Here is a 207,892-nt window from a genome sequence, read left to right as displayed (position 1 = left end):
AAAGAAACAACCATATGTGTACTAAGTAAACAAAAACAAACACGTGTTTCCTAAGTAAACAAAAGAAACAAACATACATTTACTAATTAAATAAAAGGTGATATTTTAATAATCCTTTATTAAAGTAATGTTACAGGAGATGGAAGAACAAGATATAGTTCTGGGAGATTACAAATTTCTGACATTCATACTTCAATATTTTTGTTTTTTTCTTATCAAAAATACCATTTACTTGTGTCAAACTTTCTCACAAAAATATAAAATATTTATCTGCGCGTAGCCGTCCCTAACTATAAAACGACAGTCTAAAGAGAAAGAGGTAGCAGGTAAGTGGAGCCCCGCCGTGGCCAGGTGGTTATGATGCTTGAGGGTCGTGGGATCGAATCTCTATCACACGAAACATGCTTGCTTTTCAGCCATGGCGCGTTATAATGTGACGGTTAATCGTTGGTAAAAAAGTAGTTCAAGAGTTGGCGGTGGGTGGTGATGACTAACTGCCTTCCCTCTAGTTTTACACTGCTAAATTAGGGACGGTTAGCACTTATAGCTTTGCGCGAAATTCACAAATAAACAAGCAACTGGTCAACAGTTCTCATTACTAGCCTCTTAGAGTGCTTTATATGTTCTAATAGTAGTGGTTAACCGTCACTTTTATAACCCACCAACAGACCCCAATAATGGAAAGGACTTTTGTGGTAACACGTGTGTGGTTTGTTTGTTTTGAATTTTGCACAAAGATATACGAGGGCCATGTGCGCCAGCCGTCCCTAATTTAGCAGTGTAAGACTAGAGGGAAGGCCACTAGTTATCACCACCTACCGTCAACTCTTATGCTACTCTTTTACCAACGAATAATTGGATCGACCGTAACATTACGACGCCCCCACGGCTGAAAGGGCGAGCATATTTGGTGAGATAGGGATCCGAACCAGCGACCCTCAGATTACGAGTCGAGTACCTTAACCCCCTGGCCATGCCGGGCCAACAAGTGTGTGTATTTTGTTATAGTAGAGCCGAGCCACATCGAATTATCTGCTGTGTCCGTCGAGGGGAATCGAACTCTTGATTTTAGCGTTGTAAGTCGGTAGACTTACCGCTATCGCAGCAGGGGTTGCAGCAACAAGCTCACAGTGCCAGTATCCACAGTCCGGGCACACTGTATCAGAGGCCACACCCAGCCAAATTTCCATCTCATTGCGCAAAATAACCTGGTCACGGATATAAAAAAGTGTACAAGAAAACAATAACAAAACCCCCAAATATAATTTAATAAAATCATCTAGTGAAATATTCTTCCAGCCCCTTCTTATCCTAGTAGTAATGTTTTTCGTTTTTTTAAACTTTGTTTCGTTATTTTCATAAAGATTAGCTTGTTTGTTGTTGAGCACTAAACTACACGATAGGCTAACTTTACTCTGCCCACCGGGAATATTGAAACCAAATTTTAGTTTTATAAGCCTCCAAAATTCCTGCTAGCTTTTCGCAATGAACATTTTCCTTAAGCCATTAAACTTCTCTGACGATCAGCAACAACTAAAATTCATGATGAGTTTCTCTTTCCGTTTTGACAGATTTATTGTTAACTTTGTTTTAACTTTTTTCTTGAGGAGGGATAATGAAATATATTGCAGTTATCAGAGTAAGGTCAATCGATATGAGGGGTTAACAGATACTGAAAATAGGGTCTGAATATACACTCCTAATTAAATAAAGATACACATTAATGAATCGAAACTATATTGCTTTGCATATCAATTCGCTAGAAAGCCGTCCAATGAAAAACTTGGCCTACACTGCTGTTGTCAGTTGATGAAGAAAGTTTTAAATACAGCATGGTGGAGCATGCGCACAAGTTCATTTGAGTAAAAGTAATGCAATCTTAGTTTATTTACACATTCATTCCATTTTACCGATAAAGAGTTGGCCAAGTAGAATAGCAAATTAAGAGCAGAATTCAAGTTAAATATTCTTTTGCACCGAAGCAGATGAGAAATACACCTTTTCCAAGGCCATAGAAGTAGAACAAATATTGTAGTGACCTTAGCAATGTCACAGTTTTGTTTCAAGTGGTCTAATGCGTGTGTGTTAATCCAGATAACTTGATGAATTCTGATACTGAGCCAAATATATTTTATCAAAGGCATGCTTGCTTCTTTGTGGGCATTTGGGTATGTTGGATTTTAGATACCCAGGAGGGTCAGGTACAAAAGACCTCTTCCTCCATCCCTAACTTTCATTTCGGCTATTACTATGTTGTAATTGTAGTGCTTTAGGGCCTGAGTAATTCATAGGACTCCGGCCCTGTTTAGGGCAATATTCATATATTGTCTTGAGTTGCCTTTTTTTATACTTATGATTTTTTTTCATTTTTATTATTATTATTTTTAAATCTATTTATATATATTTAACAAAAAGAGAGAAAAAAAAGCTATGAATATTATACTAATTCTAAACGTCTAGTGCATGGTGGCCAGCTTGATTTATATTTCTTAAATATGTATATTCATTGGAGAGAGGTACTTAGGACTATGTTCATCATGTACGTAGTTTCTGTCGAGATCACATAATAAATAATTTTTATGCCAATTTTTATCAAAATAAGTCAGTGCATTATGCAAGAGTCTTACAGATATTGTTTCTATGTTTGTATACCTGTGCATGAATGTGGATGAAGTACTAGGTGGTACTTTATAAGCTGAAGTTAAGATTGAATTTTGTATTTTTTGTAGTTTGTGTAATTGATTTTGTCTTATGTTTATCCAGGCAGGAGATGCGTATTCTATTACAGGTCTAATGTATTTTGTAGATTTTTATTATATTATCAGGTGATGTACCTTGATTTTTACCTGACAGACTTCTTGCATAATTTGCTCTTTTCCAGATTTTAGTCAGGATATTGTTAGTATGCTGTATCCACGTTAATTTGGTATCGTAAGTTAATCCTAAAAAGTTAGCATAAGTAGCATGATCCGTTCATGTATAACTTGGGTTGATCTTTTTTCTGTTTATTTAATCTGGTGAGTAGCTTTACTTGGGTTTTCGGAATATTTATTTTTATTTATATTTCTGGCAGTATTCTTCTATATTATTTAGGACTGGTTGAAGGTTTGTTGCTGCTATTGAAGGAGTGGGGTCACTTTTCCAGACCGCTACATCGTCAGCAAATTGTGATGCTAAACCTAAATTTAGGTCCGATAGTGGCATATTACTCGCATATATGATAAATAAGATAGGGCTAACTACCCCTCCCTGTGGGACTCCTGTCTCAGGTGAAAAAGACCCTGAATGAGCCCCATTCGCATCTACTTTACACGTTCTATTGCCCATGAATAATTGGATTGACCGTCACATTATAATATCCACACAGCTGAAAGGACGAGTATGTTTGGCTTGACGGAGATTTGAACCCGGAACCCACAGATTGAGAGTCGAACTCCCTAACTACGTGGCCAGTCGGGTATTTTTCAAAAATAAATTAGGCCTATTTAAAAGTTAATATTAAAGACTTATAAATTTTGTTGTGTGAAGTTTCATGTCACATGATAGTTATAATAATGAAAATGTTTCATGATTCTTCGTTGGTAATTTTTAGTTTATATTAATTTATCACAAAAGTTTGATGGTGCTGAATAAAAATGATATAAGTTATTACTTTTTTCTTCCGACAGTTCATTAAAGTTCCATACATTCGATCTTGGATAAATTTACGGATTTTGAATATATTCTCCGTAATTATGTAACGAATATTTGTGATACTTTAATGGCAAGGAATAAAACTGTAAGATAATCGACCATAAAAAAACGTTCTTATGAGTACCAAAACGTTTAATCCTGTTTTCACCGTAAGATATTCTTACTCAGGTTAAATTTGCGCTGAGTAAATAAACGGAAATAGAGGATCCTCAGTTAACTGTTTTGAGATTAGCTCTAACGTTTATTGGGTCTCGATTTGTGCATTGAAGTGATAATTTTCTAGCCATGGTAGTTTTTAGAATAATTATATGTATATGATTTTCAACTGCAACTTACAGAAAACGAATATGAATTTTGTACACCAATTAACTCTCAATGCTCGTGGCAGATAAGACTTTAATTGTTTTATCTCTTTTGAATGGCCCAGTCAGTTTCTTATGTAAATTAAATTCATTTGCTTAATTTAGGTTGACTGGAAGGAATAAACACTTCATTGAAACAATAAATGATAAATAAAGACTTTTTGAAGGAAGTTGATAAATTATAGAACTACTTGGAAGAAGCTAGTGTGCTTGCACGTGTCTTTCTTTAGTCATGATCTGGGTGTACTGGATTTTAAACTATTAAATGTACGTGATAAATAAATTAAATAAGAAATCACGTGCCTGATAGAACTATTTTGCCAACTCTCTTTATCATTTAATTAAGTAAATACACCATGCTCACTACCTAGAAACTACTTGCAACTTTGTAGTTTGCTAACCAGTCTTAGTTTCATTCTGAAAATGGTGGAAATACGCTTACTGCCGTTCTTAAGACACGTCATGACTAGGTGTTTAAGGTAATCGACTCTTTATTTGAGGATCGCGGGGCTCGAATCCCCATCATGCTCACCTTTTTAGCCTTGGAAACGTTATCATGTGACTGTCAACAGGTGCTTAAAGAGTAGCCCAAGAATTGACGGTGGTTGCCTTATCTCTAGTCTTATACTGCTAAATTAGTGATGGCTAACGCAGATAGCCCTAGTATAGCTTTACGCGAAATTGAAAAACAAATAAGCCATTCTGAAAGCGGTAAACTTATATTATCACTCTAAAAATGGTAGAACTAGGCTTACTGTCGTTCTTAAAATATTAAACTAAGATTATTGTCACTAAAAATCGTAAAACTAGGCTTACTGTGGTTCTAAAAGTGGTAAACTAAGCTTATTGTGACTAAAAATCGTAAAACTAGGCTTACTGTGGTTCTAAAAGTGGTAAACTAAGCTTATTGTCACTCTGAAAATGGTGGATCTAACGTTACTGTCGTTCTAAATGTGATAAAGTAAGATATTATTATCACTCTAAAAATGTTAAAGTAGGCTTACTGTCGTTCTAAAAGAGATAAACCAAGATTATTATCACTCTAAAAATGGTAAACTAGGCTCACTGTCATTCTAAAAGTGGTAAGCCTAAAATCAAGCCTTCAGTTTGTAATAGTGCAATTTCTTTAGCAATACAAGAGTCGTCTAAGATTCTAGTTTGTGATGTGTGTAAAACTTCTTCGTTCCAAAAGCTTCATAAAGTTTTATATATTCTTATTTGTCTCTTAAATTGTTTTATGTTAGCTAGATTTCCAATAACTAGTCGATGAGTTTACCTTTGGATAATGAAAAGAGGCATACCTAATAATTAATGTATGCGTGTTTAGATTACACGATTTGCCTTACATACCGTTACTTCAATTGAAACAGAAAGTCATCATAATCTGTGTGTAAGTAGTTTCACCTTGAGAGTAATGAGTGAACAATAATGTAAGTGATCCTAAGTTTTAGTGTAGTTGCCGACAGCTAATACTATCTTTAATCAGATGATGAATTATAATTTATTTAAATTTTAGTTCAAAGTTTAAATGTATGCAGAATTTACAAGTATTAACTGTGCCTAAACTGGCACAGCGATATGTCTGCTGACTTATACCTCTAGAAACTGGGTTTCGATACCCGTGGTGGGCAGAACCTAAACAGCCCTATGCGTAACCTTGTGCTTTTTGATAAAAGTGTTAACGGCAATTTTATTTTGTACTTACAGTAAAGTTACTTGCCGCTTAATTTTGAACTACTGACCAGAGGAAAAGCAGCAACACCCACTATTCGCATTAAGGGTTGACTCTCAATCGTATAACGTACTTACAGTTTTAAGCACAGTGAATACTTTTCTTTCTTCTTTTTTTGTATCGCATGCGTTCGATCCCAGCCTGCCAGTTTCGAAATCCAGAGCTCTATGGTTATTAACAATATTTAAATAAAATAAAACAGATAAAGCACTGACAGACTTAAACCAGATAAATAGATTCCACTGTAAGAGCGATGCTGGTTTTGTTTTTGTTTGTTTGTTTAAGTTCGCGCAAAACTACACGAGGGTTATACGCGCTAGCCGTCCCTAATTTAGCAGCGTAAGGCTACATGGAAGGCAACTAGTCATCATCACCCACCGCCAGCTCTTGCGCTATTCTTTTACCATCTGATAGTGGAATTGATCGTCACATTATAACGCCCCCACAGCTGAAGAGTGAGCGTGTTTGGCGTGACGGGAATTCGAACCCGCGAACTTTAGATTACAGTTCGAGTGCCCTAACTAACGATGTTGATAGTTAGCATTCGTCCCTGGTGTGGAAGCGGTAAGTCTAAGAATTTAGAACACTAACATTCCGAGTTCGATTCCTCGCAGTGGACACAGTAGACAATCTGATACAGCTTTGACCTAAAGCAAACATATTTTCCCCCTCTCTCTCCCAGTGGCACAGCAGAATGTTTGTGGACTTATACTGCTAGAAACAGGGTTCGATACTGGTGGTAGACAGAGCACATACAGCCCATTGCGTAGCTTCGTGTTTAAAATCAAACAACAAATTAACATTATTGCATGGTAAATGCTTTGATTTACCATGACACACAAACGGCCTGGCATGGCCCAGCGCGTAAGGCGTGCGACTCGTAATCCGAGGGTCGCGGGTTCGCGCCCGCGTCGCGCCAAACATGCTCGCCCTCCCAGCCATGAGGGCGTTATAATGTGACGGTCAATCCCACTATTCGTTGGTAAAAGAGTAGCCCAAGAGTTGGCGGTGGGTGGTGATGACTAGCTGCCCTCCCTCTAGTCTTACACTGCTAAATTAGGGACGGCTAGCACAGATAGCCCTCAAGTCGCTTTGTGCAAAATCGCAAAACAAAAACAGACACACAAACAAAAAAAAATTCTAAGTGATGAGAAAAAGAAGTGGAGAAACAAGTTCAAATCACAAATGATAACATAAAATGAAATTCAGAAAGTTTCGAAAATTCAATTAAAGAGGTTAGGAATTATGAGAGACAGCGGTATGTTTACGAGCTTACAACGATAAGATGTGGGGCTCAATACCCCAATAGATAGCCCAATGTGTTGAGGCTCTAAAACTAGAAAACCGATTTATTAGCCTCCCAGTAACATAGCGGCAAGTCTGATTGTTTATAAATCTAAAGATCCAGTTTCGATACTGGTGGTGGGCACAGCCCAAATAGCCCCTTGTGTATTTTGTGTTTAATTAGAAACAAATAATAGACATCAAGAACACTTTAAAGGAAAACTAAGAAAATTTGAAAACAAAACAAAGTAACTGAAGCGGTTATAAAACACAGTTATGGTTTGTTAATATTTTCTACTCCAAAGAAAATGGAGATATTTCATTTCATTTTGCAACAGAATAGTTATATGTAATTCATTTAATGTGAGAATATGAAAGCTCTATCACTTATTATTCTACTTTGCTGTTTAACTGCAAGCTCATTTCATCATTACACAATTAGGCTTAACGTGTGATGTGTTTTTTGGGGTTTTTTTCAGTAACATGCGTGTCTTATCTGATTTTCAGAAACGACCTATGGTAAAAATCGTTATTCCAAAAAACCTCTTGCAGCCTGACAAGCGCAGGTTTTCATCTATATTATGCACCATTCCAACTTCTCTTGGCTTGTTAGTACTTTTCATGTAATGTCCGGCTTATTTCCGGATATTTTAATACTTCCACTTTAACTAATGCTCACTAGGACTCCACACAGTAGGAAAAGTTAACATGGAATGAGCACTTAACCAAGCTGAGTGGGTAAAGCTATAGATTGTCGTATTACACAGGTAATTAATTCTGACATACTCGAGAGCTGAGTCACGAGGTGCTTTATTTAAGGATTAAGTGCACATTACAATTCAAATTCGGTGTCTTTTGTCATTCTTAATGTTAGATGGAGCAAAGGGGGGTAGGTTACACGGGGTTAGTCATGTAGAAAAAAATATTCACTTTCAGTTTTGTGTTTAAATGTGAGTGGATAAATTCACGTTTGTAGAAGAAAAAAAAAACAACAGTGAACAATATATATGTACTTTTAATCCCACCATTGTATTTTATTACAGCTATTACTTCTGTAATTGCAAATTATATGTTGTAGTTTAAATAACTCTCAATGAAACTTTTTCAAATATGTATATATATATATTGAGACTCAGAATCCTCTATTAAAATTTTATAGTGTTTTGTTGATAAAAACATAATCTTTGCGAAGATAATTAACAAGAAATAATGGAGTTTCTTTAAAAGTAGTTGTCAACTTTTATAATTGTTATGAAATACTAAATATAATTTACATTCATATATTAAGGATCCATGTATGAGATGTTCAAACTCATCTATAGTGAAAAATTATTAGAAAGCACAAAAAATATTTGTTCCTTATATTTAAAATTTCTCGCAAATCTACAGAAAGAGCTGTCTTTGCTCCTCCACCAAGTGATACAGCGGTATGTCTGCGAACTTGCAACACTTGAAACCCGGTTTTGATATCCGTGGTGGGCAGAGCTCAAATAGCCCATTGAGTAGCTTAGAGCTTAATTACTAACAAACATACCACAAACTGTATGTGCATAGCTATTTCGTACAGAACTGACAGACACCAGGAAGCAATCAACAGGACCTGTGCATGCCTATTTCGTACAGAACTGACAGGCACCAGGAAGCAATCAACAGGACCTGTGCATACTTATTTCGTACAGAACTGACAGGCACCAGGAAGCAATCAACAGGACCTGTGCATACTTATTTCGTACAGAACTGACAGGCACCAGGAAGCAATCAACAGGACCTGTGCATACTTATTTCGTACAGAACTGACAGGCACGAAGAAGCAATCAACAGGACCTGTTTAAAATTGTGGTTTTTCGTCTAACAATTTGATTTTGCCATCCTCGTCTATAGTACCTACCCGAAATTGCGGAGCGTATTTTTGAGATAACTTGTGGTAATTCAATAAACTTAGGGTTCAAAGTCTGTGCATTCTAGACCACAGGAGAGCACTGAAGGAACGATTGTCAGGTAAAACGTTGTTTTTATGTGTAAAGTTGAATATGAAAGTAAATGTTGGATACCTAGAGCCTATCTTAAGTAATAACAATTTTAACATCGCGAAGACTTTCTTATCAGTAGAAGACAGACGGTGTTAGCTCAGTATAAACTATAATGGAGCATTAGATGTGCACAATACTGAATATTATCGAAAATGTTTCTTGACATGACTCTGGAGGGACTATGTAAATGTTTTTGATGCTCTATTATTTTGATCAGGAGTTTTTAATAACTCCGACTGTGTTTGCCATTACTTTGTTATCGTTGTTATGTTAATAAAAACACTTGTTAATATTTGGTCAGAGAAAACATCGTCCATAAAAACAACTCGTAGTTCACGGATGTTCCTAACGTTCAGTGTAAGTTACTTTTCCATCTTAATTAAGTTATAATTCATAATGTAACATAAATCTCACGAGAAGTCTTTTGATTTAAAACCGTGGACCCAAACTCACATTGTTGTATCAACTCTGATCTACTGTTATCAGCACGTCTAGACTCAGGCGTAATTTATTTTAAATGTATAACTTTAACAGATAGTAAATTAAATTCTGAGTAATCAAGCAGCTCGTATCTGTGAGTTAAACATACTTTCATATATATTTACTGTAACCGTTCAAATACTGAAATTATTCGGCAAGCTATACGTGGTTAATTGGTGAAGTCTGTAACCTTAACAATACTAACATAAACTATAAACGAAATACAAACCAAATTTAGGTAACCACTTGATCGTAGGTTCTCCAGCAGTTAGGTTGAATAACGACGTTTGAATTTGTAAAGTAAGTCTCATGAACGAATTTATAATGTTAGTATTTAATCAAATTTTACATTTCGTAATAGCTTGTTTTATTTTTATCTCTTATATCGTCAAACTTACAAACTTGGTGTTTTACCAGTTCAGTAAACACAGATTTTTATTCCGACAGGCTTGAGAAGTCACGACGAAAAATGTATTTTTGAAATCATGTCAAGCTAGTCCATTTGTAGAAATAATTAGTTGATGTTAGTCAAGAACGGCCCGGCATGGTCAGTTGGGTTAAGGCGTTCGACTCGTAATTTGAGGGTCGCGGGTTCGAATCCCCATCGCACCAAATATGCTCGACCTTTCAGCCGTGGGGACGTTATAATGTGACGGTTAATCCCACTATTCGTTGGTAAAAGAGTAGCTCAAGAGTTAGCGGTGGGTGGTGATGACTAGCTGTCTACCCTCTAGTCTTACACTGCAAAATTGGGGACGGCTAGTGTAGATAGCCCTCGTGTAGTTTTGCGCGAAATTCAAAAACAAAAAAAAACAGTCGAGAACAGTAGATTGAGTTTTAATACCAACCCTAAAGACAGAATCGAATGTGGCGCCATTATAGTTGAACTAATGACTCAGTAACAAATGTAATACTAAACTCACTTTTATGAACCCTAAAATCGTGAGTCGATTGTACAGAAATTGTCGTGTTTTGATGACAACTTCAAATAAGACAAAATCACCAAACCATTTTTCGATAAAAAAACCTTATTAGTTTGAGATTCGATATATATATTTAATGAAACTTGTAAGATGTTGCTTTTTCTGTTGATGAAAAGTCTTTTCAAGAGACTACTTTTACGCAGGGCCATTCAATATTGACCTTGATTTCCGTTAGAGAAATGGTTCTCAACATCATCTTGATATCTAGGACACTTTAAGCATTTATTAGGTACAATAATAACTGTTATTCAAGTACTTCTTATGAGTTTTGTTGGTTGAGGTATGATCAATCGTATCTAAGTTTGTCTTTCATTAAACGACTTAAAGCAAAAAAAAAAAAAAAATGTGGTTGAAGCCAGAAGAACAAAGTATTTAATTTTTTGTATTAATTCTCTTTTTCCGTGCTTTCATTTTCCTCTTTTGATATGATTCTAAAATTTAAGGACGACATTTATTCAACAGCCTGTTCGCTTGTGACGAAACGGAAGATTTACAGACCCAAAAATTGGTTTCAACACCTGTTGTGTGTAAAGCACAGTCCGATATGTAGCTTTGTACTTAGTTACAAACAAAGCAAAACTCTCTTTAACATAATTTCCAACCTTGCATTTGTAACTAATATTAGGAAAAACATGTCTCTTGAACAATGTTCCCTTACATACTAACGTGTTTAGTAATAAAAATGGGTCTTTTATAGATAGGTTATTTTGCAAGAGGTAATAGATTCTCACGAAGCCTTGACGAAACCTAAACAATTTTCAAACAAAAATTTCTCTTCAATACGTGAATAAATGAACCCAACATTTCCACTGTTTCGAAATCATATCACTAAATATCACTTTTCGATTATTTATCGTTTGCCGGAGTTCATTGTAATCAAAATTGCCACTAATGTCCAAAAGATCAATTATAGGTTTAAAGTTAGGTTAAAACGTTTTAGAATACGACAGTAAATGTAGATTTATCCAAAACTGTTTTTGAGTTAAAGGTTACCGAATATTAATTATAAAGAAAATAATCTCGAATATTTTTCAATTCCCAGAGAAAAAAACAAAAAACGAGAAATGAACAGTTTTTTTTTAAACTGATGTTGAAATTTCTATCTTGCGAATCTACTAATCGCACACTAGACTTTTCACAATTTAGTTTCTTTTTGTACCATAAAAAATGTTAAGTCTAAAAGTAGCAAAGGTTTTAAATGTTAGACATAAGTGTAATAACATTCCAACTATTTTTTTCTTAAAAGTAGACAGTGTTTATTTTTCTTTGTTTTCAGAAAATATAAACTTTTCGTTTATAATATAATATAATATAATAATCTACTGAAGCTAAATGAAATACGTATCAAAATTTCCAACTACCTTTGAAGCTCATAGTTACAACATGCAACTCGAAACGATTAAGAAATAAAATGTTTTACCAAAATAAATATTGATAGATTATTCAATGACATGTCATTCTTTTGTATGATTTTGCGATGTCTCCTAAGCCACTTATATTAAATGCAACAGACGTTTAACTTATTTGTATTTGTTGTTGTTAACGACTCAGTCTCTTTATGTTTCTTTACCATTAGTCTACAAACAGCGAGACAAGTGGTCATACAATATGTCACATATCTGCTTCACAATTCATTGAACCACGTTAGTCATCGAAATTTATGTGTCTAAATCTAGTTTGTGTTTTGTCATACATAACAACATTTTTTGTACACGAAAGACCGTCAAGCATTTACAGAATCTGTGATAATAAACATTAAATTTCAGTTGCTAAGTAATTATAGAGAACTTAGGCTTGGAAAGCTGTTCCTTAAACTTACTAATCTAAACATTAAATATATATGTGTATATTAAAACGTTCATTGGAATAACGTTTTATGTCTGAAATAAAATACAACAAGAACATTTTATCTGTATATTAAACATTATCATTTCAACACGAAACTTGCAAGTATTTTACTAGTCATGCAAAGATATTGATGTCTACAGTTCGTAATAAAATTGTTATAAAAATAGTATATAAATTAATGATGATATACTAGTATTTCTCACTCAGTAACACCGTAGTGCGCTAGATAATCAGATTCCAAGAACTGCTTGGAAGTAACTAGAATTGTATTTGTAAGATAATTTCATTTAATTTGTTAAGTCGCATGAGGTTAAATCTCGTAGAATCACGTTAAAGACGCGATTCATCGTTTCAAAACTCAATTTTGGAATAATTACATTTGAGGTTTATACATCCGTTTCAAAGGTTCAAATTCGTATGTAGATTCTAATGTTTAATGTTAAAGGGTCTGAAATGTAGACCTTCACCTACCATTGAAACTGTTGATTTATGTGTTCTGGGTGAAAGATATGTGTCTGTTCACACATATGCACATATATATAAATATACTCGCAATGTACCCGGTTTTGTTCGGGTTATTTAGATTGATTTATTATAGTTGACTATGCCAGTGTGTGTCTTCTGAACTACTTTTAGCATAAAAGTATAACCTATATACTTTTGTTGCTAAGCAAAATGACATAAAAGTCATTGTTACAAAGATGTATTGGCTTTTCTACATATTAGAAGTTGTTGTATAAGGAACCACTTCTTTTCTATGAGATTTTTCCACTAGTCTGCCTCGTCAAAAAAATTCGTTCGCCACATGCATAGAGTTAAGTAATAACACCCAGATGCACTCCCTCAGGGTCCGCTTAGTATGTTCACAAAATTTCAGGTTTCTGTGTTTTTTGCTCCAGTGGTAGACAAACGGACACGCCCTTTTATTATTATAGACATTACTTTGCATTTTCTTTAATTACCATTTAGAAACATTGGAAATTGCTCATTTCAAGTGTCGCACTAAAATGACGAGCATGTTTGGTTTGACGGGAATTCGAACCCGCGATCCTCAGATTACACCTTAACCCATCTGGCTATGCAGATCGTGTTTGGTTTGACGGGAATTCGAACTCGTAACCCTCAGATTACACCTTAACCCACCTGGCCATGCAGATAATGAGAATTTGAACTCGCAACCCACATATTGCAAATCGAGCCTCTTCACCACAAGACTATTTCAGACCTTCTATTATTTAATCACTAATCCTAAGCCATCAATAGAAGAAACTAAACATAGTATCTACCTTACTTGGCGATAAACTTTTGAAGTTTACGATTGTAGAGAAAAAACTTCTTAACGAACCTTCATCTAGACCAGGGGTGTGCAACAGGCGGCCCGCGGGCCACAACCCGGCCCGCCAAGCCATTTAGTGTGGCCCTAGTTGTTGTAATCTAACCATGTGGCCTGATCTGTAATCCAACGCAAATGGAATATTTTTAAAAGCATCGATCCTACGGGATTCCCAGGCTTCGACTCGACAAACTTCTAAAATTATCTTTGCTAGAGAGGAGCAGGCCGAATTTGATTGGTCGGCCTCCTTAGGGCATGAATAGGTGACGTGCACTAGCACTATTGTCTACGACTCAACGTCATGTCCTGAACCTCGCCTTCGCCCGCTGGCGACAATTTTTCCTAACCTCTGCTGTCCGTCATTCATTATTGGTGAAAATTTTATTACCTTTTACAGTTACTACAAGAGATTGAAGGTAAATTGATTATTATTTAGCATATTGTTGTGACTTTACTGAATTTATTAAAATTTTTGCTTTCAGATGCATCTGATTCTATGTACAGTGTGACCTCGTTATTCGCGGGGGTTACGTTCTTTACCCTCCCGCGAATAGCGAAAAACCGCGAATATTGGACGCAGTTTTAAAACGTATATGTATGCGATTATATACTATATGAAATGCTTCCCAAACACTAATGATACTTATACTCATTGATGCAGTAATAATGTAGCAATATTGCATACTGTTATGTATTTCACTAAATTGTACCGTGCGTTACCGGGCTGTGCTTTGCCGTTTGCGTTGTTGGGGAAGCTGAGGCAGTCAGCCAATAGCAGTCCAATCTTGTTTGGTGAAGACGACAATTGATAAAAACGGCTTGATTGAGTAAATACAACAGAAATCTCCTCGAAAAGCCCTTTCAGTCTCTGTGACCTACAAAAACGCAGTTCGCGCATAACCCGCGAATATGCGGGGCCGCGAATGGCGAACCGCGAATAGGCGAGGTCACACTGTATTTTGCTATTCTCAATTAATTTAAGTACCGGAAGGCTATGATCGGGATGCCAATTTAGAAACATGTGTTTCTGTCCATAAGAGGTTCCATGTGTAAATAAATTCTATGTTTTTTTCTACTTTGCTATTTTCGTGAGAATAATTTTTGTTTTGATTTCAGGGCTAGTAAAATGTCAGCAGTTAAGAAACGAAAATTGATGATGAGGGAAGGTTATTCAACAGTGAATGGTGCACAAAATATCTTGTTGTCCCACATAATCAAGGTGTTGTCTGCCTCGTCTGTCAAACTACAATTGCAGTCATGAAAGAGTACAAAATTAAGCGACATTACGCAACTAAGCACTCCTCCCAGTTTGATGAAATTGTTGGTCAGGCACGAAAGGACAAAATTGAACATTTAAAAACATCCATTGAAAAGCAACAAGGTGTTTTTACCACTTTCAAGAAAAATTCAGAACTGGTGACCAAACTGAGTTTTAAGCTTTGTGAATGTATGGCAGAAAAGGGAAAGCCTTTCAGTGATGGAGAATTTATTAAAATTGTTTAACAATATTCACAGAATATGCATGTCCAGAGAAAAAATATTTGGTGGAGCAAACTAGCCTTTCCCGCTTTACTGTCTCACGCAGGACAAAAGATCTTTCAGAGGACATCAAAGAAACGTTGAAAGAGAGATTGAATTCGTGTGAAGCTTTCAGTCTGGCTTTGGATGAAAGCACTGATATCAATGATCACTCATGCAAAAATATAAAATATTATTGCTTGCATTTTGAGAATTTTTTTAATTTATTGTGCATGTACACGAATAAGCTTGTTTTGAAGTGGCCCAACCTTTTGATTTGGCAGTTGATTGATGAAGTTGGTTATATGGCCCACCGACGAAAAATGTTGCACACCCCTGATCTAGACTGTTAACGTTTCTTTTTCTGTTGAAGTTAAGCATTATTGTCTGTAAACACCTCATTGATTGACCCGTATTTTAAATTATTTCAATAGAATTAACAATAACTGTAATTCACTTATTTAATTTAGGTCACACCGTAACAATTGTTGTTCATGAAATTGATGACACTAATACCACTTCTGCCACTGTTACGTATGTCGTAATCGACTCGAATTTCATGAGGCCTGCGAAAGCCCTTTTCAGTACCGGATGTTACAGATATGCGGTTGATATATTGTTGCATTTTCACTCTTTAGTTTCTAAAATAATAGTCAGTCTTTTCAACAATCTTGTCTTATTCTGGAGAAACTTGTATGGACAGGCCTGTGAGTCAAGAAAATTTTATTATAATACCAACTGTTGTTTTATTCGCTTGTGGCACATGAAACTGTAGTTAAGATCCGGCTTTATGTGCTTTTAAGACATAGAAAGGATTTACTTTTTCAAGTAATTTATACATGAAACAATAGTAAAATATTAGAACTATTGTCTTATATGTATTACAGTAATAAAATATTGAACTAGTGTCGTAATCGTGTTGCAGTAATAAAGTCCTCCGGTTGGTCAATGATAATTTTACTGATTTATAACCAAAAACCCGGGGCTTGATTCCTCGCGGTGGACACAGCAGATAGCCCAGTGTGAACTTGTCCAAAAAACACAAACAAATAATAGTAAAGTGTTAGATCTTTTATCTTAGTTTCAAACTACTTGTAGCATGCCAAAGAAACTGCAGTTAGTAACCGGTTTTATGTGCTTTTAAGGCATCAGAAGGATTTAAGTTTTAACGTAAATTATATGTGGATTGGCCCTATGAAAGAGTTCTGGCGAGTAAGGCGCGAATGCTTGCGATACCACAAATTATTTCTCGTATTTTAAGCTGGTGGTGCATTACAAGATTGAAAACCAATTTCTTGCTTAAGACACTGCCGACTGGTCCTTCTGTCTGGTCAGTGGCGTATACACTGAATATTTTTGCCTTATATAGCAGATACAAAATACAGATTTATTGGGTTTACAGTGGCATAACATCATAGTTTTATAAGTTTTGCAAGAATGAAATGCTAATTTATTTGTCTATGTGAAGCTAGGGACAAAACTGTAGTAATATATAGATTTGTAAGTACTCCAATAATAAAATACTAATTTATTTGGATATGTGAAGTTAGGAACAGAACTGTAGTAATGTATTGATTTATAAGTATTCCGATAATAAAATAATAGTTTGTTTGTGTATGTGAAGCTAGGGACAGAACTGTAGTAATAATGCATAGATTTGTAAGTATTCCAATAATAAAATGATAATTTATTTGTGTATGTGAAGTTAGGAACAGAACTGTAGTAATCTATTGATTTATAAGTATTCCGATAATAAAATAATAGTTTGTTTGTGTATGTGAAGCTAGGGACAGAACTGTAGTAATAATGCATAGATTTGTAAGTATTCCAATAATAAAATGATAATTTATTTGTGTATGTGAAGTTATGGACAGAACTGTAGTAATGTATATCCACTGTATTAAAAAAAAAAAAAAGGTAATTTTTTATTTCCAGATCAAGCAATATTGGAATACATATTTGGTGAGTAAAGAGGCTCTGGACGTCTAACCAAGGGCTGAAAACTAAGTCCGTCTAATTAACACACCCATTAAATTTATGTGACAAGATGAAATAGTGTCGAAACGATCGTTGTTTCTCTTTAAGATGCTTAGAGTCATATGTAAATGTGTATGTGATGAATTGTAGTAAGTCTTAATGAAATGCAATATAGGAGCCAATACATTTTTTTTTTTTTTGAGGAGAGCATATACGAAGATTTAAAAATTGTCTTTCTAGGATGAGAAAATATACAAAAAATACTGAATACTTTCTTTATTACAGTTTGTTTGTGTTACACGCTGCTGTGTGGTTTGAACAATACAAAAAGACCGCGAACGTCTAGAGGGTGTGAGAGAATAACAAATTTCCATCTCTTGACAAGAAACTCATACTCGGTGTGTGTGGGTATATATAAAAAAATATATTTAACAACATAAATTATCATAACTAATACATATGACTTACACATTTATTTGAAGGAAAGATAAAACTTGCTTTTTATTGTAATCAATTAGTAATAACCAATATATTGCATGATTTGAAAATGACTGATGTATTTAGTTTTTTCTTGTATTTAATAGAAAAGTCCAAATTATCAATAACTAACCACAATACTATATATGAATTATTAACGAAGTTCGGGTTATACCTTGCGATAACCTTTATTCTAGTTTTAATACACTTTATACTCATTGTATGTGTTAATATATTACTTTGTGCTTTTAGAGAACGTGTTTCCAGCTTTTGTGTAGCCTAATTGTTGTTTATTAGCTACCATGCAAAATGTTTGACGTCATATGGAAGGGCTGAGTTTTAGAATTTAAGACTCAGAACGTGGGTGTAAGCGCGAAGACTAGTGGAGGTAATACAAGTCATTTCTACATTTGTTTGGCTTAATATTGTTTTTCTCAAGATTCATGTATATATACATATACACTGCTCGCCAAAATCTTAAGGCCAATGAACGTAAAGAAAAAATATGCATTTTTCTTTGTTAGACTCAACCACTTATTTGAATAGAGCTTCGAAAGATTAAAATAAGAAAAGGAAAATAAAAAAAAAAACTTTTAGCATTTAATAGGGAAAATGTGAACACTATGAAATTAGCCTAAATACTAGCTGGTCAAAAGTTTAAGACCATACCAAAAAGAAGTTCTAAAAAGGTATGAAATGCCTAACAAGAAGTCTCAGTAGTGAGTTGCACGGCCGTCATTGTGAATAACTGCAAACATTCACTTTGGCATGGTCGATATAAGGCTGTCTGGAATGTTATTTCAAGTGATATAGATGACTTCATGAAGATCATGCACTGTTTGGAATTGACGTCAATTTCTACAGACTTCCCTTGCCATCCACCCCAAGCGTTTTCAGTGGGGATCAGTTCGGGCGAACACGCTGAATGGTCCAAAAGAATCACGTTATTCGCCATGAAAGAGTCCTTTGTCCTGCGGACATTGTGGATTGCAGCGTTGTCCTACTGAAAGATCCAGTCATTTCCACACAGGCGAGGGCCTTCAGTCAATAAGGATGCTCTCTCCAACATGCCACTGTAGCCAGCTGCTGTTTGACGCCCCTGTATAACCTGAAGCTTCATTGTTCCATGGAAGGAGAAAGCACCCCAGATCATGATGGAACCTCCTCCACTGTGACGTGTAGATACTGCCTCCGGTGGAATATCCTTATCGTGCCAATAACGTTGGAAGCCATCTGGACCATCCAAGTTAAATTTTTTCTCATCTTCTTCCACTTTTCTACGTCTCATGTTTGGTGCTTCTCAGCAAAGATTAACCGAGCTGTTTCGTGGTGTGGAATAAGGCGTGGCCTTTAAAGACGTTTACGGTTTTTAAAGCCTTTCTCTTGTAGATGTTGTTTTATTGTTCTTGAGCTACATTTTGAGTCCGTAAGGGCTTTAATCTGGTTCGACGATCGACTGCTGTCTTGCCGGACAACCTGTCGAATCCTCCTGCTCAACGCCGGCGAAATTTTCTTGGGCCGACCACTTGAAATTCTCGTTCCGTATCCCTCAGGGCCTTTTAAATTATTTGCAACAGCAGTTTTAATACACCCAATCTCACCAGCGATGGCACGTTAAGAGAGACCTTGCTTTTGCAGCTCGACAATTCTGCCACGTTCAAACTCTGTCAACTTTTTAGCCTTTACCATATTTTTACCCAATGTAACACAGGAGATGTCAGTGGGAGATGTTGACAACGCTAATGCTTGAACACAAATGTTCGTTACATGTTTATCGATTAACTCTTCGTTTCAGTATGGTCTTAAACTTTTGACCAGCTTGTTTTTAGGCTAATTTTGTAGTGTTCACATTTTCCCTATTGAAAGCTAAAAAGTTTTATTTTTCCTTTAAATATTTTTGCCTTTCGAAGCTCTACTCAAATAAGTCGTTGAGTCCAACATCGAAAATTTATATTTTTTCCTTATGTTCATTTGCCTTAAGATTTTGGTCAGCAGTGTATATATATATATTTCATATATGCTTTAGTGAAAAAAGTTCTGTTTTGCCAGTATGTGAACAAAACCCTTTATTTCAAGAGGATTCCCCGTGCTGTCATGAAAGAATTGTTAAAATTTAATTGTAACCAAATGGCTTTTGAAATCCAATATAATTGACATAAAATATAGGAAAATCAGTATTTTATCAAAAAGTGTCTTAATCAGGTTTGTAAATATTAAAGTGTTTGTACTAAAGCTATGTAATGTACGCCTATCATTTGACACGACTTCCTTTCTAGTCCTCCTTGTGTGTTTGTTAGAAAGTATCACTACTTGTCATGTGGCTTTATGGGTCAAATTTCATTTTCATGCTTTTATCACGTGTCTAACGGTTTTTTTCCCCGTAAGATGCCTGTCCGTAATCTACAATAATAACATAATAATATTCGTGTTAAGTATCAGAAGTCTGAGTAATAAAGCGTCACATATTATCATAATGGCAAAATGAATAAGCGGTACATTTAATAAAAATTTCAGTTTGTAATAACAGAGTTTCGACATTTAGTTTGCTTTCTTTATGGCTCCATAAAATAATATCCGTTTCTCAAATGTAGAAATTGAACCTAGTTTACATTTTGATGGGATTTAAAATAATTGTTCGAAAGGCAAATATTCTATATGTGACATTGTGAAAGAAACCGAAAATTTTTAAATTCATCATGGGCAGTGAATGTTTCTTAATTGAAATTTTTTCTTGAAATCTGCAACAAAATGTTATGGCATTGAATGTGTAAAAATGAACAGAAAATTTCTGAGTAAAAACTTGACCACACGTTTCGTTGATATTGGGACTTACGTGAATTACAAAGATCTTAGCATTAAAGTATGACAGAGACAATCTACATTATACACAGTTCTGGAGCCTTACCATACTGTTACAGTCCATGTCAGCATGTACAGTCATGCGTTATCTGACAACCGTGTCCTTGTCAGTAGTCCTACTGTGTAGTTCCACTTCTTAAAGGTTCCTTCGTAAGCTATCACGGCCAAAGCACACAATTCTTCCCTATGGTAATTCCCATAATTCATCTAGAATCAGTTTCAACTATCTGTTTGCAAGGCCAGGTGATTAAGAACTCGACTCGTAATCTGAGGGTCGCGGGTTTGAATCCCCGTCACACCAAACATGCTTGCTCTTTCAGCCGTGAGGGCGTTATAATGTTACACTCAATCCCACTATTAGTTGGTAAAAGAGTAGTCTTAGAGTTGGCGGTGGGTGATGATGACTAGGTGCCTTCCCTCTAGTCTTACACTGCTAAATTAGGGAGGGCTAGGACAGATAGCCCTTGAGTAGCTTTGCGCAAAATTCAAAACAAACCAAACCAAAAATCCACAGGCGACTTGACCTGTAAGTCTCCATAACTAATAGACTAATTACCTTGGTTTTGATAAGATAACTTAAGGTATAGTACAATTCAACGTGGAGCACGAATGGAAGCCTTATCTTACTGAACCCATATCGTCTGTGCCACGTCACCAGATGATCGTTTTTTACGTATCGTGCTGTTACCTTGGCATGTAGATTGGTTTTGCCACTGATTTTTGTATTCATGGACTTTCAGTTGTTGCCAGGCGACGCATTTGGCTTACCGCAACTCAGAAACAGGTTTTCTTGCTGGACGTTAAAGTAAATGTAAGAAAGTAAAAATATTAAACATTTAGACATAAACACTTTTCATCTAAGACGTACGGATAAAAGACAAATATCACGAAATTTTGAAGGGCACTAGAAGAGAGTGGCAAATACCAAATTTTACTTAGCATCTTACATAAATCTTAACTTTAAACGTATTTAACCGTTGTCTATAAATAGCTTCCAAACAGGTAGACAGAGTTCGTTTAAAATTATTCAGATGTCTACTTTGTGAGTTTCCCGCTGGTTCAACAGTAAATTTACGGATTTACAACGCTAAAATCAAGGGTTTGATTCCCCTCGGTAGGGTAGACTCAGCGGATAGCCCGATGTGGCTTTGCTATAAGAAAATATACACACACTGTTCTGTGGTGAATGAAAGAAATAATATTTTATTACATTTATTTTTAAATTATTCACGACATCTTGGTTTCATTTCGGTTTCGCACAGGAAAAATGCGTTATCGTCATCAAAATCTAATGAGCAGTGTTTCCTGGGAAAGTGAAAGCTCTGTAACGATTACAGTATCAATCAGTTAGTTATTATATTGAAATGTTAACAATAATATTTGTTTCTCTAGAATTACCGGCAGCATAATGAATAATATCACTTATACGTATATGTTGGGACTCGGCATGGCCAGGTGGTCAGAGGCGCTTGACTCCCAATCCGAGAGTCGCGGGTTCGAATCCCCGTCACACCAAACATGCTCGCCCTACCAGCCGTTGGGGTGTTATAATGTTATGGCCAATCCCACTATTCGTTGGTAAAAGAGTAGCCCAAGAGTTGGCGGTGGGTGGTGATGACTAGCTGCCTTCCATCTAGTCTTACACTGCTAAATTAGGGACGGCTAGCACAGATAGCCCTCGAGTAGCTTTGTGCGAAATTCAAAAACAAACAAACAATCCCTCTAGACTTACACTGCTAAATTCAAAAACAAACAAACATATACATTGCATTTTAACTTATAATAAACAGTACAACTTCTTAATATTTATTAATATACATTTGCCATCCAACGCTGTTTAAACAATTTAAAAGGAAACCAATAATCGCCCTATGACTTGAAGTTTTAATTCATGTGAAGATATATCATATTTTGTTTACAGCTGATCAAGATTATTACTAAAGGTCACCAATGGCTTAAAAAATTGTGAGTTAAGTCTTACATTATTAATTCACTGGATAATTATATTATATATTTCTAAGTTCGATTTACTATGCTTGAACTTTCCGACGTCTTAACTTCTCGTATTTTCTCGCTAGTTTTTGTTATTTTCCTGGCTCTGTTACCAGCGTGTTTTGCGATGTTATATCTCTGCCGGTGAGTTTTTTTTCTATATGAAACAGAGAGGTTGATACTTGCCTTAAGACTCTCTTCTCGTCCTCGTGAAGAGCAGATTGTGATGAAATTAGTATTTCGCCAGCTTTAGGTTTCAAAACCACGCTTTCAACAGTTTCTTTAAATGTGGGGGAAGCTTTGGGACGTAGTAGGGGGTCCGCCCGTTATTACAGAACCGTGTATCATGATATAAAGAAAAGATGTGTGAATATCTTCATAAGTTCTGTATAACATATTTTCCTTTTTTTCTTTCTGCTTTCATCATTCTTACGAGACAAAAATATACAAAACAAGGAAAAAATCAATTTTAATTTTATCCACCTAGAGACTGCTGGCCCGACGTGGCCAAGTGGGCTAAGGCGTTCGACTCATAATCTGAGGGTCGCGGGTTCGAATCTCCGCCACGTCAAACATGCTCGCCCTTTCAGCCGTGGAGGGATTATAATGTTACGGTCAATTTCATATTCGTTGATAAAAGAGTTGACGGTGGGTGGTGATGACTAGCTGTCTTCACTCTAGTCTTACACTGCTAAAATAAGAACGGCTAGCGCAGATAGCCCTCGTGTTGCTTTGCGCGAAATTAAAAAAAAAAAAAGCCTAAAGACTGAACTCTCCGATCGGTAACCTTCTGACATCTGCCTTTATCAATTTCAAACCCCTATAACACTTTCCGACATTGAAATAGAATAATCACGTGCAAGGTAGCAACGGTGAAAAAGATTGCCGAAACGATACTTTACCCAGATCATGCTACCAATCAGTTTTAAAGAGTTATCTGTGCCTAATGCTATTCACATACAGAAGAGGCACATTCTCGAAAAGGCAACACTCACGTGTTGTGTTGTAAGTGTATTTAAAACTACGTCCACATTAAAAGAGTGTCACTTATTATGAGTTTTTTAAAGCATTATCCACAGTAAAACAAGTTGTCGTATACCATAATTTTTAAAAGAAATAAAAAAAAACAGATGATTGTATATTGTAAGTATTTTAAAGTTTACTTGGTTTGGTTTAGAACAATTCCACGTTGGACTACCTTCTGTGTCCACCGCAAGGAACTAAACCCTGGATTTTAGCGTTGTAACCCTTTTAACTTTACGTTGTTTCACAGGGGTTAAGATTTTTGGGCGTTGTTTAGAATAAAATATATTATTGTATAATGTTTTTTTTAAATCACTATTTAGAGTAGCGGTTCTCAAACAATATTAATCCAGAGATACTGTTTAATTTAAAATATATTTGCTGACCCCGAAATTTATTGATGTTTTGATTTAGAAAAAGGCCCGTATACGTGAAAAGCTGAACTATAAAATTAAATGTTTTAATTCATATAACACATTTTTAAACATTTTTATAGAACTTCAGACTTGACTCATGGACCCCAGTTTGAGAAATTCTGGTTAAGAGTAAGTTATTTAAAACTTTGTCAAGGAGAAAACAAAGACCGGATATTGCGTTTCCAGAGGTTGATCAGCGATACACTTCCGGAAATATAACAATAAAATTCAAAGTTCGATTTTACGGAGAAAACATAGACTGTAGAGCATATTTTCTAAGCCATTTGATGGCCCAGCGGTAAGTCTGAGGGCAAATAGCGCAAAAATAGGAATTCGATACCCGCAGTAGATAAAAATAGTCCATAGTATATCTCATCAACAAACAAATAAATCTAAAGCTATTTTAATCTAAAACAGATTATCACATATCCTTAGCTTCTTAAAAGATTGTCCAGAGTAAAACAGATTATCCCACATTGTTAGGTTCTTAAAACGTTGTTCACAGTAAAATAGATTGTCCCACCTTGTTAGCTTCTTAAAAGATTGTCTAGAGTAAAACAAATTATCCCACATTGTTAGGTTCTTAAAACGTTGTTCACAGTAAAATAGATTGTCCCACATTGTTAGCTTCTTAAAATATTGTCCAGAGTAAAACAGATTGTCACATATTGTAAGCTTCTTAAAATATTGTCCAGAGTAACACAGATTACCTTCCATTTCAGTTTATCGAAACTTTGTCCAGAGTAAAACAAACTGCTTTTTAATGTGTTTTTTTTTCCAAAATTCACATGACCACTTAACAATTACTTCAGAGCGTATATTACTAGAATATGAGACAGAGTAGTGATAGTCCATCGTGCAGCGTTGCTAATACCAACTCTTAATAATTGTTTTCTTCAGAAGCATAGGAATAACTTTAAAGTTTAATTGCAACGAATTATGATTGTGTATATAGAAATACAGCTTTCATGTTATGTATATAGAAAGACAGCTTTCATGATTGTTTATCTAGAAAGACAGATTTCACGCTTGTTTATCTACAAAGACAGCTTTCATGATTGTGTATATAGAAATACACCTTTCATGGTTATGTATATAGAAAGGAAAGTTTCATGGTTGTGTATAGAGACAGTAAGCTTTTAGGGTTGCCAGTAGAAAAAGGAAATTGTTATGACTTTATGAGGAGACAAGAGATTTTCATGGTTTTATGTTGAGAAATTTTTCTTTTTTTTTACGCTTTTGATACGACTAATCATGGCATTGAAAGTTTATTTAAGGAATTTGGTTGTAAGAGTTTTTTCCTTTTTAGGTAAATATTTCAGGTGAACAACTACTTTTCTCAAAAGAGACATTGAAAGAGTCGATCACACGATCTAAAGTTTCAGACAATTCTTTCATTTTTACTTCCTCAGATTTATTGTTCAGACGCAAACACAGAGTTTGTAGGGCATAAGTAAACACTGGTCTCTGGTGGTTTCTCTGAGGCAAGGAGAGGAGTGTTTTAATCGAAGTCTATGGAAATTCACTTTAAAATCTTTTGATAAAAAAAAGGAAGTAAATCTTCTATTCCAACCAATAGGACAAATGGTGAAATTATTGTGGAACATTAGAAAGTGGTAGTGTGAAACAATCCTCGGAGCTAATAACTTTTTTGTTCGTCTTTTGTGTATAAATGTGAATAACAGCATAACAAACTTTAGAAGAATAGGGCCGACAGAACGCCGTCCTTGCTTACCATTTATTGTTTTCATATGTGTATTTTTAGGCATTAGAGAAATCAACGTTTACATATTTTAAGCAGGTTAAACTTCATTTCCGATCAACCAGAATTTTATTCCCAAAAACCGACTTACGGACACAGCTGTCGGTATGTGATGCAGGAATTATAACTCTACTTTTGTTAATAGGGCCCTAAAACGTAAGTTAGTTTGAATTAAATTTAAAAACTTCTGTCCAACCGTAGTTTTGTGGGAGGGGATAGCGATATTTTACATAAATATTGACAATGCTGGTTTGTTTGTTTTTTTTGAATTTCGTGCAAAGCAAAACGAGGTCTATCTGCACTAACCAGCCCTAATTTAGCAGGGTAAGATTAGAGAGAAGGTGACTAATCACCACCACCCACCATCAACGTTTGGGATACTCCTTTACCAACGAATAGTAGAATTGACCGTAACATTATAACGCTCCCCACGGCTGAAAGGGCGAGCATGTTTAGTCTGACGGGGATATGAATCGGCGACTGTCAGATTATGAGTCGAATGACCTAACCTCTTGTCGATGCTTGGCCATTAACAATGTTCTAAAGTGTTCCAAAAATAAACTTAAGTTCAACACCAATGATTTGAAACTAATATTTCATTTCAATGTATAAAAATTTAAATTTTTACTGTATTAACAGTTGTTTAATGAAAATAATAACAAATATTTATGGCTACTAAAATTTTTTTTTCTGGGACAGTCTATATTATTAAATATTTTTCTAAAAAAAATATACTTTTTATGGTTATTTAAATGTTTTGTCTCTTTTTCTATGGGATAGCCTATATTATTTAATGCGTTTAATTTAATTCGTCTAACACGTATACCGAACAAAAACTGAAACTGTGTTAACTATTACTTTTCTATAAAATTGTTCTGGTTCACTCTCGATATTGCTTTGCTAACTGTGTCTTTAAATATGAACAAGAAATGGTTTAGAATATATGGAGTAAGTTATCTAAGATTGAAAAATAAAATTATGGATACAAATATCCACATTTTTTAGAACTTTAACAGAAATCATTCCATATAATCTGGATCTTTGTGCATTATTATGTTAGTAACCACACAAAACGTTGCCTCCCGCTAGTACAGCGGTAAGTCTCCGGATTTACAACGCTAAAATCAGGGGTTCGATTCCCCTCGGTGGGCTCAGCAGATAGCCTGATGTGGCTTTGCTATAAGAAAAACAAACAAACAAACACAAAACGTCGCGAGAGGTTTGGTCTGTTTTCAATTTCGCGCAAAGCTACACGAGGGAACATGCTCGCCCTCCCAGCCGTGGGGGTGTATAATGTGACGGTCAATCCCACTATTCGTTGGTAAAAGAGTAGCCTAAGAGTTGGCGGTGGGTGGTGATGACTAGCTGCCTTCCCTCTAGTCTTACACTGCTAAATTAGGGACGGCTAGCACAGATAGCCCTCGAGTAGCTTTGTGCGAAATTCCAAAACAAACAAACAAACAAGCTACACGAGGGCTATCGGTGCTGTCGCGAGAGGTTAAGATAAGCTGTTAAAAAAAAAGAAAGAAAGTAGTTTATCTTAAATCGTCTTAAAGCCTTAGAATGTTTATATCCACATACATTTATTTCAGTAAAATTATAATATACATGTAGAAGAACAAGCCTACTTGAACAATATACTAAGGATTAGAACAAAAAATAGGATTGGTTTCGGAGAGAACTAGGCACTGCTGTAGTAAAGTATGTTAATATCAACTTTGAAAAATCAACAGTTTTAACAGGCTTGCCTTCTTCTTTGACCCTGATCTTTTTCGTAATGTGAAAGGTTATTGAATGATAAAAAGTAATGTAAAAAGAACCAATCACCTGATCTAATTTGGTTTCGCATTACGGAGGAATGATTTTCGAATACGTCGTCAAAATACCGTCCCATAGAATAGAAAACTAGCAAGGAGAAAAAAAAACACGTGAGGACAGCTTTTCGTGACTGACTGACTCATCAGAAAATGTAAGTATAATTCTGAAAGAGCTTGGATACGTCTACAAGTTACGTCTCCCTCCATCCTCACCTACCCCTCTCAAATTCAAGTTGATGTTTAGAGAAGAATCGGTTCTGTCTTTCTTTAGCTCTTGTCTTACTTTCCTTTACTGTATTAGTTTAGTGTCACAGGACACTATTCTGTGTTTCACCATCACCCCCTGAGGAGAATGGTGCTGGACGTGTTGCACTTTAAGAACAAGGAAAGGAACCCGCAGATCTCTTCACTGCTTAAAAATGGGCTCTCAAAAGATGAACTGGAGTAAGCTCCAAATGGTTACTTTATCAAAAATGGTGTGTTCGTGAGAAAATGAAAACCAAATGTGCCAGTTCCAGAAGACTAGGCTGAAGTTTCTCAAATCGGTTTTTCCAAAAGTATATCGTTATGAAATACTGAAAGTTGCTCATGAACTTCCCATGAAAGATTACCTAGGTGTCAACAAGGCGTGTGATGAAGTTATGAGACGTTTCTATTGACCAAAAATTGGGCAAGATGTTTCTAAGGTTTCGAAAACTTGTCATACATATCAGTTAATTGGAAAACGTAATAAAACAAATTCGTGTTACTTCTTTAAAACATCCCAGCTTTCAAAGAACACCTCAATCGTATGATTATTGACTATGTTAAGCCAAAAAGACAACACTTGTGTTTTAGCACTTTCACGTGCTATATAATATTATTATCCTAAGGTCACTTGTTTTTATTGTGTTATGTACTCTCACGATTTTTAATTTTGTATAATTATTGAACAATGTATTGAATGTGTGTGTGTGTATATAACACATGTTAGTTAAAAATCGTCTGACGTAAATTTCGAATTCGCTAAGGAGTGAGGTTTGACGAATTTACTGTTATACATTTATTTTAATACCGACGTTTGTTTCAGTTTCATACATATTTAAAAATGCATGTCATTTACACTCTTAGATGTGTACTGCAAAATTTCCGCCTGTTCTCTAAATTTGTAGAAAATTTTCGAGTGTAAGAATCAACAATGTACAATGTGTGTGTGTTAAATATTAGTGGTTGTCAGTATTGTTGTCAGCTAAGTTTTCGAGAATCTCGCCTAATGAGCATGAAAGATAGCTATTGCAAGACTAGGGGAGACAGTGATACGATATTGTTGGGTCACTACAATCAGTTCGATATAAACCTCGGAAACTATAATTGTAATAAATGCTTATTAATCGAAATGCTACAGATATTTGACCAAGAACGTATGTAGATATCGAACATTATGAACCGTTCAAACTTAAGTGTGTGCCTGTGAAGCAGCTCGCTAGCTTCGCTGTCAAGTGAATTGTACATGCGTCTCAATATATGATTAATTCGCTCTCAGTGAAGCGTCGATAAAATACTTTCAGACAGGATAGAAGACTCAATATTGTTTGTAAGTTTGTAAACTCTTGTATACAAACCATTATTGTAATAACTCTTTGTAATAACCGTTATTATCAATTGTATATTTGTATATTTAAATATATTTGTGTTAAGAAAGGAAATTGTGTGTATCAATCTTTTTGGCAATTATCATAAATTCAATACATATCGACATTTAATTAACTTCTAAATTCAAATTTCCAGGTATTTGTAATCTAAATACGTAGTGTACGTGATATAATAAATTGGAGACTCGTCCGAAATAAATTATAATACATAACATTTTATCAAGTATTATCAGAGAGGTGTTTTCCGTGTTTCATAAGTATCTTCTAAGCAGACAATATTTTACGTACTTCGTCAGGAATTGGTAGTAGATTAGGACACTTCGTGATGTCCATTAGGAATTGCCGATTTAAAACATTAATTGCTAGTAATCAGGTTTCATTCATGGGTTCATTTTGCGTCTTGTTTTCTCTCAAGTTTTTGAGACTTATTCAGTCTTTTTTAGATATTTTTACAGACCAGTTGTTTCTAATAAATTAAATACATAACTAGATAAAAATATACAAGCAATCTAATAAACATACCTTCTTGAGTGCTTTTCATTGACTTGTGTGTCACAAAATGTTTGCAAGTCATATCACTCAAATCTTGTTTAACAATGAATGTTATTAAACTAAACGAAAAGTATATATTTTACTGCATTTGCTGCAAACAACGAAACCCTCATAATAGCTCAATGTGCTTCAATCCCACTTACAAATATTTACAAACGTCGAAGTCAGTAATTACTGGCAACGATTACTAAATTTTATTCAGATTTGTGGTTAATCGATCAAAAAATGTTATATTCACCTCCAAAACTCATGAGCTCAAAACCAATATATATATCCTAACTATCAAAGTTGGGGCCACCTGCTCTGATTTTCGAGTCTATTTATCGGTCCTAAAAGTCGAAGAGTAAATGTCTTGAAACGGGCGAATCTCTTGATGAGGTATTGCTTGTTTGTTTGTTTTGAATTTTCGGACAAAGTTACACAAGGGCTATCTGCGCTAGCCGTCCCTAGTTTAGCAGTGTTAGGCTAGAGGGAAGGCAGCTGGTCATCACCACCAACCTCCAACTCTTAGGCTACTCTTATACCAATGAATAATAGGATTGACCGTCACATTATAGCGCCCCCACGGCTGAAAGGGTGAGAATCTTTGGCGTGACGGGGATTTGGACCTGTAACCCTCAGATTACTAGTCGAGCACCTTAACCACATGGCCATGACAGACCTACACTTCTGAAATGGAGCGATATTTTTCATTAAAAAAACTACTGATTTTCTGTATGAATAAACCCAGGATAGTGTGGTTTCGTTACTTTTTAACATAATTTTATTTCTGTACCATAGTTACTACTGTCAACAAAAAACACCGCATTGTGAATATTAAACTTGTACTTACTATCCAACAAAACGTTTTTATCGTCCAATGAAAAAATTCGTTCAATACGGAGAACGTATGCTTTTTCTAATCTAAATATAACAATGGTTAGTGGCCATGTTTAGGTTCAATGCAACATTTTTATTATAATCAACAACGTTCATCTATAAGTGTTTCAAAAGTTTCAGAACTTGCCCTGACATCTATGTATTCTGTATAAATGGGAGAATCACAATGTTACATTCGTAGTTGCTCATAACACCTTATCATTGGTTCTTACTGTGATTTCAACACGACATTAATATAGATTTTGGATCTTGATTTTGTTCAAAGTTATTCGCTTTTACTTTATAGAGAATGAATCGACAATAACAACTCTTTTCAGGTGTGTTCAAAATCTCCAGTCATTAAGTCTCGTTTCATAGGGTAAACATGAAAATGTGTTTGCTTCTCTTGCAAAACACGTTAGTTTTATAAATTATTCACGATTTCCAACTGCCCGTGTTTTCTGCTTTAAGAAGAGGAAGCTGCTTTATGAATCTTTAACATGTTAAAGAATTAACTACACATTTTTCCATATACATCGGATGAAGTCATTTCTTTGTTGGCAAACATCCGGAACTACAAAATCATTGATAGTGCAATACTTCAGGTCGCGGGTTTGAATCCCCGTTGCACAAAACATTCTCGCCCTTTCAATCGTGGATGCGTTATAATGTGATGATCAATCCCACTATTCGTTGGTAAAAGAGTAGCTCAAGAGTTGGTGGTGGGTGGCGATGACTAGCTGCCTTCCCTTTAGTCTTACACTGCTAAATTAGAAATAGCTAGCGCAGATAGCCCTCGTGCAGCTTTGCGCGAAATTCAAAACAAACAAACAAGCATACCTCATCAAGAGATTCGCCCGTTTCAAGACATTTATTTACTCTTCGACTTTTAGAACAGATAAATAGACTCGAAAATCGAAACACCATAAAAATAATAAATACATAGATCTAAGAAAAAACTGTATGGGTGGATATACAACCAAACCTGTGTTTTATGCAATATTTCATGTTAATAGAAGAAAGATTAAAACAAGTACAATAAGTCTATGATGTTTTTTTCCATTCTTTTTACAGATAAATATATACCAGTCTGTATTTGCTCCTCATGTTGTTCTATAGCACTCATGAAGCACAAAGATAAAACATTACTATGCGTCGCAGAGAAACGAAAGAGAAGATAATCTTAGCTGAAAAAAAAAAACAGAAAATATAAAGTATGTCTTAGAACGTAACAATGTTTTATTTTCCTCGTGAACACTTAGAATGTACAAGATAGAAGCTTTTGCAATCGACCCGTGGGAATCAGATATGTTGAAATGTTAAATATAGTGCTTCTATCAAGCTTTATTACTCAGATGAGCTATCTGGATATTGGTGTTTCTGTTTGATTTGTTTCGTTTTTCATCATCTAGTTAGATTTGATCATTTTGTGGTGAACAAACTTTGTATAATCACATGGATTGAAATTTCTCCAGTTTCTGTGTTTTTTAATAAAAATGTTTTTATTTCAGCATAAGAAGAAACATCTTTTTTGTAAGAAACCAAACATATAAGATAATAAAAGCTGAATATCGATGCGTGTATATTATCAACTATAAAATTGTGTTTTATTTGAGTATAAAAAGAAATGTGTTTTTGATAGAAGAAATTGGCTTAGATAATAAGGAACTATATCTCAATACATTTATGTTGTGAACACTAATAATTTCTTTTAAAGTTCAATCAGTAAACTGATGCAAACTCTCAGCAAATTAAATATTTCTTTTGCTTGCCCGGCGTTAGCCAAGTGGTTAGGGCACTCAACTTGCAATTTGCAGGTTCGAATCCCCGTCACACCAAAATTGCTCGCTTTTTCAGCCGTAGGGTCGTCATTATGTGACGGTCAATTTCACTATTCTTTGGTAAAAAAGTAGCCCAATAGTTGGCGGTGGCTATCTGCCTTCCCGTTAGCCTTTTAATATTACGTCAGGGACGGCTAGCCAAGATAGCCCTCATGTAGCGTTGGGCGAAATTCAAAACAAAGAAACTATTTCGCTTCGTTTGTGTCTCAAAATGCTTGCTCTCTTTTCTCTCACTTGGTGAAATTGTTTGGTATATCTTTTGCTAATTTTTAAAGAAACACTATACATGGTTCAATAATGATACCACATATTGGATAAACTATTTAATAATGGTACTACAGATTGGATAAATTATTTAATAATGGTACCAAAAATTGGTCAAACTATTTAATAATGACAAACATATTTACTTTATTTTCATCGCGATCAAGTTCTAAACGTAATCCATAACGTGTGTGCTTGCTCATAGAAAAGCCACATCGGGCTATCTGCTGTGTCCACCGAGGGGAATTGAACCCCTGATTTTAGCCTTGTAAATCCGAAGACGGACTGCTGTACTAGCGGGAGACAATCCGTAACGTCCAGAATTAACGTGTTCTTTGATTCATCATACCTCATGCTGTGGGCTGTAGTTTTCTCTACCCAAGACTCATTAGCACAGCTTGGGTCAGTAAACGAAATAAATCTAGTAAGGCCTCTTAGAATTATTGTATGAATATCTACCTCATGGATCATGTTTTCAATTTCACCTCGGTAAAAATAAAATAAATCTGTAATATCATTATCAAACAGTTTGTCCATTCTGTGGTATCAGTATTAAACAGTTTGTCAATTCTGTGATATCAGTATTAAACAGTTTGTCCATTCTGTGGTATCAGTATTAAACTGTTTGTCCATTCTGTGATATCAGTATTAAACAGTTTGTCCATTCTGTGGTATTAGTATTAAACAGTTTGTCCAGCCTGTAGTATCACTAATAAATATTTTGTCCACTATACAGTACTAAATGGGCCTGGTATGGCCTAGCGCGTAAGGCGTTCGACTCGTGATCTGAGAGTCGCGGGTTCACATCCCAGTCGCACCAAACATGCCCGCCCTCCCAGCCGTGGGGGCGTTATAATGTGGCGGTCAATCCCACTATTCGTTGGTAAAAGAGTACCCCAAAAGTTGACGGTGGGTGGTGATGACTAGCTATCTTCCCTCTTGTCTATCATTCTTAAATTATGGATATCCAGCGCAGATGGTTGTCGTCTAGCTTTGCGCGAAATTCAAAACAAATAAACAAAATGAATTGTATTCCTTGGTAGGCTTTATCTGCCGTGAAGTAGTAAAACATTAAACCTAGACTTACTAGTTAGCAATCACAATAAATAGGCAAATCACAGATGTAGGCTTAGGGCTACATAAACAGAATTATACGGATCCTCCAGTTTTAAAAATATATACAATAAATAATATACCAAAAACTAAATATTGGTTAGTTTAAAAGGTACATATACATCAAGCATATAATATTATTATTCAACTTATATAATAATAAAAAGTCGTTTGAATCAAGTACAAGTTTGTACAAGCTAAGTATACTACAGCTATTATATTCGTGACCCGCAGTACCCGACTCACCCATTAAATCTCGTGTCTTATCTTTCATTCGTCTGCATTAAATGAGCACGAGCTATAGATTCTAGTTGTACAAATACGTCCCACGTTATTTCTTTGTTTTTACATCTGTGTCTTTCCATGCTAGCGTGAGTCAGCTGAGATTGAGTAGACCGATTCACAAAACCTCAGAAATTTATGAGTATATGATTTAAGAAATGAATATCTCTGCATGCCAGTAACAAAACAACAGAAAACACGAAATGTCACTGAGCATCCTTTTGATAAACCGATGGAAAAAATATGACGCTGTTATATCAAAAAGTAAAATGATGCATAACAATGAGAGGAAACGTCATTCTTCCACTGGTGCCCATTGAAAACCATTCAGGATATAGAAAGATCACCATTCATGCACAAACGCCAGTTAGGTAAGATCACCATTCATGCACAAACGCCAGTTAGGTAAGATCACCATTCATGCACAAACGTTAGGTAAGACTGTCGAAAGTTTGTGTGTGTGTTGTGTAAATTTATCTTTTGTTACATAATAAAACCTGTTTTTCTGTGAATTTTATTAAACTAAATGTCTATATGCAAGTTTGGATCGAAATATTAGTTATTTTGTTGAAATAGTTAATGTACTATTGTATTAATTCACAGCATCGATTCGGAGAGGGCGTGTTTCTGTTAATTTTATGTCTTGTTATCCGAAATTACATAAATAATTTACGATAAAAATTTAGTGTTTCGAGAAATAAACTACATAGCATGCTAGAAAGCTAATGTACAGAACTTATACTAGCTACTTAAGTGAACAACTAATTTGTAAGAAAATATATCCATAGCTTGTTGATGAAAGTAGAGTGAAAAACGATATATTTTAACTAAATATATTGAGAACCTGAACTTGAAAACTTAACATAGCTATTAAAATATAAGTATATGTATTTGGAACGCGCCCCCTGCTAGTACAGCGGTATGACTCCGGATTAACAACGTTAGAATCAGGGGTTCGATTCCCCTCGGTGGGCTGAGCAGATAGCCCTTTGTGGCTTTGCTATACGAAAAACACACACACACGTATCGGGAACGCAAAACTAACAACTTCAGGAAACGACGACCTCGTAAAAAAAAAAGATTCAGAACGTGTAACTGGACAGTGGGTGCTTCAAAAGATAAAATGACTGAATTCATACAAAACTTAAGAGGCCTGGTTGGGCTAGTTCGTTAAGGCACTGGACTCGTAATCTGAGGGTCGCGGGTTCAACTCCCCGTCACACCGAAGATGCTCGCCCTTTAAGCCGTGGGGGAGTTATAATATGACTGCCAATCTCACTTTTCATCAGTAAAAGAGTAGCCCAAGAATTGGCGGTGGGTGGTGATGACTAGCTGCCTTCCTTCTAGTCTTTCACTGCTAAATTATGGAGGGCCAACGCAGATAGCCCTCGTGTTGCTTTGCGAGAAATTCAAACTGAGAGAGAGAAAAAAACGTGAGTAAACAATTAATTCTTGAGAAGATTAATATACTCAAAATGTGCCTAATTCTCATAGAATTATATCATTAAACGTTGAAAACTGGGAGGATTAGTAAGCAAATATTATATTATTAAGTGCTGGAAACCGGGAAGATTAGTTAGCAGAAATTTTACTACGAAGTTTTAGTTTCAAAGGGTGAGCATGTTTGGTGCAAGTGGGATTCGAACCCGCCAACCTCAGATTAGGAGTCGAACGCCTTAACTCATCTGGCCATGCCGGGTCCACGGAGGAAAGTAGGGTGCATATACGTATTTGTATGTAAGTCCCTCCAGGTGTACTGATTATTGTCATCAAATTTTACAGAACCAGTATGTCAAGTAAAATAATTTTGTTTACCAACTTTTCTTGAATGTAGTGTCTTTAAAATGGACTTTCCATTTGGGTGCTTCAAAATATAAAATAATTGGAAAGATGTCCAAACCTCGTTATTAGTAACATTCTGAGGTGTCATGTTATATTCGGGGTTCATTAACCAAAATTTCCTATTAATAATGAAATCATATCTGTAACGCTTGTGATCTTATGGTAAACAAACAATTCGCAGAACTTCAAAAAAGACAAAAAAAAAGGACCGTACTTCTTGATGTTGTACCACATGGAACAAGGAAGTAATTAGTAAAAAAAACGTGACCTCCTTTGCCATTAAAAATGTCTCTCCTTCTCTTCTCTCACTCAATTTCAAACCTGAGCTCATCAGAAAAAGTAGTACATAAACAAAATAAAACGAAAAACATATTTATAGTCTTGCTAAGAAAATGAAAGACAAACATAATTCTAGCGCTATTTCTGTCAAGTGTTGCTCATGAATTCAAAGTTGTCACATTATTTTGGATTCGCATTTCAAGAAATGTCTTGAGATGTCTACGTTTTCGGACATAATGTATGTGTGTGTTCAACTGGACAGAACCTCTAGGGCATATATCAAGTATGAAATTTGTTAAGCGTAAAGCTACACAACGGCCTCTCTGTGTGCACCAAGGGTATCAAAACCCGTTTTTTAGTGTTATAAGCGTTCAGACTTATCGCTGAGCCACGGGGTCATCGAGTACGAAGATATTTTAAGAATAATTTTTTGTATGTATGTATGTTATTGCACAGCTAGTTGCTAGACACAAGGTTAGCAAGTTTAATTTAAAGTAAGTGTCTAATTTGTTGTTTGTGTTGGTGACTTTAAGAAAAGCCATTCAGTAGCTCTCTTTATACTTTACTTACAAAATGGTGGCTCTAATTTGATACATTTATTAAAACCAACCACGCTGTATCATTAGTGCAAACACTGCTTCATACACTGGAATCAATTAGACCTCTCATTAAGTCTATGTACAAGCTTAATTTTAGAACAACCGAGAGTTTCTGCAAGATGTCACTTAACAACATACATACGCTTTGGTTGAAGCTCACCAGGTACACACTGGCAAATGCTTTCTGAGGCTGTTCTATCTAAGTATTGACATAAACTTGTTTACATTAAATTATTATCTGTAATAGGATACTATTATAATATATCTCTAACACTTATTAAGTTGTTAAATTACAAATACAGTTTTAAAATCTGGGAGGTTGAATTTGTATGTATATATTCAAGCTCTGTAAGCATATTGCCATAACATTTTCTAGTACTTACTGGAATATTCAATAATTATAGGAAAACTGCAAAATACAAACACGTTGGTTGCCATTTTCAGAAAGCCAAACTTGATTGCAGGCTTTTTTCTCTTTTTAGTCTTTTTAATTCTGTTGTTACAGATTTGTCGTGAACAAAAGATGGACTTGAAACATTTTTGTACATTTGTGATTCGAACTTTGTAATGCACTAATTGAGAAGTTTATGAGAAAAAGGTATCTGACAAATACGATTTCAATCACTGCTGTTAGGCCTAAACAACCTCACTGCTTTGCCCACTTTGAGCATTTTAAATCAATGCAATAATGAATACTTGTAAACAGTTTTGTGTTAAGTCAGACAAATATGAAACGCTTTGTGAAACTTGTGGACTAGCAAATGGCTTTTAATAAGTTATTAAAACTGTTTTAATCATGTGTGCATGTGTTACCACAGACGCCAAATTTTCATTTTTCCAGGAGGGCGATCAGATTAGTCCTGTCTTATAATTTGCCACTGCAAGTGCGGAACACCTTAATAATACTAATTTAACACTTTTTGTTATTATTATTCAAATTAAACATGCGTTTCTGCTAATATTCTACACAAATAAGGGATTAAAACAAACCTGGATTGGCCTAATATGGGCAAGCGGTTAGGGCGTTCGATTCGTATTCTCAGTATCGCGGGTTTGAATCTCCATTACACCAACTATGTTCGTCCTTTCAGCTGTGAAGACGTTATAATGTGATGTTCAATCTCACTACTTGTTGGTAAAAGAGTAACCCAAGAGTTGGCGATGGGTGATAATAACTAGCTGCCTTCCCTCTAGTCTTACACTGCTAAATTAGGGACGGCTAGCGTAGATAACCCACTTGTAGCTTTGTGCGAAATTTAAAAACAAACAAACTTGTTTATATCTTAATCTTATATTTTCAACTTTTCATTTTCAGCTACCAGATTCATTTTAAAGTTTCTACATGTTTATAGTTAGACATTATTTTTGGCCAAAAACGCAATTAAACTTTGAGACATTTACGAAAGGGGAAGAACAGTGCTGGCCCTCCTTGCTTCGACTCCTATATTTATTCCTGCTATATAAGCAGTTGTCCAAACACCTCTGATTGTTTGTTTGAATTTTGCGCAAAGATACTCGTGGACTGTCCATCATAAGTATCCAAACCCGGTTTTAGCGTTGTAGTTCCGCAGACAGAATGTTGAACCACTAAAGGTGTGGGGCTAGACTAGAGATAAGACAACAACACCCACAATCAACATTGGACTATTCTTCACTAACGAACAATGGAATTGACCATCATATTTTATTGATCGTATTGTGTACTGTCATAATTATTAAATCTATATAATTATTTGAGAGTAAATAGTGAGTTCAACGCCCTAGCCACCAGGCTCAAAACTAATCTAGTGAACACATGTATTTAAATTATGCATAGTGAAAAGTTTATAAATATGGAGAAAATTAAATGCTTTAAAATAACTAAATAAATGGTTTTAAGTCATTATTAACGCAACTGCTTTCTTTCAATGTCACTTCTTGTGATGTTAATCATAATTCTAAGTATGACGTCATGGAACGAAATGTAGTCAGTAGCCATACTGTTATATTTGTAACAAGTCATTCTCTACGGATTTATTACTGAAGAAAGATGTCTGTTTTATTTTCAAATTATACACAAGAACTGTCTTCACACAACCGTCTCTAACTTCGAATTGATAGATAAAGGAGAAATCAGCTAGTTAACAACACACACTTTCAACTCTTTTGGTTACTGTTATTTAGAGAATATTGGGTTTAAACAGTTACTATCATTGCACACTCTCGATCTCAAAATATGGAGCGTTTTTGTTTGTTTTTTGAGACAACTGAACGCGAACCAAGAATTCTCTGATTTCAGTTCGAGCACGCAAACTATTACTCTCTGTCCGACTCTTGTAGAAAACTAGACGTTCGTCGTGATCATGTGGTTTTCAACAGGACAGCAAATACTGTCTGACAGTTTTCCCTCGAGACACGTAGAAGAGAGGCTTACATACTGAACGTGAGATCTTATATTATATGAAGTGATCCTCTCTAGAGATCAGAAACAAGATTTAGAACAGAAAAGTCAACCTTCTGATGTTGACCTCGTTGTCTCGAGAGCAACATCGAAAGGAAATATTAATGTTGATGTTCGTTATTTCGTAAACAGTAAGTTGCGAAAATCGTGCTGTTTCCTTTGTTCGTTGTAAAGTGTAAAGCCACACAACTGGTTAGCTGTGCTCTACCAATCGTGAGCATCGAAACCTGGTTTTTCAGACTTATCTTTTAAACAACGAAAGTGGCAAGATAATACTGACATAACACTTTCTTTCAATACCTATTCAATATGGAAAAAAAAAGAGTGAAAAAAATTGATTGAAAATTATCGGATTGGAAAACGTGGAATTTACTTTAAACATGACAGTGAAAGTTTTAACATGCAGTTCTCTTTTATTGTAGGACGCGAAAAATACATTAATGTTAATTATTTTTGCTTACGTTAATACATGAAAATAAAAAATACTGTTTTTTGGAGTAGAAATGAGTCTGTTAAAATGCAAAAGTAGAACTTCTGTTCGGCATGGCAAGGTGGTCAGGACGCTTGCTGGTAATCTGAGGAACTCGGGTTCGAATCTCCATCCCACCAAACATGTTCGACCTTTCAGCCGTGGGGGCGTTATAACGTGACAGTCAATCCCACTATTCGTTGTTAAAAGAGTAGCCCCAGAGTTGGTTGTGAGTGGTGATGACTAGCTGCCTTCATCTTAGTCTTACAGTGCTAAATTAGGAACGCCTCGCGCAGTTAGCCCTCGTGTAGCTTTGCGCGAAATTCAAAACAATCTTTCCCAAGTTGCGACTTGAAATATGTAAACATATATTTGTATACATAATTTATCCCTGAAACATAATAGAAAATCCTCATTTAAATGCTCACTATCTATAGAGCTCTCTAACCGGATGTTTTAGTGCGTTTTTTTTCTTATAAAACAAAAAAAAAAACGAAATCTATAATTCTGCGTCACATATGTGACTCCGCACAAACAATGAACAATTCTTTGTCACATATGTTACTCCGTATCAATTATACAGGCGATATACATACTTTGTTTTTCATTAGGCATTAGCACGTCGGAAGTTCTTTTGTGTATATTGATAAGTATCTGAAATATCCTAAGGTAATACTGCAAGATGCAGTAGATTATTTTGTTCACTGTAACTTTATAGTTTCACTTATAACAAGTGGGAAACGAAGTAAAGCTGTTTCATGAAGAATTTTATAAGTTATTATAAGTACGTCTGCTAAATTATTTCAATAAACACACACACAGATACATAGGTATACACATATATATTCCTTAGGCCAGACGTTTTTAAAGCTTCTTTCCACAGGCCTATCATATCTTATATGTACGATACGTTGTCAGCTATCTGGTTTCTGCTATATAAGATATTTATGATATTTTGTCAAGCTATTCGTTTAATGCTATATGTTATATATACGACATTTATCAAGCTGTCTATTTTCTACTATATGCTGTGTATGCAATATTTTTGTAAGGTTTTCTATTTCCTACTATATGTTGTGTTACGAGATACAATGTCAAGATACCTGTTTTATGCTATGTGTTGTATGTACGAGATTTTGTCAGACTGTCGGTTGTCTGATATACGTTGCATGTACACGCCATCTGTATTTCGTTTATTTTTGATACAACGCATTACATTAAAATATTTTTTATCTAATTTAAAAAATTAAAACGTGTTGTTAAAGTAGCATGCTTCAATATGCTGACTTCACGGATTGAGTATGTGGTTCTTATTAAACTAAACTGATCTTCCAATAAGTTTCCCTTGCATTTTCCGTATTAGTACGGGTACTGTTGGGTTTTTTCAGTACGCCTGGTAAACTTTTATGTTGTTATAAGTTGCTTTGTTTCTGATCTACCAAGTAGTATTGACTCTGGGGCACTTCTTAAACCTGCTATGAAAGTAAACGGTTTTAAATTACCAGGTAAAGAACATGTAGTGTACAACACGTATTCTGGTTCAGGGGTGGAGTCAGCCAATTGCTGGTGAGAACGTTTAGGTGGAATCGATAAAGAAATTGAAGGGGCTACACTCTACAACCTGTTTGAGTGTTTAGAAAGTGGACCATTTTAACAGAAAGTGTGTTTGTGTGTTTTTCTTATAGCAAAGCCACATCGAGCTATCTGCTGTCTCCACCCTAGTGGAATCGAACCCCTGGTTTTAGCATTGTAAATTCGAAGACTTACAGCTGTTCCGATAAGGGAAATAAACCAAGTAATGGTGAAACACTCGCCAAATCTAAATAACTTTATTAACGAATACGAAAATATCTTTGAACCAGCTTTAACATTATGCGTTGTTTGTTTGGTGAGGAGATTACAGGGGAGGGTGGGGCACGTGGTAGGGTAACTTCAGCACCAGTACACCCCTCCCCCTTAACGTTGCCCCTATTCTTCTTAGGTACTAGGTGCTTAAAGTGGTATTTCCTACTCTTCTAACTAAGCAAGCCTCTAATTAACGTTAGATACAATATATAATAGGTAATTGTTTATAGCTTTAACATCGGCCTATTTCTGACGTAGATCTGATAAGTCCAAAAAGACCTGCATCTATCTGATCGTGTTTTAAGTGTTTCGATTTTACAACAGTTTCTGTCCTTTCTGTGACTTACATCTGCAGACAGATTTATTTCCACTTACCTGATGTTGTTTTTTATTTATAAAAATAAACAGTTTTCTGTAACTGTCAAATCTTCCTTCCTTATTTCTTTGCTTTTCCGTTGTACTGCTCCCGGATGATCCCACAAAGAACTCAGCTTCTGAGAAGCCATCTCAGAAAACGTGAGTGTTTTCCTACTCGTGGGAAAGACAACACTCGTGTAAGAGTTGTTTGAGACTCACCCACGGTAACAAGGTCGTGATTGTTGCTGCTCTAAGATGTAAACAACAAGAAACGAGGCGTTCGTTCAAACTCAGACGGATCCTCGTATCAATGTGTAGGATGGTAGATGTATATGCAGGAAGCCTGCACTGAGTAGCTGAATGATTTGTACTCTATTAATGCTTGCTTTACTAATACCTCCTGGGGCTACTAACGTCTATTTACCTTGCTCTCCTTCATCATTTGTATCTCGTGGGAGACAGAAAAGGAATTGTGATTAAATCCACACAAACCGATCGTTTATTTAAAAAGGAAACTGAATCTGAAACTACAGGATACGAGCTTTTTAAGAAGGAGTTCTTTTTAATAAAATGTTTTGAATAGAAAAGTATTCCTTCCAGAACATCTGAAAACGTTGGAACATGAAAGAAAACTATATATATATGAGTGAAAGTGAAACAATGTCCTTCTCTTACGGCATAATTCAGTAAATGTATATTTAAGAATAACTTAGCAACAAGTACAATTTAAGAGTAGTTTAAAAGCACCTGTTCCAGAAACACCAACATGTCGTGAAACATCTAAGTAAGAACTACAGTTATGTGATCTTTTAACTTAAAATAATTGCCAATAAAACTTAAATACAGTTAGGTAATTTCAATAAGTGTGTGTGTGTGTTTTCTTTTTGCAAAGCCACATTGCGCTATCTTCTGAGTCCACCGAGAGTTTCAATGAATAGATTACCCGAGTATTTATTTGAATTCGAATATTTGAAATAATTTGTTTCTCAGAACTTTAATTTATATATTTATTTCAAGACCACTCAGGTTTAGAGTTTATTTTAAGCTATACAATGGGTTATCACGGCTGTACCGATCGCAAGGACTAAATCCGAAATTTAACATTATGAGCTTATCACCGAGCCACCAGGGGAGCTAAATGTGTTGTGTTTGTGTTTGGTTTTTATAGCAAAGCCACATCAGGCTACCTGCTTCGTCCATTGAGAGGACATGAACCACTTATTTTAGCGTGCTAAATGTCACAGCGTTTGAAAAATATCCTTAGTAGTTGCAACCAAATTTAAAGTATAAAATAGCTACACATACAAGGAAATAATTGGAGGTTTCTAGAGGAAATACTTTGTGAACGAGAAGTGACGTTTGTCGAAATGTTCAAAAAGTCTACTTAAACATTTGGAAATTCATATTATTATTGAACATGAGAACGGATTCTTATAATGTGTGTGTGTCGTGATTAAGAGGCATTCTGTGCTGAAAATGTTCAAGAAGTCTACATTATACAACCGAAGATTGGTTAGATTTATTAAGACGAGAATTTCTGTTACGATATGAATATACTCCATATACGCACTCTGTGGTGTCACAATGATATAGTTTTATGAGATGTGATAATACGTTTCTTAGCATATACAAGACAATATGTGATACTTTGGACTGATGATTCCGTATTTTTCCTAACACTCACTGGATGGTATGTGATACATTAAACTAATGTTGCCGCTTTGAAAGTTTTTACATTTTTTCTTTATGCGTAGAAGACAGATTTTGAAATTGTTTTAGTTGTCGAATATCAGTTATCATTCCGTGAAACTTAAAATCCCCAATAAGGTTAAATGTTAGTTAATCCAGAGTGAAATAATCTGAATGATGGCATATTAGGTAAAATCCCTTGTAACGTTAAAGATAAAACTTTACTATTATGTCTTAATATGCAAAGAGAAACTTATGTTCTGAGCAAGAATCAGTATAGTACTTTTTACAGCAATTGAATATGTAAATAGAAACTTGAGTTCCAAGCTAGAATAAATGTAGTTAGTACCTTTTACAGTAATTAAATATGTAAACAGAAACTTATGTTCTGAGCAAGATTAAGTGTAACACCTTTAAACATTAATTTAATATCGCGGATTGGGTGGATATAGATCACAAATTCGATTTAATGGACAATATATGTTTTGGTGAATCACAAAAAGAAAAACATTGAGCATACCCTGGATTTATGCAACACTTCTAATGCTTTTGTTTTCAGTAAAATGGCGTCCTCTGTAACCCAAGTATTGAAGTATTATCTTGTATATCGATATTGTTCAAGTTAAGTTTAACTCTAGTATCGTTAAATATTTCACTCGTCAGTTAAATCACATAGCTGTTCTCAAAATTAATAAATTTGCAAAATAAGCAACACTCCACTCACTGCTGACAATCAAGTTGCGAAGTTCAAGATTTAACACAGATTCACTACTCAGTTTTATTATATTTCTATAACGAATCCAAACAGGTTCTACACAATGCTGGCTGTTCCTGTAGCACATGAAAAAATAACAAAGAACTGTACATGGAGTAATGCTGTCGACTAGGGTTAGCTTTAATTAAAAGTTTGATAACTGTGGATATGATTTACTGAACTTCTAAGTCGTTATTATTATAGGTTTTCGTTTTGTTTCTCACATTAGTATCGTTGTGAGCATTAGTTATAAAAACCTAATTATTTGCAGTGATAAAAAGAGCAAAATAAATGTTATTAATTTAAACGCTTTCGGAAACAAAAAACAAAACAAAATACAAAACATGGAATTAATTACTTTCATTAAAAATTATATGGTTCGATCGTAACGTAAAGCAGTATACCAAAATTAATGAAAACATCCACACACAAAAATATTAAATTATATATTATGTATATAGCTAATAAAGATATAGCTAAACATAATTATGTAAATAATCATTTTGTCCGTTTCTGACTTTTGATAGCAACATATTTCGATTGAAGAAAACATGAGCCATAAACTTTTCATTCAAACCTCACATTGTAATGACAAAACAATGTTTTCAACAAGTATAATTTATTAAACGTAAACAAATATTTACACAACCTTTAAATGGAGATAAGACTTTAAGTTACACGTGAGCTTTCATTTTCCAAAATTACTGTTAACCGCGAAGGTCAGAATTACGACCAAAGTACAGTTCCAAACAAACCATGTCTTTCTGGTCATCATGACTGTTGTTGAAGCTGAAATACACACAAAATGATATAAAATTTGTTCTCAGTTTAAAATAGTTCGAAAATTGTTTTAATTCCTTACTTAAACAAGATGTTTAAATTGTTTCTTTACCATTTAAAGTTTTAATTACCCATTACTACACATTTGACCCCAATTCTCAATATGTTGTTATTGTTTTTATTTTTTACGGTCAGTTGGATATTGGAAAATATTTGTTTCTCTTACTTCATTACATCCAATTGCCTAATTATGTAATTTTCCAATGTGCTATTTATTGTCATATTTTTATATGGGAAGACACAACTTATTTAATGTATTAGATACTTTGGTTTTAAAATGTCATTTCTTTACTTCTGTGTAGTTGAAAACTAACAGGTGTTATTGGTTGTCTTCATTGATTGCTAAACTTAATTAGTTCTAAATCGTGCTTCTTATTGTATTTTTTTATTCGTGGTTGTTAAAACCTTTGAAATGTATTTAAGAGTTTCATGATGAGAAGAATGAATTTTATTTATACGTATTAATATTTTACAAATACGTCTCACAAAGAGAATAATTTAAAATAACTCTATACTATAATGATTTTACGCCATTTTCCCTACCCAGAATTCCGCTTTACACGCCATTACTACAAATGCCTAACATGTCGTAAAACATCAAGTACTATGGTTAACTTCAGTAAGACTTGTCTGTCATGAAACGGATCGTAACAATAATTAAATATATATATAATTTTCTTGCATATTAAATTATTAGTTACACGTTCTTAGCATACTGTAGACAGGAAACTTATTACACTTATGTTAACAGTAAAAATAACTAGCATAACGTTCGTTTTAAAATGAATAGTTATAATAATCTATGAAAGGCTGAATTAGTACCGTTTCTATATAGTATCATAAGTAACATCTCAAAGTTCTATACATAACTATTGTGAAATACCTACAATTACACTTGCCTTACATAACACTACGTAACGAAATTTTACTTGTTCTTGTTCCTGGGCAAAACGTGTTATTTCCCAATTGTTTATGCCTAAAGTAAATGGAAAAGACCTATTTTTCTCTTCAAACTTTGCTTTTGTGACCTGGATAATGAAATTTTCGAAGTTATCCATTTTCCAGAACATTCCAGGTGGATTCAATGCTGAGCAACTGATAGAGAATTTTCTCGAACTTACAAGAATTTTCAATAACTTTTTATAATGTTGTAGAACTTACAAGAATTTTCTAGAATACTGTAGAACTTATGAGAATTTTCAATAACTTTTTAGAATTTTCTAGAACTTTCCACAGTAATATATATATACACTACTCACCACTTCAGTTTAGTTCTAGCTGCCTAAGTTAACACGTAGACCTATCTGATTTTATCAGAGATGACATCAAGAAGCTATAAGCATTCTCCAAACGCATTCTGCTATGTATGTGGCCAGTTTATCAAGACAAGAGCAAAAGGTACTCTGTTATAGCACCTGCTAAAATGTGTGAAACCTACAAGACATATTTCGGCATGTCTGTCAGGGATCAAAACAAACCTTGGGCACCTGAATTTACCTGTTAGAACCACAAAAAACTCTAGAAGGTAAGACGGACAATTTTTGCTTGCTTGCATAGTAAGATTTTATATTATACAAATTTTAGACTTTTTAAAATTTAAATATCTTTAACTTATTTTTTTTTAAATTTCCAACACTATAGAAAAAATATCACAAATAAAATATTGTGTATGAACCTCTTACACATTAGTTGTGGATGAAATAAATTTATTCTTCATAATAACAAGGCCCGGCATGGCCAAGCGTGTTAAGTCGTGCGATTCGTAATCCGAGGATCGCGGGTTCGCATCCCCGTCGCGCCAAACATGCTTGCCCTTTCAGCCGTGGGGGCGTTATACTGTGACGATCAATCCCACTATTCATTGGTAAAAGAGTAGTCCAAAAGTTGGTGGTGGGTGGTGATGACTAGCTGCCTTCCCTCTAGTCTTACACTGCTAAATTAGGGACGGCTAGCACAGATAGCCCTCGAGTAGCTTTGTGCGAAATTCAAAAAACAAACAAACAAACATAATAATAACAATTTTATTTTCCTCAAGTATCTTCGAGACTTCTTCCCTAAGCTGTCTGAGGCAAAGGTCAAACCCGGTGTCTTCGTTGTACCACAAATAAAGAAGATCCTGGAGTGTACAGAATTCCCTAAGAAGCTCAGTAGGAAGAAAAAAGCTTGGAACAGCTTTGTCGCAGTGGTTCAGGACTTCTTAGGCAATCACAAGGCCGAAAATTATATGGAACTGGTTGAGGATCTGGTAGAGAGCTAAGGCAAAATGGGCTGCAAAATGTCCCTGAAAGTCCATATCCTTGACGCTCATCTTGATAAATTCAACGAGAACATAGAAGCATACTCAGAAGAGCAAGGCGAGCGTTTCCACCAAGATAAGACCGGCATGGCCGGGTGGGTTAAGGCGTTCGACTCGTATTCTCAGGGTCGCAGGTTCGAATCCCGGTCGCACCAAACATGCTTACCCTTTCAGCCGTGGGGGCGTTATAATGTTACGGTCAATCCCACTATTCGTTGGTAAAAGAGTAGCCTAAGAGTTGGCTGTGGGTGGTGATGACTAGCTGCCTTCCCTCTAGTCTTACACTGCAAAATTAGGGACGGCTAGCGCAGATAGCCCTCGAGTAGCTATGTGCGAAATTCAAAAAACAAACAAACAAAACAACCAAGATATACTGGATTTTGAACGCCGCTACCAAGAAGCATATAATGAAAACATGATGGGAGACTATATTTGGGGGCTGATACGTGAGAGTGATTTACATTACAGTCGCAAATTACGAAAAACTACTCACTTTTAAGCATTTTTGTTCATTTTAGTATAACTACATGTAACTCTTGATTCATATGTTGTTTTATTTATACCTTATATAAATAAAAATCTACAAATTTGCCCGTTTTTACATAGAAAATAGGATTTCATTATCTAGGTCACAAAGGCAAAGTTTGAAGGGAATAATGGCCATTTTCTCTACTTTTACAACAAAAGCAATTAATAAATAACACATACTATCCAGGAACAAAATTTGTGTTACATAGTGTAACATATACAGTTGAACCCCTCTAAGCGCCTACCCCTCAGATTCGGTCACCCCTTGAAAGTGGTCATTTAATCACAGTCCCTTTTTTTGTTTACATAATCCCTAATTATGTACAGTGGAACCCCTCTAATCAGGCCAGTTTGTCTCAGTCCCGAAGGTGGCTGCTTTAGAGGGGTTCCACTGTATATTCAAATACATGGTAATGTATAAAGAAAATTCAATATCAAATATAATTATATCTTGAGTACTTATTCTAAGGGGTAAGATATCACCACTGAGCAGGGTGTTTATTATGAAAATCTGACCGTTGAAATGACTAAGCTCTAACTATTCTTCCTAGAAATGATATTTCTCTACTACTGTACGGGATTATTTATTTCCTCAGTTAATGATTTTAAATTCATTTTTGTAATATTCTCTATATAAAACTATAAAACTCTGCTTGTAAATCGAATAATCAAACAGACCGGACTTTCAGTTTAACCAGATACTTGATTCGTGTATATACAAGAACGTAATCTTATAGTAAGTATGCTTGGATTGTAACGCGAAGCTACATATCTTTGATAAAGTGGGGCTTTCTATAAGGCAAGTAGTTCTGTGTGTGATTAGTGTGGATATGTAGTTTCTTATTTATATTTAAGCTTTATTATTACTTTTTCATTACAAACCTTAAGACTCTTAGTTTTACGCTAATTTGTGATAAACTTATGAATATTGTATGCTACACAAACTACTTAATATTCTACGGATTACAATGTTGCACATTTGTCACATACTTACTGTTTACAACGTATACTGTAACACGCGCAGTTTTGGGGGAACGTGATCCACACGAGTAACTCCCAGAGTCTTCTGAGCTAGCACGTGCGATATGTAATTTACTTAAGATGTTACCATTTTGGCTTTTACTATATGTGATCACAGCTCTTTCATTTACCAGTGACCCTCCGTGGTACCACTGGCCAGGAGACCCACCATCCATGAAACATGTGATGGTAATAGACTCACCGGCTTGAATGTGTATCGATGGCCCCTTAAATTCTGAGACAGTGGCATCTAGAAAGAGATGTCGTGATACGTAATTTTCGTCCATAGTATCACATTTAAAAGGCTAAAGTTAAATACGCTAAAGTTAAATAAGGAAACTGAGTTTTGTACTTCGACAACGTGTATCTATGAAATTGTTTAACACTAACTAGGTTACCTCGGTTACTATTTTACAACAAGTTTTCTAAAGCTTACGTCTTGTATGAGTTCTCCAAGTAACGAAATGCTAGTTGATGTTAACTAAGGTAACAAAATGTTGTTTTTATTTGATTTTATAACATATGGTACAAAATTCCACAAATGGAAAAAATTTCATATCACGAATGGTTTGACGTGTTGTAACTGTCTTCAACAAAGTTTATACGTAATTAATATTTAATTATTGGCCCGGCATGGCCTAGCGTGTTAAGGCGTGCGTCTCGTTATCTGAGGGTCGCGGGTTCGCATCCCGGTCGCGCCAAACATGCTCGCCCTTTCAGCCGTGGGGGCGTTATAATGTAACGGTCAATCCCACTATTCGTTGGTAAAAGAGTAGCCCAAGAGTTGGCGGTGGGTGGTGATGACTAGCTGCCTTCCCTCTAGTATTACACTGCTAAATTAGGGACGGCTAGCACAGATAGCCCTCGAGTAGCTTTGTGTGAAATTGAAAAACAAACAAACAAACATATTTAACCTAAACTCATGAGAAAGAAAAAAATCGCTCATCTTGCCATCTGTATTTATATGATTTTTCAACATCTTGAACTTATTGTTACTTCCGAATAACTGTCTAATAAATAACAACAAGAGCTAAACACCACTGTAAATTGTACTTTGTTACTGGTTCTACACAAGTGACTAACAAATCACACCAAAAGTTAAACGCCACTGTAAATTTCATTTAGTAACTGGTTCCACACAAGTGACTAATAAATCACACCAAGAGCTCAACACCACTGTGAGTTTCATTAGGTTGTTGGTTCCGTTTACTGATACAGTTTGGCGGGAGTCGCATTACCAACTGTTTTACTGGGCAGATATTATTCGAAATGTACTTTAAAAATTGCGAGAGTTTATATATAGCGGTACAGGGGCAATATAAATCAAGTGTTAAATCATTACTGTTGCACCTATAACAGGTAGGTCGTTTACAGTAGTGTTTTTTACAGGGCCATTTGTTTCTTACGGAATATACGCCCAAGGCTATACAAAGGGTCATCTGTCCATAGCCGTTCGTAATTTTAACTAAAAGACTGAAGGGGAAGCAGCTGGACAACACCATCCACCCTAAACCCTTGATATGCTCTGATGTGACTGAATAGCGGTATGTGTCCATCTTTCTTATAACGCACACGTGGCTCCAAAGTGCGGATCACAGTTTTAGGGCAATGAACTTTCTGATCCAAAAAATAACCAATAGCTCACAATTGGCTTTGTACTTTCATGGTTTATTTTTTTCCAAAGCTAACAAAATCAGCCCAGGACATAATATATGTTTACTTTATTTTACTTTTAAAGATCGTGTGTCGGTTGCTTCACACACAATAGCGAAAATTAATGATTATAACACGAAGAAGGAAGTATGCAGGGTCATAATGCACAAATCTGAGTCAAGCACGGAGGGGGGGGTGTTGGAGAGGCTCTTCCCTTTCCTCCGGTATCAGGCTGGGGAGCATCCCCCGAGAAGTTTTGAACTTTAAACCTGAAATGTTACTTTGGGCATACAATATATAAAATATTAACCGTATCGCCAACATAAAGTGTTGTAAACAGGTATGTATTGCGTATTCCTTTTTTTTAATTTATGGAAGAAAACGATCAGACTGGAAGCTCAAATAATTATAATCAAAGGTTTATTGATACTTATTTGTTTGTCGTTGTTTTTGTTTGTTATATATACATATAAAAGATAAACTGTCACAGCCAGTAAAGTCATAGAAAAATGTTTGTTTCTCATATTCAAGATTTTTTTCTACCAAAATATGTTCATAATTTGGAATATATATGTTAGGTGCTGGCGTATTCAGTACATGTGCCCAGTGGCGTAACTATGGGAGGGCAAGGGGGGACATCTGTCCTCGGGCGCAGCATCGGGGTGGGGGCCACAAATTGATGTTACATAATTAGGAAAATTGTGTAACGAGGGGCGCGAAAACTGACTTTGTTCCCGAGCGCTGAAAACCCTAGCTACGCCTCTGCATGTGCCAAACTGTACGTCCGGCATAATTGGTGTATATTACCCAATTAAAAGAAAAAAAAAAAAACTTTATGCAACTGAACGATTACAAGTACGATAATGGTTGAAACAATCAACAACAAGTAAAAAAAAGTGAAAGTTTCAATGTGCGAGTCGTGGATTTGAATCCCCGTTCCACAAAACATGCTCGCGTTTTCAAACAAAGGGACGTTATAATGTCACAGTGAATCCTACTATTCGTTGATAAAAGAGTAGCTTAAGAGTTGGCGATGGGTGGTGTTGACTAGGTGCCTTATCTGTAGCATATTACTACTAAATTAGGGACGACTAGCGCAGATAGCCATCGTTTGGCTTGGCGCAAAATTCGAACCAAACTACCTTACATTTGCTTGACTGAAATGAATTTAACGTTTTATAGCGACACGGTTTTAACTGGTAAGCCTGTTCATATCTGTTTGTTTATGCCTTAAATACTTAAATTATTTGTAAAAATTTGAAAACATGTTTCCAGCTGAAACATTTCAAGATCTTCCAATGAGTATTATAGATATTTAACTTTATCATTTCGTAATTACTGGATAAGTCTCAACGTAAAGGTTTGTTCGTTTGTAGGCTGCACAATGGGCTATCTGTGTACTGCCCACCACCGGTATCGAAACTCGGAATTGAGCGTTGCAAGTCAGCAGACATAATGTTGGCCTCTAAGTGGCACAGCCTGTTACATTGTATAGGGCTCTGAACTCCCGAGATGTCCATTTTGAGTAAAGGCGTAATCTCACTTCTAGCCAGAGACGCCATTTAAGCTATCGCTCCTTGCCAGTTAGTAGTGATGATGCGCGTGGCTCTAAAGCTTCTGTGTTTTCTTACAAGTAACTAGTACCAACTTTAGTCCGAACTCAGAATTTCGGAGTAAAAGCATATAATATATTTTGAAGCCCAATGTGAATGTATTTGATAATTCTGTTTCGAAAATGTGGTGATAGAGGTAACGGTGAAAGGTCCATTGTTTCTAGAACAAATTAAATGTGGTAATGGTGAAGGTCCATTGTTTATAAAATAAATTAAATGTAGTAATGGTGAAAGGCCCATTTTTTTTAGAATAAGTTAAATGTGGTAATGGTGAAAAGCCGATTGTTTCTAGAAAAATTAAATGTGGTAATGGTGAAAGGCCCATTGTTTCTAAAAAAATTAAATGTGGTGATGGTGAAAGGTCCATTTTTTTAGAATAAATTAAATGTGGTAATGGTGAAAGGTCCATTTGTTTAGAGTAAGTTAAATGTAGTAATGGTGAAAAGCCCATTGTTTCTAGAATAAATTAAATGTAGTAATGGTGAAAGGTCCATTTTTTTTAGAATAAATTAAATATGGTAATGGTAAAAAGCCCATTGTTTCTAGAATAAATTAAATGTGGTAATGGTGAAAGGTTCATTTTTTTTAGAATAAATTAAATGTGGTAATGGTGTAAGGCCCGTTGTTTCTAGAATAAACTAAATGTGGTAATGGTGTAAGGCCCGTTGTTTCTAGAATAAATTAAATGTGGTAATGGTGTAAGGCTTGTTGTTTTTAGAATGAACTAAATGTGGTAATGGTGTAAGGCCCGTTGTTTTTAGAATGAACTAAATGTGGTAATCTTGTAAGGCCCGTTGTTTTTAGAATGAACTAAATGTGGTAATGGTGTAAGGCCCGTTGTTTTTAGAATGAACTAAATGTGGTAATGGTGTAAGGCCCGTTGTATCTAGAATGAACTAAATGTGGTAATGGTGTAAGGCCCGTTGTTTTTAGAATGAACTAAATGTGGTAATGGTGTAAGGCCCGTTGTTTCAAGAACGTTGTGACTGAATTAACAGTAATAAGTCGGAGTATGTTAAAAAATGAAAGGCCATTAAGAACCTATCATGGTGATGTGTTAATATTTAGATCTAGACCATAAAAACACGTAAATTAAAACCGCTGTTCAATATTTATATCAGAGTTAAAGTGTTTGTTGAATTCCTCGATGCAGAACTTTTAGCCACTTCACTCACTTGGTCTTTCTAGTTGTTCTGAGTTTCATATTTATAACATCAAACTATAATTAACTTTGTTTTCGGTCAACTATTTTTTACAGTACCAAATTATAACGCTGTTTTCCGTCAATTGTTTCTTTAAAATACGCTAGAGACGTCATTTCTGAACTGTAACAGTAAACCATAAAACTCACAAAAATAGTCTGTGCATAGATTCTCATTTTGTGTGCATGTGCCGAATACACCATACCTATGATTGAGAAAGAGTAACACATCTCTAGTCAATAATGCTAGGGGAATAATGCTACATTTTCATAATGCAAGAAACTGTTATATGAAAAAGGTACAAATAAAAAATTCAGAAAGCATGCACAGATATGAGAAAGCAAACAAGTACGGAGTAATAAACCATAAAATTGCTGCTAGGAGTACAACAATATTCTCGATAAATATCGCAGTAAAACTTTCGTAGGTCTTTTGATAAAAAAAACAAAAGGAAATATACATATCTAAGTGAAATCAATGTTTTATACTAAATGTCGTCTTCTTTTCAATTCAAAACAATCACTAATACCTAGGCAAAGTTACTTCTAGAAAACTCGTAGTCAACTCAAGAAAACCAGACGATTTCTGTAAATGTACGTTTACTAAATATTTTATTTAGATTCAGTCCCAATTTAATGTTTTTACGTGTTTAAATACCTAAAGAATCATTCAAACGCGAATAACAACAATAATCGTAATTAGTGTAAAATATTAGGTACGTAATAAAATGTGAGTATAGGGTATGTGTACATAACTAAGTATGGTTTCAGTTAACGTGGTGAAATTATATAACACATCAGTCGTCTGCGTTAAATTCTATTAGGGTTCAGTGACACACCGAAATATTTAAAAAGGGGTCATATTACATAATTACATCAAAAGAAAACTGTTCTGTCTACGTTAAATCAGGCACTCAGAAATGAAAAATTAGCGGTTTTTCTTTTTTTTATTAGTGGAAAGAGCGTAAAGTTGAAATAAATATGTGTATAATTAATAATTTAAACAGTGCAACTGGAAACTAATAGAACAGTTAGACCCAAGTTGGACACACAGTCATGAAGTTTCTAGACCAATTCTTAATCAGAATGGACTTAATACCAGCCTTAAATATTCTATTTTGATTATGCACTGCTGGCCAATGAACATAAAGAAGAAATATGCATTTTGCGTTGTTAGACTCAACCATTTATCTGAGTAGAGCTTCGAAAGAAGAAAATAAGAAAAGGGAAAATAAAAAAAAAAAAAACTTTTTTAGCATTTAGTAGGGAAAATGTGAACACTATGAAATTACCCTAAATACCAGTTGGTCAAAAGCTTAAAACCATACTGAAACGAAGCGTTAATCAGTAAATATGTAGCGAAATTTAGTAATTTGTGTTCAAGTATTAGCGTTGTCAACATCTCCCACTGACATCTCTTGTGTTACATTGGGTAACAACATGGCAAAGGCTAAATCGTTGACAGAGTTTGAACGTGGCAGAATTGTCTAACTGCAAAAGCAAGGTCTCTCTCAACGTGCGATCGCTGGTGAGATTGGGCGTAGTAAAACTGCTGTTGCAAATTTCTTAAAAGACCCTGAAGGATACGGAATGAGAATTTCAAGTGGTCGGCCCAAGAAAATTTCGCCGGCGTTGAGCAGGAGGATTCGACAGGATGTCCGGCAAGACAACAGTTGATTGTCGAACCAGATTAAAACCCTTACGGACGTAGAATGTAGCTCAAGAATATTAACACTCCTACGAAAAGTGGGGCCTAATAAGCCCCAGAGCAACTTGAAAGGTTATTAATATTAGGTTAATAATTTTGTATTTAAATGAAATTGCCATTTAAGTCCATTAATGAATGGATTAACGATATTCCCACTGTCCCTATCTACTATCTAGCGAAACCACAGCCAGGGGAACGGGCTTGGAGAAATCAGGACTAGAAACGTCTTTTCGTAGGAGTGTTAAAACGACATCTACAAGAAAAGGCTTTAAAAACCGTAAACGTCTTTAAAGGCCACGCCTCCTTCCACACCACGAAACAACTCGGTTAAACTTTGCTGAGAAGCACAAAACATGGGACGTAGAAGAGTGGAAGAAGATTTTGCTTTCTGATGAGAAAAAAATTTAACCTGGATGGTCCAGTTGGCTTTCAACTTTATTGGCATGATAATGATATCCACTGGAGACATCTTCTACACGACACAATGGAGGAGGTTCCATCATGATCTGGGATGCTTTCTCCTTCCGCGGAAGAATGGAGCTTCACGTTATACAGGGGCGTCAAACAGCAGCTGGCTACATTGGCATGTTGGAGAGAGCATCCTTATTGACTGAAGGCCCTCGCTTATGTGGAAATGTCTGGATCTTTCAGCAAGACAACGCTGCAATCCACAATGCCCGCAGGAAAAAAGACTTTGTCATGGCGAATAACGTGATTATTTTGGACCATCCAGCGTTTTCATCCAAATTGAAGCTCACTGAAAATGTTTGGGGGTGGATGGCAAGGGAAGTATATAGAAATGGACGTCAATTCCAAACAGTGCATGATCTTCGTGAAGCCATCTTCACCACTTGGAATAATATTCCAGCCAGCCTTCTGCAAACGCTTATATCGACCATGCCAAAGCTAATGTTTGCGGTTATTCGCAATGACGGCCGTGCAACTCACTACTGAGGCCTCTTGTTGGGCATTTCCTACCCTGTTTATAACTTCTTTTTGGTGTGGTCTTAAACTTTTGATCAGCTAGTATTTAGGCTAATTTCATAGTGTTCACATTTTCCCTATTAAATGCTAAAAAGTTTTTTATTTTTATTTTTCCTTTTCTTATTTTCATCTTTCGAAGCTCTACTCAAATAAGTGGTTGAGTCTAACAACGCAAAATGCATATTTTTTCTTTATGTTCATTGACCTTAAGATTTTGGCCAGCAGTGTATTAATTAAACTCTAAGAATAAAAAATAAAACATATTTTAGCTACTTTAATTATGGTTCGCAATATAATAAATAGAACATAGATCAAAGGTCAAGGTTCCCAAAATCCTTCTTATTCTCATATCTTAATAGTTTATAATCCTTACAAATTATTTTAGATTTCTATTGAATGTAAGCTATTACCCTGTTTGTTTGTTTTGTTGTTGTTGTTGTTCAGCGAAAGTTACACGACGGACTGCCTATCTATGTTCTGATCACCAGAGATATTGAAACCTGGTTTAAGCTGAGTCGCTACTTACTGATTTGTTTCGGTGGGGAAAACATAAAAAAGGTCACCACTTCCTTCCTTACACTCATGACATTGTTTTGTTTTTTATCTTACTTTGTTTTAAAACACTTCATCATGTCTCACCTTAGTAATGACACCACATTCATCACAAGCAACATTATTATCCTTGTAGAAATACAGAAAACTTTGATGCTCAATTGTGAAGACAAAAGACAGTGGTGTTCCTGGCAGGGCATGGACAAAGTGAACTGAAGACAAAATAAATAAATAAAACAAAGACTAATTTTTCTTTAAAGTAAATAACTCGTCGTCCCTGTGATACAGCTCTCTGGAATTCGAGCAGAGTTCGAATCCGTGCAACACCACAAAACATTCCCTGTAATTTATGCTTTGGATGTGTTATAAGAGTAACAGTTAATCTCTTAATTTACGTTTCAGCAGTTCGAAAGCAAGAAAGACGGCATATGGGCTCAGTCACTTTGCCATAATTATGAGATACCAATACAATTATAAATAATGCATCGACCGTTTTACGTAAAAATTACCTGTGTAATTAAATCACATACCCTTCATTGGTGTTTCCCAGTCATATGATTTCCGTTTGTACTTTTGAACTGGCGCTGCAAAAGAAAAAAAAAGAAGGGCCAGTGTTTGATTTTAATTGTTTTTGCAAGTTATAAAGAAAAGCCGTTATACTATTGATAAACTGCTCAACCTAAGCTCTAAATCTTATATAATCTGATATTAAAATAAAATATGATCTGTCTAGTTAGAAGCTATATGTAAGTTAATAAACAGCTGTCGTAATACAATCGTAGTAAATAACTTGTAGTATATTTTTTCTTTAATTTTATTTTTATTACAGGTATTTATCAGAGATTATATAATGAATATATATTTTTTACTACGTTTTCATTATGGGGGTTATATTGGTATGTTTTCTTGATATATTAATTTAGGGCTAATCTAAACAGCCTAAACTAGCTAAGCCTTGTGAGTTATTATTGGAATTAAAACCAAGAATACACATGTCAACGATGATGCTTGACTGATAAAACTGTTACTTTAAATCTTTATAAGTAGCAACGTGAGAATATTATATTACATTAATGGTCAATATTTAATTCTGATCTACGTAGACAGCTTGTTTTGACCAGTGTGTGTGTGTGTGTGTGTGTTCTTATAGCAAAGCCACATTGGGCTATATGCTGAGCTCACCGAGGGGAGTCGAACCCCTGATTTTAGCGTTGTAAATTCGTAGGCTTAGCATTGCACTAGCGGGGGAGTTTTGATCAGAGATTAATATTAATCAGTCACGTATTTTATTAGATATCTTCATTAAATCATCTTTTATATGTCTTTTTAGCAAACCACGCTATTATATATATGTTATATACCTCTTGTTTCTGTAGCTTCAACTTTATCAGGTGATGGCCTTCCTCGATAACGTTAACTTGAAGAGTACATACTCACTCCAACTAACTTCAACTTCATTGGCAGACAACTCCTTCAATGTCTTAAACTGTCTAGCTACCAACTTCAAGTGTATCACTAGACTCCGTTCTTAACTTCAACTTTATTAACAGACACCTCCCTCGCCAACTTCACGTGTATCACTAAACGCCCTTCTTAACTTCAACTTTATAAGTGGATATCCTCTCTCACCAACTTCAAGTGTATCACTAGACTCCATTCTTAACTTCAACTTTATTAACAGACACCTCCCTCACCAACTTCACGTGTATCACTAAACGCCCTTCTTAACTTCAACTTTATAAGTGGATATCCTCTCTCACCAACTTCAAGTGTATCACTGAGCTCTGACTAAAAAACTAACTTTTAACGAACGAAATGTGTTCCTACAAATCACAATTTTACCACTTGTTAAAACATTGATAAGACATTTATCAGCTGAGAGTAACCAAAAACTACATATTTACACATTTTTCCGCTATATATATCCACTCTTATGGTCAATTCACTTTCTAGCCCAGCTAATCTATCTTACAAGTTTAGTAGTGTACAAAAAAGTAGTTACCTACAAAGACCAGACGTGTGCCTAAAAACAAATTTACGTACAAAGTCTGGCTGTGTATTGAATACTACGCTTATATACCAAGTCCAGCATTGTATCAAATATTGATATGTGTCTCAGCTTGAAAGCAAAAAATATTTATAAATTCACTCAGTTGTTACTAGGGTAAAATTTACTAGAGTAACTATTTAATTATAAGTTCTAACTGTACCAGTAATAAATAATTACCTATAATTTCTTATTATATTAAAAACATATATATTCATCTATAGGTGCTTACTGTAGAAACAGAAATATTTACGGACAATTCTTAGTGTATTAACAAGTACACTTATCTAACTACTTACTGTGTTAACAAATATGTTCACTTAAATTTATACTGTAGGAAAAAATACACTCACCTATAACGTTCAAATGAACCATACGACCAATTGACGGATCAGTGTTGATTTGACATTCATAATCCCCTTTATCGCGCTGATGCACAAACTGGATCTGTAACGTCCAATCCCAAGACATTGGTTTATAGATTACAGATAATCGTTGGTCATTACTGTAGGTGTACTGCCCAGTAGTCAAAAGGTGAAGGTCGTGCAGACGTACCCAGGAAACCTGTTTCCTCAATAATGGTCATTTAAAAGGGAGTTAATGTTACCAGAAATTTTCAGTGACATCTATGATGATATCACTATCTTTCAATACTTTTCAGTGATAATTTGTTTTAACCGAAGTTGACAAATACAAATTAATAATAACCAGTTTTGAAGTATAATAGAGATTATACACGTGAATAAATTATTCATGTGTATGAAACACGCATTAAAACTGTGCTGATACGGATATACACGGTTGAGTACGTTACAATAAAACTATTTTAAATGTTCACACGAGAAAGTACTGTAACTTCCACGACCGACGTAAAATTGTGATGAACAAAACATATCAGAACTACGTTTTGACAATTTTTGAACTTACGTATATTGTAGACAGTGTGATGCTATCAAAAACTGATCACTTTTAGGAAGAAAAGGTAACAGCTATTTCTGACACAAAATCTTCGTACTCTCAGATCATACAAACGTGTTTACATTGGTGATTTAGAATTGTAAAAAAGGGAATATCCCTTACACTTCATGGTATCGAAAAACAAATGAAATGTGGATCGACTTGAGGTACCAGGACTATCTGAAAATAAACCTGCAACAAGTCATAACATGTAAAACTCGATGAATAGAAAGGTTAATGGCAAAAATCATCCACGTGCCCCAAGCAACAGCATGCAACATAATAAAAACGGATTTCCCTGTTGGAAAAGTGGCATACGTCAGATATACAAAAGTTGCTTTCATGATATATCATTTAAACTTTCAGCTGAAGAATAAAATAGATATTCATTCTGAAAATATCAGAGGCATTTCTAAGATTTTTATTTGGAGAGAAAGTATGTATAACAAGGGGTTTGAGAAATGTCTTTATATTTTAATTGCCAAAAAAACCGAAATTACCTCAAATTCTCTTCACACAGCTTTACGGCAGTCTCGTGTTTTTTGAACTACCATTAAACTGACTCCTAAGTCTCCTCTTATTGGAGATATTTATCTCGGTTCAAGTTATACAGTACAACTACTCCACACCTCCAAACAGATTAATATTTTCATGTCAGTGGAAATCTTAGTGGGAGGATGTTTATGAGGTCTGTTACCTCATTCCGGTGAACACATCAGTGGAATACATAACGGCTAGGTCGCCCGATGCAGCGCCTATGAGCTTCTGTGTGGCTAAAATGTTAAGAGGAGAGGAAGTCATTATCCTCATGCAATAGATGGATTATGGAAAAACCTCAAGAATGAGGGGTATTCTCTGAACATACAGCTTTACGACAGAAAATGGTAACTATGCTGCAGGATTATTATCAAGATATACAATTATTAGATAGGACATGACTGGACGTGGCGACTTGGACTATACAGATGTGGTGGAGCTCCAGATTCATTTTAATATAACCGACTCAATATGTGTCAGTTTGCAAGGATATCATAAAGGTTTCTTAAAGTAACAATCAATTGAAGACGTTATGTTGAACGAAAAATTATATGCACGTGTTTTTTATCACCTACACTTCATAATGTTTATTTTGAGGATCTCATAAATGGCTATTAATTAGTGCCTTTGAGCTGTCTTAATTATTAGTGGTGCTTAAACGAAAAAAAAAAAAATGGAATTTATTCTTAAAAAAAATACAAGAATTGAGAAATCTTTATAAGTTTACAGGGTGTAAGTTTCCTATTTCAGTGCATGATAAGTAAAGTGCGGCGTCTTGTAAACAGGGAAAATTTGTGAATACAAATATCAGTGGCAAAACCACAGGCAACAAATAGTATGTAGCATAATCAAGAAGGATCTATTTCTTGAAAAAATATGCACAAGCTGTATTCATGGCATATCAGTTAAACCTTCGTATATCTTATTAGGAACTGTTCACTAATGTAGTATAGGGACGAGATCCTAACAACCGTTGCCAGGTTTTTGACGTGTATGGCTAGATTGTGTGTGTGGAAGGGGCACGAATATTAAGATGGGACATATGGAGGGTAAATAACTATACATTTACTGAACACGATAAGTTATTTGGTAGGTTCCTGAAAGTATGCAAAAGCACCTGCTCCAATGAATATAATTAGCAACATTTCTTTCATTTTGTTTATTACGAGAAAGATATCATAGCAACCGTTGTCAGGTTTTTGACGTGACCATTGGGCAGGATTTCACTTTGACAGACATTAATGCTTGTTCCCACTTTGCATGTATTCCAAAAGCATATTTGGAACAGTAGGCTGTTGTGATATAGATTTTTATCAACACAACAAAGACTAGTGCTAGGAATGATTTCAAGTCTATCTTACCAACACAACACACCGGATCAAATAGGGAAAATTCCCGGAACTTCTATCTCTAAACTTAACCAGCCTGCACAAGAGGTAAGAACTCTAATCCCTAAACTTATCCAGGTTGTGTGAGACGTTAGAACTTTTATCCTTAAACTAGTCAAGGCTATATATGACGTTAAAACTCATCCTTAAACAAGTTTGGTTTGAATTTCGCGCAAAGCTACACGAGGGCTATCTGCGCTAGCCGTTCCTAATTTAGCAGTGTAAGACTAGAGAGAAGGCAGCTTCTCATCACCATTCACCGCCAACTCTTGGGCTACTCTTTTACCAACGAAATAATATTTTCATTTTATTTTATTTCTATTCTTGGTAGTCAACATTTAATGTGCACTAGCATTCACTTCAAATACTAAAAGCTTAATAAAATGCCACAATATATCTCGAAAGCTGTGTTTAAGTGTAAATACAATTAGTGTTTAATGACATAGATAAAAGCAGAATTGGCTTAAGTATCATACATTGACGAGGGTTTGAACCTTCACGATAATTGTTCAGTTCTGCCCGTTGAGAGCTTGAAATGATTAGTTATGCATATCTAAAGTATCGCAAATTGAAATAGTAGACTAGCCTATTCTCATTTCATCCTTACTTGTTCATTTTTTTTGGCCATACAACACTTTCAACTGTGTGATAATTATAACAACAATTAAGAGCAATTTATGAGTCCACATGCAAAGATTTCTGTAGCTCAAGCGTTTCGCTTGCTTTTTTGCATATATGGCGCAGATAGCCTGGTGGATTTGTGCCATAAAACACCAAACCAATCAACTAACTAACTTGCATAAATTTTATGTTTTTGTTAAATCTAACTGGTTAGAAAAAAAAAAGAGAGAGAAGAAACTAGTACATACCATCTTATCTCCCAGGTCAGCGACTTTGCATCGCAAGTGTGCTGTTTGGCCAACAGTAACAGTGACGTTTGTGGGGCTATCGTTACTGAAGTGAGGTTGGTGCTCGATGTTGGTGTTATAAGAAGGTGGCAGTAAAGAAACACCTGCAACGAAACTTAATGAGATTTTTCCACAACTATGTTTCAATGTTCATTTTAAAAAATACATATATATATATATATGTGTGTGTGTTATATATACGTAAATTTTTTTTTCTAGTAAAATCAGTATTAACCTTTTTCTGTACATTTATAAACTGATGTTTTCGAAAATTCGACGCCCGAAATGGCCAAGTGTGTTAAGGTCGCGGGTTTGAATCCCGGTCGCACCAAACATGCTCGCTCTTTCAGCCGTGGGGGCGTTATAATGTGACGGTCATTCCCACTATTCGCTGGTAAAAGTGTAGAACAAAAATTGGCAGTGGGTGGTGATGACTAACTGCCTTCCCTCTCGTCTTGCACTGCTAAATTAGGGACGGCTAGCACAGATAGCTCTCAAATAGCTTTGTGCGAAACTCAAAAACAAACAAACAATGAACTAATCGTGTACTAACTACTTAAATATAATTTAAAGCTAAATTTTACAATTTAAAACAACAGGGAAATACCTTAAAGTTAAACTTATTATTGCCAAATCTAAGATGCAAAGATTCCTATCTCTTAAAAAACTTAAAGGTATTAAAGTGAGTATAGTACGTCACAGCAACACGCATATATATATATATATATATATTTTTTATCATCCATAGGAAAGATTCTTTGAATTAAACCTGAAGACGCTTCTTTAAGTTTACAATTTTAACATGCAATCTAGGACACTACCTCAAGCCAACAATTATTATTTGCGCAACTTAAAATCTATTATTTCTCTGTTGTTGCTTTCATTAACAATATTGGTTAGAATGTTTATTACATCTAACTTCATTACTTTTTACGTATATTTTTCGTCGTTGTACTTAGAGGCTGTTAACTCATAAATATTTAAGACTAATCTAATCTAACAAGCTGACTGAACATCGTAAGAAATTACTGAGATTAAGGCCGAAAATACAATAAGCAGCAAGGGGTAAAAGACTGACAAAACAACGCATTTTAATCTTAATAACTAAGAACGTAAGAAATGTATGCTAAATTAACTAATCTTATTATTAGGTTGATGTCTAGTTTTGCCCTACAAGAAGTAGTTGGTTTGCTCTGTTTGAATACACACACTCGCTTAAGCCTTGTCGCACGAAACTTAATGAATTATAAGGAAGAAGCTTAGAGCGTTTGTGACTAGTCGAATTCAAACTCTGAAATATTGTGCCTAGTGGGTTCCCAGGCATTTTAAAAATTTATGAGCAACAGTCAAATGCTACTGTGTAACAGAGTACTTTATTCACTTAATGAGCCTATATTTATAAAAGAACTCTAAGAATAAGCAGTATATATATATATTCAGTCCTATGTTGAACGAGGCCTAGCCTTCCTGATTTCTATTTGTCCTTCTCAAGGGTTAGTGATCAGGGGCTGAATTTTCTGGAATCATTATAACTCAGCGACAAATAACAAATCGAATAATATAGTAGACTTGACATTTATCTTTTTTATTATAGTTTAAATGTTGGAATGGGAAGATATGACCAGTAAAAGTTCAAGATCAAGTCGTTTATCTGTACGAACGACCTTTAAACTTTTACAATTTCCCACATTGTATTCAAATGACTCGTTTAGAGCTCAATCAATAATTATTCATCTACTTAAATGAATCATTAATGAGAATGTCCGAGTGAAAGTAAGTAAGAGCTTATAACAGGGTGTCCACCACAATATATCTACTGCATTTAGGCTTACAAATTAAGAAGAATCTACATTTGGTCATTCACTTCGATAAACTCAAAATGCCAGCGTTCGGAATATCAGGGGCGGACTCTGTCCCCTCTGCGTGTGTATGTACGTGTGTTATAGCAGAACCACATTGGGCTACCTGCTGAATCCACCGAGGGGAATCGAACCCTGATCGTTGAAAATCCAAAGACTGTACCAGCGGGGAAAGCCCCTCTGCGAAATTAAGACAACGAAGCTGTTAATATATATATATGCTGCTCCAACGTTTATTTCAAAATGTATTTTATATAACGTAACACAAAAAACCTGGTGAAAATTATAAGTGAACAGCAAAGAATATTTTTTTTTCCTTTTCATAACTTTTAGTGTATCCTGGAGGGAATTAGACATTTTGATAATAAAGATAGAAAAACATATTATTTATTCTAGGTATAATAATATTAAAACTTTTTTATTTTATACAACGTTTCGTCATTACGACTTCATCTAATAGTTTTTGTACAACTCGCCCTGATGAAATAAAAAAAATTATTATTATTACCTGCAAAGTAATGGCTGTTTTTATAATTCTAATTTTAGTACCAGAATAACTACAAACATTAATTACGTTGTTTCAGAGTGTGTTTTTTCCTGAGTAATAATACATGAAGTTTGTTTGTTTTTTTAATTTAGCGCAAAGCTACACGAGGGATATCTGCGCTAGCCATTTCTGACTTAATAGTGAAAAAACTAACGGGAAGGCAGCTAGTCATCACCACCGACCGTCAACTCTTGGGCTATTCTTTTACCAACAAACAGTGGAATTGATCGTAATATTATAACACCCCCATAGCTGAAAGGGCGAGCATGTTTGGTGCCACCAGGATTCGAATCTGCGATCTTCGTATTACGAGTCGAGCGCCCTAACCACCTGGCTATGCCAAGCCTAACAGGTGAAGTTCTATTGGCACTTTCACATGTAATGAATGACATTTTGTAAAAAATTACAGTAAACAATTTAAATACGACTTTTTTTTCTGACTACTTAAGTATCAGAGAGAAAATTTTAAATCATTTATCCTAAAAATCCATGAAACGGAAAATACGTTAGAAGTGAGAACTGATCATGCTACATTCTCAATCAACGGAAAACGTTGCCACTGTCTTCAGTTTGGCAAGTAGAGTATTAAACTTAATTTTCTTTATACAATAGTATGGGACTAAAAAAGGACAAACATGAAAAAAAACATTATTTAACTTTTTAGGAGAAAGCTCATTACAGTTGTACAAGCGGGTTTATCCCTTGTACTTGCTGCCAAAGACCAGCTGGTCTTAGAGCTAATAACCAAATATTCAAGTTGGGACCTGACACAGCCTGGTGGTTAGGATATTTGAATCACCGTCACCAAACATGCTCGCTCTTTCAGCGTGGGGCCGTAATGATGTGACGGTTAATTCACTATTTGTTCGTAAAAGAGTAGCCCAAGAGTTGACTAGCTATCGAATAAAGACTATCACTGCTACTTAGGGACAACTAGTACAGATAGCCCTCGTGTAACTTTGCGCGAAATTCAAGTAAAATCTTCTTTATCCAAAACTACACCTGATATACACTCTCTTTATACCAATTATTACCTCTTTTGTAAACCAACTACATCTACGCTTTGTGTACGCCTTTTTTCAAAGCATACCAATATCCAAAACTTATTTGTACTTTTATTGAGTAAGTTACAGCTACATTAACATGTTTGAAAGAGTTAGACTATGACCAATCAGTTTCTCCCATTGAATATTTTTCCTTTCTACAGCTGTCCCTAGTCGGACTAGGTCACAATTATACCCTCCTCCTAACACCACCACCACCAAATAAGAGCGCGGACTGTGTCAAGCGGAATATTGAAGTTCAGACCTTGAACCTCTCAATTCATAACAATGCATAACAAGATTGGCCAAGAACATAACAAACATCCACCAAAAATATTTACAAAATTCACTGAAAGATCAATTAGGACAAAACTTACCACTAAACAAAAACCAATAAAACAAAAGACGAGAGCATATATTAATTTATCTTTGACAATAACAAATAAATTATTATATTGGATATCGTAAATAGTAACTTTTTGCTAGTGTTCACAAAACGTTCGACAAATTTTTATATTTATTTCATTTATTTGTTCTGTATGAGCTACAATATTCCGCTTAGCACGCTCTGCACTCTTATTTGGTGTGTGTGTGTAGGGGGCTAACAATGTGACCTAGTCAAACACCATTTCTCAATCTAGTTAGCAATTCTAAACTAAGGGGTATCTTATCTGGTCTTTTAGCCTATTAATCGATTATGATTTGGTTTATATCAAATACCATAGCTACATTGACTGTCATTGTGCAATAATCTTCCTATAAAAAAGCTTGCGATGTATAGTCCGAAACTCAGATTTCGGAAACTACCGCACCGATCATCACCAGCCATAACTGCGTAATATTTTTATAACTAGAGGGTATTTTTATAGCTGAGAAATAAATTGACATTTTCACAAAAATTATATGTTCTAGATTCAACCAATAAAAAGTACAAACAAAAATAGTAAGTTTCAGATTTGACCAACACAAATTACAAAGAAGAAATAATTTTCAAATATAAAATAGTAAAAAAATTAACTTTTTTTCTTTTTCTTTAATGAAAATCTTATGAGTGTTGCAACAAAAAAGATGCCTGGCATGGCCAGGTGGGTTAAAGCATTCGATTCCCCGTCGCACCAAATATGCTTGTCCTTTCAGCCGTGGGGTGTTATAATGTGACGGTCAATCCTACTATTCGTTGGTAAAAGAGTAGCCCAAGAGTTAGCGGTTGGTGGTGATGACGAGTTGCCTTCCCTCTAGTCTTACATTACTAAATTAGGGACGGGTAGCGCAGATAGCCCTCGAGTAGCTTTGTGCGAAATTCAAAAACAAAGTAACAGAAAATTAAGATATTTTCATTAATAACTTTATCTATCAAAAAATACTTCAGTAAAACTTACTCTGTATGTAATACTGTCATGACAGTTCATCTTTAAACTATAATTTTAATAAAATCATTTTCATTATAGATGGAAACATTGTTCTAGAACTGTTAAACAATTCCACAAAAGGCCGCAGGCCTAATAGTCTTCCATAGGAACCAGCAGCTAGCTATACATGACGGGAGACCGGGTATTTTTACTATTATTAGTAGAGAGATATAAACAAGCGATAGAGAATGTTGTAATCGACATTGATGAAATGATAAGCACCTTCAGGTGCTGGAACTGTGAGAAAAATGTAATTACACCATAATTATAATATATATGTATCGTAGCAAGAATATAAAAATAAATCGTCAAATTAAAATTATATTACTCTAATATTATATGCATTCAAATACATATAGAAATATATACAGTGACCTAGTTAAAATTCGTGGATGCTTTCGAGATATTGATGGTGTTTAGCTCACTTATAGGAAAAGTTCAGTTATCTTTCAAATATCTCAGCACCTCCCATATTTTACTCGTTTTTAAATCTAATATGGAAACTAAGGACATTATTTTGGCATAATTTATCATTCGATATGAAATTTTCTGGGAATAAAATTCGAATAAACCTATTTTCTGAATTATCTTTAAACTACATATCGAAATTTACAGTCAGAACTTACAGACATAACTTTCAATAGATATGCTACTTAAGACGACGGCTAAGTCATAGAAAATAGAACTCGTTATGAAATCAACTTTAAACTTGTAATATTTTAATAAATACCTAGTTCGACACGAGAATCTATACTGTGTGAAAATTGGAAACAACCGTGAACAACTGTGATGCCATGATATGTGAATAAAAGGTTAACCTCATTTGGCTTTTCTCCAAATTTGGAAAGCTTGGATTCTTTGATCTATTTGTTTGTTTATTTACATAAACGATCAAGTCAAAGAGTGGTAAGTCCTCCTCCATGGCATAACCGTTCTTAATTTTTAACTGCAAATCAAGGGAAAAGCAACCAATTAGAGCATCCGCCGCCTAAAACAGTTAATCTTATTTGAACAGTGGAATTGGCTATCACCCTTATAACGCAACCATAACTGAAAGTTTGAAGCGAGCTGCGTATCATCACGTGTCAAACCCGAGACTCTCATATTTCGAGTGTGATAAGTCGTCTACAAGGCTATGCTCGGATCTGGTTGGCCTAATATATATTTATAATTGTGAACTCTAATGACGAAAAACAACTAAAGACGTTAAATCTGAACTTTACATAATAGGTACGACAGGTGGACAAAATTGAGCACACCTTTACAATAAATAAATATTTTATCATACATCAGGAGAGTACAAATATTTAGAACGGTGACATGTGTCCATGTACAAGTATTAATGATAAAGTCTGAGCGACCATTTGTTAGTGTTTGCATATAAGTGCTGGTGAATTATTCTATAAATTGAATATATTTCAGATGATTTTAAAATGTATAGAAATAATTTACCGCACGAAAAAAAAAGTATTTATCGAACTTATATATTCGTCATACAGAGATATTGATTTCTCTCTGTCTTTTTTTTCGCTTCAAACAAACACTAGCAGCCCAAAATTTGGCGAATAGTTGTGTTGACTAGCTGTCTTCTCCTAGATTATCATTTTGAAGTTAAGGACGAATAGCGTAAATAGCTCTTTAGTAACGTTGCCAAGATATCCGGAAAAGGAAGAAGCTCTTTTCTATTTCTATTTTTTCCTTCATTAGATCCATTTACAATATCGAAATTATGTCGGCCACCTTAACCAAATGATCTATCAGATTAATCAAAATTCTGGTCGAAACGATAAAGTGCGCAGATCGCGTCAAGGAAGAAAGAATTGCAAAGGCCACAATGACTTGTGGAAACAGAGCATTAACATAGACTTTGCTTTTCTCGTTCCATCCGTCACAATATATCACTGCATGTTCTTTAGGGTCAGAGGTCATGTTTATAAGTTTCGTTACTCTAACAGGAAGTTTCTGCTATTATTAGATTTACGGGGCCAGATGTATGGGGGCTTGAACACCTAACCATTCCTTTAAGATTTAGCACTAAATGCTATCAAGATTCCCTAATTTCGAGTCACAGTCAGAATACCGTACAGATGTTCATGTAATATTAACACATAACACCGTACAACAAAAACAACAAATATTTTTCCGGTAATAGAAAGAATGCAACTGTTTCTGGGCAAATTGACGACATAAAAGTCATGTTAAAAATTACTGGTCACTAATATATATCGAAATAAGATATATTTACCTATAATATTCTTAAATGTCATGAAATAATATATGATCATGTCTAGTGATCTAAAAATATTTACGGCTTGCACACACGACGTATTGATTGGGTCTATGCTTAGAAACAGTAGTATATTCGTGGACTTGTAAATGACTTTAAAACTTGTAGAATGAACAGCAACTGCCTGTTGTGAAGACACAAGTGTCGAGGACGACGTTTTGAAAGTCTTCCGCCTTTTGTCTTCCGGTGAGTGACCTGAAGTGAAGTGAACTTCACTGACCTGACTTTCACTAACACTAAATAAAGTGTCCACAAATGTCAGTCGATTATGAACGATATTTTACAGATCAGAATTAACAACAACAAAGTATAATAGATGAATGCATTACAATAAAAAGGTTTAAGATTCTACCCACGTTGTTACAGTACGTGTCATCACACAGGGAAAATGATCTATTTAACGACCGTGTATTTTGACATAGACCTACTGCAAAATGTTCCGTCATAACGCTATTTGCCTGCTGATTTCCATAATATCTCTAGTATATGAAGACAATGGTTTTCTAGAACCCATTTCGCCAGTAAAATCACATAAAAATCCATACATATTGCATTTGGTTTATAGTAACAGGCATGCGTTTACAAAGAATAGCATGAATATTTTTTTATTTTCCAACTGTTTCATATATTCAATGGTTGAACTATAAGTCTGATTGGAAACCTTATCTAAGTGAACCCATACCTTGTTGTTCTGTTTTTCCAGATAGAGATTCTTTTTTATTATGTTGCATGCTATTTTCTAGGACAATTTAATAGATTTTATCACTGAATTTTGTGTTTATTGTTATGAGATACCATACTTTGCTTACCATGGCTACAGTAAAACTTACTGCAGGTCTCTTTTAGAGGGTTTCTGGTGCCCCAAATTGATCCATATTTTATTTTTATATCAAAGACGAGAATACTCTCTGATGTTCTAAATCCTGATCTTAACACATTTTTATGATCTGCGTGTAGAGATGTATATTTTTGTTGGAAAGAGTTGTTATATAATTCCTCTCCCACCCAAAAGAATAATGAGATTTTGATGGTGTCTCACAACCTACTAAATGTCAAATAATTTCATAATATAGTTCTGATACTAGCAATTCACTGCGACTTTATATTGACTGTAACTATCACATAGTTGCTGATTTACACATTCAAACTCATAGTGATATGATATACTCAGCCCTATGTATAATAATTATTCGTAATATGCATTAATCAGGGAAGAAAGTTGCTTGAGGTGATATTTCAACGAAATGAATCATTCACTTAACGGAACAAAATTGTATTCTCCAGTGCACTGACTTACCTTAAAGGAATCGGGTAGGTTTTAAAAAATGGCAGAGGACTAATTAAAAATCTGTTATACCACTGAGTTTAAAGAAAACAGAGAGAGTGAACACAATGAAACCATTTTTTCTTCTGTACAAAGAACAATCAAGTTTAGACAAGTGTACCGTTTTTTAAAATTCGCTGAAAAGCTCTCAGAAAATAATCATTTTTAGTAAGTAATGTTGAATTTTATTCATAAAGTAACACAATGTCATGTAGCAATTAGAGGACATAAAACATAGTAAACGAAAGAAAGTTGACTGGTTTTCCTGCCAGAAAATAATATGAGTCTTACGAAACACATAAATGTGTCGAATCTTTTGTTTGGAATTAATTACAAAGCTACACAATGGGCTACTTGTGCTCTGTCAAAACCCGCTGTGCTACTGGTGGGGGAGCAATGTATCGAAACTAGTTTCTCCAAGACTTCTGGTAGTTTCTTCCATTTACTGTGATATTTTTGTTTTTAGTGTAGAATTTGTTTCAGAGTGAAAAAAACGTAATATTATGTACACAAAACAATAATACTGTTCTTCTTATGGTGCTTTATTTATCTAGATAAGGAATACTATACCTCTGTGATATTACTTAGTCTGTTAGTGGAAAGGTCACTGTATATTTCGTTATTGCATGCTCCACTTTATATGAATCTTTTCCTCGAGATAGTGCGTGTAATAACCTAGTTACGTGACCCAATTCAGCGAATAACTAGGATAGGAGCATTTTATTGGTTTCTATGGCAAACATTAAATAAGATGGTGGGTAAAATATAGTGTGCTTGAATACCACAGCAGAAGTTAATGCAATATCACGGCAGACAAATCACTTCAACAAAACGATGGCGTAACTTTCGCACATTTTATTTTGAAAACAATCATTCATTCTCTCCCTAAATCATCTAAATCGGTGAGGACAAGACAAATAACATTTTCTTTCAGACATGTATAAAGTTATTTTTAAAACTGAACTAACAGTCAAAACTTTTTATCACTATCGATGCCGTTACATTTATTCAGTTTGTTTTCCTTTTTAAAGTTCCCTTAATCTAAATGAACCTATTTCCTGTAATGTGCATTGAAATACTTCTAAATGCTATACACCTGAAAACATCTGCCTTATTGCAATGCCATGCTTGCTTGAAAAACATTTTGCTAGCAGATTAGATTTATTATCTGATCTTCGAACAGGCCTTTTGCTTCTACGAAATAGATTAAAAGTTGATCGTTTCGAAAACTTCAGTAATTTTATCATTATTCAACATATTGCGCAGCTATGTAATGAAAAACAGAAAATCCGCTGAAAACAAACTTGAGTAAACATCGTGAAATTTAAAGAAAGTATTATAAGAAGTTAACGCCCACGCTACTAGCACTTATGAAATCAAAAGGGCTTAATGCAATAACTATAAAAAAAATATATATATATATATATATGTGAAAAATCCACCGCACGTTACCTAGGCAACTAAAGTATGTGATTTCTTTGACCCTTGGCAGCATGCCAAGTCACGAACTAGGTTTTTAACAACATATTTCATGGTTCTTTAGAACAATAAAACTTAGGTTGACATGAATTGCTTGCACAAGCAGGCACTCGAAGGATATGTCAAGGAGAAAGTAACAACAGTTTTAATAACACTAGTTAAACAATAAAAATATGATTCCACCCATGATAACACACTGGTGTTATTCAGTTTTTCATGACTCATCCACCCTCCTGTTTATGATGTTCTCATAATTTCCAAGGCAAAATTTAAATTTCCCAATTGCTTTTCTTCGTCTTTTTTATGTACTATTATTATTATTTTTATTTAGATTATTATCCAGTAAAATAATTATGATTACTAATACTATTATTATTATTATTACTATTATTATTATTATTACTAATACTATTATTATTATTATTACTATTATTATTATTACTAATACTATTATTATTATTATTATTATTATTATATGTCAAGGAGAAAGTAACAACAGTTTTAATAACACTAGTTAAACAATAAAAATATGATTCCACCCATGATAACACACTGGTGTTATTCAGTTTTTCATGACTCATCCACCCTCCTGTTTATGATGTTCTCATAATTTCCAAGGCAAAATTTAAATTTCCCAATTGCCTTTCTTCGTCTTTTTGTGTTTTTTTTAGATTATCTCCAGTAAAATAATTATGATTACTATTATTATTATTATTACTAATACTATTATTATTATTATTACTATTATTATTACTATTATTATTATTACTAATACTATTATTATTATTATTATTATTATTATATGTCAAGGAGAAAGTAACAACAGTTTTAATAACACTAGTTAAACAATAAAACAGTATAACACTAGTTATTCCACCCATGATAACACACTGGTGTTATTCAGTTTTTCATGACTCATCCACCCTCCTGTTTATGATGTTCTCATAATTTCCAAGGCAAAATTTAAATTTCCCAATTGCCTTTCTTCGTCTTTTTGTGTTTTTTTTAGATTATCTCCAGTAACATAATTATTATTACTATTATTATTATTACTAATACTATTATTATTATTATTATTATTATTATTATTATTATTATTATTATTATTATTATTATTATTATTATTATTATTATTATTATTATTATTATTATTATTATTATTATTATTATTATTACTATTATTATTATTATATTGCCACAACAAAAACTTCTGATGCTATTAAATTTCCTAATACCAGTAATTTGTATTTCAAGGTGACGAATACGTGTATTCGGTTAGGTTGAGGGTAAGTTACTTATGAATATGTAAAACGATTATTGTGAGTTGTCAGACGAAAATGTGAGTCTGATAAATAAAGATGTGTGATGTACTTAGAACGTGACCTCTATCTGGGTTTATCCTGACGAAGCAATAACTCGAAATAACGAATTCTAGTGAATGTGAACAAAATAATATTCAGTTCGCGTGCTCCCCTTCCCCCACTGGCACAGCAGTACGTATGCGATTTTACAACACTAAAAACCGGATTTTGATACCCGTAGCGGTCAGAGCCCAGCTATCCCATTCTATAACCTTGTGCTAAATTGCAAACAAACAAACCAGTTGAGTTTATAAAATTAAAAACAGTAGGATGGGGTGGAACAGTACTACGGCCTGATGGTAAAAGTCGATATTATTTAACCACAGAATATTACACGTACCAGAAAATATACACGTTTAACCACAAAATATTACACGTGCCAGAAAGTGTACACGATCATTTATTTCTGTTAAGTTCAATGGCTGATGATTGTTTTCCTTTTAAGTCTGTCAATTTCGAATGATGAGTCGATCTTCGGTCAAAATAATAATGTTGGTCAATATTCAGTTTAAATTATACTCTTAACACTAATGGAAAATAAGATTAGTCATTAAAGGAGAAGGGAAAGGTGTTGTCTAATTTGAGCGTGTCCGGACTGTAATGCCGAAGGTTCGTTCTTCTAGTCCTATCAAGAGCAAACCTAGGAAACTATAGACAGTGCAGGCGAACCGGGCCTCGCGCTGATAGAGGCCCCGCGGGTGAACAATGATCTTTGCATTTAAACTTTACTTTTGAATGCTAAGCCTTTTGCATTTTTCTCCTATATAGTTGATTACAGGTATCATTATTACTGTACATATATAACTAAGTCTGTTACCATGCGTGCCAAACTCACTACAGTAACAACGTTTGTCCATTAAGAAGTGTCACAAAATCTGTTATCATATCTGACGCAGTCTCCGTGTTGTAGTGGAATTGGACATCAACTAACCTTTCCGATCCATAAGTACTCATGTGAGAAAGAATGTTTAAAATGCTCAGCCAGTCTGCATTTTTTTTTTACAAACCGCCGTTACACGTGAAACAGTACCAACAGATTATTGTTGGTTTGTTTATAGTTAAGCCTAAATCTACAAAATCTACCTGTGCTCTGGCCACCAAGGGTATCGAAACCCAGTTTTAAGCACTGTAAATTCGCAGACACGCCACTATGTAACTAGGGAGCGTGCCAATAAAACCTTTGCTGTTCTGACTCAGAAAAGACCACCCGAAAATCATGTAATCAGTGTTGGTTGCTGTTGATTTATCATAGGTTTTCACCAGGCTTTTGTGTTACGCTTTCTAAAAATATATTCAATTATATAAGAAATGCATATTACAAGACACTTTATTTTGTTATCTTGTAAGTTAATAATGTTGGTGTTAGTTTTTTCACATTCATATAGAGGGTAGGGGAGAGGGTAACAGGTTAAGCTTAGTTACAGAATCGGACATAGATTTTGTTACTCTCAGTCCTACCTTCTTAAATTTGCTCATAACATCCTACCTACCTAAGTCATACCTCCGTCTCGGTAGTTCAAAAATACGCTGTAAAGAGACGGTCAAATCTCAGTTTTTGATTAGACAAGAAATCAGTAGTACGTGTTGTTATTGTATTTAAGCACAAAGCTACACAAAGGGCTATCTGTGCTCTGCCCACCACAGATATCGAAACCCGGTTTCTAGCAGTATAAGTCCGCTGTGCCACTGGGGGAGCCGCTGAGAAAGCGTTAAGTTTACGGATTTACAACGCTAAAATCAGGAGTTTGACCCCCTCGGTGGACACAGCAGATAGCTCGATGTGGCTGTGCTATAAGAAGACACACACACACACCACATTGGGGACAACAAGAGAGTGAATTTAGAATTGTCGATAGACGATTTTGACTAGCTGCTTTTTTTCTATTCCATCAGTTAAAAATTATGGATTGCTATGTGCAGGTGTCCCTATATGTAGCTTTGTATTAAAAATTTGAAAAACAAGAGGGAATCCTCAATAGCCGCGACACTTGAAATTCATTTAGGCAGGATTCGAGTCCGTGATAGTACTTAAAGGGGTCCGTGGTGATGCATCAACTTTTGTGAAATTGCCATTTATTGAGAGTGTAACGAATAAAATAATATGCTAAGACATTATAAAACTAATAGAATAATATTAATAATTCTAATTAACATAAATTATGTAAATTTATTCTGTGCCTAGATTTCCAGTTAGATTGACGGATATAAAATGAAAGTATAGAATTAAAATAAATGTAGATCCGGGTCTTTGTTTAAAACTATCAAACAATGACCCAGATATTCGCAATAATGTTTCAGCAAACCTGTAACATTCTTCACATTAAAGTAAGTTGTAAGATTTTTTAAACAATTTTCCATATTCAAATCTCTTTTCATTGTTATTTTTTAAAGTATAATAAAGCTGTGAAAGTAGTAAAATACGTGTATAAAGCACCAGTTACACACGATAAAAATTAGTTTTAACGAAAGATTGTCCTCCAATACAGTAAAAAAGTTGAAGGGGCCCACCGGTTGGTAAATTTTGAGGATCCCTGGTCTAGAGCTTACGAAAAATGTCCTTCTAACCCAATGCCATCCTTCAGTTTATGTCCCCTCCCAGTGGTTCAGTTATTAGTCTGTAGGCTTACTATACAAAAAATTGGGCTTCGATATTGATAGCACACTCACTAGCTTTGTGGTTAATAATAACGAAAGCAAAGTTTTTGCTGCGCTAGACAAAATAAGAAGGCTAAAATATGCTATTGGGTTTGTTCACAATAAATGAGCAATGCTTAAAATCAAAGTACTGTTTTGTATAGAATGGCATGTTTATTTATTTTGACATACAAAACAATTTAGTCGAATTTTTAGATTTCAAATATCCATTACAAATTCAAAGTGAACGCGAGTTCAACTTTTTATACAACAAATTTATAGTTTTACTCTGGAGAAATGAAATCTGTAGGACAATATGAAGTCTTTCAACTTCAATGATTCAGCGCAATCGACGTGATGGAAAGGCCAGCTAAACTCTCCTATGTTGTCGTAAATTAGTTTCCCACTAGCAGCCGTGATTGTCACTGTCAGAAGAATATCTTCAGAACAGTGTATATCTTTCGGTGAGAGAGATAGAGATGGTTTTTATTATCTGCTAGCTACCTTATTTCATGAACTGGATTCGTTCCTGGTAGAACCACCACCGTTTGACAACGCTTTGGATTCATCATAAAATGCCAGTGGATTGACATCTCTCGATTAAGATTGTTGACCCGTAAGAGCAATGTCACTCTTCATACATTACTTTATGACGTCACCTGAGCTCTTATTTTTTTATAATTTCGACAAATCGTAAGGAAGGAAATCATGTTTTTTTTTCTCTGTTTGAAATATACATAAGTGTATTTTCTTAAACAGTAAATGACAGTTTTAAAAATAGTGTAACAGATTACTATGGACTGTTGCACGCATCTATTATTCATTCCTTTATATTCAAACACATATTTCGTTTTCTTTTCGGTGATTTTGAGTCTGCTTGGAAATTTGTGTCAGTTACCATATAATACCTTATCTTTAGCTTTCAGTCGTTATGGTACATAACGTCTTATGCCGGCGTAGCGTGATATATGTAGAAATATATTAGTTTCGAGCGAATGATATTTTTACCATTTTCCCTGGATGCCATTATAATCTTCTTATTGAGAAGTTATTTAAGGTTATTTACAATAATATGTATGAAAAGTTATTATCATTTGATTGTATCAATAATTTAATACTACATAAACCACTAAGTTAATCAAAAGTACTTATTCAAAAAAATTACTTGCGTATGTTATGCAAGACCCCGGCATGGCCAGGTGGCTCAACTCGTAATCCAGGGATCGCGGACTCGAATCCCTGTCACACCAAACATGCTCGCCCTTTCAGCCGTGAAGGGGTTATAATGTAACAGTCAATCCCACTATTTGTTGGTAAAAGAGTAGCCCAAGAGATGGCGGTGGGTGGTGATAACTAGCTGCTTTCCCACTAATCTTGTATTACTAAATTAGGGACGACTAGCGCAGATAGCCCTCGTGTAGTTTTGTGCGCAATTCAAAAACAAAACAAACAAACCTCTGACGCTTGGACTTCAGTAAAACATAAAGTTTGCTGTGTTTTGTTTTTACCAATGATCTTCTTCCCCTATTGCTGTTCTTTATGTCTATATTATATCTCTTTTATGTTTCGTCTTCCCTTTCTTTCATTTCTTGTTTTGCTTCGTTTAATTTTCACCTCTTGTTTCCCCGTCCTAGTCAAATATCTACTTTATCTACCTACGGCTGATTCTGTTCTTATAATTTTGTAATTTTTGGTTCTTGCTTAAAAAAACAACAACTTAGGTGCACGAATGATGCATATAAAACGAAGAATGAAACGCGAACTAGCTCGGAATCTTTGTAGTTTTGTTTTTTTTTCATAACTTTTACCTGTGGCGTTTATAATGTGTACACGTGACATTGTTCTATTGTCATGTTAGCGTTTAATAAGAAAGGCAAATTGCTCTAGAATTGTTAAATTATCTTTCGTTTTGACGTGAAAGTAAAAAAAAAAACTTACAACCTGCTTCTGGTTCACCAAATTTCGTCTTCTATGGAGAATCATACACTAGGCTAATCCCGTTTCGGTGGAATTGTTTTGCACATCTCTTTGATTTTATTTTCATTCAATTTTCAATCAACAGATTTCAGAATATTGGTAGAGTTAGAATGAGTAATCTTAATACATACAGTAAAGAGCAGCGGAACATTTTAAACAAAACGATTAATTAGATTTGATTCCACGTGAAGGAATAACTTTTGACTCTAATTAACTTTATCTCGTTGAACCTACTTGATTTTGTTATTCGAGCACGCTCTGTTCTTTACAAAATCCACAAGCATTATTTAATTATTAGTCCAGTCCTACAATACTTTAAAGTAAACAGAAATATGTTATTCGCTTGATTGATTTTCTTGTAATCAGAACAAAATATTTGGTTTAGCCAGAAGATTACTTTCAGTTGCTCTCGGGTTAAAATAATAATAATTTCACTTGAACGTATTCATTTTCAGTAACGAATGTTGTTCACTTAATAAAGACGATCTTTAATATAAAATCTAATCCTCACATACGCCAGGTTTCCGTTCCAGTATCGAAAATAATGTATACTGATAGTGTAACTTCACTCAAAATAGCTCCTAATTTGAAATACTAATTATCACTGGTATTTTCACTCCAGTTATAAGAATAAAAAAAACTCGTATTCATTATTTTCGATGCACTCACCTTGAGGATAACTGATGTTTTCACTCTATGTTATAAACACAGTATACTTATTTCAACGTCCTGAATGACCGTTACATTGTCACGTTGAATTACCTTAAGCTTCACGTCCTTCATTAATCGATGACCATAACATTCTCAGATCTAACTCATTACCACAACAAACTCCAGTTTCATTCCTTGAAACAATGTTGTTGTTTTTTATGCAAATCCTGTTGTAACACTCGTCAGATCTGTTTTTAAACCTTAATACATTTCAGATCTTTCTTTTCAAAACATTGTTCTTGTTATAACTGTTTCAACACTCATCACATCTATTTCACCACCACACCAAAGTCCAGTTTCGTTCTTTGTAACACTGTTTATATAATACCTGTTGTAACGCGCTTTTCAAGAATAGTCACGATTATATACATTAAAATAGTTTAATCTTACCTGTCTGAGAGCTCAACGCTACATTCCATGTCAGTACAGTCACCAGAGGTTTCCATATGGACAAGAAACGCACGTAAGCGCACACATGTGTAAGACAGCATAGTAATAGAACAAAAACAATAAATGCGATCATCCTTTGCCAAAGTAATACAGTTTGGGTTCTAGTTCAGGAATATATCAGCACGTTATATGCAATAAAGCAGCCCCTTCCGCTGCCTTTGTCTCCCAAAGGTAAGCCTTCAACAATGTTCGTCTTGACATATATATAATAACAACCATACACGCAAAGAGTCGGCGGGTTGTAGGGGGGTAGGAAAGAGGTTGTTTTCCAGGAACTATAAGCTGCCAAAAAGACAGGTAGGTATAATTAAGCTCCATAACCCCTAACCTCTGTATCTATTTTTTTATAAACCAACTACATTACCGTATATTTAAAAAATCCACGTGCTTGTTTTTTCTAGTATACAACGCACTTAGTTGTTTATTGTTTGCACACTTTCATAAGCCTTTCGTACAAAATCATTTTGAATTACGCAGTATGTTGTGGCAATTTCAAATAAATTCCGTCCTTAAAATCTATTTTGATAAATGTAAAAGTTCATTTGAAGAAAAAAATTAGCATCCTTTATACCACATTTTGAATTTATACGAATATTTGAATGAAAAAGCCAGTAATATAAAATTTAAGTTTGTAAGACCATGGACGACGATTCTGTGTTACGTTTTGATACCCTAGATGGACACAAATAATGTATTGTGTATTTCTCTTTAAATTTCGCGCAAAGCTACACGAGGGTTATCTGCTTTAGCCGTCCCTAATTCTGCTGTGTGAGACTAGAGGGAAGGCAGCTCGTCATCACCACTCACCGCCAACTCTTGGGCTACTCTTTTACCAACGAATAGTGAAATTGACTGTCACATTATAACGCCCCCACGGCTGAAAGTGCGAACATGCTTGTTGCGACGAGGACTCGAACCCGCGCCCCTCGGATTATCAGTCGAGTGCCTTAACCCACCTGGTCGTGTCACACATTAGATACCTTTCTATTTAACAACAAATAAGCAAAAGAAGAGATTGTTTTTAAATGTGTTTTTTATATTTCTAAGTAAATTTTGCAGGAAAAATATGGACACACAATTATCACAACAAAAATTAAAATATATAATAAACACACCAGTAAAATTTAAAAATATAAGGCTTAAAATCTTACATGTTTTGCGTGGTCCAGTCGTACTATTATCTCCATAAGACGTATTTATAAATTTGTTTTTTTTCTTCGAGGGAGATTGAAAACAGATACAACTTGTATTTTGTTATGAATCTAAGACCGTTTTATAGTAAAAAATAAATAAACACAACTATCGAAAAACAAAACATATATATTATTTAAAACTAAAAAAATTACCTTTAACCATTGTCGGGTTGAAACACAAATGTGTAATATTTCCAGTTACTCTTTCCATCAGCAAATAGAGAAATCATGATAGACGAAAATAAACCAGATAAGCCATTAACTGATAAAAGATTGTACGTAGACTAAATAAGTTAGTTTGGAAAAAAAAACAACAAAAAATAGATGAAGAAGGTTTCTGAGTCTTCTAACTGAACCTGTAGTGCCACCTCAGTTAAGATGATAAATTGGAAAAGGAAGAAAAACTAAAAGTGATTTCCTTTTTCCCGGTGGAAGCGGAAGTTCTGGGAAGAAAGAGATCGATATTTTGACATTACCTGCAGTGTATGGTCGGTCTACAGACTGAGGAATGCCCTTCTGTAAAGGCTTTATTTCAACAGACCTCCATGTATCTAGAGGCAACACCACTGCTAATGATGTCTCTTGTTCTATGACGAGGTCTCACTGGCTTCAGAATGCGCAAGGATAAAGCACTATATACCCCCTTCTGCTCCGATCGTTGACTTCTGAGTGTACATTTGTTATAATGGGATTGTTTTCTTTGTTCAGAGTGTCTGTAGAAAAGTTTTTTCTCTCTTTTAACTTGGCAAAATCTGGTCCTGAAGTGATTATCCGCTTCTATAAACTGCACTGCTTACTTTAATATTCGTTTCTAGGCAACCGTTTTTTTCTTGTTATCATCTTCTCCGAAAGTAAATACATGCAACGAATGACAGTCTATACAAAATGTGGAAATCAATCACACGTGTCATTTTTGTAGACTTTGCCAAATATACAGCTGTTTAGAAACTTTCCTCATGTGCATACTTGCTAATTTTAATTTCGAATTGGTGTGTAATATAATCTTAGTGTGCTATAAACAGTAAAGTCAGTACCTTTAGTCAATGTTATTAGAACAGATAAGGAAGGGCGAGGAATATAAATGTACGTGTCTCTCTAAGTAAGTCCTCAGTTATTCAGAACCTAAAAATATAATAAAAATCCAAGCTTTATATGAGCAATAGAACAACAACTATACTTTTTGCGAATAAAGTCGAAACGTGTGGAATTGTTTTTATGTTGTTGTTGTTTTTCCACCAGCCAGTAGCTGACACTCCTCTTATCATATCTTACAAAACTGAAAGAATAGTGAAACTGGAACTTAGTTGGATATTGTTAGATCGTCATGAAATGACAGAAGGGTCAGTATATAACCAAAAAACATATCACATATATTTTCCCAGAAGACGCATAAGGACTCCACTTGGTGGCATTCTCTACTACTGCCCTGTATCTGCTGATAACATCTGAAATTGGTAACTTTTTTCTTTATAACACGTTGTTGTTGTTGTTGCTTTTATTAGATTTGAGCTACAACTTACCTCAATTCACCAAAAAGGGAATAACACTTAGTTCAGCTTTAAGAGTATGAATCTTAAAAAAAAATGTTTATATAATCAAAGAGCATAAAAGGAATACGGTATGGGTATTAACACTTTTACATTATAATAAAGCAGAGGATTAACTGTTAACAGTTAACCTGAAGATGACCTAGAAAGGTCGAAACGTTGTTCTCTGCTTTATTAGTAAAAGTGTTAATACCCATACCAGCCGTTCTGAGAAACATTTTTCATCAACCTTCGATTTTGCTACTAGTATATTTCAGTTGGTTTTTTTTCATTCTGTTATTTAGTCACCATAAGTAATGCATTCGAATATAAGTAATCTGAAGAATAGAATAATGTAGTATTGTCAATCCAATTATTCCACACTGGTTATGCTCTTTCAAACACTGCAGTTGTTTTTTGTTATACAAATTGCGCATTGTGATCCAAAGAAATATATGAAACCTAGTTTATTCTCGCATTTGCCACTTTGCACTTATGTGCACAAAAAATGTAAAATCGAGTGACATAGATTTATAACCGTGCTTTATTCGCTGGAGACGTTTTGAGTGTTTTTATGTGTCATAGTTTAACTACATGACGTCGTCGAATTCTTACCTACCTTTACGTTTATAATTATGCACAGTTATTTTTCTGATGAATTTGCCATTTTTTTAAGTATATATTTACAAAACCATATGACGTACTTTTGGTGGTTGATATTATTGGTAAATCCTATATGACGTATGTTTGGTGGTTATTATTATTGGTAAATCCTAATTACTTCTGTAAAGTTTACCTTCATAGATGGCGGAAATACTTTGGATCTAAAAAAGGTACTTTTCCTATTTTTATTGACTTGTTTTGAAAACAGATAACTTCAATGTAGTCAGTAAGGATGGTGTAACTATAGTCGTTCTTGCATTTTAAGGCTCTAGTGCTACTTCGCCAACTTTATTATAGTCTTAATATTATAGATTCCATTTGTTGATGATAAGAACCGTAGGATGTACGACGCAGGTTTAAGTCCCAGTCCTACCAAGCATGCTCGTCCATTCAGTCATGGGAGCATTGTAATATGATGGTCAAACTTCGTATTTTTCGGTTAAAGAGTAGCCCAACAGCAGGCGGTGGATAGTGATTAATAGCTTCCTTCTCTCTATCGTCACACTGTTAAATTAGGGAAGGCTAGCGCAGATAGCCCTCTAGTATAGCTTTGCGCGAAATGCAAACCAAATTATTTGTAGGATGGGGCATCATAATTATAATTAGAAACATAAGTTTTTGTCATTAAACCCACAATGGTTGAGCAATGAGTTTGCGGGCTCATAATGCTAAAAGTTGGGTTTTTATGCCCATGGTAAGTCTAGCGCAGATAACCAACTGTGTAGATGTGTGTTTAGCAATAAAAATGCATATGGCAACTGTAGCAATTGAAAGTTATAATTATTTTTTTTAAAAGAAAAATCTAATCGAAGTTTTGTATTTTGTTCGTCTAATTATCAATTGTATTTATACTTTTCATAATATGCATGTAAATATATTCATTACTCTACTTAGACGTGTGACTACCAAAATAAATATAATTTCATATTTTCTCTTGGTTGTCATTGGTTCAACCTAGATAAGAAGTTCCGGCGTTAACTGAAAGGGGGAGAGGAGAGGGTAAATTATGGTTTATCTTTTATTATTCATATGAGACGGTGAACCTAGTTTTTATGGTTGGTTTGATCACAAGTTTCGTACAACAAAGAAAATGTATTTATTTTAATCGATAAATAAAATAAAGAGCTAGCTTTAGTTACAATTGATTTTCTCATAAATTTTACCCTCGAAATCAGTTTACCATGGCTAACTTTTTTTTCCTAATTTGATAATCTCAAAACTTGCTAATAACATAGAATATGTAATTCTTGAATTAATGAAATAACAACTGTTATCACTAACGTTTTCTTATTGTGCATCTTGTCACTACCAGTTCAGTTTACTGTAGTAAACTCTTTTTTTCTATCACTAACGTTTTCTTATTGTGCATCTTGTCACTACCAGTTCAGTTTACTGTAGTAAACTCTTTTTTTCTATCACTAACGTTTTCTTATTGTGCATCTTGTCACTACCACTTCAGTTTACTGTAGTAAACTCTTTTTCTATCACTGACGTTTTCTTATTGTGCATCTTGTCACTACCAGTTCAGTTTACTGTAGTAAACTCTTTTTTCTATCACTAACGTTTTCTTATTGTGCGTCTTGTCACTACCAGTTCAGTTTACTGTAGTAAACTCTTTTTTTCTATCACTGACGTTTTCTTATTGTGCATCTTGTCACTACCAGTTCAGTTTACTGTAGTAAACTCTTTTTTTCTATCACTAACGTTTTCTTATTGTGCGTCTTGTCACTACCAGTTCAGTTTACTGTAGTAAACTCTTTTTTTCTATCACTAACGTTTTCTTATTGTGCATCTTGTCACTACCAGTTCAGTTTACTGTAGTAAACTCTTTTTTTCTATCACTGACGTTTTCTTATTGTGCATCTTGTCACTACCACTTCAGTTTACTGTAGTAAACTCTTTTTTTCTAATTTCATAACAATACTTTTTGAACTTATCTGATTACAGAGAATATGTAATTATTTTAATAAGTAATAAGCAGAGCGAGCTTTGTTATGATAAGCTGTTCTCATTTTGTGTAATGTTACGAATCTGTTTAACTGATAGTCTGTGTTATTAAGAAGGAAGAACGTGTTGCAATACTAATCCTATATCCTTATAGACTTATAATGATCAATAAGACGTTTGGCGCCATGTGTTCATGCTGTTACTAGCAATCATGTTGGGAACTATACTTGAGGTACATTACCGTGGAATAATCCCCCAACAGAGAAAAATATAACAACAAAGAAATACGAACACAACTTAATAAAGTGAGAAGGATTTTCAGCGAGTTTTTGATCCTCGTTTTATCAAGTCCACACCTTTGAAAACAGAAACCATAAAGATAAATCAATGCAGTAGATGACTGGACATACAGTCGGCCAGGCGTCCGTTTACAGTAAATAAATGATTTCTAAGCGTGCTGAAAGGTTGTTTATTGGTTTTTTTTTCCCAATGGATGTCAGCTTTTTACCAAAAGATACGTTTATTCGACCAGCACCGATCATCTTGATGAAGGGCGTAAGCTTAATTTCGAGAAAAAATAAGGCTTAGAAAGTACTTTGCTTCTATAATCGCTTCTTCTGTTTCTTAGGAATTAATCGTGGTCTTGACTAAGAAAACCTTGAAACTTCAGCCTTTTCTAAGATTTAATAGTGAGTTCTGTCATCAAAATACTAATTAATATTTGTCTGTTTGTTTGTTTGTTTTTGGAATTTCGCACAAAGCTACTCGAGGGCTATCTGTGCTAGCCGTCCCTAATTTAGCAGTGTAAGACTAGAGGGAAGGCAGCTAGTCATCACCACCCACCGCCAACTCTTGGGCTACTCTTTTACCAACGAAAAGTGGGATTGACCGTCACATTATAACGCCCCCACGGCTGGGAGGACGAGCATGTTGGGCGCGAACCCGCGACCCTCAGATTACGAAGCGCACGCCTTAACGCGCTAGGCCATGCCAGGCCCTAATATTTGTCAAGAGTAGAAATCTATCCACAAACAAAAATCAGTCTAACTCATATTAGGATGGTTCTTGATACAACCACAACCTTTTATGAAAATCCTATTAACTGTTAGTTAGCACTTAGTTTAAATATATTTCTAATTTAGTGTGGAAGAACGACTTAGTACTATTCATGTATTGATAATACCTTTTTAAAATATTTCAAAATGCTTTCAAGGTAAAACTGATCATATATTTTATTTTTACTAGGACTTTTTACACATGAAAAAATGTTTTTCAGGTACCACAGACAATAACTATCCGAAATCAGTCAAATTTGTTTTCTTTAATTTGAATCTATACTTCAAGCTACACCGTTCTTTTGAGGAAAGTGAAAACTCTGTAATACAAACCTTTACACTAATGATTTAGAGGGAGAGACGATAGGTTTAGTAATATAGTTACCGAAGGCTAGCTTTAGATACATAAATTCAAAAGATTCTGATTAAACAGCGATTGTTTGGAAACATTAGTATCTGTACCGTACAGACCTTGTAGAAGATACGTATATTGTTTTCATGCATCAACTCATCAAAAATGTATTACGTAAAACTGTAGAAAATCAAGCAAGCATTGTTACCGAGCTCACGATTTTAATCTACATCAATTTGAAACTCTATAACAGGAGATGTATTCTTACTACCCGAATAATGTTTTCAATTGCTGTTACGTAGTTACGGCTGAAAGGAGAATAGTTATAAGCTCTAGGACACTTTTCTATGTGTCTTTTTATGCGCCTAGATTAATATGAATGCACTTTAGACCAACCAGAAGAAGTGTTCTTATAACTGGTGATCAGCTTATGTTTTTGAATATTTCATTAGTAACTCATGTATACTTATGGTGTATAACTTAGTTCCCCCGCTAGTACAGCGGTATGTCTCCGGATTTAAAATGCTAAAATCAGGGGTTCGATTCCCCTCGGTAGGCTGAGCAGATATCCCTTTGTGGCTTTGCTATATGAAAAAACACACACAAAGACGAACTGTATAATTTGGTCGTGTTGTCGTTTATCATCTTATTCAATCATTGAAGGTAACGACACATTTTTACACTTGTTTATCTGAACTTCTGAGACGTATTCCTTTTCGTTACGCAAGAGCAGAGAAAACAAAACTAATACCTGTGTACAGTTGCAAATAAATAAAAAAATGCTTGGGTTATTTAAACCCAGCATTCTGTCACCACTTATCCCCCCCAGGAAGTTGTGTAGGAATGCACTAATTTTATTAGTTACCAATACATTTTTGATAATGTTCAATTAAAGTGTTGTAGTGTACGGAAGATGAAAAACTCATCAGAGATTGTAAACACATAACTAGCCTGAAGCTGTTCGAGTGTGAGAGATTTATACATCATTTAGAATTCTACACACACACATGAAACCTAATCATCTTGTCTTCGTTGAAATTCATGTTTCATCGAAGAAAAAGTATAAAAGTTAACACAAAACCGGTATAATAAAAAACCAGAAACACAAAACCTAGTTATCTTTTCTTCATTGGAAAATTTCATCATTTTGATGAAAAAGGAAATAAAAAGTTTACACTAAACCTGTTTGGTCAAAAAGCTAAAATATCACAACACATTTTGAAATAATAAAATTATATTTCACAGTTAATAGTTGTTGTTCTGTTTTTGTGTACGTGTGTTTCATTATAGCAAAGCCATACTGGGCTTTGTACTGTATCCACCGAGGAGAATCAAGCTCCTGATTGTAGGGTTGAAAACGTGAAGACTTATCGCTGTATCCCACTGGAAGACAATTTTGTTTAATGAAAAGACTGCTAATTTTATTGGTACTAGTGGGGATGTATATTTGAGTTTATATCAATAATTTATTGGTTTCTATGACCTAATTTGTTTTTTCATTAAATTACATGTTGTGTTCTTCATTCGTTACGTTATTTCATGATTTATGTTGGTATATTTATATTATAGTCATACAACATTTTGGGCGATTACCATTCGTCGAGTGCATATAAACAGCCTAAAGTATTGTAAGTGTGACAGTTGAACATACACATAGATATATATGTGTGTGTGAACACTACCAGTCCCCAATAATGTTTATTTGGTATATTTGTAAAAGAAACTTTTCCTTCCACAACTTTAAGCAAATAGTATTGGTATTTTAAACCTTAGGCACAGGTAACCTAAGCGACTAAGTCACAAAATCATGTGGCTCAGATATGGCTATCTTTATTTATGAGCTACTGACTAGAGAGATAGTAAGCATCCAATATCAAACAGTTGGCTATCACTTTTATAACAATGAAAGATAGGAGTTTTCTCAAAGGCTCGAACATTACATTTTCAATTCCACAGTTCAGCAGGCTAACCACTAGGTTATATTTCTGACCCCATAAATTATTGTGGAGTTATTAAATAATTACATCCAAGAGTCCAATATTGTGTTCAAGTTTGTGAAGAAATTAAAGTGTAACGAAACACAATACTTCACAGTATTATGAAATCATATACTTCATAGTATTGTCAAATTACATAGCCATAGTATTATCAAGTCATATACTTCATAGTATTTATCAAATCACACAGTTCGTAGTTTTACCAAATAGCAAGGTTTCGTGTTTTACCAACTACGAAAAATACGTCAACGAAAGCCTGATTGAAAACTACACTCCAAGCTTAAAATTTTTATTTTTAGTAAAGACACTTTTGGAATGGGATCCTGAAAATATTTTTAACCCTAAATATTGAGGTGCAAATGTTATCATTTGATTTGATGGTTTTGTCCCTTACTCAATCACATTGCTTTCCGACTCTGAGCAAGTTCGACAAAATAAATTAGCGTTTAAACATTTCTTTGTTAATCAGAAACACACGTCAACATTATCAAATAGTCTAATGAAAAATATAGTTTTTCTATAAACGTGAGATGCACACACACACACACACACACACACACACACACATTGGGTATATCGTAACTTAACCATCAATATTTGTATTAACTTAAATCGCAAATTCATTACTCGATGTTTTTCCCAATATTTACGCAAAGCTACACAAAGGCTCCCTGCATCAACTGTCCCTGATGCTGAAATGACGAACTAGAGGAGGAAGAAACAGCTAGTCAACAGCACCCACCGTCACGTTTTCGGCTGTTTTAGTTGATTGGTCAGATTTTAAAGTTACTCTTATAACGCACCTAGGTCTTCCAAGAGCCGAGAGAAATAGTGCAGAATAGGAAAGCGAACCGTGAACTAACCCTCAGGTTGACCGATCGGGACACTATCAACTGGGCCAGATCCAGGCCACCTTCTGGATTGACCAGCCAATATTCAAATACACAATACGACGTCCTATGTATGGAGGAATGTGTGTGGATATATATGCATATCATGTTATGCACTTTTTACACACAGCTGTGTAGCTATGCTTTATCTTTACAGCCGCTACAATTCTAAGTGAATATTAATGAGGTGTCTACATTTTTAATGCCAGGACGATGTAAAAAGATAAGAGCAGCTCATCTAAGGATGATATTCATTAATTACCATGAAGAAGGGACGAGAAAAAAAAACACTTCACATTCCTTCTTGATGACAATTTAATTACATCAGCCCTAGGGATATTTTTATTTACACACTCAACGTACAGAATGGAAATAAGGAAACCCTTTAGAGGCTTATTTAACATGGATAATGATCACGTCATTGTCCTAAGGTTATCATTGGCTTTAGAGGACAACCGTTTGTCTCCACGGCAACCATTCTTCAATAGGCTTCTGTTGCATAAAATAATAGTTCATCCACCCTACTTTCGTAAAAATAAACAGCCTTCGTCTTCGACGATTGATATCTGTTGATATGAAATTTGTTCAATGTTGTTGGGTTTTTTTTTAACCTAAGAAAAAGAATCCATGGTTTTACTTTTTAAGAAAACAAGTCAGGACAGTATATTAAAGCAAAATGTTTAGAAACGTCATTTATTATTTAGATTAATATGTATAGGACCAAAATTGGTTTTGAACACTTCTTGTGTAAGTCCTGCCCCAAATTCTAGTAGTTTAGAAAAGGAAGACATTCCTCTCATGCCCTGTTCTTCCCTATTAGTGATTTGCTGTTTGGACGCGATACTTCCTGCAATCAATGATAATCAAAGAAATATAAAATTTAAATATGGTAGCTCGTTTCAGTTTGTTTGTCTTAATTAATTTCTCGCAAAGCTGGCTACCCGACAACTATCTGTTCTAAATCCCTAACTTAGAAGTGACAGACAAGAGAAAATGAAACACCACCAGCTCCTGGGCTACTCTAATCAAATCACGAGATTTACCTCACTTTATGAAGCCGACAAGGAGAGCATGTTAAGTGATAGGATTTGAACCTAGTACCCGCAAAATGAGATTCGAGTGTCATAACCACCATGCCGTGTAAGGCTCGGTTTTACGCTTACAGGAAAAATAATAATAATAAAAGTGGTGCCAATAAAGGAAAATAGAATCTGTAGACACGTAAAATACTGGAAATACTGTCTGCAGTGCCGATGTCTAACTCCAGGATATTGCAGTATAATATGTCATCTACCTGTAAGTAATGAATGTAAAATACATTATACAATCATAATATTTTAACAAATCATTAGAGCCTAACGGTGCTCTAGGTTCAGCCAATCATATTATAAAAATGTAGGCGTGAGCTAGTTATGAGCACGCCGGGCTGAAAATTGGAAGGCTAAAGGTTTGAGTCTACGACATGCCACTGAACTTTCTCTGCACTTTCAATTGTGGGTGAGTTATAAGAGTGGCAGTCCATTACTCTATTCAATTAAGGTTACGAGTGTTGCTTTCTGACATTTTCACTCTCTGAGCAGTAATTCTAAACGGTAATATGTGTTTGAGCTCTAGGGATTTCTGACTCAGTCGTTCAGATCAAGTGTCGCAAAAGATGTCATTTTTGTTGAATAACCAACTATTATATTACAAAACAATATATAGTTTGCTAAAATAATAATAGTTATAAAAGGGAGAAAGAACATTAGAATGTCGATAAAGCTTTAGGATCTAATCACACTCCAAGTTTATAATTAATGATTAGCAAATAAACTATTATTTCCCCGTCTCTCTTAGCACAAAAATTGTCCTTTTCGTATTCGGTATTTTCAACAAATAATCAGTTATGTATTTTATTTTATGTGCTGTATATGTTTAAAATTATTCAGAATAACAACAAACAAATAACTCCAAAATATTTGTCCCCCCCCCTCTGGTATACTGGCAAGTCTACGGATTTACAACGCTAACATCAGAGATTCGATTCACCTCGGTGGACACAGCAGATGTCCCGATGAGTCTTTGCTGAAAGAAAGAATCAATTTTATTTTTTAATAATGTATTTCAAACGTTTTCAAAATCTGAGAACAGAATCAACCATTACATTAAGATTGTCAAAACCACCGCTACTTCTGTGTTGCGCAGAAAAGTTTGAATAACTTTTCTATTTATCATAAACTTATCCAATATGTCCGCCAACTGAGAAACTGTGATTAATACCAATATGACACGACTCGTTAATATGAACGAAACATAAACCAGTTAATTTAATAGCACCAATATATAAGCATGGGAACGCAAATGAGCCATTAATTATCTTTTACATTGAAAAAAAATTCATCAGGATTGGATCGATTACGATCTAAAAGTTTCATTAATTTCAACTTAGGAATATTTAACTTTTAACCGAAATGTTACAAATTACTTTACTGTTTAAACAAGGGTTAATATTAATCAATGAGTTGTATAATAGAACCAAGTATTTTTTTAAGTCTGATTTTGTGTAAGATCTAACTTGTTGACAGACATTTCAAAAAGTCGTAACTTGGGTTGCGTTAACATATGTTTGCCCCTCCCCAGTACAGCGATAAGTCTACGGATTTACAACGAACGCTAAAATCAGGGGTTCGACTCCCCACGATTAGCTTAGCAAATAGCCCGATGTGGTTTTGCTATAAGAAAAACACATACGCACAATATATATTTATAATAGTGAAATGTCTCTCTGTCTGTTACACTGTATCTTTTGAACGGTTAATTGTATAATATAAATATATATATCAAATTGTTTAATTTCAGAAATAAATTACACGAAAATTATTCATATATTTTTCAATTCTAAAAATTTCATATCGATATGAACGTCGATCGGTCAGTCTTTGTATGTGTGAAACGGTTATTCTGAAGAGAGAAAAAACACGATTTATTAATGAAGATATTTGTTTTTCTTTGTTTTTGAATTTCGCGCAAAGTTACACGTGGGCTATCTGCGTTAACAGTCCCTAATTTAGCATTGTAAGACTAGAAGGAAGGTAGCTAATCATCACCACCCACAGCTCACTCTCGGGATATTCCTTCACCAACGAATAGTGGGAGTGACCGTCACATTATAACGCCTTCACTCGTGAAAGGGCGAGGATGTTTGGTGTGATCTTTTCCTTTTACTTTAGGCATAAGCAATTGGGAAAATAACACTTTCTGCCCAGGAACAAGAAAAAGTAAAAATTTTGTTACATAGTGTAATTATTTGTAACAAAATTACCCCGAACTGTTTCAAAGGTAACGTGTTAGTTTAACATAATTTCCATGAAGACTTAATGAACTAGTTATACGAAGCTTAGATTTTCAAAAAGTAAATTGGAAAAGACGGTGTGTTTGGCTTGTAACAAACAATTTACAATATGCAACAAAAATGTCTCTTTTGATCCTCATGTTCTTTTCGAGATTGGACCATTTTGGAAAATTCTAATCTGTTATCATTGTAATAAAAGTGTTTGACCTTCGGTGTGACCTTGACATTTTTCATACCACCTAAATTTAAACAATAGATCAATTGGAAACACTTTACCTTTACTCGAAATCTGATAAAATTCAGATGAAAATGTTTTTAATTATTCTGTTAACACTCATACACAATCCCCCTACCCCAAATGGTACAACGGTATATCTGTGAACTTGCAACACCAAAACAGGGTTTCGATATATATAGTGGGTAGAGAACGGATAGCTCTTTGTGTAACTTTGTTGGCTGGAGTTTCCGTTACGAACAACCTACTGGGTCCGACATAGCCAAGTGGTTAAGGCACTCAACTCCTCATCCGAGGGTCGTGGGTTCGAATCCCCGTCACACCAAACATACTCGACCTTTCAGCCGTGGGAGCGTTACAATGTAACGGTCAGTCTCACCATTCGTTGATAAAAGAGTAGTTGGCGGGGGCGGGGGGGGGCTGAAGACGAGCTGCCTTCCCTCTAGTTTTACACTGCTAAATTAGGGAAGGCTAGCGCAGATAGACCTCTTGTAGCTTTGCGCAAAATTCAAAACAAAACAAACCAAATCAAACAACCTACTTAATTAGTACTAAATCAGTTTTATTTTCAATATATCAATGCATAGCTCCGTTACGGACAACGTACTTAATTAGATCTAAGTCAGTTTTATTTTTAATATATCAGCGCATACTATAGCAATATTTTTACCTTTCTTCAATCACATATCCAAGTAGAGGTTCTTGAAGCCATGCCTAACACTTTTCTAGAAATTTATATGTTAACGGTTTTATAGGTTATAAGAGTTGACTGATATTCAGTTTTTATAAGTAAATCATCGAATTTTTCTTCTTTTGCATTTTCTAAAAATATATTTATATATGTATAATTATGTTTTCATAACTTATTACATTTATCTGAAAACATAACATTATGCTTAACAACTAGTCTGCCACACTCGCCAGGATAAAACGTTCACGTTTGAAAAGTAATGTATAGGAACATCCAGGATTACTCTCGTGTTTTTATCATAGTGTTGATCTATCATTACGGGTAAGTACTTTATGTTCAACGTAAAGGCTAAAACAGCGACGTGCCAAGGGTTCTGAGAGTTTATCTTATCAATGTATTGCTAATTTGTTGTTATTATAACTTACTCTCGGTATTCGACATTGTTACTAATATGTATAATTTTACTATCATAATTACTTCTATGTCCTATTTTTATAACTGCCAGAAAACTCCTATCAACAATTTTTCCTCTGACAAGATCATTGGGTTGGTGAAACATATAAGAAGCCAGATTAAAAAACAAAAACGCTTTTACAACTCCAGAATCTCCTATTTTCATGGTTCTCCTTTAGGATACTTTCAGCCAGTTTTCATGTCTGCGTGTTTTACCTTCTATAAAAGACAGCACTCATCAACCTAATGCCATGAATTAGAACATGAATTCAAGATAACCCTGATTAAGAAGAAATCTAATATATATATAAAATAATATATATATATAACGAAGAAAACTATGAACAAAAGTGGCTTTGGTTGGTTGTTTCTTTATGGTTTGTTTGTTTTGTTTTTGAATTTCGCACAAAGGTACACGAGGGCTATCTGCGTTAGCCGTCCCTAATTTTGCAGTGTAAGACTAGAGGGAAGGCAGCTAGTCATCACCACCCACCACCAACTCTTGGACTACTCTTTTGCCAACGAATAGTGGGATTGACCCGTTATGACGAGAAAACCCACTTGTAGAGAAAAATATACATGTAAAAACGGCTGGTATGGGTTGATAAAACTTTATGTAGAGGAGCAAACAACGTTTCGACCTTTTTCGGTCATCGTCAGGATCACAAAGAAAGAAAGAGCTAACTGACCGATAGCCGACCACATGTTTGAAGGGAGTTGTGTAATTGAGTGTAGGAATGTCGAGGGCGTGCTTAGATGTTTGATTATATTTATTAATATAGGTATAAAGGTGTTCCTTTGTATTGATTTATTTTGGGCTTGAGTTGTTGGGACTTAGCACATGAAACAAAACAAAAACTTAACATACTAAGAAACCAAATAAACACAGCCATAAAACTATGCTCACCAGATAAAATTAACGACAAATTAGACAAAATAAAACAATACTTTATCAACATCAATAAGTTTCCTCCACAAACCGTAGAAAACATTATACGTACACATCTGGACAAAAAGCAAAATCAACTAACAAAAATAAATATATCTCACGAATTAAAAAAATCACGAAACCATACACTGCTGCATACCATATATTCCCGATATCAGCAGAAAAATAACCAATATTTGGCAAAAACTAGTAACAAAATATGACAGTTCAGTTAATACCAAATTTATTCAAAAACCAGATACAAAACTGAGATCTATACTATGTAAAAACTATACTGACAAACACCACACCAACATTATTTATAAAATACAATGTGATAACTGCCACAACTTCTATACTAGAGAAACAAGTAGCAAAATGGAAACCAGATTCAAAGAACACAAAAAGTCACCTTCACACGTTTTCGAACACTGCAAATCAAATAAACACAACATAACCATAGAAAACACGCAAATACTAAATAAAGAAACAAACATTAACAAACGGAAAATGAAAGAAGCCTTACTTATACAGCAGCTCAAGCCCAAAATAAACCAATACAAAGGAACACTTTTATATTTATATTAAAATATAATATAACATCTAAGCACGCCCTCGACATTCCTACACTCAATTACACAACCCCCTCCAAAAATGTGGTCAGCTATCGGTCAGTTATCTCTTTCTTTTTTTTTAAACCTGACGATGACCGAAGAAGGCCGAAACGTTGTTTGCTCTTCTATATAGAATTTTCTCAACCCATACCAGCCGTTTTTACATATATATAGTGGGATTGACCGCCACATTATAACGCTCCCACGGGTAAAAGGGCGAGAATATTTGGTGTGATGAAATTCGAACCCGCGACCCTCAAATTACGAATCGAGTACCTTAACCACCTGACCATGCCGGACCGCTTCTTTATGGAATTTCGCGCAAAGCTAATCGAGGTCTAGCTGCGTCAAACTTCTATAACTTAGAAGTGATAGACTAGAGGAGCAGCTAATGAACACCACCCATCTCTTTATCAACAAAATTTGAAATTTACTGTCACTTTATAATTCTCTCTAACTGAAAAGACAAACATGTTTGATGACGAGGTTCGAAACCCGCGACAAGCAAATTGCGTCTCGAACTCCCTAACCACTAGGCCTTGCTAGATCGACTTTAGTGGGAATTGTTTTGAATTTGTTTGTTTTTAAATTTCGCGCAAAGTTACACGAGAGCTATCTGCGCTAGCTGTTCCTGGTGGGAATTAGAAATTGGAAGTCTTCCAAACATCCATAGATTAAATTTTAATCGTAAAAAAAAAAAGCAAATCCGATTTAGATGCGTACAGATAAATCAATGTAATTTGTAAACACTTTTACAGTTTTACATGCTATAAAATTTTACGAATCCCATGTAATCGCAATTCTAAATACCTGCACATTCACATGAACAACCATCACTTCAACCTTCTAGTCTTGGCATCAGGAATTGGGGCATTCTCACTCAGAAAACTTTTTTTATTACATTAAACCTATCATTACTGTGTGTAGTATTTCGTCATTTTTCCACTTATTTCCATGAAAAAACCTTGGTGTAAATTTTTGAGATTTATATATATAATTGCTATATCAGTTCGTACGAGATATATAACCAGATACGAAAAATAAGATAAAATAGATGTCGCTGTTGACAGATGCTAACACAATGGTCTTATTCATTATAGAGTTAGTCCTCTGATAGAACTCTGGATTGTTAGTCTGCCAAGCTGGGATCGTATCCGTAAAATACTACAAAATATTTCTTGCATTTTAACTGTGTCTACGTTTGAAAAGTAACACTCAACCCTTTAGCGTGGATAATACGTGGTCATATATTCTTGTCAATATTAAAAATTAGTAGGACATCAGATGGTCCTCGTAACTTTGCCATTAATACTAGTGTTTTCCAGAAATCACCGGATCTCTAAGGCCTCGAAGTTTTATATATTCAGGATGGAATTCATAGCAGATACGTAGCATTTATCGCGGATAAATATTTACACCAAATTAAACAACGTTCATCTGACAAACGTGTTTGATAAAATTGTGAGACGAGCTTTTGATGCACTTGCAATTGTTTGTCAATACATCTCTAATATTATGATGCTACTAGCGAAAGTACCCGGCTTAGTTCGGGTTATTTGGATAAGTTATTCTAGATGGCAGTCTCAGTTTATGTATTCTAAACCCATTTTAGCGTAAAAGTATAATTTCTATACTTTTGCTGCGCCATTACGGAATATGGTTTGTTTATAAAAATGTGTATATGTGTGTTTTCTTATAGCAAAGCCACTTTAAGCTATCTGCTGAGTCCATCGAGGAGAATAAAACCGCTGATTTTAGCGTTGTACATCCATAGACTTATCGCTGTACTAGCAGGGAACATTTATAAAGCTAATCTTCCCTTGATTTGTCCAATTTTAAACCGAAATAATAAATATAAATAATAATAAGCAAACCTTTTTAATTAAACGAACCTCTAAATTTGAAATCAACAAATATTTTTGTCAGTTTTGTAGGTGGTAAATTTCATTTTATAATTTTAGCACAAAGTCTCTTAATAACAATATTATGCTATACTTTTATTGCTAAGCAATATGATATAAAAGCCATTGTTTGAATGTATTATTACCAAAACGGACTAGATGTTATGTATATTGGAACTTGTTATATAAGGAACCACATCTTTTCTATGAGGTTTTTCGCTAGATTTCCTCATTAAAAAAAAAACGCGCACGAGCGCTCGTGCATGTCTGTCTGTCTGTGATTTATATCTACAATTTCTAATACAAAGAACCACTTCATTTTTATATGGTTTTTCGTTATCTTGCCTCATTAAAAAGATGCACACACACATGGATAAGATAAATAATAATACTCAGGTGCAGATCCTCAGGGCTCACTTAATATCAGTGAAAATTTTCACTTTTCACTTGAGGAGAGGGGGTCATATTCTTTTCTCTGTGGATTTTCACATAAAAAGATGCGCATGCGCCAAGGCATGCAAATAAGTATTATTATCCAAATGCAAACCCTTAGGATTCACTCCGTATGGACGCAAAATTTTAAGTTTCTGGGTTCTTTTTTTCTTGGAGCTGTAGCGGTCATACATATACAGACACTCACGTGTTTGCCTGTCTGTTTGTGATTTCTTTTTCTAATATAAGGAACCACTTCTTTTCTGTATGATTTTTCGCTATCTTGCCTCATTAAAACCATGCGCACGCACATGAGTGAACGCACGTGAATAAGATAACTAATACTACTCAGGTGCAGACTCTCAGGGTCTGCAAAAGTTGCAAACTCTTTCTTTCTTAACCTGAATATGACCAAAGAATTTGGAAACGTTGTTCTCTGCTTTATTTTGCCAAAAATGTTAATACCCATACCAGCTGTCCTGAAATATATCGTTACTTCGAGTGGAGATCTCGTTATCATGGTATTGGAACTGTCAGTGTACTTAAGTCATACTGGGCATGCGATATACAGTAATAAATTTCCATCATTCAGTGCCTTTTAGTCAAGCTATTAAGGGAATATAAACTCCAAATTTGGAGCTTTATCGTTTTTATTTTATGGATACAATCAAAATAAATAATTTATTTCTGCCTCCTTACACTTTTCGTTTATATTTCCAAGAACATTTAAACCCCAAGCTACGTTGCGTCACTTTCATGGTTACAAGCAAAACAAAGATTGAATTTCTGTCATTTAGAACCTTCTAATTACATTTCCCAGAAGATGTAAATACCCCTGATCAAATTTCGTTTGTAGAGAGACAAGCGTGATAGACTCTCGTACCCTATTACCACTAGGTCACACTCACAAGTAGAACTATATTCAATAACGTTTATCACTTATGTTTTTTTTCTTTTGCAAGTATGATAAATTTGTGCCCTCTAATTTTCTTATCACACCAGAACAAAATCTATACTTACAAACTAAAATTTCACTCACTTTTCGGAAACGCTAGTGTAATTATACCCTACAGTATCTTCAGATTCTAACACAACAAGAAGCTTCCTGGTGGCTCAGTAGTAAGTCTCACACAACTTGGAGCTATACATTTTGGGTTTCAATACCAATAATGGGCGGAGAACAAATGGCCTGTTGTGGTTTATTTGTTTTAAATTTCGCGCAAAGCTACACGAGGGCTATCTGCGCTAGCCGTCCCTAATTTAGCAGTGTAAGAGTAGAGAGAATGCAGCTAGTCATCACCACCCACTTTGGACTACTCTTTTACCAACGTATAGTGGGATTGACCGTCACATTATAACGCCCCCACGGCTGAAAGGGCGAGCATGTTTGGTGCGACAGGGAACTTTGTGTTTGATATCAAACAAACCCAACAAGTAAAATATCATACTGCTATCAGTATATTAAATTCCAATAACTTTCTTATTGAAAATTATCATAACTATAAATATTACGACAAGGTTAAACTAAAACTAAGAATGCTAATTATCTTTTAGTGTTTTTTGCATTGGAAATTTCATACTGTACGTTTACTTTTAGTTTGTATTGCACTTCACTGTTTGTTTGTTGTTATTTCTACAAGGTTGAGCACTCCAGGGGCCAAAAACATTCATTTTACCCCAGACTAAATGAGCTGTTTGCGCATGACCGTTCCGCATTCTAAAATGATATAGCACAGGAAAGCTAGTCAACAGCACTCACCGCCAAATCTTAAGCTTATTTTGTCTGACCGACACCTAGAGTTCTTAAATACGGAATGTGTTTTTACGACAACGATACGTGAACCATAGATTCACGGAATAACAATTCGGCCGTGTACATCAAGGTGTGAAAGTAAACTGTTTGTGGCAGGCACATAACAGATAGCTAGCATGTAATCATAAAAAATCAAACTGTTCACCAAGGCTTATCTTTCTAGCTTCTTCCATTCTGAAATTATAAAGAAAAAAATGAGCCAAAATACAGTTTTTCCAATTCACATTGGGAAGACTTAAAACCAGCTAGAAATTGTTTGTTTTTGAATTTTGCACAAAGATACTCGAGGGCTATCTGCGCTAGCCGTCCCTAATTTAGCAGTGTAAGACTAGAGGGAAAGCAGCTAGTCATCACCACCCACCGCCAACTCTTGGGCTACGCTTTCACCAACGAATAGTGCGATTGACCGTCACATTGTAACGCCCTCACGGCTGGGAGGGCGGGCATATTTGGCGCGACGGGGATTCGAACTCGTGACCCTCAGATTACGAGTCGCACGCCTTAACACGCTTGGCCATGTAGGGCCACCAGCTACAGAAGCAAACAAGTTTGTTAAAGGAGGTTCTATATATTATTTCAAAAACATGCATTTCTTGGCGATCAATCAACGTTAGGACTGTGGAGAAGACTTTCACAAACTGTAAAACTTTATACAGTCTGAAACATAAAATTTCTACTCATACTTAATGTAACTCGAATTTTCAGCGCGTCATAGGTTTTAATAATGTTTTGACTGCAGCATTTTCTTTCTCTTTTTTAATTCCACTTATAAAATGCTAAGAGTAAAAAGTAATGTTATTGCCATATTGCCATGTATAGCTTCACATTTATTGTTGTTCTCATTGTTAGCTCAGGAAGCTATTTCTAAAACACTTTTACACAGAAATGTGAAGTAGGCTTAAATTGAGTTTTCCACATTTTACTCCAAACAATAATTAAACAACAGGAGAGAACAATTTCGGAAAACAAAGTTTGAAACGTATAACGAGCTAATAAAATTCCTAAAGAAGAAAACAAGTCTGATAAACTATGCTGAGTTCTGGCATGGCCAGGTGGGTTAAGGCGTTCGACTCGTAATCAAAGGGTCGCGGGTTCGAATCGCGGTCGCACCAAATATGCTCGCCCTTTCAGTCGTGGGGGTGTTATAATGTGACGGTCAATCCCATTATTCGTTGGTAAAAGAGTAGCCCAAGAGTTAGCGGTGGGTGGTGATGACTAGCTGCCTTTCCTCTAGCATTACACTGTTAAATTAGGGACGGCTAGCTCAGATAATCCTCGAGTAGCTTTGCGCGAAATTAAAAAAAAACAAAGACCAAACAAACAAACTATGCTGACAAAAAAAAAATAACTGTTTGACTGGGAATGATGATCACAAATGTGGATGTTTGATGTTTAGTTTTCAAAGTGGTGTACTTTTCAAATTTTCAGTTAAGTCAGTAAAATTGGGTTATTTGTAAAGATTATAATCGTTATTCTATATTATTCTATAATTAATCTATATATTTCAGTCCCGTAACTCCTGTTAGAGGGTACAAATAACAGAAAATCCAGATATAAAGATTCTGTATAGTCATCGACTATTTCTTGCAATCGAACACGTTTGTTTGTTTTGAATTACGCACAAAGCTATGCAACGGGCTCTCTGTGCTCTACCTACCACGGGTATCGAAACCTAGTTTCTCGCGGTGTGAGCTTGCAAACCTACAACTGTGACACTTGAGGCACAACCGAATATAATCATGAAAACAAAATTTTAAATGCTCCAAGTTTCATCAATATTTTATTATTTTTTTACGGCAACTGGAAGCAGAACTTATTTAAAACGAAATATATATATATCTGATGGCGGTTTTCCAAGCCATCAGGAAACACTCAATACAATATACTTATTACAAGATATGCACTGCACCAATGGTCCATCACCTTTGTGTGCACGTGTATACTATTAAACAACTTTGAACACAGAATGCACTCCACGCCTAAAAAACTAGAGGACAGTCTAAGTGGAATTCTCGTATATTCCCACGAGTCACCACTCGTATTGTTGACTCACGCATGAATTATTTCTTTTCATTTTACATTTTCTTATTAATACAAAATATATCTGTTGGGGAAACGTCTGCTGGGTTAATTCGCAAACAAAGCTTTCCCACATTCCATTTTCTCTCGCCACGACTGAGCAGCTCATGGAAAGGTTACGAGGCTGTTGTTTTTGTTGTTTAGTCATAGTTCCGTCATCTCTTGACCGATTTGAGATCTAATTACAGTTTAAGTCTCAGGATGTATTCGACCACGCCCAAGATCTCATAGAGTAATTTACTTTAATTCTGGCTAAAAGAATTTAAATTAGCTATTGAGGATCCCCCATTGGTTTACCTTGAATAGAAGTTTAAATAAAATATTTGCGATATCTGGAATCAGACTTTTCAACCAACGTGGATCAGTTCGTACTAGTTTCCAAACTACGAAAGAGACTAAAACCAATATCCCCATAACGGCCTAAAATAACACGCCGCTACAAAACCATAGTTCGATAAACAAGACAACTTATTAAACTGTAACAACACTTGGAATAACATTTCTCACTTACCAAAAACACAATTAATAAACAGATGCATGGCCAGAACTTGATACTAATGTTAATGAGTATCAAAACATAAATATCAATATTAATTATTTCAAATAATAGGATGAAGAAAAATTTTGGTTTTCTTCAAAGATACCATAGAGATACGCAGGTGTTCTCTGCGCTGGCCGTTACTTATTGAGAAGTGATAGACTTGAGGAATGACAGCTGATCATCACAACTCATGTTTAGTGAAGCAGAGATTCGAAACCCACGATCCACAAGTTGCGAGTTGAGTGCTTTAACCACTTGGGAAAAGAACCAGAAGAAGAAAAACTAATTCCAAAAAAATACTTCAAAATCACCTGTTCCAAATCGAGTGACAAACAAAAATAATTCACTACCTCGTAACTCAGTTTATAGAATGGTATTTATTCGCTGTGTTAGGTTATGAGAGTACATCTCATGTAATTATAAATTTGCATCATATTTTGCTAAATTAATAGTATATGTTCGTCACATCTAGTGAAGTTGTTGCCAGCTCATAATACATATATATTTATTTAATACTCAAAATAAACGTGATTAGCTACAACATGAGTTTAATGTAACTAAAAATTTATGTTACCACTAAACGATAATAATAATAATAAATAAATAGTAAACAAAACTATGAGGAAACAACAGAAATCACTATCTTACATCCCTACCCAAATTCCCACACAAATCACAGTAATGGAAGTTTTTGTTGTTGTTTTTTCATTGTTGTTTTGACTTATGTCGGTATAGAATGCAGCAGAGAAAGGTTGGTTCTCTTGCTGAGGTAAGGTTTATGTGGTATTTGTCTGAACATGAACCCTTATACTGTTTTCTGTAAGAAAACCTCAGCTCGATTAACTCCTTAAAATCTGCCTCTTCGCAGCCAAACACAATGAAGTAATTAGTTTTAAAGAGAGTAAGTTGTGTTGTTGTCGTTGTTTCGAACCCCATTTGAAAATGAACTGGAGTTAATCTCCATAGTTCATTTCATTGTTTTGTTCAACATTCACCGACAACTTCTATGTTCACAATATGCAAAACAATACCAGAATTTGTTAATACTGGGCTTTGTATTTTTTAATTCTTTACGCTCTGTTCATTTGGAGAACAGTGTGAATAATAAAACTCGATCGACAGACGAACCGAAACGTACTGGGTTCACCAGAACAGGTCTATTTGACACGCAAACTGAGTTTGGTTCACTTAATGAACTTGAATATGAACAGCGGGAGAAGCGTTTATAAAGAGAAGGCCTGTCATGACCAGAAGGTGAGCACTGGATGCGTTGTCTGTAGGTCAGTCATGAGCTCAAATACTGTCACCAAATAGGCTCACTCTTTCACTACTGGGCACATTAGTGACGGTCAATCCCTCTTTTTATTTGTTTATTGGATGCTATTGATTAGCTGCTTTCCTTCTGGTCTATCACTTTTAAAATAGGAAAGGCTGGTGCAGATAGTCCTCAAGTAGCTTTGCGCGAAATTCCAAAACAAACAAGCAAACAGAAAATGAATTACACATTTCACTTAACCGGAAATTACATTTGTCGCGTGGTTTCAAAGGCACAGTAATGCGATAAATACATATACACGGGTAGAAACAGATCCGAGAAAACAGTGTGGACAACAGAGGAAACAAAGACACCTTTAGCCTATTTGTTCTTCTGAGTTCCTGTCCTCAAATATATCATCACTTGTCGTCAGTACTGTCTATTAATTACCATCCTCGCAAAACACAGTCGTTTCCTGCTGTTGTCGCGCATGCGGAGAAGGCGACCACAACGTTCTTTCAGAAAAATGTTCACTCTTCTTCTGTGCTGTATATTATTTTATTTCTCGCAGGTTGAAAATGAAGCAGTGTTAATTAACACACATACACGAAAAAATAAAGAAGTTCCCGAATTTTTGCCATCTTTAAAACATATTAAGATGCAGTACTGGGCAGTCTAAATATCTCGTCGTAAAACGAACCAAATCCTCTTGGTTATTGCAATGTGGTGACAAAACATTGGTACTTGGAACGTTTGTATCAAGAACAACTGTGAAACTGCTGGTTTCATACTTCCACATCATATCTCCAACCACTTTTAACTTGACTGATTTAACAACTTTCTTTCATACTTTGTTATAACGATGCCGTAGTTGCTGCTTCGTCAGTTGTTTTACAAGAAGATTCAATGTTGACTGCTTGGCTAGACAAGCAGATTTTAGACTAAGAAATAGAAAGTATGAGTATCTGTTAAAAACAGCGGGTACTGGGGGTATGGTCCCCAGAAAATTAATGTAATTTACAGTTGGTGTATAAGTTAAACATGTACAAGTGGGGATACTGCAGCACTACCGTTTCCGACGCCTCTGGCTTGTTTTCTATGCTATCCTAAATTAATCACTATTAAAATGTCTTTTAAAAAAACAAACATTGACTAACTGTAACATCATAAAAGAGTTAAACAAGAACCTTTTCCATAAAATCAGTGAATTAGAAGGAATATAACAAGAGAAATATAGCATGGATAGTTATAGTTTCAAGAGACAATGTTATCAAATATAGATCTACCCTTTGAGATGAAAAGAACAATTATTAAAGACATCGATAAACAATGACATTAAAGATTGTATTTTACCTATGCTCTAACTACATTAGCACACCTGGCCATTTTATAGAAACAATGACATTGAACACTGTATTTTACCTGGTGGTTATGGTTTAACTACTTTAGCACACCTGGCCATTTCTATAGAAACAATGACATTGAACACTGTATTTTACCTGGTTGTTATGGTTTAACTACATTAGCACACCTGGCCATTTCTATAGAAACAATGACATTGAACACTGTATTTTACCTGGTGGTTATGGTTTAACTACTTTAGCACACCTGGCCATTTCTATAGAAACAATGACATTGAACACTGTATTTTACCTGGTTGTTATGGTTTAACTACATTAGCACACCTGGCCATTTCTATAGAAACAATGATACTGAAGACTGTATTTTACCTGGTGGTTATGGTTTAACTACTGTAGCACACCTGGCTACTTCTATAGAAACAATGATACTGAAGACTGTATTTTACCTGGTAGTTATGCTCCAACTACTGTAGCACACCTGACTACTTCTATAGAAACAATGATACTGAAGACTGTATTTTACCTGGTGGTTATGGTTTAACTACTGTAGCACACCTGGCCATTTCTATAGAAACAATGATACTGAAGACTGTATTTTACCTGGTGGTTATGCTCCAACTACTGTAGCACACCTGGCTACTTCTATAGAAACAATGATACTGAAGACTGTATTTTACCTGGTGGTTATGCTCCAACTACTTTAGCACACCTGGCTACTTCTATAGAAACAATGATACTGAAGACTGTATTTTACCTGGTGGTTATGGTTTAACTACTGTAGCACACCTGGCCATTTCTATAGAGACAATGATACTGAAGACTTTATTTTACCTGGTGGTTATGGTTTAACTACTGTAGCACACCTGGCCATTTCTATAGAAACAATGACATTGAACACTGTATTTTACCTGGTGGTTATGCTCCAACTACTGTAGCACACCTGGCCACTTCTACAGAAACAATTATACTGAAGGCTGTATTTTACCTGGTGGTTATGGTTTAACTACTTTAGCACACCTGGCCATTTCTATAGAAACAATGACATTGAACACTGTATTTTACCTGGTGGTTATGGTTTAACTACTTTAGCACACCTGGCCATTTCTATAGAAACAATGATACTGAAGACTGTATTTTACCTGGTAGTTATGCTCCAACTACTGTAGCTCACCTGGCTACTTCTATAGAAACAATGATACTGAAGACTGTATTTTACCTGGTGGTTATGGTTTAACTACTGTAGCACACCTGGCCATTTCTATAGAAACAATGATACTGAAGATTGTAGTTTACCTTGTGGTTATGCTCCAACTACTGTAGCACACCTGGCTACTTCTATAGAAACAATGATACTGAAGACTGTATTTTACCTGGTGGTTATGCTCCAACTACTGTAGCACACCTTGCCACTTCTACAGAAACAATGATACTGAAGACTGTATTTTACCTGGTGGTTATGGTTTAACTACTGTAGCACACCTGGCCACTTCTACAGAAACAATTATACTGAAGACTGTATTTTACCTGGTGGTTTTGGTTTAACTACTGTAGCACACCTGGCTACTTCTATAGAAACAATGATACTGAAGACTGTATTTTATCTGGTGGTTATGCTCCAACTACTGTAGCACACCTGGCTACTTCTATAGAAAAAATGATACTGAAGACTGTATTTTACCTGGTGGTTATGCTCCAACTACTGTAGCACACCTGGCCACTTCTACAGAAACAATTATACTGAAGACTGTATTTTACCTGGTGGTTTTGGTTTAACTACTGTAGCACACCTGGCTACTTCTATAGAAACAATGATACTGAAGACTGTATTTTATCTGGTGGTTATGCTCCAACTACTGTAGCACACCTGGCTACTTCTATAGAAACAATGATACTGAAGACTGTATTTTACCTGGTGGTTATGGTTTAACTACTGTAGCACACCTGGCCATTTCTATAGAGACAATGATACTGAAGACTTTATTTTACCTGGTGGTTATGGTTTAACTACTGTAGCACACCTGGCCACTTCTATAGAAACAATGATACTGAAGACTGTATTTTACCTGGTGGTTATGGTTTTACTACTGTAGCACACCTTGCCACTTCTATAGAAACAATGATACTGAAGATTGTATTTTACCTGGTGGTTATGGTTTAACTACTGTAGCACACCTTGCCACTTCTATAGAAACATTGATACTGAAGACTGTATTTTACCTGGTGGTTATGGTTTAACTACTGTAGTACACCTGGCTACTTTTATAGAAACAATGATACTGAAGACTGTATTTTACCTGGTGGTTATGGTTTAACTACTGTAGCACACCTGGCCACTTCTATAGAAACAATGATACTGAAGACTGTATTTTACCTGGTGGTTATGGTTTAACTACTGTAGCACACCTGGCTACTTCTATAGAAACAATGATACTGAAGACTGTATTTTACCTGGTGGTTATGGTTTAACTACTGTAGCACACCTGGCTACTTCTATAGAAACAATTATGAGGTTCTTCTTACTTATTTACACAGAAAATATTTAAAACTTTGAAATATTGAGTCCTTTAGCACAGTTTCGTTTATCCCACTGCTTGAACACCTTTTTTCAAGGCCATCTGTCACGTTTCTAGACAGTTTACAAGCCTAAGTTCCATTTCTTAAGAGGAACAAACACCGATGTCTTACATGTTTCCAGCTCTGTAACCATCTCGAAATTCACAGGTAAGTATTAGCTAACTTATATATTTGTCTATAATCTATAAATGGCCCTCTGTTGAACGCGTCAAATAATCAACGGGAAATTAGAAGATATATAACAGTTGTCATTAAAAATCAAATAAAGACAAACCACAAAAATAGAAAAAGAAAGCATTGTATCTACCATAGTAAACTGGAAAAATAAGTACTGTGTGTGTGTGTGTGTGTGTGTGTGCATGTAAGGAAAGTATATTGTTTTGTATCTCAAAACGAAGTCGTTCGCAGAAACTTATGTGTACGTAAGGCTTTGTATAGGTTTAGATAAACAGGAAACAACTTTCGCACGTAATATCAGAGTATGCAAGACGAATACAGTTTACATGTTATAATGCGGATGATCAACTCGGATACCCGAACGTTATCACATATTGTTCTCTTCGGCGTTATAAGAGAAGGATGGACGACAGAGGAAATGTGATTGGCATGCCAGATACGACGGCTTTTGTTGGAGGGAAAGAGACACACTAATAGTCGAGAATATTGTACTGTTTATTAAATTTAAAAAAAAAAAATCAAAAACGAGCATCCTAACTAATTACATACACGCTTTGTAGAACTTGCGAATTTGTAGCAACTAGGAATATTGAAATATGAAGAAATAAACAACGTTTTTGTTTAATATATTTAGTTAGAGCTGCGAGATAGAAAAATTTATATATATGTACTAATACGTTGTTGTTTTGAAATAAGCACAAAGCTACACAACAGGCTATCTGTGCTCTGCCCACCACGGGTACCGGTTTTTAGCGTTGTAAGTCCGCAGACATGCCGCTGAGCCACTGGGGGGCTGTATTAATCCACAGCATTTCAACAGCTTGCTTCATATACTTGCGATTGTTCTCTTTTTGAGAACTTACATGTGACTAAAGGTATGGAAATGGTACAATGTGAGTAGTCGAATTGCTCTGAAGGGACTATAATAACAATGCCATATCATTATATTGTTTCGAAAGTACCCAATTCAACACAAGATGAAAGCATAAACCTGACATTAGGTTAGTAAAGTGTCTAATTTTGGAAAGGTTTGCCTACCTATCTTCTTTTTTAACTGGATATTCGTACTTAGCTTACAGAGGTTTATTTAAATATAGATGCGCAGGTGGACATCTGTTACACATTCTCGCGCTTTGAAAATGCTTTTCAATCCGTTATGAGTTACAAACGCGTTATGTGGTTTTACCACTTTATTCGGAAAATGTTACATTTCATCAATAAACCCATTCAGAATACATGAACCCCAATACTTTTATGAACAAGTACTAGATACACTTAGATCGATGGAAAATGTTTTTAAAACATTCTATGGAATTTAACTAATTCAGATGATGCAAGAAATAAAAATACAATTTACTGTCACATTGCAACAATTACAAATAAACACGCACTAAAACCGTGATGACGAGAAAACTCACTTGTAGAGAAAAATATACATGTAAAAACGACTGGTATGGGTTGAGAAAATTTTTATGTAGAGGAGCAAACAACGTTTCGACCTTCTTCGACCTGATGATGACCGAAAAAGGTCGAAACGTTGTTCGCTCCTCTACATAAAAATTTTCTCAACCCATACTAGCCATTTTTATATATATGTTTTACATACTAAAACCGATAAAGATTTTTTTTTCAAATGAACTACATCCAGATTCACAGTCATACTCAGTCCCCCGTTGGTACAGCGGTAATTCTATGGATTTACAACGCTGAAATCAGGGGCTCGATTCCCGTCGATGGACTCAGCAGATTGCCCGATGTGGCTTTGCTTTAAGGGGAAGAATATATTATTTAAGTGGCCCTGCATGGCCAGGTGGGTTAAGACGTTCGACTCGTAATCCGAGGATCGCGGGTTCGAATCCCGTTTGCACCGAACATGCTTGCCCTTTCAGCCGTGGAGGCGTTATAACGTGACGGTCAATTCCACTATTCGTTAGTAAAAGAGTAGCCCAAGAGTTGGCGGTGGGTGGTGATGACTGGCTGCCTTTCCTCTAGTCTTACACTGCTAAATTAGGGACGGCTAGCGTAGATAGCCCTCGAGTAGCTTTGCGCTAAATTAAAAAAACAAAACAAACAAACAGTCATGCTCCTGTAGAGTCTATTGCTATGACAGTTATATTCCCTGTTAAGCTAGCGAAAAATTTGCTATCTGCCTGTATATTATTATTATGAAGAAACAAAAAACAAGAACAACTAATCACTCGAAAGGATATCGGTTCTGTTTTGGAACGAGTTTATCTTTCGTCTGGACGTATGTAAATGTTTGTTTGGAGTGTGTGCACAGACCATTGGCGAACATCTTTCCCGCTCAGATTTTCAAAATACACTATCTGAACATTTACCTATTATTTTTTTGACTTGATGTATTATTTCGGGAGAAAAGATCATCATCTTACCAGACGTCCCCTCCTCAGGTCACCGACCTAAACGATGGCAAGTAATAAAAGTACTGATAAGCTAATGGAGTTGTTTGTGAAGAACTGTTACACAACCATACAAAGAAAGGTGATAAAAAAACGTACTAACTGCTATAAGTTTTACGTTTATGAACTTAGTCTTTGAAAGGGAAGCCGGAGCAATGTAATTGCCCGCGAAATATATGATTCAATGGTGTAAATCATTTAATCGGAAATAAATACACCATCAAGGAGAGAAGAAGAGGTCATTAAAGCTCTTGACCCCTCCCAAGTCACACAAACACGGCCCAAAACCAATTAATATAGTTTTTCCTTTTTTAATTTCGCTCAAAGCTACACGAGGGTTATCTGCGCTAGCAGTCTACTAGACAGTCATCACCACCACCAACTCTTGGGATACTATTTTACTCCCGAATAATTGAAATGACCATCACATTATAACCATCTCGCGGCAAAAAAGATGAGCATGTTTAGTGTTACAGGGATTCGAACCCGCCAACCTAATATTACTAGTCGAGCGTTCTAAACACGTGGCCATACTGGGCCCGATTAATCTAGAAGAAACGTTTTGTTAGTATTTAGTAGTATTGTAAGATATTTTCAATTAACATTTTCTCTTTCATTTATTCAGTGAAATTTAACAAAGTATCTCATATTCATAGAATAACTTTTGCCTTTCATAAAGAAAAGAACTTATTAATTTCCACAGAATTTGGAGAAACACCCTGAAGATTGATTTCTTAAAAAAAAAAACAAAAAAAAAACCTGTTCGTCAGAATCCTTGGGCAAGGGTAAACGAAACAAGAAATTATGTGCCTTCAGTAATGGGTAACATGACACATGTAAAAGGATGAAGAAGACCTCTTTTCTGCTTAGGGTATGCTGTTAGGCCTAGAAATACTAATTTGTTTACAATGATATAATAATTATTTGGTTAGGAACAAGCAGCTAGAAGGCAGCAAATACGTTTACTTTTATAATGGCCAATTTCGCTGAGGTTTGAGTTGAAAAAAACACCTGTCTGTTAAATAACGTGTCTGTTATTTTTTCATTTGTGTGTGTGTGTTTCCTGGATTTTAAAGTTACTCTTGGGGTGTATAGTCACTTGTGTTTCAATATAATTCAATTCTCTTCTTCACCTTCTATGTCGGAAGTCTTTTCGACAAACAACATAAAAGAATAACCGTTGAAAATTCCTCAGAAAATGATCGAGTTGTCTTTCAAAGAAGGGATTTCAAAGCCTTTCTTTTCTCCACCTTATTACGATTCATTTATATTCGCTACAAAAGTTGAAGAAACCTTGAAGCTAGGTTTAATGTGGGCCTCTGAGCTGTAGGAAATTCCCGTTACTGAGATCGATATAAGATAAAATCCAAGCCCCAGGTTCTCTCATCTTCAGTTGTGTTAGTTCAAATTGTTTGTTTTTCTTTTGTTTCCTTGTGTGTGACTTTTAAATATGCCAATAAGTCATTAGTGTTTGAAGCCTCAGGTTGCGAATTGCTCAAATATGTAAGTTTTGTATCGCTTTCTACTGAAATGGATTTTCTTTTTCGATGATCATCAACATCTATTTGAATATTGCACGTGCTTTTGAATGTCATGTTATCCTACCTGAAACTTTATATAAAATACAACGCTAATATACAGACACATATACATGTATTAGACCATTGTAAAGGAAGTGCAACACCCTCTGACTCCATCTTAATTATTGTATTATGACTTTTCCATTTCAAACCACCGCCTGATTTCAACTGACTATTGATTTGATATTTTTGTCCTGAATAAATCCTGCATTACATAAGGGTTAAATTGCCAGATCAGAGTTCCCAATGCTCAAACATATGTGTTTTTAATATGGTACCTCAGACTAGAGAGACGGCAATCAATCAGCAGCACCGCTCGACTATAATTCTACTCTCAAACCATATAGCAGAATGGACTGTCACTTTCATCACGCGCCACATAAAAAAAAATACGGAATGAGTTTACCAGCGTCTTGCGAGTTCAAACCTACACAACGGGTAGACTTAGAATGTTATTTAATCCAAAGAAATCTCTTCTTTTTTCCCTTTCTGAATCCCCCAGTGGCTCAACGGTATGTCTACGAACTTACACGGGTTTCGATACCCGTGGTGGGCAGAGCACAGGTCGCCCATTGTAAATTCTAAAATCGCTTGAATTAGTTAGTTCCCCGCAGGGATTCACAAGACTAAATTTAGGGGTTCGATTCCCTCTGTGGACTCATCAGATACCCTGATGTGGCTTTGCTATAAGAAAAACACACACACACATACATTTATATGTGTGTGTAGAATACAGATTTGGTGGTTTTTGTCATCTGGTTCTATATAAAAAAGCTGATCTGTCTGTTATTTTTTCAGTTGTGTGTGTGTGTTTCCTTATAGCAAAGCCATATCAGGCTATCTGCTGAGTCCACCGAGGAGATTCGAACCCCTGATTTTATCGAAGTAATGTTTTTCATAAGATACAATAAATATATCCAAGCCAAATGATTCCTAGATTTTGATATTAAAACATCCAGCACAAGATATCGCTTTATTATTTAAAGTGCTAAGAGCTACAGAAACAGTGATTTAGATATTTAAATTGGAGGCCATATTTGTTTTTACGAAGTAGTTTTAAGATATGACAAATTTAAGTTACTGTAAACATTTTAGTAAACAAAAAGCTTAATCGAAGTGAATGAAATTTTAATATTTTTTTTACCAATTCACAACTGATTCACTACGTCAGTGGTTTTAAAAATTAATAATTTCCTCAGTTTTAATGTGAAATCACGTGTACAAACACTTACAACAACTGCTTAAATTATGAAATGATAAACTATTTGTACAAATCAAGCTTGGTCCGGTGGTTTTACTTTTTAATTTCGCGCAAAGCTAATCGAAAGCTATCTGAGCTAGTCTTCCCTCATTTTGCAGTGTAAGACTAGAGGGAAGGCAGCTAGTCATCACTACCCACCGCCAACTCTTGGGCTACTCTATGACAAACGAATAGTGGGATTGAACGTGACATTATAACGCCCCCACGGCTGAAAGGGCGAGCATGTTTGGAGCTACGGGGATGCGAACCCGCGACCCTCAGATTACGAATCGCACGCCTTAACACGCTTGGCCATGCCGGGCCTAAACTAGAGAGAAGGAAGTTAAACATTACCACACATTGCCAACCCTTAGGCTACTCTTTTACCAACGAATAGTGGGACTGACCGTCACATTATAACGCCCCTCCCCCGCCTAAATGGGGGAGCATGTTTGGTGGGACAAGGATTCGAACTTGCGACTTTCAGCTTGCGATTCAAGAGCCCTAACTACCTGATTATGTCGGGCCACAAAAGTATGGAAAACGTAGATAGCCCTCGTTTTGCTTTCCGCGAAATACAACAAAACAGCTTATTCAGAGGAAAGTTTTCTTCAAAAACTTTGGAATGCGATTTTTCAGCATATTTCTAAAGCAGTAACTGAAACATATTTAAGATAAATATTGTATATCACGAAATCATTTCCGTAAATAATGCTTTTAAATATAGTAATTTTTTATTTTGTTATGTTGATTTTTCTTTCATATAAGATATAAATTGTCATTATAGAGAATTGCAATACTTTTAACCATAAAATGTGAAATTAGTTTTCAAAAATTGTATTTCATTTTACAAAATGCGCACTTCTTTCTTTGGATAAAGGCCCGGCATGGCCAGGTGGTTAAGGCGCTCGACTCGTAATCTGAGAGTCGCGGATTCAAATCCCCGTCATACCAAACATGTTCGGTAGGTGCGTTATAATGTGACGGTCAATCCCACTATTCGTCAGTAAAATAGTAGCCCAAGAGTTGGCGGTGAGTGGTGATGTCTAGCTGCCTTCCCTCTAGTCTTACGCTGCTAAATTAAGGACGGCTAGCGCAGATAGCCCTCGTGTAGCTTTGCGCAAAATTCAAAACAAACGAATTCTTAGGGTGTAATTTTAACCCTTGTTCATCTTACTATTTGCCAAGTTGTTTTTATATAAAATACTTGAGTAAAAAAAAAAAAGTACTCGTTTAGAGCTACTTGTTAATGAAATATACTTTATTTAAACGTAATACGTACTAGTATAATAATTTATCTTGTCTCGACATATATTATGTGATTGGGTTATAATCTTGCATATTAACGGTAGTACAGTGGACCCCAGTATATAATTTCATCTAGAACTGCGGGAAAACTTGTAAACCAGTTCAATAAGATTAACATTAATATGAAACCAAACTCTTGTCTGAATTATTTAACCTTGAACTGAATAATTAGTATTTACTAGTATAAAGTTCATTATACTAGGCTTTGTGTCGGGATTAGCACTGAAACCCATGTAACCCATAATGTAGGAAAGTGTAGCGCAGGTAATTAAAGTTTACTCGTGTTATTAGTAACATTTTGCAATAAATTAGGTCTCTTTCTATGCACAGTCATGCAGAAAACGCAGAAATATATGAGTAGTAATTACAGCACTTGTCAAACACGATGAAGGTGGTCACATGAGCACGAGGAACGCTAGAATGTTTTTAGTCACGTGACTGAGATTGATAGTACAAGACCTTCCCTAGAGGTTAATGTAACCCGCCATCTTTTAGCGATAATTAAAATTCAAATACATATGTCATTACTCTATTAATTATTTCAGGATGTTTTCAATGCGTCGAACGTATGTATAATACACCAGAAGCTCCGAGCTTGATGGTTTGTTTGTTTGTTTTTCTTATAAATTATAATAGTCGATAACAATTTCAGTGTACTAAGTCATTAAATGTGAAAAAAAAGATTAAAAAAAGCTGGTGCATAAATACAATCACACGCACATTTGTACACACTTACATTTGTATGTGTAAGTATACATGTTCATATAAAATCATAATTAGTCAAAAGAATGAAAACGAGGTATTTAGTAATAACAATGACACCATGAACCAGAATGCTTTGATTGCCCTTGTTTTGACCCACGACTGGTTGTATACTTATAATTTGTATGTACTACGACGTGTTTGTTTGGCTTTGTTCAATTTACTGCAATAACTGTTTAATAAACCTAATCTAATTTAGTGGCATTGTTACGCAGGTTTTTTCACATTGATAGGGTCGTCGCCTGTTGGTTGACGAGCTCGGTTTGTGGATCTGAAGTTCCTTGGTTCATAACCATTTGACGCAAAGCTACACGAGGGTTATCTAAGCTAGCCATCCCTAATTTAGCAGTTTAAGGTAAATGGAAGACAGCTCTACCACTCACCGCCAACTCTTGGACTACTCTTTTAGCAACAACGAATAGTGGGATTGACTGTCACATTATTATGCTAGGGTACTGTACTTTATCTTTATCTCAATATTTTAAATTATCATATCATCCGTATCACCAAACTAAAAAAATTATTTTTTACCGACGGCTCTAAAACAGTTTTTGTTTCATATTTTAAAAAGCAACTAACTTTCTATCCTCAAAGCACTGTTTAATCATGTTGTAAGATACATTATTCAATGATGTCTAAAAAATAACACATAACTTTTGTCCAATTCTTAGATAATATTATTTTAAATTAATTTCCCAACAGATTGTTCTTTTGTTTTGTTGTTGTTTTTTGTCTCTGTCAATTTATAAAGGAATGTTCAAAGCTGAATCAAGAAACACTACTATTAACACCCCCTATTGGCTCGGTGGTGAACCGAGGACTTATAACGCTGTAAATCGAGTTTTGACACTCTCGGTGGGTACAGCTCAGCTAGACCCTTATATAATTTTGTGCTTAATAATAAAGAAATCAAAAACGTATATTATGAGTCTTAGAACGTTCTCCATGTTGACTCTAAATAACTACGCTGTAGACTGAATAAATTACTTCATTTTACTTTATAATTACTCTGAATTATTGAAGTCTACCTAATTCTGTTATTATTAAGAAAAAAAAAAGAAAACTTTATCCAGTATTGGAAATGTATTCCACCATGATGAATTTCTGTGGAAACATAAGCTGATTAGACTGACTGATTAACAAGTAATGCCCAACAGAAATGTTCTGTTCGAATTCACATTATCCGGTGATTATTGGTTCGTGAATTTTAAGCATGGATATCAAGCATTACGGTGGCTTCATTAACCCATTGGTGAAACCTTCGAATGATCAAGTGATTGTAGTGACGAAAAGTTTAATTGGCAGAAACAGTTACTTCGGTGGACGAGCAGACAAACTTCCTCCCAGTTACCTATTCATTTATTCATTCTCCAGCGATCTCTTATCTGTGTCTGGCTGTGTTAAAGTTTTAAAATATGGTTTGTAGTTTAAACTGTGTGATAAATGGGCAGTTAGGACGTAACGTGGATACGCATCATTATCGCAGACGCAAGGTTTTGAACAAGACATTATCAAGAGATATATACACAGATAATCTCAAAGACTGGTTACGTTTAAGACTCGGGACATTTAGAGATATGGTCATAGTGGCTGTAATACTACATTTTGCGAACAGTTAAAGACATGTGTGTGACAACCGGCTATAAATACACTAATTACGGTTACTATTTTCCAATTCTCTGGGTACCATGAAAAGTTATGGCTTCCCTGACTAAATAACTGAGCATCAAACATATTGCAAAAGCTCACGCAAACAGACCAAACTCCATTAAAGTCAGTTCTGCTTCGATATATCCAAGGAACTTGGAACTTTCGTGAGTACTAACTGTTTTATCTTTGCACTGCAAGACAATATCAATATATTAGAAGTCTCGGCAGCAAATGGCAGCATTTGTTATACAATAATATGGTAATTGCTACGTAATTTAAGAAAACCGATGTAAATGTCAATTCATTCAACCTTCTCGACAGGTTATCGTGGACGTAGATAGAACTTTTGTTTCATTTGCTTGTATTGTCTGTTTTGTGAACACCGAGAGGCAGTTAGGCCTATAAAACTGTTATATCAATAGAAGCAATCAAACCAAGCTCGATGTTTTTATTATGCATATTTTTCAAGTTCGAATTAAATCTTGCAATCAGGGGATACAATAATTATAAATTTTTCACAATAAAACAAACTGATATTCAGATACTTTAAATAATAGTGAAAGCTGTGTGTGTGCTTTCTTATAGCAAAGCCACATCGAGCTATCTGCTGAGTCCACCGGCTGATAGGGTAACGAGAAACTGCCGTCAAGTTGGTATTCGAATGGAGAGAATACAACAACTTGCTATCAAACGAAACGTCATCTCTTGCTTCAATCTGCTATAAAAAGAAACGTTATTTATAGAATAAACTTATATTTGTTAACATATACAGGTATCTTATCACACGCATCATAAAAAGAAATATTTAAGAGTATAATAAATGCTAGGCACAAATTTTATGTTTAATTTTTATTATTAGATATTGACATTATTTTAACACAGAAAATTAGTCTGAAATGGAACGTGTGGTTTAATACTTTCTGAGCATCATTACGTCACACTTTCTTGATGTCTATAGGTTTGGATCGAAAATAAAATTGGGGCACGAGAATTACTTCAGAGTATGTACGTCAGACCTCGTGTGTTGACTATTTAATCTGTTTCACCACAAGATTTTTCACTCCAAAGACAAAGTCTTGTGCAAAATTATCGTTACAGTTAGCAGTCTTTTGCTTAAACTGCAGTTGGGACTAATGTTGGCAATAACGTAATTATCTCACAATAAGGCCCCGGTATGGCCTGGTGGTTAAGGCACTCGACTCGTAATCCGAGGGTTGCGGGTTCGAATCCCCGTCACACCAAACATGCTCGCCCTTTCAGCCGTGGGGGCGTTATAATGTGATGAGCATTATACTATTCGTTGGTAAAAGAGTAGTCCAAGAGTTGGCGGCGAGTGGTGATGACTAGCTGCCTTCCCTCTAGTCTTACACTGCAAAATTAGGGACGGTTTGCGCAGGTAGCTTTTGTATAGCTTTGCGCAAAATTCAAAACAAACCAATCTCACAATAAAATTATTTAAGAAAACCCAATTAATCTCAAGTAGTAATTTTCACTTTATTTCAGTCTAGTTGTAACAATATTAAATTCCATAAAATATTTAATTTTATAAATCCCCTAAATTCGTTATTTCTTACCAAGTCTGTTGCCAGGTTTGCTGAGGGAGGTATTTTCTTGTAATATATGTGACTGCAACAATAGGTCCAGTCAATGCTATCACAGCATGGCTATTATATGCTGTTACAAACTTACTTCACTTTTACTCTATTTAGTTTTACTGTACAGCTATAGGAAAATAATTAATTATCTTCTATACTGGGTGACATCCAAAGTTTAAGAAGGATGCCGTATGACGTCACAGATATCACTTTTGCGATAAGTCTGCTTACTTTTAGATTATAGAAACAAATACAATGAACATTCGCACTTTACTTTTAATGCATACACAGAAGATTGTTTAAGACTCGTGGGTCAAATGTTTACATGCCTCTGTCATCGATTCTCCATATATTGACGTCATCGATTATGTTCAGTCTGCTGTTATATGTTTAGCCTGTACAGAAACACAACATTGAAATTTTTACTTAAGAAAACTCACTTCGAATCTCTACAATTTCGATATCAGACGCTTAATCATTTGCGTTTGGGGTTTAGACAGCATCGGGTGATTTGAGGAACACACTAGTGACACGTTTTTATCTTTTGTAAACGGTTGCACTTGTGGCGTCATTGCCAAAAGATTCGTAAGTGGATCCAGATCTAAGATCAGTAACATTTAATTACAGCTTCTCGCGGTAGATACAAAAACTGGGAATATTATTAGAGGCATTTTGGCTTTCATTACTTGATGTATCAATCGTAGACCAAATTTATACTGCATAAGTTCCACGTAAAGAAATCACTCACTTGCACGTGTTTAACATATACAACAGAAGCCCTCACTCCCAACTTATCCCAGTCAGTGTACATACACTTTTGTTAACAACCATGCTGTTATAAATCATCATCTATTATACATTATTACAACCAATATCTTAAAAACTGATATCTACGTCTTCAAGCCATAGAAGCTACATTTGTTATAATTCATTATTTCTCAGATTGTTTGTCTTGAATACGCAATTCCAAAGAAGCTAGGCAGTTATGTATAGTTGTATATGTAAACGCTCGAGCTGATAAAACAAAAACAACTGTTAAAATACTCTACTTCACTGGTCGAAATAATCGATACAAAGATTTTTAAAACAAACCCTTTTCGAGAGTACAAAGGTCCCTAATTTAAATATATTTGTGATCGTGATTTTTTCTCTGGTTACTTTAACGACAGCAAAATAGATGAATGTTTATAAATACAGAAGTTTAGTACGTTGTATTATAAAGAAAATAAAGCTTCGCCACATTTCGATCTGACAGCCGTGCATTTTGCCAATTATTTTGCAACGTAGTTTTCATTGTGAAAAGCCCTGTTGTAAGGCTGTCATGTCAAAAGCTCACCACTATGAAATAGCATTAACAGCCGTTTCATTTCCCAGGTCCTTTAATTATGGGACAGTTGAAAATATATGTTGTGCAAACAACTTGTGCCATCTTTTTCAGTCTGTAATCCTTCTTGATTGTATTACATACTGTTGACTGGAAACGTGGACGACCTGCACCACTGTCCCGTTGTGTTCATGTATTATCACCAGTTAGAAGACACCACGCTTTGCTAATCACCGTTGAGATAGCACTTGTTGCAGGTTTCTATCTGAGTGATCCTACTTCTTTAAGTTGATCCGTATTCCTTTGTTTTACAACGCCATCAAGCACAAGGGATAACACCGCCTTTCAAATCCTAAATCAATGATCTGAACACATCTTCATATATTTATGTGTATGAATACTCGGTGTCAGAAATATATGTAACGAAAACATTCAGTTTTCGATGGCATCGCTCACCTTAAGCAATACCAAACAATTTCAAAACGTAGTTCTGATACATTCTTTTCCATTTCGAGTTTATATCGATTACACCTGTTAGAAAAACATTTTGTAAATCTAAAATTAGTGAAATTAATCTGCAATTACCCCTATTTTCTTCAAAACAGCCTCGACAGCTAATTTTCGCAATGTGTAACGCCGAAAGAGATGACTTCGTTAGTGCAAGAGTATGGTAATTTTGAAATAACGAAACTGAATTACCTCAGTCAGTATTAGAACCTGGATTCTAATATGATTTAAAGCAATTATGAATTTTCGTTTAGTATAGTCTGAATGTTTCTAAAACACAAAGATAGTAAAACAAACTTATATTTACGGTTTCTGATATGACTAATTTGATTTTTCAAATCCCTTCCCTCACAATTCCCTGGAAATGAGATTATTATGAATATTTTAAATGGATTATGGCAACTCTAAAACAGCGACACAAAATTAACAAAAAAGTTAACTGGATTTGTTTGTTTGTTTTTTTGTTTTGTTTTTAATTTCGCACAAAGCTACTCGAGGGCTATCTGTGCTAGCCGTCCCTAATTTATCAGTGTAAGACCAGAGGGAAAGCAGCTAGTCATCACTACCCATCGCCAACTCTTGGGCTACTTTTTTACCAACGAATAGTTGGATTGACCGTCACATTATAACGCCTCTACGGTTGAAAGGGCGAAAAACTTCGTTGATCCGAGGTTTGTCGCTGAGATTAAGAAAAAAAATAATAAAAGTGACGTGAAGTTTTGAAATCCTTGGGAAAGTTACAACTTGATAATACCCGTCTTCGTGGAAAGGATAGCGAGTAGAAAACTGTCAATAGTTACAACATGTGTATCATTGTATAAGAATCGTTAAAAAACAATACAACACATATCAGTTATGCGTACATACATTTTTTATTTTACTTTTATGTTGATTGATAAAATCAAAACGTTCTTTAATCAGAACTGACCCTTTTGGGGAATGAAGACACATGTCACATCCTGGTTTTTAAATGATGTGAACGTTTGAAATTTCGATCTATTGTTTGTTTTTTTTAATTTCGCGCAAATTACACGAGGTCTACCTGCGCTAACCATCCCTAATTTAGCAGTGTAAGACTAGAGAGAAGGCAGCTAGTCATCACCACCCATCGCCAACTCTTGTATTACTTTTTTACCAACGAATAGTTGGATCGACCGTCACATTATAACGCTTCCACGGTTCAAAAGGCAAGCATGCTTGGTGTGACAGGGATTTGAACCCACGACCTTCAGATTACGAGTTGAGTGCCTTAACCACCTGGCTATGCTGGGCCTTTCTCCAATCAGTAGCTAGGATATATTATGCGTAGATAAATGCGCAGAGAGGTGTTACTTTGTACTTGCATTGTCATATTTTTCAAGACTGGACTTAGGACAAACAGAGGCAACACCATAAGAGAGAAAAAAAAAGTGCTGAAACAGTAAACAAAATTATAAAAGTTCTTGAAGGTCACTGTTAATTTAGAGTGTCCTTCATACATGATATATTGCTTCCTGCTAACGTTAGATAATTTCATAACATCCGCTTTTATATTTGTAATTGATGACCTGAAGTCGTTTCTAACGCCACAGCTGACAGCAAGATGTCGTCTCTGCCTTTCCTGTTAATGGTGTTGAAAGTTAAGAGTTTAATGAGCTGACACGGACCTAACATACGGAGTTATCTTTCATTCCTTGAAGACACAGATAAATAAAAACCTGTAAATATCGGTAACAACTGCTTTGGTAATTACTTCATATGTTTATGTTCTTTATAGTTACTTGACCAAAGTGGACTTAGAAATTATTAACACGAGGATATCAAATTGTTGTGTTCTCTTCTTTTTGAACCGACACACGGTCTAGTTTATTGTACCTTTTGTAGTTCACGTGAATGAAAGTAAGTTAATTTATAATATGTTTACGTTTAAAGAGGGTATGGGAAAAGAATATATAAGTAAACAATGAACGTGTATCATGTTATTACACATAAATCTAGATTCCTGATCACAAAGAAAGTGTATTGTAACTATCACTTTTTGACTACTATTGTAGATAAACTTTTATTGATAATTATTGTATAAATCATTTTATTGGTAAATATTGTATATGTCATTTTATCCGTGACAGTTCCGTATGTTTGTGTATGTTCTTTTGTTAGTGATTATTGTATATATTATTTTGTTGGTAAGTATTGTACATATCCTCCTATTTGAGAATATTGTAGATAATGTTTTATTGGTGAGTATTGTATATATCCTCTTGTTTGAGAATATTGTAAATAACGTTTTATTGGTGAGTATTGTATTTATATATTCCTATTTGAGAATATTGTATAATAACGTTTTATTGGTGAGTATTGTATTTATATATTCCTATTTGAGAATATTGTAGATAACCCTTTATTAGCTGTTTAGCAGAATTACAGTTTGAGAATATTGTAAATAACGTTTTATTGGTGAGTATTGTTTTTATATATTCCTATTTGAGAATATTGTAAATAACCCTTTATTAGCTATTAAGCAGAATTACAGGCCAGAGTAATTTGCACATATTTACGCACGTTGGTATTTGTTTTTTATTATATACACAAACAAAATAATGCTCAAACACCATAGAATTTCTATTTAGACACATCTATGTCGATGTCCAGTTCAGGATGTTCTCATTTCATGAGATAATTTGGAAAGATAAAATATATTTTAAAAATCATTCCGTCGAGTTGTTTAAATGTATTGTGTACTTAAAGTACCAGCACATTCTTTTGATTTTTTTATATCACAATTCGTGATTCGTTAGAATGTTTTGTTTGTTTGTTTTTAAAACTTGTCTTATTGGACTATCTGCTGCGTCATCAGCCGGAAGCAAACCCTGAATGACAACTTTGTAAGTCCGTAAACTTACTACTGTCCCACTGAGGGACATTTGAATTCAATATTTTATTTTAGCCTGTTTGGCTGTTCATAACTAAGCACAAAGTTACATAATTGGCTATATATGATCTGCCCACAACTGATATCGTAACTCGGTTTCTAGCATTGTAAGTCCGCAGACATACCGTTGTCCCAATAGGAGGGCGTTTTATTTTAGTTGGACAGACTTTTTTATGTCAAACATCTTCCCTCCCCGGTGGCTCCCCCGTAATTCTGAGGGCTTATAATGTTAAAAATCGGGTTTTGGTACCTAAGGATGGCACAACATAAATAACCCATTGTGTAGCTTTGTGCCTAAAACAACAAAGCAGAAAGTATAAATCCATATGTTATAAACCCCATCAAAAACAAAATTAGACAGAATTATATTTGTATAAAATCTTAGAATCAAATAATAAGTGTTGTTGCTATATTTTTAAAATGTATATTATTATTATTTAGCTTACAGCATTCTAGGCTTCCGATAGCCATTAGTCACATCGCCATTGGCGAAAAGAAACAGCCTGTGGCTAAAAAATCTAGTGTTGGTTTCGCCACAGTGACGAAAGATAATAATTTTTCGGTCTTGGATGGTTTTCCTTTATTTATTCTGCTCAAGTTTCGGTCTTGAACAGCTTTCGTGGTTTTTATCGCCGTCCACACCATTAATGATCACAAATGACCAGAGGCGCCCCCCAGCGAGTTGAAGAAACAAGAAGCGTCTTTAAAAACTTCCACTGACTGTAATCTATATTTTCTTTATATATGTATTTTTATGATTTCAGGGATATGACAACTAACAAATTAAATTTTAAAAATATATTACTTAGCTGTGCTAATGATTTCTTTTAGTTTCATTTCTTATGCTACATGTTTGATTCTGCCCGTGGTACACAAACAGTAATCAGAGAAAACCTGACTTTCATCAAACCAACGTATGGTCTGTATAAAAATGGAAATCCCACATTTCGTTTGACATATGTTTGAACTGAGATCATGACAACTCCTAGATCAGATAAAAAGACATCTAAACAGTTAGATATATCAAGTTTTTTTCAAAAGAAGGTCGAAGCAACAACATCAACTGATGGTGGGAAATCCACTTCCAAAAGAAAAGACAGCTCTGAAGAAACTGAAGCTTGCAGCAGTGATCAGACTGTCAGTGTGAAAAAAAATATATACCTGCAATTTTCACAGAGTTGTTGAAGAAACTTGGTTTTCACAGTTTCCTTGGCTGGAACATGTTTCCCAACAAAATACATTTCATTGCAAATTTTGCAGGGACAACAAGAAGACAAATATTTATGCTACCACTGGGAAAACTGCTACTAAGCCTAAAAAAGACGACTTGGTGAAGCATGCACGGTCAGAAGATCATCGCAGTGCAGTAGCATTACAAGTTTTGAAGAAGGATGTCAACTGCTGGTGTGAATGTGTATGTGGGGTGTAAAGGTGGCATTCAGGCACAGATGGCCACATGACTTGTACAAACAAAAGGAAGCCATCCCAACTGTGAAGTTTCATTCCCTCCTTCCACTACAAGTATTTAATGTAAGAATATTCTTCATTCTAGTATTAATAAGATACTTTCTGTTTTATACAGTATTTTCTTAAAACAAGCGGCAATTTGACAATTTTCTAAAAGTGAAACATTTTGAAAATATCTATCAAAAATGAAGTAGCTAGCCAACTATTCCAAATATCTTTGTTTATTACTTTAATTGATGGTCGTATTTCAAAACACAAGTTCTTATATATTTTTGACAGGGAGTGGAACAGAGAGCTTCATATACACCCACAGCCAGTCTCTGGATGATATGTACAGTGCCGTAAATCTTGTGGTTCAGGATGAAATGCAGGCAGACTTTCGGGCATTGCCTGTCCCATTTTTTGCTCTTGAAGCAGATGAAGCAACTGATGCAATAAACATCTTTATACTGATAATTTATATCACGTATCTTTCATCATTAGGTGAGGTTACAAGTCGATTCCTTGCTGTGCGCGAGCTGACCAACACTGGGGCTGATTTTATCTACAACACAATGCGCTCAGTCATGGCAGATCGAGGATTATTTGATGTTGACTTGGTTGGACTTGCAACTGATGGTGCAAATGTCATGGTGGGAATAAAAACAGGTGTTGCTACAAAATTTAAGGGGGAATGCCCCTGGATAACAACAAGTCATTGTTTGGCACACAGATTACAGTTGGCAGCTGAAAAGGCAGCAAACCAGGTGCCATACCTTGTGAAGTACATTTCAGTTTTGAACCAGTTTGCAGAAAGCCTGAAATATTCTCCCAAGTTGTGTCGGGTTCTGAAAGAGAGCAAAGCATTGCATAGAGAGAAAAGCAACACAATCAAGCAAGTGTTCATCATACGATGGCTCTCTTTTAATGATTCCGTCCAAGCACTAGTCAACTGTATTGTATCTGTGATTAGCTGCCTGCAGGTCGTAGCAATGGAACGTGGTACTCCAGGCCGAGTCTTGCTACATGGTCTGGTCCAGCAAATTTCATGTTACAGCTTTATCATGATGACACATATTTTGGCTGACGCTGTTGACATTCTTGGACTTTTGTCAAGATCTCTATAAAGAGCTGATTTATCTTATGACCAGGCTAAAGCAATTATTGATGGGTCAATTCTGTTAATTCAGTCGCTGGTACACATCCCTGGTCCTTACACACAGGCTGCACTGAAGGAACTCCCACAAGCTCCTGATGCCAGTGGTTATACTTCTTACAGAGGCCATGACATCAAAGATATTGATAAACAACGTGAAAAGTACAGATCAGCTGCTGAATCATTTGTTGAAGAGGTGGTCACAAGACTACAAGTAGCATTCCCAGACACTAACATCATGTCATTTTTCTAAATATTTAGCCCATGTCACAGAAGAGCAGTATTTGATGAGAATGATCTGAAGAAACTCGTCCAGCACTTCTCTCCTTTCGTCAATGAGAATGAGGCACTGACTGGATGGTTGCTACTAAGGAACATAATGGAACAGGATGCTCACAAAAGCAGAAACATGAAGAGCTTCTACAAGGAATACATCCACCAGACCCGTCAAACTTTTCCAAATCTGTCTCAGCTTGCAGCAATTGGATTAATAATTCCAGTTACATCTGTTGACTGTGAGCGGTGAATTAGCAGGTACAACAGCGTCAAAACAGATTCCAGGAGCAATCTGTCTGTGGCCAAGACAGACATGTTACTGAACTTATCCATGGAGTCTAAACCTTTAGATCATTTTAACTTCGACTCTGCATTCAGATACTGGGTCACTCACAAAGACAGACGTGGGTGTCATTCCCTGTTGAAGAAATGTGCTTCGTAACCTCACATATCAACTTCTACCACATCTTCTGTTGAGAATGACTTGGCTGAAGAGCTGCCATTGGATTTATCTACTTACTAGTCATGCTACCATATTCTAGTTTTAAGCCTTTTTTTTGTTTGTTTCTGTGTTATTTTGAGAAATGTATCTCTTTATTTTCCTCTTTATCATGTTTATTTTGTTTGTTTTGTTTTTTTGGCAGGGAAGATTGCTGGGGAATAAAAAATAGTACAAAACTTAATGTCTTGTAGATTTTCACATAATTACAGCTATTTTTTACTGGATGGAATAGATGCATGTTAAAAATCACGCACCACACAGTTTTTGGCGACCTAAATTTGTGTCTAAACAACTGTCACTGTGGCTAAAATGAAATTACTTTGTTTAGTCACAGTGGCTAAGAGAGTTATTTTTCTAGTGGAAGCCCAGAATCTGTATTCATCTCTTTATAAACCTCATACATGTTTGGAGTTTAAGACCCATAATTTTTGCTCGCATGATACGTTTAAATTTTGGTAATATACTACGCAAAAATGTTATTAGTCCATGTAAAGTAAGATAAAGTTATCTACCTTCAACTAACTATACTGAAAATCTTAGTCCAGAATGTGTGAGAATGATGCATTGAGATAAAGCTAAAGTTTGGCTTTCTAAATGTTATTGTTGGACAGTTTCAACAACCACTTCTAGGCTTACATCGAGAGTCGCTGTGTTTGATCTCTGAACTTAACTTAAAAAAAAAAAGAATTATCTCTAACTGTATGTTAGGTTCATGACATATTATTATTCTTTATTTGTTTGGAACCCGTACTGTTTAACCAAAAATGAAAATGTTAAAATATTTTAGGTTTATTTGTAGTTAAGAACATCTGTGCTCTGCTTACTACGCGTATCGGAACCAGATTTCTATCATCGTAAGTTCGCAAACATACCACTGGAAAGTCTTATGCTTATTAATACTGAGCAGTTTTAGAAGGAATAAGTTGTTGTTCAGATATTCAATAAGCTTTTCTAGCACGAACTTACTTAAAAGTTTTACTACTGTCGACAAATTACTTAAATGGCTTGATTTAAGCGTATCACGCTATACCGTCACTTAATTTAACACGTAGAGCAAGTGCAAGTTTCGACTATATTATATTTTTTCGTCTCAGCTTACTCGTTGTATCAAGATTGTGCGTCAGTCGCGCTGTGCGATGGTTCACGAACTGTAAACTGGGGCATTACGCTATTTGTATTCTAGTAGCAAAGTCGTGTGATATTTTCTAGGTGTTTAGATGTGCACGACATCTGTATTTCAAGAGGATTTAACCTGAAGTCAGTAGTTCCCAAACAAGAATTCCGCGGAACAGGATCAGAAATCACGGATAAACTGTTCATATATATATATAATTGTTCAGTATTACTAATGCACTGCAATTAAGGTTTCCGTTTCCATTAAAAGTAACATTGGTCGTTTTAACGTGCATCAGTTAGTTATAGTCCTGCAAGAATCATACTTTTAATGACGTGCTACGTAGATTAATTCTACTGTAAAAGAGCTATATATATATACAAGTGTAACGGATTTACTGTTATACGTTTATTTTAAAATTGATGTTTGTTTTAGTTAAATATATATTTAGAAATGTGTGTAACTTATATTGTTAAATTGGTATTGCGAAAGTCCCGTCTGTTCTCTCAATGTATAGAGCATTCACGAGCGTTATAATCAATACTAGTAGTGGTGGGCCAACTAAACTTTGCAGAACCTTGTCTAAAGATTATAAATCAACGCGCCAGGAGATAGCAAGATATTGTTGGGTCGTTACAGTCAGTATGCTATAAACCATGGAAGTTATAAATGTGATAAGTACTTATTAACTGTAAAACTATAGATATTTCACCAGGAATGTTTATATATATTTCGAACATTTTAAACCGTTCAATTTCAGAAAATTAGCATCTTACGTTAGTATTTCTACGAAGACATTAAATATCTTCCTCGGTGAAAAGTGAGCTTGTAAAACACGTGAGACTAGCCACGAATAGAGTTAGCCAGCTTCCCCGTCATCTGAGGTGTGCCCGTGTATCAACATAGAATTAATTCGCCCTCCGTGAACCGTTGATAATAGATTCAGCTTCAGATCTGATGGATAGAGGACTCAGTATTGTTTACAAAACTACTATATATAAACCATTATTTGTAATAATAATTACAATAAATTGTATTGTTGTTTTTATGTTAAAATATATTTGTGTTGAGGAATACTTGTCTGTATCAATCTTAATGGCAGATATCATAAATTTGATATATGTCAACAATCAATAAACTTCTATAATAAATTTTTCGGCATATAATATAATAAATGGGAGACTCGTACTAGATGAAGTGTAATACATAACACAACTAATAAAAAATATTGGAAAATTAAGTATGATGTAAGAACAGCAATGCCAAAGAGTATAGAAACTAGGTAAGGATAAATGTACCAAACCTGTTTGTTTGTCTTTTTTTAATTTCGCGCAAAGCTACTCGAGGGCTATCTGTGCTAGCCGTCCCTAATTTAGCAGTGTAAGACTAGAGGGAAGGCAGCTAGTCATCACCACCCACCGCCAACACTTGGGCTACTATTTTACCAACGAATAGTGGGATTGACCGTTACATTATAATGCCCCACGGCTTAAAAGGAGAGCATATATGGTGCGACGGGGATTCAAACCCGCGATCCTCAGATTACGAGTCGAACGCCTTAACACACTTGGTTATGCCGAGCCTTGTATACCAAACCATACAAACCCCACTCCAGTAATTAGGGCATTACCCCTGTGCCAAAAAGATGCCACCAGGCAATGTTTGATGTAGGGAGAGAAAGGGGTAGGAGTAACGATTTTGTTACATATGGCGTGCTATTAGGCTGTCATGACAAGTGAATATGACAACATATTTCCACTCAGTGAAATCACGTGGTGTATTTCTAGAGTCACACGAAGTTTATTAACGTGTCTCAACGTTACACTATTTAATACAATCAGTTTCAAACACTAATTCATTAGTTCTAGATTTAATGACGCTTCCTGAACATTTATATGTAAATCGTGCTAAAAAAGTCGTTTATTTAAATATCATGCAATGATTATTTCGCAGGTTTCAAGTAAGATCGGTGTAGTAAAAATTCTGGGCACAATATTTATTTTAACACTATTAATTTTCTCACGATAAATATTTTGCAATCTTATCTACACAAAAAGATTGGTCTGTTAAGAACGTATTTACGTGAACACGTTTTACAACAAAATCTTGAACAAGCATATGATTACTATATTTGTGAAATCCAAATATGTTTCGACACATGTATACAGCGACAATAAGCATAATATATAAAATACTGTCCACATAAAGAAAGAGACAAATGCACATGAGCTTAGGTTATAAACGCAAAATCCACATTTCACAACAATGAACATGCACGATTATACGACAAACTGCAACAGTCTGTAACAAATAATCTAGTTTTTGTTTGAATTATATCCCATTTTATTTTCAAAAATAAAATATATTCTGAAACAGTGTTACGATAACACCTAAAAATCGGTGTATTTGACTTACCTGCCTTTTTTTTTTAATGTTTTTATAGCTGGATAGTGTTACTATCATATTGAACGTTCAGTTAATTATTTATTACCTTATATTCTTATAAATATTGAAAGACCGTTTTACTACATAACAAAAGTTATCACCCAGTAACCGAGCTCATAGGTTCAGCTGGAAATGTATCCAAGCATTGGTTAGAACATTATATTAGGTATTAACGTTGCATAATTTATTAACCTATTTAACTTTAGCTGTGACATCTCTAGCCGACCCACGAACTCGAGTAATGGACGACAAATCCTTTCAGCAACTGCCACAAACTTATACGTTCCAATGTAACTTAACAATAACCTAGTAGGTTTAGAATAGACTGAATATGATCTTTTGTAGCAGTGTACGATGAGTAAACTCTGATTATCTCTCTGTGTATGATTGCAGTTTTTGTCTGGCATGATGATTAGAAACTGATGTCAAACAGTGGCTCCCTCTTTTTTATTCTTTCCGCCAATAGAAATAACACTTGAAGTAACAATATGTTTACCATTGTACACCAATTTACCATCAAAGAGTGACTTTATCAATGATCACAAGAGTACTTTAAAGGTATATAACCTCCTTTCATATCCAAACTTAGATAACTGTGGCTTAAGTAGAACCATGTACAATAATGTAATGACTTTAACTTGTTCCTGTTACTACAGTGAACTTTTCTAATGTTCATAACGTTTGTGTAAGCTTCGTCGACATGTAAGATGTAAAACCCTATTATTATGCTATGCAGTAACAATAATAGTAAATTTATTATAGTAAACATGACCTTTGAATGATGATCTCTAGAAATAAATCTGATCACGTTGGTGAATGTTTTCTCATGTGAATATAATAAGAATGCTCTTTGTAAACTGATTTTATGTAAAAGATGGATTTGTCTTCTCTAGTAGACTATACTTTTGCTGTGAGATCACAAAACTTAGAAGTATATTACCATAGTGCAAATTTTCCACTTTAATATTAATGGTATTTATTGTTACATGACAAAGAGATGTAACAAAGTGTTTAACACATTCTGTCCTTTATGTCGAACAAGAGCCGCCATCAGTGTTCTGTGTCGTTGTATATCAGATGAAATATGATGGTGCTTGGTTTCAGTAAATGATGTAAAAATGGATTTTCCTCTAGAAACAGTCGTTGACCAACAAGTAATTAATTTACAAAGGTCAGTAAGAATAACAATAATTGTACACTAACTTAATTGTATCGTACTTATTTGAAAGTTAATTTAATCCAGGTAATCTATGCATATTTCAATTTGTGTTATTTGTAAATATCAAAGGTTATTATGCTGCCAGCTTAACCCTTGGATTAAATTGAAAAGCATATTCCAAATTATAAGATAGACGTTGGTGTTATTCCTTGACATTGTTAAATGAATACACCTCTAAGAATTTAGCTGATCTACAGATCTTTGTGAGTTATATCTAAATCACAAATATGTGAGTTCTAGATCAAAAAAACAGAAGGTAATAACTTATAAGCAGAAAAGTACCTAATTGACCATCAAATATTGGGGATTTTATGAATATAAATTTAGCTTTCTATGATGTTATGCAAAGTACATGAATATATACGTTTGTTTTGCTGATTGTTAACTTCAATGACATACAAAATTCGTTCTTCATTGACTCTGACAATGAAAAGCGAAAGTACAGTTTGTTTTGTTTGCAAAGTTTTTCTGTAATGATAGATAGTACACTTGATGGGTTTACAAAATACGAAATAAAAAGATATATTTTCTTGTCTTTTGTTGTCAAAAACTTGAAAGATACTGAAATAGAATTTCTAGTTTTTCCATCATTTCAGTAGAAACAAATGTATTACCTGAATTTCCCAAGGAGTGGTTATATGACTAATGAACAGAGGTGGACGCATTAGTCACAGTGGTTTACCCTTAGGCATTACTTCTTAGAGAGTTCCTTCGATCTGGATTACATATGTGTATAAAATAACAAGTTTGCATACCTACAGGCAATGGTTACGAGTGTATAATTTGTGGTGAATGTTTTCAAATCATCACCTCCGTACAAATCATTTTGGAGAGTGCTCTTTTTATTTTGTTTATAAAGATTTGGTTTTATTTATTCAGTTGTCTTCCTCCCAGTGACACAACTGTATTTCTGTGGACTTAAACCGCTAGAAACCTGATTTCGATCGATACCCGTGGTGGGCAGAGCACAGATAGCCCACTCTGCAGCTTTGTGCTTAATTCCAAACAATCAATCAATCAATATTTATGCATTCATGTGATTAAACATTTAAATATTCCCCAATGTTTGAATATGTGTAATACTTTACTCTAGTCTTTACTTTCATATATTGAAAATACAATATTAGGGTGTAAAATGTCAGTTTAAGCTGTAGGAGAGTGGTAATCAAAATCAAATGTTTAGCAATACGGTCAGTTTAATTATGGCTTTCAAGTGTATTTTGTAGTTTCAGAAAATAAATAAACTTTTATTATTTAGGAGAACACCGTTTATGTTTCATTTATGATGATTTGTTCTATTTAACTAATAACGTACTAGAATAAATATATATCACAAGTATTATTAGATTAAGCTGTATGTCTGTACCACAAGTATTGTTTCATTGAGCTGTACGTCTGTACCACAGGTATTAGTAGATTGAATTGTATGTCTATATCACAAGTATTATTAGATTGACTTGTATGTCTATATCACAAGTATTATTAGGTTAAGTTATATGTCAATATCACACGTATTATTAGATTGAGTTGTATGTTTATGTCACAAATATTGTTAGGTTGAGTTGTATATCAAGATCACAGGTATTATTAGATAGAAGTAAGTCAGTGTAAACAAGTTGTATTTACAAAATGTGAAAGACGGTATCTTTTATCATGAGAAATGACAATTGAAATAATTATTCAATAACTTTTTGTTATCAGTTATTTTATATATTTTGTTCTTAAAATTTTCAAAGGTAGGATTCATGCGTGTTTTATTTGATAACTCTTTGATAAAGTCGTCTTTCTCTGCAGTACCATAGAAAGTTTCATTGATAGAACCTAATAAATTCAGTTGTGTTACTCTTGGATTAAATATTGGTTCAATAATAAATGTATTCACTCTTATAACTGCTGGTGTCAAATATAGCCATGAATCTTCATGAAGACTTAAGATGTCATAAGAATGATGAGCTGACTCAGATCGTAGATTTTCACACTGTTCTTTCCTCGGTACACTTGTTTAGCATGCATATTAATAAGAGTTGATTCATTCATTACTTTTAATTGTGACTTATAGTGTTTAGGAAAGTATCAAAATGAGAACTTTCTTCACATAAATTCTGCTATTCTGTATTTGATGAAACAAAGAGAATCTTTTCACATATCATATAAATACCACGATAATCAAATTAATACGTAAATAAAAAAGGACACGAATTACACAATTTCTTTCTTCTAAAATAAAATTTTCTTCAGTTTTGCTATGCACAGTTAAGTTACATTAATGTTTAAAATCCTCAGTTTAAATTCGTCGCATTAAAGTGGTATCTCAGTTGATTATAGTTTTCCTTCTCCAAAGTCCTTGAACCGTCGAATTTGAATATTCAAATTATTCTCATAAGTTAACAGAGTGATGTAACGATCATTCCCAATAGGACAGGCATAAGATGAATCAGGTGTTTGTTCGTGTTGTATAACACTAGAAGAACTAGTTCTTCGCTGCTAAATTTGATCTTTTTCACCATTTCATTATTGTCAACAGCATTTATTTTCTTTACAATAGACAATATTATATAATTAGTAATTCACGTCCACGTTATTTATTTTAATGAATATGGAAAACACAGAAATTATATTTATAAGTAAAGAGATAGGGATGTACTTACGTTTACAGGCTGGTTCATCACCCTTTCTTCCATGCAGCAGAACCGTATCTGTCTGATTAGCAGGAGTGAAAGGCCCATGCTAGTACAGCGATAAGTCTACTGGTTTAAAACGCTAAAATCAGGGGTTCGATTCCCCTTGCTGAGCTCACCATATAGCCCGATGCTGCATTGCTATAAGAAAAACACAAACACACACAGTAGTGAGACAGGATATTAATATTCGAAAAGTGAGCCAGGTTTGACTGAATTTTAGACTGTTTCTTGTAAGCAAATATTAAAATTAGAAAATGTCTGAAGTTGTAACCGATTTTATTAACATCAATCAAAAATAGCTAATTCTGACACCATTCGAGAACGTACATATAGTTCATTGTATTTTTTAAAGAAATCTCGTACATTTCACACATTTTAATTGAATTTTGAGTTCAGTGACATACAAACACTATAGTTAAAGTATGGTGAATATTACATTTATGTAGAAAATATATTATGTAGAGTTTAAACCTTTTATTTTCAATAATGTTTATTTTATAATGTTAATACATAGATAGCGACAATATATTATCATTGGCTTTTATTTTATGTGAAACAGACTTAGCCAGCTCGGAAATAACCTTTTCCCATTAATAACATGTTGATCAATGATTTTCCCGCTTTTTTTAAAATCTTTTTCTCTGTCTGTCTTTACCACATAACGAGCTGTGTATTTCCTACTTAACATTATGGTTGTTTTCAACACGTGTATAAAGTAAGATACATCTCTACTCTAGAAGAACGTTCACTCCTCAAAGATTTATGAAAAAAATAGTAAATGTTGTTATTCTATAATAGTGATTAATCACATTTATTATGTCGTAAAATAATTTTTCAATATCTATAAAAACATTAGGTTTAAGAAAAACTTTTCAGCAGTACGTTAATTCTGAGAGTAACACTACCCAGCTATAAAAACAGTAATAAGGCTTATGTAATGCACGTTAAGTGCATTGATATTTAGGTGTTACCGTAACATTGCTTCAAAATGTAAGGCCCGGCATGGCCAGGTGGGTTAAGGCGTTCGACTCGTAATCCGAGGGTCGCGAGTTCGAATTCCGGTCGCACCAAACATACTCACCTTTTCAGTCGTGGGGGCATAATAATGTGACGGTCAATCCCACTATTTGTTAGTAAAAAAGTAGCCCAAGAGTTGGCGGTGGGTGGTGATGACTAACTGCCTTCTCTCTAGTCTTACACTGCTAAATTAGGGACGGCTAGCGCAGATAGCCCTCGTGTAGCTTTGTGCAAAATTTAAAAAACACAAACAATTCAAAATGTATTTTAGTGTTGAAAATATAATGAGAGATAATTTAAATAAAAACTAGATTGTTACTATTTGCTGTTTTATAAAGTCTTATACATGTGGAAAAAAAATTGTAATATATGGTTGTTTTGTATTTATAAACGAAATTACAGTGTATTCGTTCGTGTGTGTGAACGAAATTGTATACAGTATGCGTATTATCCTTCTCGACCGAGCAGAACATGTAACAATGAATCAGAATGAAACGTCTCCACGACATTAATGAGTCACAGATGGAAATGAAAAACGTTTATATGCTGTATACTGTCCTACGCAAGTATAGAAACATCTCTGTCAGTTGTACCTAATTATATGCGCTTTGAAATTTGTTTACAGCCCTTAGTAACATTATATACCTTTGTAAAATACATGTATTATAAATAAGTATATATCCATAAATGAAAACAAAATTGTAAGTCCTGATCTCCTTCAAATAATGGATAAGAGCAGATTTTTTAAATTAACGGTTCTAACATAATTGATGACATAATCATGTGTGAACGTTTAGTGACCACCCTTGTAGAACTTAATCATCATGTGTAAAATGAAATATTTTGTTAAGTTATATGAAGAGCATAAAATCAAACTAGTGGAACGGTAAATATTAAATATTTTCACGATATTTAAATAAATGTCGTTTTCAAGAGGATTTATATGTAAATAATAAGGAAATGTAATACAGAACTAATAAATTAGTGTTTTTATACCGACTACATTAAATTTAGCTGTGTTGAGACACGTGGATTCACTTTGTTGACGTCATGTCTGCCCCTCTGGCAGCTCGTATTGCAGCATAAGTAGTTAAACATTTTCAGGAGTAACTTTTACCAACAACTAAGTGTTAAATTCCTATCAGCTGCATAAGTTCAGGTTTAAATAAAAGCATTTAAAATGAATAGTGATATACAATTTTACAATGTCTAGTAACTATAAGCCTGTAAGGTTGACTCAGTACTTGCTGTTGGGATCTTTGTATGGTTTTGTGTATTCATCCCAACCTTCATTTATGTACCTTTGTCATTGCCATTGCTACATCATATATATTTTTTGCAAATTCTTTATTACTTGTTTCTAATTGTTTATAAAGAATTTCATCGTTTCTCTCACTTTTTTCAGGTCATCACTTAAATAATGTCCGATTTTAGGTTCAGAAAAAGAGAAAGGATTTCAAACGCTTTTGATGTTGTTTAATCAATAATGCATGTTATATTATTATTAATTACTTTCTGCCAACGATACACAAGCTTCTGAATGCCACTTCTATAAAATTCTTGGGGTTTGGAAGAAAATAATGTAAAAAAAATAGTTTTGACATCTTCATGTGTTCCAAGCTCTTTTCCATCAAGATAATTCTGCAAACTTCGGAACAGATGATAATCAGATAGGCCAAGATCTGGAGAATAAGGAGGATGTGGAAGTTTTTCCAAGTCTAGCTTTTCAATCTTTGCAGATGTGATCCTCGCTGTATGGAGCCGTGCATTATCCTGGTGCAACACAACCCAATTATGATTGATAAAAATAGGCCTCTTCTCTTTCAGTGCAACATTCAAGCGCTCTAACTGTTGACAATATAAGTCTAATAGAATTGTTACACTGAGTGGTAGCAATTCAAAGTGGATCATACCAACAATATCCAACCAACCATTTAACATGACTTTCCTAGAGTGAAGGTCCATTTTGAGCTGTACTTTAGGCAGTTTACCTCCACTGAACCATTTGCTGCAGCGCTTAGCATTTTTATAAAATATCCATTTTTCATCTTCAGTCATTAACCTGCCCAAAATAGGTGAATTACGTTCACGAGAGCGCAGAGAAGTGCAAATGTCCACTCTTTCTCTGAGATTGCCTTCTATCAAATCATGGAGACCCCTTTTCCAAGTTCCGACATCTTTCCAAGCTGTTCCAGATGACAGTAACCTGTTGAATGAGTTAAATTAAGCTTTTGTGCTAGTTCTTCAACTGTTACAGCATAATTTTTATCAAGTACAGCCAGCAGCAAGTCATAATTAAACTCAACAGGACGGCCTGAACGTGGTGCATTGCTTAAGCTGTAGTCACCTGATCTGAACTTCTGAAACCAGTTTTGACATTTTTTTTCATTGAGAAACTCCGCACCATAAACACCATGAATGGTTAATGTAGTTTCTTCTGCACTATTGCCTTTTTCAAACTCATAAAGCATTATATGCCTAATGTGCTCCTCAGATACATCCATCTTCATAAGGGTTATTTTTTATTAATGATCTAAAAAAGCAGAGTTGGGTTAGTTTCTTTTATTTGTCTGAGCATTTTTATACACGTTCTACTACATATTTCAGTAATTAAAGTCTTCTACAAAGACAGAAATGATAATGCACTTTCTGTATTAAATTTTCGGACATTACTTACGGGATGATCTGATATAATTCAGTGGTAATATATATTTGTAATATCATATCAAATTTATCAGTTCCTATAATTTCGGATTATATTGAGGGCCAGTGATGCTGGGATGATACAAGTACCCTGGAGAGCTGGACCAACATTAAGGGATTATTTAAAAAAGCCCACGCCTTACAACTAAGTACATGTGCGTACAACCCACTCCACCTAGGGTCATGTAAATTAATATGGAGGACATCATACAGATTCCAGGCCACAAAATGGCATACATACACACACACAGATACCACTATATAATGAATTGTTTTGATAATTAAGAAACTGTTTTTAACTCAGGCGTCAATGAGATGTATACAGATCTATAAGATGCATTAACATTTGGTATACGTGAATAATAATTTAGATTATGTTTTTTTATCTAATCATTTCTACTTAAATTTTTAGCAGGTATCATATCTATGCAATGAAAAGTCACAAATGGTCCTCAGTTAAGAACAATTTGTTCTGCCATCTAGCGACCAGAAATAAAACCGTTGTCTTTCAAATATTGAAATAATTTATAGTTATAAAATGAATTGACTGTTGAGTAGTAGTTTTCAATTTTATCATTTCCTTACAAAAATATGTGTAGTAAAATAACATAATTATAGTACTGTCACAAGCTGTGAAACACTTGATAATGGCAACTAGTTGCTCAAATAAGGCTGTAACTGGACTTTAACAGTTAAATGTAAACATCATAGAATAACAGACTGGATGCGATAGGCCCATCCCTACTTACTAACACTATCGAGCCTAGTAATAACATTCAGGTCAGCTGTAATGGAAATGAAAACTGTGATTACGTTATTGACCAAAGTTTCCAGCCTGACATGATCAACAAGTGGTCGTGGAATTACAATCTGGAATCAGACATGCTCTTACTTTCACCCATGGGGTATTAGTTAACAGTCAATCCCACTGGTAAAAAAGTAGTTCAAGAGTTGGTAGTGGGTACTGCGGCTGATTTCCTTCTCTTTGATTGGTCGTTCATAATTAGGGACGTTAGCAAGTGGCGTTGGTAACGTTGCCGTGAAATAAATACAAACAAGCCAACGTTTCCTTTCTACAATGATTTAAAATAAGTGTAGAAAGGAAGTGACATGTTACATCTAGAGAAAATAGGATGTTAATTTAAGCAACTTAAAACTATGTGTGAAGAAAAATCTATAGTTTTTAATTTGGCGTTTTTTTAACTAAAATTAACTGTTGTGGAAAAAACAGTGTCCTTACCCTAAATTACTTATCTTCTGTGCATGTGGTATAAAACTTTAGCAACATCAATTTATTAACGGGATCTTTCATTGGTGATCTGGATTCGATGTTTCAATAAGTCAACTTTAGGTTATTCTTTATATAAATATAAGTGTGCATATATATTACATATGTATGTTTGTGTGTGTATACATATATACACTGCTGGCCAAAATCTTAAGGCCAATGAACATAAAGAAAAAAATTTAGTCTAATTTCAAAGTGTTCACATTTTCCCTATTAAATGCTGAAGAAATTTTTTATTTTTCCTTTTCTTATTTTCATATTTCGAAGCTCTACTCAAATAAGTGGTTGAGTCTAACAACGTAAAATGCGTATTTTTTCCTTGTGCTCATTGGCCTTAAGATTTTGGCCAGCAGTGTTTATATTATATTTATAGATAGACAAATTATTTATTTGGTACCAAATAATTCTTAATGGTGGCTGTGTGTAAGATTGGCCATTTATAATCCATTACACATTACTCAGTTCATTAATGTACAAATAATCACTTTTCAAAATAAAAAGAAGGTAAGTAACAAGTAAGGTATCCAACTGATCAAACAATACATTGTAAGTTTTATAAGTAACAAGTAAGGTATCCAACTGATCAAACAATACATTGTAAGTTTTATAAGTAACAACGAGGGTATCCAACTGATCAAACAATACATTGTAAGTTTTATAAGTAACAACGAGGGTATCCAACTAATCAAACAATACATTGTAAGTTTTATAAGTAACAACGAGGGTATCCAACTGATCAAACAATACATTGTAAGTTTTATAAGTAACAACGAGGGTATCCAACTGATGAAACAATACATTGTAAGTTTTATAAGTAACAACGAGGGTATCCAACTGATCAAACAATACATTGTAAGTTTCATAAGTAACAACGAGGGTATCCAACTGATCAAACAATACATTGTAAGTTTTATAAGTAACAACGAGGGTATCCAACTGATCAAACAATACATTGTAAGTTTTATAAGTAACAACGAGGGTATCCAACTGATCAAACAATACATTGTAAGTTTTATAAGTAACAACGAGGGTATCCAACTGATCAAACAATACATTGTAAGTTTTATAAGTAACAACGAGGGTATCCAACTGATCAAACAATACATTGTAAGTTTTATAAGTAACAACGAGGGTATCCAACTGACGAAACAATACATTGTAAGTTTTATAAGTAACAAGTAAGGTATCCAACTGATCAAACAATACATTGTAAGTTTTATAAGTAACAACGAGGGTATCCAACTGATCAAACAATACATTGTAAGTTTTATAAGTAACAACGAGGGTATCCAACTGATCAAACAATACATTGTAAGTTTTATAAGTAACAACGAGAGTATCCAACTGATCAAACAATACATTGTAAGTTTTATAAGTAACAACGAGGGTATCCAACTAATCAAACAATACATTGTAAGTTTTATAAGTCACAACGAGGGTATCCAACTGATCAAACAATACATTGTAAGTTTTATAAGTAACAACGAGGGTATCCAACTGATCAAACAATACATTGTAAGTTTTATAAGTAACAACGAGGGTATCCAACTGATCAAACAATACATTGTAAGTTTTATAAGTAACAACGAGGGTATCCAACTGATCAAACAATACATTGTAAGTTTTATAAGTAACAACGAGGGTATCCAACTGATCAAACAATACATTGTAAGTTTTATAAGTAACAACGAGGGTATCCAACTGATCAAACAATACATTTACATAGTAAGTTTTATAAGTAACAACGAGGGTATCCAACTGATCAAACAATACATTGTAAGTTTTATAAGTAACAACGAGGGTATCCAACTGATCAAACAATACATTGTAAGTTTTATAAGTAACAACGAGGGTATCCAACTGATCAAACAATACATTATACGTTTTATAAGTAACAACTAGGGTATCCAACTGATGAAATAATATATTTTAAATTTTATAAATAACTACGTATGAACAGTGTACTATTTATACTTGTTATTGGTTGATTTTGATTTTTATCACAGTTGGTAGCTTGATCAAATCAGAAGTGAATATTAACTAACAATATATGTCTAGAGCATTAGAAGTTATATAGTAATGTAAATTTAGCGGTTATTTGAAAATTCAAACAGTTGGTGGCAGGTGCTGTTGTCTAGCTGCTTTCCTTCCAGTTTATTAGTTGGAAATTAGGGAAGATTCTGCGCAGGTAATAATTTTAAAGCTTTGCACGAAAATTTGAAATATGTTTCCCTCATGACCTATTCTCAGAACAACCTACATTGATTGCAATGTTTGGCTGGATTCAAAGCTGCCTTTTCTATTGTCTATCAACTCAAAATTAGAAGCTGCTAGTGCAGACAGGACACAAACATAATTATTTTTAAATGTTTGTAACTCATAAGTGGTTATGATTAGCTATCTTCCCTCTCATTTTACACAGCAAAATTAGGGACGGTTAGTGCAAATAGCCCTCATGTAGCTTTAAGCGAGACTCAAAACAAACAAATAATCAAACGGTAATGTGGCGCGAACCATGAACTCGAAAATCCAAACTCCTTCCTACTAAACTCTCGAACCTTTTGGAAACAGGCAAGGAGAGCTATGGAAAACAGATAGCACACTGCTCTTTAGGAGCACTAGTATTCAGTTTCCATTTGTTCAGAGTTTTGCAGACTGAGCAAATCGATAGAAACATGATTCAAAAATCTAAGTATATAGAAACTTTGAATATAAGAAAAATGTAACATAATCTATAAAATATAAATAAAGAAACGCTATGAAGGCTGAAGTTCGATACGTCTTAAAAACAAGTTTCATGAGTTAATATTAACCCTCGTTAGTCTAAATAAATTTAATCTTTGAAATAATAAAGAACCAGCTTTAAGCTATATACGTTCCATAAGATAAAATAGTTCGCGAAATTTCCCTTCCTTCTTTTCTTTTTCTCACGAAACTAACACGTACATTTTTTTTTAGGAATTATTCCTCTAGGTATTATTCTGAATGACAATACACGAAATAGGGTCGCCAACACATTCTCTGACGTAACAATGAAGACATTACATCTTGTATCAACACGATACAGAAATACCAAAGTATATGAAGAATCATATTGAAAGTAGGTTTTACATAGAAACAGGAGACGTTCTTGGGCGAAACTTTATAGGAAAACTGTTTATTCGTCGCTCCATAAAACGAGTGCAGAAACACATCTCTTCAATCTGTCTTACTCACTGGATATTATGTTCTTGCACTTTGTCAGATATTGCAGATAAAGTATTTTACTTCCCCCCTGATATTATTGGATACATTCTACATGCACATGTTTGAGATGTGTTTGTTGTTGTTTTTTGTCAGAGACGAAACGCGAAGCAGTAAAAATCAAGAAAACTTCAGTTTCTGCAACTTTAAAACAAAACAACAACGGAAAAAAAATGGAAATATTACGTTTGTAGTTTCTACCATACTTCAATGGGATTTCATTTCTGTTTGTCTCTTTGTTTGTGCCATCGATAAATTAGAAAAGAGACGTGTACATCAACATCAACTTAGACGTTTTAGTTTAACACTTCTGGTAGGGAGTCTAGATATTGAGATTAAATGACTTTATAAGAACTATGAAGTATTTATCTTGACTTTACTTCCTTCGTTGTTCGCTGTGATAAGTCTAACGATAACCAACATTTCCGAAACCTCGATTTCCATAGTAAAGAGCTTCTGTAAATAATGGATATGTTAATATTGGAGAGTAAGTGACATAATTTGACCTCGTGGAGTCAGAGTTTGGTTTGGTTGGTTTCGAATTCTACACGAGAACTATCTGCGCCTGGGGAGGAGGGAACTTAATTATTTTCTTCTTAAATATAGCAGAGTAGTGTTAGGTGGTTAGGGTGTTTGACTCCCAATCTGAAGGTCGCGGGTTCGAATTCTTATATCACCTAACAAGCTTACCCTTTCAGACGCGGAGGCGTTATAAAGTACAATCAATCCCACTTTTCCTTGATAAAAAATAGCCCAAGAGTTGACGGTGGGTGATGATGACTAGGTGTCTTCCCTTTAGTCTTACACAACTAAATTAGGGACGGCTGACACAGATAGCTCTCGTGTAACTTTGCGAAAAATTCACAAAAAATACACGAACAAACAAAAGCTTCTTAAATGAATACAAGTTGGCCAGAAAAAAAATCTAGTTTGTCTAAACTTGACGTAATCGTCTTTCGCAGAGGTTCGTTATAATCAATGTTAGGGTGTAGGTTAACAATGTGTAATAAAAGCAATCTGACTGAGCACGATCGACTTTGTCGGAATTAGTTCCAAGGGCAGCACGCGCTCTGGAAAAACATTCTCATAAAGGTACAATTGATCTTAATAGCCTAATATCACTTTCCCATAATTCCTGGAAGATGTTTGTTTAAGAAGAAATTACGAAACAAACGAATTCTGTGATAACAATTCCAGTAAGACCAGGCAGATTGCCTATAAAAAGAAACAAAATTTGTCGTCTGTTTCTATTCAATTTCCACAGACTGATTTTGTTTATTTGTTTTTTAATTTTGCGCAAAGATACACGAGAGCAATCTGCTAGCCGCCCCTAATTTAGCAGTGTAAGTCTAGTTTGTTTGTTTGTTTTTGAATTTCGCACAAAGCTGCTCGAGGGCTATCTGTGCTAGCCGTCCCTAATTTTGCAGTGTAAGACTAGAGAGAAGGCAGCTAGTCATCACCACCCACCGCCAACTCTTGGGCTACTCTTTTACCAACGAATAGTGGGATTAACCGTCACATTATAACGCCCCCACGGCTGAAAGGGCGAGCATGTTTGGCGCGACGGGGATGCGAACCCGCGACCCTCGGATTACGAGTCGCACGCCTTAACACGCTTGGCCATGCCGGGCCCAGGGTAAGTCTAGAAGAAAGACAGTTAGTCATCACCACCCTCCATCAATTCTTGGGCTACTCTTTTACCAATTAGTAGTGGGATTGCCCGTAACATTATAACGCTGCCAGGGCTGAAAGGGCGAGCATTTTTTGATGTGACGGGGGATCCGAACCCCGACCCTCAGATTACGAGTCGAGTGCCTTAACCACCTGGCCATGCCTGACCTTAGATTGGTTGAGCTTGTATAGTCACTTGCACTGTCCATATTCGAGGCTGCTTACTATTAAACGTGAACTTCACGTGATTTTGTGGAAAATTCAACCTCATTCTTTCAAAGTACTACAGCCCGTCACGTCAAACATTTTCGCCTTCTCAGCCGTGGGGGCGTTATAAGGTCACGGTCAATCCACTATACGTTGATAAAAGAGCAGTTCAAGAGTTGGCAGTGAGTGATGCCTTCCATCTTGTCTTACACTGCTAAATTAGGGACGGCTAGCGCAGATAGCCCTCGTGTAGCTTTGCGAGATATTCAAAAACAAACAAGCATCCAAATGTTGGTAGAGATCAGAATATAGCGAGTGATTCTAAAAATCAGTTAGTGTGGGGAAGGAATCATACGTGAAGACTGGTGATAAAAGCTTGTAAAGTTACTACATATTAATTTTAGCTAGTTGTTTTGTTACTATAACGTGTAATATGGTTATACTATATTGGCAAGGTCAGGTCAGTGGCGTTAGTACGAATGATGTCCACCTCTTGTAAAGACTAATTTGGTCCCCTACATTTATTACGATTCTAGGTGATTAATACCATTAACTTGTAACAGCGCCTCTTACTCCCTTTACTGCCGCTCTTTATTTTAAAGAAACTAATTTGTATGTCTCTCTCCTTGTCAGCAGTTCTTAAATTTGTCCACCGAACGAGTACTTATTTATCCGTGATACCCACTTGTAGAGAAAATTATATATTTTAAAACGGCTGGTGTGGGTAGAGAAGGTACTAGTGGAGAAGCGAGCAACGTTTCGACCTTCTTCGGTCATCGTCACAAGATCGAAACGTTGTTCGGTCCTCTACTGGTGCTTTCTCTACTCATACCAGCCGTTTTTAAATATATAAAACTACTTATTTATATAAGACCATTAATAACGAAGCGTGACTTTAAGAGATGTGTTTTTTTCATTTCTGTCCAGTTGTAAAGCCGTCCTTTTTGTGTCTTTGTTACTTACGTTTCAATTTTAAATAGGACCTATACAACATTTTTATATATGTAGTGACTGATTTTTATTAAATTGCAAATTCTTCGAATAATAGAGCCTATTCATTAACTAAAGTTCACAATAGTATCACAAGTTTCCTATGTTCTTCTGTTGTTAGCATTATCTGAAAACTTGGGTGTTTTTTTTTCAGATCCTTAAGAGCATCCGTAGATTCTTCTATAAAAAAAACAACATTATAAAAGCAAGCTCTCGACGTTTCCTTAATGCACTGGACGTATCGAATTACCTTTCATATTTATGAATAAAATTCCATGAAATTCAAGTCTCGCGTTTTTAAAATATCACTTTTCTAAACTATATTTTTTCATTTTAACCCTTTTAATTCTAAATTACCAAAATGGGTACATTACTTTTCACACTTTTTTGTACAACCCTTAACCTTTGTAACACAGTTACAACTAGAGTGTGCTACAATCCTAATCATTACTAGTAGATGCTACAATCCCTGTAATTATACCACACTTACTGTTAGTTGATGCTAAAATTCTCACCCAGTAATTATACCACACTTACTGCGACTAAGTTCTACATTCCCAGTAATCGTACCACACTTACTGCTAATAGATGCTACATTCCCAGTAATCATACCACACTTAATGCTAGTAGATGCTACATTCCCAGTAATTATACCACACTTATTACCAGTAGATGCTAAATTCTCAGTAATAATACCACACTTATCACCAGTAAATGCCACATTCCCAGTAATTATACCACATTTACTGCCAGTAGATGCTACATTCCCAGTAATTATACCACACTTACTGCCAGTATATGCTACATTCCCAGTAATTATACCACACTTACTGCCGGTAGATGCTACATTCCCAGTAATTATACCATAGTTATCACTTTTCTCCATATTATCTTAACATTGCTCCATAAAGTTAGATTATCTTTGCCTTTGTTGGTAACAAGTAATTGCGGAACCATTTCCTTTCCAGGAATTAGTAATGATACACTTCCCTGCCTCTTGAGCACTTTCCATCGTTTCTCCTTTTCTGTTCTGTTAAACATGGTTAATACTGCAAATAACTGAAGCTTTGAACTGTTATCCTGTTGGATTATGTTTAATCACAGCCTATGGAAGTTTTCTATTTCTCATTTTACACGTGGTGATAAGAGCATATGTTTAAGTTTTGTAAATTAAACCTTTTTTTTTTTGTTATACTGCTTGCAATAATATAAATACTTGTCACACCAAACTAGTTAAATTGTTATTGTTTAATGCGTGTGTTGCATATTAATAACTTGAATTAAAGTATCTGCATATAATGTATTTAATCAAGAGAAGTCTTTATGGCGATGGAAGAACAGGGTAATTTCACAAGGAAGGTTCTAATATATGACCAGCTTTCAAAGTACGTTTGAATGTGTAAGAGTTGATGACCTTGCGTGAACGTTATGAGCAACAAGTCATTGAAAATGTTCCGGTACATTGATATCACTAATTGATATGTCAGGTTGTTTATCAAAGTGAAGCATACAAAGGTTTGAAACCAACGAACCACATACCGCGTTTCCTTCTGCTTAAGTTACTGTTACAAACGAGAATAAGTTTCATTTATGGCAAATAGAATTCCCTTGTACAAATAAATTTGGTCACGACAACACTGCTTTTATAATTTATTGCTACAGGGACATTCAGTTATGAAATTAATATAACGAAACGCGATATGAACTCCTTATCAACTTTACAAGCGTAAAATATACAAAAAGAAACTGCTTATCTATACTTGCAGAACTTATATTAACGTAGGCTCCAGTTTGTACGTTAGGCCTACCGACTTGTAATACAGGTAACTGGCCTGCAACCACATATGCGCAAATACGGACACTCACAAGCGAGTGTAAACTTTACTGTCATAACTTGCTATAATTTTGAAGGTCCTTAGTCAACGTTAACTCATTAACGCTAAACTGTTGTTTTATTTTATGTAAGAAAATGAGTTTTCTTCAATTATTTAGATTGTTTAACCTGGTGACTGCCAAGTATTTCAGCTGCCACAATACAACTCTAATGCTTTTTCATTTTGTAACTTTTTTCGTGACACCATTTTGGATCGAAAGTGAAACAATTTGTAAGTAGGTCAAATGCATGAATGGTGTTGAAATCTATCGTTGAAGTTAGGTATTATTGAGAACGAATTAACTCGTCCGTGGCACTGTGTTACCGATCGACTTGGACGAGTTATCTCGTCTACGGCACTGAACAGGTTAAGTTGACCCGATTTCCAGAACTTCCACTAAGAGAGGTTAACAAACTAGAGTGTAGGTGTTCGTGGCGGTTTGCATAGCTGTGATTTTCAGAACCTTAAGACAAGGACCTAAACACTTTGATAACATAAGGACCTAAGCAGTTTAATAAGACAAGGACCTAAACGCTTTAATAGGATAAGGACCTAAGCACCTTAATAAGCCAAGGACCTAAATACTTTAATATGATAAGGACTTTAGCACTTTGATACGACAAGGGCTTATGCACTTTCAGATGGCAAGAACCTGAACACTTTAATACGAAAACTTTTACCCATCAAGAATAAACCTTCTCTTTACACCTAATTATGAAGCTTATATTCCCTGCACCTAAATACGGAATAATATGTCTATTCATTATAATTTCTTGCAAAAATCAGTTTCAGTTTAAGTAACCAATAGGATGATAAAGTTTAATTTAGCTTGTATGTGTTTTATGCACTGTATGTGTGGAAACACAGACATTCAAATGCTACTTATAGAAACAACAACAAACTGTACGATGTACAGCTTAAACTGTTTTACACCCAAGATGTAGTTTTAAATCTGTGAATACATATGCCTGAACATGCTCATCCACTAGGTGTAATCCACACTTTATAAAACATATGTTGTTGGTTACCTGCTGATCTTAAATCTACCCCGTCCATCAGTCTTTCTCAATCATAATTATGCAATATTGATGATACCACAATTTCCACTGAAACAACCTTTCTCGAAGGAAAGTGAGATGAATTTTAGACTAATACAGCTTGAGAACCTTTCCACAGACTTTCAACTGTACACGGAGTCCTTAAAAGGACGCGTTTAAAAAGGCTAATGATGCAAAAGTACTTTTAATTGTACAGGAAGACTTAACAGCTGTTATCTTCGGCCATTTCTTAACGAAATCATCCATTGTTTTCATGATTTTTTTTAAAGTTTGAATGGTATGATTCCAGTATCTTCGGCCATTTTATTTTCATGAAATCATCCATTGATTTCATAGTTTGTAAACCTCAAAACATTATTTACTATGTTGTTAGCAATAACATGAGATACGTCCAGCTTTACTTTGGGGGGCAAGAGGAAGGAGATAGGGAGATAGGTTAATATTTGTGCTTTAATCTCTTGACTATCTATCCTATGCATAAATATCTCTTTTAATTAATTCAGTAGCATGGTGTTTTTATGAAAAATAATGTTCCAACAGCCTTCCATAATAACCATTGTTAAATTACATTATTCTCACGTAAGTTATGTTCAACGAGTGAGTTATATTTATAATTAGAAATGATTTAGCGCGTTTCAACACAGACAATGAAAGCAGATTCAGACGTCCGCAACTAATTCTATTTTAACGTTTCAGCCATTTTTATTTATATCAACATGGACGCAAATCGATTATTTTCTCCTTTGTTTGTTATCCAAGTTAACACAGAAATGAGGTAATCCGTTTGCGTAGAACTATTGACTTTAAAAACCGCAAAGAATAATAATGTTATCTGGAAATGTAATAATTCTTGTGACAAAACAAAAATCAATACACAATTAATAACACAGAAAATATTGCATAAAATCTTTGAAAAAACAAATCGAAAATTGAATATTATAATTTCACGGTTTATATAAAAAAAAATCAAAATTTTATACACATAACGGGCAGGCATTGGTTCGATTTTCATAATTTGTTGTTTCTGGCCTTTCTTCATTTGTCAATATTTCGATTAAAAGTTACAGTTGATAGATATCCTCCACATAAACATAATGTAGTGATTTTGTTGATATCCTAGATTTTTTCTTTGTGTTTTGCACGAGAATATAGTTTAAAGATATATTATCATACTAATACGTGGGATTTTTGTTCTTCAAAATAATTCTAAGGAATATTTGTTATTTTGAATTTCGCGCAAAGATACACAAGGGCTATGTGCCCTTGTCGTCTCTAATTTAGCAGTGTGAGACTAGAGGGAAGGCAGCTAGTCATCACCACCCACCGCTAACTCTTGGGCTACTCTTTTACCAACGAATAGTGAGATTGATCGTCGCATTATGACGCCCCTACGGCTGAAAAGGCGAGCATGTTTGGTGCGACTGGGATTCGAACCAGCGACCCTCGGATTACGAATCGAACGCCTTAACCTACCTGTCCATGCCGGGCCGTACTAAGAAATCTAATGGAGAAACAAAAATATTTTTCTGAATAATTCAGTAAATGGACTAGGATATTATTTCGAATAAGAAACTTATCATTTGTTAACAGCACAATGTTATCCAACTAAAAGCATTTAATTACTTACTCGATGTAAAGATAACATTGTCAAGACCAGCTTTTTCTTCTGTTTCCACATATATATATATTGCTTAGTAGCTTTTTTCCAAGGGGAATAAATATTTTTCTATATACAACGTATATACTATTTCAGTGACCAAGTGTACTGTATTCGTATTAATTTCGGTTATTTGTGTTCCATTTACAGCAAGTATCAAACTCCAATATTTAGGGCTATAAGCCCCGATATTTAAACCTGAGCCACCGGAGGTAGAAGGACTATGGAAATTCGAATTAGTGAAATGATTTTGTGATTTGTCATTTTAACATACTCATGGTTCTCCTTACTGTGAAAGTTGAATAGTTCAGATCAAACCTGAAGCTTCCTAGACTTGAGCTGCATTTCTACAATAGTTTTATGAACAGGAAGAAAGTTGCTTTTATCTTTTAATTTGACCACCAACTCATACAACACAAACATTTATTGTAAACAAACAAAAAGTATAATTACTCCGTAACCTTATATAGAGAGAATAAGACTTGTAGAAATGTAAAGTAAATACGAGACATAAAATATAGATGACAATAACGGGCATCAAAGCTGTTTGTTATTGTAGCTTATATTGCCCTAGATGTTGTCATATGTTCAGTGTAGAGATACACAATGGACAATCTGTGCTCTGTCCACTTAGAAGAAATCAAATCTCGGATTTTGATATTATAACGTACCGCTGATCCACAGGGAGGTGTAGTCATTTGAAAGTAGCCAGTTGGAAGGTCTAAAGTCGTACGTTATTATAACTTTATCAGTATAAAAACTTTAACAGTAGAAAATAAAACACATGAAACTTTAACTTTACTTTTAGGAGATGAAGCCCTTTATCCTCCTTGTCTGATTTTAAAGAATATTAGTTACTTGGGGGCTGTATACTCATCATTGGAACGTTTTGGGAATGGGTTTGGATCAGTTAAATTCTTCAGAAGAGTTGAGTGGGTAGTTTTGCATAAGATATTGTTCAAGGCTGTATACTCATCATTGGAACGTTTTGGGAATGGGTTTGGATCAGTTAAATTCTTCAGAAGAGTTGAGTGGGTAGTTTTGCATAAGATATTGTTCAAGGTGAGAATTTCTAATAATAATAAAATACTTTTAACAGGACAGAAGAATACAATTCAGAGAGTGATTTGTCGTTGATAACACCACAATCCTTTTTCCACCCTGAGGAACAAGAGATTTTGTTGAAAACAATGTTGTAACAATTTATTGCATTTTTCTTATCCGAAATTATTAGCGTCGTATTTTTTTCATAGGTAACATAGACACTATCTTTTTCAATTGATGTTTTTCAAACAAATTTGAACATTTCATTCACAACCAATATCTATATGCTAATTTCTGGTCATATTCATTCATAAATGGACTTCAATTGAGCGAAACATCTTCCAATGTATTATGGAGTCTCGGTCGAATCCACTTTATTATCCTGGTCAAAGGTGGTCCAAGCTGATATCAGGTAAGAGCCCCAATAAAATACCCATTCACTGTAAATTGTTTAGAACGTTATTGTACGAAAGAAATCATTATCAACTATATTATAAGAAGACCTATCTATCTCTAAGTACACGTGTTCTTAAACACATTTGTTCAAGCTTAATCAGTTTTATTCTGTCTTATAGTTGTCCTACTTATTTGTCAGTGCTATCGTTCAAACTCCTGTTAGCAGAAGTTTAGAGGAAATGTATGGAAATATATTATTACTAACCTAAAAAAAAAACAATTCTAATTATACCTACTTATTCTAAATCACGTGCATGAATCGCTTCTTTCCCTTCATAAATATCGTAATTTATAACTTAAGTTAGTCAAATCGTAGTCTGTTGGGAAAGATAAGTCTATGTAGAAATAATAATCTCCGAACATCTTAGCGCTTTAAAAGTCTACATTTATTACTTAACATTCATATGTTTCTTTCCATTTCGTTTTTAGTTTAGAAAAGTGGTGATACCTTGTTCATGAACATTTTTTCCAAATTTTTCACATTTACGCGCATGCGTTGAATGTCTAGCTTGCGCACAACTTCTCGAGCTCAGCAACTTCACCTTTGTTGTAACTACACGCTCTGAAATCTCATTTCACCTTTGATATTTTTGCACTTTCCCGCGGAAGGTAGCGCTGTAGAATTTCTTAGAATTGTACTAAAGTGTTCCGTAATAACATTGGTTGTCTATAGAGGTATAATAACACCTGGAGGCTCTTTCTGTCCTGTTTGTTCATGCTATGGTAAGATGACATACGTTACATCTGACAGATATGCCCCTATTCAACGAAGTAAATAATGGTTAAATCTCTTAGTTCTATTCATATTTTCTCTTGATTCAGTTATCTTTCTATTTAGAAAAAATAAGATATGTATTTATTTCTGTCCACACTTCAGCTGACTGGATATTATTTGTTTATCAAACATGTTGATCAATAAAAAAAAAAAAGTTTTATTTCATCCATAAACTTTTGTCCTGTGTTTTTCTCATTACAATCACATGAAAAATCAATTGAACTCCGTAATACAGTTTATGCCACACTTCTATTTAAAGTGGATACTAATCTTAATTGAAAAAAAAATCAGTGTGTTGGAAAAAAATATCACACATGTTCATGAATTACCGATTTGCCAACTGCTTTAGTCGTTGATCTAAACCACTCAGCTTGAATGTGAATGGTGGACATTAGATTAGAATCAGAGCATACTCCATGAGAATCATGGCGTGAAATAAATAAATATATCTTTAAATTTTACCTTTTTCTCTTGATATTTGGGAGAATCTATTTAAACTAGAAATATTATAACTATTGTTCTCCTCAACAAAACAGTGAAGATTGGCAGGTAACTAAATGGTGAGGTCCAATTTATTATTAGATTGCCACATGTTTTGAGGATTCCATCTCTTCATCAGTAATCTTGAACAAAGAAAATCGAAAAGTATTTGAATTACAAATATACATGTTTGCAGAAATATGGAGGTGTTTAATATTTTTCACTGACTTAATAAAAACCGCATAAAGTGGGGACTTACAAAACAACCACATTTTACAACAATTCAACTTAGTGTGATTGTTCAACATGTGTGAGATTTTATTATACAACGAATGGTAACAGTTGATAACAAACAATATAGTTTTACTTGAATTGCTTCGCATTATATTTACAAAACCAATATGTATTTTGAAACGGTCTTACAGTAACATCTAGAAATCAGTGCACGTAATTTGCATGACTCACTGGGAGCAAGTGTATCTGAAATTAATCTGAAACAAACATGAGTGGGGGCGCCTCTAGCTGTATTGAAATTCAACTTATTTTTTGTGCGATTTTCTACATGTGAAGCTACCGCTGCAATATTGTTAACAAAAGCGTTTCAAAGGTTTTATAACATCGTCTGAGAAACTTAAATCTTTCTGCCAACGGATGAGGTTTCGTGTTAGGAGATAAACCGCAACGTGTCTGTTCTATTATCTATAGTCTTTTGATATCACAGGAGCTGTTACACTCCAGATATTTTGGTTTTACTGATATTAATGTGAAAAATGGGACTACAACATGTTGCGTCTGAATAAGTTATCTCACAATAATCTTTAAAAATGTGTTTATATGTTGAAAATGTCCTTTCTTTAACGTCTATGTTGGCATGTGCATGTGTGTGTGTAGAAGAGTTTGTTGTACAGTAGTGTGCAAACGTGTTAGAACAAGATAATATTTTTCCATTCTTTCTATTTTATAGGGCTAGCTATTCCATTCCATTACAGAATGTAACTGTCAACACTATGGCCATGTTTCACCAATTCGTGATGACAACTGAATGACCCTCGGTGAAAATGCTTATCACTGTTTAGAACTCACATACCAAGGACATGTCATAAGGGTTTTGCTTGAATGAACGTAGTGATCAAATTTAGGGTCTGAAATAACTGTCATGGTACTCCATCATGTAGTGTCTTAACTATATAGAGAGAAGATAGTAGGAGTTAACATATGGTACCAGTATATGCTACAAGAAATAAATTTAATACCACTCCACGAATAAACCTTGATAAAATCAATGTTTAACACTATATGTTACGTTTTGTTGTCATGATACGATGCTACGGCCCAAAGAGCATTGAGAATTGTCAGTGGAGCAGAGAGTTCGCATAAAAGTTTTATGTGATATTAACTGGGCTCTCCAACAAATTGCCGTAGGCTTTAAATGCTCCCAAAATAGTATCAAGTCCGCCCTAGATCACGAGAATCGAGAATTGTAAATTTTAAAATTGAAAAGTAAGAGGCAGAATACCTAAACTCGATACTTATGTTAAGTATCATCATTTATGTAGGTAGCCTTTGGGACAGAAGGAAAACTGCCACTGATCTCAAGCATGAGATAAACTACCATGTATCAAATAATAAAAAAGTGTCCAGATCTATAATATCATGAAAACTCAACGAGAAAGGAATATTTGGTCGTGTAGCAGTTTAAAAAACCTTTACTTCGCTCTACAAGTATTGTCAAGAGACTGAAATTTGCTAAATAAATACAAAAACTGGACTTTTAATTATTGGAAAAGGGTTTTTGGAATATTTTGTTCAAAACGTAGGTTGTACGTCTAGCGGAAGAAAGGTGAAAACTACTTGCCATAAAACACCTACCACAAAACATGTGGAAAGCAGCACAGCGGTTGGGGGCGGTTTTTGTGCTGAGGGGAAAGAAGATATTTGCAAAATAGATGGAATAATTGATCAGCGCAATTATCATCAGATACTGATCCAGCATGGTATATCCAGTGGTTTGTGTATTATTTTTAAAGTATCCTACAACCAAGAAGATAATAACCTCAAACACTCATCCAACCTACGAAAAAATTACTTAGCTAAGACAGAAGCTGTTGGAGTCATTTAAATGATGCAATAGCACCCACAGAAGTCCGATCTGAACCCAGTTGAGCAGATCTGGGATTTGATAGATCGAAAGCTTGATCATAACAAAAGTTTCTTCCAAAGAAACATTACGGAGGTGTTTTAGAGGAATTTGGAGTAAAATCCCAGTGGACACTTTGATTAAATATGTTGAAACAATGCGTGAAACATTGTCTTCAGTTATTAAAGCAAAAGGGGGGCACACAAAATAATAACTGTTTACTGAACTCAAGAACTTCCACGGAGTTTCTGTTGTATTAAATAAGAAAATTACTAAAATTGTAATGTTTCACCTTCCATTGTTCTTTGAAAATAGCCTAAAATCTAATTAATTTTTGACTTTGTCCTAACACTTTTTACACAGTACTGTATATATATATATGTCTGCATCGTGTAATTTTTTATTTGTACTATTTTGAGCACTCTTTAAGTATCTCTGTCCACGTGGTGCCATAAGCAAAACTATATATATGAGCCAGGGAATCACATTAAAGTTAAAACTTTTCTTGAAATTAAAAATAGGATGTAAAATTTAGTGTTAAACCTTTTAGCAACATTAAGCGGCAGGCAACAGAGCTATAACAATATGAAATCGCAGGGAGGAATGATATGCTTTGTACGTGACAGAACACTACCTGAGGTGGCTGTAACGTCGTGGTGAGGCCCTAAGATCGTTTTAATATTATGTACCCCACCTTCTGTACTTTTTGACTCCACAAATAGCATAGGTTTTCTTATGACTGTTTCTAAAAACACGTTTATTCAAACAACGAAAAGAATGAACGCTATAATACTGATACACGAGAGGCAAAGTTAGGCTTATAATTTATATACGGAACCCATTTACAGTTCTTAGACGAGTATTTCTACAGTATGTTTGTTTACCACCATTGTTCTAACGCATTTGGTTTTGTTATTTCCTTGTTTTGTGGAAGAATTCGTAGAGTGGTTGTAAGTAATTAATCGTAATCCTTAACATTAAATACCATTCTAGTGTTAACTGAACTTTCAATACGCTAAAATTCGAAGTACGAGATATGTGAACGATCCCGATTGGCATAGCGGCATTCACACCGTTAGAAACCGGACAGAGTACAAATAGCCCACTCTGTAGCATTATGCTTAATTTCAAACAAACAAAGATAGATATTTTATGTGTCTCTCCGCATATGAATCTTTAGTAAAGCTGAAAATAAGAAAACCTTGACTTATAATAGCTTTTGGATAAGATATTCGATTAGGCAAATATCTGAAAAGGTTGGTCTGAGGGGAAGTCGTATCGATAACGAAATATATCAAGATGTCCTAAATTACTTTTAGTAATGGTGTAAGTCATCTCCGTGCTATAAACCGGCTTAGTCGATTTGGAGAAAATCTTTTATTTGTGTATATATGTATGTATGTACACACACATAAACAGATGTTATTGTTATATAATAATAACATTTTTTAAGCCAAGAAATAGATTTTTGAGCATCATTTTACGCCAAATGAAAGTGGAAAGGGAAGATGGATATGCTAAAGAAAAAGACACATCATTTTTGAAACTTTTCAAGACATTTATCTATCAGAATACAGCTTTCTGAACGTGAATGACAGCTTTTTTTCCAAACTTAATGGAGCGCAGAGAATTTTAAGGCTTAAATTGGCTGAATTTACCATAAAGATTTCAAACTCTTTTTTTACGTCAAGTCTTCTGAATATAAAAAATAAATAAAGTTCCAAAGTACGTTTTAAATAACCAGTTTGAATCCTATATTCAGTTCTGAGGCTGCATAGATTTAGGGGATAACGTTGCCATGGTTACGGCTAAGCTTTTTAAAAACCGTACAGCCATACGAGTACCATGTTGCCACTAGAACTTCTAAGATTACTTTAGAAATTCCGTGAAGAAATTGGTTGGTGTCGGTCTTGTACAAGTAGTTTCACGTAACGGTAGAAACTTCGTTGATCCGAGGTTTGTCGCTGCGATTAAGAAAAACCAAAAAATCATAAAAGTGACGTGAAGTTTTGAAATCCTTGGGAAAGTTACAACTTGATAATACCCGTCTTCGTGGAAAGGATAGCGAGTAGAAAACTGTCAATAGTTACAACATGTGTATCATCGTACAAGAATCGTTAAAAAACAATACAACACATATCAGTTATGCGTGCATACATTTTTTTATTTTACTTTTATGTTGATTGACATAAATCAAAACGTTTTTTAATCAGAACTGACCCTTTTGGGGAATGAAGACACATGTCACATCCTGGTTTTCAAATGATGTGAACGTTTGAAATGTCGATCTATTGTTTGTTTGTTTTTTAATTTCGCGCAAAATTATACGAGGTCTACCTGCGCTAACCATCCCTAATTTAGCAGTGTAAGACTAGAGAGAAGTCAGCTAGACATCACCACCCACCACCAATTCTTGGGCTACTCTTTTTTACAAACGAATAGTGGGATTGACTGTAATATTATAACGCCCTTACGGCTGAAAGGGTGAACATGTTTGGTGTGACGGGGATTCGAACCCGCGACCGTTGGATTACGAGTCAAGTGCCTTAACCACCTGGCCATGCCAGGAGGAAATTTTTAAAAATCTATTTTGTAACTTAGAAAAAAAACGCCTTTTAAAGAAAAATAAGAGAGAATCCTCAATACCCGTGGCGCTTCAAATTTTTTTCAGGCAAGATTAAAGTAAATTAATCTATGAGACCCTTCTTTTTTTCTTTTTCATTTGCTATATTTTTGTACGCCACCTAGCGTGGGGCGCTTGTATACTCGATTAAGTTTATTTACTAATCAGAATCTGCACCAGTCTAACCTCGAATTTAATTTATTTTAGCCAGGATTAGAGTAAATTAATTTATGAGACATTGGACATGGTCAAATAAATCAATCGAAAAGGCTTGACCTCCTGAGTCCAAAACTGTAACTACATCTCAAATCTGTCAAGACATTACGAAGCTGTGAGCTAAAACGTTTGTACTTGAAAAAGTCAGAGCTCTTCTGTGAGCCGCTATGCCGCGGCTGAAAACAGTTTATATAACTTAATTGTAAACTTGCCTTCTTTTTACCAATACCTTTAAGCAGTGTGAAGTTTTGAAATACTTGGGAAGTTGTGATTTGATAGTATGATTTTTCACGAAAGTATAAATATTTTATAGCAGTGAACAATCACAACCCTTATAGCATCAAAAAGTAAATCAGTGAAAAAGAACTTTACATCAAACATTGAAATGTTTATGTCGTTTACGTTTTCTGAGAGATGCAAAAGTTTTAAACTTAAATAATTTCATCAAGAGTCAATGCTATAAAATTCCTCCGTCACACCAAACATGCTCGCCCTTTCAGACGTGAAGACGTTATAATGCGACGATCAATCCCACTATTCGTTGCTGAAAAAGTAACCCAAGAGTTGGCGGTTGGTATTGACGACTAGCTGCCTTGTTTCTAGTCTTACACTTGTAACTTTGGAACGGCTAGCGCAAATATCCCTAGTGTAACTTTGCGCGGAATTCAAAACAAACCAAGAAAACTTTAAAGTTAACTGAGTTATTGAAATCTCGCAGTAAATGATTCTTAAACTCACTTTGCCACAAAGACGACTCATAAAGTCAATATATTGCTAGGATTTTCGCAAGTAATAAGTTTAATTATTAACAACATTGTCTTCAAACAAAACATTGAAATCAGAGAAAAAATATCGGTATGAAACTAGAGACTTAAAAATATAAGTTTTCTGAAACTCCACATCACAAACAAATATCATAGGTTTACATAACAAAACTCTAATTGCAAAACCTTTAGTTTCGTGATAATTCTCTTTAAATTGTCCAATACTGATTTACAACTAAGTTTTAGAAACCTAAACACAAAACAAATAATGAAGTATAGTCAAATATACAACAAAACGAAGTCGGATCAGCAAACCTCACGTTCTTCAGTCCCCCGAGAATATACATTTTAAACTTCATGGAAACTATATTTCCACTTCTAAAATTCCTAAACCCATACGAGGGAATTCTTCCGTCAGATCAGAAGCATTGGTTGTCAAGGTGTTTGTGAAGATTTTGTTATTATATCCAAAATGTATTTAAATAAATACATTCAAGAAAAATAAGCTTAAAAATATAATATAAAAGTAAAGAAGGAATTGGTTATCACACGCAAAAATAACAAAAGCTGACAGAGAAAACAATGTTGTTTTACTCGTTGAAGCACAGTGTACTGAATTAATTAACGAGCGTTTATACGAAAACAACAAATATCTCAACAAGAAGAAAACTCATTTCGTTAGTCCATAAAAAATATTGGGTCCAAAAAACAAAAACAAGAGACTTATATACAAAACTTGTATATTCATATCCTTAGGGCACAGGCATACAATTTACTTATCCAAATAACCGTCCAAGACCTGAATAAAAGAATAAAAAGATCAAAAGAAAATGTAATATCTGTTTGACCTTTCCACAAATTTCTACCTTCAACATAACAACTTACTTTATTGCCAGCTGAGTGACCTCTGGCCTTATGGAACTTTATACCAATACCTTCTTCGTTCAACTTGACAAAAACAAAACCCTTTGGATTCTTCAACAACCACTTCAAACCCTTGTAAAGAACATGTTTTTCTTTAATATTTTTAAGTTAGATGGTGAAAAACAAATATTTCCAGAACCATACATCAACAACCTCGCTTACAGCATTTATTGCTCAAAAAAACGAAAAAAACTTTTCCGTATGTTTTTTTTTCATGAACGAGTCATAAAGTGCGCCCGCAGGAAATAAACACACTTCCAATAGTACCTCAATTAATTAGAAGCTTCACTCAATCAAACTGCTTTTAATAATTGCCCCTCATCCCAAAAGAACTTAAATGATGAACTTTTGTTTGTTTGTTTGTTTTGGAATTTCGCGCAAAGCTACTCGAGGGCTATCTGTGCTAGCCGTCCCTAATTTAGCAGTGTAAGACTAGAGGGAAGGCAGCTAGTCATCACCACCAACCGCCAACTCTTGGGCTACTCTTTTACCAACGAATAGGGGGATTGACCGTCACATTATAACGCCCCCACGGCTGAAAGGGCGAGCATGTTTGGCGCGACCGGGATGCGAACCCGCGACCCTCAGATTACGAATCACACGTCTCAACACGCTTGGCCATGCCAGGCCAAATGATGAACTAGAATTCTACATTTCACCCAAAATAAGCGTTTACTCAGAAGCTCTGTTTGTTTGTTGAATTTTGCATAAAGTTACTTCTGCACTAGAGGGAAGGCGGCTAGTCAATAACACTCACCTCCAACTTGCGCTCATTTAACCAAACAGTGTAATTTGATCATTAGAACTATAACGTGCCCACTGCCTCAAAGTTCGGAGTGCGATTTTTTGTTTACTGTATTTTATTTTTGTGGTAAAGAAATAAATATTCTCAGATCTTCAGTTTGGCACACTATGTACTTTGTCACGCTCGACCCCTCCCAGAAGAGATTCGTGAAACAAAAGCAAAGAAAGCGTGCAATGTCGAAATCAAAAAAGCAACCACAAAATAAAGACCCTTCCAAGTAGCACAGCCGCATGTCTACCTTAGAAACGGGGTTTTGACACCTGTTGTAACTTATGCTCAACCTCAAAACGACAACGTCCCTCAGTGGCTCAGCGGTATGTCTGCAGACTTACAACGCTAAAAACCGAGTTTCAATACCCGTGGTGGGCAGAGCACAGATAGTCCATTGTGTAGCTGTGTGCTTAATTCAAAACAACAACAACCACAAAATATAAAAAATACGGTTAGTGTTGATACCGTACATTCAACGACTATTTAAAAAAACATATTTTTTTAATTGCACAAAACTGGGATTATAAATAAAGAACAGCATTCGAATAAACCATCCGACAGAGAACAACAAAAGAGTAACTTGGGCAGTTCGCTTAATCATTCTTACGCAGGCAAAACGAGGAGAGACGTGAAAATCATGTCTTAGGTACAAACATGTGGCAACCTGAAAACAATCTATTAACTTATTCGCAGAGAAAATGTAACAAACTAGAAAAACCTTCACCAAACATATATCCAAGAAATTTTTTTTCTGTCTCCATCAGTTTAACTCCAAACAGTTTCGTTCGTTCCGTTTCGTTTATTGTTAAGCACGAAGCTTCACAATGGTTTATTTGTGCTGTGCTCACCACAGGTATCGAAACCCGATATTATCGTTATTAGCTTTCAGACTTACAGCTGACTCACTGGAGGTGGAGGGATAGCAACTTCAAAGAAAAAATTCTCTTCACCATAATTGTTATTATTTCTAACCATTACCAAAAAAATTAAAAAATCCGTCATCTATGGGAACTACTTGTAAATCTTGTTTGACGACGTTTGTTTGTTTGTTTTTTTAATTTCGCACAAAGCTACTCGAGGGCTATCTGCGCTAGCCGTCCCTTTATTAGCAGTGTAAGACTAGAGACAAGGCAGCTAGTCATTATCACCCGCCACCAACTCTTGGGATACTCTTTTACCAGCAAATAGTGGGATTGATCATCACATTATAACGCCCTCCACGGCTAATGTTTGATGTCACGGGAAATGTGTGTTAATTCTACCAACACTGGTGCGTATCGAAAAGTAATTATTTGCCAGTATTTCTATTGAAGAGGTTATTTTCTAATTTGTAATTTCAAAATTATTTAATTTGTGAACTACGTATGTCTAGTTTTAATATTGAATTACACGCTCTGTTTTTACGTTTTCGTTGTTTTTTATGAACAATTGGTGATATTCTACAATATCTATCTATTCCAGATAGAATGTTAGAGTGTACTCTGCTCCTATATATGTTTATGTATTGTGAACTGACGAGTTATATCATATGTTTTTGTTTTTCCCGTATTTGTTTAACATTTTATGTAATAAAAATCCTTAGGTTTTTGAACTGTAATTTTAACGTTTTACCTCTGATGATGGGCATGCCTGTTGAGCCGTCCCAAACTTGAACTTGTTTATTTATGTCTTTTAAAGTAATACGTGTATTCAAATCCTTCATTACAGAAAAACGAAAAAAAAAAAAAAACTTTGCACGGTAAGTTAATCTTTTCACTTTTGCACGAGTTGTCTGTACAAACGTTTGGACTCTAATGGAGAATAACCAGTTAATGGATCTCTGCTGTATGTCGAAGAGTCGTTAATTAAACATTAAGAAATACACCTGATTCAAACCAGGTCTATTACTCTTCACAAATTACTCAGCCTCACGTATTACATTTACCAATACATCTTTCCTTCAAGTAATTCTTAATTAAAATATCTACTCGCATCCTGATATAAGGTTTAATTTGTTTTTTATTAAGATGTTTGTTATGAAATTAATTAACCAGAATTATGTATGATAGAGCATCTGCTATGACTAACTAAATTTTGACTGAACAAAAAAAACAATCCAAGAAATTCGAAGTAAAATTCAAACCAGTACATATATATATATATATATATATATGTATATGTTTGTGTGTTCATAATTTCTTCAGTTCCGGTAACAATCACGGAGTTTTGATATTGTACAAGTAATTAATTCACTATTTCTGTGATAAGTTTGTGCGTAATAATCAGTGCCAAAGGTTTTGTAGTGAGCCTTTGGATAATCAAATAGCCTTAGAACTTTGTTAATTTTACAAATTAGCTACTTTTGATCAAAAAGACAATTTCATGGAGTTACGATAAACTGAGAATAGTTTCATTTTTTTACTTCGAAATAAGTAGAGATTAAAATTGTCTTGAAACTAAATGCATTTCGCGCTTTTTTCAGATGCTCTGTAAATATTTCAGAGAAGCCTTCATCGCCCCAGTTCTGAGTTTATGAACTTTAAATGAAAAATTTGAATAATTGATTTGGTTTGTTTTGAATTTCGCGCAAAGCTAGCCGTCCCTAATTTAGCAGTGTAAGAATAGGAGGAAGGCAGATAGTCATCATTACACACCACCAACTCTTGGGCTACTCTTTTTACCAACTAACAGTGGGATTGACCGTTACAAAGACTTTCACGGCTGAAAGGGTAGAGCATGTTTGATGTGACGTGGATTTGAACTCGCAACTTTCAGATTACAAGTCGCTGGCCATGCTGAGACTAATTTGAATAATAGTCTATTAATCTGGAGACAGTTATAATGAATATCTCAGTTAGATCGTATAATAGCTTGATTAACTTAGATATATTTGATTGAAACATGTGTTATAGTTTCAATTGTTTTTCTTGAAATGTGTTGTTCCCAAGGGTAAGTACTCAAAAATCGTTTAGTAATTAACGCATTTTCTGCATATGTATATATGAGTCGGTCCCTTCACTAATACTTGACTATCAACTAAAATGGAATAATGTATGTGTCAAACTTGATTATGAATTGGGTGTCACCTATAATTTGTAAGGTATGAATGTGCTCACTTCTTACAGCTGTGGGTATATTATAAAAATCTAAGGACTTCCATTATTAGGTTCAAAGAGACATTTATTTGTTTTCTGCATTTCGCTCAAAGATACTCAAGGACTCTATGTTAACCATAAATTTGAAGTGATAAAGAAAAGGTAGCATCATCACTACCTGCCGACAGCTAGTACAACTCTTTAATCGAAAAAGGGAATCTGAACGTCACCCATACCCCCAAAGTGAAGAAAGCGATTTATTTTTGGCGATAACTGGGCACAAACCAATGAAGCTTGGATTCACAATCGAGCAGACTATCTTTCCTCTAGGCCGAGCTTGGCTTTCAAAAAGCCAGATGAATCTCTTGTGATATCTGATACTGTATCTCACGCTGGATGGTAATTGAAAATTAGAGACGGCTATAAAATGTTCACTCAGGCTGGAAAATTGCATTTCTATTTCCAAAATTTATAACAAGGGATATATGGGTTAAGGTTTTATGAGTTTCGTATTTCTCAATCTGAATTCAAAATAAACCCAACTTGATTCGCTGTGATCTTCCAAGATTTATTTTTTTTCTTTTTAATCCAATTTTAGGGTTAAAATCTAGTATTCAAAAATTATCCAAAAAGGAATAAATCATTCTTTCCGTGACATCCATCCTATGGATAAGTCTATGTATTTACAAATCAATTGTTCGATTCCCCTCCATGTATTCAGGAGATATCCCGATGTGGCTTTTTTATAAGGAAACACACACACTATGACATCCTCTAAATAAAATTTGAAATAAATATAATTTTCCATGAAGGAAAAATAAGTAAGTTAAAGATTTTAGCTTTAAAATTTTAACAATTTGATATTCAGCTGTTGTTCAGTTTTAACGTGGGCATAATCAGAAATAGAAAAATAAATATTTCAAAACATTAAAAAGTATATTAATTAGCTTGAAACCATTGGAAACCAAAACTACTCCGTATAAGACTGGTAATACACAAAAGATCTGTTTGTTTGTTTGGAATTAAGCACATAGCTGCAAAATGGGCTATCAGTGCTCTGCCCATCACGGATATCGAAATCCAGTTTCTAACGGCTTGAGTCCGTAGACATACCACTAGAGAGCTAGACAAAAGAAAATAAACAAATGGAATATAAAATTTCCATTCTCAGGAACATGCTAAATATTTCTACTGAATCCACTACATATGACTGACCAAACATGCTACATATTAGTACCTTTGTATAAAATATTGAAACATGCTATAACCACGTGACTACATAAGCACCTGTTTTTTTTTCTGAAATAAAGTTTTCATCTTTCCTACATATAACTGGCATCTTTAGTTTCTTTCAACAAAGTCTTTTTGTAATAATTCCCAAGCATAGATTTTCGCTAATTTTTTACTTATTTTTCATAGGAGTCTTCCCGGCTTTTCTACTCGAATCCTACATAGTTTGACGTCATAATGATGTGGATGATGTGGTGTCACGTACATAACCCATGCTTGATCTGGTCCTGGAAACTCCCTCCTTGATAGGCTTTTATATGGCAGAAAAAAGTGTTTAAACTAAGAAGCTAGTTACGCCTACGTTAGCTATTAATTTTAACTAAAATAGGAACGTAAAATCAAAAGAGAAAGTATTATAGGAGAAGAAGCGAAACTGGGCTCATGTAACTCACAAAATTTGGAGAAATCGAGTGTGACCTACCAGCACTTAGTTTTTTATATATATTCATGATTTTGGTATAAATGTTCAGGAATTTTAAAATAAAATAGAATGTGAAAATATTATATTTAGTTACAAATATATATATATTTGTTTTCAAATGTTTAGATGCCAGAAAATGTGTAGTGTTTGTAATTGATAAAATTTCAACACCAACGTTGTACCGTTAGAGCTATTCTGTTTATAATATGTATAGTTTCTTTCAGTTTTATAAGCTTTCATCGTAAATGCTTTACAAGTCCGTTAACAACATTGGTCTTCCTTATTTGTATAATTGAAATATCATTTTTCTAGGTTGTCTCACAAACATATAAAATGAAAAACACATAACAGTAAAGTCAAGTAGTACTATGAAACATCCAAACGATATTTTAATTTACGCGCCACAATTCTGTATCAAACTCTCTTTCTTTCTTATTAGTTTAATAAATCTGTAAATATTGCACGACTAAAACAACAACAGATGTCATATATATTATATTAAATTCGTAGATTTGAATACACTTAAACTTCATATTACCCAACCTGACTTTATAACATTCAGAACCGATGTAGATCCACAAATTCGATCATATTTATTACCTTTGTGTTTTTACTGATTAAAATTCTCAAAGTAAAGAACTGAATAAGTTATATAATTCTTCACTAAAACAATTCATTAATATAATAAATTTCGCACACGAAACCGCAATAAAAAATTAATGGGATTAATTGCAGTATTGACACTATTGTTTAACTTAATTTTTGAGGCCCATGTATTATTAAGGACCTGGTACCCAACACATTCATAAACCTATAGACAGTTTTGTGTATAACTAGTTCAGAAAAAAACAAAACAATAAAGCATTTTCGTGAGATGGGTTCATAAGAGCTCCGTTGGTGATTTTATGGTCAGCCAGAATAAAATTCGTGACGTAATGATAAGCTAAATAATGTTTAAAATACGATCTCAGATCAATCAGATCAGATGCTTGTATCTCTAATATTATAATATAGTCCAGTTTATATTTTGCTCTATTTTGTTATTGTATAGCTACTTTTATCAAAATGATGTCTCTTAAGCCTAACATTTCAGTAGAATGTGAAAAGACCATAAACTTTAGCTGTGTGTTCAGTTATTTGTCTTATATCGATTTTGCTCCTGAAAGTATATGAAATTAGGTCTGAGAAAATCAGTGACAAAAAAGTTGGTATCTAAGTAGCATCTCATGGATTTTATTTTCTTTTACATCAGTAAATTATTCGAAACAACCAGTTTTTTGTACTTACCGTCTACTCGTACAAGCTTTAAAGTTCGCGTACGAAAAATTCGAACAGTTGTGACACCGTTTGCTTACATTATTCCAATGTTCAACATTTAAAACTTGTAATATTTCAGCTCTTTTAACAGACGAGAAAAAAACCTTAAAGCATCAGCCCGTCTAAATACCGTAATGAGTCACAGAAACTAATATTTAACTAGCGTTTTTACACTTGTCTCATTAAATATTGTTTATATCCGCTTTGAAATTTTTTATAAAGAACTATCCATTTTCGATAAGTTGATAACGATGCTTAATGTTCATTATTAGTATATTGTATATTAGTTTGTTTTCCTTTGTTTTTATATTTCTCTTGTCTTACACTGCTAAATTAAGGACAGCTAGTCATCACCACCCACCGCCAACTCTTGGGCTACCTTTTTACCAACAAATAGCGGGATTGACCGTCACATTATAACGCTTTCACGGATGAAAGGTCAAGTATGTTTGATGTGACGGGAATTTGATTGCAACCTTCAGATTACGAGTCGAGCACTCTGACCACCTCGCCATGCCGTGTCTTCGTATGTTAGATTTGGATAAACTTTGATAAACTTGAATAAATTTCTAGTTATTCCAAAAGTCTAAGAACATTATTGAACAAAATTACACAAAACGTGAAAAACTGCATGTTCGCCTTGCTTTGACCTGAAAACAACAACGACTAGGTTCTGTCAGCTAGGTAGTGTTAGAACAAACTTAAAAGTTGTTTCAATTCCTAACCTTAAAACATGAGAAATTAAAGTGAGTAGAAACTTATGTTATGAAAAATCGCACGGATTTTCCATTTTCTAGCCTTTCTGCCAATCTATCCCCACGACATGAGCTTTAAATATGAGGTGGCGTTTACGTTTTCCTTGTATAAACACGCAAAAAGTGAGAATCAACGAGATTTCACAGCGTCCGAAGATCAATAAAACAATAGATCAGTTGACAGAAAACTCATCAGGTGTGTATAAATTCTTGTGATCGACCAAGCCCAGGAAATACATAAATGGGGCTGCCTCAGAAACGGATATCAACATATCTCAACAATAAAAAAAAATCGAATTGATTATTTCATTACATTAATATTGTTATTTTACAATTATTAAATAGCCTAGCTATCTCGATGTTTTGAAATTCCCAATTTAAAAATACTAATAGTTTATTTTGTCTGATTTTATAATAAGAAGTAAAAGTGATAACACATTTTTACGACAGCCACAACACCGTTTTCGAGCACTCATTCTGCCTTTGACTTATATTAGCCATTAAGTGTATGTCTGAAACTAATTAAACGAATAACACTAATCCTTTAATAAAATATTTTGGTCCAATAAGGAAATCTTTCAAAAGACAATTTTTAATATTGTTTAGCATTTGTTGTTCTGGACATTTTCTTTAACTTTCTTGTCTCTCATAATCTTCAATTTAGTTATATCTTTCGAAATTGTCTTTGCTTTAATTTTCTTTGTTCCAAACATTTCCTCAACAGCATATATGAATTGGAATATTTTTTTTACCGAATAATCCTATGTCTTTGTTGTAGGCCCGGCATGCCAGGTGGTTAAGGCGCTCGACTAGCAATCTGAGGGTCGCGGTTTGAATTCCCGTCCCATCAAACATGGGGGCATTATAATGTGAGGTCCAACGCCACAATTCATTGGTAAAAAGAGAAGCCGAAGAGTTGGTGGCTTTCCTTCAGTCTTTCACTGCTTAATTAGTGACAGCCAACGCATATAATCCCATGTCACTATCGCGAAGTTCAAAATAAACAAACCAAATCAATAACTATTTATTTTCAAAAATTGTATACTTCAATCAATATCTAAAATTATGTTTTTATATCACTTTATTTCCATTTTGCTTGCAGTCATTTTTACTCAAACAGTTTTTCTAATCAACGTATAACTCATTAAATTTCTACTCTATGATTCAATTCTAGTGCGTCTTGAAAATCAAAACAAAAATCATTCATTGTTAAAGTATCCTTATTTGAGCCTTTTTCCATAAAGGGGTGCCCCCCAGCGGCTCAGCGCTAAGTATGTATGTTTATGACATTAAAAATCGGGTTTCGATACCCTTGGTAAATGAAAACCGATAGCTCACTGTGTAGTGAGTCATAGTTCGGTGAGTGTTCAGTGAATTGTATTTCCTCATCGTCATGTAGTAAAAGAATAAAAAGATACACATTAAAAAAAATAAAAAACCTAACATCCTATAAATACATCAAAAATACACACACGCGTACATTCTCGAATTTTAATTATTTTAAATGTGAAAGCCCGGCATGGCCAAACGTGTTAAGGCGTGCGCCTTGTAATTTGAGGGTCGCGGGTTCGCATCCCCGTCGCGCCAAACATGCTCGCCCTTTCAGCCGTGGGAGCGTTATATTATGACGGTCAATCCCACTATTCGTTGGTAAAAGAGTAGCCCAAGAGTTGGCGGTGGGTGGTGATGACTAGCTGCCTTCTCTCTAGTCTTACACTGCTAAATTAGGGACGGCTAGCACAGATAGCCCTCGAGTAGCTTTGTGCGAAATTCAAAAACAAACAATTTAATGTGAAAGCTGGTCACATTTTCTGCAAATTTACAAAATGACAATTAGTTCTATTGCTGCTACTAGTTAAGTTCCATCACTACCACAAAGCATACATTAAATAAATTTGAAACTAGCTTCAAAAAGAAGAACAATGAACACTGACAGCTGTTTTTTGTTCTTTTTAGTTTTTCAAATATTTTAGTTAATTCACAGTTTTGTCTAGCTGTTTATCTAACAACCATGATTTTAAGGGATCTTGAGATTTTTGTCTAGCTGTTTATCTGAAAACCATGATTTTAAGGGATCTTGATTTCGACGAGGAAACGTTAATGTCCGTCTATCGCTCAATAGGGGAAAAAATGCAAAATTTGAAGGTTGTTACATATTGCTTCATTATGTAATGCACCAGAGCACATTTAAACGATGCTGCAGAAGTGACTAGAAATTGGGAAGGAGAAAGAATAAAAGTGTCCTATTGAAATCTCTTAAAACTCATTTTAAGAGATTCGTTGGTCTGAGCAGTTATTTTATTCTACTGAGTAAAAACCGAACTTTCTTCTTTCTCTGAAACATAATAGGCTCGCGAGATTAGACATAAATCATGCCTATAAAGGTCTGATAAGGCCTCGATAACAGCCCAAGCATGGATCTTTACAATGCTGAAATTGTCATTGGTTCGCGTGAATACTTTGATTTATTAATGGCAGGACTTTTTAAAAATGGAGTAGTCATAAAAAAACCTTTACTTCTTGTTCCAAAAATGGAATAGTCATAAGGAAACCTTTACTACTTGTTTCAAAAATGGAATAGTCATAAGGAAACCTTTACTTCTTGTTTTAAAAATGGAATAGTCATAAGAAAACCTTTACATCTTGTTCCAAAAATGGAATAGTCATAAGGAAACCTTTACTTCTTGTTCCAAAAATGGAATAGTCATAAGGAAACCTTTACTTCTTGTTTTAAGAATGGAATAGTCATAAGGAAACCTTTACTTCTTGTTTCAAAAATGGAATAATCATAAGGAAACCTTTACTTCTTGTTTTAAAAATGGAATAGTCATAAGGAAACCTTTATTTCTTGTTCCAAAAATGGAATAGTCATAAGGAAACCTTTACTTCTTGTTTTAAAAATGGAATAGTCATAAGAAAACCTTTACTTCTTGTTTTAAAAATGGAATAGTCATAAGGAAACCTTTACATCTTGTTCAAAAAATGGAATAGTCATAAGGAAATTTTACTTCTTGTTCAAAAAATGGAATAGTCATAAGGAAACCTTTACTTCTTCTTCCAAAAATGGAATAGTCATAAGGAAACCTTTACTTCTTGTTCAAAAAATGGAATAGTCATAAGGAAGCCTTTACTTCTTTACTTCTTGTTTTAAAATGGAATAGTCGTTCTAAAAAAAATGGAATAGTCATAAGAAAACTTTTACTTCTTGTTCTAAAAATGGAATAGTCATAAGAAAACCTTTACTTCTTGTTCTAAAAATATGGAATAGTCAAAAGAAAACCTTTACTACTTGCTCTAAAAATGGAATAGTCACAAGGAAACCTTTACTTCTTGTTTCAAAAATGGAATAGTCATAAGGAAACCTTTATTTCTTGTTTTAAAAATGGAATAGTCATAAGAAAACCTTTACATCTTGTTCCAAAAATGGAATAGTCATAAGGAAACCTTTACCTCTTGTTCCAAAAATGGAATAGTCATAAGGAAACCTTTACTTCTTGTTTTAAGAATGGAATAGTCATAAGAAAACCTTTACTTCTTGTTTCAAAAATGGAATAGTCATAAAAAACCTTTACTTCTTGTTCTAAAAATGGAATAGACATTAGAAAATTTTTACTTCTTGTTCTAAAAATGGAATAGTCATAAGGAAGCCTTTACTTCTCGTTCTAAAAATGGAATAGTCATAAGAAAACCTTTACTTCTTGTTCTAAAAATGGAACAGTCAAAAGAAAACCTTTACTACTTGTTCTAAAAATGGAATAGTCACAAGGAAACCTTTACTTCTTGTTTCAAAAATGGAATAGTCATAAGGAAATCTTTACTTCTTGTTTTAAGAATGGAATAGTCATAAGGAAACATTTACTTCTTGTTCTAAAAATGGAATAGTCATAAGGAAGCCTTTACTTCTCGTTCTAAAAATGGAATAGTCATAAGAAAACTTTTACTTCTTGTTCTAAAAATGGAATAGTCATAAGAAAACCTTTACTTCTTGTTCTAAAAATATGGAATAGTCAAAAGAAAACCTTTACTACTTGTTCTAAAAATGGAATAGTCATAAGAAAACTTTTACTTCTTGTTCTAAAATGGAATAGTCATAAGAAAACCTTTACTTCTTGTTCTAAAAATATGGAATAGTCAAAAGAAAACCTTTACTACTTGTTCTAAAAATGGAATAGTCACAAGGAAACCTTTACTTCTTGTTTCAAAAATGGAATAGTCACAAGGAAACCTTTACTTCTTGTTCTAAAAATATTGAATAGTCATAAGAAAACCTTCATTTCTTGTTCCAAAAATGGAATAGTCACAAGGAAACCTTTACTTCTTGTTCCAAAAATGGAGTAGTGATAAGGAAATCTTTACTTTTTGCTCTAAAAATGGATAGTCATAAGGACATTAGTGACTACTATAACTTGAATCTTAACGTGCTTTTACTTACATACAAGTATTATAGACTTTCTTTGTTCTCACCTGTTTCTAACATTAGAACTATATATATTTGTGTACATCTCTGTGTGTGTGTATCCATGACAATTTTTGCATCAACATCTTCTTCTTCTATTTTTTTTCGTTAAACATAATGATGCAGGCGGTAAGATATATTTCTCATGAAATTCAAATAAATCAGAGTACTACGTTTTCAACTCGTTTTGAAAAAGTTCTAACATTAGAGTTCTAAGTTGTGTACCGTCAGGTAGTTGGACGTAAACACTTCTATATGCGAATAAGTCGACTGACATATTTTTAACAATTTATTTCAAATATTTTTACAGAAAAGATCAAATGGAATGCTAATATCCAATTTTCATGTAATCACATTTATTATACGTTAACTAAACAATCCAAGATATTTAATTATTTAATGGCGTTTTTTAACCTGGTGTATATATTATTAGTATTGTCTGCTTTTGTTTTTCATATTATAAAATTAAACAGAAGGAAATTATTTCTATTCATTTCTTTAAAAGTACTACAACTGAGTTTTAATTAAATGTGTGTGTATATGGTTTTTTATAGCAAGGTTATATCGGGCTATGTGTTGTGTCCAGCAAGGGGACTCAAATTCCTGATTTTAGCGTTCTAAATCCATAGACTTACTGCTCTCCCAGTGGGGGACTTTAGTTAAATGAAATTACTTTGAAATATCTAATGTCCTTTATTACAAAATTAGATATTTTTACGATAACTTTTGCACACAGTAATCTTTGAAATAAGTTAAATTGTTCATCGATGGGACAGTGGTCTGTCTACGGACTTTCAACATTAAAATCCAAGGTCCAATTCCCCGCAGCGTGGCTTTACTATAAAACGAACAAACAATAAGGTAAATGAAGCATATTGGAAATAATAATAATAATTATATTTGCTAGGTGAATCTAACATATTTTTTTTCTGTTGAAATACCGTGTACTGAGACATTGGGTTGCGCTATCTCGCAAGGGCCTGTTGACGAAACGTTCTCGGACAGCTTTATGTAACGGTTGCTCTTTTAATACATCTACTTCACAGAAACGTTTTACAATAACAATTACCTTGAGATATTCGCGGTTGTTCCATTCCAGGCATGTCTATGTTGCTTAATAAAAGAGCAGTTATGTCCCTGAACGACTTAGCTCGTTCTCTTAGAGGGCCACGTCCAAACACTTTTTCTTATGGTCGGTGAGTAACCAATGTCTTTTGTTCAATCTTATAAGGATTGTATGGAATTTATCACGAATGTTAAAATAAGTTCTTATGGTTTGCCAGCTTCGTAGCTTAAGGAGTAAGATTCTGCAGACAAACTGATGAGACTTTGAAACATCGCAACCGCCAGTACTTCATGACATTAATAAAATGGGTCAATTTTGTGAGTTGCCAACACAATATTGGCTTCAAGAACCTCACACGGTTCACTGGGAGAGGACGTCTCAAACTTACATGGTTCTCCGATATACATATAAAACTCTGACCTAAAGACCTTTCACAGCAGTTGTCGCTAGGCTTTTCAAATAAAACAACAACAAGTAATCAATATTTTTAAAACTTACAGTTTCACATTTCGTTATTCATGGATTTTAAGAAGTTTGCACAGCAAAACCAAAGCGGAGATTTTCCTTATTTAGTTTACGGTTTGACTGTAGTCAATCATAAAGCTACATAATGAGATGTCTGTTCTCTACTCACCACAGGTATCTAAACTCTATTTTTAGCTTCGTGAGCCTGCAGACTAATAGTTGAGCTAATGCAGAACATTTAGTTAATTACGTTATAGCTCACACACACATACACATTTCTTATTCAGCATTTGTTTTGAAAGCTAAAATTTAAAACTTAGCACCTATTTAACTATCAATATTTGCATTGATAATTAAATATTCAGTATACTTGTTAACTATTAGTTACAACTTTACAACTATTATCTGTTGTAAAGAAATGTACTTGGTTTTGGTTTGGTTTGAATTTTGTGCAAAGCTACTCGAGGGCTATCTGCGCTAGCCGTCTCTAATTTAGCAGCATAAGACTAGAGATAAGTCAGCTAGTCATCACCACCCACCACCAACTCTTGGGCTACTCTTTTACCAACGAGTGCAGGTACACTAGTGACCAGAGTGCAGGTACGCTATAACAAGAGTGCAGGTACACTAGTGACCAGAGTGCAGGTACGCTAGTGACCAGAGTGCAAGTACGCTAGTAACCAGAGTGCAAGTACGCTAGTAACCAGAGTGCAGGTACACTAGTGACCAGAGTGCAGGTACGCTAGTAACCAGAGTGCAGGTACGCTAGTGGCCAGAGTGCAGGTACGCTAGTAACCAGAGTGCAGGTACACTATTTTATGACTTTTGCACCACTTGGCTTAAAGTAAGGCCTGTTACCATTTTTTTTTTTTTTCTGTAACTGCTTAGATTTCTTCTTAGAATGACACTCTGCGTACTCTTCAAGATCAAAAGTGTTTATTAACAATTATAAATTGGTTATATTAATACGCCTTCCCCTCACCATTTCTGATAGAGTTTGGGTCATGACACTTGTATGGGTCATGACTCTTCCATTGTGACTCTGGTGGACTGTCGCTGCTGCATACTTTATCTAAAATTAAATATTTTCTAAGTAAAATAATACAAAATTTCTGCCTCACTTTCACCTCAAATCGCCATCTTCTGCTTGCACGATTCTTGCTACTTAGCTTCAAGAATGACGACTCCATGTGCGGTATCTATGAAATTCGTTATCAGGAATCACTCAGTGGTAGGTATAATTCACACTTACCATCAGCCATCACCGTGATTGTCGATCCGATACTCGAAATTGAGCTTAATGATATCCGTTAAAAATCTTGCTTAAATATTTCTGTTGTGGAATACAGAGTATGTGTTAGATGTTTGTGTAACATGACCGAAATCAGCCCTGTAGTAGTAAAATAAAACTTTGATTCTGTTAGCAACATCATGTCCAAATGGACACACCATATATATAAACAAATTGTGTGACATCAATGCAGTTGCAACAGGTATTTAATAATTGCTCTTATACATATTATCGTGCCTTACATATAAATATTAAAATACGTATATGGCCTGCATATATCTGTATACGTATGCATTCAGTAGATTACGAGGCTCCTTATAAACTGCAGACTACATGTTAAAACGATTGAGTGTAAACGGCTACGCAGCCGTTATTATTTACAAGATAGTCAAAGAAACTTAAAACTACCCAACACAATGCGTAGTAATGTGTTTAGCAATACTGCTCAGGTATAATTACAATACTCACAGCCATTTGTGCTGTAAGCTAGTGGAACAATATCAAGTATTAATAAAGAAGAACAAATGGGCAGTTCCTAAAATAAACCACTACCAGCTCACCACACTGTTTGTTTGTTAGTTAATAAATCATCTAAACAACTCTTCTAACCTTTGGACTGACAATAAACTTCAACCAAATCCACTTGTACGTCAAATCCATCACCTAATCCACCTTTACCCATTCATCCATGCATCTATTTTTTCACATATTTATTGCTCCAATCGTCATTTCGCTCAGTGCAGGTATGACTCATTCTTCCCTGCTTGTTTCAGTCATACATCTACATTTGATATTTTTTTTTAGAATAATATTATCGAATTTTACTCAGTCAACAGTAGCTTCTTGTCAATAATTTCAAAACGATAGATTGTTTGAAATGACGAGTTACTTTGATATCCTAATACTCTGTTGTTTTTATTTTTGCTTTTCCATGTGTGTAAACATATGTTTTTGTTGGATTATTTCTAGGAAGTCTCTAAACAATCATGTTGCTCTAAGTTTGTTTCAGGTTTGGGAGAAACAACAACATGTGGATAGCGTTACGTACGTACAATAACGATGCTGTTTACTCACTATATGAAATCGAATACAACTCCTATACCACATCACACTGTCTATTGATAAGCGATACACTGTAGTTTGTTTATTAAAAGAAAGAGAAAACGAACCCAGTGCATTTTTATCATTCGTAACTCACAAACAAATCCAGCAAGCTGATGACGTCATAGCCTACTAGCTTATAAATTCATCATCCGTTTATTGATTGAGCGATTCAAAGAGTCAATATCGAGATAACGGTCTGCTTTACACACTTTCTTTCTCTCTTTTTGTTTAATTCTAAAAATCAATGCTAATTGGCGAGAGGTACATGTTTCCGAAATTTCCATTTTTTATTTCAAATATTGCATTGAAAAGTTACCGTAGGATCAGCCTGATTTGTTAAATTCGGTTACTGTTAATGGAAGTGAACTAATTAGGCCTTCCAGATAGTTTCTTTCACCATGTGCGTTTCAAGAGAGCTAAATACAGAGGGCAAAAAAACAAAACACTTTAAACAGATAGAAGTGAAAGCAAATTCGTTCGTTTTTTTTCTTTGTTTGGTTTTATTGTAACGTTAAAAAAAAGACATATCGGATGTCAAAGAGGTACACGAAAAGAAAGTTTTCACTATAGTATATATAAACATGAAGGGGATGGGTGGTGTATGGTGTTCGTTATTATATATCTAAAAATATCAGTTGCACTCAAATAATTAGAAAAATAATGAAGCATTGAAATACTATTATGACATTAGTATTTCTTAGTGGTTCGCAATAACTTTCCAACATGAACATTCTCTAGCTTATAATTATTTTGGAAATGCTTCTAACAGTTTCGCGCGAGATACTTTGTTATCAAGAAAACTTTCCATCAACAATTAATTGTTTCAAGTCATATTCTCGTCAGTGAAAATTGATGTATACTTAAAAAAAGAATTATCCAGGCCTAACTTCTCAGCATTAGTGAATTTAAGTTCGAAAAGAATGACAATGAACTATCTCTGCTCTGCCAAGCACAAGTATTGGAACCCAGTTTATAGCTTTGTATTGTTTTGTAAAGCTACATAAAGGGCTATCTGTGCTCTGCCCACCGTTTTCTAGCGTTATGGTAACTTTACACCCGCTTCTGAGGAGGCAGGCAGAATGGCGGTAAACAAAGGTTCATAGATTGATACGAAAAGGTAAAAAGAAATGATACTTGTGTGTTACTGGGGGCACTGACTTCACACAATTAGTATTGTAGAGATATTCTACTTCATCTCTTATTGTGGATTCTTAGTTCTCGGTTTCAATACACTAACCATATCAGAAATAAAATTTGCGATTGTTATTTTTGAAGTATTTTCAGGATAAATTATACGATGTTATTTCGTTTAATATGTGTCATATGATGCTGCAAAATTCGACAATAATTATTATTGGTTTTTCGAACACATTTTTATTTAACTGCTCGTTCATCTTGTGTTCAATGATTTCCTATTTGCAGGGTCCCTAATACCCATAAGAAACAGACAAATAACGTTAATATTGTAATTAACCACACTAAAATAGCTTTTCTTTTGTTTTCAATTCATATATTCGTTATATCTTTCCCACACTTCTAATTTAATTTATTTTTAAAACAACACCAAAGTAATTAGTATAAGTTATTAGTTTTAAAAACATCTAATTCTATGCACATAAAAAATTAAATCAACAAGTAGTATCTATAAGATTTTTACATAAATACTAACTTGTAATCACAGGTTACGTTAAAGAACAGGATACGTTAATTCATGTGAAAGTGTAATTTTAGTACCTCACTTACCGTCTCGGCAAGGCCAGGTAGTTAGGGCGCTCGACTCGTAATCTGAGGATCACGGGTTCGAATCTATGTTACATTATAACATTCCCACCGCTGAAAGGACGAGCATGATTGTGTAGGTTTTATAATTATTTAAAATATAACGACGACGTCGACTGTTTATCATTAATGCAACTGTGGTTTGTTTGTTCTTCGAATTTCGCGCAAAGCTACACGAGGGCTATTTGTGTTAGCTGTCTATAATGTAGCAGTGTAAGCCTAGACAGAAGCAGATAGTCATCACCACTCTCCGCTAACTCTCGGGTTTCTCTTTTACCAACGAATAGTGGCCCAAACGTTAACTGTGGGTGGGTTTAAGCCCTCATTCTTACCGCTGACCTACTGAGGGGGGCACAAACAAATTGAATCTACTCTTGTTTGTTTGTTGAATTTCGCACAAGGCTACACAAAGGGTATCTGTGTCAGCTGTCCCGAACTTTGAAATGACAAACTAGAGCGGAAATTCTCAAACTGTGGTGATAGATGAAGCTGACGTCGATAGTACATGACACAATTAGCATAGAAAATCATAAAATCTGTAAGAAGCCCTATTTTAGCTTTCCACATACATAAACATACTACTCTCATCACATTTAGACCCACCCTCTACTTACATAAACTCACCAGTATATTCTTCCCTTAAAAGTGACAAAAATGGTACAACGTATTCTTCAATCGTACCAGAAAAAAATAATAAAAAAAATAGTTGCATCCTTTGCAATATTGGGCAAGTGTTGTTTTTTTAAATTAGGCTTAGGTTTGTAATTTTAAAAAAGATTAAACAAAAGTGGTACTCGAGTCTGAAACGTTTGAGAACCACCGAACTAGAGAGAAGGTAGCTAGATAATATCACCTACCACCAATTCTTTGGTGTCTTTTGTTACACTGAGTAGTTGGATTTGACTTGTGGTTTTATAAAGTGCTCAGAACCTATTTGTGCGAAGCAGATTTGTTGTTGTTGGTTTTTGTGGTAAGGAGACACGAACCACGAAACTTCAGATCCACATTCTGACACGATAACCGATGGCTCGAGCTCGAACAATCTACTAATCAAACAAGTAAAAAAAAAAAAAACGCCAGAATGTTTTCATCGTTTATCAAAATGCCAAACACAAATTTTAGTAAAATTAAACTGGAAATTTAACGTAGTATGATGTTACGTAGTGATAAAGGCCTTGTACACTTTTCTCCAAACAATTACATGTAGACAAGAGAATTCAACACCTGCATCGATAAAAAACAAAATAAATACAAGCCAAATTATCAAAAAAAGACGGTTGAAAGAGTTTACCTGGCCTCTTACATTCTGCTAACGCAACCACGCAACAAAGACCCTAGGGTAACAAGTGAAGAAACACCGTAAAAATGTAAATAAAAATATTATCTTTCATTGCAAATGTGCCTTCCATATTTCTGTTATTCTTGTCTCAGCCCACTAGTAGCTATATTTCAACACATAAAAACTAAAAGCTTACAGGGGGAGATCCCCCAGAGCTATCATATACTTCTTCATATACATGACCTCTCCAGTAGGGAAAGATAACTCCGGTTTTATCTCATCTACGAAGGAGAGTTTTTTCCTTTTAAATACCTTACACTTGGAATCTCTAAAACATTAAACAGAAAAGTAGAAAAAAACGTTTTCTTAAATAGAAAGTAAAAGAATAATTTACATATATATTACGTATGTAGTTACGTTCGTGTGTTTCTAATTTATCATTGGCATTCAATATCACTTAGGATGCATTTGTTTTCCATATTTAACTGCTTATTTTAATATGCAAAAGGTATTTTCGAAGTACTTTTATCATAAACTCTTAGTTTAATTTATGTAACAATCATTTACGTAGCCTACAAATTTTAATGAATATTAAACTAACTGGTAGCTTTATAACTAACGCTGGTTCTATCTCTAGTAGATGTATGCACGATTTTAAATGAATATATGTAAATTACATTTGAAAGCTTCCGAAATTCTTCCACGATTTCTATGTTCTTACAACTTTAACAAACCTTCTTCGAGACGAAGTAATCAAAGAATCACAAATCTTTGCTTTTGTTTTGTTTTTTACCCTCCTTATATGTCTATTATACGTTTCAAATACAGGTAGCTAATAAGGAGAGCATTGGTTTATAATATATATGCAAATACTTCAAACATTGGCGAAAACTGGTAAAGATATTTAGTGTCGTGATTGTTTGTTACGTTCAGAGCAAAGTTACTTGAGAGATGTCTGAGCTGGCCGTCCCTAATATTAAAGCGATAAACTATACTATACAATAAAAGCAACTAATGAGTATCATACACCACCATTTGAGATACTTTGATCGAATAGTGTGATGCGACTGTCACTCCTATAACGCATCCACAGTTCCAAAATACAGCTCGTAATTTTTCTTCGGTAAAGGGACGCGAACCATCAACCTCGGACCAATAAAGAGAACTAATGAAAAAATTATTATAAGTAAAAAATGGTTTCTATGTTTTATTTAATGTTTGATTTCATTATATATGAATTTGAAGTTACTATGGTATGGATGATGTAAATTAACTCTTCAGCACCTAATACTGGGAGCAAAGCACAATTTAAGCGACTGTTTGCTCCATAATATATTAAAGTATATATTTTACACGTGTTTTTATAAATGGAAGTATTAAGTCTTGTTTAAAAAGACATGGTTAGCAGCTAGTGTACAACAAAAAGATGTTAAAATGGACGAATGGGCAACTTGCCTAAAGAGTTTGTGATAAAACAACGATTCAATCCACTTGTTTGTAACATAGCATAATATTTAAAACTCGTTGGAATAGAGAAATGGTATCTGAATAAAGACGTTGACCCCAGTGGCGCAGCGGTATGTCTGCGGACTCACACCGCTAAATATCGGATTTCGATACCCGTGGTGGGTAGAGCACAAATAGCCTATTGTATAGTTTTATGCATAATTCTAAACAAAGACGTCGTTTTATTAGCAGCGCACCTAGCGGATTATATTGAAACTTCTAGAAGTACTTGATAATTTCTTTACAATCACAGCAATCGATGAGTGTTTCACTCTTAAGACTGTTATGGTCAGTAACAAAGTTTTGTTGTTTATACCTGTTACAGGTTTGAAATAATCACAAGCAAGTATATATTGACAAAACAAATGGAGAATAGAAGTTGAAAAAACCTATATAAGCATTTGCAGTCGTACAAAATATTAGTCATAATTAAAGTCAGTCGTTTAAAACTCCTATTGCTGTAGGGCACGAGGTTTCATTTCTGTGACCTTTTCCCTACTTCTATCAAAATCGAATATTATGAATATTTGTGCCTTGATTAACAATATATTTTTGTGTCACATGTTGGAGGGTTAGGCCTTTTGGTGGGGTTGCACAGTAAAAACTATATCATATACAGCAAAGTTCTGGGTTTTCTGACTAACTGAATAACTTTGTGATAAAATGGCTACCTCAGTTCATTTAGAACCTTTAAGTTTCACTTACTCTCAACAAGTGGCTGTAGTTAGATAAGGTTTTTGTGCTGGTTAGAGCTAGTTCTAAGCACCCTATATATGGACTCTTGCTGTCAAAAGCTAACGCTCCAAAACTTATTTCAAACGGGTGGGAAACTTTAATGTATGTTCTATATCGATTTAGATTTATACTCAACATATAATACCAGCATGAGGTTTTCTAACATGTATCCACATCCTGCACACGTTACCACTACACATGAAACTTGCAACAACGTTTCTTCTTGCAAAAGTAACCATCTCGCCGTAGTAGATAATATAAAGACAACTTTATTTCCTGCAATAAGTTATAAGTCTTTTTGTTTTTTTAGGTTTAAGTTTAAACCTGTAACATGTACTGTTGCTAGGTTACATAAATCTATTGTCCTTGATACTCTGTTCAAGATAAAACTACGTATTTATTCATGTTGTCCTAAGGGTAAATGTTTTTCTTACATGTGATTACAAATAACTTGTAATAAATTCAACCCGTGGGTCACGTTAGTACAATACTCCGTTACGGTATTTATTTAATAATAATAATAACACTCTTACTAAAGTCATCTCAAGTCCTGGGAATTAACTTATTGTACAAAGACGAAATAGTGAACTAGAAAATAGCTGGAAAATTCAAAGTAAACCTTGAGCAAGTGGAAGTTGGTTGTACTTCCACACAAACACTTGACACACCAGTGCTTGTTTGTTTGCTGTTTGTTCACCCGAACAGTATTTAATGTGTATAATGAGTTACCACTTTCAAACATTCCTGTGGTTCGTTCAATCTATGACGTATTTTAGGCCAATGCAAGATGACCAAGTAGGGTCAAGTATAAATTACATATTATTATCCCTCCATGATATAAAGTTCAACTCGAGGTTGTTGTGGTATGCTGTCATTCAACCAAGGGTAGGTAGTAAATACACAAAAATAAATTATTAAAACCTGTTTTTTGTTGAATATACAGGGTAATCTGATAGTCGTTCTACCTCATGATATCAAGTTTGTACTTTGTACGTATTATTAACTACCATGTGCAGAATGTTCATGTCGTCAGTACCTTAGCACATTCGGTTAAAATATTGGTGATATTTGCTTCATGTTCCCATCCATATATTTCACTAACTTTAAAACGGATAAAACAAGAGCTAAATGTTACCTAGCATTGAATAGGCTCACAAGGAAAGTAGGAATAAATGTTTATAGGAAAGAGACCTTTAACCTTATTATCACGAAGAGGGTACTTAACCTTATTAACACGTAAAGAGATCTATTAATACTCAAAAAACTATTGATATTCTGATTCGTTTTGTGAAATAGTTGAATCAAGATTAAAGAAGTTTATCCAGTGAGATTGAGAGCTTCCAAAACCATGTACAAGATTCATATGTATTGATCTAGTTACTGGGTAAGTTGTCCATAGAACTGAATATCAAATATTTGGAGCTTAGGTTGAATTTGTCAACATTAAGCCAGGCTATGTATGTATGTTCAACTACTCGTTTGGTCCATGGTGCATCAATTTTTAGTACGTTTGCAGCTGAAACACTTTTCAAAATCTTGAAATTTGATTGTAGAAACAAAGCCACATTAAAATTCCTTGGTGACCCGGGCCTTCATTGTGTGTATACTTATATCAGTATTTAAAACTGTTACTTTAAATATTAATTGTTCATAATTTTAGAACATTTACGCCTCACCGTCTGTCTGCTTTATTCGAGAGAAGAAGTCACGATGTCATCTCCAGTGAGATTATAACAGAACAAAAGTTTAAATTGTTAAGAAAACATGCTTTTATTGCGTTCATTAGTGTTATAGAATTTTAAGGGATCCTGTGCTCTTTCGGTCCGTAACTTAATACAGCCCTGGGCAGAGAACCGGCATTTTATATACCAGCATTCTATGACTGGAGAGCAGTTATACCTGAATTTATAAATCTTAAGAGATTATGTTACAATCATGAAAGACGAATGATACAATTGAGTTTATCCACTAGATAATACTCGTCAATCCCACTATTCGTTGGTAAAAGAGTATCCCAAGAATTGGCGATGGGTGCTAATGACTAGCTGCCACTCCTCTAATCTTACGCTGCTAACTTAGGGACGGCTAGCGCAGATAGCCCTTGTGTAGCTTTGTGCGAAATTCAAAAAACTCAAACCAAACCAGATTGTATTAAATATCTTTAAAATGCCGCATAAGTACCAGTGAAAACTACGAGAGACTTGTCACACTTTTGTAATGACATCACGTCACAAGTCAAATCCATTAGATAACTTCATTACAAACCAGGGTTGTCTACACATACAAAAAGTATTCCGTTGTGCACCTATGGTAACAGATCAAAAGACACTGGTAGATTGTTTGTTTTTCTAGTATCACGTGTTTCGACAGAATAGGATTGAATAGATGAGAAGAAATAGAAACGTGAAAGACAACAGTTATCGAGAGCTTTTGTCATCAAAATGTCATTTTGATTCGCTATACTGTTGACTCAATCGATATCCACACACCAGCTTACTATTGCATTCTTTATCAGGCGATGTTGTCACCGCTACGTTACTTTGAATATCCTGTTCAGCTCTTAAGAAATGAGTCTCGAATCCCACCGGACCAAAGACACAAAGTAGACTTACGGAACGCCCATGTCACTACGCTGTGTGACAATTAGCTCTTAAGTGCGGCTTTTTATCCCATTCCGGAGTATCAGAAATTAATCTCAAATGGGAATAAGGTTACGTTTGAGTTGCCGTTCGTATGCTAGTAATTGTGAGTGTGCATCGCCTGCTTTCATTTCAGTCTGACATCACTGTTATACATGGTAATCGGTTTCCATGAATGACTTCTTCTACTTCAATTTCAGTGTGAATATTTATTTGTAGATTTGTTTTTCCTGTGTCTCATTCTGACTATCTCATAACCGTATATAAACAAAAAACTTTCTTTTGTCTGTGGTCCTAAACACTCCATTTTCTCATTCTTTTCTGAACAGAAATTCAGACTTACTTTATTCACAGTAGCCTACCCCCTGAAAAAAAAAAGAATGTACTTTTTTCACACTCCCATTATCTTTAATTATTTCCAAGGAATTCACGTTTCTTTCTGTGGGTTGTGCAATACAAAACTCTAAACTGTATCAAGTCATTTCCTCTTGAACAGATAGTTTGTTATGTCCTACTCAGTAATCTACCTTCTTTATTTCGTAATCAGTAACATTCAGAGCTACGAAAGATATCCAGCCTCTAACTGTCCTAACCCTGACAATTTGCAAATAATTATATTGAGGCTAACCAGCCATGATTAAGCAAATTCATTGCAACAGGTTTCTCCATAGGGTAGAAAGGCTAGTCTTAGACCACATATCTTGACAAACTTTCCACAGACTCTCCACTGGACATGAACTCCACATTCAAGCAAATTAAAGGCATTAAAATCTTGAAACTGTGTGTCAGCGAACTAACAACGCCAGTAACCGGATTTCGATACCATTGATGGGCAGACACAGACAGCCCATGGTGTAGCTTTGTGCTTAGTTACAAACAAACATTTCATTTTATATTTTTAGTACTAATATTAACACTAGGGGAGAAGAGAAGAGAGAATCAACACAATAATCAACGTTATTAAGACTCATTAGTATTTTGAACACTTCGTAGGAAAAAAAATCATTGTTTCAAAGAATGCTGATAATTGAAGAAAAACATGGTCCTAAACAAATATAGAATTTACTAGAAAACGTAATTCATGAATATAATTAACGCTCCTTAGTAATTATTTTTTTTTAAATTGATAAACCACATTTTAGGGCATTTTTATAGGTTGGAAATCCTCAAAGTTTGTTATTCACACCAAGGTAACTTCAGACTAAAATTCTAGAAACCACTGCTTCAGATTATTTTAGATCTTCTTAGCTGACCAGATGAAAGGTAGTCTGCTATGATCTAGTGGAAACACAACTTGTGATTTGTGGGTCACGGGATAGAAATCCCTCACCGAATATGCTTTCCCTTTCAACCGCAAGGAAATTATAAAGTGACAGTCAATTCTTATATTTGTTGAAAAATAGTAATCCAAGAGATGCGGGTGGGTGGTTTCACTAGCTGCTTTCCCTCTGGTCTATCATTTTTAATTTAAAGACGGCTAGCGCGACAGTCCCAAGTAGCTTTGCACGAAATTCAACAACAAGCGCACGAACCGCTTTCTAGAAAATTCTAGACTTGCTTAGTGGATTAAAGTGACTATTCTTTGGAAGAAAAATTTTCCAAATAACGTTTTAAATATCCTATTAATATCGCGAATCTAAGTTTTCGTTAAGTGAAAATAACTGATAACTATAGATAAAGTTTGTAATGGAAACATCGATCTATTTTGATTCTTCGTGACAAGTGAGTTCGTATAAGACGAACAAGTAAAATCTGAGAGGTCGTTTGTGCGTCTCCACTGAATATCTCACGATTTCTAGCTCTTGAAGACCCACTTTGCAGGTACCACATGCTTGAAGAAGTTACTTTCTTTGAAGCATGTAAGTTGCCGTAAGAATCGAGCACAGCCCTCGATATTTCAAGGCGGCTGTATGTTATCCAGTTAAGTTCCAGCACTTGAATGCGATGTACACACTAACTTTCATTCAGACGTCTTGGTTCGTAGTAGTTACAAACAAGGACTACATCAGCCAGGCATACTAAAAGTTGTCTATTCAAAATATGAAGAACTTCCTGATGAGCATATTTCTCGCATACTCCTGCTACACTGACGAGCCATCAACTCGCTTATCTCGGCACTATTCACTCAAAGCCCCAGGGCATCCATCACAGGGGTGTCAAGATAAACGCCGCCGAGAAGATTGTGGAGTTTATTATCAAGGGGTAAACAAAGCAAAGAGCTTCAACGGCAGAAACACGCACACAAAAAGAATATACAAGTATGAAAAATTACAAAGGCGCTTTTAAACTCGATGAACTATTAAGAATTAGGATTTGTATTTGTGGGCTTTAGTGTTTAATTTGTTGAAGATGGTTTTGCGTCGTCTATATTGGATCAAGAGAAACGATTGGTGGCTTTGGTTGGATATTTACCTGGTTTGGGTTGGCATCATAACAAGCTGTTCCGCTTTTGTACGTGTTTGGTAACAAATTATGGAATATTTTTCACGTGCTAAGGTTTTTGCACGTGATGTACAGCCACGTTTTGTAAAGTTCTTTAAAGCTCTACTTAAAAATAAAATGTATTTTGATTTCCTATGGTTCAAGTTCAAATACAAGCTATCAGAGTTTTGTAATCTTTACATGAATCATGGCCATTTGGTGAGTGAGGGTCTACAGGTATACGTACTGTGTAAGAAATTGCAGTAATATTTTATGTGATTGTTCCGTGTCTTGTTATTTGGCGAGTGAGGATCTACAGGAATGTGTACTGTAAGAGAAGTTACAGTAATGTTTCATGTTAAGTGTTTACTGTCTCATTCGTATTCTTCTGGACAGTTTATTATAATACGAATATTGTAATTAGTTGTGTATATTTTATTGCTATGTAATGTTATTAACAAGTTCTGTTTTAAAAATACGATGTATTCATGTTTATATCCCTTCTACGAAGGCGGATTAATAATAGGAAAACTTTACTACGACTATCTACCACCGTACCTAAATTTAAAGTGCTAACTAGAGGGAAATCAGCTTGTCACATCGCTAGGGCATTCACTGTCGATCATGTAATGCATCCACAACTTGAAGTAGGGGAGTGATATTTTATGATATCGGACAGACTATAAGTTAGCTCGCCATCTGCCGAATCCAAAGCTCTGCCAGATGGAAAATATTCGCCTGCTTAATTAGAGCATTATATCTAAATAAATTTACATAGCAACTCTATATACACAGAAATGTGGATTATTTTCGTAATGTTTTATTTTATAACGTTTATTTGGATTTCCAAATATCGGATTTAGATAAGTAGATAGTATCATAAAGCAAAAGAGAAATAAGATAGTCTCAGTCACTAAATCAGCTTTCGGTACTTGGCTGTGAACATCGATTGGTTGCGTGGGTCTTTTAAGAAGTTAACCATGGGTGAAGTACACGCTGCGTGAATCCTACACTATCTTATAATAACAAGTGTTTAATGTTCTCGTTGCTTAGGACCCCGGCATGTCCAAGTGGTTAGAGCGCTCGACCCGCTATTTAAGAATCGCTAGTTCAAATCTCCGTCACACCAAACATTCTCGCACATTCAGCCGTGGGGGCGTTATAATGTTTCGGTCATTCACACCATTCGTTGATGAAAGAGTAGCCTAAGAGTTGGCGGGGAAGGGGTGATAACAAACTGCCTTCCCTCTAATCTTACACTGCTAAATTAGGAAAGGCTAGCGCAAATAGCTTTCCTGTAGCCTTGCGTGAAATTCAAACCAAACACAACTCATGTATGAGTGTTCGACACTAGTTGGTTTTTCGACTTCGTTGATTGGTCTAAATCTTTAAAAAACCTTATGAAGGTAGGCTACACTCTGTTTTAGATATAAACAAGTATGTATCTACATACTTAGTTTAACATGAATCTATGTGAGAACTTCTTTTTAAGGCTGTGTTTTTATCTGCTGAGAAAATACCGTCCATCTAACAAATAATGAATCTTTATTTTAAATAGGTTCTCGAGAACGCTTGCACACGTTAAAGATATTTATTCCACGGTTAATTATTTGCTCCTGGAACTAAAATGGAGATATTTAATTAACTGACGTCTTCACTGAAGACCTGGTTTTACCTCAATTCCCTATCCTTGTCCACTGGATCAGCTCGTTCGCCATTATATTTCACATACGGTTTAATGAAAAATAAGTTATGTATTTATTCATGTATGCCTTTATCTATACGCTTCAACCTCAAATTTAAAGATGTGTGTACCACTTAACCGGAAAATCCCGTTCTTATCCATATTAATGATTCTTTTTCCTCGCTCGGATTGTTTTTAATTTATCTATTACACCTATGTTTATCTATAACAAACACTATTGCGCTGCCGCCATAGAGAATTAGATACACTTTTTAAAGTTGAAAAAAATCGTTGAAACATAAGAACAATTTTCTTCTTAACCCCCGTTCAGAACACGTAAACCTCCAAAAGAGCATTTCTTACTTACAATTCTTATCCTGTATCAGTAGACTAACAAGTATATATTAACCAAATCCTTACAAACCACAGTTGTTTACTGTCGGATCTTACACGACAGGCCCGGAATGGCCAAGCGTGTTAAGGCGTGCGACTCGTAATCTGAGGGTCGCGGGTTTGCATCTCCGTCGCGCCAAACATGCTTGCCCTTTCAGCCGTGGGGGTGTTATAATGTGACGGTCAATCCCACTATTCGTTGGTAAAAGAGTAGCTCAAGAGTTGGCGGTGGGTGGTGATCACTAGCTGACTTCTTACACTGCTAAATTAGGGACGGCTAGCAGAGATAGCCCTCGAATAACTTTGCGCGAAATTCAAAAACAAACAAACAAACAATCTTACACGACATCAGTACGCTAACAGATACGCTCACGTATATATTAACCAAACCCCTATAAACCACAGTTGTCCACTGTTGGCTCTTACACGACATGAGTACGCTAACAGATAAGCTCACGTATATATTAAACAAATCCATATAAACAGTAACTGTTTACTGTCGAATATTTAATTGTTTCAGAAGATTAACAAATACGTTTACGTACGGTCGGAGTCGTCATTCCTTTATGTTTGTTCATGGATTAAAGTTTATTACTGAGTTAGTCTGCTTGTTTGTTGTAAAGCACAAAAGATGTACAATGTGCTATCTATGACCTGCCAACTGTAGGTATCGAAATTCAATTTTTAGCGTTGTAAGCCCACTGAAACTACATAAGGCCAGATTAGGAATAGGATTTTGTACATTATATATATATGGCTCAAACTGTAGTTTGTAAATAGTATATTGAGCTGTACTTGAATTAGTTATGAAGTTTACTTCTTAGGACTACCCCCCTCACACACACACACAGAGAAAAATATTTTCCCTGAGTCCCCTACCCCAAGTCCTTAATCCAGCTCTATAAATAGTGGGATTTGTCTACTAACGGGTATGCTTATGTATAATTATAAACACTCTTTAGGATTTCAATTATTCCAAAATTTTGACAGAACATTGGTCTTAAACATGTACTATGTTCTACCATCAATAAAACTTTTCCTTTTGACTACTAATTATTATATTAGCTTATTACTTAAGCACTCTAATGTAAAGTATGTATCATATCTACAGAATGTTTTAATGTTTTCTATTTTTTATTTTGAAATATCAAAAAATCGGATTGAAATTTTGTGCTAAATTCGGCCTGTGCTGTTTCGTTCCACAGGCCCTCCAGTCAAGGAACTTGCCTTTCATTGAACAGTTACGTTGCTTTCTCGCGTACTTTACATATCGCATACAGAACTACTGCTATATGAAGCAGAGATATGTCCTTTTTCCGGTGCATAGACTTCTGATTAGTCCGCTACAGAGGTAGAATGTGTGCTGTGAATGTTGATTTGACGCTTCTGGGGCGAAATAAACACATCGCCCTCCGACGAGAGAAACCGTTATCTGCTGTGAGAGAGATCTAACAATTACTGTAGTGATGTATATCTCACCTGCCGTAGCTGCTGGTCGTGTAATTGTTCTCAACTAAACCGTTTTTACTTGTTTTCATGTATATAAAGCAAACGTCCTTCCTCTTGAATGATAATCACCTGTGATATTTGATTTTCTTATTTTCGTTAAACAAATTTTTGTTTGTTTTTTTAGACAGAATTCAACAGCGTTTCTTGTCTGTTTCATTTCAACTGTAAACAAATTTTTTACACCAGCCCTTCCACATATTTTATCCTTTGTGCGAAAATCGAGTACCTTTGTATTATATGTACCAGGACTGAGTACCTTTGTACTATATTTAATCTTGAGATTCCTACAAACTGTGCTGCTATAAGCAGTTTCTTTGTACGTTGATATGCAGTTGTTTCTGTACAAAAGATATTTTCAGTAAAAATAGTTTGTATTTGTGTGCAAAGACATCATCGATCTGCTGGTTAATAGAGATAGATAAGACGATTAATTGATTGATTTCGTGTCAAGTTGCCATTAAAACTGAAGTTAAACCAACTCTCTCCAGACCTTGTCTAATTGACGGCCTGAGTTAGCCATAATTATCATGTCACAGCCAATAACACTCTACTGCTCGAAGGAAAATACTACAAGCGAAGTTATATCCCGCTGTCTGACGTCGTTAACACTGAGTTTTCGTTACTTTAACTCCAATAAACATCTTATAATCCATGACGTCATCTGATAGATTTTCGTGTCAACGACGCACTGATGTGTTTTTTTTTCTTTTGTCTACAGAATGACAGAAATTAAATGATTACAAGTGTGTCGTGATTTTCTGAGAAGCTGACGTTCTTAAGATTTATTATCATATATGTAATAAAGAAATAAGTAAATCTGTTAAAAGAAGCTAGTGCTTTTAAACTGAAATATGGAGTACGAACACTAGTGTTTCGTTCAGCGGTATAGTGAAACCGGAACGAATCAAAACGTCGATTCTGTACTTTTTCTATGTGTAATGAAAATAAATACACGTCAAACTGAAGACGTACATATGACATTAAACTATATCATTTGTATTTCAAAATATCAAAATAGTTACATCTTCAAAACGATGACTTACAAATGTAGATGCATAATATATTTTCATGTCTTATAGTATACAAACTACAGATAATATATTAGTTGTATTTTGATGTCTCAAATATACTCATTGATCATAGAAGAAAAATAACTGGCTGTTGATTATAAACAAATAAAGCGTCTGAAATTGAGTCTGCTTATGTAATCCAAGGGCGGAAATTATTAGCATAAAACCTTTTATTATTAATATATTATTTTATTATTATACCATTCTTTACATCTATGTAGGATTAATGTACTGAAAATAACCAACTTTTACCATAAGTTTTACCATGTCGTTTGTTTTTCTTTGCTGACTGGTACGTCTGTTGAGAGAAGGGTTATATTTCTATCACTTTCATCTCCGACGCCTGGAATGTGGACTTTCAGAGTGTTAAAGAATAAACAGAGTATATACCAAAAGTACTATAAATATAAACAACATCATTTGAACTATATGGGGCACGGTGTGATGTTAGGAAAGTACAGTCTCTGGACTAGTGCTGATAAATTTTCTAAGCTTTCGAGAACGTAATTCTAAACTTGTGACTGAGTTATTATGTGTTCACGGTTCCCCCGAGAGACCTAAGGTCCTTGTAAGCTTTTGAAAACATGTTCCTCCTTTCAAGTGTCCTTGTCAGCATCTTCACAGACCTCGTATTTTTCTGTAAGTTTACTGTTAAAAGGATTAACCACGTGATATTTGTTTACCTTGGTCACACAATATATGTGTTCTTTGTGTAACACGTTGTACAACTGCAGATGCAATGAAAAATAAATATTTCTCTAGGGATATATCATACATTCCCCACTCACCCACCACGTGAATTTCCTTATGACCGGAAGAAGTATGACCAGTACATTGGTCATATCTATAAAAACAAAGGGAACTAGGCTATTTCTACTCTCGGTCACATTGCATATTTGTTTAAAATATTTCACAGATATTTTCTAACGCTGGTGTTGCAGTATGGATGGAATTATGGTTGCTAAATATGTCTGTTGGTTTGTTTCTATACTTTGTTTATGGTCACTAAATATGTTTGTTGGTTTGTTTCTACATTTTGTTATTGGTCACTAAATATGTCTGTTGGTTTGTTTCTATATTTTGTTTATGGTTGCTAAATATGTCTGTTGGTTTGTTTCTATACTTTGTTTATGGTCACTAAATATGTTTGTTGGTTTGTTTCTATATTTTGTTTATGGTCACAAAATATGTCTGTTGGTTTGTTTCTACACTTTGTTTATGGTCACTAAATACGTCTGTTGGTTTGTTTCAGTATTTTGTTTATGGTCACTAAATATGTCTGTTGGTTTGTTTCTATAGTTTGTTTATGGTCACTAAATACGTCTGTTGGTGTGTTTCTGTATTTTGATTATGGTTACTAAACATGTTTTTTCGTTTGTTTCTGTATTTTACGAGACACTTGTACATTCGTACAAAACTACACAAAAGTTATCTGCGACGACTATCTTTAATTTTGAATAAAAAAACAAAAGAAAAGCAGCTGGTCAACAACACCCACCGGCAGTTTTGATTGACAGGACTTTACCGTCATTATTATAATACTAATTCGTGAAGACGAATTTGAGAGAGTGGGACATGAACCACTGGTCTACGCTCGTTTCCGTTAAGAGATGTACATTTAATTGTGTGAATAAACTTATAATAAATCCTGCAAGTTAAATAACAAGTAAAAGGGTAAAGGTCATCATTTGCATCTATAAAGTAAGAGAAAAACAGAATAAGATGTTTGTTTTTTATTTCGCGCAAAGCTACACGAGGGTTATCTGCTATAGCCATCACTAATTTAGCAATGTAAGACTAGAGGGAAGGCAGTCAGTCACCACCACCCACCGCCAATTCTTGGACTACTCTTTTATCAACGAATAGTGGAATTGACCGTCACATAACGCTCCCATGGCTGAAAGGGCGAGTATGTTTAATGTGACGGGAGTTGAACCTGTGACCTTCAAATTACGAGTCGAGCGCCTTAACTACCTGACCATGTCGAGCGAATAAATAAGATGAAACCAAATTCAATGCGAATTATGTATAACACGTTTTTCAAGTTAAGATCGAATTCATCCACACTTGTTCTTATATTCTTATATTGTATCAAATTAAGCACAAATATGCACAATGGGCTATCTGTGTGCTGCCCACCACGGGTATCGAAACCCGGTTTATAGCTTTATTTTTTTTCCTTTGACTGTTTTGTATTTTAGCACAAACTACAATGGGCCATCTGTGTTCTGCCTACTACAGGTATTGAAACCCGTTTTCTTGCGTTGTAAGTGCGCAAACATGCCACTGTGCCACTGGGGGGGAGGGGGACATGGCAGTGCACAATTAGTACTGAGCATTTATCGTAATACAGAATGAGCTTGCTTAAATTTCCAATTCTACGGAAAACACAAAGACCTAAATATAGTATTGAAACACATTTTAATTGTATAAAATTATACATTCACAAAATATTTCGTTAACAATTAAAACCTTTATGAAACATAGAATATCCAAAACCAAGGAAATAAAATTGAAAATCACTTCAGCAAGTCCAATATTTCACAAATATGGTGTAGTTGTTTTCTTATGCATTCTTATTTTCATGCATGTCAAAGAACATCACTTACCTCACCCCACACATACACACACACAAACTGTAGTATTGGAAGTTATCACAATAAGTCTTTTTTTTTTTTTCGATATAAATTTCTCAGTGTGAATTTCTCAGGATACCAATATCATATTAAGGTGAATTTTAGTAGTCCAAAGTATTTCTTTATTCTTTTACCAAAGCTCGGTAGGGCGTCTAAAAGTGACCATTCTTTTGAGGACTTGCAGAATCTGAAGTCCTGCTTCGCCTTTCTTGTAAATCCATTCATTGTGATCAATGATGGTTGTCCAATTCTCGATCCTTTGGTTACAGAATCATCTGCTGTGGAAATATAACTAATAGAACTACAGGAGGACCTGGGTCTAAAGATGATCCATAAATCCCATTCTACAATTGAGTTCCGGGAGCAAGTTACAGAAATAAAATATCCTGAACTGAAGAAAACCAGTGTGCGACTCATCTCAGTTTTCAGAACAACATACTGCTGTGAATCACTGAACTCTCTAATAAAGTTTGTGAAGTCGAAGCATCGTGCAATCCTTACAAATCAAAACCTTACGGAACAAATTCGCACAGTCTTGACAACATATCAGCCGAAATTTCAATGACTCACAACCACGATGGAAACTTGCAAGACCTCTACTAGCAGTGAATAGCCTGATAATTTATCAATGTTTGTATGTATCAAAAGAATATTATGATAAGACTAAAATTTTGTAAGGTGATATCTGGTTAAAATATCTCTAATGTTATTGTTTAACATATTTTCCTTTATGTTTTGACCAAATATTTACTAAGACTAATAAACATCATTAAAATATCATCCGTTTTTACCACTTTTATTTTTATTTTTGGCAGTCTCATTTAATGTCAATGATATGTAAATTTGCATATTTTTCTTATATGTTTCTATAGTTCATTACCGTATTAATACGCTCAATATAGTTAAAACGATAATCAGCCAGTATTTTGAAAACATTTGATATATATATATATCTGTGTGTGTGTGTGTATACACTGCTGGCCAAAATCTTGAGGCCAATGAACATAAAGAGAAAATATGCATTTTACGTTGTTAGACTCAACTACTTATTTGAGTAGAGCTTCAACAGATGAGAATAAGAAAAGGGAAAATAAAAATAAAAACTTATTTAGCATTTAATAGGAAAAATGTGAACACTATGAAATTAGCCTAAATACTAGCTGGTCAAAAGTTTAAGATCATACTGAAACGAAGCGTTAATTGGTAAACACGTAACGAAATTTAGTCATTTGTGTTCAAGCATTGGCGTTGTTAACATTTCCCACTGATATCTCCTATGTTACATTGGGTAAAAACATGGCAAAGGATAAAAAGTTGACAGAGTTCGAACGTGGCAGAATTGTCGAGCTGCAAAAGCAAGGTCTCTCTCAACGTGCGATCGCTGGTGAGATTGGGCGTAGTAAAACTACTGTTAAAAATTTCTTAAAAGACCCTGAGGGATACGGTACGAGAATTTTAAGTGGTCGGCCCAAGAAAATTTCGCCGGCGTTGAGCAAGAGGATTCGATGGGTTGTCTGGCAAGACACCAACCGATCGTCGAACCAGATTAAGGCTCTTACAGACACAGAATGCAGTTCAAGAACAATAAGACGGCATATACGAGAGAAAGGCTTTAAAAATCGTAAATGTTTTCAAAGGCTACGCCTCCTTCCACACCACGAAACAACTCGGTTAAGCTTTGCCGAGAAGCACCAAACATGGGACGTAGAAAAGTGGAAGAAGGTTTTGTCCTCTTATGAGAAAAAATTTAATCTGGATGGTCCAGATGGCTTTCAATGTTACTGGCACGATAAGGATATCTTACCAGAAACATTTTCTACACGACACAGTGGAGTAGGTTCCATCATGATCTGGGGTGCTTTCTCCTTCCATGGAACAATGGAGCTTCTGGTTATACAGGGGCATCAAACAGAAGCTGGCTACACTGGCATGTTGGAGAGAGCATCCTTATTGACTGAATGCCCTCGCTTGTGTTGAAATGACTGGATCTTTCAGTAGGACAACGCTGCAATCCACAATGTCCGCAAGACAAAGGACATTTTCATGGCAAATAACGTGATTATTTTGGACTATCCAGTGTGTTCGCCCGAACTGAACCCCATTGAAAATGTTTGGGGGTGGAAGACAAGGGAAGTCTATAGGAATGGACGTCAATTCCAAACAGTGCATGATCTTCGTGAAGCCATCTCACCACTTGGAATAACATTACAGCCAGCCTTCTGCAAACGCTTATATTAACCATGCCAAAGCGAATGTTTGTAGTTATTCGCAATGACGGCCGTGCAACTCACTACTGAGACATCTTGTTGGGCATTTTCTACCCTGTCTAGGACTTCATTTTTGGTATGGTTTGAAATTTTTTACCAGCTAGTATTTAAGCTAATTTCAAAGTGTTCACACTTTCCCTATTAAATGCTAAAAGGTTTTTATATTTATTTTTCCCTTTTTCTTATTTTTATCTTTCGAAGCTCTACTCAAATAAGTGGTTGAGTCTAACAACGAAAAATGCATATTTTTCTTTATGTTTATTGGCCTTAAGATTTTGGCCAGCAGTGTATTATACTTTGTGATTATTAAAACTATTACAAATTAACAGTTTAAAAACTACATACATGAATAAATATTATTACATACATGTATTTATTAATGTTTACATAACATTTATGTAACAAATGTACATGTTACAATGTAAACGTGTGTTAATATATGTTCATATCTTGTGGCTCTCAAATATCTGAAGTTTATCGTATGTGGTTTTTACATTAAGCAAGTTTGGCCACCACTGATATACATTGTACAAGCATATTATATCTTATACTCGAAATCATGTAGATCTTTAGCTGTCTATATATATATACATGTGTGTGTGTGTGTGCGTGCATACATAGTGTAAAGTTTATTATAATATAAACTTACAATTTTATATACATATTTTGTGTATAAGATTATTAGTATACAAGAATAAATTTACAAATCCACGAATATGATGTATATAGAAAAGCTTAAAAACGTGTAATCGTCAAACTTGTGTTTGTCTCGTGATTTTCAACCTGTCGTGTACACGTCACTTACATTAGTGCTGCCATCTTTTGATTACAGGTGATATTAGTTCCTGAAAATGTGCGCTATTTTTAAAACATGAATGTTAAAACAAAAATCAATAAACTATGTTTCATTTCAAAGTTCATGCTACTTCTCTACACTCTTTTTCAATCTCTAAAATTTAATAATAATCTAATTGTTAGTTGTATTTTTTTTAATTTTGCTTTTGCACGAATATTATGTTTAATGTTTAAAAACGACTGGTATGGATAGAGGAAGCACAAGTAGAGGAGGGAACAACGTTTCGACCTTCTTTGGTCATCGTCAGGTCCACGATGACCGCAGAAGGTCGAAACGTTGTTCTCTCCTTTATTAGTGCTTCCTCTATCCATTCCAGCTATTTTTAAATATATAATTTTCTCTACAAGGTTTTCTCGTCATCACAGATTATTATATTGCACGAATAATTCTTATAGTAATTCCTTCGAAATTATTGAAATAAGAATTTAGTTTAAATAACCTCCAAAATCCATATAGATTTCTATAAATAAATAGATTAAAATAATAAGAATTATTATCGTAATTAACATTCTTGCTTTTACTAATTCTAGTATTCTCTGGTACGACAGGTTTGATTAATTAAAGTTAAAACTTACATGTTCGTGACACTTCAGCTTTAAGAGTTTCAGGTGGATATAAATTTTAAAATAATAGAAAGACGGTGTCGTTATTGTATCAGTAAACAAAGCTACACTGAAGATAGTAGAGGGAGTCTAGAAGTTGTTAAGCAGTATTGTTTGTTTGTTTGTTTTGAATTTTGCACAAAGCTACACGAGGGCTATCTGCGCTAGCCGTCCCTAATTTAGCAGTGTAAAACTAGATGAAAGGCAGCTAGTCATCACCACCCACTGCCAACTCTTGGGCTACTCTTTTACCAACGAAAAGTGGGATTGACTGTAACATTATAACGCCCCCACGGCTAAAAGGACAAGCATGTTTGGCGCGACGGGGATGCGAACCCGCAACCCTCCAATTACGAGTCGTATGCCTTAACGCGCTTGGCCATGTCGTGCCAGTTGTTAAGTAACACTGCAGAAAAGAAAACAAATACTGTGTGCTGAGTGCACACTTATAATGGTGAAATACCGCTACAACTGTTTCAGTGAACGCCATTTTAGTTTAATTAAGATATTCAGCATTGTTCACCCTACGATACAGGACAAAGCGTCGCACCTAAGCTATAGAAATGCGATATTTTCCCGTCATAAATGCTATATTTAAGCTTAAATTTTATAGATCGTCCTAAAATGCCAAGAGAAGACCTCTATTCTTTGATGTTCATCAGTTTACATTATTTCAGGTTTTGCCCCTTCCGCATTTAAATTCTCGGTGATCCAACTGCTTGAGAAAACTATTATTTAACACTGAAACTAACAATATACAGCCCCTCGGTGGGACAATGGTAAGTCTTGAGATTTACAATACTAAAATCAGGGGTTTGATTCACCTCAGTGGACACAGCAGGTAGTTCCATGTGGCTTTCCTATAAGAAAATAGACATAATATACAAATCTATACATACATCTTAATTGCACGTTGCCGACTTATGAACCTGACCTTGCAACCTTCGATATGTTCTACTCATCCATTCCACCTATACCAGATGACAATGTCCAGACAAAAAATATTTTTGTAACCCAAAGTTTTAAACAAGTTCTCTTCTTCAAAACGAAAAATTATCTTTTTGTTGTTTTCTGTCCAAAGCCTTCTGATCTAACCTTTCGAACTAGATAATCTCGAACTAGATGGACTAGACAAAAAGCAATCAACACCATCTTCAGCCAAGTCTTAGGTTACTTTTATCCGACCGAATAATGGAATTTGACCGACACTCTTAAAGTGTTTTGTTTGTTTTGTTTTGAATTTCGCACAAAGCTACTCGAGGGCTATCTGTGATATCCGTCCCTAATTTAGCAGTGTAAGACTAGAGGGAAGGCAGCTAGTCATCACCACCTACCGCCAACTCTTGGGCTACTCTTTTACCAACGAATAGTGGGATTGACCGTCACATTATACACCCCCACGGCTGGGAGGGCGAGCATGTTTAACGCGACGCGGGCGCGAACTCGCGACCCTCAGATTACGAGTCGCACGCCTTACGCGCTTGGCCATGCCGGACCATCTTAAAGTGTATTTAGCCCCAAAGTGAAAGTAACAAAAGGTGTTTTTCCACAACACCAAGTTAATGTCGTCAAAACGATAAAATGTGTTTGTTAAGATTACGTTTAATACTTTGAAGTAACTATTTATCACAATAGACCCTGTATTGCGAATGTAAACCTTTTAATTAGGCATAATGTTGATGTGTCGACACTGTTCATAATTATGATTTATCGTTACAGAAAAATATTTTGTAGTATAGAGGAAGGAATAAAATGTGTTTATATGTTAATAAGTTTTATTAATATATTAGAAGAAATGTATTTTAATGATTAAAACCATCCAAATAAAACAATTTTAAAAAATCGAACAAAACTGTACGTTCAACCCACGTATTAAATTTTTTAGAAACGTGCTACACCTTAACGGTCAGTGGTTCTGTCTACAGTTCCTATACATTCATGTTTCACACAAGAAATGATATACATTCACAGACCTTCGTCAGTACGTTCCAATTTAATACAACGACATGCGGTTGAATGAAATCAGCGTCATCTTCTGCGTGATAACCTTCGAATTAATTTTGTATTTCAACAAACGTATGCATTGCGTATAAATGAGAAGAGAAATTGCATGATTTCTTGGGTCTACCTTCGATGTTATCACAAACTTAGGCCTTTGCGTGATCATTATGTACTAAAATTCAGAACAAAACAACTTAGATTAATTTATTGGTGCAGTAAAAAACAATCTTATTTCAACACCTCCATTTGTTTTTCCTTTTCATTACTTAGTGTAACCGCGTGCAGCTATAGGATTAATTGCATTCTGTAATCATCAGAGGGGAGACTTTCCCTTCCCACCCTCCTCTGAAGCAAAATGAAAATTATAAAAGATTAAATAACAATAGCTACGATTTGAAGTAATAAGGAACTAGAGACAATAATCGGTTTTGTCATTCATATTTCATTAATTTTATTGTAAGACGCATACGTGTATAATCCACACGCCACTTTTAACTACCAAACGTGTGAGTATTGGATTTACTTATTTGCGTCAGAAGTCTTAAGCTTCACGTAAAAGAGATCTGGGCCATCGAGTAAACGACTATGTAACGGTAAGTTCAAGCATAAAAAAAAAATTAATAATACCGTTAATAACTGTAAGTTTTTTTTTCTTCACCTTTACTAAGTACCAGGAAAAATATGTTATTTCGAATACTTTCGAATGTAAGATGTATTTGTAACAGATTCCGTTTTAATGACTTAAAAAAAATAAATAATAAAAAGGGAAACTTTTTAACAACCAAAAAAAATCACCCAAAAGTAATAAGTATTTCTATCTTTTTCACACACATGATGGACAATGGCTTTAATATTAAAGCTGTAATTTTATAACTTTTGAAAAATATTCAATAGTAATTAACACTCCTTACTACGGTTCAAAATATTATTGTAGTTGAGCATAAACTACGCAATAGGCTATCTGTACTGTGGTTACTACGACTATGAGAAACCAAGTTTTTAGCGTAAAAAACCTTCAGCCTCATTGCTGAACCATTGTGGATGCTTGTATTTCATGAAAGCATTGTGTAGTTTTGCGTCCGAAGTTGATCACTAACAAACTGTTGAAGTGAGGTTTTCAAACCTCCATAAACGATTTATACATAAATTCGCGTCTGTTGTCATCCAGTGGATCAATGGACTTGCAAACTATAAAATCCTGAGCTCGTTTTCCAAGTGTGGACAGAGAGCGGATAATCCAATATAGTTTTGTGCTAAAGCAAAATTGTTATTTTCAAAGTAATTGCTGTTTTTATTGCCGAGTCCACAAACTGTGGGATTAAAAGTAATATGCATTTATTTATTGAATTCACTGGTACTTGTCAGTGAAGTAAATATACATATATATATATATATAGTGTTTTCATATACTGATAGTTCATTAAACCACAAGATCACTGTAGTCCTATTCACATATAACGTTACAATACATGATCGGCCACATAGCTCAGCGTCCCTGGTAAGTAAAACTGCAATTTATTTACTTTTGTTTTGACATTGATATAAACGCATGTTTATAAAGTAAAATATAAAGTCAATCAAAATTTCGTGTTAGTATTACTTATTAAAATATGACTGGCATTTCAAAAGAAAAATTTATAAGTAGTACACTCTAAAATACGTATTTTGTGTCCATGATAAATGTCGTTTTTTTCCTTGTAGTCTCCTGCTGGTACAGCGGCAAGCCCACGGATTTACAACGCTAAAATCAGGGGTTAGATTCCCCTCAGTGAACACAGCAGATAGCCCGATGTGACTTTGCTCTAAAAATACATACATATACACTATTCCATGTAAATTTTCGGGATAAAGCTAGCCATCACTCATTAAAGGAATCGTGGTTTTTAAGAAAGGTTTTCTTATAATAGGCATATCTCACCAGAGCGTTGGATTTATTTATTTGCATCTGAACTCGTAAGTGTTACGAAAGAGAACTTTGGACTCTAAAGTGAACAATTTCTGAAATGTTAAGTTGAAGTAAAAATCCGTAATACCCTTGAGAATTGTCAATTTTATTACTTTTGTTAAATACCGAAAATAAATATACTATTTTGACAGTAGTGTCGTCTATGTTTAAAATGTTATAAAAATGAAGTAGAAACATCAAAAATAATCCTTTCCTGGAGCATATTACTTTCAAAAGTACTTTATTTACTTATTATCGATGTTGATTATATTTTACGTAGCAACAAAATATTACCAAAATAAGCTTCTTTTATAGTTGCTGAATCACGTGAATATTAAGAGTTGCTACCAATATTGAATAGTCTTATCATATTCCACTGAAAGGCCCGGCATGACCAAGTGGTTAAAGCACTCCAGTCGTAATATTAGGGTCCTACGTTCGAATCTCCGTCACACCAAACATTATCACCCTTTTTCCTGTGGGGGTGTTATAATGTCACGATCAATCCCACTATTCCTTGGTAAAAGAGTTGGCGATGAGTAGCTGCCTTTTCTCTAGTCTTACACTGCTAAACTATGGACGGCTAACGCAGATAGTCCTCGTGTAGCTTTGCGCGAAATTCAAAAACAAACAAACCAGCAGTTGTTGATCGATGGAGAGAAAATAGTTACAAATAGTTGTTATATTCAGTGCCATTTACCCAATATCTCTTATGTTCCAGTAACAAAAACTAAAGTGCTTCGGAAGCCTATCTGTCAATAATGAACGTGACCTTTTTTCCTATGTAAATTTTAACTCTTGTGGAATTTCATAGCTGGGATGGTTTTAGTAATCATTTATTTTTAAAATTTTACTTCTAGATTTCTTTCCTAAAACATAAATCAAGCTTGAATCTAATGCATTTTTAATATTTTATTTTCTTTTTTTTGTCTACATTTCTCTTAATGTTAAATTAATAAACTGAACTATTATTTAAAAATAAGCTAAATTGAAATATTCTATATTAAATGAAATAACCCCACTGATGTGGTAGCTGTACATTTACGTATTTTCAAAGCTAAAATTCGAGGCTCGATTCTCCATGGTAAGCACAGCAGATAGCCCAATGGGATTTTGGTCTGATAAAGAGCTGTTTATAAGTTTAATACCTTTAAATGTGAGATGGCAGTAGGGTTGAAGGAGTTGTTAATCATGACGTCTTCAGTTTTAAGTCCGTTTGTTCACTGGGCGCAAACAGAAACTGGAATATCGTTACGAGTTGAATTGCGTAATGTGAAGGTATAGTGTGATATTTACATAAAGTATGGTCGTATTGTAAATCTACATATATTGTAAAAATACTACTTTAGTATATGTCAATCGGTAATAATAAAAGTTAGTAATATTATTGTCAGTATTGACTTATGAAGTTATATTGCAGTGTAAGTATTTGAAGCAAGTTCAACGGTTCAAACTTCAAGTGAATGTATATTAGTCTCAAGTACACCTTGCATGCAGTGTAATTTTTCTTAGTCGATATAAAGTTTATTGTTTTAAAGTAAAAGTACAGAAATAATTAACTGTATGGAACGATGTATTTAGACTTGAATAATGACGATATTATCTACAATTGTTTTTACACCGGAAAGAAGAAATAATGACATGAGTGATCAAAACCAAAAGTTGTAAATGTATCTGGGAAAGAATGAATGAAGTGAGATCATAGTGTTATTTATAAATAATTCATTACCTACTGAACTACTAAACGTTCAAGAGATATAGCTTTATAAAGTACATAAATATCTTTAAGTCGGAGATTGATTTGTTAGATGAGATATTGGGAAATTGTTTACACAATAGGTGGAATATGGTAGCTAAAGATGAAAATGGCATGTTAATAAATATAAACCAAAACTTGTTTACATTGCTTTTATGATATGCATCATCGTATTTTACTTGTCAAAATGTCCTCTTATAAGCTTTGTCATATGATAAATATTTATTTTTGTACAGCATAAAAAAATCCCAACTTTTGTTTAAAATTCTATTTTAGTATTCAACATTATACTTTAATTTCCTACTTATGTATTTAATTTTCTGCTAAAAATGTTTTAAAATCAAACAGGTTCATAATTTTCTGATAAAAATAGTATTATATTATTTTCATGCTTAATCTAATGTATGGAAATTGTTATAAACTTTTTCTAATTTGTAACTCAGTCTGTAGATGTTTAAAATGGTACATACATTCAGCTTGGTAAAAGACCAATAATCATTCTCTCATTAGGTTATAATAACATGTATACAGCAGGAGAATCATTTTGTCCTTCACAAGACTGTACTTGCACATCCACCCTTAAGAAAAGTAAAAATTTAAATCATTTAATTTTCATAAAGTCATTGAGTCCCATCTAAAACTCTTGTATAGTGTTAGCATCCACTCCAGGTAAAGGAAACTAATTTCATAAGCCAGTTACCCTGTTAGAAAAATAAATTGTTTTAACCCTTAAACAGCTGCCATCATTAATTGATGTTGCTATCTTCAACATGCTGTTTAAGGGTTAACTGAAGCATAGTTTGTCTTTTATGAACTTAGGTTTGTATTCTCTTGATAATACAGCACAGAGAAGTTAGAGACATTTATATTATTGACCCATACATACACACATGTAACATTTTACGTAAGTAATGACCATACTTTTTATTTAGCATATATCATCTAAAATTTAAGTACTGATGAAATAAATGTTTTTTTGCACACAATACTTTCATTATGATATCACTTTTTTTTGTATGTAAAAATGTAATGTAATTTTAGCTGTGTATGGTGTTATTAAAAATAAAAAGTTCTATGTAGTTCCATATCAGAAGCCTTGTGAAAATCTTAGTACATATTTTTTTCCAACATACAAATTGTGAAAAACATCATTAAAATAAAACATCAACGAATGAGTAAGCCAAGATTTTTGTTTAGTGAGTCTGTATTGGCTCCTTTTGTGATGTCGTATTTCACTAAACAATTTTGCAAAGCTTATTTTATCAGATTCTCTAGAATTTCAGCCGTGGGGGGGAGGACGTTATAACGTGCGGTCAATCCCACTGTTCGTTGGTAAATGAGTAGCCTAAGAGTTGGCAGTGGGTGGTGATGACTAGCTGCCGTCCCTCTAATCTTACATTACTAAATTATGGACGGCTAGCGCAGAAAGCCAGCCCTCGAGTAGCTTTGAGCGAAATTCAAAAAAATAAACAATCTTTATCAAAAAACAAAAACCTTACATTAACAAATATGCAAGTGTGTATTTATATTTATTATTATTTTTGCTCTTCTCTCTTAAATATTGTTGATTTCAGTTACATCATTGTGATATTGTAGCACGTGAAAGATATAATTCTTACTTAAAGCTACCCAGATCAAGATACTACGTACGCCGAGAAGAAAGTATTGTTTCAAGTTTTTAAATATGTAATTCGATTATCCGTTACTAAATAGACAACATTGTTAAGGGTTTGTTTAAGCGTCACTGTAAGATATTGTTGTAATAGTATTACAATTCGGTATTACTATGACAACAGAATTTTACTTTTATCATTGAAAAGGCGATTACTTGCGAGCAGTTTACTAATTTTATTTAAATATGGGAAAAATAGGAAAATATATGAGGAAAAAGTTTCAAAAATTGTTTAGGTGTTTGGTATGTGGTTTTTTATGTGATCTAAAGTGCGTAGATACTCCCTAAGCCTTCATTTGCGAGATAACCCTATTGCTTAATTATGCCTTTCTTGTTATTATTACACATATTATTATTATATATTAACATTTATTTTCACAATTCAAAGTTTATCGCATAGTTTAATAATTTAATACAAAATATTACTGCAAGAGTCATTAGAAAACAGTGGACGATGATAACTATCAAAAAAGATTTTATTATTGTAATTACGTGAAACAGTATTTTGTATTAAATGCAACAGTCATTTCTTGTTACACCTCTACATATTTTGTCTGATACAAGCTTAAAGGAAACATCAGTAATAGCATTAGGGTATTCTTATTTTCTTTTTCGAATGAAATTACCGTGCTCGGTTTATCTAATTTCTGTGTCTATAAGTTTGCTGTGTCAATATGGTGGTACTGTACTAACGTTTTTGGAGCAGACCAATACACTTTATAAAATTTTGTTAACATATTAAAGAGGGCAATAATATGAGGAATTAATAGATGCCCTAACCAACATCTTTCAATAAGACTAATATATTTAAATTTCGTTTTTTTTTCATATTTTTATACATTTGTTTTGTTTGTTGTTCTTTTTAATTTCGCTCAAAGCTACTCATGGGCAATCTGCGCTAGCTGTCCCTAATTTAGCACTGTAACACTAAAGGGAAGCCAGATAGTCATCACCACCCACCGCCAACTCTTAGGCTACTTTTTTACCTAGTGGTTAAAGAATAGTTGGATTTACCCTTACATAATAACGCCCCCACGGCTGAAAGGGCGAGCATGTTTGGTGCAGCTTTCAGGTTACGAGTGGAACGCCTTAACTCACTTCGCCATGCCGGGCCATTTATATACATTATTATGTGTGTTTTGTTTTGTTTTAATTTCGCGCAAAGCTACTCGAAGGCTATCTGCGCTAGCCGTCCCTAATTTAGCAGTGTAAGACTAGAGGGAAGGCAGCTAGTAATCACCATCCACCGCCAACTTTTGTATTACTCTTTTATTAATGAATAGTGGGATTGGCCGTACATTATAACGCCCCACGTCTAAAAGGGGCGAGCATATGTGGTGTGACGGGGATTCAAACCCGCGACCCTAAGATTAGAAGTCGAGTGCCGTAACCACTTGACCATGCTGGGCCCATGATTATGTGTGCGTGTGTACATGTTTTTCTTATAACAAATCCACATCGGGCTATCTGCTGTATCCACCGAGGGTAATGGAACCCCTGATCTCACCGTTGTGAATCCAAAGACTTACCTCTGTCCCACAGGGGACATATGTGATTAAAAGCAGTCACTTCTTTAATTTTCCACATGTTTATATCAAAGGGAAAAAAATAACAATATGCATTGTGGACAAAATTAGATTTCCATCTATTAACCAACTTACATTAATAAATGTACATTTACATTTATATTTATTCCATCTTTTTTTGTTTTGTTTAGCTGTTGTTGATTTTTACTAAATTATTTTTTTACATACGTAATATTAGTCTCATGCCCAAATGACTCAGTAGTAAGTCTGAAAGCTCAAAACGCCAAAATACGGGTTACGATATTCGTGATGGGCACAACACAGGTAGCCCATTGTGTAGCTTTGACCTTAATTCCAAACAAACAAACAAAATACTTTTACTAATTTATTTTATAGCTGCACTGGAAGAAATGAAGAAAATGAAAGCTACGGTACAGATGTAGAAGAAGGCGAAGAGATAGATCTAGTCGAAGTAGCAGAATTTGAAAACTTCAGAGAAGAGACTGAGAGAACTTATTTTCAGGTCGAAATAACCACGGTTAGTTCACCACAGAAATATGAAAAATATAAGTTGATCTTTTTTGAAAAACGCTTGTGGCGTAACAGTGTCTCTTCAATTTATGAAAGATCATTTACATTTGAAACAAAAGCTGAAATCCATCAAGTCGAAGAACCGTACGGTTGTGAAAGATCAAATCATCACGTTTCAACTTTCTATACAACGCACTCTGAATTAGAGTGCAGCTATACTGAACTAGAAAACATGAAAAATATTTTGCACTTTGGAAATTATACAGTTCAATCAGCCACTGTTGACTGTGTACCAATAAACAGTCAACTACAGGAATATATAGCTATCTTCCTGAAAACAAAAAGAAACCTATGGTACAACGGTGGGTATTCCCTTGTTCAAACAGCAGAGATACTTATAATGAAACCCAGAACAAGTAAAGCTTACAATATTACGAAGCGGAAGAACAGAACTCTGACACATAAAATCGGTAAGATAATTTTAAATATCCTTATAGTTTATGTAATACATTGTGAGTCGGTCATGGCCTAAACGTTAGTGTGACGAGATGTGAAATCGAAAGATCTAAGTTTGAAATTCCACTAAACAAGCTCCATACTGTGGGAGAGTGAATACAGTTATTATTTTCAAACACACGTACAAAACACTGTTAGTAGCGGGCCCTGCTGACTGGATGGTTTCCTTGTAGTGACTGTTTTTGTTTTTTTTAAGTACGTTCAGGTAATTAATTTCAATAACTTAAAACTCGCAAATGTTATTTTACACGTTACAATGTGGTTAATCAGCAATCCAATTACAACTATTTGGTATAACTGAATTTATTTCAAGAACGGCAATATAATTGTGTAAAGTGAATTATTATCGGACTGATCTATTATTTGGAGACAAAAAAAAGAATCAATTTAATTACTGTGATAATGGTTATTAACACCCGGGTGCTTGGTTAGCTTTGATGAAATGGAAATTATTACAGAATATTTTTAATCAAAGATTAGACATCTGTAACATTTTGTTCAAAGATTTCGTTGTTTTGCTAAAACAGTTTCTGTTAATCTAGTTTTGTTTTTGTTTTTTTCAGCATCTACATCATCAGTGCAACCGTACAGTTCTTTCCTTAATGTTAACAGATTGAGAAATTGTTCTTCATTCACATTCTCAAATATTAGCAAAATTTTCATTTACAGCAGCATCATTTTCATTCTCTTCTATATTTTGGCTTCTTTCATAAATTATCTCATATCATAAACTTTACAAGACTGAGGATCAGCATGAGAATTTCGTACTGTACTGAATGAAAAAGAATGTGAGGTACTGCATTCAGTAGTAACTTTTATGTTATCCTGTGTAACTAAATTAAATTAAATATCTTTCCTGTATTACTTTATATGTTTTAGAAATTGTACATATTTGTTAAAGAATAAAGATACTTTGTAAAACTAATCTGTACTTTGTATCTCAGAACAGCTGGTATGGGTATTAACACTTTTATTGATAAGGAAAGAACAACGTTTCGACCTTCCTAGATCATCTTCAGCTTAAGAAGGAGAGAGTTTGCAAGTGACCGTTGCTGGAAGCATGCCTCAGGGACAAGAGTATGAACGGGTACAGAATTGTAGGGGGCGTTGCAGTTGGATGTTAATTTAATACGACTAATAACTAAAATGTTACTTACATATTTATGTTCGTTTGTGCGAGTGTCTTTCTTTTAGACCATTGAAAACAGAACCTTGAATATTATCCAAAAAATGCTCTTCCAACCCTGGCGTATTGGTAAGCTTGAGGGCTTACAGTGTTAAAACATTGAATTAGACATTTACGGTTGGTGCATCACAGATATCACCCAAAATGTATTTTAACAATGAATAAACTTTACAATAATAGTCATCACCGCCAACTCTGATGCCACTCGTTTACCTACGAATAGTGGAAGTGACCGTTACATATAACGCCTCTACGTCTGAAAGGGCAAATTTGTCCAGTGTGATGGGGTCTCGAACCCGCGACCTTCAGATTATGAGTTAAACGCCCTAACCATCTGGTCATGAACAGTGAAACCTAAACCTC

At 34.7% G+C, this 207,892-nt stretch overlaps 2 protein-coding genes across 6 annotated transcripts; one reads left to right on the top strand and one right to left on the bottom strand.

Annotated features, from left to right (window-relative positions):
- Positions 1-44,912: 44,912 nt before the first annotated feature.
- LOC143238100 (zwei Ig domain protein zig-8-like) lies at positions 44,913-177,167 on the bottom strand. 5 transcript variants are annotated; one of them, XM_076478049.1, is made up of 7 exons: positions 176,755-177,167; positions 133,826-133,996; positions 62,595-62,737; positions 59,197-59,414; positions 57,327-57,380; positions 49,060-49,335; positions 44,913-48,857 (listed from the first exon to the last, which is right to left on the bottom strand). In XM_076478049.1, exons 2-7 carry the CDS (start codon positions 133,901-133,903, stop codon positions 48,751-48,753), a joined length of 876 nt encoding a protein of 291 aa, XP_076334164.1. In that variant the 5' UTR covers positions 133,904-133,996; positions 176,755-177,167; the 3' UTR covers positions 44,913-48,750. The 5 variants fall into 5 exon arrangements, with proteins under 5 accessions (XP_076334164.1, XP_076334163.1, XP_076334165.1 ...); XM_076478048.1 differs by having other exon boundaries at positions 176,764-177,166; XM_076478050.1 differs by lacking the exons at positions 133,826-133,996; positions 176,755-177,167 and adding an exon at positions 81,061-81,477 and having other exon boundaries at positions 59,197-59,407.
- Positions 177,168-199,866: 22,699 nt separating this feature from the next.
- LOC143236105 (uncharacterized) lies at positions 199,867-207,197 on the top strand. Its single transcript, XM_076474374.1, has 3 exons — positions 199,867-199,895; positions 205,693-206,297; positions 206,907-207,197. Exons 1-3 carry the CDS (start codon positions 199,867-199,869, stop codon positions 207,071-207,073), a joined length of 801 nt encoding a protein of 266 aa, XP_076330489.1. The 3' UTR covers positions 207,074-207,197.
- The last annotated feature ends 695 nt before the right edge of the window (positions 207,198-207,892 follow it).

Source organism: Tachypleus tridentatus, chromosome 13, assembly GCF_004210375.1.
Source record: "Tachypleus tridentatus isolate NWPU-2018 chromosome 13, ASM421037v1, whole genome shotgun sequence".
Classification (NCBI taxonomy): Eukaryota; Metazoa; Arthropoda; class Merostomata; order Xiphosura; family Limulidae; genus Tachypleus; species Tachypleus tridentatus.
This window is presented reverse-complemented; position numbering and strand designations above follow the sequence as displayed.

What these genes read in the sequence shown, in the direction of transcription:
- LOC143238100 (XM_076478046.1), bottom strand. Translation starts at nt 79,787, where the DNA reads ATGATCGCATTTATTGTTTTTGTTCTATTACTATGCTGTCTTACACAT. An exon ending in CTGACCTGGGAGATAAGATG is followed by an intron (nt 59,408 to 62,594) that starts GTATGTACTAGT and finishes TTGAGGAAACAG; the next exon opens with GTTTCCTGGGTACGTCTGCA. An exon ending in GGTTCATTTGAACGTTATAG is followed by an intron (nt 57,381 to 59,196) that starts GTGAGTGTATTT and finishes TTTCTTTTGCAG; the next exon opens with CGCCAGTTCAAAAGTACAAA.
- LOC143236105 (XM_076474374.1), top strand. Translation starts at nt 199,867, where the DNA reads ATGATCGGCCACATAGCTCAGCGTCCCTG. An exon ending in CACATAGCTCAGCGTCCCTG is followed by an intron (nt 199,896 to 205,692) that starts GTAAGTAAAACT and finishes TTTATTTTATAG; the next exon opens with CTGCACTGGAAGAAATGAAG. An exon ending in AACTCTGACACATAAAATCG is followed by an intron (nt 206,298 to 206,906) that starts GTAAGATAATTT and finishes TGTTTTTTTCAG; the next exon opens with CATCTACATCATCAGTGCAA.